The sequence below is a fragment of the Thunnus maccoyii genome, chromosome 4 (genome assembly GCF_910596095.1).
Source record: "Thunnus maccoyii chromosome 4, fThuMac1.1, whole genome shotgun sequence".
Taxonomy (NCBI): domain Eukaryota; kingdom Metazoa; phylum Chordata; class Actinopteri; order Scombriformes; family Scombridae; genus Thunnus; species Thunnus maccoyii.
In genome coordinates this window covers 21,052,342-21,336,630 of record NC_056536.1, presented here as the reverse complement: position 1 = coordinate 21,336,630, position 284,289 = coordinate 21,052,342, and the positions used below count along the sequence as shown (strand labels likewise).

The window sequence follows — 284,289 nt, the reverse complement described above, 5'->3', positions numbered from 1 at the left end:
ATTTATACACACATGAAGTAAATTGGTTATAACAGTAACTTAGCTGTAAGCAGTTATAAGTGTTTATTAATGTTTTTTAGTTATTCTATTACTAATAGAATAAAATGTGGACATCTATAAGTGGAAGCTGCTGTATGAACAGATCATGAATGACAATAAAACAAAACAAATTTGTAATAATGTAAAATATGTCAACATTGGAGAAATTATAATTGTTGACAAAAACTTCTATTCATTGATTAACACGTCTCATATCTGCTAAAACTACATTATAGTGTGTTATTAACCATTTATTAACTGTTTATAAACTGATTATAAATATTAAATATGGAGACTTCAAGTGTTACTTTGCATGTGCTCATGAAGACTATGACATGCAGTTGAACTATGGAAAAAGCTAGTAAGTGGACTTTGTGGTTTGACATATACACACAAAAGAACATCCCAACCCAGTTTGTTTTTTAAATTATTATTAAAAAGGTCAAGAATGAACTTTCACCAAACTTCAGCTGCAGTAAGTTTGAGGTCAACGTTTGTGGTGGAGCTGCACCCCAAAGGAAGTTATTTTCCATTAACCTCACTAAGTGATGATCATTGCTTGGATAAAATTACAATTGTGAAAGTAGTAGTAGTAGGAATAATGTAAATATCAGCAGGGTTAAATTAATGTTCAACATGTAAATCATTTCAGTTAGATTTTTTACAAAACAGCTTACTTTTATGAACTGCATAATCAATAAATAACAGACCTCATATGTACAAAATGTTTACCACTTTTTGAAAAAAAACCATAAAAAGATTTGCTTCACTTTGCTTAGCGGCGGCCCTGCTGCAGTAAGACAACAAAAAAGCCTTTAGAAAAGTGAACTTAACTACATGCCTTAGAGTGCAGGGACTCGGGCGACTCCAGCATGTGCAGCAGCTCAGAGTTGTCGATCTCTAACAGCATTCCTGTGATTTTTCCAGCCAGGTTTGGGTGAACGGCGTGAATCAGCGGGTACAATCGCTCACCTGTGTATCACAGCGGAGAAAGAAGATCAACAACCTAAACAGACAAGTTGTTTCGATCTACATTAATGAACAGTGGAGGAGGGGGGGAGAAGTGAGCAATGCCACACCGAGAAGCTGTTTCTGATCCATGAGTGGAGCTGCGGCCAGCATCGAGGCGGTGAGTGGCTCGTGGCCTTGAACGTGCACTGGTGGCTCCATCACAGGTGCAGGAATAACCTGACAACATCAAGTACAACACAGATGTTCTGTAATATAATAATGAGCTGAAGAGTTTCTCTTAAAATACATTTTTATCATCCTGAGATACCAAGTGAAATTTTACTGTAACATCGATTCAAGTTACACAAGAAATAAGAAAAGTTATTGATTAGACCCATTTCATCCTGTGTGCCAAAACAGTTGTATGTAGAGACGATTAAAGGTCAAATCTGTTTATTTTGAATTTGAGCCACGTTTTGTCAGTTTTTTGCCATCATAATGAAGTTCTTTCATTTTCAAGCTAACATTCAGCCACAAGGCCAAACTCATCTCAAACATTTTAACTGGTTTATTAAAGAACTGCACTTTAAGTCCTTATTGTGCTGAAAAGTCATATTTTTTGTGACCTTATCAATGGTGAATCAGCTTTAATCTTTTAATGCTTTAAAAAAAAAAAAAAAAGTACCAAGTAGTGCTATGGAGCAATGTTTTTACAAGTAGGTCTCCAGGACACATGCATGTCGATGCACACTTGCAAGCATACAGGCGACACACTACACATTCCTGCCACCAGTGTCACACTATTCAACTAATCCAACAGTTGGCAGCAGTGACACCCAAAGAAGACTGCAAGCTGGCAAACATGGATGTACAATGCAGGATTTAGAATATTCATAAAATCAGCTTTGTAAATGTTTTACACCATGTGTTTACATGCACTTAAGTAACCAGTTTACTCAGAGAAACCAGGTTATATGGCTAATCAGATAACGAGTTTACATGCACTGTAATAACTCGGTTACTGTAAAACTTTGAATACATGCAGCAGATCAGTAACCAGACTTCTCCTCTACCATCAACCTTATTATGGACACATGGCTTATAGACTATTAGTGATAGAAGACACTTCCCTTTTTTTGGTGTCTGTGTTGAAACAGCTTGACGAGGTAGTCTGGGAGACGGAGCAGAGTTCTTCCTCAAAGCACGAAAGTGTCTGAACTTAACAGATGTTCAGCAGTGGAAACGGACTTGTTTAAAACTTCTACAGACTACTTTGTTTTAGTTTCAGTTTTACAATGACACATCGCTCCCTGTCTGCAGTCTTTTGTCATGCGCATGCGTACTTGTAAAAAGCCAGTTAGAAACCCAGTTACGTGTGTACATGACATAGAAACTGGCATTTTCTGGTAGAAATCTGGTTTCTCTAATCCTCTACCCCGATTACCTCATTTACATGACAGTTAAGATATCAGCTTTCTGGAGAAACACCGTCTGTAACCGGGTTAATTAAGTTCATGTAAACACACTGATGATGGAGGAAGGATATCGACATGTTTATCAGACCTCAAGGATACACAGAAGGCGTCTGAATGTAAACATAACTTTAGTTTACAAGAAAACTCCAGACTGAGTTTGACTACATGGCTGTTTGGGTTCGACAGATGTTTCCTTTTTTCAGAATTAGAGAGAATACAGTACAAACAGCAGCACCTGTAGTCTTGTCATGGGTGCAGGTACAGTGATGACCTGCTGCGGGTTCCTCACTGCAGATGAGTACTTGTACTGACCGCTTCTGGTCACACCAGGCATGTCAGTGCGCCCTCCTACAGTCTGAGTCCCGATGTTACCTGAATCAAAGACACAACCACTCATATGAATGGCACATTTTAGAAGGTGGGAACTCGTCCTGCTGTCAGTGCAGATTCAGGTACTCACTTGTCTTTTGTGATGAACTTACAACACGCGGCGCCTGGGTGGAGGCCTGTCTGACTGTAGCGATGGGAGTCGACCCGCGTCGGGGAACAGAACCTCCAAACTGGGATGAGTACGGGCCTAAATAAAACCCAAAAAAAACATGGGAAACAAGCTGTACACATATTGCATATTTACATCAAATACATATTGACTGTATACATCTATATGTACACAAACAAGTTATTCATTCACCCTGCGGTCTGGGTGCTTGTCCCGTCCAACAAGGCACCGGTCTCATGTTGCTGACAGCATTGTGGTTGTAGTAGGAGCGAGAGGGAGGCTGAAAGATAAATATTATCTTATCTTAAATAACTGCATGGGGTCAAATTTCCCCCGATTCTTTGAGGGATTTCTAATTATTGGTCGATAATGAACAGATATTATGAAGAAGCAGATTCCCAGATTAACACCTGCCAAGGACAAAAGTCCAGTGAAATGTGTTTATGGCAGATATATCAAAAAAAGGTCATCATAACATTGACTAGTTTTTGAGAGTCGCCCATCAATAAGTTGGAATGCAGCTGACCAAATGTCTTCTATATGCAATGTAAGACAACACAATCAACAAATTAAAAGAAAAATTCTTCTCCTCCGTCAGCGTTCACACCTGCATACCTGCGGTACGCTCATGTAGTATGCGGCCTGCTGGTACGAGTCAATGATCGGACTCGACACGGTCCTCATGGTGGCGAGTCTCTGCATGTACTTATTGGTGAGGATCGCTTTACGCTCCTCCCTCCGCTGAGCCAGAGCCACGTACAGCGGCTTTGTTGCAACAATTCTTCCATTCATTTCAGTCACTGCTTTTGTTGCTTCCTCGGGCGAAGAGAAACAGACAAAGCCAAAGCCTTTGCTCTGGGAGCCATCTGTCATGACCTACGGGAAACAAAGAAGCCCCAGTTCAGAAAACGTTCGAGATAATTGACACCGAAGGAACCGACAGGGGTCAAAGTTTAAGTCGTGTTTCCTGAGCCAAGTTATATCAGACTACTGTATGTCTATAAGGCTCATTGATAACCTTTAAAAAAGGGGTCAAAAATTGTTTCAACAGAAGTTCTTTGGTTTCCAGGGCTCCACAGTCACCTCAAATTTGGCCATTTCCATAGAAATTATCAGGCAGAATGTGTGCAAACAGCTATTGTTCAATCAGCTGTCAAACATGGTGACTGAACAATGTATGGAAGCTCTGTATTTATCCTTTCTGTAGCCATCACGTCTTCACAAAGTATAAAAAAAACAATCATAACAACTTGCAAAGAAGGCAGGAGAACTTCAGAATGACAAGGCGGCACAGACTTTATTCCACAGTTGACGTTTGGTCCATATTTTGATATATTTCTGTTATATGATCGTTTGGAACAAGCCGAGCATATAAACGGACATGGAGGCTGATTATGCAGCGGGAGGGTTTCAGAAGTTTGAAAACTTGTTACTGCTCATGTACACTGTAGCTAGTTCAAATAAACCAGAGCTGGTGTTTTCTGAGGGAGGAAGAAGTCGTCTCCACTCATGACAATACCTTAGCACTCGTGATGGTGCCGTAGGGGGAGAACTCCTTCCGCAATCTGTCGTCATCTATGCTGTCGTCCAAGTTCTTCACGTAGAGATTCACTCCCTGGAAATCAGTAAGAGTAAGAAATGCTGAGTTTCATGCTTCTGAACCGTTCTGTAAGTCAAAGTGATCGACATAAAAGCTTCAAATTACCAAACTTATCAACTGAACAAACCCTTGTGCTCGCTGTAATCTCATCATAATCTGTAAACATTCAACATATAAATTCTAAAGAGATGAACACAGATCAATAACAATAAAAGTCGTTAACAAGTCTTGAAATGCTCATATACATATAATGCAGCAGCACCTGATAGCGCTGGATGCGGTCCTGTTTGATCTGGTCAAACTTGCGCTTGAGCTCTCCCTGGCGCTCCAGCCGCTTCTGAGCCCGCCCCACGTAGATGATTTTCCCATTGATCTCTTTTCCATTCATTTCATCAACTGCCTGGAAACAGAGCAAGAGTGCAAGATCATCAACACGCTACCTTTACGGGAGAAAGTCACATTGTTCCTACAGCTCTGGGTAGGTTACACATTTTTTAACAAGACTTGAAACTGAATCAAGTGATTTTTTTCATATCAACACAGTCACATTATTGTTATCAGTTCCATTTAAGATTTAAAATATTGCAGAGTTTACAGTCATTATTGCCCACTTGTCTTCAAATAATATTTCACTGTTTCTTTTTTCCTGATTCTGCACATTTTTTCCGCACAAATTGCAACATGAATGAGAAAGAAAAACTGTTAACAGCCACACCCAGTTAGTTTTATTTTAGAACTTGCAGGGTTTACCAAAATGTTTAACCACTACACAAGTGAATCAGACTTCCTGTTGTCTGCTGTAGTCACTAATTTAGTGTGTGCCTCTTAACTCCTGATGTGTATGTTGGTGGAAATAAGCAAATATGAGTGTAGAGCTTCATCTTTGTGGGTTTCTATAACGTTCAGGTCTGTTTCTTGCTCTGGACAAAGTCATCAAACCTAAAATTATCGTTAGTTGTAGCCCCTAATGCTACTCCTTCTCTAAAACAGATAAAAACAGATTGGTATCAGGACTGCAGGTTTGTTTTGTCTTTCTGCCTCCTGGTAGTCAAACATCACTCCATGAAACTTGAATTCTTGATTGTGTGTGAACACAGTGTGTATTATTTGCACATCACTCTTAGACAATGCACTAAAATTAAGCTAACTTAAAACAATAAGTCAACGCAACATCCAGTCTGAGTAGACAGAAACTTGGCACACGCTACCTTTTGAGCATCCTCGTGGTTTGCGTAGTTTACAAAGCCAAATCCACGTGAACGGCCTTTGTCGTCCTTCATCACTCGCACACTCAGAGTCCTCCCTGAGAACATGAGCACAAACCACTCTGATATTTATATAAACTGACTACTTTACCAACTCATCAAAATAATTAAAAAAAAAAATTCTTTATTACCGAATGTAGAGAAGACTTCTTTGAGTTTGTCATCAGTGTAGTCTTCACCAAAGTTTTTAATGTAGACATTGGTGAACTTCATGGCTTTGGTGCCAAATTCCACCTCTCGCTCCTTGCGGGATTTAAAGTGGCCGACAAAACTAGAGACATAATGACACCCGTCACCAAGGGGAGAATAAAGAGGTAAAAGAAAGTAAGTTCCAAACTTTATCGTCCACAGTGTAGAAAATTGGCTTTGGCTTAACCACACAGCATCAAAACAAAAAAAAAACAAAAAAAACACCAATGACAACCTTTTACAGACACAACGATCACAAAAACAAAAAACAAAAATGTAAATCTATAAATATCGTTCACACCAGATCACAACATTTAAGGACAAATAAGAAGGCTTTATTTCTCCTTCCATTGCGAATTAAATTAAGTAAAGAAAAAATCTACACTGTATTAACACATGATGGCTCTCTTGTGAGCTTGCTTTGCGCAATGCTGTTGCCTGTTTAACCCTAAAATTACAAACACACACAAAGACAACAAACCTCGACGTAGATCCTACCAATTCACTGACCTAAACAGGGTGTACTGACAATTTGTCCCCAGGAAATGGGCCTTTGGGTTGACAATGCCAGATGCCAACTGTTTACCTTTCTCTCGACTGTGCAAAAAACAAAACACGGGAAAGTCATCTGCAAAAAGTCTGATGTCTTCAACAGAGTCACCAGCAGTTAATATAGTTAACATACAAATATGTTCTGCACTACTCTTTGCCTCAACTTACTTTTCTTACATTGTATATTGTTTAAAGCATTGTTTGGCCATTGTTTGAAAAACCTATCTGGTCAAATCAGAGTATTTAGTTTACTTACACTTTCCTGTCATTCAGCAGCATCCCATTCATGGTGTCAATGGCCCGGTTTGCAGCCTCCTGAGTCTCAAAGTGAACAAAGCCGTAGCCTTTGGATCCTTTGTCATCGCAAACAACCTACAAAGACAAAAGCTTTAAATCACACCACACTTCTGCTGCAAAAATGTTCCTTGCATTACAGGTTAAAGGGGCCCTGTAGAGTTTTCCTTTATACAAACAAAAAGTTGTTTACATTCACTCTTACTCACCAAAACTCATTGTGTGTGGCCTTGTTATCTAAGAAACGTGTTGAATCAGTTTCCCTCTTCATTAAACATTTGCAAAACTGATTTTTTATTGTTTCATTGTTTACAAGCTGCTTCTCTACCTTTGCTGATGCACTGCTGTGTTTCTCGGTGCATTAGAGCTCCTTGTAGATCAGTGTAATAGTGTGAAATGATCAGTACGACTGTATTCAAGTGGGTAGTGACTTAAACCTGCATTTTCTCTAATGGCCAGCAGGGGGGCGACTCCATTGGCTCCAAAAACAAGTCTGATTGTATGGAAGTCTATGAGAAAATGACCCTACTTCTCACTTGATTTATTACCTCAGTAAATAGTTTCCTAAGGAGTTGATGGTCTCAATTGCTAGTTTCAACTCTTCTTCAATACATCATGATGTTCCATTTAGAGTAAAATAGACAACAAAGCAGAGTATGCTTTAGGGCGTAGCTACGTTGTGATTGACAAGTCGCTACCACGGCGACAATGTTGGTTAGGTAACGTAACCATGGTGTAACCTCAGATTCACAGAGTATAGGCGTAGCCGTCACTGTTTCAGTATATTTTTAGTTCATGAAAGTAAATTGTAACATTTTAGTCAACTAAAAAGTCTTGTTCAGTAGTTGGTTGTTAAAACACCCTCTAAGGAGTTGGATGTTCAGTTTTTCCAGTAAGTACATTTTGTTTTAATGGTTTTAAGCCTGTTTTTTGCTAGCAAAAATTAGCATTGGAATTATCACAGCTAGCCATAAACTGTAAAAGCACTGTGCTAACCAAGCTAGCAGCTAGCGTTAGGGTCAGCTCCACCCTCTCATCCAAGTATGGTCACTTCTGGCTCCAAAAATCCAAGATAGCGACGGTCAAAATGCAAACTTGAGGCTTCAAAACAGTAGTCTACAAACCAATGGGTGACATCACGGTGGCAACATCCTTTTTTTTTAAAAAAAAAAAAAAAAAAAAGTTTATGACTATATTGCGCTGCCGACGTGCGTGCACGAGACAAACAAAACTGGGACCCACTCATAAAAACTTGAGCACTACTCGAGGTCAAAAACTCCAAAATTAACCTTTCAATAAAGTTAGTGATAATCAAATATTCTAAACACTTGTATACTTGTATAAAAAGGGGTTTACCTGAGTATTTTTTGTGTGATTTTGCAGAAATTTTCCATATTGGGATAAACTGCTAAATAAAATATTTATATTTACACTGATTAAAAACATACTGTCCAGCTCTACCCTTGTATACAAACATCAGCTTAATAATCAGTGAACAAACAAAGCTGTCTAAGACCACAGAGCTTTGGCAACCAGGCAATATAGTCAGATGGATAATGATGATGATGATGATGATGATGAAGGCCACTTACCTTGCAGGACAAAATATTCCCAAAGGCTGAGAAGGTATCATACAGGGCCTTGTTGTCAATAGACTCATCCATGTTCTTGATAAAGATGTTACCCACACCAGACTTCCTAAGTCCGGGGTCACGCTGAGACCACATTATTCGGATAGGCCGACCCTTGATAACATCGTAGTTCATTGTATCGAGGGCGCACTCCGCTAAAACAAAATACATATCTTATTGCCAAGAGTCCATTTCAGTTAAAACAATACATCTCTATTTAACTAAGTTTTCAATACCTGTCATAAAGTACCACAGCTCCTTACAATGCAAAACTATGTCACAGCTCCACAGAGGATTGAACTTCTGCCTCTAATTCCATTAAGAATGTACTTTCCACTATATTTCATTTATCAGGCAAGTGCATGTCTGATAACACGTTGTGCTACTAAAAGCTCCACCCATAAGTACCCACAATATGTCAAATTTCTCCCAGGGTCATTTCTGAATTACTTGAGGATATCAGGTGAATTCCAGTTTGACTTCATGTTCTGTTTCATTTCCCAATTTTCACTGTTATGCAAGCTGCTCATTAATTTGCAGCCTCATCCTCAGACTATGATGACAACATCTGACATTTATTCATTTGAAAATTCAGCTTCAGAGAGTTTCTTTCTTCTCATCACATATTTCACGCCGTTGCTTATGTCTCTTGACAAAAGGAAAGTCTCATTTCTGTATTTCTACATCGTTGTTGTAGATCCATAGCGGGTGACACTTTCTTGCACAGTGTATTGCAGCACATTTCATAGTACCTGCCAAGCAAAATCAACTTCATACATTCATCACACTAGCAAGGACCTTTGAAAGAGAATGTCTGTTTTTTCCCCATTTTTCAGTGATAAAAATTGCATTTAAGGAGAGGTTCACAATTTTTCAAGTCTGCCTTAAAACAATAATCAGGTGTCCATATGAACACTGAAAGAGGTTTTCCTCACTGTAAACATTCCTACTGTTCATACTGGCTATTAAAAGATCTCCTCAAATGTGCTTTCAATGTAATTGATGGGGGCCAAAGTGTGTCCACACAGTCATTTTATGCCAAAATGCATTTAAAAAGTTTATCTGAAGCTTATATGAGGCTTCAGCAGTCTGAGTCACTCATATCAAGGGGATATCTGCCACATTTACATTATTTTTAGCATAAAATTATCTCTTTGTGTTTCCTCTGACAGTGTTGAGCTGTGCTGGAAATATAGTAACAAAAAGAGGGATTTTGGCACTAAAAAGACTAATGTTGAAAGGTATCTACTTGATTTGATTCATTTGGACAGCTGAAGCTTCATATCAGTGTCAGATAAACCTTTAAATACATTTTTGGACAGAAGGAGGCTTGTGGATTTTGACCTCCATCACTTACATTGTAAGTGCATTATGAAGGGATCTTCTTATGGTCAGTATGAACAGGAGGAATGATTATGGGAAGAAAAACCTATTTCAATGTTCATTTGGGCACCTGATTATTGTTTTAAGACAGACATGAAAAATTGTGAACCTGTCCTTTAACTTCTAACTTAGGTGGATTTGGCCAAAAAGTGGGTAATTTACCATCAGCTGGTTGCTGGAAGTTTATGTAGGCGTATCCCAGAGATCTGCGAGTGATAATGTCACGGCACACACGGATTGACATGATGGGCCCAGCAGGAGAAAATTTCTGGTAAAGCATGGCCTCCGTAACATCAGGATGCAGATCCCCTACATACAAAGAGGCGAGGGGATATGCTGGTCCACTGCTGTTCATCTTGGGTAACAGCTGGTTCAAGAGACAGGAAGAAATGTTATGAGTGTTGGATTTAGAGCGATTAGTCAGTTAATCGAATGAACAGAAAATTAATCAACAGCTATTTTGATAATCAATTAATTGTTTTGAGTCTTTTTTAAAGAGAAAAAATATCCAACTTCGCTGATTCCAGCTTCTTAAATATGAATATTTTCTGGTTTCTTAAGTCCTCTATGATGGTAAACTAAATATCTTTGGGTTGTGGACTGTTAGTCTGGACAAAAGCCAACAATGCTGCTCAAAAGTCTTTTTTTTTTTAAACAGTAAACTTGTATAAAAACTGATACTAATACACCAAGTTACATCTAATGCAAACCTACGAAACAACCCTGCATTCATTTCTATATTTATAAAGATCATCATATTGAATTTTAGTTGACAAAGAAGTGTTGATTTGACTTTACAGCCACACTAACATCAGAAACACCCTTCACTATTTCCATCTGTCCGTCTCCTACGTGTGCTGAACAGGCTCACATGAGGCTGCAGCTTGTTTCTAATATTGTGTCCACCCCATTTATATTAATGAGGGCAGATAAAATATCTAGAATACCTCTAAACATAATGCAATAAAATTAGGACTGCGACTAAATTATTTTCATTATCGATTAATCTGTCGATTATTTTCTCGATACAACGATCAGTTGTTTCATCTATTAAATGTCAGAAAATGGTGAAAAATGTTGATCTCTGTCTCCCAAAGCTCAAGATGAAATCCTCGAATGACCAGTTTTGTCCACAACCCAAATATACAGTTTACTATCAGAGAAGACTCAAGAAAACAGAAAATATTCATGTTTGATGAGCTGGAATCAAATAATTCAACCTTTAACAAAAAAAGGACTCAAAATGATTAATCAATTACTATAATGGTTGGTGATTAATTTAATAATTGGCAACTAATCAATCGACTAATCCTTGCGGCTCTAAATAAAATTCAACACCACCGACTACAGTTTCCAAAATGACCACAAAGTTGAATCAATACATTTTTAATACAGTTTCAATAAAAGTTGTTTGAGACAAACAAATTTATCAAAGCTACTGAGTGCAAATACACAGACCAGGAGATAAATACAAGTCATAAGAAGTTTTGCTAATGATTATTTTCATTATCGACTAATCTGTCTATTTTCTCGATCAAGTCACTTTGTTTATACAATGTCAGATTTTCTGTAGATGGTCTAATCGTTGCAGCTCTATTTGATTGTAAAATTTATAATCGTGGATTGTTTAAATTAGCTTTGTGTCAAGAGAAAAAGGTGTGACTAAAATGCTGAGGTAAAATAAATTTAGCTTTTTACATTAGCCAAAGTTTGACGTTTGCTTCAATTTACACATGACTACGGAAAATTGAGTTCAAAATTCAGCTTAAAAAATATTAGCTGCCATGTTCCCAAAAACAAACAAAAAAAACTATCGATGGCTAACTTTGCTAACTTAAAGTTGGCTAAATTTACATAAATTGTTTGAGCATTTCACCTCAAAATTAGCTGAAGGTGAAGCAAGTAAATCTCAATCAAACAATCCAATCAAAATCACCTGGATTGACGATACTTACAGCTTTTAACTAGCCGATTCGTCTGGGTTTCGATGTGATTTTCAGTGTAGCAGGTTGTGAGTTCACACTTCACACATGGGCGGGAGGTTGTTTTCGTTTAATTAGGACCGTGGAACACCTGCATCTCTCCTCCGCGCAGTTCTGTTTCAGTTGTACTGTGAGAGGGCAGAGAAACTGATGTGACGCTCCGCGAGGAAAACTAGTTCCCGCTGAACAGGGGTTCAAAATCGTTATTTCCCCAATTGTAACATTTATTTTGTATTGGTGACATACAAAAAAGGCATAACATTAGCAAGGCCCTGACTACAATCACAGCACATATACACTTTGTCATCAAATCTCTGCTTAATCTTAAAATGTCTTGCCACGCACGATTGAACAAATAAAAAGCATTCCTCATGAATAAAAATGAAGACGTAATTTGCCTGTTATCTTAAACGAAACTTTATTTCACTGAATGGTCTTTGACACTTTCCTATTTCTTACATGTATAGTGAAACTAGAATGGTTTTAAGATACATAAACACAAAGCTAGAATTACACCAACCATTGTTTATCTCCATTTCGTCATTGCTTTTTAGAGCTATTCTAAAATTTTCACAACCACGTGTGTGCACTGGGTAATAGACTGTTACAGAAGCAAAAATTTTTTTTTTTTTTAGCCATAAGACTTGTCAGTAAAAACAAAGCAAGTAGATACCTGATATACAGACAGGCTTCGTTCCACATTCACTAACTGCATTTTCATCAAGCATAATAATAAACTGACATTATTTTTTTTCAACAGAATATTATTTCAATTCATCGGAGCATTGTCAGAGTAAACAGACTGTCAGCTATAATGTGGAATGGTGTCTTCAACTACAATATGTGGAATGTAGTGGTGATAAACATGGTATTGTGACACTGAGCTTCTTTCCAAACTGGGAGGACTGGGCTTCTCCAAATTGCACCTTCACAACAGACCTGATTTCTGAGGCGATCAATTCACATCAGCTACCTTTAACAGCAGAGTGATGCATCTCACTTAAAAACTGTAGTCAGGATTGACCAATTTTAAAGTTTGTCTGGTCTAACTCGTTCGTTTTCTGAAAACAACAAGCAGATGATGCCACCAAAATGAAAATAAAGGCTGCAAAGAGAAAGCCAGGCACAATTTTTTTTTTTTTTTTTTTTTTTTTTTGGAGAAAACAACCGCTTTTAAGAGGGATATTTTGCAAGCAGGGTTGATACAGTGTGGTAAGACATTTTCAATTAACATCAATAAAAGGTTACTTTAGGTTTTACATACAGATGATAGTCAATCTTGCAAAATACATGGAACCACAGTTACGCACATACAATTTTCATTGTACTGAGATCAAGCAGCACCTGAACAGTGAGTAAAACTATAAAGACAATCCATACTTAGTTCCAAAAAAAAAAAAAAAAAAAAAAAAAAAAAAAAACCCAAAAGGAGCACTGCCTTTCCGAAAGCCTAATAATGCGGAATGTCTTATGTCTGAACAAATCTAACATGACAATTTAAGGGGTCCCTTAAAACTTTAAAACTGTGAATTTATGAACATGATCGAGGAGCATTACACCAAGATGTCAGTGTCACAATACAGCCTGCCTCCTTTCTGTATGAGCCCACAGCAGAATTGCAGTTAGTTGAATAGAGGATTGTATACGTGTGTCTGGAAAATTCAAAACGCAAAAACTGTTTCAGGGGGGGTTTGTGAAGCAAATGGAACACCTACCATCACAGTGTTTGGTGGAAATCAACTGCCAGTTTAATTACCATACAATAAAACCTGTAAATATCATGAGGAATCACAAATAAGAAAAGTAACAAAAAAAAAAAAAAAAAAAAGAAGGGGGGGATGAAAAATGCACAACAAACTAGCTGGGACAAAGGAATTTGGAAGGACGATTAGAATTCACAACACCCCCCTCCCCCCCTCAGACCACACATACATACACACACACATACACACACACACACACTATATCTTTCACATCCAGTCACACGTCCTCACTCGTCACATACAAACGAGCAGACATACACACAAAGCCAACAAAAAAAAAACAAAAAAAAAAACAACAGCAACATGGACTCACTAATCAATACAACATGTTTCCACAAAAGTGACTGAATTTGCTAACAACTGAAAATTACCCTGTCACCTCACAGTGAACTGAGAGGGGTAAACTAGTTGGTCGGGAGCAATTCAGGCTGCTTGTCATACAGAAGAGGGAGGGGCTGATGGAGTGGAGGGGGATGTATATAAGCTGTCTGTGTTTAAGATAAGAGTGTAGGTGGATTAACAGTGCAATTCCATTAGTTTTCCCCTTCTCCGGTCTCTCCCTCATCTCCCTGGTTTTCTGATGTCCACAGCTGAGAACAGAGAAGGAACAATGTTATGATTCGCTGTGAATAATAGAGATTAATCAGAAGCAAAACAGCATTTGGCCTTGAACTCACAGTCAGGTTGTCCCTTAGTAGTTGCATGATCAGGGTGCTGTCTTTGTAAGAATCCTCGTTCAAAGTGTCAAGTTCAGCGATGGCTTCATCAAATGCCTGAAATACAGAGATTAGACTTAATACTGAATCATCCTCTAAACATAGTTTGGCAGTGACTAAGCAAAATAAATAAAAAATATTTGAACTGATCCGCATTTAAACAGCTTCAAAACTATGTCTTCAGTTTGTACCGTCTTAGCCAGGCTGCAGGCCTTGTCCGGGTTGTTGAGGATTTCATAGAAGAAGACTGAGAAGTTGAGGGCCAGGCCAAGCCTGATGGGGTGTGTTGGCTGCATCTCCCCCTTGCTAATGTCAAAAGCTTGCTGGTACGCCTGCTGGGAGTTATCCACTGTATCTGTAGGCATAATAACATGAACAAAAAAGATTAACATTCACTATTTATAGTACATTTTAAAACAGTATTAAATATTTTTTTGGCTAATTGACACATCACCTTGTATTGAAATGGCAAACAACATGTTGGCAAAAAGTTGTCTATTACATGTTGAGTGGACACAGACTAACAGTAGCAATGATTTGGAGTCATGTTTGTGTCCACCTGGCAAATGTTAAGTCTGATATTCACTCTCCTTTTAGTTTTCCTGAGGGATATATCTGGCCCTTTGCCTGCTAAATGCTCCTCTATGTTCACCAACTAGGGGCAGACTTTGTCTGTCTACTGTTTGATGCTGGGCATATAGCCTACAGTCTGTATATAAAAGGGTTTTTTTGTTTGTTTTGCTAAAAAACAACTGTCTCTAACTGCTAGAAACAAAGCTGATGAATGGTGAGAGTGAACAAAATGCTACGTGGAGCCACGTATACCTAAAAGGAACTCCAGCTGGGGAATAATTCTCGGCAGGATTGTTACAATGAGCAACCACTTTCACATTACATAAATATATTTTACTCATTGTCATTGAGAAATTGATTAGTGCAACTTAAATTACTATGTGTCATAAATTACTTTGCAAAAAACTTATAATGTTCTCACTTACCCTTCTTAGCATCCCCAGATGCAACCTCAGACAGGTATCTATAATAGTCGCCTTTCATTTTCAGATAGAACACCTTGCTTTCAGCAGCAGATGCATTGGTAATGAGATACTTGTCCAGTAGCCCCTGAAAAAATAGTTAAATTTTTCAGTGTTGTGACAATCAGGCTTTATTACACATAAGCACTGTCTTCACAGGTGTATGAATTAGGAGTGTTAACACCAAAAGACAATAAAGAAAGACAGAAAAAAAATCAGAAACCCTTACAAGCACATCATGGCAGATTTCCTGCAGCTCAGATTCAATCTTCTCCCGGTATTCACGTGCCATCTGCTGTTTTTTGTCATTACCCTCAGTCTTCTGCTCGATGCTGGAGATGACGCGCCAGGATGAGCGGCGTGCTCCTACCACATTCTTGTAGGCAACAGAGAGAAGGTTGCGCTCCTCGTTTGACAGCTCTGCACCTTGCTCTGTCACCGACTTCATGGCTGCAGCCATGTCATCATAGCGCTCAGCCTGCTCAGCAAGCTTGGCCTTCTGTACCAGGTCGTTCTTATCCATTTTCTAGACTGAGGGACAGAGAAAAAAAGCATTATTAGAAGAAGTTATGTGTGGTTTATCAAAAAGACAAGGAATATTGTTTCACAGTTGTCTTCATATTGTCTATTTCTCTTCTGTGTGCTTTGAATTATGTGCTATGAACTTTATTTTAGCGCTGACACACCAGTATTAATGCAAGCAAACCACTGCATTCAAATGGAAGTGAGGAGGAAGCACTGCACACTGGGCCCCTTGGCAAGTGGGTCAACCATACACTTGTTAAGGTTAGCTGCTGGCTAACTGAAAGCGTCCTCCAATCCTGTCTCGTTCATATCGTCTTTACACCTAATTATGTCTGAACAGGTCTGAATCCAATTCGTCAACAGTCTTGGCAGCTGCCGTGATGGAAAATGTAACATGCACAGCAGGTTTTTACCGACTCGTTTAACATTAAGTTTCAATCGACACTTGCTCCAGCAGCCGAAGCCTCCCCGGATCCCCCCTGATAATATCACACATTTAACCGGTTAAAAAAATGCGACCGATCCGATTTATCATCATCATCATGTTTTGTTCGCACTGACGCTGGCAACCTAACTGGATTAGATAACGTTTCTAGTGCTAATCTGTCGTATTCATGATAACGCAAAGCGAGTGCGGTGGCTAACGGTTAGTTAGCCGCCGTTGTCTAATGCACTCGCTAACTGACTGTAACGTCCCGTTAGCTAGGCCAGCGACTTTCATTTAAAAACCACGGTTAGGGTGTTGGCAACCAACAGGGGCCATTATTTAAATAACAAACACATAAGAAAATCTGTTATTGCTGTGTTTTACTTTCGCGTTTAATTCATTTCGAGCAGCGGTAGCACGGCCCGCCCAGGCTGCCGAGCCTGTCGGAACAAAGTGTCATGGAATCCGTCGATTAGCTCGCTAGCTAGCAGCTAATGCTAGTTAGCCTGCTCCGTTAGCATGATGGCTGCTCGAAAGGATCCGACCGGACACGATGGAAGCAGCGCGTTTAACGCTGACACACGGAGGAAATCTGATACTAGAGTGCGTTAATCATAAACGTGAGATTATTATACTTACAATATTGGCGACGTTTAGTCCTGCTTTTTTCTCTCACTCTCTCTCTGGACGATTCAGCCTCCGTCCTCCGTCTCGCTCAGCGTCTCGTTCAGGGCAGTACCACTTCCGCTACACTGGCACTTGTATTTCCTCTTTTTCCCACCACATCTGCCTTACGTAATGCAACCACTGCTCAAAAGCACTAAATAAGATCATTAATTATACATCAGGACTCTGGACAAAAAGAGGATTGTTTGACACCAAAGAATGTAATACTAATACTATGAAATAAAACGAGCACATACAGTTAGTATGCTCTAAGGTTTTTTGTTTTTTTTCCAGGAAATCAGATTTTGTAGCCTACCTTTTCTGTTATGGTTATTTTTCTGTCTGTTTATGTATTATTATTACTTTTAGCCTTTGTCCTGTCACCATGTTGACTGTATCAACAAACTGGGAGTGAAGTCATGTGCTTTATGTTATCTTTATTTCATTATGATGCCTAATTGTTTTCTGTTGTTGTATTGATGTCACACATGTGACACTTTCTATAAATGAAGTGATGGAAAAAATAAATGAAATAAGATAATTAATGTAGACACATGTATAACAGTGTTTTTTCCAGAAACACGCTGTATATGAGCGGTTGCATCACATTTTCATAGTAGGGGAGAACGGGGTAAATAGAGCTAGTGGGTAAAATGAGCCACCCCCTTTATCTAGGTAACCATAAGCAAAAGTAATCATGTGATCACAAATTAAGAAAGTATAGTTCACATTACTCAATCCATCTAGGACTCAAATACATGGAGAGAGTGGTCAGCAAAAAAAATGTTTTTTGTCATGCCAAGTGAATTCATCATATTGCTAAAATTATCAGTCTTGTATCTTAATTAAAAAAGATAAGTTTTGGACATTATTACATGTAAATTTAAGTCAATGTAAGCTACAAAACAAGGTCATAAACTTAGCATAACTGTGGATCTGAGCCACTGTGTGAAACAGTTTTGTCAAAATGGGGGTAGTGGGGTAAAACGTACCAGTGATGTGGGGGCAAGATGAGTCAATGGCTCAATTTACCCCAAAAAATTATTTTCTGATTTTCTAGAGACTAGAGACCCTGTTCATGTTTATGTTTGATCACTGTTACAAGTATTACAGTCTTGATGAATAAATACCTAATTGTTGACTGATGTTAAGTTTAAGCCACACACAAACATGCTGTACATACAGACGGATGGTAAATTAAAGGAAAAGCTGATATAAAGTGTCTTAGTAAGGTGTTGGGCCACCAGAACAGCATCAATACACCTTGACATTGATTCTACAAGTCTCTGAACTCTTCTAGGGGGATGAACACAATTCATCCAAAAGATACTCCCTCATTTGGTGTTTTGATGATGGTGGTGCAGAATGCTGTCTAACACATCGGTTCAAAATCTCCCATAGGGGTTCACATAGGTTGAGATCTGGTGACTGTGAAGGCCATAGAATATGATTCACATCATTTTCATACATTCAGTGACCCCTCGTGCCCTGTGAATGGGGGCATTGTCATTGAAATGGAAACATATACACTTATGTTATTGTCTTAAGATTATGTTACACTGCCTTATAGTCAAAAGCTCATTGTAAGACTTTATGATCTCTGCTTCCCTTATGAAAATGTTCCTAACAGTTATTATCAAAGGTGAGATGTGGGACTCAGTCACTGTAACTTTAGGGGGAATATCCAGGGAGGAAAGGCAGATAAGGATTTGGCCTTCAACTCTTAATTCTCAGCAGAGACCGAAAGAAACTCCCTAGAGATACAGTGAATTAATTAAAAATAACTGTTAGGGTTAGGGTAATATGTGATGATTGTGATGCATGTGGCTGTATATGCAAGTACCAACACTGAACTTCATTCAACATCTCTTCAGCCTAACAAACTGGGAGATCTGGACTTGCAAATATGTATTCTGGATATTGCAATAAAACTCTGAAAGACAACTTGCTCTCTGTGAATTCATCTTAAATTCCCACTGCAGTCATCCTGGAAGAAACAACTCCCATCAAGGTAGAAATGTTTGATCATAGGATAAAGGTGATCACTCACAACAACTTTGTATTGATTAGCAGTGACCTTTCCCTCTAAGGGGGCAAGTAGACCCAAACCATGCCAGCAAAATGCCCCCCAAAGCATAACAGAGCCACCAGATCCCCTCACTGTAGGGGTCAAGCATTCACCCCTGGACAGGGGACAGAATTTAATGGTAACACTATTTACCCATAGAGTGCTCAATTTACCCCATCCCCATGCTCATTTTACCCCTTCCTTGGGGTAAGTTGTGCCATAGGACTCACTTTTTTTGATGGGTCATTGTTCTAAAACCATAATAATTAGATAACTTCTTTTAATTTCCATGGGTACACAACAACCTGAGGTATATATAGTAACTATTATTTGAAACAAATACATTTTCATTTTGCAGTAAAATCATCAAATGTAAAAAGTGGCTCATGTTACCCCGTTCTCCCCTTTAATGGGGTTTTAAAAAGGTCATCATCACTTTCAGGCGGTGGATACAAGGTTTTTATACAAAGTGGGCATTCAGAGTATTAATTATATCAAAAAGTCTCTGTACACAGTATGTTGCTGACTCAGTAGTCTGACAATGCAGCACGGTTGGCTGGGGCTTAATGTTTTAGTGACTCAGACAAAATGATTTAGATTCTGGGTTTTTAAAAGACTGGGAACATCTGCTTTTACATTAGCTTTAGTTTAGCTAAAGTTAGCTAGTTTAGCTTTAGTTTAAATGTGTTACATTACTACACAAACAATTAAAGGTGGGGAATTGTTAACACTCAAGAGACTGTAACACAAGTTCATTTTACTCTCCACCCTGCACAGCAAGGTCAAAGGTGAAGGTCAGTTGCAGAATTGCACTTCTGGAGCTTGCAGGGATTCAGTGTTTTGCTTAAGGACACTTAAATAGTTCAGATGCTTATCAATACATGGACTTGAAACCAGATACCCCAGTTTACGATTGGTTTCTGTAATCAATCATTTTGCTTGCAGCACAAGCAATAGAAAAATAATAAAACACAAAAAACTTCTTTAAATATTGTAACATTTTTCCTGTAGGTATGGTTTGATCTTTGTCTGAGTGCATATATACAATCATTTTCACTATTAATTAATCTGCTGATTATTTTTTGATTACTTGATGATGGTTTAGTCTGTAAAATGTCAGAAAATAGTGATACATTTTCATCAAAATTCCCCAAAATTGTCCAAAAACATGATACAATATATTAATATCCAATGTGTAATTAAACAGAAAAAAGCAGCAAACCCAACCAGAGATGTTTATTGTTTTTGCTTCATAAAGGACTTATCATTTCGGCACTATATGACAGTTTTCAGAGTGAGTGGCTGAAAGTGGCTGTTCACTGCATGCAGAGTAGTGGTAGTTATTGTATTATCTCTCTATTACATTACATTTAAACCAGTACTGTACGTAAGTACAATTTTGAGGTACTTGTACTTCAGTATATCCATTTCCTGCTGTCTTATACTCCTACTCAACTACATTTTAGAGGGAAAGGGCTGCAGTTACTTTTCAGAAGAGGATTTCACATACAATACATATGCTCATTTTATAAAATATGATTGTTATAGATTAGATTTACCAACAGTATAGAAAGTCGTTAGCTCCACCTCAATCACATACAACATTTATGTATTGCTCACTTACATGAGTACTTATACTTTTGACATAGTTATTGTTGAAGGATTTTTATCTATCTAATTATCCAGTTTAACAAACAAAAGAAAAATACTCTCTCACCATCAGAAATGACATGTTTGGTTCTTGATTCTGGAAAGAAGAGTTACTTTTAACAGGCAAATAAGACTCCCCTAAAGAGAGAAACGAACAAATCATGGTATTTGTAAATTGGCTTTTGAACTTAGGGACATTTTTTAAATACTTTTCTCTTTCCTGTTCAGTGCTTGCTTTGGCAATTCCTTCCCTTATTACCGAAAGAAAAATTTGGTGTCCAATAGGTTTAATGACAGCCAAGTTTGTCACTTTGTGCTCAATATGCTCTACTCACCATCAACAGTCACCATTTCTGTTTCACTATCACTAGTTCTGGAAAAAAAAAGACATAGTAATACTCTTGTCTTAAAGAGTCATCCCCACCACTGAGAGCAACACAAACACAGCATGTATTGAGTTAAAGTTTGTTTCCTTTTCTTACTGGGCAGTATACTGGCAGCTTAATAAAAGCTGGATGGAAAATTTTCCTGCTCACATGTACCTCAGGTCCAAGCCTAGCAGACAGCACTTTCTTCTCTCACAGACAGCAACACAGACACAATGATGAAATTAAGGACTTTAATTTTCACATCTGTTATGCTCCCGTGGATCCTGTCCTCAGCGGCGAATGAATACATGGAAGCAAGAAAACCTGAGGTAAAAACATCTTTTGGGGTTTATACACTTCATTAATGAGCGTCTGGAAGAAACACATAATAGTCTGAGTTGGGAGGAAAAGTATAGCTATTATGAGGATTTCTTCTTTTTACAGGAAGACACGGTAGACTTCCCTGACTACGGCATCACTCACGACACAGACACTAACTCTGTAGCAGGTCCAAAAGCTGAAGGTAAGGTTTCTATAAACAGATAAATAGTTTTCAACAACTGTTTCAAAGCCGATTATGCAACACTTGCTGAGGCATTCTTCCACATTTTTGTGAATGCAGCTAAAGCCTGTATTATGTAATAATGGGGCTGATCAAGTGTCCTCATCTAAACTGTGTGAAGAGCATTTTAAGCTGCACAGTAACATCACTCAGACCAATTAGCCAACTTAAAAACAACAATCTATAAAAACGCTTCTTTTTTTCTTTTGCAGAGTTGCCAACATGTCTACTGTGTGTTTGCCTGAGTGGATCCGTTTACTGCGAGGAGGTGTCCCCTGAAATGTCAGCTGTCCCAGCGCTGCCGAAGGAAACGGCATATCTCTATGCACGTTTCAACAAAATCACAAAAATAAGCAATGGAGACTTTGCAGACATGGGTAAATAGATGAGTCAGTATTCAGTCAGTTCTCTTCTTCAGTGAATGTCTTCTTTTCATGCTCTCACGCTCTTTTTTCTTTTTTTTCTAGCAACATTAAAAAGAATTGACCTAACTGGGAATCTCATTGCTGAGATAGAAGATGGAGCTTTTTCAAAACTTCCAAATCTTGAGGAGCTCACCCTTGCGGAAAACAAACTGACTAGGCTTCCCATACTTCCCGTCAAGCTAGTATCACTCAATGCCAACTTCAACAAGCTGACAACCCAGGGTGTAAAGGCGAATGCTTTTAAAGTAAGTAGCAAGTGAGTCCACTAACCTTATGTTGTATGTTGTGACATTATGTACTTTAAATATTGTTGCATATGTTTAGCTGTTTGATAGAGCACCAAGCCTCCTCTAAAAAAGCTGTCTTTTGTTGCAGAAACTCACGAAACTGGAGTATCTTTACCTCGGAAACAACGAGATGACAGCGGTGCCCAACCTTCCAGAGTCTCTTCACGTTGTGCACCTGCATGTAAGTTCATCTGTAATTCACTGCAACTAATCAGAGAAGCTCCTGAAGAGCCAACTAGATGTATTAGAGCCAGCAGTACTGTAGCTACACAATTGGCCAAATTGAGTGTCCTTGGATTGGTCTCTTATGTCTCCTGCAGAACAACAAGATCGCATCGATAACAGATGAGACGTTCTGCAAAGGAAACACCAGTTACTACATACGGAGCAACATGGATGAGGTGAGACTGGATGGGAACCCCGTCATACTGTCCAATCATCCCAACAGCTTCATCTGTCTGCACACTCTCCCTCTCGGATGGTACAACTGAAATAACCAAAGCATGCTTTTGACAAATGTAAACCTCTGGGGGAAATTCTGTGTAAACTGAGAGAGTGTAGGATGCAGATACAGATGGTAAAATATTACAAAATACAGTTCATAAGTTACATTTTTATATACTCAATAAATCAATTGTACAGTTCAGGACTTTAAACGTTTCAGCAGTGAATCTCATGCAGCTTAACTGTTTTTTTTTTATAATCAGATAAAATTTATAGAAGAGCAAGATTTAGCCAAGAGGGAAGAAAGAGCGAGTGGTTTTTGTTTCTTATCGGTGCTATCTGCCAGTATTAAAAACATCTGTGCAAAATCATCCAAGATATCTATAAATACAGTGATACTTTTTCGTAATTTTTTGTTTTGTTACAGTTTGGCTGACAGCTTTTTTTCATCTTTGTAGATGCTATGCAATGTTTTAGAATCAAATCATTAGTGAGACCTTGGTATGGCTATTATGAACAAATGAGGCCACTGTTTTCAGCCTTGATCTCACACTAGTGCTATTATTACTGCTAATGTTTCTTAAGCTGAGGACCATATTAACAATAAAATGTGCATGTTGGAAGTTGATTTCTCCACCAGCCTTTCATACTTTAAGCCTTAAAAATGTTCATAATTGTGACACTGTTGTTGTAACTGAATAGCACGCTGTAAAGTTCAATCCAGCTGGAAATAATCAAGGCAGGAAGAGTCCAAGAATGTGTCCTTAGACGACACACGTGGAGTCCACATTGAATCACACCACTGTTCACTTGGCTGCAGGCTCATTAACAACTATCAGACCGTCTGCTATCTTCTGCTGGTACTCCCGTTCGGACCGTTTTCTTCGGTAGACATCATCTGGAAAGAAAATGACAGAATTGAGAGACCGTAATGACATAGTTGTAGTAACAGGCAGTTTTTAAAGAACACAGGTGTTATTAATAACATTAACGATGGCTCTGACCCATTCAAGTGTCCCAGCAAGCCAAGATATGTGACAGTGAGCCATTATTCACAATACAAGGACCCTGAAATCAAAGCAGCTAAATAAAATTCACCCATTGTTCATTTTATTGTTTGCACTTGTGCTTTTCAGATTGCAACATGTCAACATTTCTTCCGTGGAAATGGACGATTAGTTATAATACAGAATTTTTGCAAATCCTGAATGACAGCCAAACAGTTTGCCACTACAAAGGGTGCAGAATGTGATAAGGAAACTACTTACAAGCTAAGGAAGGAAACTGGAAATTAGAGTCTGTTGTCTGTAGAGGAAAACATTTTCTGTATCTCTAAATGCCCTCAGGATAAAAAAACATGCAGGGCTTTTTTTTTGTTGTTTTTTTCTTAAGAGGAGAGGAGTCGTTTTAGTTCTCCTGAAACTCTACATTTGAAGTAAGGGAGGGTGGGTCGGGAAAGAGAGTAGAAACACTCGAGGGCTGTTTTTCTTTTAGATCTTTAAAGTGATGATGTGGAACATCTACTCTCCACAGATTTAGCTTGAGACATCAACACTTTATCACCAATCTGTGATGCAGAGATGGAAAATACATTCACTAAAGTAATGCACTTGAGTGCAATTAATATTATTCTACTTCATAGTGCTTCTACTCCGCTATATTTCAGAGGGAAATATTTTACAAATTTTATTTATGGAGCTGAAATGATCAGTCAACTAACGGAAAGATAATCAGGAAGTCATTTTTAATGCCAAATACTCGGCTAGTTCCAGCTTCTCAAATGTTGAGTGTTTCCTGGCTTTCTTAATCCATGATCTTAAACTAAATATCACTGGATTTTAGACTGTTAGCCAGATAAAACAAAAACATTTAAATATGTCAAGTTAAGCTTTGAGAAATTTGTGTTTGGTATTTCCTAAAAACAATGTTTTGACTAGGGCCCGACTGATAGTGGATTCGTGGAGCCAATACCGATACTGATACTGATATTAGGGAGTAAAAAAATTCTGATAGATATATTGGCCGATTATCTTATATATACAGAATATACACATAAACACACATTTTTTGCAATGATCCTTCAAATGTGGTTATCAAACATTGGTGACAAAGATATGTAATGGAGGCAGGATATTTTACAGCTTAAGAATAAAATTTATTGTATAAAATGACATCAGTGCACTGAAACTGTAAACTTCACTTGGAATTTAATAATCATAGATAACTATAAATAAAAAAACACAGACCAAAAAGATTTCATATGTATGTATATATTAAACTTGAAATAAGAAAAAGAATCAAAGATACATAGAATGCTGCCTATATGCCTTTAAAAATATACCGATATATCTGTGATAGGCCAATATCAGTTGATAATATCCACAGACTGATATATCAGTCAGGCTCTAGTTCTGACATTTCATGGACCAAACAATGAACTGATAACAAAATAGAAGTTAGTTGCAACCTTATTTATTTGACGGCTATAGTTAATGGTAAGGCTTATTAGAAATTATTTTCATTTTAATCTGACAATTATTTTCTCAATCAATTAATGGTTTAGTCTATGTAATGTTAAAAACTGTAAAAAAAAAATATTGCATTGACAATTACTTAGAGACCTCTGTCACGTCATAAATTTGCTTGTTTTGTCTGACTACCAGTCCAAAAACTTATTCAATTCAAGATATTCAATTCACTGTCATATATGGCAAAGAAAAATAGCAAATCATCACGTATGAGAAGTAGGGAACAGAAAATGTTGGGCTCTTTTGCTTGGAAAATGATCAGAAAAACGATCATTCAATCATCAAAATAGTAGCGGATTAATTTTCTGTCGATCGACAAATGAATCAATTGTTGCAGCTCTATAGTAACTGGTTACTTTGCGGAGTCAGATTTTTTAAACACAAAACATATGATCAGTAATTTTTTCCTGAAAATATAATGCATTGTTATACTACTCAACAGTATAGCCTACTTAACTCAATATAAAGTATATGTATAATTAAATAATACAAAACATGTTGAAAGGGACAATTTGGTATAATAACTACTTTTACTTTTGATACTTCAAGTACATTTTGCCAGTAATACTTATACACTCACCAGCCAGTTTATTAGGTACACTTGTGCAATCTAATGCAATCCAATACAACAGCTCTGCCATAAATTCTACATTAATGAAGCTTATACGTTTCAGTTTTTGTTGACATCATCAGAAAGGAGATAATTCTACTTTATGTTTATTCTTGAGGGTGTAGTGGGTGATGGTGGTACTGGGGTGCATAATATTGAATGGTGTTCCTAATGTTTTATTCACCCCATTAACATATATGAGGAGGGGGGGGGGCAAAATAGGAACACTTTTCAGTATAATGCACTCCAGTACACCACCACCACCCACTATGACCTCAATAATAAACATAAAGGAGAATCATCCCCTTTCTGACAATGTCAAAAAACTGAAAATGTAGAAGCTTCATGAATGTAGAATTTATGGCAGAGCTGTTGCATTGGATTGCGTTAGATTGCACAGCTGATCGTAATAAAGTGGTCTGTGAGTGTATGTACTGTCATGAACGCAGGACTTTTATTTACAGCAATATTTTTACATTGTGGTATTTATAAATTTATCTAAGTAAAGAACCCAATCACTTCTCCCACCAATGGTTTTATGTACTAAATGTCATCTAGGCTATTGATTTGTATCTTTGAGACAATATGACCCACCTGTAAATTATATATTGTATGAAATCACTGATAGTTATTTCACTTAATCGATACAGAGTCGTAATATATTTTAGTATTTGACACTCCTAGCTGTAAATCTGTCTGACCCACCTCACTGTCTGTACTTTGTCTAGTTAAAATGTCTGTTTTTCCTCTTTCTCTCACTTTTTCCATGTTTCCTAATGGCAGGGGAGCAGAGGAGAGGACAGGAGAGAGGCTGCAGTGTAGGAAAATTTGAGGACATAATATCTGGAAGGTCAACAAGGGGTGTAAATTATACAAGCACAGTCATAACAGTGGGACCACAGTAAACTCGTGGTAAACACACAACACGGTAGCTTAGCATGGCAATTTCCACGTCTCGTCGCTACAACTTTTAAAATAAAGTGACGCAGTTTACCAGACAGGAAATTTTCAATAATGTCTAGCAAAACACAAACCAGGCGACCAACTGCTGCCAATTACCAGGTTTTAGCCTCTTTATTTGTTTATAACAGCCGTTAACAGACACTTGATTCATGACACACGGAGGAGCGGGGCTAACAGAGGTGCTAGCTAGATACCAAGACTAAACTAACACTTTATGGTTAAGAGAGGAACTTAATGTCTCTTCACACTTACAGAAAGTTTCTGGTCCTATCCTCACGTTGATCATGATCCACTCCATGACGCCTCCGATGCAAAAAAAGATAGGTAGAAACCTGTACGTCCCAAATTGACGTTTACCTGGCACAAGGCTCAGGAAATATCTCAAGCTTTCACTCCTTTGAAACATTCTGAGTAACAGACGTTTATGACGTTAAACGGTGTCGACAGGCAGTCTACAATGCCACCGGGAGACTCTCGAGTTACGCTATCTCAAGCATATTACAGGTATGGACCTTTTTCACTTGTCCTTTCCAAACGTTATAAGAGCAAGGAGAATGACAGGGTGCGCTCGTTTTGTAAACCTGGCATAAAGAAAAGGGGCGGAGTGATCTGGAAGCCGCTGAAGAATGAATCACAGCTGGACGTTGGAGTTAAAAACGAACGCATCCAAAAAAGTTATGACGTAATATCCGGTTGTGTAAACGAGCGTATGGTTTAAACTAGCTGAAAAGACTGTAGAGGTCACATAACATTTTAATAGTTTCTTTCTATCTTTTTCTGTGGACTTATTTGTTAAACTATTACATTTTAGAAGTGAAAAAATAGAAAAACTGTTTTTAAAAATATTTATGAAAATACAACTTTAAATAAAAGAAGGACTTCCTAAGAAGATCTGCTCTTTTATTCAGAGTGACATAACAGCATCAATAAAAATGACTATTGGTTGGGTATTAATATTGCAAAATAAAGTGTTAGTGGCCAGAGTTGAATGGAAAACAATACAGTCTGTACTATATGAAAGATCTTTAAAGTCCTGCCCACCAATGAAAAGTGATACAAAGTTTAATCAATCTATTGATTATTTTTGACTGTGTGTTGAACCACTGACACAAAAGAGATAAGACTGGCTTTATAAAAACAGGGTCAAACTCAGAGCACATACTGTACTTACAAAGTCAAGTTTGGACAGGAATTCTAATATGAAATGCTGTGGTGATGGTGGCCTAGCATCCATAGAGTTGATTGTAGTGATGGTATTAATTCACCAAGGTCTTTCATGGAAGAGAACAAATTTGATTCTACATCACTGATGACAAGAATAAAGGTTGGAGGGGAAGTGATTTCCTTAATATTCAAGAATTCGTCGCCTCTTGGGGTCTTTGTGGCAGCCCATGTCAACCATAACATCATAATGCATTAAGCTCCTATATGAAACAGAAATTTTGTTTAACATGGAGACAGATTTCTTACTCCTACTCAGACAGGCCAAAGTTGTGCACTTTAAAACCACACATGAACTATATCTATTCAAATAATCTCTACAATTGACTAAATTAGCACCTTTCATAACTTGGACATACGTTCATCTTCTCATTTCTTATGTGTGACCTTAACAGAAGTGATTACCAATTCAGAAACAGACAACATTACTGTACATCTGTGTTTTTAGTGTAGGGGGAGACCTGTAGCATTCTGTAGAGACATCATGGACATCTTCACACTGTTGTCCAATTTAAAAAAATACAAATATTTTCCATTGTTTTTCATGTCTTAAAACATTTAACATGATGGCCACCTTTATGTTGTGTATTATAATGAGCACATGAAAATAAATCTTGCTTGGTGTGATTTGGTTGTTTAATCATAATTTTTACTTGATGCTCAGTTGAATTTATAGATATTTCAGTGTGTTTCTGGTTTCCTGATGACTTTTCTATTGGGATTCAATAAATATACTCCAAAGTAGGTCACTGGCTGGAAATCAAATGATGCCACAGGGTTGCATTGGCATGAAAAAGAAAACTTGACGATGTAAATCAACAAGGGTAGTAATTTCTTACAATTACTTATGACAAGAACGCAAACCCAAACATTACTTTCAACTAATGAATGATCAAAAATTGCAATTACTAAAACATCTTTTCCATAGCATTCATTTTACTCAAATAAATTAACTTTCTGACATACAAAACATTATTGAGAATGAAATTGAGAAAGTGATAACATTTAGTCTGGTCAGCAGTTTAGCATGTGTAAAATGTGGAGCTCTCCATTTGTCACTCCATTATGAATGTTATATGAACTAAATTTTAAAAACTCTTGCTGTATCAGTCATATACTGATTAAAATTGTTATTAACACAATTTGTCATATGTTGGATCACTGACGTAGCTCAAGTTTCCTCCCTAATAGCTCTAAAAAATTGTGGTGAACTTGGCTGTAAGCAGTTTATAAGTGGCTGGATGTTAAGAGTAGCTGATGTTGCAGAGTTAAGATGAAAAGTTCAACCATAAAGCAAAATTAATGACTGACAAATACAAATGAGACTGACAAATGGGTTTATTGGGCTGGAATGACTGAACACATCACTGTTGATATGAGCTCTAAAGTGTAACAGTATGACATAATACTGCAAAGCGCGCGCAGCAAATACATATACATACACAAGACACTCAGACACATACATGCAACGACTACTAGGCTCTCCAGAAATAGTACCGTACAAAGAGATAATAGAGAGCCAAGAGACTAATTTTAAGATCTAGCTACTTTAAACTCACCAGAAAGAAATTGGGCTAAAGATAATCATAATTTATTATTATTATTATGGAAAAAGATTCACTCCTGACACCTTCAGATCCAAAAAAAAGTTCTTTGTTTAGTGTCTTGAGTCCAAAACTGGCTTAACTTGTGACCAAGAGGTTGTGTATGTGGTACAGACTTTTTACAACCTCTTCTTTTTGACTTTTACCACCAAATTATGATCTTCATTTATTAAGATATAGATTTGATACCGTATGTACGCATAGAGTCTCAAATCATGGCTACCAGTTTACAATCACTTTATTGCGGACTTCAGTTGTAACAGGTGGCAGGTACTGGAACCACATTAAATAAAAATTATTCCTATAAAAGTGAACATGCCCACAGTTTTAGCATATCTTTTGCAATGGGGTAAAATATTGTGTTCCTAAATAAATAAAGTTATTGATATTGGGTCTTTCTGCTTCATAAGAAATGGGTTTTTTTTGTTTTGTACACCTTACCGTCAATGAAGTATCCATTTTTATAGAAATGTTTAATATGCAGTTGTAGCACTGACGACAAAGTGTTTTACTAAGATAACACTCTTGCACTCCAACAGATGAATCACTCATTCTTTTTATGTTATCTGTTTGGTCACTCAGCCTCCAAAGAAATCATTATCAGTGACACATTTCTGAAACAGGGGTCAATTTTGTTCTTTTTTTGATTGTGTAATATTATGACATATCAAACAGTCATCCACAACAACTGTGCTGCGAACTCAGTCTTCAACTTTGTGAGCTGGTCTACAGAAAGTCCAGTGATGCTCCACCGTGTTCTCGTTTGCACGCTCACTCATGTGATGCACACGCGTGTTCCGGATGGTGAAGCCTTGTTTCATGATGTAGTCCATGAGGTGAACGCGTAGGGACACCTCTTGATGATAGTCACATGGTCCGAAGGTGAAGGACACCTGGCAGTCTCTGGTGTCCATCATGTGTTTGTTCCACTTGGTGAAGTTGTTGGAAATGCCTTCCAGAAGGGCGTGAACCTTTGTGGTTATGGTCAGCTGCGTGATGATAACAGCGACCGGGTTGGAATATTTTGACAGTTTCCGAGTGCTAGAGAGCTCCACCACCTGCTCAAAGATGTCGGGAGGGTACAGCGGCTTGGGATCGCTAAGGCACTGGATCAAAGGTTCGATCTGGTAGAAGTCCGCCTCTTTCCTCAGGAGATCTGTCTCTGTGAAGTCCACTGGGAGGGTAAGCTCAGACGTCCGCAGGAAGTTCAGGATGTACCTGAAAAGTGTGCCGTCGCGATCGATGAAATAATTCCCTTGGGAATCTCGAGTTGTGGGGAAATCTCCCCGGAACATGGCGCCCAGCATGGAGTCTGGATAACGCTGCAAGGTGGATAAACTGGTGGTGTACATGTGGCCTCCCACGTTCAAAGTAACAGGAGTAGTCATCTAGAGCAAAAAGGAGAAGAGGATAAGAATCACATGTTTCTATTAAGTTAAAGTAAGTTAGTGTTTGCCAAGGACATGTGTGAAATTAAAATGAGAAGCAGATGAGCAACCAATTACCAATTCATTGGGTATTCATTACAGCGAGGGGTGTTTCTAATATTTTGTCCACCCTTTATACCAGCGAGAACAGACTAAATATTGCAAACAGCTCTTCAACAACAGCTTCAACAAAAAAAACCCTCAACATTACAACTTTCATGAGTGAATTTAACATTAAAATAAGCCAACATTTCTTAATTCAAAACATCTGACATTGCTCTATTTATAGTCCAATCTCTAGCCATCTCTTACCCTATGGCCCCAGTCTCCATTATCCATTTGTAGAGCAATACCCGCTTGGTCAGAACCAAAACAGAGAGGGAACAGATATGGTTTGGCTTACTTCAATTTCACCTGTGAAAAAACAGTCACAATTACCAGGAGCTGTGATAAAGTTAAGCAGAATATGAGGGAGGACTGTGCTTAGAGTATCTGAGAGCTTGCAGCACCTCTTTGTTTGTTAAATGAGATAAATTAAGTTCTTCCTGTGAGTCTGCTGACTGTGAAGGTGATGCTGCTGCATTGTGGATTTAATGGATTATTTATGAGTCGTGATATTTTTTTTTAATCATGCAATGAGAGTTATTTACTCTTTAAACTGGGTACATTTCAGTGCTTCCTCATTTAATCGACAGCATATGTGAATACAACCACAGATAGGAACTGAGAGGATTCATCCACAGATTAAGTGACATTTTCCAGATAATTGAAAGTGAAACCTGGCGCTGCTCAATCATATGACCAATAAAGCCATCGATTTACACTTTGTAACCTGCTCAGCTATATAAAAAAAACAAAAACAAAACAGTGCGAGTGGACCACAATCTGCACTGAAGTGGTGGAAGATGGTGAAACCAGCTAACGTTAGCGCCTGTTTGATAGCTTGTGTTCAGAGTAGCCATCCAAACCTCAGAGCTTTTCACTGTTATCTGCTGTGAAAACGAAGCTAACTGCAGCGAACTGATATCGTAAAAACACAACCTGATTTTTTTCAAAGTTAAATGACGTTATGAGGTTGCAGATCCAGTTTCACTGGGGTGTGTAGCTTTAAATGAAATGTGACCGCCACATTGGAAATGTTTATCGTATAGCCTACTAGCTAATTGCTAGCTAGCGAGCTAATACAGTTAGCGGTACGTTGACGTTATCCGCTGCTATTACTAACATTAACGCCAGGATCTTAATTAGTCTAGAAGTGAGATAAACGTCCAAATAAAAGCTTACCAGCTCTCTTTTTAGGTGCTTGTATGTTTTTGTTTGTTGAGCGACAGCGGCCTGAGGTTGGCATTTAGCGGTGCAGCCAGAGAGTTGCTGATGTTCACCGCTGGTCGCACCGGGCAGCTGTGCTCGGCTCCAGGCTGCACCAACACTGCGCACATGAGCCGCGGAGCGGAGGGGAGGGGAGGAGAGGAGAGGAGAGGGGAGGGGAGGGGAGGAGAGGAGAGGAGAGGGGGTCCTGTTGCAGCGACAGTCTGCATCTGCATCTGCAGCCACCTCTGCATGCACACAACACAACACCATGCACATACCTGGGACTTTTATTCACATGATTAGTTTACATTACAAGTTAAATGCTTCACTGTGATTTACTTTACATGTAAGAAACGCTGGAACACTATAAACCTTGCTCCCTGTCTTAAAGGACAGGTTCATAATTTTTCAAGTTTGTCTTAAAACAATAGGCAGGTGCAAATAACCAATGAAATAGGTTTTCTTGCAATAATCATTCCTCCTGTTCATACTGACCCCTTATAATGCACTTACAATGTGATAGGACCCGAAATCCACAAGCCTCTTTCTGTGCAAAAATGTATTTAAAAGTTTATCTAAAGCTAATATGAAGATTCAGCCATCCAAATTAGTCAAATCAAATAGATATCTTTTAATGTTACAGTCTTTTTACTGCCACAGTCCCTCTTTTTGTTACTATACTTGCACTGCAGCTCAACGGGGAAACACTGTCTGAGGAAACACAAAACGGAAATTTGGTGCTAAAAAGTCTGTAAATGTGGCAGATATCCTCTTGATGTGACTAACTCAGCCTGCTGAAGACTCATATAAGCTTCAGATAAACTTTTAAATGAATTTTTGCACAAAATCACAAAATCCTTCATATTGAAAGGAGCCAGCTGAGGTGGTTTGGGCACCTGGTTAAAATGGACGCCTCCCTCTGGAGGTGTTCCAGGCACGTCCCACTGGTAGGAGACCCTGGAGCACACCCAGAACATGCTGGAGGGATTACAAATCTCCTCTGGCCTGGGAATGCCTTGGGATCCCCCAGGAGGAGCTGCAGGGTGTTGCCGAGGCGAAGGATGTCTGGGTTTCCTTACTCAGTCTGATGCCACACTTTGGCCCCCATCACTTACACTGAAAGTACATTTGAAGGGGACCTTTTAACAGCCAGTATAAACAGGAGGAATGATTACAGCAAGGAAAACCTCTTTCAGTGTCCATATGGGTGCCTGACTGTTGTTTTAAAACAGACTGGAAAAATTGTGAACCTCTCCTTTAATGTAAATTTTGAAGTGTGGACATCTGTCTACATGCATGTCACGTACAAGGAACACGTGCAGCATTACAATAGAAGGAAATTATTAAAAGTCTTTGGTTCAGGAAGATTTCTTTGTGCCTCCCCTGGCTTCTTGCTGCAAAATGATGAACTCCAGGATGAGTTTGGCTGTCCGACAAGGCCTCTCCATCACCACTGAGTGGCCGCAATTCTCCAGCAAGTCCACCCTGCATCCAGGCAACATCTCTGCAATGACTGAAGCTCCAGAGACATCCACCACCTGGAAGAAATATGGGACATTTATGTAGGGCTGTAACTAACAATTATTTTTGTTATCAACTAATCTGGCAATTATTTTCTTGATTAATCACTCAGTCCTTTGGAAAATAGATATCTATAGATTTCTTAAAGCCTAATATCATTAATGTCTTCAGTGGCGGAAGAAGTGCTCAGATCTTTTACTTAAGTAAAAGTAACAATACTGCAATTCAAAAAATACTCAATTACAAGTGAAAGTCCTGTAAAAGTTAACAGTCAGCAAAATGCACTTACTAGTGCCAAAAATACAAGTACCAATTACGCAAAATGGCCCAATTTAGAATGTTATATTTATCATCATATATATATTATTTGAATATTAAAACTGGTTAACAGATGTGTACGTGTAAGCAGAATATTAATGTTGTCAATGGAGAACACATTTTAAGACCTTATACTGTTGGATAGTCTGTCTGATCATATGTTTTATGTATAAGATATATGATACTGATCTGAAAAGTAACTAGTAAAATATTTCCCTCTGAAATATAGTGAAGTAGAAGTATAAAGTAGCACAAAATGGAAATATTCAAGTGAAGTACAATTACCTAAAAATTGTACTTGAGTAAAAGTACTTAGGTACATTCCACCACTCAATGTCTTCAATGTTATCCTCACAATTGAGAAGCTGGAACCAGGCAATGTTTGGCATATTTGCTTGAAAAATGACTTAAACAATCTACGATTATCAAAATGGTGATTAATCAAACCATCATTTCAGCTCTATAATTATTGTGTCTTTGTAGATATGTGACTGCCATTTCCCTACAGATTCTTACTCAGACACTAACAGAGCAGCAAGAGACATGAGCCACCACCTTCAGGATACAAGTTGGTACACAGGAATTTCAGGATTAGTTTATAACCAAAAGCTGCCAGATTGTGTACTAATGTAGGCTTTGCTGAGTCACAGCGTTAGTGAAACATCATACTTTACCTGGTCTTGTTTGCCCCATAACACTTGTAGAGGTGCAGTGATCAGATGTAAGTGTTCCTGTAAGGCGTATCTTGAAGTCTCATCAACAATCTCCATGAATACTATTTGAAAAAAGAAAGAAAATGACTGGTCGGTGTTTCATGCAACATATACTGTATACTATACTGTTACACAGGAAATTCAGGCGAACTAACCCTCTTGGTAAAATGTGTTGTGAGGCTCCCGGACATCTACCAATCCTTGGAGAATCTAAACAATGACAGCACATGTATGAACACCCACAATTTTTTTCTGATTGTTATCCTTTCTGAGTGCACATAAAGTGAAATGAATGACGCCTTCATTTTCAAGTGCAGACCTGACCTGCTGAGGGATTTTAAAGCGGACATGGGAACAAAGTTTGAACATGTCCTCCATCTCCTCGGGTGTGGTAGGAATCAGCGGGATGTTTAATGTGTAATTGCTGTGCTCCAAGTCCTGCAGATGATTGTCAAATTTGGTCTCACTTGGGTGTCTTATACCTGCAGGACAAAATCAGCGTTTCCTGATTAGAAACTGACACTCACATTTTGTTTGGAATCATAAATAGACACACAAAAAAATTGAAGCTATAAAGGTGAAGTGAAATAAATATGTGTGTTTGTTCTATTATGGTCATGTCTTGTGATTTTTAATCATTTATAATCAGTACTTTATGACAACCTTTAAACACAAATGAAATCAAATCATATTAAATCAAAGGTCAGAAACCCATGTTTAGTATGCATTTCTTTGCACTTTCTTTGTCAGACTTAAAACACACATACACACAGAATAACTGACCGTCTGGACAAATGAGAGTCATGCTACAGATTTCTGAGGGATAGCAGGCTGCGTAAACCCCCGCTACGTTTCCCCCCATGGAGGTTCCAACCAGATGGAAAGGTTTCCTGTTTAAGCGAATGGTTTCCACAAACTGAAAAGAACGAGGTACAAAAAACAGATTTTCAGTGGAATGATTTAGGCAGCTGACGAACACTGTACATCCATTCATTTTATACAGTAGCTCTGTCTTTAGTGTACCTGATGGATCCTTCTGACCTGCCCCTGAATGGAATAATCCTCCCTGTTGGTGCGTGTTGTTCCTTCATGGCCGGGCATATCCACACACACAATGTGCAGATGTTTTGGTAAATACTGGAGGAATAGAGGAGAGAAAGTACAGCTTAAAACCATTTATGTATGTTTGGAGGCAAAGAAAGGTCGAAATAATTTGAACTGAACACCTTATTGTAAAATTTAATCACTGCTGAATACTTCATGTTGAAATTTAAACATCACTGACTTTATAGCAGTGAAGTATAGGTCATTTCAAGTTGTAGCAATTTCAAAAGGTAGATTTTTTTTGGGTGGGGGACAGACAGAAAATTAAAGTGTCTGATGTTTCCAGTCACTCATCTGGACTTCTTTTTCTTTCATCATGTGACTGACAAAAAGTAGCCTGATTGGCCAGAGGTTTGATCAATTGCTTGGCAGTCCAGATGTTGAATCTCTCATCCTGTATTTCATTGATTCAACTTGAGTAACTTGAATTTTTAGACCTGAGTTGAATTTCTAGATCCAAAAATATTCTGCTGAATTTGAAAACAAACAAACAAAAGCCTTAAAATCTGGTTTTGCAAACTGCACTTTTGAAATGACCCCCACATGTCAAAGAGGGAAATACAAACCACATACATTTATATTTCAATGCTACAAGTTCAATGGTATTTAAATTAGAGGTATGTAAATTCCTCAATTAGGTGTTTGTAAGATTCAAATCCTTATGGCCCTTCTGTGCTTCCATATTGTCTGTCCTCAAAATTCTTCAAAATGCTTCAAGTACTTAAATGACCATGTTTTACATTATTATTAAGATTTAACAGCCTGTGATCTAGTTATGTTTGCTGTCACTGCTTCCTCAAAAATGGTGAATCTAAAGTTTGATACTCATTTCTTTCATTTTAAATGAAATCAGCTGAGTGCTTTTCTCACGAGTTCATAGCCAGAAACTGTGATGTGTTATGTTGCGGATCCCCTGACCTTGACAACAGTGAGCCAGGTGTCTTTGTGAGTAGAGAAGCCATGCAGCATTAAAATGGAGGGTCTCATCCCAGGCTTTCCTCTGTAGGAGTAACAGAAGCGATAGCCACCGCAGTCTGCATAACGCACCTGCAGGCCTAGAGTCCTCCTCCAGTACCTGTAGAGGAGCAGGTACATCTGAGCTCACACACACACACACAGACATGACTGCACTGGAATTCAAATTTAGGCAAAGTGATAACGGACTTGGATGCAAATTTTGCTTAGATACATGAAGACAAATTGATTTTGGGTTATTTAAATAAACTGACTTGATCTGACATGCAGTTTCTCACAGTATATGTTCATAAAGGTCACATTTACTGTTTCAGCCACACTGTGCAGCCAAACAATTATATTTTAAATTCTAGTGGATAAAAAATTTGTCAGGCTGAGTTTTGGGTATTTAAGTATACAAGACATCTGCAATTTTTCTATTTTTAAGGAATTGAACAGCCATAAGCAACATAGAGTCTTGGGTTTGATTATCTAACTCAATGTTAACATCTTCTAGCTTCAATGGAGCCTGAGAGACAGTGCGGAATAAGATAAACATGCTGATATAGAGATATTTTTCCAACCTTTAAGGTACTTGAGAGGAAAATGAATGAAAACTTGATATGAATGAGTTAAAAACGTTTTCAGAAATTACATATCTGTAATTTCAGAATGACAAATGACATTTATTTTGATTGGAAGCATGTTTTGCAATCATTGTGGTAGAAAGGTTATTTCTGGCACATCTGGAAGGTGTTAATGGTGGTGTTAATTCCCCCTGGACTTCCAGAGGGAATTAACACCAGGTATTGAAATATGAAGTGAAGCAGAGGACAACATAGTTATCAACCTCACCAGTAATACACTTTAATGAGTGCTGAGGGCCAGAGAAAGAAGGAAGCGACAAAGGCCAGGATGGGAATAGCCAGTGTTCCCCCAGCAATGATAAACAGGTTCACAACATCCAGATCAGCTGCCATAGCTCACCTAAAAAAAAAAAAAACATGATACACTCGAATACAGATTACACTCATGCAATATCAAGAGCATGAAATGTCGAAGGAAGGGGAAAAGTCAGTATCCTGCATCCATACAATGTTTTGTTGATGATGAGAAATAATAGTTTTTAAAAAAATAACACATGATAAGAGAAGTACACAAAAGAACTGATGATAAAATGATGCAATGTGCATCTATATTAAGCTATTTTACAAACAATGAAAGTCTGTAACCTACATATACAACTTGTGCACAGATAAACAATTTAAAACAACTTTCTATCCCACAAAATGTCTGTTCAAATATGTAAAAATTTACTTTTCAGATGACTTTTTCCTCCTCGTTTCTTCTGTCACAGGCAGGCACATGTGACCGCTGCGATTCTGTTGATTCGTTTTACAGCATGCAGATACTTTAGTTGTATCTTTAGTATTGTTGATGCGTTAAGAGCATAAATACCAATAGTAGCTTATATTTCTGAAATGAAAAACAAAGAAGTGTCCCTGTGGAGTGCAGTTAGTTCCGGCAGATTATGTTTGCTCTGGATAAACTCATTGATTATTACTCATCATTGGGGAAAACTGGGCCGCTACATCATTCGGTCAATCTTTTAAAGTGAACGCACAAGCCAGATTTTGCTTCTGACTGAGTTCAGGCAGTGTACAGCATGTTTCACAGTCTGACTTTAAACATCCCTTCCTGACATGTTTGTCAAATGTATGTAAAATACCCTACTTTGAATAATAATTTGTGTCTGTAGTTTTTCCACAAAAAAGTCAAATTATCTTGTTAAAATCCCTAAAATGACATCTGGTCCTTTTCCCTCATTAAAAATTCTAGAAACTAGAAGTATGCAAACATATTTAATCTCAAAAGTTTAACTCTTGGACACAAGATGTCTCCTACTTCACTGTAAAATCCATTCTCAGTGTTTACGCACTGCAGGCTTCAAGTTTCCATATCACACTTGTGTAAATTGAATACTGGACCAGGATTGGCTTCCAAACTATTTGTGATGTCACAAATCATGTTCATAGTCCCATGAACTTTCAATGAGCTCAGAGAAACTTTCCACTTTCAGCGGATGGATGTGAAAACAACCTTCTAGTGTCAAACTCTGCACGGAGAAGCTCAAACATTCAACTGTAGGAACAAGAAGAAAAACATATTTCTCACCAAAGGAGACTTAAGTAAAGCACCGAATGTGTTTTCTATATCCACTATTGGTTTGTTTGAAAATCTCAGGCTAAATCAGACAACTTTAACACACATCCACATCTGTTCTGGAGCTCAAGCTTCAAGTACAAAACTTACCACTGGGTGTCATGAGAGAGACAAGCTGTGGCGTGTCCCCTGACTCCTGCAGTCAGCAGTGAAGATCTGAGGGGTGTCATGGCATCCACAGACTGTAGGGCGTCATCACTTCTGCATCAGCTTATAGTGAAGCTTACTGAGGGATTTGGTGTACAGACTTCTGATCCAGCTGTGGACCACAGACTTTGACTTCTGCCTCAGATCCTTTTTTCACAGGCACTTTGAAGGGATTTCCTTGACTGAAGGGAAGAATCAAAGCTGATGAACCAAGAGAGCCTCATCTCACAAACACACTGCCCTCCAGAGGTGATTTAGACTTGATAGATCTCTGGGATGGTGTGAAAATCAAAATGACTGCTGTTATTTAAAGGTCCATGCAGTGTTTTTTTTTCTGCATATGCTGGCCCGGGAGACATAAAAACATGTGGTGTATCACAACTATGAGAAGCAGATAATAAGTTACATTTCTCATAACATTTGGATCAGGATTGCAGAAAAGGTCTCAGCTATTTACAGTGCTGTGATTTGAGAAATGGGTTTAATTATTACAGATATACATATAATTACATTGCATTAAATTAGAGCTGTTTGAAGCCCAATATTATCCTGCAAAATACCATCTCATGCAGTGTAGTGCTGCCATTCTGCTGCATCTCTGGACCACTACAGATGACCTACATACAAACTAGAGCAGAACAAATGGACACAGCAACTCCGCAGAGAGGCTCCCCTTGCGTGGGAATTATTCTCATATTTCGGTTTATATAGGACGAAAGGACTGTCCTCAATCTGTTCTACATCAACCGTTACACACACATTTTATTCTCTAGGTTGTCTGGGCTAGAACCTCACGTCACGTCATCCTGGTCGTCACATTGTATCCTTAACACAGCAAAGCCTGCACAGAGGAAATGACACAGCCAATGTAGCAACACAAAAATGTGGATCAGGTGCATCATGTCGAACTGTTCATCCACTCAAGGGTCAGTGATTTCCTCTGGAGCTGTGACTTATGGGACATTGTGAAATCTGAAATTTAGCAACAGACTTGTCATCCTGTTGAGAAATACACTGCATCCTTGCTCACAGACTTGCCATCAGTGTGGTCTGCATGCTTGAAGGGTGCGGCTGCACTGAGCATTTAGCCCTGTAATCTTCCTGCAGAGGTTCAGGTCACCACAGCAGATGATCAAACTGTGTTTATGTGATATTATATCACATCTGCTCCCCCTTAAAGGGACCACTCCAGCAATTTACTAGTACTTAGATCAAAAGAAGAATGGTCAAAATCAAAAAGGCAGACTTAAAGCTCCTAGTATGAGTCAAGCTCCAAAAACACTGTACCCTCCAGTTCCCATAACTCAACCCAACGGCATCATTCATCAGACACTCTCTGCCTACTAAATGCCCACTTCTTGAAAACCCAACACTTCCTGTTTTCAATGCAAGCTTCCTGTTGTAAATGTGTGGTCTAGCAGAAGGCTGATAACCCTGATGCCACAGAAGATATTACACAACTCAGAGAATGAGTAGTAAACCTGATGACCTTCATGCTTAAAAATCAGTGAAATGCTCCTTTAACATCTTTAAAGGAGTGATATTGCTGATTATTGAAAAAGTAAGTACTGGTTTAAACAATGCAATGATTATGTAAACTCGCTCCCTCTGAGAAGTTTTGCAATGGCAAGAGGCAGTTATCTCTTACAAAACATTAGATAAAAATATATAATTGGTGCACAGTTGATATTAAAACCCCTGGAAATTGATTACAAAATTTTAAAATTAACAATGATTAAACTCTAAAGGTCTACAAGAATCAAGTGTTATTCCCTCTGTGTACCAACAATGGCTGGATCCTATGTCTATGATAAGATGTACAGTATATAGTATGTGTAAACGTTTAGGGTATTTCTTTTGGAGCAGATGAGTGCATTTGTAAGATTTCTGAGCCAAAGTTTAGAAACTACATTCAAACCAAAGACGATTACTATACAGAACCATATAAAAAATGAAAACTACAGATAAGGCAAAGGTCTCTGTGTGCTTAGTTAAGAACTGGTACTTTACCACTAGCAACTGAAGTGGGCAGATATAAAGGTATTCCTGAAGAGCAACGTTTGTTTTTTGTGATCTTGGTGTCATTGTACAATGATTTCAGGAATTGTTTGTTTAAAAAGATCCAAATGAAAAAATCTTGATTTGTTCTGGCTGTCCAAACCTGGTATGTTGAGTTGGCATTTTAATATGGAGATTTTTGTTCTAGCGAGATTTATAGGAGAAGCTTGGCTGCTGAGACAGAGAACACTGTATCCATTATAACAGGACATGTCTTCCATGTAAACTAAATGTTCTGAAATGTTCCCCTTTTGAATTTGTGGAACCAGCCTGAACTTCTCTTGCTCAAAAACTCTAAAACCATGTGCAAGTTGTACAGTCTCACATGCCAGATGATAATTATTATTTCCTGGTCATTATACTGTGACCCATCTCAAACACAGTCATTCAATCATACAGGTCAAACGGCAGGCACAGTGCAGGTGTTCACTGTATCACTGTGTATACTGTGTGTCCTGTCTTTTTTCCGTGGTGCATTGTTGGCCAGCTGACGTGCGTGCTGTGTTCACCTGAGAAAACCTCGCTCTCTGAGGAAAACATTCTGTACTTCCTGCTGTCAGCGTCAACCAGGTGCTTTACATGCCACCTGCAATACAGCGGTGCCATTAGAACAGGGCTTGAACAAGTGATATCAGAGGATCTAACCTACAATATCTTTTGGTAAAGGAAGTTCACTTATCATTATACAAGTGGGCAATACACACAAGAAAAAAAAAAAGAAACTCAGATATTTATGTGTTGCTCTACAGGGTTGCAATGAGCTCAATAGGATGTAAAGGTTTCAGAGGAAACTAAATCTTGCAGGAGATCTGAGCTCATCTCGATAAAGCTTTGTGGTCGGTGCTTACGCAATGACTATAAAAGGTACAATAATGAGGTTAAGAGCTTTAATTGAAGTCACTCATACATTGTAAAGCAGTTAGTTATTCATAAACTTTAAACCCAAGAAACTATACCTTTCCATCTCTTTACAAAATACATAGATTTTGTACTTATTTACAAACTCAAAATGATCATAAACACAGCAAATCAATAGAGCTACTCTATGATAACATTGTAGATGTTCCACAGATCATGTAATGTTAAATGCATGCAAACATTTAACTGACAAAAAACTTGAATGAATACCAAATTTAGGTTTTGGGTTTATGTACAGTTTACAGTGAGCAAGTTGAGATTAGTGTTGCATCAGTTTAAAAAAAACAGGACATGTTACTGAACTGCTTCATAATATTGTGATTTCATATGTCACAGGATTCCCTTTAGTAAGTGACTCATGTATACGGTTGATTGCCATGACTAACATTAACTTGTGTTTTTATTGGCACAATAATGATGTGCGTAACACTGATATTTCTTGTTCTTTGTTTTATCTTCCTGTTTTTTAGGAAACAGTGAATGGGTGATGCCAGGATGTCAACTGAATCTGATAAAGTCATACGACAAACAGTAGCTGGTGCAGACACGAGTTGTCCTACATAAATGTAATATTTTGTCATCATTACCTTTAAGCAACTGTATCTTAAATGGAAAGCAGAAGTCAAAACACATACACAGGAGTTGGATAATTATAATCCTGAACTAGATTTTGCTAAAGTTTACATATATCAGGTGCTGCTGTATCACTTTAATCATCATAAATCAAAAATAGATTTCAGGACGACACTGGATAGAAAAACGATCAGCTAAACTCTGAAATAGCTTTGCCCAAAATGTGCTGAACAGGCCTCTAGCCATTTTCACATAGATGTTGCTTACACTAACTGGACGTTACTAAGTGGTATCCACCACAAACAGCCACTGATGTATTTTTATCTATCTAGGGCGTTCATCATGCACTCAGTTAGGGGCTGCGTTACTGTGACAATATTTATTATTTGGACAATTACATAGATGAGTTACATTTAGGAAGGTTTGAACTCCAGGCAATCCATCTAAAATGAAATCCAATATATTTAGAATTAGTTATGTGTTTTATTTGTTGTTTATCTTTAATTTTTTTGTGCCTGTGAAGCACTTTGTGACTGTCTGTGTCTGTGGAAGGTGCTATATAAATAAACTTTACCTAAGTGTGCAGAGTATCTTTACATTCATTAATAGACAATCCTATAACTCAAAATAGTAAACTGGAGGAAAAAAAATGGACCCAACTGGATTCCTTCAAATAAAGGACATACAAACAAACTTAATCATTTGCACACAAAACCAACATTCTTTTATTAACATCTCTGCCATCTAAAATAGAGCATCTTAAAAATTAAACAGGGTTAAGTATGAGCCCTCCTAATTAATAGTGCAGATATGATACGGGGGCAAGTTTTTCTGATGACAAATATGGATTCACTAGTGTGTGTGTGTGTGCGTGTGTTTGAGCAAGTTGCCCTCAGGTCCTGAAGAGCACAGCAGCAGTCACAGCTGTTAGAGCCACAGCGACCGCAGGCCCCCAGATCATCCACGGTTTCTGAAACAAATGGTGACACAGAAATGGAAACATTAGCATCACCTCATGAAAACGCCCGTCCAAGGATCGCCAAAGCTTTGACAGAGGGAGCTTGTCATTAAGACCAATGCAGTGCACAGAGAATGTGAGTTAAAAAAAGCTCTTTAAGATAAAGATAAGCCCATTCAAGCTCACTGAGAGAAACAGTTGTTAAGCATTAGCCATCCAGACAAGACAAACAGATGTCAGATGTTGGAACTGTATGATTAGAAAGGTTAGGTTTCTGAGGCATCAATTTCTGGAGTTTCCCCAAAGGAAGGCATTCTGGGGAATGAGGAAAGCCTGATTATGTCATGCAATGATCTAAAAGACACTGATGGGAATGAAAGATGTAGGCCAACTTGACAGGAATAATGTGTACCTTACTACCACAATGCGCCGAAGCACCAATACAGCAAAGCCAGGATAAGGCCGATGACTATGGCTTGAACAGGCAGCAATAGGGAAGTCTACAGAAGGGAAGGGATATTATTGTAATCAACTGCAATGGGACATACTTTAGTTGGGCGTAGCTTTATTAATAGACCCCTTAGTCAGTAGTCTGTGTTTGTAACTGGTGTTTATACAAATCTCAAAGTCACACATGGCTGTCAATGTCTAAAAGCAACTGTAAAATAAGGTGGATGAGTAGAGGGGAGCAGGTGTGCTGAGATTAAAAAAAGCAATATTGTGAATCGTACAAAAGATTCACTTATGTGCCTAGAGACATTTCACAAAATAAAAACATGTTTAATGTTCTGTTGTTGCAAAATTTGAAGCAAAGCTCATGCTCCCAAACCCAAAACAACTGAAGATGTTTGCTTCTTATGCAAATTATAGCCATAATGCTGTTTTTAACTTAATTACAGATCATAATTTCTACACTTTATGCACCTCTTTAAATGTAAGTTAAGACAGCGTAAGCTGGATCAGTACTCACCTTTGTCCCTTTCTCCTCTATGTCCTTCATGTTGGCTTTGCACTCCTCAAGTTCAACTGTGAGCAACTGCTTTTCCTGCTCAGTCTTCTCGTATTTTTCCTTCAGGTCAGACAACTCCGTCTTAGCTTCCTCGTACTGAATAAAGCAAATTAGAATTTTTTATTTAATGTAATCACAAGAAAAATTACTTCACTTAAATGTATTTTCAGTGTACACACAGCAGCCATTTTATTGTTTTATTATTAGTATGTACACCGCTTGTTAATCAGCCAATCATGTGGCAGCAACTCAATGCATGAAAGCAAATATAGTCAAGACCTTCAGCTGTCATCAGAACAGGAAAGAAATGTCATCTAAGTGACTTTGACCGTGGAATGGTTGGTTCTGAGTATCTCAGAAACTGCTGATCTGGGATTGTCATGCAATACAGTCTCTAAAGTTTACAGAGAATGCTGCGAAAAAACCAAAACCATCCAGTGAGCAGCAGTTATGTGGGCATGAATACCTTGTTAATGAAAGAGGAGACCGGCCAGACTGGTTTAAGCTGACAGGATGGTGACAGTAACTTAAATAATTACACATTACCACAGTGCTATGCAGATGAGCTTCTCTCAATACACACCACGTCAAACCTTGAGGAGGATGGGCTACAGCTGCAGCTCCTGTCAGCTAAGAACAGGAAACTGATGCTACAGTGGGAACAGGCTCACCAACACTGGACAACAGAAGATTGGGAAAATGATGCCTGGTGTGATAAATCTCGATTTCTGCTGCGACACGTACATTGTAGGGACAGAATTTGGCAACATGGATACATCCTGCCTTATGTCAACTGTTCAGGCTGCTGGTGGTGGGGAAATATTTCCTTATTAAACCCCTTAACACCAACTGAGCATGGTTTAAATGCCATGACCTACCTGAGTATTATTGCTGACCATGTGCATCCCTTTATTGCCACAGTCTACCCATCTTTTAATGGCTACGTCCAGCAAGATAACATGCCATGTTACAAATCACGCGTCACGAGTTCAGTGTACTCCAGTGGCCTCCACAATCACCAGATCTCAATCCAACAGAACCTCTTTGGGATGTGGTAGAACGGGAGATTTGCAGCATGATGCTATCATGTCAACATAGACCAGAATCTCTAAGGAATGTTTCTAGCCCCCTGTTGAATCCATGCCATGAAGTATTAGAAAGGTATTCCTGATAAAGTGGCGACAGAATGTTAATTTGGCTGATAAAGGAGCACACTGAGACAAAAGGTTGCTGATCTGGTTACTGTTGAATGTTACAGGATGGTAACTCACAGGTTTAGTGAGGGTTTCAACAGAACTTCACAGGCTTAACCAGTCTTTCCTGCACAGCAGAGCACTGCGGAATTTCTATATACTTAGCCAATCAGAATGAGGGAAGTCTATCCTCAATAAAGGCACTTTCACTCAGTAACTGGAAAGGCAAAACCACTTTGGGATGAATGACTTGTGGTTAAGGATGACTTCATCTCTGCTTTCAGTTATTCAACACTGCTCCTCTTGTGTGAGAGTCACTGCGGTGGATGATCCCCATCCAACCTGCTAAATCTGCCAGAGAGCGCACAGTAGTACGCCAGCAAGTTGAGCAAGTTTGGATAATTTAAATTTTGTGCTGGGAGTTTCATTTCGATACAGTAGTAGATTTCTTGAAATCGGTATCTAACAGCCATTAGAGGAAGCCAGTAAGGCACTTCTGCGTTGGCTTTAACATTAAGCTGTAGTGACTGCCACTTTGTCCTCCATTAATGAAAATCAATGAGGATGACAGGTTCAGGGCCTGTATTTATTAGTTGTCTCAAGATAGAAAATCAGTCCTAACTGGCCCAAAATTCTCATCACATACTTTGCCCCACTATTAGGCACATGAGAGAAAGCACTTCTCAAATGTAGGGAAGTCATCCTTCCTCCGGGTGTTAATCTCAGTCTCTGACGGCCACAACAAATGAAAACAGAGTTTGGATTAGATGACTACAAAGAGGTGCTGTCTGTTGGATAGTCAAATTTGTAGATTAAACATTATTTGAATCACATTTGAAGTGATTGTAAGATAGGCTACACTATAAAGTCATGATTACAGGCAAATAAATGCCTAGAGTATAATAATACATACCCAGTGAAAAAGCAGCCAGTGGTTTAGATGGACAGATAAAGGATGAGGGCCTTTATTTATTAAATCCTCTCAGTAGAGGAGTAGAAAATCAGTTCTAACTGGCAAAAAAAAATTGTTGCACAAGAGCTTGTTTGGTTCTCCTTAGAGGTATCAGAAAGTCATCCACTTCTTCTAGCTCTAGTAGCATGCAAATTCAACAATTTCCCCACCGTCGCTTATGGTCAAAACAATTAACATAATAGGATTTAACACGATTTGGGGATTTAAATTTGGATTTGTTAGTGTCATGCATGTATTAAATAATTCCTACAAGCACAGAAGAGGATGAACTCCAAATGGAGAGACACCATAGTACCAAAATATATTGGTTATGCATACTTGATCATTGATGTGGCCAAATGGTCCATGTAATACAGATGTGCCTGGACCATGAAAACGGACCAACAGCAGTGGCAAGTTTTGATTAAATTATTACCATTACCAAGGCATGCTCCAAAATTTTAATTGAAACAAAAAATAAATAGGCGTACAGTTAAACAGAGCAGAATACAGCATTGATTGAACATCACTTAAAAAGGCAGATGAAATTGCCTTTTTAAATGATGTGTCATTTTTCAAATCAATTTACTGTAGTCTAAATATAATATAGTATTATATTTATAATTATATATTCTCTAAATGTATTTTTAGCCTTTATCTTTGAGGAAGTAGCTTTTCACACAAGTGAGGCTGTTTTCTCTGTTTAATTTTGTTTCACCTGTATAAAAATACCGTACCAGCAGTTATTTTTTTAATATGTTGAATCCACACAGAAACTGCCACAAAAATGGATTTAATTTCATTTTATGGATGTGTGTAATAAAACTGTGAATTTCTTTGCTTTTAAAGGGGACCATCTACCCCTTGCTGAGAGAGCCTGTAGGAAATTTCATAAATACTGTAACACCTTGTCTACACTGGCCATATAAAGCAGCATGTCAGCAGCTGCAGTCCTCCAGCAGTGTGGATCACTGGATCCATTCTGCCACAGTGCTGCTATGGACTCAGGTTTGTTTTTGTTTATGTATGAAAGCACAAGTCTTAACTTGGCCAGTGTAGACAGCTGGATTGGTTAGTCCAATATGTTTGAAAAATGCGACTGAAAGGAATTCAGTGTAGACAGGATGCAACTGTCAGGTAACTGTCATGACTCCCTCTGAGACGCTTGACAATTATGGGCCAAGTGGAATTAGGTTGATGTCTTTTGGGTTTTGAAAGCATACCTCTTTCTGCAGGGCCTTGCTGCGGCTGTCTGCCTCATCCAGTTGGGTTTGCAGCTTGCTGCTATCTTGCTGCTGCTGGAGCTGCAGGGCCATCAGCCTCTTCTCTAACTCCTGCTGGGATCTCTCTAGGGCTTTAAGGCTATTGCTCAGCTCAGCATTCTGGGCACGCGAGCTACCAGAAAAAAGACAGCACTGTATTCAATAGGTGGAGGATCACAGGGAGAGAAATGTGTTTTGTACTGTACAGCAAAAGTCAGGCAAATGAGACAGAGGGAGCACTGAGATGGGGGTGAAACTGAGGTGAGCTCATGGTAATGTTAGAGAGCACTGACCTGACAAGGTCCTTCTCCAGCTGCTGCTGTTTCTGCAGCACTCCCTCTTTCTCAGCGCACACTTTCTGGTGAGTCTTGAGGAGTTCCTCCTTCTCGGCCCTGAGGGAAGCACCCTCACTTTGCACACTGCTCATTTCTTTCTGATGCTTATTCACCATGTCCTGTTTTTCAGATCGCAGTACAGAACACTCCTTCTGAAGGCCATTACACTCCACCTGCATGGACTGCAGCTCACTGGCTGTGAAAAAAAACAACAACAAAAAAAACATTTATGTAACGTTGTATTCTCTCAGCAGATGGTGTTTTAATTGGTTTACAGACAAAGTGAAAATTCATAGCAAAACAATTTTCTAATAAAAAGTGTTACAGTACATTTTCTGCGGGCTTGGACAAATTGGTATACATCTGAGTATATAAATTTGTAGTTTAAACTGTTCAATACTACCACAAAACTGCACAATAAAGTTTCTATTATGCAGATTTGGTTGTTTTTTGAGTTGTATTATACTAATAAAACTGTCCAGCTCACACATTTTTCTCTGAGCAAATTTTTCCTTTCATTTGCCTTCATTAAATTCATTAAATGATCACTACATTTATTGTATCAGACACATACAGCATCCTTTTTCCAAGCTATCATTATTATATTTTGTATCATTATGTGTATTTGCACCACGTAGTACCTTGTATTTCTGCCGTTTTCTGCCACTGCTTGCTCTGCTGCTGAAGGTCACGCTGTAGATTGTCGATCTCACGCTCATATTTGTTGGCAGTCTGACGCCATTTGTCCAGATCCTTCGACACAGTTGCCAGGTTAGTCTGGACAGCATTGACGTCATGGTCCCGCTCAGCAGCAGCTGCCTCTAGGGCACGTCTCAGTGACTTCACCTCATCTTGTGAACTTTGTAACTCATCGCGTGAACCGGAGTCATCTATCTGCTCTCTGAGAATGCCCATTTCATCCTGGAGCTGCCGCAGCTGGCCTGTATTTAAATTAGTGGTACATTTCAGCTACTTAAGATGACAAAAACAGAAACCTCTCCAACTCACAAGGGAAAACAGGAAGCTCCAAGCAACACACAAATATACCTTGAAGAAGTTTTATCTGTTTTGCAGATTCATCAGCTTGTTGTTTATTGTCTTTTCTCTCTTCCTCCAGGATACCTACAAAATATAATGACATTTATTTCATGCATTTGTGGTCATCTCTGTGTACGTGTGTGTGTGTGTGTGTGTATGTGTATGAAGTGGAAAGACAGGTGTTTATTTACGTCAAATATTTATTTAAAAAATAATTTGTTACCTTGCAGCTCCATGCATTTGTGTTTCTCTGTATTAGCTAGCTTCTGGGCTGCCTGAAGTTCATCATTCAAACGCTGGATAATTTTTTCTGAGTCACCAGATGATCCCATGTTTGACTTGGTGAGGTCATCTGAGAATGAAACACAGAACAACAACTATTATCCAAATTAAAAGATCTATGATTAAAATGAGAGTAACTAGCTGTAAGGGTAGAATTTCTTATCTTCCTGCAAAGTCATTGTAATGTGTACAGACTCAGAGATGTTGAAAAGTAAAGCTGAAGCCATTCTAGCACATCAGGAGGTAATGATGGCAATTCAAAACCATAAAAATAGAAGGATAACTCAAAGTCCTGCCACATTCATTCAGCTTGAGTCCCAAATATTTAACCAGGGCTGACATACTAAATGATTTCCCAAGATATTAAAATGGGCCTATTACATAAACTAATTGCTCACCCAGAAATAGAAACAACTGCATTTTCTGCATTTTCTATCCAAGCTTTCAGTCCAAATTGTTCATTACCACAGCGCCGTACGAGTCTTTGGCACGTCTACAGTGCTTGTTGTTAACAGTAAGTTACAGTAAACAATACACAAAGGGAATGCACTAGCCAAGGTTGTCAAGGGTCTGTTGTGTTTCCCAGAGGTGGAAACAGCTCCACAAATACTTGGGCTTTGCAATACCCGGTGAATATCTTGATCCCCTAATCTACTGTGCCTAGGAAAAGAGATGACCTCATCTCAGACCGAGCATTTGGCAGAGGCAAAAACAAGAGTCAAAACAGGTCAAGCATGTGCACCATAAATGGAAACATCAGAGGACTGCCATGAAATGCTGCATTTGTCGTGAAAACTGTGATTTCATTGTGTCTGGTGCACATGGCTGCATACACATACTGTATAATCCCACACACACCCCCCACACACACACACGCACATGCACACACATAATATTAGCAGTGCTATCAGGTGGCACAGATAAATGTGACTAAAATGAAAGGCTATAAAGCGACTACTGGAGGCTGGTGGCACCCTCTGGCTCAAGCACATGACCACCCTGCTGTGTGCCAGACAAAGGACGGGCGGGCAGTGTTTAGTCCAGTATGTGTGTGTACGTGGTTGTGTGTTCCTTCATGCATGCATATGAATGAGTATGAATGAGTGAGTATGAGAATGTGAGTGGGCTCCCTGTAAGTTTTCTGTGTCAAGTTTGTATGAGAGAGGAAGAGCACAAGAGAAAGAGAAAATTCCAGATGAGGGTGTCCGACGTGTTATCTTTAGTAACATTAGTCATTATAGCCATTATGTCTTAGTGTCACAGGATGACACCTGACAAAATAATAATGGGATTAGCCTTTGCGTGTGTGTGTGTGTGTGAGCGTAAAAACACCCCTCAGACTGGTTGGCTTATTGAGCATCATACTGCCTCAAGTGACGACAGAAAAAAAAAAAAAAAAGTAGGAGAAAGTCTTTTTTTAGCTCAAGTGCTGAAGGCTATAGCCATGATGGTCCATCTTCCCCGCTGTCGGTTTCCTTCCCAAATGAATGTGACAGCATTCTTAAACTGAATCAGAGGGTGAACACTGCTCGCACTGAACATCTAGAGTTTCGATGAGTCTCTTTAAAACTGCTGATGAAACTGCCCGGATATTAATTTACAGCTACACAATGTTCTATATGTGACTGAAACTGAGAAATATCCATATCATTTAGCAAGGACTGAGATACTGTTGTCGTGAGGACACTGTTTGCTTTGTGCTGCCTATATATTGTGCGGTGCAGCATAACAAATTCGTTTCATCATGAAAAATTGATTCACTCACGAATAATCCTGTACATTTTGTCAAGTCATGAATGTCCCTGTTGATTTTTTTTGTTTTCTGTATTGCACTACGATTGCATTATCCAGTGCATCCTATTTTAATCAGTCACCCTAAATGTCAGCGTCAACACAGATTAGTCAGCTGATGTGCTCTCTGTGCATAGAGACTCCATCTTCAATAAGCTGTTGACACTAGAGAAATCAGCCCCTAAAATAAGGCTATCTACAGCACTGTGAGCTCTAAAGCCAACTTAACTGCCCTAATAGGTCCAGACACTCATTTTAAGTGTGACTCATGCTTTTTTCCCCCTCTCTTCACAATGTCAGTTAGTAAAATATGCAGACCTGCGTCGGGTCAGAGCTATTTGAGGAGCAAAACAATGCCGAGTCATTCATCTCCTTTCTGTCTGTCCAAGTTTAGAGGAAAAAAAAAAAAAGACAGCTGGGTTACCTTTAATCAGTGATACGTTATTCAGGGGATCACTCAGCTCTTTCTCATCCATTTGCTTATCTGTAAAAGAAAGTATAACCACATATCAATGAGGACAGATACAAAGATATATACATATACACACACACACACACATATATATATATATAAATATATATATATATATGTACATAGTACAAAATCAAGAGTTGGTGATGAAAATAAAAAATATCCTAACTCAGATTTATCCTCACTCAGATTATGCTGTTGTTATGGTGAAGCATGTGGGTCGTCTTTAAAAGGTAAACACAAAAAATGCTTGTTCATCTATGAACAGAAAACAATTTTGGAAGAGGCAGCTGCACAGAGGCTGAGAAATCTCCTTTGAGGACTACGTCACAGGATAATAATAACAAGAAAAGATTAACAATAATAAAACTTAATAGGAAATATTACCTTAGGTGATCCAGGAGCTAAAGTACTCTATGTGCTGTGGCTACAGCAGTCCCTGACATGAAGGAACTCTTCTCCAACTATCTGATTTTTCAGATGCGAAATGGAACAGTCCAAGCAGTGAAGGGGGGGGAGGACACACAGGGCAAGACAAACACGGTGTACCAGAGCTCCCTGTTACTGCTGGACTGAAGCCGATGAAGACAAAAAACCAGAGGAAGTAAATGGACAAATTTCTCGAGTGTGGTTAAAATCCTAAACTGCAGGTAAGTCAGATGAATGTCCTCTAAAACATGACCCCCCTATTCTGTGGTTGAAGTCCCAAGCCCCTCCACACTAGGTCATGTATCCGAGTAGGGCATCTCGGAAGCTGCAGCTGCATACTGACACAGAGAGGTTTTGTTCAGGGAGCAGAGCTGCTCTCTGGCCAGTTGGTACTGATGTAAAAATGTACAGGATGACACAGAACAGGGACTGTGTGTCATGTATGTGCATGACACACACCTCCTCTCTTGTTTTGCCCTCCAGACCACTCTGTTGTCACTTTAAATTCATGAATTATTGGTCTTTAGGGTTAGGGTAGTCTGTAGATAGATATGTCATCCTACAGGGTGAAGTTTTACTGTAAATATTACAGGGATAAACTGTATGTGTTGTTCAGCTAATTTATACTGTACTGGACTATAAAATACCATAGTTAGCCTCTTCAACATGCTATGAAATGATTGAATGGCTGAGATGAAAATCAAGATAATGAAAGACAACAGTAGCCTAAATTGTGATATTTAAGTACCCTTTTCCATATGTAAGCAAATAAATGTGTCCTTCTGGTCACAAGCTTTCATAACTTAATTGTGTCACATCAAAAATTCTTTAAATAATGTATGAAGTCCACACACAGACATGTGGGTTGTGATGCAGGTGGGGGTGGGAGGCCAGGTTTTAGAGGACATTCACTTTAGTTGATTCAAGATTGTTCAACTTTGCTGTTTTATTGATGTAACTAAACTGATTTTTCTTTCTTTCTCTTTCTTTGATTCTTTGTTATTTAACAATTCACATTCTTATTTAAAGGTCAGGTTCACAATTTTTCAAGTCTGTATTAAAATAATAGTCAAGCACTCATAAGAACATTGAAACTGAGCCAACTCCATCACCCCTGTTGCAAATGTAAGACGGTGGATAATTAGTTTTCAAAGCCCTTGCGAAATGACTCGTTTCACTATCAGAATTTGATCCATTTGGTCCGATAACATTTGCAAAGTCTAGAAGAGCTGCATGATTAAAGTATTTATCCCAGTTCAAGTTAGCACAGAGCTAACTGGAAGTTTGCATTCATCTGGCCAACACAGGAATGTCAAACTCGACACCAGATTAAAAACTCTATATTGTGAAATACGGAGAGATTTATCTGGCTGTGATAGGCTTAATCAGCATTGTGTGAACTTGTTTGGTAAGGGCTTGAATGTAACGGATGTTTATTTATATGTAAAAGTTCTGCACTGCAGGTTTAATGTGTTCAATGTACAGTTGTGGTCAAAGGTTTACATACACTTATAAAGAACATGTAGCCTATGTCACGGCAATCAAGTTTCCAACAATTTCTACAACTCGACTCTCGACTTTGGCATTTTGACCATCACCATCTTGGTTTTTTGGAGCCACAAGTGATGAGAAGTGAACATATTTGGATGAGAGTGTGGAGCTGAGGAGGATCTCCCCAGGGTCCAACTACAGAACCTCACGCACTGCTGTGGTAGAGACTAGTCAATCAAAGGTAGCCACGCCCTAAAGCACACCCTGCTTTATCGTCTATTTTACTCTAAATGGGACCATAATTTACAAAATGAATGTCATGATTTATTGAAAAAGACTTGATACGAATTGAGGCCATAAACTCATTAGGAAACTATTTACTGAGGTAATAAATCAAGTGAGAAGTAGGGTCATTTTCCCAAAGACTTCTATACAAAGACTTCTTTTTGGAGCCATTGGAGTCGCCCCCCGATGGCCATTAGAGAGAATGCAGGTAAGGCACTTCAGCACCAGCTTCACTTTTCAGACCTAGAGATGCCTGCTTGGACCGCAACTGTAAGCGATGTGGGACAAAATCTGCAGTTCTCATTTTGTACAAACATTTATTCAAATATTTATCTACAGCTTATATGGGGGTTCAACTGTTCGAGTTAAATATCAAATAAAGTGGATACCTTCCAAAAGTTACAATATTTTTAGTACAAATGTCCCTCTTTTTGTTACTATCCCTCCACTGCAGCTCAACAGGGAAACACAAAGAGGGGTTATTGTACTAAGAATGGTTGACCTTTCATGTTAGCTTCAGATAAACCTTTGAATACATTTTTGCACAAAATGAGGACCGCAGATTTTGTTCCCCATTTACTTTGAAAGTGCATTATGAAGGGATCTTTTAATAGCCAGTACAAACAGGAAGAATTATTACAGCAAGAAAAACATGTTTCAGTGTTCATTTGGACTCCTGATAATCATTTTCAGACAGACCTGAATTGTGAATCTATCCTTTAATTAAGGCTGTAAAATTCCATATCATCAATGCAAATATTATGTATTATCGTAAAACTAACGAAGCTGCAATGATTGGTCGATTAATCGATCAACAGAAAATAAATCACCAACTATTTAAATATATAGATTAATCGTTTCAGTTTTTTGTTTTTTTAAATGCCAAATATTCACCTGTTCCAGCTTCTTTGTCATATAAGATAGTAAACTGAATGTTTTTAGGTTTTTAGCTGTTGGTTGGATAAAGCAAGCAATGTGAATGTTACCTTGGACTGTTTGAAATTATAACAGGCATTTAGTTATTATTTTCTCACATTTTAAAGACAAAACCACAACAATCAAGTAAACAGTTGGCAGATTAACCAACCATGAAAGTAATCATTAATTAATCCTATTGGACTCAAACTTAGCTTTATGGTACTTAGTCACGTTGTTCTCTCCTGACTAGATTCTTGCTTGTGTTATTTCAATTCTCAGATGTACGTCGCTTTTTTAAAAGTGTCTGCTAAATGAAATTGTAATTGCAGCCCTAAATATTAATTCTACAAGCTCAATGGTAAAAGTGTAAACAGCTCTTGTGTCGATTGGTTTTCCAGATCAGTGCATAATTAATGCAGGTAGTGCTTTACAATAAAATGCTGCAACCTACTCATTTTATTAACTATGCAGGAAAAGATCATCAATTGTTGGACATTGCAATAACTATTTAAGACTACAAGACCATAAGTATAAGGGGACTCGCATTGTGAAATGTGAGATCCAATGAACTGAGTAAAACATGACCAGGGACAGATTTTAATGACTTTTGCTTCGAGGCCAGATTCCGGCATGAGACCTTGCCCTTAGTTGGGCAAGCTCGTCAAGAGGTAAAGGTTTAAGATATAAAGTGGCAAATCATTGACACATCTTAAGTTAACAGTCAATTATCAACCACTCTAACCCTCTTCTCTGTTCTCAGGAGATATACAAAACCCTGCTTTACTTTGGGATACTGTGAAGGTGTCCTTTTACTCTAAACAACACAAAATAGCCTATCTTCAGTTAAGTGGATTAAGATTTTTAAACAGTGTACTTTCCACCAAAGTGAGGATAAACCCACACAAACTGATTTCAGCTTTATGATTCACCCACCGTTATTGACATAATGTTCTGCAGCAAAAATGTGCACAACTTCATTATTAAAATGTGTGGTAGCCTACAGAATCAATAAGATCTAAAATTGATCAAAATACTGCCCTTGAGTCACATGTTTCAAGTTAAATTGTATGCTAAATTCCAAGGCTTTTGTCCTATATGCTTTCACATTTAATAGCCCCCTGAACTTGTAATTCACTGAAATGTTTTTGTTCTCAATCTAGCTATAAAAATCTTTATGTTTCAGCATTGTGTCATAAAGGTCTGCGTAGTTGTGCAGTAAAGATAAACGATTGGCTGTACATATAAATCTTGGCTCAAATCAACAGTCAGGTGCCCAAATGAACATTGAAACAAGTTTTTCTTACCTTAATCATTCCTCCTGTTCATACTGGCCATTAGAAGATCCCTTCACAATGCACTTCCAATGTAAATGAGGGGGACAAAGCCTCCTTCTGTGCATAAACGTATTAAAAAGTTGATCTGAAGTCAAACTAGTCAAATAAAGTGGTCATCTTTCAACGTTACAGTCTGTTGGTGTCACAGTCCCACTTTTTGTTACTATGATTCCACTGCAGCTCAACAGGGAAACACTGTCCGATGAAACACAAAGAGGGAATTTTATGCTAAGAAGAATGTAAATGTGGCAGGTATCCGCCTGATATAATTAATTCAGACTGCTGAAGCCTCATATAAGCTTCAGATAAACTTTTAAAATGCATTTTTGCACAGAATGATTGTATGGACACACTGTGGATTTCGGCCCCCATCATATTGAAAGTGCACCTGAAGGGGATCTTTAAACACACCGAGTATGAACAGGAGGAATGATTACAGCAAGGAAAACCTCTTTCAGTGTTCATATAGATACCTGACTGTTGTTTTAAGCCAGACCTGAAAAACTAAGAACCTATCCTTTGGGGGGAAGGGAACTGAATGAATGTCTTTCAGTGAATTGTAAGTTTTGTGACGAGCATCCACTGGAAATCAGAGTTTAGCAAGCTGTACTCAACTGGATGACTTGAATGACTTTGTCATACTTTAAAGTATTTGTTGATACTCTGTTGTATATCCCACACATTAAACTGACCTCAAATCATCTAAAAATAACCAAACGTTAGATGCTAATCAGAGTGGTGCTTTTCATTTAAGCTAGGTAAGTTAGCCAAAAAAAAAAAACACGTTAGTTGAAGTTACTGAATATAAACTGATACTTGTTTTAATGACTTGATATTATATTAAAGTTTACTTAATAATAAGTTAGAGTTAAATATGGCTTTAAAAACCATTTAGACTACCGTGACTTACCACCAAACAACTCCAAGCTTTGGGTCAAGTTAATTAGTTAGCTGACGCCAGTTAATTTAATCAGATGACGTCACAAGTTAGCCGTTAACCGTAAATTGTAGGTGTGTGTGTTGGAAACGGTTGACTTTAACTTTAACATTAACTGCTTTTAACTCCTCAGCAAAGCTCCTAAGTTACTTACTTTCAAGGCATAATGAAGCTTTTACTGCAGGAGAGGAAGTCTACAATAAAAGAGTTCATCCTCCAAGTGGAAAACTTCATTGAGTGGGTTGCCTCATGTTTTGTGGTGGGTGTTGCCTTTCAGCCTTTACGTGTCAAGCTAGCGGTCCGTCCAGTTCACTCCAGAGGTGATGCTTAACTTAGCGTCAGTGTAATGTGAAGGAAGGAAGGTGGAGACATCACCGAGAGGGTTTTCACTTAACAGAAACCACCAGATGTGCGACAAGTAGTTTCCCCCCCCCTCCCCAAACCTCCACCCACCCGGTTTAGTTTGCTGCTGCTGCTAATCTCGAGTGTTTTCTCTTTCCCCGATGACTTCCTCTATCTCAGCCTGGTTTTGGAATGAGAGATTTTGGCTTCCCGAAAATGTTTCGTGGGTGGACCTGGAGCATCCGCCACCCGGCGTGGAGTATCCCCGGGTGGGACAGATACTGTACGCCCTGCCGCTGGCCGTCGGAGTTTTTCTTCTGAGACTGCTTTTTGAAAGGTAAACGTGGGCCTTGTTTTGTTGTTGGGTCGTTGCTGTTAAACAGTGACTTTTCTGCCACAGTGATTTACTTACTCATGTTTTCTGTTAAATGAGTCACATATTTAAGTGGCTTAAATTGTATATTTGGTAGGTGAATGTCATCATTTAAACAGAGGTAATAGACATGAAAGATACTGTTTTGTATTTTACACACCTTTTTTATTGATATGCATTCACTTCTATCATGTCCTCAGTACAAAGTTATCAACTTCCACAAGAACTATAAACCATGAAATGATAAAAACCTAAAAAATTAAATAATTCTAGTGCAGTTCTTCACTTGGATGCCTGGTCTGTGGTAGTACTCTGATTGTGGGCTTCAAGCTCATGTGGCATCTGTGCTCATAAAGGAGAAAACAAACAACTACAAGTATGGCTAGGTTGTTGTTATCCTATAATCTTTGCAGGGATCTTATTTTATTGATAATATGTCATGATAATATGATTATATGTAAGATAATATGTATACCCATGATCTTGGACAGTTCAATCAAACTTTATGAACACAAACAATCTGGAAACTACAGAAAACCACCTCTCTGTAGGCACACAGACACACATTTTAGTTGAAATGAAAATCCCTTATACAAATGCACTTTGACTTCTGTTTCAGCTTGTCTCTTTGTGTGACAGATGCCTCTCTCCCTTTTTGTTTCATGATAAAATATAGGAGGGGTGTGATCATATAGATTAGGAGGATTCACTGTTGCTTTTGTCTTAGCCTCTCCTTTAACAGTGTTAGCATTCCTTTGAGGTGATGACATGAATATCACTCCTCTGGCTTGTTCACCTCACTCACCCAGCAGGGATAGTTTTCTAAGGATGGTTTGGATAGAAACAGATATAGATGGCATACAATTGTCACACAGTCTGATGTGCGAACAGAGCATTGAGTGTGTCATTTAGGGGCTTCTGTGCAGTATATCATGGTAGAAATACCACTAGCCACCATCTTTTTACTGTAAAGTTGAGCTAAATAAGGGGTCGTGTAAGCGGCCCTGACTTTCTGAAGAGCTCTTTATTTAGAGTGAAATCGCCAGTGAAGGGGAAGGCCAAAACCAGGTCTGCACGTCTATTTATTCGGTCTTTTTCCATGTTGGGGGAAACTATTTCAGATAAGTGGGTTGTTGTAAGAATGAGATGTTATAAACAAGTGGCTCTGAGTTTGAGCATGAACACTGGACAACTCAACCGGATGATCTTGTGACACACATCAGTATTTTGGTTAGAGGCGTCCGTCCCATCTCTGTCTCTCGTACACTCACATGACAGATCATCACGCTCTGTTTAGACTAGGTGCTACATTCCCCAGGGATCCCTTCTTTCTAACGCTTGCCTGTGTCTCCCCTATAGCCTCTATTATGCTCTCCCTTTAAGACACACACACACACACACACACACTAGCACACTAGCATACATGTCAGATGTAACTTTGTGGGCAAACTGCGAAAGCTCAGCAGTTTATGTCAGTGAAGGAAGCTTGTTGCAAGTCTTTTCTAATAGTCTCATCTGTTCCCACAGCCTGCAAAAAGTGGGTAACTTCTCTCTCTCTCTGTCCTTGTCTGAATATCTCTCAATACCACACAATCTCTATGTCCCCTCCCTGCCCCCACCCTCACTCTCTCTCTTTTTTTTTTTTTTTGCCTTCGTCTGTGTGTATACAGGCTAGTGGCCAAGCCCTGTGCCCACATACTTCAGATTCAGGCGGGAGTGCATCGGCAAGCTCAACCCAATGCTGTCCTGGAGAGGGTGTATCAGTCTAAAACGGTACAAAACAAGGCCCACGTTTGTCTTGTAGTCCATTTAATGTTCCTCGACACACTGGAATACTGATGTTTTTGCACTCGAATACACCACCACAGGCATAATGATATGTTGAGTAAATATATCTTTCAGTGCGACATTCCTTTCTGGTTCAACATGTAAAACTTGTGTGCTACAGAAATCAGGTAATTTTGTAATTGTCCTGTACTGTCCTCCTCAAGTGTCCAGACACAAGGCAACTGGAGGGACTTTCCAAGCAGCTGGACTGGGATGTACGGAAAATTCAGAGATGGTTTCGCATCCGTCGCAACCAAGACAAGCCCAGTATGCAGAAAAAGTTCTGTGAGAGCATGTAGGTTCCTAATAAACCGCTGTATTGTGTGCTTCCACGTGTAAACATTGTTCTATAAGAGTTCAAGTGACGCTGCTCTGTTTCCCAATTCTACTCTTTTCTGTCACGTCAGGTGGCGATTTACATTTTACCTGGGGATTTTTATCTATGCCATTCACCATTTGTGGACGGTGAGTTGAACTAGCGTACTGTATGCTTTTTGCACAATACTGATATTGTTGCATTGACGTACTTTGGCTTTCATGTAAGCTTGCTGAACAGGTATGAAGTAATAATATGTCGTCAAACCGGAGACAGGCTTAATCTTATTCACATTTTATCTGTTTCCCTCAGTCTCCCTGGATGTGGGACGTCAGGCAGTGCTGGCACAAGTATCCTCTTCAGGTTAATATTTTTATTGTTTTTAACTACTTCTACAATCTGTCAATGGGTTGCCAAATATACTTTGGCGGTTGTTAATATACCTGGGCCGCCCGCCCAAATAAAGTCTGTGTGTGGGAAACCCTGCACCATAATGTTGGCAGGTTAGTGGGGTTATATATTTGTTAAAGGTGTTTTTTGTTGCACTCCTTCCCAAAGCCGCTGAGTCCCGGACAATACAATCACTATGTGGCAGAGCTGGCTTTCTATTGGTCTCTGATGTTTTCCCAGTTCATAGACGTAAAGCGTAAGGTGAGTCAACATCAGCTTAACTAACACTATTGTGCTGCCTCTCAGTCGTCCCACTGAATACTTAACACCATTTGTATTATAACTACTGTGCTAGCTTTTCATATCTTATCCACTTTTATGAATTTCTTAAAGGGTATGTGTTAACAGGCTTAACCGTCACAGTAATTATAACAAATGGCAATATAAAAGAATCAGCTCATGATTTTATGCTCTAGCAAAACAGGTTAGACACTGAAATGCTGCTGCGCCACACAGATATGCAATGCTTCTTATGTATAGCCTCACATTAGCTTGTCATCTCAGTATTTATTCAAGGTCTTTCAGGAGGTGTTGTAATTGACAGTCGTGATGAATGTGCTAAGTCTCATTGTTCCATTGGTATTTATATGTGCTTATAAATTTACACTGTGGATTGCTTGAGTGTCCTATTTACTAATCTACCTTTCTTCTCTCTCTCTCTTTCTGTCATCTCTTTTCATTTCACCGATGACAGGATTTCATCATCATGCTTGTCCACCACCTGGCCACCATAATCCTCATCACATTCTCCTACGCCAACAACATGATAAGAATGGGTACTATGGTCATGTGTGTGCATGATGCATCTGACATCTTTCTTGAGGTAAAAAACCCAGTGATAAAGATGATGTTTAGTAACCTGTGGCACCTGCTCCAAGAAGCAGGTTATTTGGAAAGGTTTGACACCAGAAACAGGTTTTCGGGTTTCAACTCAGTAAAATTTCCAGATAACAAAGTAAATCTGCTTCCTGGCACAGGCAAGATAATTACAGCTGGGGACACAACAACATCTCAAACTACTTGTACTACCTGCCTGACAGAAAATACCTGTTTCACTAGCATTACAGCGATGAGTTTGTTATTGTATCACTGTAAAATAATTCAGGCCTTCTTTACTCCCCAAGGCAGCCAAGCTGGCCAACTATGCCAAATACCAGCGGCTATGTGATGGCCTGTTTGTGGTGTTCAGCATAAGCTTTTTCCTCACTCGACTTGTCATCTATCCTTTCTGGTGAGACAAATGAGAGCTTATTTACATATTAAATGACATACTTTTGTCAATTTGTCACATGTTTAATTATTAGAGGCCGTTTTTACACTTAATTACTGCCTTAATGAAAGATGTAATTGTAAAAAATGCATTGAGAGCTCCAGTAACCTGTGTGTGTGTGTGTGTGTGTGTGTGTGTGTGTGTGTGTGTGTGTGTGTGTGTGTGTTTGTTGTAGGATTGTTTACAGTGTTTTGTTTGACAGCTGGGAGATAGCTGGGCCATACCAGTCCTGGTGGCTGTTCAATGGGTTGCTGTTGGTCCTGCAGGTTCTTCACATTATCTGGTTCTACCTCATCGCTCGCATTGCTATCAAAGCCATATTCAAGGGAAAGGTTAGTCTGTTTGTCTGTTGTGTGAAGTATAATTTTAGCTATGCTGGTGTTGTGGCTCTATTTATGGCAATGTCGGTCCACCACTTAAGTCTGTACAGAAATATCTCAAAAGAGATATTTTCATATTTACTGAAATATGGATTGCTGTGAAATGCAGTACAAACATTCATGGTCCCCATAGGATGAATCCTAATAACTTTGGTGATTCCATAACTTTTCATCTAGTGCCACCAGCGGGTTGATATTTGTTTTAAGTGAAATGTCTCAACAATTATTGGACAGAATTACCATGAAATTTGGTATAGATGTTCATATTCCCCTCAGAGTGGGTTGCAATAACTTTGGTTATCCCTTGACTTTTCATCCAGCACCATCATCAGCTCACTTTGTCCTGTTCTTTGGCCAAATACCTGCAAAACTAACATTCCCACTATCCTCAGCTGTACTTAGTTTTCTGCTAATTAGCAAATGTTAGAATGTTAGCACGCTAACACACAGCACTAAGATGGTGACCATTGTAAAACATGTTAGATTGAAGGGGTGTAAACATAGGCACATCCTGTTGGTGCAAGGCTATTAAAAAATAGCACCCATAGGAAAAAAGTAACACCCACACACTTACTCCCAAGCCATAATATTTATTCAACTAGGCAACGATTTGATCCAGGATTTAATGACTAAGTATAATCTTCAAATCAGGCATTTGTTTATTATTATTATTACTTTATTTCCTAATTTTCCTGCAGAAAAAAATGGCACTACGACTTCCTGTGCCCACTTCAGTCTTTTACAGTTCAGGATTATACATAGGGTACACCTTTTCTAAATCAAAATTGGCTAAAATGTACTCTCATATTTATGGAAAATGGGACAGATGCCACAACACATCTTGCAGTCTCAGTCACATGTTTTCGTCTTGCCCACAGCAGCAGAATTATTGGGATAGCTTTTCCCAAACATTTTTGGGGTCTATATAAAGCCCTGCCCACTGATTATAATTATCGGTGTCCCACAAAATCTGCTAAATTTCACTAAAAACAAAGAGACTTAATAGCCTTTACATCACTTATGGGATATTGATATTTACATCAGGACAGGGATTGTATTTGGGTGGGCTATGTATGAATATGTGACAGTCCTAGGTTTTGTCTAACAGCATTTTGGGTTTGGATTTCTTTAAAGTGGGGGAAAAAAATGAAACACTTTTCTTTATGAAACTTATTTTTGTATTTAACTCCCTTCAATGAAAAGGGAGTTGGGAGGAGATATTGCACATTATGGAAAAAAAAGGTCATGTTTGACCTGATGAAGATCAGAGTCTATTCGAATAAAGATTGTTGCTTTGGAGTAAATGTGTGGGTGTTACTCTTTTCCCATTGGAAACATTACACACATGCATTACATCAGCATGTTAGCATTGTCATTGTGAGCGTGTTATGACACTGACAGCCTCACAGAGGATGGCTTGTCTTGTTTTTACTTTCCTCACTGTTCCTGTTGTTAGAATGACAGTTTTACTGTTTTATTTTCAGGTGTCAAAAGACGACCGCAGTGACATCGATAGCAGCTCGGACGAGGAGATTAATTCCAGTTGCAGTAAAAAACCCAGTCAGACCCTAAAACCAAAAGACGGCAGCCACACCGGTATCCTGAATGGAGACAGTCATGACCATTGAGTGCCAAGAGAGGATATTGTGTGGCTTTTCTTCACCTCCTTTGCGCCTGTGAAACCCACTGTGTCACTTTGACCTCTTGAAAAGAAGTCAACTTTTTTTTTCTTTTTTTTTTTCACTTATGAAGATTTGCTGAGTCCAAATGGAGAGAGGACTGGATAGTGTGTGGATTACAGACTTAGCGTTGTCTTACTGTGTCAGGTTTACAATGTGTCATGTTTACATCTGCTTTACAAAGAGGCGACAGAGAAATGTTTTATAGCAAGTGTGCCTGCAGTCTGCACCTCGCTGTGTGTGTGTGCGCTCTAAAATGTAGAAACAGTGCATATACACACAAATGCAAATGTCAAAACTCATTTTATACATGTAAATAGATTTTATTACAGATTGGTAATATATTTTACAGCTGTAAAACAAATCACTGCATCTGCCTTACTGAATATACTGCTTACTTTCCCGTAAGCTTAGAAATTCCATAATGCCAAATGTCAATTTAAAATACCAAATACAAAGGTTTCTTAATAAAACATTATTGTATCACGGTGATAAAAATTTAGATTTTTTTATTATGTTATGAATGGTGAACTTGAAGCATTAAACACATTTTGTGATCAACCTGCAGTCTTTCTTCACTGTGAGATGGATGGACTAATCCGCCCTCTTCAGTATCTTATTTTATCGCACTCGTCCAACATTTCAAAAACATCCTCAGAGAACTCGTTGTACCTCAGGCTGAAAGAGTTGGAGATAAAAGCAGTAGTTAAGATGATAGTCTATAAATTTTGTGAAACTGTCAATCCACACTGGCTTATAAGGTGGTTTATAATCACGATGAATCACACTTACTTCATCTCCTGCATGTTGTGGCTGTCCTGCATGGTTTGGACGAGGGCAGGAACGGAAGCATCAGTCAGTGAGTTGTTTCTCAATTCCAGGTTCTTCAAAGTCTCACTGGCTCTTACAGCAGCACATAAGTGCTCAACGCAGGTATCTGTCAAACCAGTCATTTCAAGACTACGATGAAAGAAAGGAAGACAGGTTTATATGTGGGGTGACAAGAATGCTCATGATGTAAGGAGTGTTTTGTGTTTCTGTATCATTTTGAACACTCACTCCAGGTCCTCCAACAGGCAGCTTGGATGTGCAACAGCGTCCAAAATATGTTTAACCCCTTGCTCTCCTACTTGATTTATGCCTACAGACAAGGACTTAAGTCGAGAGGTCCCACTTGACAGCAATGAGCCCAGTTCTTCGAAGACCAACACAGTTAACTCACATCGTGTCAACCTGTGGGGTGGAGCAGAATATACACCAATTCAGTTATCTGAATTTCACCAAATATTTGTGAAAGGTGGTACTTAATCAGTGAAGTTAATTCAGTTGAGGTGACTACCCAAGTTTTTCTATTGGGCATTGGGGCCTACTGAGGGCTTGGCAGAGCTGCAGCACCCCCTCCTGGCCTAAATCATTCACTGACAGATCCAGCTCTGTCAGGGAGCAGTGGTCTGACATCAAGGCTGCCATCAAATGAGCACAGCAGGTGCCTGTCAGATCGCTATCAAACAATCTAGATGGATGAATGAAAGAAAAATAAATGGTCACAGACAGCAAAAAACATGGATTTATGGTGGTGCTTTATTTTACAGATCCCTTAATTTTATACAAATTTCCTGGTGATTTTCTAAGTAATTTACAGGTATTTAACAGTTAATTTTAGGACATTTTACAGAGAGTGTGGTGCAATTTGGTACAAATTGGAAGAAAAGGTGTTAAGTAGTTGATGTGTGCCTACTTATTCATTGTTGTTTATTTGCAAAAATAAATTAGACTCTCGACAATATTTTAACCGACAAACATAGTTTTCAGTGTGTAGTTTTGTTTGTCAAACAATATATTAGAATATTAGGTTTTTAAAATAATTTCCTAAAAGTAGCTGCTGTTACAGCATGTCTTTGAAAAGGTTATATAATGTGGTAGTATACAGGAAATGTGCTCATAATAGAGTTTTTAAGAAACAACCTAATATGCTAATATGTAGTTTGACACACAAAACTACACACTGAAAACAAAGTATTTTCTGTCAGTTAAAGGAGTATAATTTATCAAGAATTTGTATGAATATGTATGAACCCAAATATAGTGAGTCAGGACTTAACCACTTAACCAACACATTTTTAAAAAAATAATTAGTACCAAATTGCATCACCTTCTCTGTAAAATGTTCAGAAAATTAACTGCAAATTACTCCAAATTATTCCAAGAAATCACTCTGTATGGATGTAATTGTTTATCCAACACATTCTGGATTGTTTTAGGGTGTTAACATTCAGCAGAGATATGAAATATTTTTATCACTTTTGTAAGTCAGGGTGCACATCAGAGGAAAAGGCATTGACTGTAGTTTTATAAAGGTGAAACTTACGTGAGGCTCTGCAGTTTACAAAGTGGGTGTTGCAAGGACTTGCACAACGCCTCCACTCCACTGTCACCAATCTGGTTTTGTGTCAGGTTAATTTTTCTCAGCTCTGATTGGCCAGAACACAAAGCCGCTGACAAACCCCCCATGGACGCCTCAGTCAACTTGCAGCTTTGTAGGCTTTGAGCAAACAAAATCTGGTCATTTTTTAAAACCTTAAAGGATAGGCTCACAATTTTTCAAATCTGTCAACAACAGTCAGATGCCCAAATGAACACTGAAACAGGTTTTTTTACTTGCTGTAACCTTTCCTCCTGTTCACAGATCCCTTCATAATGCACTTTCAATGTACATGATTGGGGACAAACCCCATAGTCCTCCCTCTGTGCAAAGATTTTGTCCCCGATCACTTACCATGTAAGCACATTTGGAGGAGAGCTTCTAACGGTCAGTATGAACGGGAGGAATGATTATAGCAAGAAAACCCAGTTACAATGTTCATATGGGCACCTGAATATTGAAAATATGTGAATGAAACATTGATTCAAACATAAATGGTCAACTTTTGAGACACGTTTAAGAAGCTACACATAATACTGCACTATATAAGGTACATACTGGAGGTCCTGTAGCTTGCAGTGAGGGCTATGCAGTCCTTGGCATAGTTTCGTGATGCCCTGGTCCCCGAGCTTGTTGAACAGAATGTCTAACTCACGCAGCTGAGAGGTGGCTGAGGTCAGGACAGACGACAGATCTTCACAGCTGGCCTCTGTCAGGCTGCATGCTACCAGTCTAGGTAAATAAAGAGCAAAACATCAAGTGACGTTCACCTTTAGGAAATGCCTGTTAAAGAACATGTTTGGCTAATCTTACTTTAATGTGTGCAGCTTGCAGTCTCTGAGTCCAGTGCAGAGAATTTTGAACTTTTCATCACCAAGGCGGGTATGAGAGAGATCCAGATCTGTGGTGATTCCTCTGCTGAGAGCTGAAGCCAGATGAGTGACAGCTCCAGTTCTCAGAAAGCTGCTTGACAAGCTGGGGGGACACAACAGAGTGATCTTACACATGACAGAATATAGAACACATGAAGTGAATGGCTAGATATTGGATTTCTTACCATGTTTTCTATAAACATAACTTACATTATCTTACGCGACAAGCTCATAGCGGGAGCCAGGATCTCTGCTTTCTCCTCCGTCAAATCCCTCGTAAGGTACAGATTCAACAGCTCCATCTCACCGAGGCACGTGAAGACATAATTCAGTGTTGCACAGTCCTGGAGGCTCAGATCACCGTAGCTGATGCCTCTTCGTACTGATGAGGTGATGATCTCCTTCACCAAGCTCTCGTTTTGAGCTTGGTGAAGCAGATGGAAGCAGTGTTGGTGCGCATCTTTGTAGCATCCCTTCAGTGTGGTCTCTGAGCTGCTTTTAAACCAATGTTTGAAATCTGTGATCCGATCCAAGTTGAACTCCCCCAGCAGGGTCTCCAGTGGCCTGCGCTGAACTGGCTCCGACAGCCCTGACAGGAAGAGATCCAGAAACTTTGCATGGCCTTTGTGCTTTTCCAACATCTTCTCCACACCCTCCAACGTTGACTTGTCCAAAAAGAAAGACACGGCCAAGACAAACTCCTGCATCAGTTGGGAGTGGAAGGAGAAGACACATCTGTCTGACTCTGGGTCGCCATCTACTTGCAAGAAAACACCCACAGAAGTCTGAGAGGTAAGAAACTGCTGGAAGCCAAAGGAATCCATCTCTTCTTTGGTGCAGCTCGAATGCTGGCTGAGAGAGCAATGAGCAGCCATCCTGCCAAGAGCCAGCACTAGTTCTCTGACACCAGCCTCATTCAGCGAGAGCGTCTGAATCAGGTGCATCAGGATATCTATATACAGCTGAGATACTGTTTCAGGTAGTTTTGCTCCTGCTTCCATTAGAGACTTGTATATAGAGCAAACCATCCAGCAAAATCTAGGAGAGGTACAGAAATCATAAAAGCCTAGAGTCCTTTCCATGTGCATCAGTGATTTGTTGGCAACAGTTTGGTCGGTGAAGAACCCCTTAACGTATGCTTCTCTCTGGGGCTTCAGAAACCCCAACACTTCCACTCGGCTGCCACTCAGAAATTTCAGACATCCCGTCGGCCTGGTCGCCACCAGGAAGGCAGCTCCTTTCAGCAGCGATCCGTGAAGCAAGCTGGCCACTAAACAGGACACTGAGACTGCTTGGCTGGGGTCAGAGCAGAGGGTGTGGACGGAGGGGTCCAGACTGTGTTTGTACTGATGTAAGTCATCAAAAATTAATAACACAGCCTTAGGCCTCTGCAGAATAAGCGGTATGGACTCAGGAGGGACAAGACCGTGATGGTTTAACAATAATGTCTCCAGGGAGAGAGTCCCTTCAAGTAAGTTCATCTCCCTGAACCGGAAATGAAACACATGAGAGAAGTTGTGAAGGTGTTCTCCTTTTGCCCAATCCACAGCCAGCTTCTCTAGAGCTGTTGTTTTACCTGATCCCTCTGGACCAACCAGTATGACAGTTTTGATTTCACCAGTAAGAGCAGTGTGGATGGCGTGATCAAGGGAGGGCAAGTTGTTGTCCACATTTTTGTCTGTCACCTGAGCTTCAGGGGTCAGCTGGGATATGTATTTATTGTTCTTTATCACACTGATAGGCGGCTCCCCACCAAGAAGTGTTGCAATGCCCTTTAACTGCAGGATATGAGTCAACACGGTGTCTTTGTCCATTGTGTAATATCACTGTTAAAAGAGGGTACATAAAATATAATACATAGTTAGAAGAACTGACTGCATGCAGGCAAATGTCATTCATATTTTCAAATAAATTACAGTCATTAAACTGCTCCTCCCCCCTACCCTCCCTAAAACTGCTCCATATGTCCTAAAAGATACAGTACAATAAACATTGTAAATGTTCAACATACCAAAGTGGAGAGATCAGTTACCTTGGACGCAGTGTTGTTGGAAAACAATTATTAAATGAGACGCAAAGACAAGAATATCTTCAGACAGCTGACAGATTTGTAACGCCTGCTCTGGGTGTGCAGCAGCAGCTGCAGCAACTACACGTACAGTAAGCTGCCTATCCCGGTATGAACCACGAGTGGCTGAAAGTAGGAAGTACACAGTGTGATTTTAAGCCCTGAACTCTGCCTTACAGGCGACCTGCAGCGACACAAAGAAAGATACTAAAGAAAGGGTGAGTTTGGGTATTTCTCTCTAGCCGTAACACTTTACAGCTGTAATATCCTCCTAAATTAAGGAAGAAACAGCAAAACATAACACATGTCTGAATCCATGTGGTGTGAATAGTTTTAAATCGTTAATAATTCTCTGAACAAAAACAATATCCCAAAATTGAAAAGTTGTAATTCATTTTAGATTCATGTATCCATTTATTTATTTATAATCGGACAAAATAAGGCACCTTACGTGCCAATGACTAAACCTTCTCTGAACCTGTAGGAAAAAACACTTGTACTTTCAAACTGGTCTATTCTGGTCAGCCTGAGCTGTATTTTCTTTAAACGAGCACTGGATGGCAGCAATGCAAATTATTCATTTTTTCCAGAGCCCAGTTTGAGTCTGGTTTGCTGTGGTCTGGTATGCTTTGGAATTGCATTACATAAAGGTTAATGTATGACCCAAAGTGTAGCAGCCTTTCAAAAGTCATATTCAAAAGTCTTTTTTTCTGATTTACATTTTATCATCTTACTGTATAAACAAACATAAAAAGTCTCTAGTAGGATAATCTATTAGGAAAAGCAAACAACAAAAAAAAACCTTCCCAGAAACACATACCTGTAATCATTTCATTAAAGGACAGGTTCACAATTTTTCAGTGAGGAAAACCTCTTTCAGTGTTCATATGGGCACCTGACTGTTGTTTTAAGTTCACATTGTAAAATCTTGAACCCACCCTTAAAAATTTTACATAAAATATTATAAATTGTCTGTTCTTTTCATTTCTTTTTTAAGATTTGTAATGCACTTTTAGCTGCATTACTGTGTGAAAGGTGCCATATAAATAAAGCGTATTATTATTATCATTATAAAAACATATGATGCACTTATATATATAATATGAATGCAGCACTATTACTATTAATCTACCAAAAGTGAACTACAACATTAAAATGTTCTTACGTGTATTTGTTAGTGATAAAAACCAACATCATAATATATTATAATAATATAACACTCTAAAAGAAGCCTGTCTGCATAATGAGTACTTTTACTTTTGATACTTTAAGTACATTTTGCTGATAATACGTCTATACTTTTACTTAAGTAAGATTTTGAATTGAGGATTTTTACTTTTTTTTTAGACAACAGTATTTCTAGTTTTACTTAAGGATCTGAATACTTCTTCCACCACAGACCTCTCTGAACAAAAATAATATCCCAAAATTAAACTTTTTTCCCCCCTTTTTTTCCATTTGTCTATTTATATATTGTCAGACAAAATAAGGCACCATACTTGCGTGTAAGCGTGTAAGAAGCTACAGTCACTGACCGAGTCAATGACTAAACCTTCCCTGAATCTGTAGAAAACAACACTTGTACTAACCAACTGGTCTATTCTGGTCAGTCTGAGCTGTATTTTCTTTAAATGAGCACTGGATGGCAGCAATGCAAATTATTCATTTTTTCCAGAGACCAGTTTGAGTCTGGTTTGTTCTGGTCTACTGAGCTTTGGAACTGCATTACATAAAGTTCAGCATTTGACTCAAAAGAGCAAAGTAGTCTTTCAAAAGTCTTATCCAAAAAATTTTTCTTTGTCTGGTTTATATTTTAAAGAAACTCTAGTAAGAGAATTGTACAAAACAGTGACAAAAAACTATCTACAAATAATCATTTCATTAACCTTCAGTGTTGTCCAAAGTGTCCTTATTGTCTGTATTATCAATTCATGTCATTAATATATTTCAAAAACCCCTCCCATCTGATCACATACTGATCAACCCTGTCTCTCATTCTAAATGAGATTTTCTCAAACGTGGCACTGAGTGATTCCAACCCCATAACAAAATCTGACCATTATACCAGTCTGTGTCAAATCTGATTCTTGACAGCCTGCCACAACCAGTGGGTCACCTGGTATGTCTGGGATTGAAGTCAGAATTATCATTTGAAAAATCACAAAAAGATTTATGGACTTTCCTCCAGTAGTTCTGAACAAGAGGTTATTCCCAAAGCATTAACGTCCCTCCAGATCCTTTACATTTCCAACAATCTGCATTGTCTCCTCTCATTCAAAACTCCTATTTTAAATTAAAGCGACATACATACTTTTGTTCAGACCTAATATACAGATTGAAAAGCAAACTGTGTTGGAATTACAAAAAACAATTAGGTGACAAGTCTATTTACAGGTACATGCATTTCCATTCTTGTCTCATTGTTCCACCAACTTATTTATAATCCATGTTTACATTATTTACTTCACAAACATAACATGTCAGAACAAAAGTCTGCAACATTGTCTTCAAGTTTATTAAGTCTCATTGACATGACTTAATATAATATTATATTTTATTTTGTTTTCTGTTTTTAATTGATTTGTTTCGTGTGTTTTATTATTTGGATGTAAAGCACTTGTAAGAACTGCTGATCAAATAAAAGGTATTATTATTATTATATATGTAAGACTATATTGGATTGCTGGCCAAAAATATTTGCATATACAGTAACTATACAGTAACTCGCCACCTGAAAACAATACAAACATCTCTGGAAAACTACCAATTTGATATATAGATATAAGTATTTTTTATGGCTACCATAATATTTGTATATACCATTATATTATTTTTTTCCTTTCTTTGTCAGTTTTTTGTCACATCAGCAGCTGTTGCTGATGTTTGCAGTGTGTTTTGATGGGGATGGAAAAAGGAGAATGATGAAATGTACTGAATTCGATGTCTTTTAATTATTGCTCAAGCAAAAAGGACACACATGATCATGCAGCCGAGTACATTTACTTTAAACACAGAAAGTGGTAATTAATGTGACACTCAGCACAAGAAGAAAAATAAACAAACATACACATTTGGCTCATCAGTGCAGTATTGTAGCTTACAAAGAGATTAATTTAAAGGTGAAAGGCTTAAGTGATCCAGTAGGTTAATGTACTGCAGTGTGTTTTCTGCTTTAGTTGTACGATATGTTCTGGGTCTCCACCGTCTTGATGAGAACTGGGCCTGATCTTCGCTGCTGCTGGTTGTGAACTAGGTTGGCTGTTGGGAAGAAGACGGTAAAGAGATTACACACACAAACACACACACAGAAAGATGGTCATAGTGATTGTGATAATAATGGTGTGATCTACAGTTGAAAAGACTTACTTTGCTTAGTTTTGGTTGGCACTGTTACAATGTTGACAACAGACTCCTTTCCAAGTCTGTTTGTGAAAAAGCAGGACATACACTATGAGCAGTGATATAATGGTAAAGTAAAAGCTGTAAGCTCCAATTAACTGATCGTCATGAGGCAAAGTAATTTAGATTTTTAGAGAAATTTAGGATTTTTGCCATAAAATCCTAAATTAGCCTTCAGTTCTGAAGTAATTACATTATGAAAACTGTACAACTCACCTTCCCTCCTCTCCCTCCAGCAGTTTTCTGTAGGTGGAGATCTCTATGTCCAGGGCCAGCTTCACATTCATGAGCTCCTGGTACTCTCTGAGCTGCCGAGCCATATCCTGTTTGGCCCTCTGCAGAGCCAGCTCCAGGTCCCTGATGCGAGCCTTGGCATCCTGCACGGCTGCTTCCCCGCGCCTCTCTGCTTCGGTTACCTGGCCCTCAAGGTTGGTACGCTGAAAGAAAGTGAAGGGATGGATGGTGTAAGCGCTCAGTAAGATTTGAGCCAACAATCAACTCTTTAAAATACAGGATTGGAGATTTATTATTGACTATATCATTGTGAAGGTGTGACGTCATTTTGTAAGCTTGTGGTAACCAAACCAAAATACTTAAATCTTCCACAGGCTGTTATTAACAGTCTTGTAAACAGCAGTTAACTCTGTTGTTCTTAATGTGATTGATGCTGCCTGAGGAGGAGTATTAAGTTTGAAAAATGTCGTATATGTAGAGCTGCAACAATTAATTGATTTGTTTCCAATTATTAAATGAATCAGAAACTTTTTCATAATCAATTAATAGTCTTTTTTTAAGAAAAATGTCCAAATTCACTGATTCCAGCTTTTTAAATGTGAATATTTTCTGGTTTCTTTAGTTTTCTATGATAGTAAACTGAATATCTTTGGATTGTGGACAAAACAAGACATTTGAAGACATCACCTTGGGTTCTGGGAAACAGTGATGGACATTTTTCACCATTTACAATCTACATTTGGAGCAAACAACTAATCAGTTAGTCGAGAAAACAGACAGATTAATTGATAATGAAAATAATAGTTAGTTGTATCCCTCTGTATATGTAAATGTCATATAGTTGCTTTTTGTATTCCCTTTTGCACCTGATTCTTTACTGATTTGTATCAGCAAATTAAACTGGTTCACCAATCTATATTGTGCTCAAAGCTCTAAGATGCTTCATTCATACATTATCTCAACTGGTGAAACCTTTTGGATGAGCAGCTTTAAGACCAAACAGCAAGTGCAGCTGCCTTTGACTTTCAACACATCAGGCACTTTATAAACCTTTCTCTCACCTGTCCCTTTACAGCCTGGATCTCATTCTGTAGACGGTTGATCTTTCGGTTGAGCTCAGCTATTTCCCCTTTGGAGCTACGCAGCTCGTGACCATACTGGTTAGCCTCGGCAGACATCTGGTCAAACTGGTGCCGGCACAGATCAATCATGAAAACAAACATGTGGCATCAGTGATTATCAGGTTTGACGAGGGTGGTTCGTGTCAAAAAGACAGGATATTCTGGAAGATTTATGGGTTGACTCCTTTCACACTCTTAGTTTTAAGGATAAACTTGTTATCATTCAACACAGCTACGTTTAAGTATTCACATTACATCCAGCGTCATTTGTTGTTGTTCCTTACCTTCCTCTTGTAACAGTTTTCGGCTTCTTCGCGGCTGCGTGCAGCAATTTCCTCATACTGAGCCTTGACCTCAGACATGATGTGATCCATGTTCAGGCCACGAGAGTTGTCCATCTGCACCACCACAGAGGTGTCCTTCAGGCTCTCCTGCAGCTCTTGGAGCTCCTTTTTTTTTTTTTAAAAAAAATAAAACAACATACACAAAGCAACAGTAAGAAAACAATATACAATCTCACACATATTTTTTTGATATCTTTATATTTAAAAAAAAAAAGATTGACAGTGAATGGTTGTATATACCGCAGTATATAGAGCCTTGAGGAAGTTAAATTCATCGTTGGTATAAGACACTCTGTCCTGAAGTTCGACCTTGGACAAATAACCTGCATCCACGTCCTGGGGGGAGTCAGTAAAAAAACATCAAACAACCTTTTCTCTGTGCTTTTACCTCTAGCAGACACAGGTATGTTTTAGGTGAAGTTTACTTCCTTATAGCTGTAGTAGTAACCCAAAAACAAACATTATTAGTGGAGAAATTGCTTGTAAATCTATAGATGCAATAAGAGTTAACACAAGAAGTTAATCTGGATTTTTTATTTGTTGTTTTTCTTTACTTAAACACACACACACACACACTAAAACAAGTATCATCATGACTGCATACTTGACCTTTTTGAGCATGACAAACTCATTCTCTGCATCATTCCTCTTGTTGATCTCTTGCTCATACCTGAAATAGCCCACAGATATCAGATTACGCTTGCAGATGTTGTCAATATGCACTTCATTACTTCATTCACTATCACTTTCTTACACAAGCACTGCATTACATTTTTGGAATCTTACTTTGTCCTGTAGTCGTCCACATTTTTGTGCATGACATTGTTTTCTATGTCAAGCCTTTGCTTGTCATTGTTGACAATTTCCAGCTGTCTTTGCAGATTGCTGATGTACGACTTCAACATAGGCTCAACTTTAGAGGTGGTGGCAGTCTGCTGCTGCAGCAGCTTCCACTTGGTTTCTAGCATTTTGTTCTGCTGCTCCAGGAATCTTACCTGGGAGACAAGAAAGAAGTACCAAACAAATCAAACAGATCAACATTTTTTATAGAAAGAAGATAAATTATTGACCTTTCAACATTATTTTTTTCAGCCAATAGTGTATCTAAACAGGTTATCAGGATATTCAAAATTATTTAAATCTCACAATCAACACTCAGCAAAAGTTTTTGTGAAATTTGTTATTACCTTATCAATGAAAGAGGCAAAGCGGTTGTTGAGAGTCTTGATCTGCTCTTTCTCCTGAGTGCGAACAGCTTGGATTCTGGGGTCGATGTCTATCTTCAGAGGGGTGAGCAGGCTCTTGTTGATGGTCACTGGTGTAATCTGGGCATGGTTAACCCCAGTGCTCATTTTAGGGATGGAATAGGATCCCATGGACATGCTGCTGAATCCCCCTGGAGACACACGCAGTCCTTTACGGCTGCTGTGCTTGCTTCTCAGACTCATGGTAGTGCTGTGTGGAGATTTCACTGATGGAGACGATGGAGAGATCAGGCAGCAAGTGAGCTCTGTTGTGCATCTCTTATCTTTTGGGTGCTACTTTATAGGCAAGACTGGGTGTGGTGTGATAGTTAAGTTATGTGGCTTCCCAATGTGGGTAAACCAGTCTGAAGCATGCTTCCTGTTCTCCCACCTACCCCCTCTGTGCAGGTTGCATTGTTTCTGTTGTTTTGCTGGAATCCGGGCCTGCTCCGCGGCTTGCTTCACTTAAGCAAGGCATTTGCTTGATCTGTTCACAGTCACAAAGAAGAAGAGTCAGTACTGTGATCCAAGAAGATGTCAACAGCCAAAATCTTTAGTGACAATAAATTAGAGCATCTGTCAGATCAGAGGAATTATTTATACTGGCTTTATGCCCGATTGAGATTTAAGTGTTGTAGGGCTGCAGGAACAATGAAGGAAACAGATTTTTAAAGACAAATGAGTGATTTAACCTATCCTTCATGAAAATTAAGGTCACAAATGCTGCTTAAACTAAAGGACAATAATACACACAATATATAGATTACCTAGAAAATGTGCCCAAACATGATGAGATCATGTAAAATAAACTGGCTTCCGGAGCGTCTTATCATTTATCACAGTGATCTTTCAGAGATCATATCAATATTTGAGAAATGAGTCTTAAGCATGAAAACAGTTAAGATCAGAGACAGAAGGGTATTGAGTCAAAACATCACAGATACAGTTCTATTCAAAACACACCCTCTCATTCAAGTGAATGGAAAGGTGTGTCCACACATACTAGTACTGTATGTTATGAATGCCAGATTAGCTTCCACTATCTGTCAAATGTTACGTCATAAACCAACACTGGTGAGAGCCGGTTATAAACAAACTGGTCTGTCCTCTCAATACAATCTTGGCTTTCTTTTCAGACTGTCTCCCTTTTCATATGGATTGTCCAATCATTGCCCTCCCTTAAAAAAACAGTTACAGAGAAACAAGTTTCTCATGCAACCAAGTGTCTGTGTATTCTTGTGGTTTGTGCGCTACTGACACTGTGCCAACTACTGTACCTCACAAAGTATCCATACATTATTGTAGGTAAGTACCTGTAAAGTTGGGAGAAGAAGAGAGTGTTTTTTTTGTTTTTATGTGTATTTAAAATAATATTGAATGATTGTAAAAACAATATTTTAAACATCTCTATTTTCTCTTTTTTGTCAGACATGAAGATTGCTTCGTTCAACGTCCAGAGGTTTGGGCTGACGAAAGTCTCAGATCTAGATGTTCTTTCAGTTCTGGTTAAGGTAAAACACGTCTCCTAGGACATGTTGGGGCACAGTAAAGCATCTAGTGGCTGATTTCTACAAATCTCAGGCATTTACTAGACAGTAGGGACTCATCTTTCATCTAAACTTCACACTTCTACTTAACTGAGCTTGTTTTCTTTTTGTAGATTGTGTCTCGATACGATATCATTTTGATTCTGGAGGTGGTGGATGTGAGCGGCAATGCTGTCAAAGTGTTCTTGGAAGAACTGAACAGGTGCGTTTATGTTTCTTCTGTCTTGACGAAGCAAAGATTGTTGATGTTTTGCCTGCTCATTACTGTCCTGTGCCTCACAGAGCCAACACAACCCATCACTACACTCTGCAGCTCAGTGTCCGACTGGGAAGGAACAGATACAAGGAGCAGTTTCTGTTTCTCTACAGGTAAGGTAACAAATCATCAAACTGTTATATGTTTGTAATCATTAATGTCACATGTGGAGAGTATTACCATTAAACAGTTCCACTAAAAGCCATTTTTGCCCCACTGGAAGGGATGACGTGGTCAACCTGATTGACTGCTATCAATATGAAGACAACCAGGTGGAAGACATGGATGCTTTCGCAAGAGAGCCATATATTCTGCACTTCAAACCGCACAATACCGGTCAGTATCTGCTTTTTATGGTACAGAAAGTTTAGTGACACACACATAAAGGAATGGCATGGAGATATAGATATCAGCATGTTTGTTTTTATGGTTTGTGGTCGGTTGCTGTTGACACTGTAACAACAGTGGTTGCTGTGGTATGTCTGAATCATGTCTAGCCTATATGTGGACCTGTTTGGTTTTTTTTAAGATGTGGGAGTCTGATAGTTCCCTTAGGTAGTTCTGCGATTCAAAGGAGCAAATGACAGGTTTTTCCAGTTCTGTCAACCAGCATCCTCTTTGTGTACATTTTTCATGTAATGATTGGGGAGTGTCATGTGAGGTTTGTAGTTCATTGGACAGTTTTGTGTTGCAGTGCTGAAGGACATTGTGCTCATCCCGGTCCACACCAGACCGTCGGACTCAGAGAAAGAGCTGGATGAGCTGTATGAGGTCTTCCTGGCTGTCAGAGACAAATGGAAAACTGATGTGAGTTGCATCGTCCTTCTGCAGCAATTGAACATCATGGTTCCCCCTGACACAGTAAACTAATAATGTAATAGTACATATTAATAATAAAGGTATAAACACAAATACTTCTATTTCATATAAGCTTATATGGATTAGAAACTGGAATCACAACGACTGTATGGCCTATAAATTGTCACTGAACACTTTTGCAATGTGGCCACTTTTGATTGGATTTCTCTGCATTTTGATAATAATAATACTAATAACACTTTTTTAACATGGTTAAGAAAAGTGCTTAAAAAATACAGTAAATTTAAAGCAGATAAATTATATTAAATTATATAATATTCAACAGGAGATATAAAATCATACAAATCAGTTTAAGCCAGTATAAAAAGGTGCTTTTTTTTAGCTGATGTTTAAAAGAAAATACAGAAGTAGATGTGTAGATTTTAAACAGAAATGCATTTCACAGTCTCCACCTTTGGTTACAAGTCTAGACTTGCAACTGCGAGAATGGTTTTTTCTGTTGCCTTAATTCCTTAAGCCCTTGTACATATGAGCTTAACATGTCAGAGATGTAGCTTGGGGCTAATCTATTAAGTGTTTTTTTTTAATATGATTTATAGATAACTGATGCTAAACTAAGGGATATAGGAGATTCAGATTGCTGAAATGTCAGTTTCTGATTTCCTCTAGAACATAATGATCCTGGGTGACTTCAACGCAGATGGTGCATACGTTACAAACAAAGAAATGAAGGAGATCCGTATTCGCAGCAACAAGAATTTCCACTGGCTGATTGGTGATGACGTCGACACCACTGCGAAAACAACAAATGAGCACACCTATGACAGGTATGTGTATATTTAATTTACTTAATTCACGCAGTTCAAGAGAGGACGGTTGTCTTTTTCTTTTGAGAAAGCAAAGAGCAATTAGAAGATTATTTCTGTCAAGAAGAAAATGTACTTGTCGTTACATGTTAATTCATGTAATTAATTTCTCTACATGCAGGATTGTCGTGTATGGAGAAGACATGCTGGCAGCCATCGTGCCAAACTCAGCCAAACCATTCAATTTTCACCAAGAGTTTGATATGACAGAAGAAATGGTCAGTTTGTGGAGTAATTCTTCCCTCATAAGCAACACATTATGCATATTTAAGCACTTCTATGTTCTGTTTTGTGGGCATAGTCCTCACTCAGTATACGTACACTCCCACAGGCCCTGAGAGTGAGCGACCACTACCCTGTTGAGGTAGAATTGCGTAGCTCCCCTCCTCTCTGGATGAGAAAGAGCTACCAAAGCAGTGTTGATGCACCGCAAGCATCTGTGAGCAGAGCTGTCACAGGTAAATGCTTGGAATTTGGGAGTGTTTGTTGTAAATCAATTTTACAGCTCAACTTAAAGGTTTTACTAATGAAAAGCCTTACTTTTGTGTGGCATGTGTTTCAAATTTGAAGATCAAATAGATAGATCAAATAGATCAAATGACATCTCTATTCTCTAGAAATCTCATTAAAAGACCAAAACAATCAACGAATTGATCCTACTAGTAAATGTAGTCCGATCTGATATCTTATTCTTTTGTACAATAAATCTCCATTGTTGTCCAAAAATGATTACAAACTCATCAATGAGCCACACCGTTGCACACTGGGTGACATATTATTTCAATATGATGAACAATTGATCCCAGTACACCATTGTGCTGTGTACATACTTTTTATATACCGAATACTTTTTTTTAACCAGTTTTTAAAAATGTCTTCTTTAGGACCAAATGAGCTTGAGGCTGAGGGCCACAGACAGGATGGGGATGTCAAAAAGTATTGAGAGATGGATGAACACACTGATTTTGGTCTTTTAATGGGATTTGTTGACAATAACAGCAATTTAGAGTATCACCTGCCTTTAAGATAGACTCACATAATTTGGTAAGTGTCTCCATTGTACTTGAGTAAATTGTTCAAAATGATATTTTGTGATACGTATTCTGACTGCTAAGTACTGAAACAAAATTTTATAACATGCCTGATATCTGAATGATTGTGATTATTATGTATCTGGAATTACAAAATTATATGTGTGTTTGTGTGTGTTTTTCTACTGACAGAGAATCTGCAGGTTGATGTGTTGAAACTGCAGAAGGAAAACCTCCTGCTGGAGCGAGAAAAACTTGAACTTCAGATCGCCTTATTGAAACAACGGCTTGTCAAACCCCATTAGAAAAAAGAAGATCAGACATTTTCTTTCTAAGCTGTTTTTTTCTTTCCATTTCATCACTTTTGTTTGATGTACAGTTTATATTAAAAGACAAATAAATAATGGATCATGCACAGATGTTGCCATTTAATTTATTTGCCATGTAATGTTGGTGATATAAATATTACAGGCCCAAAACCCAGACTTACTCCATTTAATTTGGTTACATTATTTGATTAATAGCAAATTTGTTAAAAGTTTGCACCACTGAAGTACAATATCAGCCATGACAGGTCCTCCATCCTCCATCCTATTTCCTCACCAGGAGTGCAACCAACCATTATTTTCATTATCTAGCTCAGACAATTATTTTCTTTATAATAAATGATTGATTGTGCAGTGTATAAAATGTCAGAAAATACTGAAAAATACTGATTGTTATTCCCTGAAACCCAAGTTAACTCATTCAAATTATTTGTTTTGTCTGACTAACAGTCAAAACTCAAAGATGTTAAGTTTACTATCACAGAAAACTGGGGAAATTAGCAAATATTCACATTTTGGAAGCTGGTATCAGTGAATTTTGGGCATTTTTGCTTAAAAATGACTTCATAAACAGTTACTCAATTAATGAAATTGTTGCAACTAATCGATTAATCATCTAATCATTTCAGCTGTAGGGGCCCAACAACAAACTGTCTTTATATAAATCAACATTCTGGCTTTGTAATGGCCCACCGTGCCCATGAGAGGTGCAAACTGGTTTGTCTAGTCTAATTAGTCGAAAGGTGGGATGAAACAGATTTTATTCAAATTTCAAGTTTATTTTATTTATATAGCACTTTAAAAAGCAAATAGGTTTTGCACCAAAGTGCTACACAAAGATGCTGAGATGCTGAGCTGTAAACTTTGAGGAAACCGAGAGAAAATCCCTAAATTACAGTAGATGGCGCTATTTTGATTCAGTTTTATTGCAGGTTTTGATACATAAAAGGCAACAAACGGTCGATAGAATACGCTGACGTATGTTGCATTCAAGTTTCCCGCGGGAGCTCGGATTTTCAGCAGTTTCATAGCCGGAAACGCGAATTGTTGCTCATTGAAGTTACATTTATGTGGTTTAGAAACGATAACAAATTTCACTTGTATTAAAATGAGGTTTAGGTTACTGATATTCGTATGATGTATAAAATTAAGCTTTACTTAACCTTCGCCGCTGGAGGACAGTAAACTCCTGCCGTCTTGTAAAGCGTCCTCAGTTTAGCCATGGATGTATAAAGAGAACTCTTTATATCCATGAGTTTACCGTACAGCAAGTGAAGGGGACGCGCTCTAGTCACGTGACCGCTGGACCTCTTCGACCAAAACATCCAGGCTCCGACTGCTAGATTGTCAACAACTGTGCAAGGGGGTCTGACCGCTAAGAACAACTTTCTCCGCGTCGACCGAGCAAACTCTGAAGCTTCTCTAAGTTATCGCTAACCTGTCCAGCAGACAGGCCGTCTCAATGCCTCACAGAGAACCGAAAACACCGAGGGGATCATGGATGTGTACGATTTGTTTAGCAGTTGCAGAAAGGGCGACATTTGTAGAGTCAGGTAACCACCAGCAGCTCAGCTGACCGGTTTTTTATGGCTGGGTTGTCCTTGTCTCTGTGCTAAAAGCTCACGTAATTTTCCTTACATGGTTCTAGTTAATCTTTTTATATTTTGTTTTCCTCTTTTCCGTCTTACAAAATATTAGCCATCGTTTGTTTTAGCCAGCTGTGGATTGCAGTCCTGCAGCCAAACCCAAAGCTCACTGCATCGTAAACACGGGTTGCTATCATTAGCTGTCATGACCCAGCTGGTAACTTTAGCTTACGTTTGTAGGTCAGCTCCTCAATTTCCAGATGCAACGTACGTAGATAACTAGCTGCCAGTGTTAGCTGATATTTTGACAGATGTAAGACACTTCCCCCTGCTCAGAGACAGACTGGTATGTCCTGCTAATCACAAAGACAGCAGTCATTAGTCACGTCAAGACAGAACTATGCACAGTTTTAATTATTCAGCTGACCTAGTCCCAAACTGCAAGCCTAGACTTCTCCAGCACTGCAGCACATAGAGTTTGTTTCAAACCAATTTAAAGGGTTTTAATGGATGTACAGTTCTTTAGTAGTGAATACAAACATGCTTTGTGCACAGCAATACTTTGCTTCTGTTGTGCTGATGAAAACAGCAATCAATATATAATAATAAATCCAAAATTAAAGGGGTCACCAAACAGACGGAGGCTTGTATGTTAAATATTGCTTATGTACTTTATATCACATGTATGCAGCTTTTTGAACAGTGCATTTTGACGCACAGTTTAGAGATTTACAACCACTCTCCTCCCTTGATTTGCAAGTGAAAATGTTTATGCAGTCAGTGGTTAATCAGTTAATGGTGACTGCAGACTCTAGTAACCACTTGTTTTGTTGCTCTCTCTCTCCAAGATACCTTGTTGAGCAAAGAGATGTTGACCTCAATGTAAGAGATAAATGGGATAGCACCCCTTTGTAAGTATTTTTCAGGTAATTAGTCTAATTCTCTGGCTGACACAGGATCATTAGTCTAACCCTTGAATTGTGGACACTCTTGTTCTTTAGGTATTATGCTTGTCTCTGTGGTCATGAGGAGCTGGTCCGGTACCTGTTGGCTAGTGGTAAGACTGGAATTTAGTTACCTATTGTTTGTTACAAACATAATAAAAGGCGAAACCACTATACTGTGATATTATGGTGAGCCTTATAATTATTGCACTGAAATGTTCTGTAGTATAATCCTATTTTTTTCTCCTTTGCTTTGCCTTCAGGTGCCAAGTGTGAAGCCAACACGTTTGATGGCGAACGTTGTGTGTACGGCTCGTTGAATGACTCTGTTCGGCGCCTGCTCAAAGATTATAAGTGTATCAGTGTCCGCGCCATGCAGCGGGATGATTTTAACTACTTTCTGCACATGTAAGTGTCGAGTGCCCATCAGCTATTCTTAACATTCAGAGCAGGAGACAGAGCAGTTCATTCTCCTCAGTTGTTTTAGTTAATTGCAAAAGAAAAGTACAGTTTGCATTTTAACCTGCTGAACCACCTTCCAATATGTCAATTTAATCTTAACTTAAGTGTGTTTTTGCTTTAGGTTACTGGAGCAAGGTCAACACAGCGACGTCAAGTTCCTCGTTCATGGGCAAACATTTTCAGCCCACCGCTGCGTTCTCAGCGCACACTCAGAGTACTTCACTGAAATGTTTGAGTCCAAGTGGAGAGGGAAGAACCTGATCACCCTCAAACACCCTTTGGTAGGTAAAAATATGCTCCGGTTGGTTAATTGCTGCGTGTTATTAGATTATAATGTCTAATATACAACGATACAGACACATAATGTATCTATATATCTATATGGTTAAAAGCTGTTTTGATTTCAGATCAACCCTGCAGCCTTTGGAGCCATCCTGCAATATATTTACACAGGTGGGTTAATATTAGAGCATCTACTTTTGTTGCAATTTTTAGGGTTTGCAGGAAAAAAAAAACCATACTATTTTTTAATGTGTCAAAAAAAGTTTTAACACACAAGATTAATTAGAAACCCAATCAAAAAATAAAAATATACATGAGATAATAAAATAATCGTGTAACTCGTCATCTTGTATCTGCAGTGCATTTTATATTTTTCCTGATTTCTTTGTGATTTGCAATGAAAAACTGCAAAGGCAGTGAAGACTGCAAACTAACAAACTTTGATGTAAACATTGAACAATATGAAATATTCAAAAATGAGGAAGGAAATGCATTCATCATATTTCTCAAGCCTCAAGGATACACACAGTGTTTTTGGTGAGAAACACCATTATGTAAACATAAAATATAAACATACAATTGTTTCTTGTTTATAAAATTGTTTATAAGAAATCACAACAAGGTACCTTGAATGAGGAATGTTAGCAACCCAGTTAAACATATTAATCAGCTTTTACAGTGTGTGAAAAATATGTACAGACAAAAAAAAAATCAAGGTAACCTTTTAAGAACTATATAAAACAGCTGAATACAGTCATATAATATTTTTCCATAACATACAAACAACAGTGCCCAATTGTTTTTATCCATTTTTCTCCTTGATGTTACAGGACGTATGGATATTGATGTAAGCCTTGTAGAGGAGTGCAGACGACTTGCTAAACAGTGCAAAATGGCAGATCTCATAGAGGAGCTGGAGAATAAATGCAAGCAGGTGTATGAATTTGGTAAGATAGTAATTACGATTAATAAACACATACCAAAACTAATTTTCTTCACTAATTGGTCTCCATTGTCTTTTTTCAATTGTAGTTTCTAAAAACTTTTTTTGGAGCTTGGATTGACATTTTTTCCACCGTCTGTTTCTTTTTTCTTTCTTTCTTTCTTCACACTGAAGTATCCAACAAGCCAGGGATCTGTGTGAAAGTTCTCAGCCTGGAGCCTCACAGCTGTCGACTCCAGGAAGAGATGGCTCAGTTAGCAGACTGCGCACTGCCCACTGAACTAAGAGTAAGGACATAATGGCAGAAAACATAATTTAAACGAACACTTACTATAGCTCCTGCTGTAACAGTTTCAATGAGCATGTTTTTTTTTGGGTCCCTCTGCTGTTTCCCCCCAGGTTGGATTTGGAGAACTTCCCTTTAACAGAGTAGACCATTTACCCACTTATCCTGATGTCTGCTTCAGAGTCGATGGTTACAATTTCTTGTGTCATAAGGTACAAACTACAAAGGTCTTAAAACATTCCTCAGGCTCACTACAAATCCCCACACCCTGCCCAGATCCTGTTACTACAAGTGCTGGAGTTGCATTGTCTGCAGGTCTGGTTATGTGTGTGTGTCCTCAGGTGTTCTTCTGTGGGCGCAGTGATTACTTTAAAGCCTTACTGCAGGACCACTTCAGTGAGGGAGAGCAGCTACAGTCCCAGCCCAGCACCCCAGTGATCACTCTGCACAACATCTCCCATGAAATCTTCATCCACGTCATGTATTACATCTACAGTGATGACACAGAGGTTTCACTGCAATCTAACTGTAGTTTGAAGTGATTTTTGGATTTTTGCTCATTGTCTATCAGGAATGCAACTTTGTCATTGTTGCATGAAAATTAGAAAAAATGGCTTATCAGTCTACCAGCAGAGGTTCACATTTATGCATCAATTTGTGGCTGATAAACTAGTTTCCTACTGAGAGGAAAGAGCCTGTAAAAAAAGTTGAACTCTTGATTCTTTAATATAACCCTAAAATAAGTTTATAATCATAATTACTTGACTAACAGCTCTTTCTGCTATATTCCAAATTGTATTTACACCTTTACAGAGTGCATAAAACCCCTTAAACAACAAAAGTAATGCTTTTGAATGCTCATCATCATTATCTGACAACTGACTGGTTCTCCTTTATGTCCAGCTTACAATGGAGAACGTGTTTGACGTCCTGTGCGTGGCTGACATGTACCTGCTGCCGGGGCTGAAGCGTCTGTGTGGGAAGACGCTCGCTAAGGCTATATGTGAGGACAATGTTCTGCACATGTGGAAGACGGCCAAGCTTTTCCGTCTCTCTAGGCTGGAGGATCACTGTGCGGAGTTCATGGCCAAGATCATAGAGCGGGTGGGTGTGTGTGTTGACACTGGCTGGGTAGCAGGAAACTGTCTGGCATCTTGCAGTTGGTGGCTGAAGTGCACACAAAATGTCAAGTACATGCTCTCTGTACTGTGTATGTACAGTTATAGATGTTAAGACCACAGGTGGTGTCAGTGAAGTACATAAATTAATTGAAGTTAACTCCTTTGTTGCAGGAGTTGTTGGACAATTTGGAAAATACAGCAAATTGCTTTCTCACAGAGTTGAATGGGATGCCATTCTTGTGTCTGGTTGCCAAATATGAAGCTAAAGCCAGCAGGTGATTAGCTTAGCTTAGCATAAATACAGGAAGCAGGGGTCAAAGTCACTGCAACTAGCAAAGAATGGTTCCAGCATGTAAACATCACAACCTTCTGTTAACATTTCAGTTTTTGCACAGATTAAAAAAAACAAGATATAACATGTGAATTAGTGAGCTTTAGAGGTGCTGGTAGACATATTTTGTTATCTTTGGACAGAGCCATGCTAGCAGTTTCTCCCTGTTTCCAGTCTTTATGCTAAGCTAAGCTAACTGTCTTCTGGCTTTAGCTTCATATGTAGCAGACACACTGTATGTTAGAGTGGTATCAATCTTCTCATCCAACTCTCAGCAAGAAAAAGCAATACACATTGTTCCCCCAAAAATGTAGGACTATTCCTTTAATGGAATTAAAGGGCTCTAGCTTCTAAAAAACACATACTGTGTTTGTTGGTTGCTATGTGAACTCTTGCTAACAGTAAGTGAACTAGTTCTTAGATGTGTATAACTCTTAGAAGAAAGAATACTATACATGCACTAGTAATAAAAATAATAAAAAACTATAAAGTAATATTTAAATAATACAAAGTTTATTTATGTAGAAGATTAACCATGAACCAGAATTTCAAAGTGATGTACAAAAAGTAGTATAAAGAGCAAGCCGAAAAATAGTAAAAGACACAAAATAGGAAATTAAGATCAAAAGAAGTCACAAGGACTTTAGTTTGTAAAAGTAAAATATAAGAACCAGGAATAATCTTTTGGTAAATGTTTTACTGTCATTATTGGTCTACATATTATCTGCATTATGCCAAAGGTTACAGTAAAGTTAAGAATATGAGGCCATATTTTAAGCTTTTGATTTGGGAGCTACATGAGTCAGATCCCATTTTTCACAGTATAACAGCTGTGAGATTAAGTGGATGTTCTGGATGTTCTGGTCAGCCACACTCAGTTCCCCAGGAGAAATTCACACCTGTCGTACCTGTCTGTCACAGCTGGTGGAGCAGGCCGAGTTTGCCGAGATCATCAAAGAAGATGCCTCGTCACTGGAGGACAGACACGAGACTGACTCTGTCCCCCTGGTTGACGACATCCGCTACCACATCGCCAGCAACGTCCAGACTTACAGCGCCATCGAGGAGGCCAATCAGAAACTGGCTGCCTTGGAGGAGCTGCTGTCAAGCATTAATATTGACTGTTGAGGGGTCGGCAGGTTGTGGAGTTTGGGGACGTATCTGTAGTGAGAAGAAAAAGAAAAACATATGCTTCCGTATGTTTGAAAGTTTATTTTATTTACAGTATATTGTACAGAATATATATTTTCAGAAGGCGCTGGTACTGAGTTTGCAGGGCATATTCAGAGACATCTGTTAATGTTTGCTGTTTGAAAGTGTCTTTGTCTGACACAGACTGAACCTCAAAACAAGATCTTGAGTATCAAGTATCACGTGAATAAGTTGTAAAGGTTCTGCAAGATGGTGCAGATGATCAAGGAATCTGTTGATTATACATTTACAACAGATTACGCTTGTATTGCACGTGAATTTATTTTGTCATAATTTGTAGCTACTAGAATGTAGACCAGCTGCTTATTGAGCTCTTTTAAGTTGTAGTTTGGCCCCAGACTGTTATAGCATCAGCCCTCATATCCAACTCCATGAAATTTTATTTTTATGCTAAATGAAAGCCAAATGAGTCCTTGTTATGTACTGACTCGCAAAAAAAAAGACATTTATTTTCATTTCATCCAGAAGATATTTTTAGCCGATAACTCTTAATTTAGGCCACATAGAATGCAATTTTATGATAAATTGCCTGCAGTTTTTATTTTTGATTTGATTGGATTTGGCGGCTGTAGTTCACCTTAACACCTTGTTAGACCTGTGACATTCCTCCAGCATGGTTACTTACACTTACTCCCCCTTGAGCACATTGCTGCACTTTGTTTAACCCTAAAGTGATAAATCTGTTTCATGCTGCCCTGTATGACAGCACACCTCTCTTCTCCCACGTATGCACAAGAAAATAAAGCTGTTACCAAGCTATTAGCATGTTAAATCCACCATTAACACAGGGAAATATGGTGATGTCATCCATTTCTCACCCTGCTGCTATGAAAAATGGATAAATAACTGCTCTTGTTTTGGTTATTAAAAGCATAGTATGACAAGCACGAGTAGTGTTGTCCTCATTCAACATATCTCATGGATTAGGACGTATGTCGTCATGGGTTCATAAATGTAACAGCTTTATTTCGCAAAGTTATATTTTACTTTCCATCATCTGAAAGTCTTACAGCTGTGGGAACATTTTTAGCATAATATTCAGAGTTTAACCAGTGGAATAAAGTGGAAAAATAGAAAGTTTTCCTTCCATTTGTTTTTATTATTCTATGAAAACGATTGCAAATACAGTCAGTAGTTTAGGAAGACACCTGAGGATGGCGCCATTTCTCAGCTTATTGTCGCTGTCACAGACTGCTGTTTCTTGGAGATGCAAACAAATAATTCCTTCATCAAGGCCTCTGAACTCATGGGAACATTTCCTGAATGGGGCTGTTTGACTGCTGTGCGTTTTTCAAATCAGCCATTCATCACAAGTTCACAAAGGTATAAAGAGGGGCAGTAAATAGTGAGCTACTGTTAACATGTTAGCAGTGATCTAGATGGGTGTATGTGTGTGTGTGTCAGTGTCAGTGTACTATAGTTTATAATTGGCGTCCCTGTGGGCTCCATCACTCTCATTTCAAAGAGTCTTCTAGGTGAAGACAAAGCTGTGTGTCACCTTAATGGAGCCCTGAGGTTCAGGACAGTGGGGTAAGTTCAAATCCCAACAGGGTGTAGGCCTACACTGTGGAGCGAAGCCGCTGTTAGAACACATTAAAGTGCAGTTCAACCGAAAAACTAAGACCATCCATTAGAAAACAAAACCTTTGGCTTCCAGCCCAGCGTCTTGAGGGCTTAACATGCTGAAAAAGACAAGAATAGACAACACAATTAGTTATTACCCCAGCAAGCTTCTTTTACAAATGTTTTATGGCTGTTGCTAAGCAACTCGTTGTGGTTTTGGGTGGGAAAGTCAAGTTTATTGGGTTTCAGATCTACTTTGCACTGCTAGGACAAACAGATATTTATGCAGTGTACAGGAGGAACTTATATTTTTGGTCATTTTATTCAATTTCCATGGAGACTGTGTTTACAAGTCAAACCAGCCTCTCTGTGGTGCCTCAGCTAGTTCCCATTCAACCCCTCGACACCTCGACACTGGCCCCACATCAGAACCACATAGAGTGAGTCCTGAAAACTGAGTTTAAATTCGATTGAAAGTGAGATATTTTCAGTTATATCTGACTTTAAAATGTCTGTTGACACTTCTTTTTTCCCATCACCTTGATTGCACAAACCTTTGGTTGTCAGTTTAGTCACAATTGAAGAAGGTGATCAGTTTATTTCTTGGAAAAGTAGAGTAAAAATATTCTTTACAGCCAGTAAAGCAATTAATCAAACAGTCTAAGGTTTAACATCACTGTCAGTCATTGTTTTACATGTTAATTGTCATCTTCAGCCAGCATGAATTGATTTTTCTAATAGTCAATAATCAAACCTATATATGTCTATCCATTTTAACGTGGCACACACCAGATGCTTTTAATCATGATTAATACAATCATTTTCCTTTCATATCATTTGCAACCTTCTTTACAGAAGACACTGACTTGTAATAAAACTGTTTTTTTTTTTCATTTTATTCTCAGGCCAAATTATGACTCACATGTCTGTTATTATTCCAGCACAGTCCTAAAAAAACATGTTTTGCACTGACAATTTCCATGTGTTTGTGCAGACAAAACTAAAAGAAATCTTGAAGAGGGCAGCAAAGGGTAAAATCTCTTGGCTTGGCTCTTGACTCATGCCTCTGCGTGACTCACTTTGACTTCATGGTGACATCTGTCTCCTCGTACAGAAATCTGCAAGGGTGGAAAACCACCAGACAAACAGAGAAACAGCTCTGTTTTGTTCCTGTTCCTTTAATCTCCTACCAGTTCCTTTTTTTAATTTTCTACCAAGGTGTTAGTGCAGTGTAATAAACACGAATCTCTCTGACAATAAAGCTCAACCACAGGAGGTTTGGTTCACAATAACAACATGATAAGAATCAGATAGAGTTTCTTTTCTTTTCAGGTCCACCATGTTCACCTTTTCCTGCTAATTTCTTACATTCAGGTTCTTCTGTTTCATTATCAAATATAATTTCAGGTGTTATTTGGATTACGTGTATAGAGCATGCAGGGCTGTGTCATACCATCTGTCTGCCTGTCTCTCCAGGAAGAAACGTGTTCATCTCAACCGTCCTTCTATATGTGGCTCACATGTAGGATTCATTACATTTGGAGCAGATGGAGACAGCCGCAGGTGGTCAGATATAAAGCTGATGACAGGAGTAAGATGTGTGTGGTTACTCTGTTTTTTGTACTTGAGTATTTCGATTTTATGCTATTTTATACTTAATATTCACTACATTTCAGAAGGAAATATTGTCCTTTTTACTCCATTACATTTCTTTGAAATCTGTAGTTGCTAGTTACTTTGCAGCAGTGGTCGCAGGAGTATCAAAAGTAGCAACAACGTACGAGTACTCCATTACAACTTGTATTCAGGATCTTAAGTAAAAGTACATACACATCATCATCAAAATGTACTTAAAGTATAAAAAGAAAAAGTACTTATAATGCAGAAAAATGACCCCCTGTGAGTGTTATACTATTATATATAATTGTAGGAGGTGTATTAATGTCTGAACAATGCATAATATTGTGTGTAATGATCATTTACTTTGTGTATAAAGTGTTGATCTGCAAAGTAACCATAGCTGTCAAATAAATTTAGTGGAGTTAAAAGTACATTTTCCTCTCAGATGTAATTGAGAAGAAGTATAAAGTAGCACAGAATAGAAATACTCAAAATTGTACTTAATCCTTACATACTGTTAATATTCTAACTCTTCACAGTATCCCCTCATAATTAGTCTCTTAGTTGTTTTTTTTTTGTGTGTTTTTACTGCACTCAAATGTAAAAATGGGTCACATTTGACCTGAACAGTATGTCAGGGTTAAAGGATAGTTTCACAATTTTTCAAGTCTGGTTTCAAGTCAGGTTGCCAAATGAACATTGACACTTTTTTTTTTGCTGTAATCATTTCTCCAAGTCAGTATCTTTCAAAGTTACTGTCATTTCATTGCCAAATTTCCTCTTTTTGTTAGAATCTGAACAGGAAAACATTGTCCACTGTGACACAAAGAGGAACATTTTTACTAAAAAGACTGTAACTGTGGAAGATATCCACTTTATTTGACAAACTGTGACAGCTGGAAATATTATTATATTTTTTTTTCAGATAAACTCTTAAAGACATTTTTTTCTCAAAACAAGGACTGTGGATTTTGTCCTCCATCACTGACATTATAAACACATTTTGGGTGGATCAGGAGGAATGATTACAGTGAGCAAAACCTGTTTCAATGTGCCTTTGGGCACCTGACTGTTGCTTTAAGACGGACTTGAAAAATTGTGAAACTATCCTTTAAGTACAGTACTTGAGTACTTAGTTACATTTCACCACTGCTTTGCAAATCACGATTTTACCTACAAAACCTTTGATACAATGCACTGCTGTAGGTTAAACTATACAACAGTATACTATAAAGTAGTTTAAATCACCTCAACCTTGCCAGCTGCAACATTACAATGCTGCTTACACATTCATGAGTCAGTAATGACAATACAGTGACATAACAATGACATACAATTAATCAAATTTTGAATACTAGAGTATTTTTCCTGGATCTTATAGAGTAATTCTACCACATCGTTTGCGATCTCTTCACTACAAGATCTAGTTCAACATCTGTCTTAAAGGTGTTATAGCCATAACTGTGTTGTATTCTGTGATGGACCTGCACATTTGCGACCTTGTCCTCAAGTATAGGAAGACATACTCACTGCTGCTGTCACTGCCAATATCCTAATTTGCTATTAGTTAGGGATTACCACCTGGGAGAGAGAGTGGTAAGCCCGTACTTAGCCAGAGACCGACCTGAAAAGCTTTGGCTCTCTCTTCCACTCCCTGACTCTGTCTCCTATACTTCTCAGATACCCAACTTTTATATTCCCACACACAGAAAAAAACAACATTGTGTGAAATTTACACGCACATAACATGTATGTAAGCATTATTTTTGTCCGTATGCTGCAGTTTCAGTCATAGTCTGGCATAGCAGGAAGTCTGTTTAAATTTCATTAGACAGACTTAGGACTCACACCAGGGTTGTATAGTCCCAGCCAGCCATTATGTAAGAAATGGCACAGTAAAGACTACGCACGCACTAAATTGAACTAAAGGTTGCCGCCAAGACGATCTCTTTATAGGATTGTCTTGAAATGAGAGCACTTCAGCAGCCAGTCACTTTCCCCCATTTTTCCACTGACATGCCATGTAAATACCAGGCTGAGGATGCCTATAAAGTTTCATGACAACACTGATTGCAGCTCAAGCTTATCAAGCAGGAATTCTGTTTATCTCCCTGCTCAGCATGGAGGCTCCTCTTGGAAGTGTGTGACAGTCAGATGCTTACACTTAACATAGCCACGGTAATATGGGATTAAGCCTTACATGCTCCCTTGAAGTATTAGCAGCCGGGGCAGAGACAAGCAAGCGAGCAGTGGTCCTATTAGTCAGCTTTGTCAAAGACATCGGGCTCTCTGACAAACCGGGTGAATATATCTGGCCCTTATGTGTGCAGGAGCAACATGCTGCAGGGGAGATAGTGGTTTTATTTTTCTGATACATATCTGAGTGTGCATGTCTTCCTTCATGCCTCTATCTTGTTTGTTTGTGTATAATGTTCCACCTGAGGTGAGTCACAAGGTTGCCAGTGGAAGAGAACATGGCCGGCTCTGCAGAGATACAAACAGCGTCTGCATGTGAGACAGGATTACACTGTTACCATGTGACTGGCCTGCCCTTAGACAGACCTCTAACAAAAGACAGGCTAAATCTATCTAGGACAACAACCTCTGTCCCCGAACTCTTCAGTGTAAACAATCAGGCGGCCTTCTGCGAGTAGATGCATCAAAACTGCTGCAAGGATTCCAAATAGTGTGTGATTATGGCTTTATAAGAGATGTAAAAACTGAGTCCGAATGATTTCAAAGTACAATGTTTCCTCTCTGAACATGCCTGCTGTTGTGACTTGACACAAGTTAGATAAAGCTTTTTTTTTTTTTTTTCTCCTCCGTGTGTGTTCGGCTACTTGAGATTCAAGGTTTGTTTTTGTCACAGTTACAAACAGTGAGCGTCCAAACTTGCATTTTTTTCCAGTCACTTTCCTGTTTCCTGGCCATTTCGCCCTTTAGGCATCAGAAAGCAGTTGTCCTGCTGACAGAGCTTTTGTTCTCTGCAGGGTGAAACCATCACTGAAACTCAAGGGGACTGGGTGGCTTTGAAATGCCCTTTTCTTTGCAAGGCTGACACGAGATGTTGCTTCTAAAGGCTAATGAGGAATCACGCAAGTCAAAGCAAACGCAGAAGAATAAGGAACAAAACAGCCCGTTCTTTCCTGTAATTTGATTTGTGTGCACTTTTCTAAAAAGAAAATTGCACAATAAAACACTTTGCTTCATTGCTAGTTCAATATTTTTTTTAAAATCTCAAGATTAGTCAACATAACTTCACTTCCTGCTTCAGAAAAGTGAACTAACAATCTAATTAAAGTAACTCATGAAGGACTAACTGTTCTATTTGTACAAGAGACTCACTGTAAACAGTTGATGAAGGTTTATCTGGAAAATCACTCCTTATGGACCTTCTGATAAACAGGCTTTGATCGTGTTAGAGGGCATCGTCTTGGCACTCAAAGAAAGACACACTTACCTGCAATGCATGACACACAGACACGTGTTCCTGCCATCCTGCCATCTGTTTGGCATGGCTGATGCTCCGGATTAAGACAATACTACACTGCATGTGAACAATATGCACTACAGTGTAATATTGTACAATTATTTTCATCATTTTTTTAGGTCGCATTGGCATAGATTAGAAATATTCCACGTTGCATGATGTTCCTCATACTGAAGAAGTGCGTCTGACACTCCTCAGATATGCTGTGAAATATAGCGTTTAAATAGTAATTTAAATAAATACATTTTCAGTTTAGCAAAAAAACAAACAAAAAGAAATTATGCCACTTTCTAATAAGGCACTCTTTATAAAGGGTTCATAGATTGTAACTAATGATGGTTAATAAATTATTTGCTAATGCTTTATAGATCAGTTATAAACTACTGAAGCAATGTTTGGGTTGCCAGGTTGTGAAAACTCATTTTGACTGGTTAGACTGACCATACGTACTTACATACATTACTTCTATAAAATATTTTTTAATGGTTGAAGATGATCTGCAGGACAATTCATTCATCAACAACTTATTAATGTTATAAATGGTTTATTGACCATTAATCATAGTCCTTTATAAATGTTGCCTTTTTAGAAAGTGGTACCAAATTTAATCTTTTATTTCCATTTGTATCATTATTATTATTTTTAATTTATTTTATTTTATTTTATTTTATTTTATTTTATTTTGTTTTATTTTATTTTATTTTATTTTATTTTATTTCATTTTATTTATTTTTTATCATTTGCTCCACAATTTCTTACCAGTATAAAGTGCGAGGGGTTCACACGGAACCTTTCTGTGAAATGTTCAGTAACTGCAGGCAGCACGTGAGTTTCTGCAGATCATTTACAGACGTTGCAACTGAATATATCTAAATCTTCTAGGCCTATGTAAATGTGATAAGAACACACTGTGAGTGGTAATTCACAAAAATGTCCCCAAAATGTTGTTTTGCTCGTTATTATCAGTCAGTAGCTCCACAGTGGGTGAGTGAATCAGGTGAAAGCAGACAGAGGGAGGCTGTCGCTTTAAGAGGTTGTTGCATGAAGAAGCTGGTGATTTTCCACTCAAACTGATAGGAACAACCACCAGCTCACAGAAACAATGGTCACACAGGGAAATAGATGAAATTGTGTCACTCAGCGTTAAACGTAGACTACAAAACAAGGAACTACAGGCTGCTCAGTAAAACTAAGTGGACAGGTAATCCATTATCTTATATTTACAGATAAAATCATTAAATGAGGTTAAATGTTTATATTATAAATTGCAAGAAAATAACCTAATGTGTGATAGAAAACTATAGTATCTGCTTTTAAACTGTCCTGTATTGGATGATTGATTTTTATTTACCATTTTATATTCAATATAACAGCCAGACATGTTATTTGTGACATTATTTTGATGTTGGGCAGTAAGCATGCTGCCTCATTTTATTCTAAGAAGTAAACAGATCATGTTTTCTCTCTTTTTCTTAGACATGATAAATTATTTCCATGATGCTTCTGCTAAGAAATGATATCCTGCGTTTTAACCCTGCTTTTGGTTATAAAAAAGGAGGCAGCTTTGGCCTTTGAACCCCGTTTCCTGTGTTTATAGCTGATAAGACTCTGTCTCTCGTTTCTGTTTGATCATTTTTTGGAGGGCTGCTGTGATGCGTTCAGGCACATCTGGGCTTCTCAGGGACATGTGATGCACGTGGAAAAAAAAAATGTTTTCTGACTGTTCTGTCTGCTATAGCAGGCTCCAGCTGCACCTTCACACCCCAACCTTCCGCAATCACAAGTCATCATCATGTGAATGGATGAATGATCGAGTGAGTGACTGAGTCCACTGAATGAGAATGAGTGAATGAGAGTCTGTTGAAGTAGGTCTGATGCACTAAGACGTTTACTAGCTTATATCTTATGCTTAGTGGCAAATACTTAACCTACTTCTGCCTCTGCCCGCACCAGTGTATGATTGATTGACATGCGTCCTTTAATAACCCCAATCCGTCCTCTCATCAGGATAAAACCGAGGGGTCGCTGCACTTTTTTGGCTGCTGGTGATGAAAACAAAGTTCCCAGACTGTGGACCTCATGACTCTTCCATGGGTCTGTAGGGGGTTTCCTAAAGGTCCTCCTGCAGAATAAAGCGTAGTTTATTAATAACACAACAATTTCAGCCACTGTTGATTGTAAAAGTGCAACTCTCCTAGTTATTTGTTTAATATTTTAGCCTGAAATGAGCTCATGAATATCTCTACCCATACTGTAAGCATCTTTTCACATATTAATAAACTAAAAGTAATTCAAACGTTAAGACAGGTATATTTTTTCTGATATATTAAAACATAATGTTGTTTGATTGTGTTTTTTCATTTAATAATGTAAAATAACACTGTGATTTCTTCTCCCCAAACACAAAGTCACTCACTTGCACACAAATATGCTCCTCTTATATAACATATCGGATCATCATAAACAGAAGAAGAGTCCCTTTAAATCCAAAACTCACTCGATCAAATCGTATAAAACTAAACTTATGCTGGTTTCAAGAAAAAAACTTCTGTTTCAAGGTGCAAGATTGGATCATATTTATAGCTACAATTTGCATTAATACAGATGCAGTTTGACAATATGATGTTGACTTTTTACCTCTCACAGTCTCTCTGTAGCGGATGAGCAAACACTGCAAGATTGAACTTTACTAAGCGGCTCTGTTGATTTTACAAGATCTGATGACTCACATCAAACAAGCATCTACACTCAGTTAGTGATAAAATAAAAATCCTGTGGTGTCTCACACAATAGAAGAGACAGTGTCTGTTAAAGGTTACACAACCAAAATAGCATATAGAGCATGACACTGACAAAAATATGATGGATTATGGCGTCGTGCGAGGCTAAGAGGTCTCAAAGGTGTGTGTACGTGTGTGTGTCCAGTGTTTAAGAGGCAGCTTGTTATCAGCTGATCCTTGTCCCCTATTTAACAAATCCTGCGGAGGAATTCATCAGTTTTTAATTGACTCTTGCATACCGGTCTTTGTCCGGCCATTGTGAGCTCTTGGAGCAGTGAATGGTATCTAAACAGACCATGGACAAGCAGAGGAGATACATTACCATATTAGGCATTGTTATAAGCTGATACTGTACTGGTTTACATTGCCCAGATAATAAACCACATGTCGTGAAAGAACAGACAGTGATTCCAAAAGCCCTGCATACCAGAAATTTATCACAGCATACTTATGATTAAAAATAGTTTTCACACAAAGATGCTTGGGACATGGTGTGGTGATGTTATGAGGGGCATGCTATTAAACCATGCTTCATATTTTAGAGCTGTTTCAGCAACAGTAAAAAAAAAAAAAAAAAAAAAAGGGCAGTTAAACTATCAATGCTGCCTTCAGTTCATCCAGTTGTACCAGATCATAATTCAAGACCAACCTCCCCCCAAGTGTTGGACCAGCCCACCCTTTCTCTTCTTCTGACTTGTCCTCTGTGTCTCCAACATGAATAAGAAGTGTGTGTGTGTGTATGTGTGCATGTGTGACACTGACGCTTATCCCCCACCACTTGGCTGTGGGTGTGTGTTTGTGGGCAGGGAGTAGTGGGAAGTGGAAATTTACAGTCTCCCACGTTGGTACCTGAGTTGTCTGTCACTGCGAAGCTGCGTCCAATCTCCACTTTGGATTTAATTGTCTTTAGCCAAGGGGCGGGCCCTGCTGTCAGCTCCACTTCTTGTGACCCGTGTCGGCATAAAGGCATTCAGTACAGAGGAATGGTGACAGCTGAGAGAGAGGAACTCTATACATAAACGCAGCCATGAAGGAAATGTAAGTTTTCTAGATTACTTTGCTGAAAGGAGAACTGTTTTTTCTCAGAGTCTGTATGTGTATGTGTGTGTTTTTCTTTCTAATGGACTTAAAAATAGTCAAATTAAAATCAGTTGAATGCATCTGTTGATAATGTAAGTGTCTGTTTGTATGTTAAAAGGTTAAATAAATAGAGGAAGAAATGCAAATAGATTTTATCGTTGTTTTTTTGTGATCTTTATCAGGATTCCTAAGTAGAAAGAAACAGTGAATTAACCTCAGTGAACATCAGTGAGGATTATAGCAATGCTCATGTTGTGCTGAGATGTTTTTTTATAAGATTAAGGAATTTCTTCTCAAGTGTGTCTGGATTAAATCCCAAGGACAGTTTGCATTAACTCTTATCTGGCAGGCAGACAGACTCCCAGCACCATGCAAGCAGGTGAAAGCATACGCTGAACAGACGAGAGAGAAAAGGGGGGTAAAAAAAAAGAGAGAGAAAGAAAGACAGGATGAGAAACAGAGTGGCCAAGAACTGATCCAGTTATGTAATGAGGTTTGAGAATGGAAAGCAGTTCAAGTTGACCTGTCATGCATAACAGGAAGAGAGAAATCCTAGAAATTGATGGGATAGAGTGTGCACAGACAGATGGTAGGGGCGGATTGTTGTTCAAATCTTGATTAAGTGAGAAGACACACGTAGTTCCCAGTAGGAATGTGAATCATTTCAAGGTAGGTTTCTTCCTAAAGGGGTTGCTTACGAAAGTGCCCATTCCAGAGAGATGAGTTAGGGTTTGGGTAAAAGTTGTTATTTTCACCGTCATCGTTGTGAGGATTTTTACTTACTTGTTAATCATTTTATACATTTAAATGTACATTTTTAAATTGTTACACTTTGTTCTCAACAAGAACAAAACTCAGATACATTTTTGGAGGTTTGACTCTTTTCTGTACAACTTTCTCTTTTATCTGAGCTCCGTCTGAATTCATTCTGTGGCCCGTAAGAGTTAAGGGGAAGTATGCAATGCTGCTCTGCCAACTTCTTCTCTATCTGAGGCGAGCTTGAAAGAAGAGGAATCCTTTCTGGCTAGCATTACAATGAATCTCATAGCTTACAATTAATTATAGCTTTTTGATCGCCCGCCTTTTGTTCAGAAACGTTCATTATGTGCCAGCTGGGAGCTTAAATCACATTCAGTCTTGACATGTCCCTCACAGTTATTCCTGGCCTATTACGCTGTCTTCTCCCCCCTTTGGCTCATGCCGGGAAATAGGATACCTTGGTCTGTAATAACAAATCCCGTCTTTCTTGGAAAGGCGGTTTACAGTGTAAACACTCAAGTGAACTTAAGCTGCTGTATCGTCTTGAGAGGAGTGGCCGGGGTGTTGGTAATGCAGGGGGATCTTCCTCTCTAAATTTGGATTACGGTGGACCAATTTGTTGCTGAGACACTACCAAAAGAGAAAACTTTCCTTCAGGTTCAGGCGAGGTCTTGAAAGGGTGTATCGTGTCCAAACATTCCCTTCCTTTTCCTTCAGTGACAATAGGTCCCCCTCTGTGCAGAAAAATCCACCTCGAGACACAGAGTAAAGTTGGAAAACAGAGTCACATGAACACCAGAATCAAAAACACTGATGTTAATGTGTTGTGCAAATGTGCTGGGTGAGGTACATTTTCAGCTGTGTTCCATCTGGATCATGCATATAATATATAGACACTTTCATTCATAGATTGATTGATTGAGGCAGATAAAGAAACACAGTGGGTATTTTCCCTGTTACTGGATTGCACAACACATATTTGCATTTATTTTCCATTTTCAAATTTAGCTTTCTGTTTCAGTGTAAATGAGCTACCCAAACATTTCTCCAGTCTGAATGACCTCCATGCATCAGTTGTTCAGCTTAGTAAGATTAGCAACATAGTACTGTGTATCATGTACTTATTGGTTACACAGCACGCTGAAACGCAATCAGGAGACCGCATTATCTCCTTAATGCTCCTCCCTATCTTTGTCTTATCCTGCTCACCTTGGTCTCATTCTCTGTCTCTCTCTTCATCTACATGCCCTTTTCCTTTTTGTCCCCTATAGCATGGCACAAAAAGAGAAGCTCCAATGCCTGAAGGACTTTCACAAGGACACCCTGAAACCTTCACCGGGGAAGAGCCCAGGCACGCGGCCCGAGGATGAAGCTGAAGGCAAGGCTCCTCAGAGGGAGAAGTGGGCCAGTAAGCTCGACTTTGTCCTGTCTGTGGCCGGAGGCTTTGTCGGATTAGGAAACGTCTGGCGCTTCCCATACCTTTGTTATAAAAACGGTGGAGGTAAGCAGAAGATGCATAGCAGATGTTGAGGCAAAGCATGGTGAATGTAGTGAGAAGGTATTTGATTTCTGTATTCGTTTCCCCAGGTGCGTTTCTCATCCCTTACTTCATCTTCCTGTTTGGGGGTGGCCTGCCTGTGTTCTTCCTGGAGGTTGCACTGGGCCAGTACACCTCTGAAGGAGGGATCACCTGCTGGGCCAAACTCTGCCCAATCTTCACTGGTTAGTCCAAACACATCAACGTTGCACATATTCAAACACAGACAGAGAGACAGACTCTGCATCACAGCTCAAATCCCCCTTGACAAGATCATTTAATATTAAACACAAGGTAAAAGCCTTGTTTGTCAGAACAAGAACTGTTTCAGTGCAGCATCCATAATGCTGTCTGTGCACAGACGCTACATTCTGCTGAAGTGTCTCTCTCCCGGTGTAATTAGACCAGTTGTACCTCATTAGGCTGCTTCGTTTTGTGTAAACATTACGCAGCACAGTGAAGTAGGAGCTGAACATTCAAAGTGCTGAACATGGAGGATCATGGAAGATGAATGATAGTAGTAGAGTCAGACTCAAATAACGCAACACACACTGCACTTAGATTGCAGATCGGGTGCATGTAATGGATTGATGAGTTCTTGGTTGCCATGGAAACAGACTAGGAAAAAAAATCAAGTTGCCTAGCGATGGGTACAGTCTCATTCAGCAGGTCTGCGTGAAAAGAGCGTTTTTGTTGACATGGAGCTGCAGAGAGAATCGACTTATAGGATATTATAAAGACTGTATGTCCTCTGTGACAGTGTTGTCAGGGTTATCTCTTGACATGAGATCTCCATGGGCTATTTACACTTAAGACACCTAGGTGCAGCCTCAACCTTTGAGTGACAGCTGTAGACAAGCACTGAGGCACCACACCCTCAGCAGCTGCCGTCTTACTCATGTTCACATGAGATACGTCACATGAAAAGAGAGGAAACTGCACGCCACCGGATATCTGGCAGCTGCCGATAGTCTCCACTATTCAAGGAACGCTGAGGCTGCTGTCTTTCCATCTGGCACAGCGTCTGGCACAGCAGAGAAAGTCCACACAAGCGGCCGCAAACTGGCCAATCACACATCCCCATTGTTCCCCCCCCACCCACCCCTGCTCGCCTTCACAGGTTTTTATCACACAGAGAATTTATAACTTTATTTGCTGTTCAGTAGCACACAATCAACCGCACACATACACGAATTGAAGGAACCAATGGGATTACATTTTACTGTGATTGTACTTTATATGATTAGTCACATGTGACAAATAAACGTGATTTATTGATTGATTGACACTTACACACACCTGTCACAGCATTGACTTGTCTATCAGATTACATTTGGAATGTGGGAATGAGGAGGCGGGGGCGAAAGAGATGATGAGTTTAAAAATACTCCTGTGCAGTGTAAGAGGGACCGGGGATTTCTGTGTACAGGTTCGTGGCAAAGTCGTCTAAAAATAGCATAAAAACACTAAGGACATTATAACAAAAGATAGTAGACCCAGATGGGGAAGTTTCCCTGCCTTTGATTTAATGAGGTAAAGAGTTTATTATTTATTTATTTATGTTTATGATAGCAGCAGTTTTCACCTCACTCGAGCGCAGTCATCATTTAAAGAGTCATTTAACACCAGGCTGAAAATCTATGATTGAAAGTTTCAAGTGTGTTGCACCTCTGACTGCACCCGCTGTCACTGACGGGTGTCGTTAAGTGTGGTCAGGATTGTCACAGTGATGTCACGGTGTACTGACACACCCTTGAGTACACTTCTACATCACTGTAGCATGGTGAGAAGGTGGAGGTCGGACAAAAAACAAGATTGTTTCTTTAAACCTGCATTAACTGTTTTTTTGGCCACTTGGGGGCAGCAGAAACAAGCTGTGAGTACAACATTGACATATCATCACCTTTTAAGTTGATATGTTGAACTTATTAGCAAACAGTTGCTTATTTACACATCCAGCAGTTACATAGTAACATTATCTATGGAACGGTTTTGCGTCTAATTTTTGTGGTTTCCTGGTTTTATTGACAGACGAAGACAAAGGAACAACTAGCATTAGCAGCTAAAGGGTCAGATATTTCTCTCAGGAGTTGGTGGAGACCAAAAACTAAAAGGAGCTAAAAGGAGAGTAAATATTGGACATACATTAAGCAGGTGGACAGAAACACTTTATATGATAATGCTGCTCCAAATCTGCTTGATGTGTAAATAGAAAACTGTTTGCTAATTCTATCAACTTAAGGACCAGTGTGTAGAATTTAATGGCATCTAGCGGTGAGGTTGTAGATTGCAATCAACTGCGGCCATGAAACTCGCAGACATGCCCTCTCTAGAGCCAGTGTTGGGTTTGTCCATTCTGGGCTACTGAATATTATATTCCATTTCTGCCAAGTCCGTTCTGCTAGATGCCACTAAATTCTAAACACTGGACCTTTAAAAAGTGATATGTTAACGTTGTATTCACAGTTTGTCTCTGCTGCCCCCAAGTGGCCAAAAAAACCCAGTTATTGCAGGTTTAATTTGCTCTTTAAACTAAGCTATCACACAATCAAAAGCGTAATTACAAAATGTGATTTTAAAAATTGAAATCATTACATTGTCTTGGATGATATCTTGAGTTCATGTTAAAATCTTCCCTCTCTCTTTTTCTCTCCAGGTATTGGCTACGCCTCTATCGTGATCGTATCTCTACTGAATATCTACTACATTGTGATCTTGGCCTGGGGACTCTACTACCTGTTTCAGTGCTTTCAGCCTGAGCTCCCCTGGGCAAAATGCAAGCAGCCCTGGAACACAGAATTCTGTATAGAGGACACAGTCCGCAAGAACAAGACCCTGTGGCTGGCAGCCAACATTACCAACTTTACCTCCCCTGTCACAGAGTTCTGGGAGTGAGTATTCACTGACAGCATACCTAACTGACACACACACACAGACGCAAATATACTAAAGTAACACTGCCCCTTTATCCTCCTTGCGTAAATGTGTTTGAACAGGCACAGTTTACTTTCATAACGTACTTTCAGCTCTCTGACAGTTTATTATAAACAGTATTTGTACTGCCTTTTATATGAATGCAGCACAGTGTTTTACGTAAGTTGTCAAACTGAACTGAAATACCTGGAAAATCCAAATCTTTTTCATGCCCATTTGCTTTGTCAAATGTTTGAATTTGATGACAATTCATCACAACAAACAGTACTAAATATGAAGTGTTTATGCTGCGTCAGACACTTAAAGGTTCCAGCTTCGAAGCTTTTCCAAACAGTCTTCTCATCATTACAGTATATTCAGACTTGGACAGGCAAGAGCAGTAGAAACACAGAAAGGCTGCAGTCATGTGCCTGTTTGATTCCCACTTTTATTGTCCTTTCATTTTTAATTAGTCTGTCATGGTCATGATTTACAATTATCACAAGTCACATGACTTGGGGGTGTGTTTGAAAATTCTGAATCCCCATAGTCTGTCATGGTCATGATTTACAATTATCACAAGTCACATGACTTCGACATTTTTGAAAATTCTGTGTGAAGTCTGTGTGTTCCCACAAACTGCTATTAAGCTGTTATGCGCCTCTGTATCCTCTATAGACGCAACGTCCTGAGCATCTCCTCTGGGATCGAGGACATAGGGCCCCTGAAGTGGGACCTGGCCCTGTGTCTCCTAGCAGTGTGGGTTATCTGTTTCTTCTGCATCTGGAAGGGAGTCAAGTCCACTGGGAAAGTGAGTGCTGAGGCGTAGACACATCCTGTACTTATTGTGTTGCCTGGATGCCATTTGGCCTTTACTTTTACCTCAACAAGTCAGTGACAAAACACTGTTGCTCGGAGAAAACCCACATGCCTGGAAACCAAGCTAATTTGGTTGATTTAGAGACATGAGCCTCTGCGCTGTCCAGGATGTTACTTTTTGGCCAGACTCTCTGTCGGCTGTATACAGTTGACTGCCGCACCTTAGCCCTCTTTCTGTTTCTGGGCCAGAGCCAACAGGAAGAACTCTGTGAGGAAAATTATTAACTCTATTAAGACCTATTTGTGGGGTTTTTATTGATCTGACAAGTGTGCCTTAAAACGATTACCCTTAATCTTTAACCACATAGCAACTCAGAAAGTGAGTTTTTTGCAGTAAGGGTACTGCTTCATGCTCTACTGGAGAACCTGTAGTTCCATCTTAAACCCTCATTATGACTTATGTACGCAGTGTGCGTCACTGTTCACAGACCATTTGTCTGTGAAAACATCTAAGCAAGATGGGATTTTTTCTAGATAACAAGAACAAGTGTTTCTTTTGTCCTGCAGTCTAAAAGACAGTTAGCTAAAGGCTAATCTAACATCTTGATGGCTGGCACATTTATGATGATGATGATTAAAAATAAATATGAGTTAGAAATGGAAGAAGTGTTTATCCCATTATATCTAAAGGTTAATGAGTCATAAGTTGTTCAGTATTTTGTCTAATTATTACTTTGTCCTGTCTAGGTGGTGTACATCACAGCAACTTTCCCGTTTGTGATGCTGATTGTGCTGCTGATACGTGGCGTGACCCTGCCAGGGGCATCTGAGGGGATCAAATTTTACCTTTACCCTAACGTGACCCGCCTACAGGATCCAGAGGTAGGACTGGAAATTCTGCTTCTCCTCTTCTCTCTGTTAAACTCCCCCTCACCTCTTGTTTCCTGGTATTAAGGATGTGTTGTCATTTAAATTGTAGTCTAAATGAAAAGTTTTACATGGAAAGGATTTTTTTCTTCTTTTTTATTTGGTTATATAACTCGATTACATAATTGTTCATGAGTGATTGGATTAACCAAGTAGACATGTCTCAATCGGCTAGCCCTTGTGTGTCCTCTGCAAATGCTGAGGCTCATAGAGTACATGATGCTCATGAGGTTTCAGATAAAATTGATGCTCAAGAGTTAAATGCATATACCATCATGCATATTCAATTTGCCATTTTTTCTATTTTGTGTTTTGGAGTCTTGCCTTGTTAATGTGGAAACAGCTGTGAATGTTATTATATTGTAGCTCCATTTGATTAATGGTTGCAATATGTTTAATCAAATTTTTGCTTTCTTGATGCAAGCAATCACTTGTACTTTTTATGTGCTGATAGTGAGGAGCCAATGATCACATTTTCTATTTTTTCAACACATTATATAATAAGTTAATCTCACCTAATCTGGAATGCACTGTGAAAATCAATGACCACTTTGTTGTCTGTCTCCTCAGGTGTGGATTGACGCAGGAACCCAGATTTTCTTCTCCTATGCCATTTGCCTGGGAGCCATGACATCACTGGGGAGCTACAACAAATACAAATACAACTGCTACAGGTGAGTTGAGTTTCCGCCGGGGGGGGAGAGTGGGACTGTAGTAGTGACAGCAACACGTGTCAGAGACGGTTGCGTGAAAAGAAAATGGGAACTTCGGTTCCACCTGTGTTAATTAACAACCTCCATGACATATGTGTGACATAGGGACTGTTTGCTGCTGGGAGGCCTCAACAGCGGTACCAGTTTTGTGTCTGGCTTCGCAATATTTTCCGTCCTGGGCTTCATGGCACAAGAACAAGGGGTGGACATTGCCGATGTGGCAGAGTCAGGTACGAGGGTCCAAGGTGATGGCAGCAGTAATGGTGGGTGCTGCTGCCAAACAAAGAAAAGACAATCGGACTTAAACTTATCCAAAGAGTTGGTCAAACAACAGCAAATTTTAAATGAGAGAAAAACGTAATTTAATTAATTTATCTAAGTCTCGGAAACGATGATGCTGAAATGTAGAGGTATCGGCAATTGCACACTCCTTGAACAAAAGCCTCAAAGAAACAGAATTGTTACTTCAGTGTGATTAATGTTCCACCTCCCCTGAGGACAGATTACATCGTATATATATTATTGTGTTTTAGCCACTGCTACACTATGGTGTTAAAGAGCTTATCATTATTACAGGTGCACCAACACAGCTTCCCATGCTCAATGGCACCAGGTCCCACACTTAACCTGCTCATGTCATGTAGTATCTTTACATCTTTTTGACCAGGGGACATTGCTATCTCTGTTGTATGTACTCTACTGAATGTGCACTGGTACCCTGAGGTGTCAATCACTGGGGATGAGCTCATCATCACCAGTGATGTTTGTGACCAGCAACACTGCACTGTAAGCCCCGTTCTGTTAACAAGCTGTGGACCTCCTGAGGTGGACGCCATCGGTTCTGTTTCTGCTTTCCTTTTTATACTCTATGTGGACTTTGAAGGAGATGCATCTTCTTTCAGCATGCTCGCTCTGTTCAGTTAAAAATTAAACTTTTGCTATCTTTAGACTGTAAATAGAATATAATCATGTGAAATCAAATGAGAATAGTATGATAGTGACTGTGATTGCATGTCAGTATGTACATATCATTTATTTGTTAGAATATTTCATCATATATGAAAATACAGATGCAAAAGTCATAATTCTGAAGATGACCTGAATTTTGCTCAGCTGTTCAATTGAGGCTCTAGTTTATATGACTTTGTGTCTCATGCTCTTATTTTATCTTGTTGAATTAGTTCATGGCTTTGCTGTAATTCTCATTTGCTTTGTTGATATTTGTCCTGCAAGTAATCACATACAGGACACTAGAGCATGAAAAAACTCTATGAGGATTCTGTCCTCATAGCAACTCAGCACATAAGGCCAACAAAGAATAAACACCCAACCCTGTTAGATCATTTCCATGTCTCTCAATTGTTTGCCAGATTAGATAATATTTCCTGTAGATTACTGGGAGTGCCAGACTCTCTGGCTCAATCTTTACATTACTTTTCCAATCCCCTTATGTCGTCCAAACTGAAATCAGATAGAATTGTTAATTCTGTCCTTTTCCCTTCTCCCCGTCCCCTCTCTGTTCTCCCTCCAGGTCCTGGCTTGGCCTTCATCGCCTACCCTAAAGCTGTGTCCATGATGCCGCTGCCAACCCTCTGGGCCATCCTCTTCTTTATTATGCTGCTGCTTCTGGGCCTCGACAGCCAGGTCTGTTTCAAGCTATGCACAGAATAGCTGTTTGGCGTAGTGCCTGTTCATTTTACACAGACACCTCCCTGGTCCCACGGGTTAGTTGGCTCCTGCCAGCCCCCAATGTGTAAAACACATTTAGTGTCTCTCTGATCTACATCTCATGTCTCCAAGGTATCAGATAACTGACAGACAAAAAAAGCAGCCTGTTCCCACAAAGGCATTTTACTACCACACTCGACTGCACAGTGTGAGGATTAAAGCCCTTTTAATACCCCATAATACCACAGATTCATTTTTTTTTAGAAGTTGATGGATGACTGCCAAACATTTAGTTAGTAGAATTCATTATGATAGCTTGCATGCAAGCCATCTAGCTTTGATGGGATGCAGAGTTTTTATTAAGACAAGATAATCTAAGTAGACAAAACACAAGTGTGCACCTGAGGGATTCTCCAGCTATATCACATTTCCTACTTCCAAGTGTAATTCTACTCCTGTGCTAACTCAGTCCTGCACATGGCCAGCTACTCGTCTCAGCCAACTGAGAGATCAGGCAGATGCTCTAAATTTGAGCCCATGTAAATACTCATGCGAGTGTGGCTATTTCCATGAGAGAAATGGTGCCAGTGAGGGAGTGTGTGTGGGTGAACTTTTCGACCATAAATCTCATGCAGATTTGTGGCCTTGAATGCTATATATTGTTAACATCGCTCACACATACATGCCACTGTTATGTAAGGGAGTTTTGTGTGGTCTTCATGCAACAAAAGAGCATGTTCTTGTTCATGTGCATGAGGAACTGCACTTTGAGAAACAGGAGGAATTTCATAATTTTGTTATGACATTATGTAGCTTATGATGCAATGAGGAGACACAGGGGAGCAAGAGAGACACAGACGGCCAGACGGAGACAGTGATTCACTGTTGTTTTGTGTCTGTTGTGTCTTGGTAGCAACAAACCAGTGTTGCAGAGAGGAGCCCTGTTTAAATTCTCATTACTGCCCAACAAAGACAGCTCTTATTCTCTAATCACTGGTTTGTAGAGAAAAAAACAAGAGATGCATGCACACAGAAAGAGACATTGATTTCTCCCCCGCTCCCCCACCCCTCTGAGAATTTAATAGTTGCTTTTGTCCCCACAGTTTGTTGAAGTGGAAGGACAGATCACCTCCATTGTGGACCTGTATCCATCCCTCCTCAGGAAAGGTTACCGGCGAGAGATCTTTATAGCTGTGATGTGTTTCATGAGCTATCTCCTGGGACTCTCCATGGTAACGAAAGTAAGTTCACCAACAGCAATCCTCGCTGAGCCTCTGTGCTTTTACTTCAGCTTATCCTGTTTAGAAAAGGAAAAAGAGGCTTGTGTATGCGGATCAACAGCAGAGATAACGCAGCAGACTTTCCACTTGCCTGTTGGCCACTGCATTGTTACGACCAAATATGGCTTCCTACACATTCACCACCCGCATCCTGTGCGTCTGAATGGAACAATTTGGAATGCCATTTTCCGTTTAGCAGTTAACCGTGTTTCAATGACGTCTCAGCACCTGTTGAACTCTGTGTCTATTGGTGGGGTGCCAGCATTCTTGTGCACTCCTTTCAACACCCCCACCCACCCTCTGCTTTAATGCCCCCCCTACCCCCCACCCCACCCTCCCATCTCTGTGACTTTCTTTCTTTCCATACACACCAGAGAGATAATTAATGCAGCTTTCCTTCTTTTCTTTTTTTTCCAGGGTGGCATGTATGTGTTTCAACTCTTTGACTACTATGCAGCCAGTGGTGTGTGCCTTTTGTGGGTTGCATTCTTTGAATGCATTGCTGTAGCCTGGGTTTATGGTAAGTGGAAATGACTCTTGTGATAGATTTCTGTTTGTCGTTTTTAAAAGCAATGATCCTGAAGAGCTGAAAAAAAGAAACGACAAATGATCTCTATGGTGGTAAACAATGATGTCCTTGTGGTTCTTTCCATGTCAGTAGTAAATAACTTTAACTGTGTGCAGGGGTGTGGTGAGGGGGGTAGGGTTGGTTCTCCACTAGATTCTGAGGCTGTCCCTGCTTCCCTCCCATCAGATTGCATCCTACTATTATTAATTAAGGAAGAATTTAGCCTAATGAGAAAATCCCTTAATTGCAGTGAAAGCAACCCTGCTTCTTTCTGTCGTAAACCAGTTTAGTTAACATGTTTCTGTTTGTGTAAAGCCAATCGGATTCTTTTAATTGTAATAAATCATGCATCTGCTATATGTGCAACCACTATTATGTATAATGTACACACACAAAAAAGCCCCATCATTCAAAATGATGACCCTGATGATGCCACTGTGGTTGACTCACACAGAACGGTAGCACCTCTTAACAGAGACCTTTTTGTTGGGGGAAAATGAAAGCTCTGTGGCCTGGACCAGTGGTTCCCAACCAGTGGGGTGTTGGGACCCATGAAGGGATTACAAGATAAATTGAAGAGGTTGCAAGATGATTGAAAGATTAACAAGATGTAAAAGAACAATTTCTGCTACAACAAATGTATCCAACATCACACAGGACTTTATTTTGTGCTGTGCTTTGCTGGTAACTAGTTTCATTTCAATTATTTGTTTATATGTCAGGGACTTTGCTCATTACTCAACAGAAAACAACAGAACTCTAAATGAACAACAGTTACTGTAGGCCAGAAGGCTCATTTTCATCTGTAGTCTCTGGCCAGATGTTAAAAACTGCACCATGAACATAGAATAAAACATATCATATACATCATGAGTTTACTTCTAACAAACATCAAAGCAAGCCACACCAGTACTGCACATAATTAGCCACAATCAACAATGAAGAAGAACATGTGATGACCTACTATGCTAGTTATAATAGACAAAGCTGAGACTGTTAACGCTAAGGTGCATGACCCAGTGGAAAAATATGGTTCAGTTTATGGCAGACAGAAAGAGATAAGGATCATAAAACTGCTGACTTCCGCAGATATATTATGAAGAGCATTCTACAATAACAAACAATAACACGTGAAACTTTGCTGTGACAAATGATAGCACTGACATTTTTCTTTATTCTCTTTGTGTTGGATAGGAGTTGATAATTTCTATGATGCAGTTGAGGATATGATTGGCTACAGACCAAACCCATGGATGAAATGGAGCTGGTCCATAATCACTCCTGTCCTCTGTATGGTGAGTGAGAAACAGCAGCTTTTGGACTGTCAGTTTATTGTAATATGATTGATGACATGTGACAAATGTTGAACTTTCAAGGTCACGGCTTGCATTAAAAGCAGCATATGTTTGTTTCCTAGGGCTGCTTTGTCTTCTCCCTGGTCAAGTACAAGCCGTTGACCTATAACAAGGTGTATTTGTACCCTGACTGGGCCATTGGCCTGGGTTGGTTTTTGGCCCTCACCTCCATGATCTGCATCCCCATGGTGATGGTCATCAAGATCTTACAGTCTGAGGGACCCCTGATCGAGGTGAGCTGACACAACCCTTCAGTGCACTGACGTTTTGGAAAAATATGCTTATTCACTTTCTTGTTGAGAGTTAGACAAGAAGATTGAAACCACTCTGTCTGTCCAGCTAGAGCAAGAAGATGGTTAGCTTACCTTAGCATAGCATAAAGAACAAACTCTGGAAACACGCCCCGCTACCTCGGACCAAAGTGAACGCTAGTTTACTGGGAACATGGAGCGATGCACGCTTGGGCTAACGTTAGCTACTTTAGTTACATTGTGCTAACTGGGCGGGTATTGTAATCAGGTAACATTAGGGTGACCATATTTTCAAATGCCCAGTCCGGGACACTGAAGTGTACCGCACATGCATGCATGCACACATGTACGCGCTTATGCACGCACCATTGGTGTTTTCATCAGGATGGGGGACAATTATTTCAGCGCTTAGCACACCTATCGAGTGCACCTTTCAACAGCATTGACAGCACCTCAGCAAGGTATTTTTCAGTGTGCACAAGCACAGGCTGCCGGTTGACGACTGTGACACATTCTCTGATAGCTTTTTTTTAAAAAAAGAAAACAAGGGTCAAATCTCTTTGTGGCCTATAAACTACTTTATAGGCTATAACATAACAATAACTTTAACTTACATCACAATGCTATGCCACAAGCTGGTCATGAGTTTAAAAAGATTAAAACAGCAAAACATTCAATCACAATTGCACCTCATTAATAACAAAAACCAAGAAAGAGCCTTTAAAGAACGTTACCTATAGAAGATTTACGGGTACTTTACACTTTGCAGTCTTTCTTCTTAGTTAGAGTTTTTTTTCCAGAGCTTTCAGTTTTTAGGAAAACCACCACTTATGTTTGGCTGTCTTAATATGATCTTTTATTTCGCCATTTCCACCATGCGCGACCGAAAATGTACTCTTTCAGTGTGTGCAGAACACAGAATTTTCATTTCTGGGTACTTTACAAAGGAAGGAATAAGCCTCATGGAGCTCTTTAGAAAAGACGACTTCTCTCTTCGGCATGATAGCTGGTGAAAACCAAGACAATCTTTTACAGATATTTTTTGGGACTTGGGACATCCAGCTTGAGACCTGGACAATCCCATACAAACCAGGACATCTGGTCACTGTATGTAACATTAAACTTACCAAAATATGACACAGTCTGAATCCTGGAGCCGGGGAGAGCAGCAGTTTCAGCAAACTGTCAGTCACAGCTGTCAATCAACACCCAAACAGCAGACATCAAGTCTGCTGTTTGGGTGTTGCCAACTACAAGTCTTCAGATCTTATTAATGGAGCAGTTATTTCCAAAATGACCATCAGCATACTTATTAGAGGGCCTGAATTTAGAGATTGAGACCATAGTGACCCAATGAAAAAAATTATTGATGTCGTAATTTTCAAGAGAAGTTGATGCTCTTTGAATGGGAGTCAATTGCAGCCAGCATCTAGCAGTTGTCGGTGGCTTTGCACTTTACGATATTTCCGTATTGGCTTCAGCCTTAAGCAGTGGTAGTTGCTGCTTGTTCTAAAGCTCACTAATTAATCAATCAATCAATCTCTGGTTTTCTGAGGGGTTGTGTGTGAGATTATTTCCTAGCAGGGGGCAGTGATTTTCTGGAGGTGCTGATAGGCGGATTCTTTTCCCATCGGACAGAGCCAGGCTAGCTGTTTCCCCCCGCTTCCAGTCTTCTTTATGCTATGCTAAGCTAACCTGCTGCTGGCTGTATTCATATTTAATAGACAGATATAAGAGTGGTATTGATCTTCTCATCTATCTCAAGCAAGAGAGCAAATAAGTATATTTTCCAACTATGCCTTTAATAAAATATCCATGGTGTATATATTGAAAAAAATCAGTTTTAAATTGACATGACTTGATTTATTTAACATGACCAAATACAGATATGATACATGTCAAGTTAAGATGTTTGCCCTTTTAAATTGTGCCCTAAACTGTGCCAGTTTCGGATGATCATTAGTCTAACCTCTCATCTCCTTCCCTCAGAGGATCAAAGCAGTGGCAGCCCCAGCGAAGTCAGGCGTGAGCTCTCGCCCGAAAGAGTACACCTTGAAGGGCAGCGAGCTGACACAGCCCCTGGACCCAAATGGGAACAATGGCTTGATCAAGCCCACCCACACCATTGTAGAAACAATGATGTGAGCGCTCTCTGTGAGAGGAATAAGATTGATGTGCTTTCTGTGTTATTATCATATTTGCTAACTTTGATAATGGTAGGTTTACATTGTCCAGTATATTCACATTAGAGATACTGTGGTTTGATTTCTATGAAGAGAGTTATATATTATTGTTGTAATTTTTTTTTCTCTTGTAATTTTTTTTTTATTTTTTACTATATCAATATTGTTGATGTTAAAATTGTTGTCGCTGTAGTTGGCACTGATCTCAGTTTAGGCAGTATTTTGAGATAGAACATGTTCAATGTTTACTACCTTTCTGTTGATTCCGGAGAGATGAGGAATTTGCTCTTTTTTGGTTTAATAGAAGAAAAGATGAACCTCTCGTTTCTCATAAATTCAGTAAACTAAACCAGTTATTAACCGTGAAAAAGGTAGAAAACATCTAAACATCCTCACATGATTGTGGCAGTCTCGTTGCCGAAGCTAACGTCTAATCTTGTTGTTGATGTTCATCCGCAAATGAAATTGAATGTACAGTACCTCCGCTAGCGGCGGACGCGAGCCACCCACATCTCTTACAGTACATATCCGTAACATGTTAAGTGGCAATATGCAGTGTATAGACTTAATCTTGCTTGACATCCTTTAAGTTACAAGTTAAACAAGGCCTTGGCCAAATACTGTGAGAAATGCATTCATAAGATGATCCATCCTCAAAGATCAGTTGAGACAAAATAATAAAGAAGAAAAAACAACTAAGGAAGGGGAAGTACAGAGAAAAGGGAAGTGGCATTTTTAGAGTATTTGTACACTGCCTGTGTGACTACTATAGTCAGTCCCAGTGCATTTATTGAAACCTCTCTTTGCACTTTATATGTCGTTTCACCTTTATTGTAGTATTTGTTTTTATTGTTGCAAGGTATTGCAATTACATTTGCAACAAATTTCAGGAGGAAATATTTTTAGCTTCTAATGTTTTGATATTGTAAACTTTGATATACAGTATCTAGAGGATTACACGTCTCCCTGCTAAGACAATGACAAAATAGAGCAGAAATCTGATATAAAATATTCATAATTTTAGGATCTGTGAGAACATCACTTCATAAAAGTACAAAAACGTCTTTTTAAAGAAAAATCCTGACAGCTCTCTCAATTATGCTCATTTCAGTAGCAGCTCTGCAGAACTAGCACTGGTTTCTAGTTTCAAATGTTCATGTTTAGGCATTTGTACTGTAGAATTTGAATTGTTTGTAAATCACATATGCCTTTTTGTAACAATTTTATACTGTGCAACATACGAACACCATCACTGATTAATTATTTTACTGAAAACTCTGAAATGTGTTTTCTTAATATTGATCATTGTGAGCCTGGATTACATTTTTCAGTGTGCAATATTCATTGAAGCAATGGCATTCTCCGCCCTATCAAAATCCATTAGCAAAATTTTAAAATAATTTAAATAAACAAGCTTGCACAAATAAATACAGAATCTGAAGGAACTGTTATCATGTGTAATTGTAGCATGTGCAGGAGCTAACGCAGTACAGTGCTGCTTTGTCCATAAAAATCTTGTGCTACTTGGAAACTCAAGTGTACCAAAGTATTTTTGTCTCACAGTTGTCCCCTTTGAGATGCACATTGCATCATTTCTATATAGATTACAAATAAACATCTTTTTCTTCGGATTCATTTGTGTCAATAATTATTTTGTTGTCTGAAGCCTTTATAACTCTGCAAAGAGAAGAAATGTCCATCCGTACATCTGATACGCATTTATTTATCATCTGAGTCCGAGCCAAATTTTGATATTTGATTCATGACTGAGTGATAGGATTAAAATGTTTGAAACTTTTTATTCTAACTATAATAATCACGACCACATAGATGAAAGAGTTGTTGCTAAAAGGAGATCTAGTATGTGTAACATTACACAGATGATGTAGAGACTGAATTTCAGCACAATATCATCTTATCTGTTTTCAGACCCTGCAGGAATAAAACTGCAGCTCTTAACTCTCAAAATGATTACATGCACTTGTAGAGTGCTTCTCTTGTTTTGAAAAAAGTTATTGCTACCCGCAAAGCATATGACTTGTCAAACACTGCTTAGTATTGTTTCCATAAGACTTGAACTGTGAGCAGTAAGTTTGATTATGCAACTGCTTCCCCTCTCTGAACCTTCACAAATACAGTCTATTTTGAGTGAGTGCACCTTGTGCAAATCACAATACATCTTGATTCCACCCTTGAAATAGCTATCTATATTTATTTGAACACTCTCTTTTGAAGGCCACCCATGTCATAACAACTTCCACCTCTCTCCACTCCCTGTGACTTGTCCTAGATTTTTTAGGGTGTCTGTCCCACCATCAATCTAACACCCTCCAGCAGGTGGGAACTGCATTGACACTCCCACGCACAAAGATGGGACTGGCTTATTTGGGCATGTCTCTGGTGTCCCACTGTCCCCCCTAAGTCCTTGATGCAATCAAGGACCCCCACAGACATTAATCTATGTCAACAACATGATCAAAGTAGGTGCAAGAGGATGCATGGGCTCCAAATGCTTCATAAGAATGGGACAGCACTTTGTGAAATCACATTACTTGGGCTTACAGATGCATTTCTGTGAACAATCCAGTAGGAGACACATATTTCAAATGTAGCTGAATAAAACTAAGCTCACTTTCTGAATTATTTTGATCAAATTTGGTGAAAACAAAACAAAGTCATGATATATAGACCAAAGAAGTAGAAAACAAACTTTTTAAGGACTTCAGATTTCCCTTCATTGCTTATTGTTACAATAGAATGCTATGAATAGCGCATCAGTCATTACCTCAATAAAAGTCTACTGGTATTGCAGACTTGCATTGAAGGGTCAATTGTCCATGACAGCGTCATCACGCATTCAATATCACTAAGCCTTTGCAGATTTATTGCGGCAAAGTGTGACAATCCATAGAGGCTGACAATTACTCTTTGGGCCCATCCAGTCATGAAGTTGGTTGACACCATAAACCACACTGGGAGCCAAACCACCAAAAGCTGAGATGCATGTAAATCATAACACTAAAAGACTACAGCCATTCTAGCTGCTCTGTGAGGCTGTACTTGGTGCCCAATGGTGCTTTTAGCTAAATGATAACACACAATGACAATGCTAACATCTTGATGTTTAGCAGGCGTAACGTGTACCATGTTCACAGTATTAGTTGAGTGTTTTAGCATGACAACATTCTCTAATCATTGTTTTTTGTGGCATTTTATGCCTTTAGTAGAGTGGAAGTAGAGCAATGACAGGAAATGTGGGAAAGATGGGGAGCAACATGCAACAAATGTCCACGGACGTTGCAGTTATGTGGCATGTGTCTTACCCAGTAGGCTACCAGGGCGCACTACAGTCGCCAATTAGCACTAAACATGAGGCTGATGGGAATGTCATAAGTTTTGCAGGGATTTGGTCATAAAGTAAAGTATTGGACAAACTAAAATGTTGACTTGATGATTGCGCTAGGTGAAAAGTCAGGTGATCACCAAAATTATTATAAATCATCTTGAGTGAATGTCTGTACTAAATTTCCTGGTGTGTCAAGACATGTCACTAAGAACAAAAAATGTCAACCTCATGGTGGCGCTAAAGGGAAAGTTAGAGGGTCAACAGTCTGCACAGATTCCCCTCCTGGGGATCATGAATGTATGTACAAAATTTCATGGCAATCTATCCAATAGTTGTATAGATATTTCAGTCTGTATCAAAGTGGTGGATGGACCGACATAAAATCTCCAACAAACCATTGCATTCCACGTAAGTGTTGACTCTGGGTCAATGTGAGTAATCTCAGTCTGTGAGAGCCAAACTAAACAACACTGTTAAGAAACCAGAGCCAAATCAACTATGGTTTCATAACTTTATTCTCATAAAAAGAAATACATTTTCTTAGTTTATAATAAATTAAATAACAAAAATAAAATAATATCCAATAAATCTTTCAAGTTCCTTTCGACGGATTCCTGACATGTTCACGGTTACATCAGGGATGATGTGGAAATCAACCAAAAAATGTGCAGCCACATTCAGTATCACAGCTTACATAAAGATCATATACTGTATGTACATGTACTGTAAATAAAAAGAAAGCACAGCATACCAAGAGACATTATACAATAAAATAAAGGTACAATACAGTCAATATAAAACCTTAAAAATAGGCCTCTGTATACAACATGAGATTTGATAGAAGACATGAGTCATGAGTTGGACTGAAAAAAGTTACCATCCCAAGGATTTATCAGTCTGTAAGGCTGCTCTAAATGGGACAGTTTTACTATCACACATCTTCACATCAGCCAACAAATGAAATGAAGCAAATGTTTCTTATTTCCACTGAGGCAGCTGGATCAGCAGGCCAGATTTGTAACACAAAAGCTCTATAAAAACACAATGTCATGATAAAAAAAAAGGGAACACGCTCACAATGATCATCCTAGAGCAGAGAGAGAGATTGTCCCAATATATATTTTTTTATTATTTAGGAAGAGCTACTGGCTTGAGGACAACCCCTATGCATGCTTAACATGCTTATAGATAATGGTAGAAAAACAGCTACTGTAGAGAGGAACAAACTGATTATCAATCCAGTCAAATGTGGAGTTAAAACAAGAAAATCATTCATCACTGAAAACTGAAAAGGCATTTCATCCTCCATTTTCAGAGGGGATGTGAATTACTTGAAGAAGCATCAGTTTCAGACAAAAAAAACCCCAACCCATCACTTTTTCTGGTGGAGTGTCACATACAAAGACTCAGGTTCACACTGGGAAAGTGAAACTTAAAAAAGTGACCTCTTAGAGCATTATAGAGAAATGTGCAAACGCAGTGTTACGAGGACCCATGTGCAGAATGTGAAATTAAAATCAAAATGCAATTTTAGCACTGAACACCAGAGTCTCTCTTGAACCATTCAGAAACTATTTATCTGTCAAGGGCAATCCACTTTAAAACAGAAAGGTAGAGTGTCTTCACAAGCAATCATGGTATTTAGATATAAGGAGCTTTAACATATAGTTAATGAGACTTGGCAAGTGGCAGTGAGGATTCTGTCTATTTGGAGGCACCGTGCCTTCTCTGGGGCAGGCAGTATGGAGGAGAGACTGGAAATGAGGGCAGTGAGCCAAGAAAATAACTTAAATAAGCACAACGTGCCTTGAACCTTGTGTCCACTAACACCCTGTGTCAGTGTGTGCGTGTGTTACATGCATATAAAAGAACTGTGTGTGTGCGTCTTTTGTGTAACAAAAAGAAAAACACAATGGGGTTGGTGTTCTTTCAATAAGAACATGATGCCCATTAAAGCAAGAGGTGGTAAATTTATGCAGAGTGTGTATGTGCAGCATTTGACTCTCTCAAGAGCTGAGCTGCATGTGTTGACATCCTTGCTCAGTCAGAAGCTATGACTCCCCTGTTATATAACCCTACATGTGGCTTTGCCTTTAGAGAGAGAAGGGGAGGGGGCTTCCCTGAAGCCAGAGCCTCCTATGAGCTGCATCATGTGAATATGATGCAGCTCAGTGACTAAAACCGGCAATAGTGAACACATGCACTTGTAACTTTGTGAGTGCGAGATGCTTCCAGGCCTTGAGAGTGGCTGTGTGAGTCTGCGTTTGTGCACGTGAGAGGGTGTTCATGAGTGTGAAGGTCTGAGTGGTACAATGTGACAAACTTAGCCATGCATGACGTATGTGTGTGTGCGGTCCCAGCGCAGCAGTGTTTCAAAAGCTAGTGTCCATCTTTGTGGTCACAGGGCGATGCTGTTGGTCCTGTGCTCAGAAAAGCAGAACAGTGAGTTTGAGGGGTCGTCACAGTCGTCAGGCAGCCCGGTATCTGCTGTTGCCAGCGGATTCCTGCTAATGACCAAATCCAGGCTGTCTCCTGCTTCCATAATTAGGGGCACAGTAAGACAGCAGTCCAAGTCTCTGGTCCTGACACGGTTCACCTGGAAGATTAGAATCAATCTAGTCATTCAACATGCTACTACATTTATATCTTAACAAAAAAAAAGACATAAAAAACAGTTCGACATTTTGGGAAATATCCTTTTTCACCCTCTTGCAGAGAGTTAGATGTGAAGATAAATACCAACCTGTTTACCAACATGTCTGTGTGGTAAATGTGAAGCAACAGCCAGGAGACAGTTAGCTTAGCTTAGCATAAAGACTAGAAAGAGGGGGAAACAGCTAATTTGGCCAAAAGTAGAAAAAGTGTCAGCCTATCAGCACCTTTAAAGCCTGCAAATTATACTGTTATAGCTCATTTGTTTAATTTAGTTTAGTTTAAAGTGTAAAAACAAGAAGTTGTGTTTTTTTTACGGGTTTATGTGCTTGACTATTTCTTATCTGGGCACAGTGACTTCCTGTAATATCTGCTGGTTGCCTGGTGACCGTACCATAATGACAAAACCAGGCTAGCCATATCCTCGTGTTTCCAAACTTCGTGTTAAGCTAAGCTTACCCTCTCCTGGCAGTAGCTTCATATTTAACAGACAGAGTGTCTGTATGCTAAATATGAAGCTAAAGCCTGCAGATGAATAGATTAGATTAGCATAAAGACTTGAAGAAAGGGTAAACAGCCAGGGGTAAAGTCGTTATGTTAGTTTTTAGATAGTGTTTCCAGTCTTGATTGAAACAGCAGACAGTTAGCTATGCTAAGTTAACCATCTCCAGGCTTTATTGGGAATGGTGCTTAGTTGCTGTATTGCCGAGAGTTAGATGAGAAGATAGATTGATTGACTGGAAGTTGTATTGATCTTCTCATCTAACTCTCAACAAGAATGCAATTATTTAGTGCAATTCCCCAAATGTTGAACTATTCCTTTACAGGTGAGATTTTAAGACAAACAGTACCTGAAGAATTCGGTCGAAAGGTTTTAACCCCGCCTCGTCAGCTGGGCCATCTGGTCGGATCATGTTGACATAAACCCCTTTCTCCAGAAGCCCATCAGATACACTGAAACCAAAGTCATGGCTCTCAAGGTCCTTCCTTATAGTCACCTGCAAACACAGTGACCCGTAGAGTTACACAAATTAGTTATACAGCACTGCACATATTAATGAATATCTAGAGTCTTTTACTCATTAGCTTTATTATTATATATTATGTAAAAATGTACTCTGGTATTGCACTGCCATAAAGGTGGACTCATGAGAAACAGATTTAAAAAAGGGATGGTCAAAAATTAATGCAACAGAGGGCTGATAAACTGACTTTGAATCCGTAGTACGAGTATAAATTACAATCCTTAAAATAATGCAACTCAATAGCATCTTTTTCCCAGAATCTCAGACCTGACAAAGCTTATTCAGGGCCTCAGAGGACATCATAAAACAGTTTTCCATGACTAGTAAACTGATTTTGATGTGTAAAATTAATGAAGTTCCCCTTTGACAGCTAGTTCAGTCATTTATGGATAAGGCTGGCAATACTCTATATTTTTCTTAGTCAACAAAACCCGTGAAGACCAAAAACAACACTGTAATGAAGGAACATGTCACCCAGTGCAACGCTATGACTAATTGATGAGTTTTTAATAGTTTTATAGGTTTATACAACAGAAGAAAAAAAAATATGTCAAGCTTAGGCTACACAGGCAATACTTGTTTATAAGATCAATTCTTTGTTGGATTTGGTCTTTTCATGGAATGTGTGGAATATTGCCAGACTTAGTCTTTAAAATAAAAAAGAGAATAATGCATTGAAACTCTGTGCAGGAAACATCATCATAATAAACAGTGGAAAAGGAAAAGGAGTTGCCCTAAGCAAAGTGGTGTTTTCATGGTTATTTGCATTTTAATTCAGTGGACAGATGAAAACACAGGGGCTGGACGGTGTGAAGCTATAATAATATAAAATGTAAGGTTCAGTTATTTTATACCATACCGACAAACTTACGTAAGAGTAATTGTTGCACAGCAGTTGTATTTCACTTCATTGTACAGGTGTCTATTGTGTTTTTCCTATTGTGTCCACTGTCAACTTCCTATATATACTAAATAGTTACAGTAGCTGCAGTCACACGCATCTTTGTCTTTTGTTTCTCTTTGGATACAGACCTACACCAAGGTCAGCAGGTTTGACCATTTCCAAACAACAGCTGTAAGGTGGGACTCTACACGTTGAGCCAAGATGACTTTCCATGATATCAAGTAAGATGTGTCAACTCAAAACATTGTTATTTTCCACATGGCAAGACTGTGATGCAATCTGTTTTTATTGACACAGTTTTACCCTCGTCAGTCAGCCAGACAAACACAGCACGGTGAAATGCACAGATGACACCAAACAGACGTGTCAGGAAGGACACAGGCTCAGACTGGGGTCACAGCATGTGAAGGCAGTGATAGACACTCACCAGCACCTGTTCAGATAATGCTGTATAATGAGTGTTGTATGTTTTTGTCATACACACTGCAAGTCCTGACTGGCCAGGTATCCACTGGGACAGGTGCAGTGAGTCAAGTAATGGAGGCACGAAGGTATAAACTTCATAATGGGAAGATTCCCCACGGACAGTGTTGTTTATACCATGTTCATCAAACTGTGAGTGCAGCTGAGTGATCATTACGATCACATTCTCGCCTAAATGTTTCCTATGTGTTTGCATTTTTATGTTATGTTTTGAAACAATTTCATTCCATATTTTTCAAAGCCACTCCCTCGCTGAACTACCTTGTGCAGTGCCAGGGTCGTAGGAGACATAATATCAGAGGGGTCCCCTTTGCTCTGGGATGCAATGTCTCTGGCGCCGGTCGACATGTTTAGGTTGCTTTTGTTCTTAGACTCGACATGGATTCCCTCCCTCTTGATGGGACTAATTTCAGACTGAAACATGGAGTCCTCATTGGTCTTGGTCTCCTCTAGGTACAGACTTAGAGCGCTACCTGTCATGGATGCCTGTGAGAGCACAAAATAAAAAAGGGATTATTAGATCATCATATAATAAAAAAGGGAAAAAGGACATCCATTTGGACAAAGCAAAAAAACCCACATATATAATCTCTCATGCAGTGTGCCCAGATCCTGATTAGAGGCCAAGGCACTTCGCAAATGCCTTCCGCGGTCAGTATGGCAGCAGGTGCCCTGCCTGTCTTGTCAGATTTAATAACAGATTACACACTCTGGCGATTATCATAATGCTTCATCTGGCATGGTCATTTAGGCTGACACTGGCCTATGAATACATGAAGAGGACAAAGCAGATGGGGAGGAAAGGAAACAGGAACAGAAGGGGGGAGGAGACAAAATATGGGCCTACCTCCAGCTCCCTGAGAATCTCTGACTGGCCACAGGTTTCGAGGTCCTGCAGGGCCTGGGACCAGAAGCTGTCTTCCTGGTTCAGGGTGCCATGGCAACGAGGGGGGCTGACGAATCTATGACAACGCAGGAACCAGAACATGAGAGCAGCCCTGCAGTCTCGAGGCCGGTGCTGCGTACAAAAGCAGCATGGGAAATGCAGTTTTTGGGGCTGCACGACGGAGAGTTCCTTTGAAAATCTCTCAGGACCACAATGAAGAGTTACTGTAAATTCTCTCACATGTGGCCGCTCAAACACAGAGGAGTCCGCTAGATTAGATAAAGCCTTTAAAAGCGTTCAATTTTACAAAAGTAACGTCACCCCAAAAAAGTAGAAGATTGAAAACATGTGACACAAAAGTTCAGGAAAAAAAAAAGATGTCAAGTGTGAGGAGACAGATATGGCTGATGTGTCCTTGGGCCCTTTAGGTGCTTTCTGAGGAAACGTTTGTTGTGGACAAGGGGTGACAGAAAGAGATGCATCTATGTGAAACACCAAAGAGCTCGTGGGCAGTTAGTAAAGCAGATGAGAGAGAGAATACCTGAGAAAGAAGAGAAAAGGACAGTTTGGAGAAGCACAAAACATGACAGCATACAACACAAAAATGACAAGAAAATTCAGACAGTTGCAGTTTGCTTTTGTCAAGGAACCCAAACAGAGAAAACAAACAAACACAGAAGCTTTTTGCTTATACACAAAACATGATTTAAAGACTTAAGAAAACCACTTACAGCTGCACTGATGTTAAAAAAGGACTGATGGGAAGGAAACTGCACCAAAGGAGCAGGTGTGTGCACTTACCTAGGTATCTTGTCCCACTCATCCTCAGTGAATCTCCCATCGTAGAGCGCTGTGTGGTGGACTAGGCCTGCAGAGCTGGAACTGGTTTGGCTCCTGTGCTTTGTACGCCTCCACTCATTTGGATTGAGTAATATATCAGACGTTTTGTGAAGATATGTCCCTGAAAAACCGAGAAAAGCCACTGATCTCATTCGATGTAAGAAAGGCAATCAGTTATTTTTAAACAGCAAGCGTCAACCGGAGCTCACCTTGGCTACCGTAGCCCGCATCGAACCCTGAGCCGTCCCAGGAGCTCATTGCGGAATCTATACTGGGCACAGTGGCAGAGTAGACTTCTGAGTGTTTACTGGTCTTCTGGGAGTCTGTCAGATCATCCTCTGTGTCACTTAAAAACCCAGCTTCTCTTTCCGGACGCCGTCGGCCGTCGGACTCTGGAAATAAACAGTGACTCAAGTAAGCATTCAACAAGGAAGCGGTCATTTTCAAAATGCAAAGAGCTAAAACAATGCACATTTTTAGAAAAACGTTCCAAAATACATTAGTAGTTTTTCTTCATCTTAACTTTTACTCTATTTTTTTTATTAAATTAAAAAGACACCAAGAAGCAACAGTATACAAAACAAAACCCCAAGCCTCACCATACACTCCTACCCAGTACCCATTTCCTTCTTATCTATCCCATACCTCAACCAGGCTGGATAGACCAGAACATATAAGTTAAATAATAACAATAGCAGAACAAATAATTATAATTTATCCAAAAAAACATATAGTGCAAGTTCACAACTATAATACAAATATTGTAAATACCATATTATATTTATACCAGGTACTGTAGGCAACTTCATTTATCTTTGTCCTAGGTTACTTTTGGGGACATTACAGAGACTTACATTCATTTCCTGAGACTTACCCTAACCCTCTAACCCCCTGATCCCCTGACCCCTAACCTTAACCACTGACCAGAAAACCAGCTTGATCCCAATTGGGGACACGGCTTTTGTCCCCAGTTGGACAAGCTGTCCCCAGTTAACTCATCTTTAGTCTGAAATGTGTCCTATGACAGACCCACCCACCCACCCACACACACAAATACAATTTTAGATTTTGTGTGGTTTACACTCTGTTTTTATATGTTTTTATATTTCTTTGTGTCTTTTTCTCCTGCTTTCCATTTTCCCTCTGTAAATAACTTTTTGAAAAGTCTCATGTAAATAAAGTTTGCTTTCTTGCTATGAGATTAAGAGGCGGCCAACATACGGTCGGCTTGTTTCTTGATCTTTAGGGTGACGGACTCTCCAGCCATCTGCAGGAGGTGGATGGCCTCGCTCAGCGGCTTTCCTTTTAGACTGACCCCATTGATGGCCAGGACTCTGTCTCCTATATGGATGGCCCCAGTCCTGCAGGGTTAGGAGAGGAAAGGAGACAGAGATACCAGAGTATACCAGACAGCACCGACAGTTGGGACAGCCAGGAAAACTGTCATGCTGCCAGTACGCTGACTGAGACAGAAACAAAGAGGCTTATTGTAACAGAAAAAGACGAGACAGCCATTGTTTACTGTCTCGTTGATTAAATTAAAAAAAAAAAAAAGTTTCCACTAAAGTCGCTATTGGTCCCAGCCTAATGCGAGTGTCACCATCTTCTCAAATAACTACTTTGACCTCCGGCCTATCATTCTTCACCTCTCCCCCTGCCCTTCTCTCACCTCTCTGCCAGGCCTTTCTTGGTAAGGCCAGAAATGACGATGGGGTCAAAGGGCTCCTCTGTACCAGAAATCGTGATGCCAAGTGGTCCGTTATATCTCTTCAGCTCAACTGTGTAGATTATAGAGCCTGACATCTCCAACTCATCTACATCACATGAAGAAATATATTAAATACTGTGCATAAGATTTATGATAAAATATTCAAAATAGTTTGTGCAAATGGACAAATAATAGGAACTATTCAACAATTTTCTCCTTTATTTCTCAGGTTGTTCTCACTGTACTGCTTTTAAACCATAGTTGGCTTATACTGGATGTATGTTTGGTGTTTTAAAAGGGATTAATGTACCAATATTGTCCTCATCTTTCTGTATCCGAAGTTTGACCATGTCCTCGGCCTGCTGCAAGACATGCATAGCGTCCTCCATGGTGCAGTTCTCTAGGCGCACACTGTCGATGGCCAGCAGCCTGTCTCCAGGCTCCAGAGTGCCTGTTCTGCCGGACACAAGAGCAAGAGGACCACAACGATTAACTGGGACCAGGGAGCTGCTCCTGACTCACTATCCGAATCCTATTAGCCTGGTATCTCAGTGGGATCCTTGGGAGTGACCGTAACCTCACCCTCAACCTAATCAACACTGAGCCCCTCTGAAATGTAGCTGCTCTGCCCTACTGATCCAGTTTTGATAGCTCAATCCAATTAGCGTTGCATTACACAGTGGATTCACAAAACAATTTTATTTTGCTCATGAATAATCCTGCATAAACCTAGAAAACCTAGTTCATCCTGAACTAATTGTTGAGAAATTATTCTCACTAATGCGAGCTGCTCTCCACCGTGCAGACCAGAAAACAGAGCTGGAATAGAGTTTTCATATTTACAAAAACATTTATTTGTTTTAGAGCTGTGAAAAAACAAAAACAAGAAATTATTAGCTCTGTGTGATGATGGAACATACCTGTGTGCTATGCTTCCTTTTCTGATGTCAGAGATGATGAGGGGCTTGCCAGGTTTCTTACTTGCTGGTAAAATAGAAGAAAAAATAAAGTGTTTTTAATTTTGGATGTATGATATGTGGATACATTTTGCTGCACCGGTCATACTCATCTCCCTGTTTGTGTTTTTCTGGAGCTAGTTAGAGGAAGGGTATTGATGAATGCGGGCACAGGCCATTATTATTCAGAGGTAATGAGGTATGTGCCCTCATGCTTTTGCAGGCTTGAGTTTTATGGATCACAGAACATTGATTCAAATGAGATTAAAAGTGTGCAGATATGTGCATCAGTGTTGAGCAACACCGCCCCCTGCTGTATGTCTTGTTGCCAACAAACTCACCACTGATGGTGATGCCCAGCTCCACTCCTCTCCGCTTCGGTAGTTTAACATGGAAGGTGCCACTGCTAGGAACCACAGACTCTAAATGAGATTTAGAGTAAAGATAAATTGAAGCAAAAATGCATTATTAATAGTGGATATATGACTGTATGATAGGAAATCATTTCCCTGCAGTGCATGTACTGAAGTATATGATACCTGCAACATCAAACTCAATCTCCACTGTGACCTTATTGGCCAGAGCAGAGTCTCTGAGCAGCTGATGGGCTTCCTCCAAAGTGCCATCTTCAGTTGGGATCCCATTAATGGACAATAATCTGTCTCCAACCTGCAGCAGTCCACACCTTCACACCGGAAAACACAGAAAAGACTTACACTAGATATAAAGGCCCCACAACAGATTATGTATCAATAAAAATAAATAAATTCACATGTTCAGAAGAAATGTGACTAGGTGTAAATGTAATAAGATGGTTTTTAAAAAATGGATCACATTTTACTAGAGCTGCAACTAGCGAGTATTTTAAATCACAAGTTCCAAGAACCTGAGGTGATAAGATTAAACAGTTTGTTTTAAAAACTCAAAGATATTCAATTTGTAATGATACAAAACTGAGAAACACAACAGACATATTTGAGAGTCTGGAACCAGCAGTTGATTAATCAATTATCAAAATCGTTGGTGATTAATTTTCTGTCAGTTAACTAACTGATTAACGGATGAACTGTTTCAGGAAACCCACACTGCTTTCAGTGAAATGATTCTAGAGGTTGAAATATTAGAGCTGCTATGATTAATAAGTCGACAGAAAATTAATCAAACTATTCTGATAATTGATTAAGTCCTTTTTTATAAAGCTAAAATCCCAAACATTTGATGGTTCCACGAATTCAAACGTAAGAATATTTCCAGTATAGTAAATTAATTTTCTTTGGCTTTTGTACTGTTGATCACACACACAAGAAGAAAATGTAGAAAATTACGATGGGCATTTTGCACAGTTGTTTGGTGTTGGGTGTTTTACAGATCAAATGATTAATCAAGAACATAAACAGAGGATTAATTGATAATGAAAATAATAATAATAATAGTTGCAGCCATATAATGACTTACTTTGCTGATTTGAATTGTTTTGCTCAGTTCAAAGATCAGCTTGATCACTATGTAGTAGTTTGTTCACTTTTTTCTAAGCTAGGTGATTGTGTCACCGTTCAATTCACTTTAGTACAACAGTATTGGTGTTACTGTTGAAAAGTAATTCATCACGTACACAATAGTAATTAAATGCATAATCTCTCATATGTTCGTGCTGATTCCGTCTTCAGTTCACTAGTACGTTCATGCTAGTTCAAGCTGTTATGTCCAGTTCAGTACAAAACTAGGCCTTATACGGTTAAAAGCTCTGCATCCATCAGGCTTCTGTGCACTTTTGATAAGCTCTTAACGAGAAAGTGAATCATGGCTGAACTCAGTAAGTGGAGCTCCACTGCTAAAAGCTAACTGACTCCTTCAGTGACAACGATGATTCAGTATGGTTAGTTCGGCTGGAAGATTTGGTGTTAAAGATTTGTTTGCTCATGTACTGAACATCTCTAGTAACACTCTGACACCAACTTTAACACCACATGTCACATGAATGTTTAAAATGCCATCTATAAAATTAAAAACAGCCTCTAGACTTGACATAAACACACATAAAACTGACCTTACATGAACTTGAAAATTACCTCACTCATACAGAAAAAAACCCCACACATCACACATATAATCAGACCCCTAATTGTGCGGGCAAATGCCGAAGCACTGTCAACTAATATTAATTCACTGACAACCGCTGCTGCTCATTAACCTTGCGTGGAGGCTGACACACCAACATCATAGTCATATGCTGCATTTGAGTCACTCCTGTCCAACTGCTGCTGGACCAATTGTGTTATAAGACCCAGGGGACAGGACCCTAACGCTGCCGGCACAGACACCACCATTAATCTTTCAAGACAAGGACAGATACTACACAGTAGCCTGATCAGAGCTATGTGTTAATTTGACAGTAAAATGTAGTCTTGATCAATACAATGCATATCAGGATATAGGGGACCTTTCCCAATTAAAAAAACACATCACTGGCTGCATCAATGCCCCCATGGATAATGTGTCTACTACTAGAGACTCCTCTAAATGTGTCAAAAAAAACCCCGCTAAGGACTTAAATAACAATCATAATAAAATGCGGTTAAATAGACCATTACCATGACCAGGAGTTGACGAGCACTACAATTTTAAACACGTAGGCTATTAGCAGACATTAGAACAGCGGTGTAGTTTGACATTTTGGGAAGTTAGTTTATTCGCTTTCTTGCCAAGACTGTTAGCTACAGCCAGCTGCTGATTAGCTTAGCTTAGCATAAATAGTGAAAACAGGGGGAAACCGCTAACTGGGCTCTATCTAAAAGTTCTCGTGGCCCCTTCCTACAACTTTCAACACACATCAGCAGACATTAGACTAGCAGTTCCTGATCTTTTATGGCTTCCGACCCTTTAAATGCATAGTTTAATACATTTTGGGAAATACATTTATTCGCTCTCTTGCCAAGAGTTAGATGACCGTTAGCTACAGTGGAAAACTGAAACAAAAAAACAAAAATTGAAAAACTGAAAATGTATGTTTTTTTAAGAGTAGAATTTATGGCAGAGCTGTTGTATTGGATTGCATTAGATTGCACAGATGTTCCTCGATGAGTGCAATCCCTTGTAACATCACAACATACTGTTTTTACACTTTGGCTTTTGTACCAATTAAACAAACGATATAACATGTAATTAGTGAATTTAAAGGAAAGGCTCACAATTTTTCAAGTCAGTCTTAAAACAATAGCCAAGTGTCAAAATGAACATTGAAATAAGTTTTTCTCACCATAATTATTCCTAATGTTCATATTGGTCATTAGAAGATCCCTTCTTAATATACTTACAATGTAAGTGATGAGTGCCAAAATTCACAAGCCTCCTGCTGTGCAAAAATGTATTTAAAAGTTTATCTGAAGCTAATATGAAGCTTCAGCTGTCCAGATTAGTCAAATAAAGTAGATATCTTTTAATATTACAGTCTTTTTAGTGCCAAAGTCCCTCTTTTTGTCACTACTACTTCCACCGCAGCTCAACAGGGTTTGGCACTAAAAAGACTATAATGTTGAAAGATATCTACTTAATTTGACTAATCTGGACAGCTGAAGCTTCATATTAGCCTAAGATAAACTTAAATACATTTTTGCACAGTAGGAGGCCTGTGGATTTTGGCACCCATCACTTACATTGTAAGTGCATTATGAAGGGATCTTCTAATGATGAATATGAACAGGAGGAATAATTATGGCAAGAAAAACCTATTTCAATGTTCATTTGGACACCTGACTATTGTTTTAAGACAGTATTGAAAAATTGTGCACCTGTTCTTTAAGGCTCAGTCTAGCTGTTTTCCCCTATTTCCAGTCTTTACGCTAAGCTAACTGTCTCCTATAGCGTTTAGCTTCATGTCAAATGGAAAGAAATGAGAACAGTATCATCTCATCTCACTCTTGATAAGTAAATGAATAAGCATATTTCCCAAAGTGTTGAACTAATCTTTTACAGTGAAGCAATATCCACTTGTGACCCCTCGTCACCAATTAAATGTGTCTACCAGCTGTGACCAGTACAACCCAAGAGTTTTTTTGTCTTTGTTTTATCTAAATCATTTTTGGAGACAAAGCATAAAATTCAAAGATTAAAGGAAAGTTTTGTGTAGCAGAAACATGTTTTTTCTGCTTTCCTCTTCTGTTAATCACCCCTTCCTGTGGGTCCAGACCTCCAGTTTGGGGACCACTGCATTAGAGAAATGCAGCGCTAATGCTCCTGCCTTCAGAATAAACAGTCATTTAGACACCAGGCTAAAATTAGCCCTTTTTTTCCACATGTGGTGTTTCATTGCCAAGCTGAATGATTAGCACTCGGGCCTCCAAGTTCAAGGTGACTCAGTATATGATATTTGTTTACTCGTTAGGTGTCTCAGCGCGTTACCTCTCAGCTGGGCTGTCGGGCTCAATAAAGCGGACGACTGGGGGAGCAGACAGGGTTTCTGTAGCAAAGACACCCCCCTGCAGCTGGATCCCAAAACCTGTGAGCGGATCCCCCCTCAGGACGACTTCGCTTGTTTCCACATGAAAAACCTGCCCCCCTGGGCCAACAGAACTGGATGCCAGAGATACTGAGGGAGAGCGAGGGAGGGAGGGACACAACAGAGGGAGATATTAGTGGAAATGTGGCAGATAAATGGAGCAAGAGAGGGATTGTGGGAGACAAAAAATGGAGGAGGGCGAGAGGAAGAGACATGCACCCACAGAGACGGAATGAGAGTGGAAAGGGAATGAGTCACTTATCAGTGTTTATGTCAGTCACGTTTACGTCAGTGATCAGTCAAATCTGTTCACACACTGGGGGGGTCAAACGGGAGGGAAAGGTGTTTAAACAGCGCTGCAAAACATGTTAAAGGGATAGTTCACTCAATTTACAACAAAACATATTTTCTCACTTAACCTCCTCTGGTATCAAGCCCTTTAGATAGCTTTTCTGGGTTTTGAGGTTTCTGCCTGCACTCAATGCAATGGAGTTGAATGGAATTTCTTTTGTGATGCTTACAGCTTACAACAATATCTCTTTGCAGAAAACAGGGAAAGAGATCAGAATTCAAACATAGAAGAGGGAGAGATGCACACTAAAAACAAAATTATACACAGGTATTATCATACAACAAAATTAAATTTGAAAGAGTGGGACTCCAGGAAAAAGGCATGGCTGGTACCATTCCTCATTTAATGTGAGAATGTTCGTTTGTTTCTCCTTTTTGGACACAGGTCATCAAAGTTATTGGAGGGTGGCTGAATAAACTACTGCCAGAATGTGTTTAGTAGGAAACAGGCCTCTCCATCGGAAGAGTCGGGCAAAACCTGATTTTGCTGAATTATTCAAATCAGTGACAGACATTGCCTCTTTTGAATCTCTAATCGCAAGGACAAATAATTACCAACAAAGGTTTTATGACGCCTAGTCTCATTTTTAAATGTATAAAGACATGATAGGAATATTTTATGTTTTATTAAGAAAATGTGATATGTCATTTATGTTGTATTATATTTGTACTTTGTGTCCTTTTCCTGCAGTTTATTGGTTATTGGTCTTAGTTTACTTATGTCCATTCTTTGTTAATTTACTGTAATTTTTTATGTATTTGAAAAGTTAATAAAAAACTTGGAATTACATAAAAATATCTCTTGGCAGAAACAATATCCTCTGGATAATCCACAGATTTTTCAGTGTTTGCTTTCAAGTTCTTTCTACCGAACAAATAGTTCCTATATATTCTCTGGATGATCTTGTTTGAACAATTATTACATTTATTGCTTTTCTTTTAAGCTTATTCATTTGTCCATTGATATATACAGATGAGTGACAAATTAAAGGAAAAACCGGCACAGATCTGAATACAAAGTTGTTCTGATTGATCATTTTTATCCTATGATGAAACATTTCTATCCTGATGGGAGTGATCTCTTCCAGGATGACAATGCCCCTATCCATAGGGCACAAGGGGTCATTGACTGGTTTGATAAGTATGAAAATGATGTGAATCATACGCTATGGCCTCTGCAGTCACCAGATCTCAACCCAATTGAAGACCTATGGGAAGTTTTGGACTGACGTGTTAGACAGCGCTCTCCACCACCGTCATCAAAACACAAAATGAGGTAATATCTTTTTGAAGAATGGTGTCCATCCCTCCAGTCGAGTTCAGAGACTTGCAGAATCAGTGCCAAGGCACATTGAAGCTGTTCTGGAGGCACCTGTCTGTGTATATATACCCCTACAAGTATGTATAATTGTATAAATGTCTATATCAAACTACAAAAAAAGTATTAGAAAAAGGTGTTGCAGGTTGGATTACAGTTGAATTCGTTTCACCTCTATTGTATTTAGGTGAAGGCAGAAATCTCACACTCAGTAGATAAAACTCAAATTATCTGCAGTGGTTGATTCAATTAGGTTTAAATGAGGAAATATGTTTCACTGTAATGTGGCGGTTAAACTGACACCTTTTACTGTTGAAAAAAAAAGAGGAAGAGGCAAGCAAGTTGTCATACATGAGCTTTTGTGGTCCTTCTTCCTGGTCCTCCTCTTGCCAGTCGAGCTGCGGGGGCTGGTGGGAGCGATCGGAGGGACGGGGCAGGGCAGCGTGTTGCTACCCTGGCTGCTGAAGCCTGAGGTGGCTGTGGAGGAAGGGGAGAAGCCACCACTCACCAGAGCTGAAAGAAGACATAGCACTACACTTATCAAAATGCTGGTACAGTGAGAGCACACCAAACCAAATCCTCCCATGAAAACATCATGACTTTTTATACACATCCACAGCAGCGGCAACAGCATTAGCACACACTCATGGGAATATGCAGCAAAAGAGAGTAATGTAGTAATGGATGTTGAAGTAAATCTCCTGGAAATAGATTTAACAAACGTGCTGAAGAAAAGGCTCCTGCTTTGGTGTCTCGCCAGCAGCAGTGCTGTCACAAGTGATAACTTACATTTGCAGTGGTCCTGCTGGTTGTGTGGGTGGCTTGGGCTGCTCCATGTCTTGCTGTGGCTGGCATGTGGGGGATGGCAGTAGTTGCTGCTTTGATCCCAGTGATGATGGTTGCTCTTCTGCACTTTTACTGCAGAGGTAAAGAGGAAAACACATCCATTATGTAAACCAGACCCGTTCCTCCGTTGTGCACTTTTCCTAAATTCTACCCATGAAATTACGCTTTCATTCCCATGTCTAAATTTGTACCACACCACACATTGCCTGGAGGATAATTCACTGCGGAGAAATTGATATTTAATGTTTTCGTCATGGTATGCTAGATTAAATCCTGTGGTTTAATGTATTTTGATGAGCATCTGAGAATCAGTTAGACACACAGATGGGACGTGGTGAAGGGTCTAAAAAACACAGGATCTTACTTTTACTAGCAAGCTTCCAAAAAGCTGAGTGCAAACCGGAGATCATTTTTATAATTTCATTTTCAAAAGAACCCAAAGGCGCAAAAACAGTCTGAGTAAGTTGATCGCTGGGCATGATGTTGTTGTCTTACAGCAGGAAGTGATACTGGCTGTTAGGAAACATGTGGCTTGACCTTGATTGGGCACAGCTGAATGCTTGATTGCTGATGAGGCAGTATGTCTGTCTCTGAATCTGATTGGCAGATATTTTGGTCTAAATGTGTTTTTAATTTAATCTTTTTCTTGATTCATATTCATGTGGGTTTTTTTTTTTTTAGTATTTCTGTTGACTTTTCCTTCTTTGCGGGAAATAGAGAGCACAGATTGTTGTTAATTCTGAAAGGCGTCATTTCATTCTGTCAAACATCTATGAAGCATTCAAAGGGAAACAACTGACCTACTGTATGACACACACCTCAATAATTAACTTCCCTTTACAGATTCATGAAGCTAAATTTGTCGCCGACCGTTACATGTGACAGTAATCCATGCTGTTTCATTTGCAGGGGTCTAATCTGTGTCAACTTGCTCACATGGATGGAGGATTTGCTGAATACATGGAGGGCTGCAGTAGCGCCTGGGATGTTTTGCCACATTCAGGGAACCTGGTTAAATCCAGCCGTGTGTAATCAGAATACATGCAGGAGAACCTCTGTCCTATTTTGGAGAACCAGTTTCTATCGGACTCAATCAAACCTGTAAAGCTCTAGCGGCTTATACTAAGCTCACCTTGGGGAAGCTCTCCAAGAAATGGTGTTTTCGATCTACACTGGTGGAAAGAAACATTAACTCCTAATCTCTTAGTGGCCATATCAGTCTTATTAAATCCCCAGAGGAGATTAGACAAATTGCATCTTATAATCACGCCTCATCCTGGGGGGTAAAAGAAGCTGTGAAAATATGGTCTCATCATAACGTCATGTTGCCTTAATCAAGAATCACTATTCTCTTGAAATTTCAGAAGACAAACAAAATTATAGAAGTGACGCCTGTGCTGCACTTTGAATTGAGACAGTCAACAGGAGCCACAACAGCTCAAGTATTTCACTAAGTAGAAACAATTTATTGGGATATTAAAGTATTCAGGGAAATAACTTTAAATCAGACGAAACTGATGAAAACTACGTCATTACATGAAACAAAACACAGATGACAGAGTAAAAGTGCAGTGCTGCAGACTGGACCACGCAAATATATGAACAAGGGACAAAGAAAAAGTGTAGAAAAACAATTCAGTGACCCGAAAGGAGACTAAACGGCATCTTATTTCTCTTTGTCATGTTCTATGATTCTTCCCATGCTCACATGTTAAGGAGACCCTGCAGCAGCTGACCCAGAAATAAGTCGTAAGACAGAACATGGCACGAACATGATCTCTGACAGAGAAACTGTGTGTGTTTATGCGTGAGTCTGTGTGTGTGTTGCTCGTTGCGATGCATAAGAGGCTGAGCGTGTACCCGAAGGCAGAGGGATTGTGTCCGGCAGCACAAATACACACGCGCACGCACGCACGCAGAGGCTGATTCACAGTACATGGAAGAAGGCAGCTGGGAGGCAGCCAGGCTCTTTACAGCTGTAGGTAAAAGAGCGGCCACAATACATACGGTGTAGACAACATGCTGGACCTCCAATCGGTCTACTGTATATTCACTCAATCTACAAACAGAACGGCTTATAAAGATTTCAATGATGTACTGTTGAAACGATTAGTCAATCAATCGACATTGTCCTCTGTGAATTCTTGGCATATTGAAAATTTGCATATTTCACCGTCAGCTCCTCTCTTGAAAAATGCTCATTTTGCATTTCTTACTGAAAAACTGCACAGCAAACCTACATACCGGACCAATGTACACGTAATATTATGAATAGTACTTATATTGCATATATTTATAGTTTGGTATCTTTGAATTTTTATCCCTCATATTTCTTGTTTCTAATTTTTACTTTTACTCTGATTATTATTTATTACACACTAGTATTAAGACTTAAGAATATACTGCCCTGCATTTTACCACACATATTTTTTTTGTATGTAACAAATTAAACCTTTGAATCCTTTGATACGTTGATCCACACAAAATTAATGTATAATAATTCTTACAATTGATTGTTTAAATTTTCAATCATTCTCTGGTTGCAGCTTCTCAAATGTGAAGATTTGCCTCTTCTTTCTGTTTTATATCATTGTAAATTGAAAACCTTTGGGGTTTTTGACAGTTTTTCGGACAAAAACAAGCAATTAGGCTCTGGAAACTTGTAATGAGCATTTACACTATATGATTCATCAATTAGTAGAAAAAATAAATGACAAATGACTTGCTAATTGCAGCCCTAAAGTGATGTATAGTTATGCATAGTGTTATTCAATGCGTCACTTGCTTTGTCCCAAATCATTTCCTCTTTCACTTGTCATTCTCACATCTCTTTAATTTCTTTTCTGTTCCACAACGCAGTCCCTCACAGAGACTTGCTGTGTTTTCTGTCTCATACCTGTGTCTTGTGGCCTGACAGGAAGTCTGCTCTGACTAGCCGGGAGAATCTCCAGTTTGACAACATCAGAGGTGTTGCCAAGAAGCTGCATGGCCTCCATCAGAGAGCAGTGCTCTGTGCTGGTCCCGTCTATAGACAAAAGGATGTCACCTACGTGCAGCGCTCCACACCTGAGAGAGCGAGACAGAGGCAGATTGTATTAAGAGAGTCTTTGTTAGGAAAGTGTCTGTGGAGAAATTAAACATAAAAGGTTGGTTTCACCTTTCGACCACGCTGGCTGCCTTTATCTTGTCAATAATAATAACTTGTTTGCTCCTGTATATCGTTGTGGTGAGACTGATCCCCAGGCTGGCGGAGGGACCTTTCACTATCTCCACCAGCAGAGGGCCTGAGGCTTGCTGCACTGCCTCTGAAACAGATAATACACACAGATATGATATAGACCAACTACTTTACTGGATGCATGCAAGAGAGGAACACAATATAAGACTTATACAATCTTAACCAACAATGAAAAGACCCAAAAACTGGCATTGATTAGGTCATCATGATTAGATTTACATCGTTAATCAGTTCAAACATTTGCTGGTTCCAGCTTCTTAAATGTAAGGATTTTATGCTTTCCTTTGTCATATATGATAGGAAACTGAATATTTTGGGGTTTTGGACAGTTGGATGAATAAATGGAGCAATTTGAACATGTTATTTGTATGTTTTTTAAACAAAAATTCCCAAAATTTGCTGGTTTCAGCCTCTCAAATGTAAAAAAAATTATGCTTTTCTGTGTCATACATGATAATAAACTAAATATCTTTTGATTTTGGACTGTTAACCCAACAAAACAGGGTATTTGAAGATGTCCCTGTGAGCTCTAAGAAACATTTTATAAACGTTTTATAGACAAAACAATTAATCGAGAAAAAAATCAGCAGATTAATCGATAAAAGAGGTTAGCTGCAGTCCTAATTTTGCCTGCTCTGACTTGTTCAGTCAGCAGTCAGGATTTCTGAATCCTAAACTCCCACACACAGAAAGATAATGTGTGCCAACTGTCCTTGGTGACCTGCCCTAATTTGCACAGACCGGTGCAGAGTTTGTGATCTTGAAAATTAGTCACCATGACCAAATGTAGGTTATAATCAGGCTTTTAGACATGCGGTGAGTTCCTGCACTACTTTTTGACCCAATGGTGAGGACATTTTGATTTGATTCGCTCTGTACTCTTAGCAGTCAGACTGATGTGTGTTCGCAGTTCTTCCTTTTCACAACATCAGAACAGGTGCAGATGAAAATGCAACACCTTTGTATGTGTTGAAAACGTTTGCAGCATTTAGTTACTCAACAGATGAAATGAGCTGCAGAAACAAAATTAAAACTGTACGCCAAAACTGTTTTCATTAATACAAATATGTACTTCTTACTGTACTGTGTCCTAGCAACAGTTCACTTAAAGGAGCACTCCACCTATTTTACATGTAAAAGTCAGTTTAATAGCCACAGGGAGCATGACTACAGGCTATGAAAATGGTTGAAAATGGTCATCTGCTGTGGCTCTGGAGGAGCTGTTTTTCATTTCTGAGGAAATAACCCTGATGATGTCATAGTGATGTCATCACAGTGATATCTGTCTGGGCATGGGCAGATACACATTTACAACAGAAAGGCTTCATTGTAAACTGGGGATGTAGAGTTTGAAAAACATGGAAGTTTACCGGGCTGGAAGAGTCTAAAGAAAAGATTCAAGCAAGATGCATTTTGGGAAATGTAGGACCAGCATCTTTTGGAGCTGTAAGTCAGGATATCTCATCTCTGTTGCATTGATTTTGACTATACTTTTTTAATCTGTCTCTTGTGAATGCTCCAAATTTATGGAAGTGCAAGACTAAACCGCTGGAGTGCCTCTTTCATATGTTGCTTTGAATGTGGTGAAGAGTTTATTATTTGTCATCTTGTCCCCTTAATTGTGTAGCATCACCTGGGCTTTGGGAAACACTGTCAAATGTGCTTTTACTGCTCAAGCCCAACCTTGTTTTATATAGGTCATGTTAAAAAAATTCTTGTGAACAAGCTGTCACTGAAAGTTGTCCTGAGTGGCACACTCTACAGGTTATGCAAGGACTCAGAAAAGTAATATACTTCTGAAAAATGTTTTAGATTGAACCTGCCATGATTCAGGAGAGGAGAGAGAACCGCACACTACGATAAAACACTGAATATCACACATCTACCCTTTTCCTGTTGGAAGTGTGCTCTCGGGCCTGAGTGACTCCCCTGGTGGCATCTCCAGCACCGCCACTCACTCTCCTCCACGCAGCCAAACGGCCACATTATTTACCCTCAGAGCAACGCTGCCCTACCATGCCTCCACATATTCCCTTTGTGTGTGTGCTCACCCATGACAGAGACGTCATACTCAATCAGGAACAGAGCTTCCTGGCCGCTCTGCATCAGCATGGTCAAAGCGTCAGCGTGCTTCTCTCTGTTTAAAGGCATCCCGTCTATGCTCAATACTCGGTCGCTGGCCTTCAAAGTGCCCTCTCTTGAGAAACACAGAATGAGAGGGAGAGAGAGAGATAAAACAACACGTAGGCGACCAGCTTAAGATGCTCATACAAGCGTTCCTGCATCATTAAACAGTTCCACATGAGGGTTCCCTCCCAGGTGAAATGAAGGATAAATGAGATAAACGGCCGTAAAGTCTTTGATGGTGAATTATGTTTTGGTTGCTTTCAGTTTTCATGAGGTAAAGTGCAATGTTGCATTAGCCTGGGGATGAGCAGTGCCCTTTCTACTTAGGAGATAACAAACGCTATATGTGTAGCAGTAATTTCATGTAGCGGCCTGAGCATAGACTAATGCAAGAGAAATGATAATGTGTGTATAAAGACAACATGGATTTTAAATAATTTAGATGCATCATTCTTATAAATCTGATTTCATTTGGGTAATAGACAAATATTTTCATTGCGGACAAAGATAAGGCAATTAGTAAAACACATATCCATTAGGCCGTATATCTAAATAAACACAACCACACAATATAGAAACACGCATGCGTGCACAAATACAATAATTTGTAAAGGCTAACACACTCACTCATGCATGAATAAGGCATAAAAAGCATACAAGGCTCATAAATAGCTACACTTATACACACACACACACACACACACATCCATCCATGTCCTCACCTGTCAGCCGGACCCCCGGGCCTGACATAGGTCACCACCAGAGGACGAGACCTGCGCCAGTCCTCATGAAAGCCCCCTGAGAAACAAAAACACGGAAATAAAACCAGTGCAAAAAGCTAAAGCTAATTGATTTCACTGAAGGATTTAAAAAACAATCAAACTCCCACCCACCTACCTCTCATGACAAACCCAAAGCTGTTTCCCTCCTTGTGTAAACACACCTCTATGGTTTTTGTTATGACTCCTGACGGGGTCTGGACTGTGGGAGGAACAAAAAAAAGAAAAGTCATCCAAAATGACAAAATCATTACTTAAAATCTTACTAAGCTACAGTAGTATTGTCCGTGTAAAGAGCTTTCTAAAAAGTTTGATTTTAGTGTCACGTTGAATTATGAGAATGAGTAAAGCATTCTGGAAATACATTTAATTAATCTCAGTGTGGAAATTCATCTTCTGCTTTTGTCCCATACTAACGACATAAAAAGCCGTGAGCAGCCGCAGTGCAGCGCTCGGGGACCAACTCTGTTTCTGTGGCCTTGATCAAGGAAATCCAATAAGTATTGATTTGTTGATATATTTTTTTTGCAGGTCGAAAGATATCTAGATGTCAAGGTTAAACATGGGCTAAATATGATTGATCATTTTTAACACGTCTAGGTTGTAACTGCTGTTTCAAATGTAAAGCAGGTCTGCTTTACAAATACAGAAATGCTACTGAAACAACAGTTACATGTAAACTAGATATTTTAGCACCAGTTTTATTTATTCCGATGTTATTATTATGTTATAATCAGTGCTTCCTGTGTGGGAGGAAATTAAAGTGAACATGCAAACATGCAGAGAGGCTGCAGTCTAAACAAGTCAGATGAATGTAGAAGTGAGGGCCGATGAGATGCCAAAATTTTGACATCTGAAGGTGCAGTGGACTCTGCATTTTATACCTAAAACCGATCATTTGGTTCTCCAGGTCTAAAGCCACATTTTTTTCTGGAGCCTCAACTTGTAATCTTGTGATGGAAAATACCCAGAATGTGTTTCATGTGTCTTCCTAAAGCATTTTCTACACACGGATTCATCTGTTTGGTTACAGGCAGAATATTAACAGATACCAAAATCTGATATTGAGTCCTCTAGAGGTTAAATGTCTCCAGGACATAAACCAGGGGTCTTTATAATCTGCAGCCTCAACTAATAAGCTTATTTATTAACATATTTCCAACATTGGTGCATTTGAAAATACAAAGCATTTGTTTTAATAACAGCACTTTCTCTATATGTCTGAGCATTTTCTACACATGGCCTCCTCTATGTGGTGAAGACCGTCAATCAGAGACATCGCGTACAGCTTCACCTACCGAACGGAGGCAACTCGTACTCCACCTCCAGCACGACTCGCTCCCCGATGTTCTTCAGCAGGCTGATAATCTCATCGTGGCGAAGCTTTGACAGGTTGATGCCATTCACTGACTTGATGTAGTCTCCTACATTCAGCTGGTCACTCCTGTGGGAAGTGATGGACAGACCATCAAGAACAAGACCATCGTCCAATCTGGCGTTAATCTAAAAATTCTGGCAAGTTTTTTTTCACTGTATGATCCCCCATGTGTGAATGAGACAGAATCAAAACTGATGCATTAACAGAACAAGTGCTGTCTCATGTGAATATTAGGTTTGTTGTGTTAATGTGTGTGCAGACAGTAATGTTAATTTGATTATAAATCCCTTTGCAGTATGTTGACAAACATACAGAGCCAGCTGTGTAGAAAAGAGAGCCGGATACTGGAGTTGGATGGCTGAAAGCGTCTCCTCTTCAGACACTGACAGTGATGATTGTACATGGTGTCTCACATATGACATTCTGAGTCAACATGCTGCTCATTGGAGGGCTAATTAATTAAATAGATTTTCTGCCCTGCTTGCCCCTCTCACCTTTGGGCTACTGCCAGTCAGTTCTGACAGCAGACAGAGAGACATCTTAACCAGCAGAGTCGACCGGCCTGTCATCCGGTCCAGTCTTATCACACATTGTCACTGCCAGTCTCTCTCCTGTCTGCCTGCTTGTCTCTCCACCCAGTAAATTAGCTAGCACTTCCACACAAGCATGAACTCAGCTGTAGGAAGACAAGCTGCTTGGAAGAATTAGCACCGTGTCTGTCTATAAACCTCCTTGGACTTGACAAGCGATGGCATATTTGGCCGAGACATTTTCAGAGGGGCTGTGTCATTATTACAAATTGTGTGTGTGTGTGTATATATACGGTGTGTGTGTGTGTATTTGTGTGTGTGACAGGAGCTTCAGTCACACGCTGCTTAATCATCATAAAATTTCCACTACGTTTTCTTTCCATGTCGTTGATGTTAAGAAAAATTAGTTTAATTGAATATAGTTATATTGAATAATTACTACTATATAGTATATTAAAGTCCCACTTATTTTTCCTTCAGTTGGATGTTTGCGCTTCACTGTGCAGAATGATGTTATGTGCAGAGTTTGACACTAGAAGGCTGTTTTCACATTCATCTGCTGAAAATGGAAAGTTTCTCTGTGCTCATTGAAAATCTGAGTTTAAGACGTGTACTTACAAGCATTATTTGTGACATCACACAACTAGTATGGAGCCAATTGTGGTCCAGTGTGCAACTTATACAAGTGCAATGCGAAAAGTTGAGCCTTCAGAGTAGAGCTGCAACTAACAATTATTCTCATTCTCGATTAATTGTTTATGCCAGAACAGTGAAAAAGGTCCGTCACAGTTTCACGATCACATAAGACTAAGAAAAGCAGCAAATACACTGAGAATGGACTTTTCAGTGAAGTCTTGTGTCCAGCAGTTTAACTTTTGCAATGAAATATATTCATATATATTAATAGATTCTGTCTTTTTCAATGAGGTAGAAGGAATAAATGTTATTTCAAGAATTTTAATGAGGTAATTGAGCTTTTTTGGAGGGGGAGACCACACACAAGTTATTATTTAAAGCAGTGTATTTTTATATGTCTGGAGCTGATCTTTAAACATCGACTGAAAAAATAGAAAAAATAGAGAATTTATATCAAAATTTATATCAAAATTTAAAGTTGTGGACACATCCTACATGGTTTGTTGGGGGCTTTGCTTCCAAACAAGCCCTTATGAGTACAACACTCTGAGGGTTGGCATGAAGCTAATCTAACACAACGCCTACAGTCCTGCAGTTAGGACGAGCTGGTGTAACTTTGCAACATGTGGACGTTTGTGGGAGCAGGATAACTAGTGCGGACAGCTTGGTGTGGTTGGCAGGTTTTAACCGCATCATCGAGCACAGATCTCACCTGGCAGCTAGCCCACCTGGCCGTAGGTTTGACACTCTAGGCTTGCCGTCCTTATCGGACCCTCCGGAGATGGTAAGGCCGAGGCTGCTGCCTTCCCTTTTCATCAGGTCCACCGTGGTCACTCCTCGGTACTCCTCTGCTGACAGATACAGACACAGGCACAGATCCACAGTCAGCATTAGCGTCTGCTTGAAAGAATCACCCTGTCTGAGAGGCAGCGGAAGACTCTTTTCTCGCTGTCTTTCTCTCCTGAGTCTCTCACTAAAATGCTCTCTGACACACAACCACATTATTTTCTCACTTTCCTGTCTTTTCTTTGTTCCTTTAAATCTCTCATACTGAGTGAATCTTTGTGGCAGGTTGAGAAGGAGGATGAGGAGGAGGAGGATGGAGTCAGTATTACTAATATCACACACAGTACAGATAATGGAAAGAAATTCAATGCGTGAATAAAAAAAGAAACTCATTGAAAATTAAATTGAAATCAAATTGTATTCATAAGTGAAAGAAATTGAGTTTGACCTTAACTCTAATGGATGTGTGGCTATACAGCGTCATCAGAGGACTCATTCTGTCTTGTGGTCCACAATGTGCTGTGCTGTTACATCACTCTACGTGAAGTCTACTGAGTGTGGTTTAGTACCAATGACAGGTATGCCATACAAGCGTTTTTTCCTCCTTATCTAAGCATTCAAAACAGTGCAGCATTAAGCAACATGCAGAAGACTCACGGGTGAACGTGCACACAAACAAAAATCTGTGTCTCTGTCAAAAATGGCATGACTCCTCTTCTTTCTGGGATGCAGGTGAATTAGCATGAATCAAACAGAACACAAAATGATGTGAAGTCAGCTTTGATTGTATTGTACCTGAAAGGCTGCGCCTCCGGGAGGAATATGATTGGTCAGTTGCCCCGGACTCTTTGCTCCCCTTTGAGTATGGTCCTTCATCTGAGGAGACAGCAGGGAGGTATGGAGGTGCTGTTAGGAAGCACTGTGGTGATACGTAGAGACTCTCTGCAGTAGAGGGCTAAGTGAACATGACCACATCATGACAGCTGCCCACACTTTAATGCTTTGAACTGCACCTTGGGTAATGTGGGGGTTCTTGGAGGGAAACAGCACTGAGCCAACAGCCACATCCGTCCGGCATTAGCTAACTGAAACAGAGTGATCAGCCTGGACTCAGCAACCCGGAAGGTCACTACACTTTGTTTCCACGACAACGCTATAAAAGGGTCAAGAGATTAAAATAGCTCCTCTCCGTCTGCAGCAAAGACCCTTGAAAGCCATTAATTTAACACAAGAATACATTTGTGGCGAGCTTGATGTATGCGACTACTAAAGCATGGGAATTTTCCTGAAGGAACAGCATGCGGTTAATGGACTGTTCGGGCATGGAGAGAAAATCATCATTTTCATGTCATTTACAGCAGCTGCTATAGAGAGCCAGGGAATGTCCAATCTGCTCTGCAGGGAAAATGTGTGGGTTTTTTTTTTTATTTTGCTTCCGACACCCATTTCTGACACAGCACTGGGCTGGCCTTAGATTAGCAGAGCCACAGCCGGCCATCTGAACCTGAATACAGCCACACAAGCATGTCAGCAGTCACAGCGATGAGGAAACTGACTTGGCACTTCTCTAATCCCGTCCACCACGGATTACCTTTTCAGCTGTCCGGCACGGTGATTGAACATCATCTTACAAACTTAAAGAAGAGCTGTGCCAAGACCTCTTTTTACGAGCGGAGGGGGCATGTTAGTGCCTTACGTTACAGGCATCAAACTTAAGTCATGACAACCTGAAGTCAGTACGAACACTGGTTAAAACCTTCCTCTCTAACACCCTTAAACTGTAAACCGTAAACCAATAAAGGTCAACTAAAGCAGGATCTACTTCCATGTGCTCCACAGGTCAGAAATGAGTTCTGTCATCATGTAAGAATTAACATCCCAAGCCTGGGAGTATATCAAGTTGACAAGAAAAATGACATTTCAGTTACTCTGACATGTCTTTTTCTTTTATCTGTGCTGATTTGTGACGAGTGAACTGGAGGAAGCGTGTGCTCGGAGGGCATCAAACTCACTGCCTTCTCATCAAGTTTCCACATCTGCCCAACTGAGGATGTAGCCTTTAGACAGCTGAAAGGCATGGATCCTTTGTCAAACCTTCTCTGACCTGAAACCTTTAGGCAGGCCCTGGATACAAGAAATAAAGAAGAAAACTCAGCCTTCTTTTGCGCACAGCTGTATGAGTCAGACTTGAACCACAGAAATATCTATAGTGGCTTTACATATTATGGCGATGTACAGAATATACATTTGCATAACGTGGTATTTCACACTATTTCATACACATCCTTGCACAAATATCCTGTTCAGTAGCTCTGAGGTACGAACACACATACACAAAGTGAGTGACACATCACAAACACATTAGGTTGGGCAAAAGCCTTGTAACCACGTGGATTCCTGAGGGCCCTGACAGTCCAGCAGCTGTCATTGCAGTCAAAAGGCAACATTAGCTCAGGGTTACGCAGACCCCAACGCGCTGCACGTGACAGAACGCTACTGTACCATCAAGCCAGCCCACAGCCATCCTCCTCCAGCTTAAAATAACCATCACTTACCCTAACAGCCAGAATTACGCTCAGGATGGAGCTGATTAATAAACAGCCCCAACAATGAAGCAACTATTAAAAAAAAAAACTCAGCTCTGTTAATAGTTTGTTGTTGGCTCAAGGATGCCAGTAGAGCTGCATCTAAAGCACTTTGGAGCATCACACTGACTAAAATAAAATTCTACACTCCTGCATAAATATGTGCTGAGTTAATTAACTCCTGATTTAATTCAGGCCGCTGTATGCCATCCTTCCCATTACCAACCAGAATGTAGGTTAAATACGGGGGCAGCACTGACAATGGCAATGCAATCATAAGGCTATTTTCAGATGTAAAACTTTATTTATACACTGGAGCCTGCCAGACCCAGTTTATGTTGCTATATCTGCCCCAATTACACATGGCAGGATGGTATGCAGAGCTGGTGGCCGAGTCCACTGACTCTGAAATCTCTTGCAATCAATCACTGTCATTATGAATGCACTGCAATGACTGCACATTCATTTGTATTCAGGATAAATGGATGATGATTGCAGTTACGATGGAAAGGGCTACCCCTCAGATGAACTATACATGTAAGACATAAGCAGCTCTTAACAGGTTAGTAAATGATCCAGGTGATCACTGACCCCCCCCCCCCCCTTCCTGCCTCGAATCCTCAGCTACAACACACACGTTGACCCCCCTGACTCTGCGTTGTAAAGATCAAAGTGTGGTGCTCTTACCAATGCTGTTCTTGGTATCTCTCCTCAGGCCACACAGCATGGCTGTAGTTTAGTCAGCGCAGCCACCCTCAGGAAGTAACCTTGCTGATCTTTGAGTACTGGGCAGAGAGCTGAGCCTTCCACCTGAGGAAAAGAGTCTCACCCGCTCATATAACACAGTGACACCATCTTCCTTTCTCCATTCCTTTTTGCCCTAACTCCAGCATTCCCTTAACCTTTTATCCCTGCTTGTAAAAACCCAGTGAAGTCTGGAGCTCCAGAGGGGCTGATCCTCAGATGGTCCCTTCTATTTAAACTTGGAGACCAAAAAAAAAAAGATGTTTCTTCTTCAAAATATGAATCTACTAAGCTCTGTTTTTCTATAAAATCCAAAGCAGGAAAATCATGTGTTCATGTCCTTTTCTTTCCATCTTGCTGTGGCTCCATTTTTTTATGAGCTGTTTTTACTAATCGTTCGTCCTTTTCCAGAGCATTTATCATTCCCTTTTCATACACTCACATGAGCTCACACATAACCCTTCTCTCTCATACAGAGCTAGAGTGAGTGTGTTCGCTCTCTCTCTCTCTCTCTCTCTTTCTCTCTCTCTCTCTCTCCCTCTGCCAGAGGGGTTCAGTGAGGCAGGCACACACGATAGTCACTCCCTCCCCCTACACACACACACACACACACTCACACTCTCTCTCTTTACTCATTTCCAACCCAGTCAAACACCCTTCATATGCACATCCTCAAACCCACCCACCCACATACAGAGATTAGACACGACAAAACTGCACACACACATACACACACACACACACACACACACCACACACTCAACTCTCTCCACAATTAACACCACCTGCACATTCATTGTCAGATTCAGCCCCGCACAGTGTCAGGATACAAGCAGTCACGTTTTTCTCACATAGACTCTGCACCAGAGCTTTTATCAGCACAATGCTATTATCTCTGTCTCTCACACATACATACACACAAACACATGAGCGCATAATGACAAATGCATATGCAAAATTCCTGTGCAGAGCAGCTGCCTGTGTGAGAGGCTGTCTAGCAGTTGAAATGTTACTCATAGAGATGCCGTGCAGTTGTCGAGCACGGGGCTGTGGTGACAGATTCTACTTCTCATCAGATTGTAGAAATAAAAGGAATGAGTTAGTGAAAATTAAATGGATTTGTTCTAAAGTCTGACATCTCAAGTTTACCCTCTGCTAATCTCAGGCCCCTCTGAGGTCTTTCCACCCAAACACAGACAGACTAAAGGGTCTGCTGCCTGCACCATTGCCACACCTGTCTGACCATTTGTCGTGCACACATAATCCTCGACGCCTGCCGCTTCCTGACCCCCACCACCTCTGACATATAACACCCTCCTCCAGCCTCACTGGCAGCCCCTCTGAACCCCGTCCACCTCTTTTGTTTTGGTCACTGCGGACAAATTGTTGTCATCGCTGAGACTTTTTTGGAGGAAAAGAAAACAGCAAGGAGAGCACGCATAATCACACCATAGCACAACACACAACAGCTTCTTCAGAAACTCATTCTACAACTGACTTTTTTTTTTTTTTACAGATGTGTGGTGACTACAAACAAACAGCTTCTACCCGCTGTTGCGTGGAGCCTAATTAGTAAGCTGTTCCAGTGGACACAATGCTCTTCGGTGTAGATAATTTCCTCCGAGACTTTTGTCCTTAATACCCCATTTACAATGTGAGCGAGCATAGTCTTTCAGAGCGAGACTAATTAATTTCCAACAGAATAAAGAGAATTGGGAGACGGAGCAGTGTGCTGGACTGATAAAAACCTCTGGGAACAGGGTGGCAAACGTTGGCTTATAATAAAAAATGGACACTTTTGCATTTCCTCAACACCAGAAATCAGCGTTATTGATGTAGGGTGAGTGATAATGAAATGATTAGTTTAGGAAAGCAGGGTTTTGGCATAAAAAGAGGTTGGGAATGCTTAATCCTCAAACAAAAAAGAAACAAAGAAAGGTAGAAAAAAACTCAAAAGCTGCAGGACTCTTAGGAGGATATCTGTCTTTCGTCATGGTTTGTAAATGACTCCAATATTATTATAAAAACCAATCCTCTTGAAAATAGACGATATTTTTCTTTTCACATAGACTAAATGTGGCCGTTTTAAGCAGGAGGGCCTGAATCTCGACCAGCTCATCGATCAAACTGACCACACTGCCATCTTATGGTGATCAGACCCAGTTACAAGTGGAGATATGAAAAGCACAATGACTAATTCACTTGTCAGCCAGAGCAGATCAGTGTGACAAGAAAAAAAAAAAAAAGAGCCAGAGGCAAAGCATGTGTCAGTCATGTGTTAGTGTTCACCTTTAAGGTTGGTCAAAAGCCCTGATTTAAGTCCAGAAAATGCTCAGTTTACCAGGCCTGCTGTAGATATACAAACATTTTTACATTTAAATTACATTACATTTTAAAAGGCAGTACATAACTTGGTGACTGTTAGCAGAATGACTTACAGATAAACTTGTTAAAGTCTAAACTGCGTTAACACTTACAACTCTGGATAAACTGGCAAGCAAGTAAAACCTCCAAGTCTCACATATTTTGTTTTACAATATTTAAGATGTCAACTGAATATATTACATATATTTCCTGTAGTCTTTACCTTTGGTTCTTCCTCTGATGATGCCCATTCGACATCTGAGAGAAAAAGAGAACATCCTCCTCTTTCCTCCTGAAGACCGGCTGCCTTTCCTCAGGGAATCTGTCTGAGGAAAAGCGAAGGAGAGCTGCTTGGGAGTGAGGCGCCCCTTTCCAAATACTACCCTTGCTGACATGTTCATTTTTCTGACTGTCCTCTTCCTGACACTGTCACCATCTCTTAGACATTGCGGTCTCTGCCTGTCCCGCTGTTCTCATGTTCTCCTCCCTCTCTGGAGAACTTCCAGTCCTCTCAGGTGACTCTTCCAAGCCACTCCAGAAGCAGGTGCAGTTTTTTTTTTTTTTAAAAGAAAGGAGGAAATACTCAGATCCAACACTGTGTGCGTTTCTTTCCAACCATCCTGAGTTACTCACTTCCACATCCAAACAGCCACAAGCTGACTGGCTAAATAAATGTTGTGTTTTTGCATCTCCAGCAATGTCAGTTTTACAGGAACAGATGGCAGAGGACTCAGGGCTGTGGGGCACAGCTTGTCTGCCAGAATGCAATGGAAACTTTCTCTGCAGGGAGCCACCTCTTAACATTGCAAAAACCATATACAGTCTGAGCTGGCCATTTTAAGGCAATGACTGTTGATAACAATCTATCTAATCTATTGATATAACAGGTTATTACATGTGCGTGTCAGCTGAGGATTTATCAAAACATGCTGGTACTCTTAGAGGAGACTGATCTGGCTTCTTCACAATTGTCAAGGACTCACAATATGAACCCACTCATGGTTTACTCTGCTCTAATCTTATACAGTTATACAGTATGATATTTAAAGGGACACTTCACCAATTTTACACATCAAGGTCAGTGTACTAGTTATAGTTAGTACTACTCAGCTGGTGAAAACAGTCGTATAATGTGCTCTTTGGATTTTAAGGGAGTTCTCAGTCTAATAAAATTACCCTGATGATGTCATCAAGGTTATGTTGGATCGTGCTGGGCTAATGTCATATGGGATTGATGGGAAGGACAACATAAAACAACACTAAATCCATTAAGTTTGGGTTTAACCACCATGAATGACGGACTTTGGTTGAGGTGAGGTGTTTCTATTTACGACATTTTCCAGTACTTCTGTATTATGAAGCGCCAAGTCGGATACATCAATGCTTTCAGAGAAAAATGAGTTTCCCAATCATAAATATGACTATTTACAAGTTGGAATTTCGTAATTACTATAACTCAGATATGACATGAACACAGCATTGGGCCAGAGTCCTCAAGTCTTTAACAGAAAGCCTGTGTTATGAACTTACTGTACTGAATTCGAAACACATGGACATCCACCAGTCAGGGAACGTTTAACCAAAGATATTATGAAGTTTCATTATGGGAAGTGTAGGGTCCAGATCCATACAGGGCACTTAAAGTTAGGATGTCTCTGCCTCGGCTGCATTAATTTTGACCATATTTAACTGCCTCTTACAAGTGCCCAAACTAAAGGACAAGGCTGATTTTCTATATTTTTCCTTTTTGTCAACAAATCTCTTGCACACATCAAACCAATGAACTGACCCTTCTTATTATTGTGTGCATGTCAAAAGCTTGATATATCTTGACTTTGTACTGAATTGTACTGAAGTTCTTGGAGGTTGTGAAGTGTAGCACAAGAAGCTGGTTACACACTGGATACACACACTTGTAAATAGATCAATTCATTGTTGGTTTGGCTCTGCATTTGCTGACAATAAAAATATATATATATATATATAGAAAATTTCCTCCCATATCCTTTAATGGAAGTGCGGTACCAAATTTCTGGGTACCTCACAGAATAACTCAGAGCTTGTCAATCATGTACCTGTGGATTGGTTTTAAAAACAACTGTAGACTTTTGAATAAATGATGATCCTTGTATTTAATACCCAGCACTGGTTAATTTTACTATTTCAATACTTTAAAATATGCCATTATTTGTATTTGGTGCCTGCTCTCAGAGTGATTTCCTAAAATCCCAAAAAGCTGATTTAAAAACAAACAGAATTGAGTTCAGGATGTTCTTTGACTGCAAAAAGCCTTACAGACCGTGAAAGCATATATTCTTTCAAAAGCTACCCCGGTTCACATCTCGGGAGGAAAACAGTGTTTATACAAAGTTATGCGGCCTCGTCCATTTATGATGCGGGTCATCACTCTTCTTCAGGCATCTTGCTCCTATTATTCTGCTCCAGTATCCAGTCGTCTGGAAGGAAGTGAGGAATAGCCCCATTTACCCGAGGGAGAACACAACCAGCTCCGTAGCCATCGGAGCAGACGCCAACTCGTGTGGGAGCCTTCCTTCGCTGTTTTGATGCCAGCGATATAAAAATAGCTGAGTATTGTGCCCCAAATGACCCACCCATTTTTAACTCCCTGGTCACTCCAACACCTGTTCAGACAGATTTTTAAAATTAAATCTCCCTCCACCAGTCACCATACCAGTTTGTATGACAGTCAGAGGTTAACTTGTTTTGATTTAATGCCATTGCTACTTATTATCAGGCATATGGGAAAATTTGATGTGTGAAGTCACAGCATGACTTTTAAAAAAAAAATCTGTATGTAATTGGTTCCCTGGGACAACTAATCTTCACTTAAATTCCCCAACAGCAGAGGACAATTTCAAGTTTTTGTGCCTCACATTTAACTCATCTAACAAACCACCAACTAAATCTAAAACTGGAAATGGCCTTTCTCCTGTAAAATTATTTCAAGTCTGTTGTAAACTTAATTTAAATCTTCAACACATTAAACAATTTTCCAGACCTGTGTAGGACCGCTACAAACAAACAATTAGTGCATAAAAATAATCCATTAGACAGGTTTTTCCTTTTTAAATTGTTTATTTTGAATAACCACTTTATTCGTTCTCCTCGCTCCTGAGCCTGGCGTTGGGGTTGGTGATCTTGATGGCCAGCTGAGCTGCCCTCTCCACGATCAGCTTCCTGTTCTTGGAGGAGACGTTGTGGGCAATTTCAGCACAGTGAGTCCTACAGAGAGACAGAGAGAGAGGGGCTAGATTAATGACAAGACATCTTTAACTGAAATGTCGCCAGAGTGACAGATTGGGCTGCAATCAAAACAACGTTAAAAACAACTCAATGTCAATTTAACATTCAGGACAAGAACATCAGAATCCAAAATAAACCTACACTTCTGATATTTTAAGTCATTAACCAAATGACTGTGCTCCTTAGACTAATTTAATAAGTATACAGTCACCTTGTAAAATTAGCTCAAGCATTGCAGCAGCTTTGGTTTCATGTAGCAAAAACTTAGTAATTTCTAGTAGCTGTGGCAGGGAATTTTAATTTGAGACAATCGCTCCTGAATGTTAGAAACAAGAATATTTTAATATTTAAATGTACAGTACAGGAACAATCATGTTAATAATCACTATTTTTCTCCATTAGATTAAGCCACACTGAGTTTTCAGTATTTCTTAAAACATTCCAGTGGAAGGAGGACATGACATAGTAACAAACAGACAAAGTAAAAACATACAACCTGAAGTCTAAAAGACTGAGAACCCAACCTAACCCAACCATGCAACCAATGACAAATACCGAGGACAATGTAACAAACTACAGACAGAAAAACTTTTGGAGATGGAAAATGTTTCATCCATAGTATTTTTAGCTTTATGCTTCCAGAGAAACAATGCCCAATTAAAATAATAGTTACTTAATGACCGAATTTGTTGAGCCTCCCCACTTATTCAAAAGATTCATTCAAAAGTTGAAAAAAAGGGCAGATTACCATCAATACGAAACTTGTTCTCTGAACTATTGATTCAGAAATGACCACTTTGCAATACAAACAAACAAACAAAAACAAAAAGTCATCAAGCTAAAATCACTGTCACCAAATCTGGGGTCAAATAGATTCATTGACGGATTAATGACTGAAACTAGTCCACAAAGAAGCTTAGTGAGCAGAATTTTAGCTTAAATCTGGCTTTTCTTTATCTTGACCTGATTAGATTTTGCATGCTATATTGCATCCAAGTGATAAAATATAACCTCATTAAGCAAACTGCCATTTCCATGGATCTAAGTGCAATAATAGTAACTGGCAGCTCAATGACTGATAAATGCAGCTTTCAATAGATAGACGGGAAAAGTCAAACATCTCCCTGGAAATACAGTCAATAAATGTTGTCTCAAGAGATTGTTTCACTTTTAATGCTCTTTTTGCCAATTTCCAAAATTGTAAGATATTAAGGTGTAATCAGTACATAATGTGCTCACTCACTGTGGTGTGACAGTACAAAGCATGGGCAAGGTTGCAGGCATAAGCTGTTGTAGAGCGCTTGTTAGGGACCCAATAACATCACACTGGCTGAAAAGTTTACACCTTTTGAATCAAATACTCTGTCCTTCACCCTGTCCTCCTAAACTGCTGAAGTTCTTTTAGCATTTAGCTACAATCAATACTTTTTTTTTTTTTTAAAAAAGCAGATCCATTTAACTCCCTCTCTGAAACTAGCCGGACACTGGAGAGTCTGATTTTGTGGGTCTAAATTCAGAGTGAATTGTTTCTGAGATTAAGAAAGTGGAATCAGGGATCAATCTATGAAAAGGAGCAAAAAAATTAGATGCAAAAGCAACATTAACAGGGCAAAGCTTTCAGCTGTGCTCGCTTATTGTTTAACTGACGGATGGCTTAAAAACTAAGTCACAGTAGCTGCTGCCTGCTACTCTAACAGCTCCTCTGTTCTTCATATTTGATTTTCTGGTTTAAAATAAACTGACAAGATGAAAACACAAACTGTCTCTGAAACCTGTGAGCGCTACGATTAACGCCACTTCCACAGGTTTTAAGTTCACAGAATGCAAGAAGAATATCAAAAGGAGATTCCTGGACAGGAAATTCCTAAATGATTTGTGTAACAAATTGCATCAGTGTCACTACAGTTTTTGGGAACATGAGGAAGATTTTGACTAGTATCTTAATCTTTTCACAGCTCCAATCTAACATTGCATGAATGAAAATATGCCCCAAGAACTGTTTTAACCCCATGAGGTTAACGATGTTGTATACGACACATAAGTACTCTAATAACGATTTTTAGAATATCTCTGTAACAGCTGTATGTAGAGACTTTAAAAACTGCCCTATAGAGCACTGTTCCGTTATAACAAGCTATCACTTGTTCTTATAATCCATCCAGAGACTTGATAAGACATCAAGGACCCACTATTTGATGCTTTCAAAAAATTATAAAAGCAATAATTTTAGGTTTTATGTACTTATCTAATATCGACTGTATAAACTATTGTTTTGGTCGCTGACAGCCATGTTGACTCCCTCATCCAATCACAAATAATTCTGTTTTTCTGTGTAATACAGACTTTATGAATAGAGATTTTATTTATTTTATGTTTGTTTTTCATCCGAGGCCTTGGTCTACAAATGTGAAGATGGTAATCATTTGAACATAGTTTGTTTTTGTGGAAAATGGACAAAATGTTGAAAATTTCAAATTTGACTTTTTCCTTTTGTCTTCTTGGTCTTATAACTTCTGTCATGTGACATCACTGCAGCATACATATTCAAATAACCTATGTTGTGCTGAAAAACATGATATTACTTGCTTGTAATTTACAACACTGAATTTATACAAATATTTATATATTATGAGAGTTGAGGCACCAGTAACAGGAAAAAAATGGCTCAGACCCCAGTGGGTTAATAGTAAGATGAAAACTTGCTGAGACCAGTTAGCATCGTCATTATCAGGTTGGTGTGACGCCAACTATGAAAAAGATAAACTACGCTGGGCTTCCTCATCAGGCAAGTTACTACTTTTATAAAGCCCAAATATTTGCCACATGAAGCAAATACTACTATGAATTTTCCGTTCTCTTTACAGATGTCAAGTGCTGCACTGTTATAAACACTGTTGGTGGCTCTGCATGAAAATGGGTTTTTGACATGTTGCGGGAGGTTTATTCTGTTGCCCACTCACTGGCTTTTGTTACAAGCATACACTAGTTCATATATTGCTGTCGTTTAGGGTCCACTTTGCCCAAACAGTGTCTAGTCATGGATTTAGTTTCAGAGACGATGTCCCCGTTAGCAAAGATCAGTAATCCAAATTCTAATCATTTTAACGGTCAATCAATCCATTCAAGTTTTACAAAATGTGAAATGCATATTTTCTTTTAAAGCTTTATTCAAATGCTTGATAGGTGCAATATCTGCAACAAGCAAGCATTTAAATCACAACTTGAACACAAAATGTCGCTCAGAATTGCTGCTCCATCTGTTGTTCCACAAATGACCACATTTCAAAAATTATAGCCGATTTACAAACTTTCTTAATGAACAGATATAAGATGGCACCGACCAACCCATTACTGTATTAACAGAATGTGCAGTTTGATCACTAGACCAAATAGCTGATAAGATTGCAATGAAAGTGAGAGGAATAGTTGATTGAAATGTTATCTGTAATATGCAGCTGTAGTCTGGATTATTCATTCAACCTTTAATTAGACTGATATATACTGAGGTGGAAACCTCATTTACAATATAGCCAAGGATCTTTTCCTAATAACCAGGACCTTTTTCTCAGAAAAACACTGCTGTCGCACATCTTTCCCTTCTTTTAAAACCACAAGCAAAATTCCATTCACCTCTAATGTAATGAGGTGGCATATAGCTCATAATCTCTGTACACATGATACCGATAATGGTCTGTGAGGTTAAGTGCTAACATTTCTTTGTATTAACTTCCTACTTTAAAGCATGTGCATTCACAACTTACTTGTTACACATCATCAGGATCTCAAGCTCCTTGACATTGTGCACCAGGAACTTCTTGAAGCCAGTTGGCAGCATGTACTTGGTCTTCTTGTTGCTACCATAACCGATGTTGGGCATCAGCATCTGGCCCTTGAACCGCCTGCGGACCCTGTTGTCAATACCTCTGGGCTTACGCCAGTTTTTCTGTTAGGAGATACAGAAAGGATGTTTCACTGATTTGTCATGTGCAGTTCTCTCTCTCATATGTTGGAAGAAATACAGGTGGTCCAATCAGACTGTATTCATGCAGACTCTTACCGCAATCTTGACATATCGGTCAGACTGGTGGCGAATGAACTTCTTGGTTCTCTTTTTGACAATCTTGGGCTTTGTTAGGGGCCTGAGGGCTGCCATGGTGACTGAGGACAGAAACACAGAACAAAGAGTAAGTTTACAACCATCTTTGCATGATTATGTCAGCTCTAGTGTTGCAGCACCTCAATACAACGTGCTACATGGTTAACGTTAGCATTTATTGCTAGGTGAGCAAACTACAAGAGCGAGCAGCAACATTACAACTCTTGAAGCTTCTGATACTATGTTACCTCACTGCCGCAATTATAGACATTAACTCTTATTGACAAAACCATCACTGAGCCTGCGACTGAACCAGGTGTGCTTCTACTTTTCAGCGGAATGAGCCTTAACGTAAACGTGTCGACCAACGTCGGCTAGCTAACGTTAGCTTCTGCAGTGAAGTCAATGTAGTCAAGCATTCCACTTCAACATATACATAAATATATCGTTCAGACGTGTAAAATGTTGAGGACTGTTTGATCTTATTTCACCACGTTTATCTGTAAAGCACGTTGTACAGCAGGCCTTTACTGAACACTACAAACCCCGCTTCACCGGGAGAGCGCAGCTTTAGCAACAGCACCTCGCTCCACAAAGACACTTTACAGAAGGTACGGGGTGATTAAATGGTCAATTTTAATGATCACATATCAATTGAACAACTATTATTGATAATCCGTGACAGGATGATCAAATAACGTCCTAAATTGCGTGGATTAACATAGATTGTGTCGACTCACCCGCCGATGTAAATCCAAAAGGGACTTCGGCAACGGCGGAAGGAAAGAAAAGGACTTCCGAGGGTGTTGCAAAGGCTTATGGGTACTGTAGTTTATCGAAACCTAGAGGTGCCGCCCATTGTTCAAACTTTTCATGATTGAATTTAGAAAGTATTTTGAGTATATCCAACTTATAGTCTTTTGTGTTATCTTTATTTAATTATGATGAATTGTTTTCTGCTATTGTATTAACGTCACACATGTTGTAAGCGACGCTTACTATAAATCAAGTGATGGAACAAAAAACATGTTTAAAGCCCACACCTCACATCTGCCATGTATAACGGATTTGTGCGCACTTCCTGGAGACGCTTCGCTGCACTTAGCGCGTCTAATTCTCGTTATACACTTGTGACTCGCAAGTCCTCAAACCGAACAGTTTATAGGAAGTGACTGATTGACACCAACTGTGGGTGGGTGTGATAAAAGGTAAATAATCCGCGTTTTTTTTCTGTCACATGATTGGTGATAAACTGCTGTGTGGGTGAAAGCCTCATGACTTTCGGCGGCGTTTCTGCTTTATTTCCTCTCTGCTGTTGTCCATCACGTTGAAATGGAGTATCAGCCTATTATGAAGTGAGTGTCGCTTAACGTTACTGCGTATTTGATTCCAAACTAATTGTAGCACATTTTTCTTTTCCTATCTTGGCCTTAACTTTCGTTTCTCTTACAGTCAACCGAGCACAACCTATGGAGCGGCCAATTCTGGTTATGTTCCAGCAGCAACGGGGGGACCTGGTAATGTTTAACTACACGTTTTAGCACTGAATCTTGACCAATTTCGTTATTACATGGATGCACAGAATTAAAAGTGTTACAAGTGTTGCCCACTTCCGTAGTAGAGGCATCTGCACACACATCAGAGTACGTCATCTTGACGCACAGGTAATGTGAGGTGTGCTTCTCTACGGCAGCTCTGAGGTGTTGTGAGTGCTGCGACTTTTACAGAAGTTTATAGAGGTTGTTAAAGGATCAAACCCGACCTGTCAGTCTTTAGTGTAGGTGTAAAACATCTCAGAATGGATAATAACATGGAGGGGCAAGGTACAGTAAATCACACATTTACTACACTGTCTTATGGTGTTGTCATGTTGAAACATGCCACAATCCGAGATTTCAGCTGGATTTTCTGAAATGATAAAGTGATGATAGTAGAGTCTCTAACAGATTGTGTTTTAAAGGCTAGTCATTTGTGTAATGCATGAAAATTTCGCGTGATTTAACCTTGTCAAAGTCTGCATCCATTTCGTTTGGCTGAACTGGTTTTTCTGGTTTGTTTTAGCTATGTTCGCCCCACCCGCAGCTGAGTTCCAGGGCCCCAGCGCTCCTCCAGCTGGCATGTTTGACAGCATGCCTGGCTATGAAGGAACAGTGGCAGGAGGAGGAGGTACAGTATGCATCGTTGAGTCCGTGGTCGTTTTGTTGGTCCCACTGACAGCCTCAGTGACATCTCTCACAATACTGTCACATATATGTAAAAAAAAAGCACTAGGGATGAAACAGCACAATAAGTTAATCTTAACTTTAAATATCTGCTGTAGGTGGATTTCTGCCACCTCCAATGCCTGCTTACCCAGCTCCTCAGCCTCAACCTGGGTCTGAACAACCACATTGGAAGTAAGGCTCAAACAATTTCCTTTCTTTCAACATGACTGTTATGGATATTGGAAAATATGTCCATGATGTGTTTTAAGAATTAATGCAAGCTCAGTACTTTAGGGGCTTTTATAAATATCACTTCCTCTAAATCATTTGACCGTATGACCTTCTGTATCTCATTCCTTCACTGCTTACAGTATTCCATCTATAACTAAAGAAACTGCCCGGGACGCGTTTGTCCTGTTTGCCTCCAGCAAGTGCTGCTACAGTTCAGCGCCAGCAAAGGATGGTACAATCACCAACATGGAGGCATTCAATACGTACAGGGTAAGAGGAAAAAGTCTTAGTGTGTGTATAAAACTGGCAAGAGATGATTCAAAATCAATACAAGTAATGGGTTGTATGGTCATTTTGGATGTTCAATGCATGAATAACCTAAGTAAATGGCATTAGAACATTTAATATAACCAGACACGGCAAGAAAACTACTGATCTTGCTTGATTTCTCCACTCCTGCTTTATTTTAGTATCGCCTGGAAACCTTTACTGAATCAAGATCTACAGAATGGAGTCATGAGCCGTACAGTGGTATGTTACTGTTACTATGTGCATCTTCTGCTTAGGATCTGTAACTAAATATTTTTTTAATTGTAGATTAACCTGCCAATTATTGTTTTGATTAATCATTGAATGTCAGAAAATTGTAAAAAAAAAAACAGCCATTCCAATTTTCCTGATCCCCAATTAACATCTTCAAATTGTGTGTGTGTTTTTTTTTTAAAATCAACAGTACAAAACACAAAAATATTAAATTTACAATTATTTACGACAGAGAAAAGCAGCAAACTTTCACTTTTGGTATAATGGAACCATAAAATGTTGTAATTTTAATGATTAATTAATGACCAAAATAATTGATGATTAATTGTCTGTCAATAGACTAATCAGTTAATTGTTACAACACTACTTCTGCTGTCGGTCAGCTATGTAGGTTGACTGCTCAGTAACAATCTAATATGTTGTTTTATTTGGATCAGGCCAGCCAGTGGATGCATATGCCCAAACACCTCCTGGGCCTTGGGATATTCCAGCTCAATCAGCCAATTTTTTTATGGATAACAAGCAGGTTATCAAGGTTCCCTACACTTCTTCTATGAAGGTAAATTATTACAACACTACATTATATATAAAACATGTTTATAGAAGAAAAAGATCCTGTTATTGCTTTTAGAGATTTTATCTGATGAGAAACATTTCATCTACAGAACTGCCATGGTTGTATGGGAATGGGGCGAAAACCTTGCAAAGACTGTGCCGGTGCTGGTAATGTAAGTAATGTCCACAGGCCTCATTGAAAGTTTGCTTTAGCGAGATCACTTGATAATATGCTCTGTTTTCTTGTTCCTATCAGAAAGTTTGTTGGGTGTGCAATGGATCTGGTTACCGCCATGGAGATGATCGATGCAGCCACTGCAATGGCAGGGGGAGGGAAAAGTAAGTGTTACCGATTCTATCTAAAAGTGACAGTAAGTGCCATTTCTAAACACTAGAGTTAACGCTTTCTCTAAAAGTAACTGAGAGTTTATTCCACACTCTTCTATTACAGTTGCATCCACTGTCATGGACAAGGATCAAAGCAATGTGACACATGTCATGGAAAACAGCAGCTTCTGGTCTACATCAAACTCACTGTGAAATGGTGCTATTTCCTCAACATTGTTTATCTTTGAAGAATGTCTAACTAATCTAATGTAATGAATAGTCTTTCTTTTACAATTTGAAGTACATCAACTTTTGTGGTTACTTTATACTGTTAATTAGAATATAACAGTTGTAAAAGTAAACTGGATTTTATGTTTTTTTTATGTACATTCTTTCAGGACCAACAACTCTGATAACTATGTTGTGGAACAGTCTAGTGGACTTCAGGTGGATAACCTGAGCAAGGTGTCTGGCAAGGAGCTTTTCAGAGACTCTCAGTGCATGGTAAAAGACTGTTTATCACTTTCTCAGTGTGCACAATATATAATATGGGAGGATCAGGCTTTTTAAAAACATGTAACAAACAAATTTCTTTGATTTCAGTGAGGACATTGTAGCCTCACTCATTGAACTCTGGGATAGGCATGAAGATTTATCAGTGGGATAGTTGTCAAACATTTACCTTTTCTATATACCTACACAAACAGGCATACAATCTGTCTGCACAGGGTGCCTTTCAGCCATGATTTTTGATGACAGAGATGCGTTTCTATTTGAATCAACACAGCAGTTAACACAGCCCATGCAACACTTACAACTGCAACCTTCAGGGTCTAATAATGCTTTAGATCTCTCTCTTCCTCCATTTTACATGCGCAACCACATGCATCCTGTGTGATGGTGACAAAGGGCTGAAGCTGCTGCTGCTTTAACATAGACTAGACAGTATTCTTGATCCATCAATCAATAAATGAATGTCATTTAAACAGTGACAGCAATTCAGCACTGATAAATATGTTTTTGATCACCCTGTGCAGGTATACCCATTGATTGGCTTCCCAGACCCTGCAGTGGTGCAAGCTGCACAGCGTCTTGTCAGTGAGCACCAGGCCAAGTACTCCCAGACTTCACGCATTCTACAACAGGTAACAGCATCTACTTTATTTATGGTAAAATAGTTCAATATAATAAAAAATATCTTGGCAATGTAATGGACTGTACATGTGATAAAAGCCTAATTTTGTGTTTTTTTAACATGCCTATATTTTTCTTCTTTGTCTCCAGCGTCAAACCATAGAGCTGATCCCCGTAACCAAGGTGACCTACTCATGGAAAGGGAAATCACACATTTATTTTGTTTATGGGAATGAGTTCAAAGTTCATACAGATGACTATCCTGCTACCTGTTGCTGTACTGTAATGTAATTGCAGCGGTTGTGTATGAAGGTTTGTCCTAATCCAAGCCATTGGATATCCAAATAAGTCAGTTTTACTCACCTACAGGTCAGTGTTGTTAATTACTAAGGGAATTGTCACAGTTTGATGCTCAACAGAGTTAAACCGAGGCATTTAACCTATGAACCCACAGCAAGTCAGTATGAGTGATAAAGTTTCTTGAAAAAATAGTCTTCATGGCAACATATTAAGTAATTTTTATTGTTAATTGCCATTATTATTCTTGTATGCATAGCCTGACATAATATAAACCATAATCACATTATATTCCCTGAATCCTGAATATTGTTGCTCTTCTTTAGCAGCTGTAACTTGTTAATCATCACTACATCTACTTGTTACAGAATATTGTATTTTTGCAACAGTTTTTTTAATATTAGTAATATGTATTTGAACCTAATCTGTTTTTTAAATCATTTTGACACACGTGTTTTTATGTTAATGTAAATATTATCGTTTAAAAATGTATGATTTTGCAGGAAACAAAATGTAACACTTGCTTTGGAATAAATTGTATTTCGCAATGTTTTGCTGTTGAATCATTTCGTCATTAAAAGTGGACAGTCGCTCATGAGATGACGTGGGGAACGTGTTCGCCATAATGATAATAAACCGTCAACACAAAGCTACAACAAAACAAGGGGTTTGGTTGTGAGATGTCCATCGATAACTAGTTAGTCACCTTTGCAGCAGTCAAGTCTGAGCATATATCGGTGGATACAAGTCTTGGCAGATTTGGCAAAACCAAAGAAGAACTGAGCGGAACAACGAGGTAAAGTTAGCATGCTAGCTAACTAGCCAGGTTTACCTGTGATGCTGCTAGCTAATAGCTTACTGCTAGGTTACATGTAGAGACAGGCTCCGGTGGTTAAAGTGTGGTTAGAATCTGACACGATAAGCTGTGCATGTCTGGACAGCACAGGTTTAAATTAAACTATTAATGGCTACTTGGAGAGTGTCGCTAGCGAGCTAAATAGCTTAGCTTCCTTGTTTAGCCACAGTGTAGCTAATCAAACACCGCAACAGGCAGAGCTGTCTGCTACAGTACAGTACAGCAAGTATCAGCTATTAGTGAACGTGTTAGAGTAAAGATTGCATTTTCTATCCAAACCGGAAAAGTTTGTAAAACATTTAACCAGTGCCCTAACTTTGAACGGAACAGTCGTGCGTGTTGTTGTGTGTTTGACAGTTGCAGCCCCCGGAGGGCAGCTGCACCTGCAGACAGCAGCTGTGTGAGAGGCGATGGAGCGAGTCCGTATTTTTATTCTCTCGACATAAGCGAAATATATTTTCTGACTGTCTCGACCAGTTGAACTGAAGTCATGCTTCCCTGTGATGTATCTCGGTGCTGTCTTTGTTGACTTTTTATTATTATTTGAAGTCACAACATGCTGCAAAACACGTTCTGTCGTTGTCCTTTGTAGTGTAGCAGATAAATGAAGACGTAAGTGTAAAGAATGCATGAATAATGAAATTGATACTAATTAAGTGCCTGCCACCCTGACAGGCAACGTTATGGCGTCAGCATCTGCCAGTGTGGACTCCAAGGCAGAGCTGACTGCTCTACTGGAACAGTGGGAGAGAGAACAGGAAGGCAGCACACAGGAGCTGGTTAACATCATCACCAAGTAAGTAGTTATGCCTCTCGTTAATTTTTTTAAAATGTTGAGTTAATTTCATAGACTGTATTTAAGAGTAATGGGACTGAAAGAGGGGTAAAATATGTTCATGTGCTATAACTTTCAGAATCTCAGAGCTTGTTGAGAAGGAGACAGAGGAGTACCACAAAGCAGACCCAGACCCTTTTGATGATCGACATCCCGGTATGAAAAAGAAAACAGAACACTTAATGGCAAGATTACTGGTGATTTAAAAGTGTTGTGTGTGTGTGTGTGTGTTTTTGACATTTCTCTCTTGGCCACTAGGGAGAGCTGATCCAGAATGTGTGTTAGGGCACCTACTCAAGATCCTGTTCAAGAATGATGACTTCATGAACACAGTAAGAATGGATGGACTGAAGGGAGACTGTTGTCATAAAATATAAAAGGCCATTTTTAGTATTTGAGCTGGAGCGTGATTTTTTTTTTCTGTCTTCCCTTTGTAGCTTGTGAATAGCTATGTGATGACCAGCAGAGAATTTTCCCTCAATGCAGCAGCTTGTCGCCTGCTTCAGAACATCATGCCTGGGCTGGAGACAGCTGTGGTCTTTCAGGAAAAGGTACATTATTCCTGACTTCATTATAAAACAACAGAATTTAGTTGTTTCTCTGTTCTCTTATTCAAACACAGTGTTTCATTTATATCAGCTTTTATGTCAACCTGTAATGTTCTTGTAGTTTTCCTGATGCTTTTTGAACATGGCAGGGTTCAGAGTTTACTGGTATATTAAAGGATAGGTTCAACATTATTCTAGTGTGTTCTAAAACAATAGTCAGGTACCCAAATGAGCATTTACACATGTGTTTTCTTGCTGTAATCATTCCCCCTGTTCGTACTTGCCATTAAGGGATATCTTAATAATGCACTTTCAATGTAAGTGATGGGGACAAAAATCAACAGCCCTCCTTCCCTGCAAAAATGTATTTAAAAGTTTATCTGAAGCTACTGTGAAGCTTCAGCCCTCCAAATGAGTCAAATCAATTCAATGGCTTTCAAAGTTAAAGTTAGTCTTTTTAGTGCCAAATTCCCTCTTTTTGTTACAGTCATTCCACTGCAGCTGAACAGGAAAACACTGTCTGCTCAGACACAAAGAGATAACTCTTAGACTGCTGAAGCCTCATATTATCTTCAGATAAACTTTTAAATACATATTTGGTTAAAATAAGGTCTGGATTTTGTCCACCATCACTTAAATAATAAGTGCATTTGGAGGGGATCTTCTAATGGTCAGTATGAGCAGGAGGAATGATTACAGCGAGAAAAACCTGTTTAAATGTCTATTTGGGCACCTGACTATTGTACTAAGACAGACTTGAAAAATTGTGAACCTACCTATCCTTTAAGTAACACATATTTATGAGCCCTCTACTGGTGATTTTATATACTGGTGTTTAGCATCCTGGCATTGATAAAAAAAAGTCAGCCATCACAACCACAACAATGAGGAAGTTGCATAAAAAGAGACTTCTCGTTTTGAATTTTACTGTCACTCAGGCGCCCTGCTGTTTGAAAATGGGGCAGAAGATAGAGGAAGTTGAAATGCTTTGTTCAAAACGAAGTAGGGTCATTAGAGGTAAGATTTGAAAAGCTGCAGAAAGTCAAGTTATCACTGAGTCAGTGGAACTGACCAACAACCCCATCAATCCGCTGTTTTCAAAGAAATATTTTTAGAGTCCCAGTTCAGCCTGCAGGTTAGTTGCACTTTGACCCCCACCCTGTGAAAATTGACTTGCGGACATAGATAGATAACTGTCACTTGACTTTTTTAAAAAGTTACAAAGTCTTTTTGAAGGTTCATTTGAAAAGTGACTATACTGAACAATCTAGATACATTCATTCAGAACCATTTGTGCAATTTACACAGAAAAATAGGCACTCAACATTTTTATTTTTTGATTTTCAGATTAAGAACTGGTTGAAATTCTTACACAAATAAACTTTGTGTTCCAATATGTGTTTCGTCATCCTCCATTCTCCGTTGTTCTTCTCAGGAGGGCATTGTTGAAAGGCTGTTTAAGTGGGCTCAGGAGGCCGAGCAGCCCCTCAGAATCTATGCCACAGGCTTGTTGGCGGGAGCCATGGAGAACCAGGACATAGCAGCCAACTACAGGGAGGAGAACTCTGTTTTGGTCAGTTGGGGATGCTGCTGTTTTGAATGTCAATTTTATATTAATGAAACATGTGAAAGTACATAGTGATAGACAAGGTATTATATAGAGTGATAAAACTGTGTTATCCAACAAAGCATCAGAGATATTTGCTCATCATCAGTAGGTAGGTGGTGTGAAGTAGCAACTGTCCATCAACTTGTTTTTCATGCTTTACTTTGACAGGTGCCTTTGATGTTGCATCGGCTGCGTGAGCTTCAGGATAAGGATGCTGAGAACAAAAGGGAAATCAAACGCCCCAGCCCCAGGAAGACTTTGAGTGAACCTCTGTTACCTTTGGATGAGGAGACTGTCGACGGAGGCTTTGAAGAGAAGCCCTTCACACCAGACAGAAACGGGGCTGAAAGGGAGGGGACGGGGCCAGACGGGGATGGCGAAATTCCCTTTTCAACCATCGAGCCTGAAAACGAGCTCTCGTTCCGTCTCAACTCCCCACATAAGACCAGCAGCCGCGCCAACTCGGCTGTTAAAACCATGATGAAGCCCATGTCTGCCCCAGGTTCACTGATACACCAGGGCATGTCTGATGGGAGCAGTTACCTAAAAAGGAGGGCGGAGAGGGAGAGTGGCAGGTGCTCAAAACAGAAACTAAACTTCTCTTTGCCAGAGCCAGAGAGGAACTTCAGCGAGCTTTCCAACAGCAGCTGGTCTGAGATGAGCCCCTGGGTGATTGGCAACAACTATCACTTGTACCCCCTGACCCCAGAGATCGAGCAGAGACTCATCCTGCAGTATCTCACACCTCTGGGGGAATATCAGGAGGTTGGTCCATTACCATCAGCCTACAGAGTGTATAATAAAATATGCAGCATGTGTAGCTGCTACTTTGTTTATTACTCCAGGCGATGTATTTGTTTCTCTTGTCTTTTCACAGACTTACCAGCAGATGTCAGCGTTCCTTAATTATGATTAAAGAAATGATTCTCTTTTGATGCTATGAGCTGTTGTGGCAACTAGCCAATTTAGAGGGTTTCATAGTAAATCAGATTGTCATGATTTATGTGTTTTCTATGCCCATTCCTCCTCCTATTACCTGCAGCTCCTGGCAGTGTTCATGCAGATGGGAGCTCGTGAGCTGCTCATGCATTATATGGATCTAAAGCAGACCAATGATGTGCAGCTCACCTTTGAGGCTCTCAAGGTAACATCTCTCTCATGCAATTGACGTATTCAAGCCCCTCCATTGTACCGAAACGCAAGGTCAAGCTCCTTTAGAATAATTTCTCTACTTTTCTCTCTCTCACAGTACCTAGCTTCTCTGCTGCTGCACAAGAAGTTTGCTGCAGAGTTTGTGGCTCATGGAGGAGTTCAGAAGTTGCTGGAAATCCCCAGGCCATCTATGGCCGCCACTGGAGTGTCCCTGTGCCTCTACTACCTTGCCTATAACCAGGACGCCATGGAAAGGGTACAGAAAGACACACAAGATGCAAATACATAGTGGAATCAGTAATATTGCCACAATTTGCCCATCAGAATTTTCTTGCAACTTTCTTGCAACAACCAGTAACTATGATAAAGACAAAATGGTAACATATTAACTGTTTGTAGGAGCTAGAGCTTGGAAATGTGTCATTATATTGTATTGTGATACAATGCCTTGATTATCTTAAGTATTTTAAGTGACACAATTATGAACTTAAGTCTGTTCCATATGAGTGAACAATGAATTCATCTACTGCTTCATGTCATCATACCCACATTTATAAATCATCGTTGTCAAACATTTCTTGTTAGTACATACAGTGCATATACTGTACTGTTTAAGACAACAACAACAACAACAAAAATCTAACAGACACACAATTATTGTTTTTTCTGCTTTCTAGCTCTAGTAGCAGCTTACATTTGTATTCATTGTTGTGTCCTCTCCTCTAAAGGTGTGCATGTTGCCCCACTCCATCCTATCAGATGTGGTTGGTTACACGCTGTGGCTGTTGGAGTGCTCGCATGCATCCGGCTGCTGCCACGCCACCATGTTCTTCTCCATCTCCTTTTCGTTCCGTGCCGTCCTGGAGCTTTTCGACAAACAAGACGGGCTCCGACGCCTTGTCAATCTGGTAGGACAAAACCAGCAGTTCGCCTGATGTGATCCACACTGTAACCATGTAAACGTAACCATCCGTATCATTCATAGAAAATACATTTTACAGAACTGAAATACTGAGCTGCCAAATGCAATATCACAACATATCATAACAGATGCTGATTGCGTACTAATGTATGATATGACTGCTTCCAGATTAGCACATTGGAGATCCTGAACCCTGAGGACCAGGGAGCGCTGCTGAGTGATGATGAGATTTTCTCCAGCAGGCAGACAGCCAAGCACACCTGCATGGCCCTGCGCAGGTACTTTGAGGCACATCTGGCAATCAAGGTGGAGCAGGTGAAGCAATCTCTGCAGCGCACAGAGGGGGGTGCCCCCATTCATTCCCAGCCCTACTACAAGGTATACAGAGGACAATGGTTAAGTGAGAATTTTCATGACTGGATTTATTAATCTAAATGTTTAAAAATGAATTATACAGATATTATTTGAAGTCGCTGTTTACGCTTTAGCTGTAATTGAGATTCATTTGAGAGTTTGTGTTTCAGTAGTGATCATTTGCATTCTTGTCTCGTGCCCCAGGCTGTCAGCTACAGCCGTGAGCAGGTGGTGGAAATGATGGAGTTTCTGATAGAGTACGGCCCACTCCGACTGTACTGGGAACCAGCAGAGGTCTTCCACAAACTGTCTTGTGTCCAGCTCCTCCTGCAGCTCATTTCCATTGCCTGTGAATGGAGGACCTACTATGGCAGGTATGGACCACAGTAATGCTCGTAATTAACTAAAACCATTTCTGTTTTACATGTTTTAACAGTTTTGACCCCCAGATGTTGAGCAATGTGATTACGTTTCTTATTATGCAGGAGTGACACAGTGCGGTATGCCCTCGACATCCTGAGTATCCTCACAGTTGTTCCAAAGACCCAGCTGTTGTTGTCTGAGGCTGTTGCTGTGCTTGATGAGGGAGGGTCTACTGTTTCCAGTGTTGGTAGGTGTTATCAGAGTGTGATGCTATTTCAGCTAAGATCCATCTATCAAAACATTACTTTTAGTCAGAAATTGAATGTAATATGTGTACACTGAAGTGTTGTGTATTTTATATGAAACACAACACAGAGCACATAAAAAAACTACAAAATACAGCCAATAGTCCCTAAATAGGTGCAGTGTCCTAGAAGATTTCACGTTGTGAGCATCAAGCTGAGCAGTTGACTGCTTTTTGGAAATGAAGTGCAATAAAATTCAAATTATTATTAGCCTCATAACATGCAGTAGCTTTGTGTTTTCATTTTTGTTTATTTCATAAAACCTGTGTCCAGCTCTGCTGAGAGATGGTACGTCTCCAAGTATTATTTTTCTGCAAGCTTTTTTTATTTAACTGTTGGATTTTCCTCTCAGGAATGAGTATAGTCCTGGCGGTGGCAGAGGGAGAGGTGTTTGTGAACGATGCCGAGATTCAGAAGTCGGCTCTGCAGGTCGTCATCAACTGCGTCTGCGCTCCAGACAAACGCATGTCCAGCATTGGCAAGTTCATTGCAGGCACTCCCCGTCGTCGCCTTCCCCAGCAGACCAAAGCCAGCGAGAATGTGCTCACTAAGATGTGGAATGTGGTGCAGTCCAACAATGGCATCAAGGTAGAGTTAAATTATGCCAGCCACTAAAGCCTTGTGATTTTTATTTTTTTGAGGCTGTACTTGGCATTTTTTTACAATGTTGACAAAAGGTGACCGCAAAGTATTGGGTCACTCTGTAAGACACAGAGTCTGAAGTTGTACCAGTGCATCATGACAGGTGCGTTTAAGTGCTGCAGTGGTCAACTGGTGAGGGACCAATGATAAATGGACTGGATCTATATAGATCCCTTTGTCCAGAGAACAGTGAAAAGCACTTTTTAAAGCCTCACATTCACCCACAAAGACACACATTCATGAACGGAATGTGAAAGAGATGCCATACGAGGTGCTGAGCTGCACATCAGGAGATTTGGGGTCCAATTATGACATGCTAATTTCCAGGCAGTGAGTGAAAAATGTTGTGGGATCAATTGACATCAACTTACCCATTGCATAAGAGACGGATGTCTTTAACTTCAGGCTGTAAAATTGAGAGTCAGGAAAAGACAACCATCATGCTAAGAGACTCCAAGAAAACTTGGTGTAAACATGAAACAAACACTACAAGATGTAATTAAATGTTTTGTTGGTTCGATAAATATGTTTTGCATAAACACGTTGTATTGTAAATTTGTGCTGCCTGAGTAAAGAATTGCAGCATAGTGGTTTCTCCCATGCTCTTTTAAACAACAATCCTGTGTTTTCCAGGATAAAAGAGATGGCAAAGGAAGCACTTTCCTTAGCATGTAGAGAATTTGTCCACCTCTTATGATAGCTGCTATTTAGTCACTACTGGGTAAATTCACTCAGTTGGGAGCCTTTCTAATGCTTTTCAAACATGGCCTTGGTTCTGTCACTGTTTTTAATTTGAATTCTCAATCTGTCCTGTAGGTGCTGCTGTCCCTGCTGACGGTGAAAATGCCCATTACAGATGCAGATCAGATCCGAGCTCTGGCCTGTAAGGCTCTGGTGGGTCTGTCTCGCTCCAGCTCTGTCAGGCAGATCATCAGCAAGCTGCCTTTGTTTAGCAGCGGACACATCCAGCAACTCATGAAGGAGCCTGTGCTCCAGGACAAACGCAGCGAACATGTCAAGTTCTGTAAGTTTGCGGCTGAGCTGATAGAAAGGATTTCTGGGAAGCCCTTGCTGATCGGTACGGATGTGTCTCTGGCATGGCTGCAGAGGGCCAGCGTGGTCGCTCAGTCCAGGATCACCTTCCCTGAGAAAGAGCTGTTGTTGCTTATTAGGAACCACCTTGTGGCAAAAGGCCTCCATGACACGGCCAACACGCTCACCAAGGAGGCAGAACTCCCGATGGCATGTCTGTCTCATTCTTCACATTCAACTTCTGCTTTCCCTCCTGTCGCTCCTCCTCCCACTGCCTCCCCTGTTGCCACTCTACCCCGCACCCCACGGCTGGCCAACGGTGTCGGGTCAAGACACGGCAACCATCCCTCTCATTCATCCACCCCAGGATCCAGCCATCCACCAACACGCCCTTCCACATCACAACCCACCGGGTCTTCTTCGACTGCTTTCCCCTCAACATCTGTGCCCCACTGTAGCAATGGCTCCCCACTGATCGGCCGAATCATTTTCTCTCGGGAACGGCAAACAGGGTGTGGTACGGTGAGCTGCAAGAAACCCCGGGTACTGAGGCAGAAGTCTGACCATGGCGCCTTCAGCCAGAGTCCAGCAATGAAGAAGCAGTTTGACAGGCACCTCCCCTCCCCCCCTGCATTAGACAGCATCATCACAGAGTACCTGAGGGAACAGCATGCACGCTGTAAAAACCCTGTCGCAACCTGCCCGCCTTTCTCTCTCTTCACCCCCCATCAATGCCCAGAGCCCAAACAGAGACGCCAAGCACCCACCAACTTTACATCCAGACACACACGAAGAGTTATATATCCTAAATACGGAGGAGTAGATGGAGGGTGCTTTGACAGACATCTCATCTTCAGCCGGTTAGTATCCAAAACTTTCTGTGGTGTTAAATTAATGTTTTATTCCCGAATCATTGAAAAATGAGATTACTTAACCATCCTCCGTCATCATTTCTCTACACTCTGTATTTTCCATTTTTCAGGTTCCGTCCCATCTCCGTGTTCAGGGAGGCTGATGAGGATGAGAGCGGATTCATGTGTTGTGCCTTCTCAGCTCGTGAGCGGTTCCTGATGCTCGGGACGTGCACAGGGCAGCTCAAACTCTACAATGTGTTTACAGGCCAGGAGGAAGCCAGCTACAGCTGTCACAGTTCAGCCATCACTCACCTGGAGCCCTCACGGGTCAGTAGAGAAAGCTACCAGTATATCAACCGTTTCATGTCTAGCTGTTGTTGCTGAATGTAATCTTACCAGTCCTCTAACATGTAAGACATTAAACCATCCTATTTTTGTTTTTTTAGGATGGCTCGCTGCTTTTAACGTCAGCCTCCTGGAGTTACCCTCTGTCTGCACTGTGGGGCATGAAATCAGTGTTCATTATGAAGTAAGTGGTGTTTCAACAAAAGAATTAACTTGTATTTTTACCAGCTACATGGTTGCTAATACAAAATGCATGCTTGTAAATAAAAAACCTAAATATTAAAACACTTGAAGTGCAAAATTGCCAGAAGCCACTCGACTGCTCTCTGACCAAAGACTATTGATCAACAGCTCAATTAGGGACTTGTGCCTGTCTGTGATCCCACTGTCCCCATGTATGTGGTCTCCTCTGCCCAGTGTTACAGCAGCTTTATGCTGTCGTACGAGGGAGCTGCCGAAAGGGGATGACATGCTGTTTAATTATGCACGCTAACAGCCTGAGGGTTGCAGTCTTCAGTTCATGGAACACAAGCACTTGGCTTCATTCATCCGCACAGTTTAACCAAGGCAATACTGGGACTCTGTCGATTGATTCAGAGTTGTTCTACAATGTCTTTAAGCAATTATAAGGTTTAAACTGCTCAGCTTTTATACTCACAATGGCTCCATGTTTTCGATTAAATGTCCAAATGTTGTTCTTGTCTTCAGGCACTCCTTCCTGGGAGACCATTATGTGGAGTTCAGTAAGCTGTCACAAGATCGTGTCATTGGAACTAAGGAAAATATAGCACGTGTACGTATATCAGCATTTTTTAAAAAATATGACAGTACGAAATTTTTAATAAGAAAAACATGACCCATCATTTGAGGGGAAACAGGTGAACGCTCACATTTAGCGCTTGTCTTCGCCAGATTTATGACATCCAAACGGGTCAGGTGACTCTGACTCTGAACAACCCAGACCTGGCCAACAACTACAAGAGGAACTGCGCCACCTTCAACCCCACAGACGACCTGGTTCTGAACGACGGCGTGCTGTGGGACGTGCGCACGGCTCAGGCCATCCACAAGTTTGACAAGTTCAACATGAACATCAGTGGTGTGTTCCACCCCAACAGCCTGGAGGTCATCATCAACACGGAGATTGTATCCTTGAGTCTTGAACACTTGGGTTGTTAATAGTATTTTAGGATGTAGCTGGACAGTTTTTGGAGCTTTCAAGCAAAGAGTGAAGTTTTTTTTGTCTCGATTGGGGAGTAAAGTAAAACACAAATGTCCTAATCTCTCAAAAAAATGCAATTTAAGGCCTTTTCCAAGGTGTGAGAAAGTACAATGAGTGCATCAATTTTCATAATATAGGTGGTTCCAAATATGCATATGAAAGAGATAGGAAATGTTTGTTTTAGTCTTCCAAATATACTCTTAAAGGTTGCTGAGATGATTGTTCGATAAGTTCATTTTTTATGGAAAGAAAATCACCATGAGGAAAAAAACTTTGCTGCATTTGAGTAACCTTCATTCACGTCTTTTTAACTAAAATTAACAGCTAATATTGATTGCATTATTGTGGTTCAAAGAGTGCATGTTTAACATTGGACTTAGCAGAATGCTTCATAAATCTGACAGGACAAGAAACAGTTGTATCAGTGATTGAATTTGTAGTTGCTCAGAGGATGGGATGACTATTGAGCTTTTATTTCTCTGCGAAACATTAAATATTTATTGCACTAAAAATTGATTTTACTACCCTGGGGATAGTTTTAATTGCTGTGTAATTAAATTCACAGCAGACTTAGTCAATCCAAATGAAAAAGAATGTAATGGTCCTTAGTCTGAGTTTCAGTGGGATCTGCGGACCTTCCACCTGCTCCACACAGTTCCTGCACTGGACCAGTGCAGAATAGTCTTCAACAACAACGGCACTGTCATCTATGGAGGTAAATACAGAATCCTCTGCATGATGGGAAACGTAGAGCAGTCGGTCATCAAGCCTACAGCTCACTCCACAGTCAGTGCAAGTGTGTGAAAGGTGTTTTAGCGGAAGGCTTGTAATTATCAAGCAAAGTGAGCATGTGTGTATTTGGAGAGAGGTGTGAACGGAGCCCGCAGAGGTGAGTATGTGTGTGTGTGTGCTCGATGCCACAGAGTCAGTAAGAGCCATATGGGCAGAAGGCTCAGTGTTGGACTGGCAACAGAGAGAACCAGCTGGTTCACACCACCTCACAGGAAGAGCCATGGGTGCACTGTAATGGCTCTGCCCATACAACAAACCCTTGAGCTGCTTCTGAGCCAGAACCGTCCCTAACCAGCTCGCTGTGCACAGTTTTTAATTTCTGCCTCTCATTCTGTGGCTCCTTGTTTTTACAGCAATGTTGCAGGCTGACGATGAAGACGACATGATGGAGATGCAGATGAAAAGTCCGTTTGGTTCATCGTTCAGGACCTTCAATGCCACTGACTACAAACCAATTGGTAAGACTTCCTGAAGTTTCCTCCATGTTGTCATGATAATTAAGGATTTAGTGTGGAGAGTTATTGTTTGTCCCACTTTAGTGCATTCATCATGTATATATTATACACTGTAGTAGTAATCATGTTTAATTACTGTAATTAAACAGGCATATAAAGCAACTTTGAGTATCTTGATGAATAGATAAAATGTTTTATTTATTTATTTATTCATGTCGGGTATTGTAATATTTGTAGAGATTTATTACTGACACGTGTTCTTTGCTCTCCACTCAGCCACTATTGACGTCAAGAGGAATATATTTGACCTTTGCACGGATACAAAAGACTGTTACCTAGCTGTGATCGAGGTAACTTCTTTTAATCTTTAAAATTCAATTGTTTTTGTCAATGGTTGTGATGATTCATTTATCTTTATTATATATTTATATATATATATATATATATATATATATATATATATATATATATACTGTGTGTATATATAATATAAAATATATGAATGGATTTCCTTTTCTTCCTCAATCTATTCCTAAGAACCAAGACTCTGTCAACACTGACACTGTCTGCAGGCTGTATGAAGTTGGTCGGCAGAGACTTGCAGAGGAAGAGGAGGAGGACGAGGAGGATCAGGTTCTAACTTAGTTCTTTTTATTCGGATATAACAGTCTCCAAATAAACAAAATCGACTTGGCCTGACTTTTTTCTGTCATTGTTGTACCAGGAGGATGACGATCAGGAGGAAGACGACGACGATGACGATGACTCTGATGATGATGTCGACACAGATCCCCTCATCGCCGAGCTAGAGAATGAGAACGGTGGCGAGGATGAGGACGATGAAGAGGAGGATGACGGGAACGATGAATTCTCTCCCTCTGATGAAGAGGTGGCTCGTCTGCTCGAAGAAGACGTTGACGTCGGAGACGACGAGGACGAGGACGATAATGATGAGGACGACTCTGATAATGATGATGTTGATCTGGATGGAGACAACGGTGAGTAGTGCTTCTAGTGAACTATGTGAAGGGGGTCTAAAGGTTCTTATAAAGTCTTAAAATGTTTTTCCAAGTTATATTGATACAAGTCCTTGAAGGGTCTAACACATAATTAAATATTTGCCTTCTAAAAACTAGACATGTTAGTGAGTTTTTGTCCGTGAAACTTAAGTCCAATTTTCTTCATGCATTTTTAACTTTTATGTCTTCTAAGCACTTAGAGGCTAGAGCCACTTTTCATTGTGTACAGTTACCATGGTTACAAGTGTTGTTCTTGTCTGTTGCGAGGTCAGTGGAAAAGGCACGGTTTACTTGTTCACAGACACTCAAGTAGAATTACAACTGACTTGCTTTGTTCTAATTCCTTACTACATAGATATAATTATGTACAGTATATATATTCTATATCTATATTCTTCTTTATAGTATATTGTTTTTTGCTGTTAGTACACAAGAAATCAACATACATCTTTTTATACTAGCAGGAAATAATGTCATACATGAGCTGTGTAAAGTTGATTATTATTATGTTTATTCAAATATTTGATAGTTATCTTTCATTTTCTGAGGTCTTCCTGGAGCTGTTTCACTCTCCGCTATTACTTTTAATACTGTTCAATGTCTGGGTTAAGCTCGAGAGGAGAAGCTAAAACGTCGACTAACTTAGTGATATTTCTTTAGCGAACATCTAAAGGAAGATTCAGATGGTTGATCACCGAAGTACTGAAATGTCAGTGTGCTGCCTGCACATTTTCATAGTTTGTCTGGCTGTTTTGTTGTTTTGTTGCTGCTTCTTGTCTAATTCTCAGTAGATTGTAGATTAATTTAGTCCATAAATCAGTTTCTTCCAAGAAGTGCTAACATCAGACTACATTACTGGCACAGATGTAACATTATTGAATGCAAGATGCTTTTTAACATTTGTGCAACAAGTCAAACGGCTAAATCAGCTTCTGAAGAGATGTTTTTAGGTGGTGGAAGATACTATTTTAGTAATCAGAGCTACAGTGTGTGATTCCACAGATGCACGCAGGTCGTTGAATAAGACTTTTGTCCATTTGTCCGTCTTTCACGTTATCGTTTAGCTTTTTGACCAAAAATTTTTCATCTCATTCAACACATTTCATCATAGTTTTTCAAAAGTTACTTTTTATTTAGTTTTAGTCTTGTTTTTGTCATTGAATATTTTATTGACAAAACGAACACTGGTCCTGATCTGCAGTCTCAGGTAAATGATGCAACTATGCTGATGTTTGTTCCAGTTTCTAGATTTTCACACTTGTCTGGTCAATGTTGTCTCTGTCAGTGGAATTTAAAAAACGCTGTCTCTGCGTGTTCCAGGCTTTGAAAGAATGACAGAGAGAGCACCAATTTAAGACAGAAAAAAAGGAATATAGAGCTCTTTCACATTGTGCCGAACCTGCTTTGTTTTTGCCATTTGGGCAGTTTTACTCCTCAGCCACTGACATATGTAGCATCAAGTCTGTATCAACACATTTCTAAATCTGTTTCTGTCTGTCAAACAACAGACAGCTCCGACAACTCTGACCTTGAGGATGACATCATCTTATCCCTGAATGAGTGAGGAGCGACGGGCGTCTGGGACGGAGCAACCGGACAACATGTCAAGACTTCTGCCTCATAGATATTTGAGCTGCAGAACAGGAGGCAAGAGGAGAGGATGATATCAGCAGATAAGGTGGGAGATAACTTGGAGCACTGCCAGTTTGAAACAGTAGGTGTCTGCACACTGTGGGACTGTAAGTGACAGGACCAACGGAGATCCCCCCCCCCCCCCCCCCCCAAAACAAAAGAAAACAACGGTGGGCTAAAATGATTGTATATGATATAGTTTTATAAAACATGAGTGGGCTTGATGATGAGTGAGATGGCCAGTGTGCAGATGTAGTGAAGAAAAGTTTTATATTTTATCATATTGACGACTCTTTAAACGAGCCTCTCCATTTGATATCGACTCACTCATTTTGTAAGCCTCTTTTTGGTCACAGATTAGACTTTGTAGGGGAAAAGGCTTACATTGCAGAGCTGTGGGTCTGCATTTGTGTTGCAAAAAGGATACAATGCATTCTCAAGCTTGGACTTCGCCAGAACGCCTGGAATAATCACCAAAAAAAAAAAAAAAGAAAGAAAAAAGTATTGAATTAGGCAGCTAATGTAATGCACAAACATGTTGCCGATGGTTCATCAAACGTCAAACCCACCGTCAGGTTTTACTTTAACATAAACTGATGACCAAAATGCCACACAGCAGTGCCATTCGTGAACATCGTCTCCTGATTTCATTATGTAAATAGAAGAAATTAAATCAGTTTGGTGCTCTTGAATCGCGGAAGAAACCTTAACTAGTGTGGACACTGTAACAAAACTATTGACGCACCTGCTCAGTGTTAGCACATGACATAATGAGGCTTTTACTGGCCTCTACCATTGTGTTCTCTCGCATCCTATTAATGAGCCATGTAAGGATTTGGGTTCAGTGGATGTTTCTTGAAAAGACGGCAGGGCTTTCGTGCTGCTGAAAACGGCACAGCTCCAATCGTACCGTGAAAATTTCAAGTTTACTTAATGTTACAATACTGAGGATTTATAACAGTGACTGATGTGGTGTTCTGTCAATACAGTAAACTTCAACCCTTGGAATACAAATAATCTGGCTAAATCCTGGAACGAGAATTTAGAAACGTTGGAAATATGAAATAACGGTTAAATAACAAACAAAAGCAACTCAAATATTTTCATTTAAAATTTTGTGTTTCCAGGTGGGGTCAAACTCTCGACATTGTGAAAACTGATGCCTAGCTTTTGCACACTTTTTTGAAAGCAGTGCAAACATTTCATGATTTCTCTCATTTTTTTTGCCTTGTATCTATTCACTTTACTAGTTTTCTTTTCCGTAAGGAGACTATTGCATTCAGTTTCTTGAGACATTTTATGTACAGCTTGTATGTATCTAAAGGTATTTTTCCTATAAATAAAACTTCAAATTTAGTTTTGTGTCCTTCTTTAATCAAGTGTGAATGATGCTTGAAGCCGGTAGTTTTAATAAGGTTTTATAGCATTGGTGTCTTAACATCTGTGGCATTTAAGAGGTCACACATTAAGGGGGAAAGTAAGTAATAAGTAATAAGGGAAACCAGTGCCAACGTTAAGGTCTAATAAACACGAAACATGATTGTTATTGGCGCATTCAAGAAAGAAGGTCTTGAAGGGAACCTTTTATGTTAATGTTCAAGGAAACTTACCTTTGCATTATGTTAATTCTATCAACAGTGTGCCACAATAGTAAGGCAAGATTCTTATCTGATCATCAGTAAACCTGGTTTTGATAAATTATCACCCGTGTGCAGTGAGATTACTGATTTCCAGGCTGCTTTCAAGTGAGAAAAAATATGCAGGAAATGGAGCTAAGAGATGACCTCTGTGGGAAAACGTGCATTTGTATTAAGAATGAGCCCTAGCATAGTTTAAATATATATTAGTCATATATTAGTTACGCTATACATTTGTAGCATGTGAATAATCACATCTCTATGACTGTTTTATCCCTTCCACTTTCCATAAAGTGACATTATTCATTACTCTTGATTTTCGAGTTGTACATGCAGGGATTTGCCGTTAAATTTTCCTGTGGCCTCCCCCACAGTTAATAATAGAACACATTAAAATAGTCACCAGAACCACATTAAGACGGATCAAATAAATCTTCTAAATTGTGTGTGTGTGTGTGTGTGTGTGTGTGTGTGTGTCTGCCTGCACAGGCACGTGTGTGTCCATGTGTACAGACAGTGATTATTTGTATATGGAGCACAGAGAGCATGAAATGTATGTTCCTCAAGAGTGTAAAGAAATAAGAATGTGAGTGTGAAGGCAGGTGATGGATGAGTCGGTAGGACGTGGTTCTTATTACCTCCTCTGCTGGCTCTTATTGTCTGCTGGCTTTGGGAGTGTTGAAAACAGATAGCAGCTCTCACTGTATTAGGCAATCCCTGTTTGCAGTGGACCAGTGTGTCATCCTCACAGTGCAGCTGCATCAGAGCAGGAGCTAAATGCAGCCACAGCTCTTCCCAAGTTGAACAAATGAAATGCTGTCAAATCTGTTTGTTTTTTTTGTTTTTTTCATTTTAAATACTCTTTTAGCCAGTTTTGTTCCATTTGCATGCAGCAGTGTCACCTGAGCACATCTTCAGCAAGTATATTTAATTTTTTTCCCTCAAATATGTATTAGCTGGGATGCATATTTAGCTTATAAAACACCCCACACTCCTCCAGCTTTATGTATGTGATTGGAACACCGCCCACAGTGTTCCACTTGAAGTAATAGACAGATGGGAGTCAGTCACAGCGTCGCTATGATGGAGAGAAATTACCCTGCTGAACACTGCCCTCCCTCCCACACTACATCAAACTCACTGGACGCTCAATATTCACCAAATCACTCTTATTTTTCGTGCCATGATGGCCTTGTCTGTAGGACAAGACACCTTAATGCATGGAGATGATCAGACGTGCATTGAGAAACTGGTGAGATACTGCATGACAAAGATTTTTTGGGGACAGCTGGTTTAAAACATCAACTCTTCAAAGTGTGTTTTCTTCCCAGAGCTGACTGATGTTGAAATGTTCAGATCAAGGTTGAGAAATCTTGGCACATTTTTGACACATTTTCAAGGCAAAACATTAATAGTGTTCCTGAAATATGTATTCGCAGGTTTTAGGCTGTGTTTATTGACTATGTTCTTTGCATTGTGTGGCTTAAAGTCTTCCTCCCTTCAGCCATACTCATATAATTAAAAGGTCATATTAAAGTCTACATTACTCCTCAGGTGTTGAAGCATTACAGCGCTGTGATGTTCATACAGTAGTGCTCATCATTTTTCCACAGACTATTTTAACCACAGTGACTCACTTTATGATAACCTGGTGTGTGTGTGAAGTCCCTCTGCATATTAGTACTGTGTGCACAACACACCTAAATTAATTGCATGACATTACAATCCCAATCAATCTGCTTATAATCAAACTGTCCCCTCTAAATTAGTCTTATCTGTGCAATCTGAGTGTTGATTGCAGGGCCGCAGCTATCACCGAGAATGTGTCCTCTGTGTTTTTCTCAAAATGATGGTTTTAGCAACCTGGAGGCAATTAACCTTTTGACTCAATGTCTTTTAAATTTAGCTGATCACAAAATTTAAATCAAGAAATTCTAAATATTTGTCCACCAGAATTGTGTTCATGGCAATAAGGAGGAAGCTGTAAAACAGCATTTAGACCTTCATGTGTGGAAATAACATTTACAGTAAACAAAACTGAACCGTCAACAGAATGAATAAAATATGAAACATATAAATACTTAATTCCAAGGACTGTATTTATTTTTGGGGGGTGGGACCTTAGTATGGCCCTGGTTGATAGCAAGAATTTTAACATGTTCCTTTTTCAGTCTGGTTAATACAGAATTTACCACAACATCTACAGATGAAACCCAGAATATGCAAGACGAAGAAGAAGCAAACCCACCGAAAGCTGTTGGAGAAAGTGTCTTCAGCAAATGTGGAATTTTCCTTCGAGTATCAATAAAGTAAATATCTCTAAATCATTTACTTCACAAGTAACAAGTCTCAACTCAAGTCCAAAAGTCTCAAGTTATGTCCACACCTTTGCTTTACACTTCATTCATCTACAACATGAAGTGGTGATTAAGTCACACTGGTGGATAAATAATGACATCTACATTTTAGATCCCATCATTTATGAGATCCATGAATCAGCTGGTAGCTCTGTGGATGTAGGTCTGTTGGGAAATCCACAGTTTGCCAAACCTATCAGTCAAATCCAAAGGGGGGAAATTGGCCGTTAGGAGTTGCATCTCGTCTTTGGTGAGCATGACTGCACTATGACAAAGCAGCGCCGGTAGCGGGTCTGTTTCTTTGAAATGACTCAACCAGGAGGTGCTTCCCCACATGGTTTGGCCTGATCTGTAACACCGGGAGCTACTTTATGGCGAGCAGCCCCCTAAAGCGACACATTCAATCAAAAAAAAAAAAAAAAGGCTGACTGCCAGCCAGCATCCAGCGTCCTATGGCTGGAGAAAATGCAGTTTGTGTTTGTGATGGATGCAACTGCCATGCAGAGAGAGAAGGGAGAGGGAAAGGGAGAGAGAGGGAGGGAGGGCGCATATATTTGCAAATGCTTGACACATCAGTGTTGACAAAACGAGTCATGTGACGACCATGAAGATGGCGCAGCTTATGGTAAATTGCTGTTTTCTCAGTATTTTCTCGCAGCAGCTCGACAGTCGGGACCGGTGAACAACATCGCGACCTATTACCTACTAATTACCGACTGATACCGCCCGTTCACGCGGGCTGGGCAGCCTATTGTGGATCAGCTGTGGACTTGAGCGCGATTGGCTAGAGAGGAAAAAAAAGGGAAAAAAGAAGAAAAACAAAGAAATGAAATAATTAAGCTTCGAGGAAAAGAAATACCTCAGCTCTACTTGAAATGCTGCTGCAATAACACCTTTTTTTCTGGAGACCAGAAAACCGCTCACCGTGTGCGTGCGTGCCTACTGCGTGTATGTGTGTGTGTGTATGTGTGTGTGTGTGCGCGTTACATTAGGTGGACACAGAGACTGCATCAGACTGGAGACACACGCCGGGACATAATAAAGCGGAGATACCGAAGCGTTGATGGTCCTTCCTCCCCCCCTTTTTGCACACACAAACGTCAGGAGACAGATTCCGGTCGAGACATGTAGTCCCATGTATGAGCAGCCAGGATCATTTGTAGCCTTCAGCTCTCTCTTTTTTTTAGCAACATCATCTCACGATATCGACATAATGTGGCTTGCTCTACCGGAGGGAAAATAACCAAATATGTGGATACCTACAGAAGAGGAGAAAATCGGAGTTGGTGAGTCAATTTGCACCTTTTATTGTTAATCTGCGACGTTTGGTTTCCAGCTTTTTAATTGACTTTTATTATACAGCGCTTTAAGCTGGCAGTTTTTGCATCAGGAACACCCAATTTTGTTCATCGACATCCCGCATAGGATACCAAGCCTGTTTTCTCCCTGTTATTATGTCCATTACACCCAATGAAAAACACATATACTTATAATGGCTGATATACACGGCCAGTGACTGCATAGAAAGGGAAATTGCGTGGGATGATACAGCCTACAACCCACCACCTTAAAGATGCTATCGCAGTCTATACACAACCGCAGGCGCTGCTTTAAATCAGGCTCCTACTCTTTAGTTTTGTGCTTTTGTAGAAAAACAAAAAAATGCGTCAATGTAGCATTTTAGCCTTTTCTTTTCATGAGCATATCTGGAGGGGGGGAGGAAGATGAGTGGGGGGGAAACGCGGTTCGTGTAGAAACCACGAGGGGGCATCGTGACTGCGTCCCTCCAACAGGTGTAGGCTGGAGTTAAGCTGGAGTCTACCTGTAGGCAGAAAACTGCCCTACTGCTGCTGCTGCTGCTGCTGCAGGGACTGCACTGTACTGTACTGTACTGTACATGTTCTCCCTGCGTGTGTGCCCTTTGACCCCGAGAAAGAGGTGAAAGTGTCCCATGCAAGATCAGCACTTCTCCAGTCATATGACAGCTTGTTACTTGCAGGGGCTACTCATGCTGCCTCGCACATGATCCCCCCCACCCACCCCCACATACATACGCCCACACACATAGCCTACACTTTTGTTCGGAGGCGTTGCATTTGTCATGTTCTTCATAAAGACTGCAGCCTGCTGAAAGCCCCTAATGGCTCCACCATAATATCACCACTTCTAGTGGCTGTGTAGTAATCTTATCGCATTGAAATCGTTTGTGTGTTCACCCACCCATCCGTTCATCCATCAGAGAATCGCTGCAGTTGTTTTTTTTTTTTCTCAAGAGCAAATGTGTCAAATATTTAACGAGAGGAAGGCGGAAAAGAGGCAGCTTTGTGCGTGGAAGCAACAGTTCGGCGCAGCCTCCGCAGCCAGTCGGTGCGGAGTGACCTGGCGCTGTCCGTGGTGCTGAAATGTGGAAGATGACGCTGTCCACGGTGCTGAAATGTGGAAGATGACGCTGTCCACGGTGCTGAAATGCGGGGAAGCGGAGCCGCCGTGTACCTACACAGCGCAGTACATACTGTACCTCATCAAGGCAGTTCAAATGACTCTGGTCAATCGCCTCAGATAACGTGTTGACACTCTAGGTTAAATATTTCCTCAACAGCATTGTAGATGAGGCGACCCGCGCTGCTGGCCTGTGACGTTAACGCGTTGTACAGCCCCACAAAAGCCTTGTTGTTATTTTCTTCTCCTGCCTCATATGTGTTATTAGTGGCACCATTTTGCATATTTCACTATCTTCTTTGTTTATTATGTCATTGCCTGTAAATTGTCTCTCACCGATATGAAACAGAGCTGTGGACTGTCAGCAGCCAGCCAGGCCTTTCTCTTCTCCTGTGTTATCTTAATGGGCTCCATCTAAACAGGAAACAGTTGGAGACCACCTCATGAAACGTTAATGTCTTTCTTAGAATCGCTGCCTATTCATTATTTTGTTCTCGGATGTTTATGCAGGAAATAATATCAGTTAGTAAATCACTTGGAGAGTAGCAGCAAAGGCCTGGATGACATGTAGTGTTGCTCTCTATGGAACTGCTCCTTATGGTTATTTTAACCACCAATTAATCTGGTAATTACTTGTTTTGTTTCCCACTTAATAAGTCATGATAACAAATCATGATAAATACCTACCATGCAATAAAAATAAAATAATAGATGGCTTTTAGGTTGTAAATGATTGATAATAGATTATTAACATTATAATGATTAAGTATCTGTAAATTCACTAATAAATCCTCAGTCCAGTCTTCTTGAAATGGTTTGGTTCTGAAAGTTGAACTTTACTTATTCATTCTTTTATTTGCAAATGAGTCACTGATGGATATCTTTCATATTAACAGCAATATTGAAATAATTTCTTTACTTTTTTGTCAGAGTACCTGCCCACTGGAGAGATAAGAGTGAAATTAATCGGCTGGCTTTATATGTGGCCACATGGACGCGGCTCAGACACAACTACTGTCGCAGTACATGAAATAATCAAGCAAACTAGGCCACCATTATCTCAAATTGACATTTCTAGGATCAAATGTGTTCATGACAGAACAAAAGACAGAGCTAATGTTCAACTGAGACTAGGATTAGAGATATTTCTTAGTGGTTTTAGCCATGATTTTAACCCTTGATCCCATCCGCAGTGGAAAGTTGCTCAGCTTCATTTAGCATTTGGGTGAGAATTTCTTGGATTCATCACCAATGCTGGATTATTTCTTTTGTCTTTTAACACAAGGTTCATCGGTGCTATAGTTTCCTATGCCTTAACTAACGTAAACACAAGCACAATAAATAAGTATATAGTGTGGTAGTCATGCACATAGTCATTTAAAAGTGCTTTATGATAAGGTCATCATCAAATTGCAGCCACACACCCCTGCAGTTGGGTAGCATGCCTACATTTCTGGGACGCTGATTTGGGATCAGATATGGTAAAATGCTGCTCTGCTTCTGCGGCAGAAATCCCTTGGTTAGCAAGACTTCAGCGCAGTAATATGTCTGAGTAAGTGAGTGTGCATTCAAGTCGTGCATTGCAACATGACTCAGTGGGCGAAGCCCAAAGACTGTTGTGTAATTTTTAACTTAGCTAGATCTGGTACAGGACTACTCAAGCCAGTAAAGCAGGACCTTCATGGTCTGCATACTTACATTGCACTACTGCAACGGTTCAAGGAAGCACTCAGTAAGCAGTTCAGCTTCACCTGCACAAGTCATGATTGAGACTGGAACTAAAAGGACTAAGAAAACCCAGGAACATAAGTTCATTTCAGTGCTGCAGATTAGATGAACACAGTGTATATGACATGTCCTCTTTAATAAAATGTTCCTTAGTACAGCAGTGTCATTAGCACTCTGTTGTTTAGAGAAAAAAACATCAGACAATTTATAAGCCATAATAGTGTTTACTGTTGTACTGGCAGGTTTTTGATGACATCTCACCTTTCTCTGTAGAATATTTTTCCCCTGTGGGCCATTGTACAGTGAGGTAATGTATGTGTGTCTCACTGATTCTGGAACAAGGTCATCAGGCCATACATGCTCTGTTTCAAGTTTCACTGTATTACATAGACCAGAAAAACATTTTTCAAGACATGACAGCTTATAATAGTAAGTATTAACACTGGAAGGTGATACTTAACCTCTCCTCCTCTGATTTATGTAAGAGCAATATTGTTTTTCAACAAATTACAGCTCACAGGTTGCAGTTGGCTTGAGTGTGATGATGCACAAACATTTTATTACAGAAATATACTGTAACAAACAAACGTCCGTCTTGACATTTCTCTTTTCAGTTGAGCATTATATTATATTGCAGAGAGTAACAAGAAACAGGAAAGTGAGGGTTAGACAAGGGAAATAGGTCAAAGGTCAGACTCAAATGGTAAATAAATGATAAATGGACTGCACTTATACTTTCTAATCTTCTGACCACTCAAAGTGCTTTTACACTACAAGCCACATTCACCCATTCACACACACATACGCTGATGGCAGGGGCTGCCATGCAAGGTGCCAACCAGCTCATCAGGAAGATCTAATCATTCACACACACATTCACAATTTGGACAATTTGGGGTTCAGTATCTTGCCCAAGGACACTTCGACATATGGATTGGATGAGCCGGGAATCGATCCGCCAATCTTCCGATTAGCGGATGAGCTGCCCAAGCTCAAACACACAGTTCCACAGAGTTGGTAGTTAACATATTTTAAGGAGACATTTTGCATATGTCGTCATTGGTTACTGTGTGCAAATAATATTGCAGACAGTAAATACATTGTAAATGTGACAGGAACAAATTCAAAACTTTGAATAGTATCACAGTTTGCTAATGTGATGCAAGTGTTGTGATACAAGACAAACCTCTTAACAAAGACACAACATACATGGTGTTACAACTTCTCTTTTAATGCTCTGGAGAGAAATGCATTGCCACATTAGCTGCAATCATTACATAAAAGTCCCTTTCACACTGCAACACTGCAGGATACAATCGAAAAGGTAAGGTGGTGGTTTTTAGTGTTCACTTATGTGTTTCCTATATCAAAGAACACATTGAGTCATGACATGACCATTCTGGTTATATTAGGGTTGTTTCCTGTGCACCATGGGTGGCAGCACTGCTGGTGAAGAGCAGCAGGTTAGAATATAAAGACACAACAGAAGAAGAGTGTGATTCATTTTCACACAGGCTGCCTTAATGATTTTAAAATATTTTAGAATTATGTGACAGTTTGTCTCCAGTCTGCTGTGTCTAATGCTTATTTTAAATTTTGATGTTTGGTACTCATCGGGTGATTTCCCCCCCCATATGATTCTCAATAAAAAGGTGAACAGTGTGAGGCCACAGTTAGGGCCAAGTTGATGGCTCAAATATAAGAACATTTTGCATAATTAAACCCAGGAGTACTGCCACTTTTTTATGCAAGAGCTGCTGCTGGTGGTTACAAGGTGCTTATATGGAAAACCAACTCCAGCTTCTGTTCTCACTTCACGCCAACACAGAAAACTGGATTCTTAAGAGACTGTTCTCAGGCTGTAGAAACGTCTGGCGGATATCTGAAGAATAAATTAGCACAAGAAGAGGAGATTGTTGTGTGCTTTTAAGTTTATATTTTTCTTTACATTTTGACAAAACATCTGCTCTATAATTATGAACCTCATTTAAAGTAACCACACTTTTTATGCTATGATGATGTTATCTATCTTAAACTTAACTCATTATTTTGGACAATCACTGCCTTTGTAGGTTTTGGAAGAATGATTCAGCCATTTGCACGGCCTTGTTTTTGTTCTTTATTCATTTGCTGATAATTATTTCTGAAAAGACTTTGCATCTCTTTGTTGTGATCAACACTCGCACTTTGTTTTGACTTCAACTGAACGTCACAACCAGATTACTCAGGGAATCTGCTTCCCATCATATTGCTGAAAGGTTGCACTTTGGTTAAATTAATATCTTTACTGTAAGAGCTGTGGCTTCTCAAATCTTTGACAGAGTCATGTGTTGTACTTTTTGGTGTCAGAGTGAGGGGACTATGAGTTGTGACAACCCAGGGCCCGAACTAAGGGGGCCTGCCCTAAGAAGTCTGTACCAAAGTGCGTTTTGTGCTCTTTATATTTAGTTTTCACTACTACAAAACCCCACACAAATAAAACATTATTAGAAATAGGATACTAGAATTTTTGTATTATCTGAGACCAGCTGGAATGAGCAAGATTAAACTCTGGCCATTTAGTTTTCTTTGCAGATAAAATTTGGAAGAGAAGGAAGAATGACAATCAGGATTGCACCCCAACCCCAAAAATTTAACCACAAATGTGTTTGGTACTGTAGGTGATGAGTAAATGAATGCTGGAGATGTGTGTGAGTTATGAAAGGGTAAAAACCCCATAATTCATATCAGTGAGTTACTGGTTACACAATAGTGGCCATTAGATGGTCTGTGGACTGTGAATGCAACTAAAAAGAGGGACAGTCTGGATTGATATACTGTTGCTGAGTAGAAATGTTTGCTTTTGCCAACATTTTCGACTGCCTGTCCCATCAGTCCTTCCAACATCCTACGTTCAACATGTTGAAGTCTGAAGATGGATTTTGTTGGTTATGTTTTGAGGATATGCTAATGCATTGGGCACAATGAGAGAGTGTTTTGTGGAGGTTTTGTGAGGGAGGACTATGAAAATATAAGCCAGTGTGATGCGCCCATCTCTCTCAAACATGACAATCTCATCTTGTTCTGATGTGGCCTCTGCTGAAGAGTTTTTCAAATGGTGTGAGTGCAGGTTTTGCAATTCAAATGAAACAGAGGCCATTAAAGAATGGGACTCTCAAATAGGAAATACTTAGCCCTGGCTGGAAAAGGGCCTGAGGCAGACTGAAAAGGTGACAAGGAGGCTCTTTAAGTCTATCCATCTCTCCCTCTAATACATGCCCAATACGCTTGACTTGAACTCTAGTGCCATGCAGCATCCATAAGCTTGCCATTTTAAAATGCCCAGATCCCTGCAGCAGTTACAGTGAAGAAAGCCCTCCAGTTTGTAGATGATCTGTTGCCATAGTTACCCCAGCGCAGGAACTGAGCACTCGTTCCCCTCAAACAGGCAGCAGAGCCGAGCCCAAGCCCCTCCTTCTCTTCCTCCCCCTCACTGGGTCCCCTGGCTAGTTCATTAGCATAATGATTCACACCAAACTCTCCTTGAAGGGCCACCATTTGTAGGTTTTGAAATCGTCAGTGGAGCGCCGTCATTATTAAACAAGTTTGTCTTTACTGAGGCTTGTATACTGTATGTTGCATGGCTCATGTTGCCGAGTTGCAGTGCTGCTCAGATTTTAAGAGCATCCCCCAAAGGCTCTAGAGGCAGTCCTACTGTGAAGGCCTTTACTGTGGCATCTATTCCCTTAAGAATAATCAAGTCCTTGATTAGCGTTTGAGTCACATGATGTTTCTTTGTGTGGCCAAAGACTGCATGATGCTGCAATAGCAGCAGGCACAGAAGATTTATGCTAATACCGACTTATGATAAAGCAGTGTTTAACCATACTACTTAGCAGTTTGTGTGGGCTCTATTTTGGGAGACAGTTCAATTAACTTAACATTGCACAGAAATCAGGCCGCTTAAGAATTAATTGCCTATTAAAATGACTACCCACTTCAGGGTGGGAGCTTGTTTACAGTTCGCTAAGCAGTGGTTCCTGTGTGACACTGTGTTTAGATGTTTGCATTAAACAGCTTATTAAAAAGCTACAATAACTGTCCTGCTACAACCCTAAAACACATGCTGTGCGGAGACACAGCAGTGTAGAGGATGCACCTTGTTTAATCAGAGGTCACTAGGATGAAAACAAGCATAGATCTTTATCTGTAATCTAATTTCTTTTGACAGTTACAGTAAACTACTATCAGGTCAAATATTTCTTCATCACTGTTGTCTAATGATTTTTTTTTTACTCTTTTCTCTTCTTCTGCACAGTGATCTGCAACTTCCGGTCACCAATATGTCAGGCCCTGGTCCTGGAGATTGGGGAAACTGTACAGATTCTGGAGAAGAGTGAAGGTAAAAGCAATCAAATCTTCTATGGCACTGCAGATCTGTGATAAACAGCGTGTGTTTGATTGTAAATAATAGCAGCTCTGTAATGCAGATACAAGATATCAGGCAGGTAAAGTTGATGCAACATATATTTTTTCAGAGGAAATGGGGGTTATTAGCAACCCGAGAGAAATTTATATTCTCCAGTTATATACATTTTAGGGTATTTTTAGGCTGATTCCAGTCGTTTAAGATTCAGTGTCTAAATTTAACTACTTTTCGGCAAATAAATAAAGGATTCAGTATTTCTCCACCAGAATTTTATTACTGGCAGTGTGTGGAGGGCTTTTAAGCAATTATTGGGAATGGTAACGCTTTACTTTATGGGTTCGCAGTTTTTAATCATTTTCTAGGAAGATTCTTGGAAACTATAATCTGTTACTAATTATAGGGAAAATAGAGGCAACTGTCTGAAACACATTATTTAGAGTTGATTTGAGATTGTACTTGAACTTGTACTTGAGGTCTTGAAACTGCTACAAACAAACTGAAGCTAAACCTTGAAGAATACCAACCAACACCAGTCATGTTGAATTTGACATGAAAGTCAATTTATGTATAAATTTGTTAGAATGTAAATCACAATACGTTTTTGTCAGTAGAGCTAGTGGTGTGAGTATGGATAGGCATTAAATTCACAAATGAAAAAGAAGGAGGCCGTATCTCATAATTATGTCTTGTGTATCGATATTAAGTCAGAATTATATGAGATCTTTTCTCGTTATTATGAGATAGTAAGTCATAATTATGAGATAAGGCCTCCAATTTTTTTAAATTGGTGAATGCAATGCACAACTACAGAGCCCCTAAAAGTGATCATTTTTTTTAATCTTTTGCCAACAAGTTATTATCCTGTGTGCACAAGATAATAACTTGTTCCCACAAGATAAAACAGTATAACCTTTTGGGACTTTAGGGGCTCTGTATGCTTCCATAGTGGAGAAAACCCACAGCAATTATTTTTATTTATCAGACCTGTCTCCTGATGTAGCCTGGCTAACTTCTAGCTAATATGTAGATAAAACCTCAGCTAATCTAACGGCTGCGGGTTAGCTAGCTAGTTAGTTAGTAACTACATTCCTTCAAGGCCAATAAATTAATTTACCACAAAATCAATTAAAGCAGTTTGGCTTGCCTTTGATGGTCAGCAGGACAGGCAAGTATAGTTTAATCATTTTGTTTAAGCTGTTTTGTGGAAACCATACTGATAGTCAGTGCTGCAGCAATAATTTATTTAGCTAGTCAAAGCTAACATTAAATTTCAACATTCACGGCATATGTGAAAACGACATGGTTTACAGTTGACAGTCAAGAAGCAGTGGTGTATGAATAAAATAATGAATTACATGTAAAAGTCCTGTAAAAGTACACATAGTCAGCAAAATGTACTTATAAATTTAAATAAATTATGAAAAATGGCCCGATTTAGAGTGTAATATTTATCATACATGTATATTATTTGAATTAACTGATTAACTAATGTGTACATGTAAGCAGTATTTTAATGTTGGCAAGATAGAGCTGATTTTAACACCTGTTTATAGTCTAATCTATAACAATGCAGATATAACAAAATGATCATATGTTTTATGTATAAAATTGTAATCTGAAAACTAACTAGTAACTATAGCTGTGAAATAAATTTAGTGGAGTAAAAAGTACAAAATTTCCCTCTGAAATGTAGTGGAGTAGAAGTATTAAGTAGCACAGAATGGAAATACTCAAGTTAAGTACAATTATATCAAAATTATACTTAAGTACAGTACTTGAATAAATGTACTTAGTTACATTCCACCAATGTCAACAAGTAAACATGACTAAAATACACTGTATGTAAAATAATTTAGCAATTGTGATGAAAGCAATTTTATTACACCAGCAGATATGAATGTTCACATTGACACTTCTTTCAGGTACGATTTGATTAGTGGTCCCATAAAAAAGTGGGTTGGCCTTTTCTTCAAACTGCTTGAGCCATGCACAAGTACGAAGTACCATGGTATAATGTTGTACTGACACAAACATAAAGAGCACAATAATGTATTTCATTGTGAGATAGTCTAATGTGCATTTTGATTTTGCCAATAGGTTGGTACAGAGGCTTTTCCATCAAGAAGCCTTCAATCAAGGTAATTATAACAGCATGCACACAATTATGCTTTGACAATATGTTGATTCTCATAGGCTACATACAGTATTCTGCATTCAAATGAATTTGGAATGAATGACAATGCATTACTACACTCAATATTTGAATCTCAAGGCAAGAAGACTAAAAACTATTGGATTGTAACCTCATATTTGCACATTAATAATGCAGCATTTTCCAGACTGATAACTAAATACATTATTGGTCAATCAGTATTTACGAGAAAGATAATCTAATACTAAATAAAGAGTCATCAAAACATATGTAAAACTGCTTGCCCTGCAATACAAAATGATCTCGACATGAAGGTTTTATCAAAGACCAATGCATTTTTGTGAATGATAATGTGATGTGAGTGATGTGCATCCCAGAAATAACTTTGTCTAGACATCAAAGACCTTAATGACTGATTAACTTATTGAATAAAGCCTTGATTTTACAAAAATAGAAATCTTCTGACCTGTATTTCCAGAGGTGCTTTCATAAAGGCATCATTTTAAACATGTTGTTCTGGCTGCACAGCAAAGAAGCATTAAATGTAATGCCATCTTTAAGAGAATATTTACAAATGCTGGAAAAATCCACAGCGGATTTAATGAGAAGAAAATATCAAATATAAAAAGAGATGTGTGTATAATACACGCATTAGAATTAGGCCCTGTTATTTGCTTTTTAATTGTAGAAAGACGCTTTTCAGATCCTCATAGCATCATGGACACATCATCATGAATGCATGCTGTACTACTGTGTTGTTTTCCTTTCTGAGCAGAATTCTTTGGAAAAATCCATATTTGGTTTTACATTCAGCCAGCAGATGGTGCAATTAGTAATCTGAAAACAAGGCATTATACCAAAAGAAGTTATTTTTTATGCCATTTTTCCCCTAATCCATAACACTAAAGAAATTGTTTTCTTGAGTGGCTGATGCAGCAACACTTGTTGTGGTGTATCTTTGATCAAAGCAGAAAGAAAGTTCACACTTGAGGCAGAACGGAGGGATTTAATTCAAACCTCTCAGTTTGCTATAGAGGGTCTTTTCATACAACGTGATTATGAGAAATCCTCAGCACAATGCTTGCTAAGAAGAAGATCATAGGTGCAGAACTCAAATACAGCACCATCACTGCTGACAGAGATCAATACACTGCACTGCAGTAAATGGTTATTATATATGACGGACACATCTGTTTCTCATAGAATTGATTGTTCAGTAAAGAATATTTATGACAGACTACAGTCTTGATAACCTGTAGCAGAGTAGTCTCTGAGGTCTTATACAAAGTTAGAGAGTGAAGGTATAAAGTTTGTATATCCACAATACAAACAGCGGCACAATCTGAAACACAAATGCCAGATATATTGTTAGAAACATGAAAGGCGCTGGTAATTTTTGCTATTCTGTGTGTCTAATCTGCTTCAAACTGATATGTCAGAAGCTGAGGTGTTATGTGATGCTGCTGGAATGTTTTAAAGAAAGCACAAAAGCTGTCCAGTCCTGGTAAATGTAGGTGTTAGTGGCTACATGCTGTCCTTCTCTACTCTCATCAGCTATTTACAGTTCTTACTAACACCCCTCCATTTTGTTATGTACTCTGCTGCCCACATTCATTCGCCCCCATACTCTCTATGCTGAGAGAATTAGTGCTCACTGTGGCCAATTCTTCACATCTGGCAGATTAGAAAGATGAACTGCAAGGGTGGCAGTTGGCACCACTCGGTCTCTCATGCCCTTCCCCTGCTAAGCCAAGACACAATAGGGCTCCTGCACGTTGCTCTGCCTCTCGTCTCTGTGTGTGCAAACAGTAGGTGCCTCACATCATCTTCTTCTTTGTGTGGCAGAAAATGTTAGCACACAGCAAAGCAGAAATTGTCAAAATATGCATAAAGGAAGTGCAATCTTGCATTTCCTTCAGCATCTACTGCATGTTGTTGCCAGCAGAATTGTAAGATTTCTTTTTTTTTTTAAGATTGTAGCACTTGGGTTTAGGTGATTCTGACTACAAACACAAACATAACACAGTACTGTACATTTTGGTTATGTGACGCAGGAGAATTAAGAATGTAATCCTGTCACTCTCTGTAACATCTCTTCTTCTTCTTCTGTCCGCAGGGTATTTTCCCAGTCAGCTATGTCCACTTGAAGAAATCTACAGTGACCAACAGAGGGTAAGTTGCATGACAAAGTTTTTTTTATTTGAGCATGTGCAGCATCATAATAACAGCGAGGCTTCACAAATGTACCGCAGAGGGTCCAGAAATATTTGGAGACTTAAAACAACATTTATACTAACCTTCGCTGCACATGTATTTGGTGATGTTGGAGATCTGTGTTCAGCTTGAGTGACTTATACTTACTGGTCAGTGGAGCTAATAGAACTTATACATGTTATTTTTCAAATCTACAATTATTTTTACATAAAGAACCCACCATGTCAGGACAGCTTTAAAAGATATAGCTGGCGATTTTCTTTATTTGTGCAGAGCCAAACCAACAATGACCTGATCCTACTTATAAGTATTGTATGAGTATCCAAAGTCTGATATATCTTATTCCTCTGTGCTGTAGACCTCCATTGTTGTCCAGAAACTAGTAAAAACACATCAGTGAGCCACACCGCTGTACTGGGTGACATTTTACTTCACCGTGAAGAGTATGGTAATGTTCGTTTGTTTAGAAATGGCTCCTGTGACTAATAACAGCAATCATGTTTTCAGTCTCCTGAGAGTAGTTCTGTGTAAGGAGGACGTCACTGTGCATGTGCAGGAACACGGTTCAATTTACAGAGCTTCACTAGCTTGTTGTGCTACTTATCACAACCTCTTGACTTTGTACTGCATCATACATAGTAAATTTCTCAAATAACTTCAGTGCAGTCACTGAAAACGTGGTTGCTGTCGTTAGTCTTTAGAGCTGCTTTCAAACAAACTAATGTGCCCAAACTCTTTGTGGCGATGTCATCCAGTGCAACAGTGTGGCTCACTGACATGTTTTTAATAACATCAGCTTTTGGACAACGACAGAGGTCTAGGGTACAGAGGAATATGATATATCAGGTTTTGGATACACACACTATACTTGTAAGTAGGATGAGTTCATTGTTGGTTTGGCTCCGCACATGAGATTTGTTGACAGTAAGAAAAATATAGAAGATCACCAGCCAAATCCTTTAAAATACAATACAAAGCTATGAGAGAACAAAGCATGTCTCAGTGACTTAGTGTGAATATAAAAACTTGCAAAATCAGAGTTGAGACAGTGTTTGTCGACTGCATGGGTTGAACAATATGACAATATAGCAACTCCTTTAATATGTTTTGGATGTTTTGGGCCACTCTGGGCAGTGTTACACACTGTTTCGTTACAGGATTTTTACATTAAAATGATTGGCGATGAGGTATTCAAATATGTCTATAAATACTTCCTCATCCAAATTCCCGAAAACTACATCATGATATACATCAATATCACAATATGAAATTACATATACTGTGATAGAAGATTTTATCCATATCACTCACACAACACCCACAGTAAGACGAGAGTTAGGGAACCCCTTGTGCATAAATACAAATCATTACATAATCTGTGTCATTGACTTTAAATGTGTCTATTATTAAGCAGACACATATAGTAAAAACAGCCTCTTAAATTTATTGCAGCACATAGCATTTTATTTAGGAGGGGAATGCATTTCACAATACTGAAGACCCATGGCTTCTCTGTTGGCTGCTACAGATCCATCACACCAGAACTTTATTGAGAGATGTTGGAGGACGGTATGAGCTGTGACAGTAAAAGACAATTCTGTTTGTTCTATACTGGTCAGAACTACTGGCTCTTATGGAGTTTAAGCAGCTCTCTTTCGCTCATTACACAGGGGGTCGTAATACAGCTCTATCAACTGATCAATGTCAGAGCATGTGTATCCCTCCCTCCTTTGTCATTTAGTTTCACCTACCACTGATTTGTGAGCATCCAATCTTCAAGAGAATTACCACCAGACGGCTGCTGAGATGCACACACACACACACACACACACACACACGTACACACACGTACATGCAGCGGTCATCTACAGTTCCCATCACAATAGACGGCCAAAATAAAGGCGAAGACAAAGACAGGCAGCAGAGCTCTTTATCAGCCTGAACTCATGGATGTTAAATCTGCAGGCTGGGGTCTGCGGCTCAGTGTGGACTGGGAGTTGGCTGTTATATCACCACCCTCCAGTCCTCCAGTTGAGCTACCACATAGCAGGAGGACTCTCGTTTGCACTCAAACAATTAAAAGTGCAGTCTTGGAAATTGACATTTATTATACTTCTCGCTCCAGGAGTTGCACTTTGGGAAATCTGCTTTGCTGTCTCATGGAGTTAATGAGGTGACACACCTACTGCATCTCCGTAGGTCTCCCAAAGCATCGCCGCCACAGACAATCACCCTGACTCATGAGCGGAAACGCTTCCTTTGTTGCAAAAACAATGATACAGTATCAGAGTTAATTCTTTACAGCATAGGCCAGAGCTTAGCAAACAAATTGCCAAGTGTCACAAGAGATCTAACCTTTGGTTTAATGTTTCCTTTTGACTGTGGTTACACAGGAAGGATGTTTGTTGTGGTTTTACTGGAAGGCTCCACCCTGGTTACTAATTGCAGCTTAAGAAAATCTCATTACTCCTCCTGATATTACCTCTTTGACATCTCATAGCTGTTTCATCCCTAAAAAGCTCTCTTGAAGCAGTGACGTTCATGTATGTGGTTTTGTTTGTGTTTATTTGTGTATATGTGTCTCTGTGCGCGCTCATATTCATGTTTTTTGGCTGCAGGCTGTGCGAGACGGTGGTGCCCCTCGAGGACCCTATTATCACAGAGACCACCTCCACGCTGCAGGAATGGGGTGTCTTATGGAAGCAGCTCTATGTGGTCAGTAGCACCATGTGACAGTGCATCTCACTCATATCAAAACAAAACACTGAGCAATAAATGTGAGACTAGATCATGAGCAAGATTTCCAAGGGAGGTGGAAGAAAAACAGCTCTTGCAAGAAGAAACTGCATCCTTTGTTGTTTCTTTTGAATCCTCCTAAGGGGTTTGATGGAATAAGATTTTTCCAGTGTGGTAAGTTTTTTCCACCCGTTCACCTAATTTAACACCTGGTATAACCAGGTCTGCCAGTAAGAGTAGCGAATATCCTGAGATATAGCCTAAACATACACTGACAGCTCCTTTAAATATTTCCCCATAGTATGTCGTTCAGATTGTCACCCTACATTTTCATATACTATCTATATAGGAACAGAAATGGTAGTTGGACACAGATAATGGCCTACAGACCTGTCGTACCCAATTTCATGCTGTGTCATTCAGCCATTGATTGATCCTGGCCTGCCCCTCTTAGTTTCTGCATCATCTTAAGATCCAGCACTGCTCACCACCTTCAGTCAGCCTTTACTTGCCGGGCAGAAGTGATTACTGGAAACCTAAAGCATCCTTAATCCTGCTAAGTGTCGAGGGGGCAGGCAGAAGTGGTTGGTAGGCTTTGAGCTGAGTGGATACGTTGCGGAGCTGGCAGTGAGTTTTTACATAACCTCGCACTGAGGACTGCTCATGCTCTGAGCAACTAAGGAGCCCGAGGCATTGGTGTGGTGATGTAACTTCCTCTGAAGCTCGACTAATGTGAAGCGCTGATTTAACAGTGCTCGTTTTGGTGCTCACCCCCTGTGTGATATGGGCCATGTTGCCACAGTTGCATCCATAATAATAGGATGTATCATTGGCTAGATGTTGATACATTTACCTTATTGTTGCCAATTAGAATTCATTGTATTACTTCAGGGAGCAATGACCTAAGCATAACTGTGTATCTGTTATAATGTACGTAATTAGCCCTGCAGAATAGACGTCCGAAAGGGCTCATCAACCCTGACAAAAATCTGTTTTTCAGCAGCTACCAGCCTTTGAGAACACGCAGTGTTTATCCTCATTAAATTTACATGCGCATTGTGGCAGCGCTTAATCTTTGCATTTATGTAAACAAACCTGAGTGGTAATGTGGGCTTGTCATACCATTAGGGAGAACAGAGAATGCCTGAATTAAAAGTGCTGTCCTTGGTCTACGAGAAATGGTGATGAAATTCTGTACCGTGAGGAGGTCAAAGCAGACTTGCAGACACAGGAAATATTTTGGGCTCAGTAGCAACACATATTGTTCTGAGACCTGTACATGCTGGCAAAGGTGATTAGATTCAAAATAGCTTCTGATATTACAGAACCACCTGGATGTAGACTCCCAGTGTCCAGCTTTGTATATTAATATCACAGATAATATGAAGTAAATTCTAGGAGGAGTTTCATTGAGTCTTTACATGAATGCCGCAGTGGAAGGAGGTCACATATCCTAACTGAGTCTTTTTTGGCTGTTTTAACAGAAACACAAGGTGGATCTGTTCCATAAGCTCCGTCATGTGATGAATGAACTCATCGACTTGCGTCGGCAGCTGATCCAGGGCCACCTCGCCCAGGACCAGACTCGTGAGATCAAGCGACACATCACCGTACGGCTTGACTGGGGCAATGAGTGAGTTACTCTTACACTGAGTGCATTACACTGAGTGGTGGATTGAAGATTTGCTGCTCTACCACATTCATTTGTTTTTAACTGTTGGCCGACAAAGAATACAGTATTTCTTTGGCACTGGAGAGATCATCTACAACACTGTGTGAGTGGGTGCGTAATAGCATCCTCTATGATGTAATTTTATGGTCATTTAGCAGATGAGTGAGTCTCAAGCGGCTTAAAGTCAATGCGCATCCCCCTGGAGGAACTGTAAAGCCATATTCTTTCTGTTGCCAGTTTCAAACTCCATCCAACTGAGCAGTGACAGGCATCCATAACAGAGATAAAGATGTGAGCGCTCCAGCTCGGCTAAGGAAGAGCTTTATTTGGAGGTCCCATCTGTCAGTTTAATATAGGATTCATTGCACATGAAAGTACACACATATTCACTTTGAACTACATCACTGGACTGGTGAACATTAGTGTGTGTGTCATGCTTGAACACTATATATTAATGTAAATATACATTCAGAAGTGGAGCCTGAGACATGCTGTATTTTGCTCACCATGCGTGTTGAGGTCAGTACTCTGTAGTGCACACTGACCTGAGAGCTGTAGTGATCTAATTTCATGGTCAAAAGATCACAGCAGCACTGATAGTGCTTCATGATTTGAGGCCACACATTTTGTTTAAGTTATGATATAACACAGCATGAACCAGAGGCAACAAAGTACATTTACTCCAGGACTGTACTTACAGTAACCTCTTTATTCCCACAGACTCCTTGGTGGGTCTCTTTATGACAAAATCTTATTGAGTGGCCAAGTACTCTTTAAACCTGTAGATCCTCATTCCACTGCAAGATACCAGTGATTTTCAAATGATACACAAGACATCTAAAATTGGCCTCTGGGTGTGATGGGACAGCCATTAAAAATAGAGTCTTCAGTTTGAATATTTTATTTAGTATCAGTGACATATCAAACTGTAACTTGAAGTAACTTGAAGCAAACTGATACAGAATAGTTTATATGAACAGGAGTTCAAATGGCCATGTATAAGAACTTTTCTTGTGTATTTACATTTTTGTTACATTATGTTTTTACTCCATTACATTACAGATGAAAATGTTGTACTTGATATATGATATATTTTAGAGCTGCAACAATTAGTCGATTAATTGATTAGTTGTCAACTATTAAATTAATTTTTAATCATTAACTGTTTTGATAATCAATTAGTCGTTTGGAGTCATTTTTTAAGAAAGAAATGTCAAAATTCTCAGATTTTAGCCACTCAAATGGGAGTATTATCTGGTTTCTTTGGTCCTCTATGACAGTAAATTGAATATCTTTTGGTTGTGGACTGTTAGTCGGGACAAAAGACGACATTTGAGGATGTCACCTTGGGCTTTGGGAAACGATGATCAACATTTTTCACCATTTTCTGACATTTTATAGACTAAGCAACTAATCAATCAATCAAGAAAATAATTGATAGATTAATCAATAATTAAAATACTACTAATTGTTCAGAATGTTGTATTATATGCATTACATCAGTGATATTTAAAATGATACATTAATGTGTAAGCAGCACTTCTGAGCCACATTTAACAACTTTAAGTTGAGTAGTTAAATGTATAACAATTCATAATGTTTATCAAAGTGTGTTTTGTATGTAAAATCTTAATTTAAGTAAGTAAGTAAAATGTCAGATAAATGTGAACAGGTCAACATTTTCCTCTGAAATGTATTGGAGCAGAAGTGTAAAGTAGCAAGTACTGTAATAGAAATACTCAGAAATACTAAGTACAGTGCTAGAGGAAATGTATTAGAGCATGTTCATAAAGTTAGGTTTGAAAATATGATTCAGAAATATCAAAGTTGAAGGAGACATGTTTGGACATTTCTTTTCATCTGAGCTTGATGAAAATTATTCCAAGTGAAAAGGAACACCAGAATTTCCTGCGTAGAGCTCAACATTTATTTCACTTTCATTAACGGTTATAATGTGACATTGTTTGACTCAGAACAGTGTTTTTAAAAGGCTCTGAATTCTTTCTTCTTAATACACCCACTAATCCCTCTTTCACCAGGCACCTTGGCATAGACCTTGTTCCCAGAAAAGAGTTTGAAATGGTGGATCCAGATCAGATCAGCGTATCAGAGCTATACAAACTGGTATGTTGGGTGGGATTATTCTTGAACCAGTGCATGATGTACAAATCCATCCCTTGAATTATTAAATGCAATGAATTAATAAAATGGATTTGTGTTCTTTAAATTATAAAAATGCAATTAAATATATCCCTGCAGCATGCATATGCTATGTCTGTAGCAATGACTCAAAGCTGCCATCTTTACACACTGTGAGCTTTTTTTTTTTTTTTTTTACTCGCTGTGTGCCTTTATTTTCATTGAACAGCCTGGTTTTACATATAAGAATGTGTTGTTGAATGTGTAGGGATGTGTGAATGTACCGATTATCAAATCATCCATAAGAAGGTGACTCACAAGAGAAAGCACGATTCAGCTGTTGGTGCAGCCTCATGTGACCTGTTCTTAATGCTTATCTTGCCGCCATATTGAGTGTGTCCCTTTCCTTACATGCACGTGACTCTCACAAGCGTGATTGCTAGCTAGCAATGCAGACATAATGCAAACTGACAGGCCCAGGTGAGGCTATGGAATATGAATGAATTTTTTATCGTTATTTAAAAAAAATATATACAAATTGTTGTCTTGGCTTCTTAAAACCAGCAACCAGACTAGAGACATATGTCCATAAATATATAATGTCTCAAATGTATTTTGGCTGTAGTGATGTGGGACTTCCAAATCTATACACACTGAAGAGAGAAGAAACTTACTGAAGCAGATCCAATTTTAGAAATATGCGATCACAGCACAGATGTTATAAAATCTAATCTAATACTGCTGGAGACCATTATCTAGGAGGGGGATCCTGTCTGGTCAGTACTTGAAGCTCCATATGCTGATCAAAACACTCTCCAACTACCCCGCAGTCTCCCATTATCCCATTGCCATGTTTCTCGGATTTGCACGCAGAATGTTTGTGCAGTAAATGCCCTGTCCAGAAACAACAGCGTAGCTCTCCCTTGCCAAAGAATCTCCTGACTCTGTCGATGAAAGTGAGCTTGTTTTTGGCAGGGCACAAGGCCTTGGCACCCCTTCAGGAAGGGGAGTAGAGGAGTTCTTTTAGGCTGCTGAGCAGAGAGGTGTGTGGGCGATACTGGCTTTGTCCTCTCCCACATGCTCACGTTTTGCCTCATGTGGGCTTCTTTTAGCGCTGCAGGAACAGTAGTATAGCCACGTACGTAGGTGAAATTTTGTCAGATTTGAAGCATCGACCGAGGCGTCGCTCAGGTAGTGTGTGTCTGAAGCTGCTGTAAGGTAAATAAGTTCAATGCTGTGTGGGAAGAGTAAAGAATGGACTGATCTGATCTGACATGTTCCTTTTGAACTTTGCTCTTTTTTAGCATGTATCCAGCAGACACTGTGGTCAACAAAGCACAAACCAGGTACACTCTTTTAAAGCTGTTTGTATAAGAAATCATCAGAAATCTGTACCGTGCTCATCTCTTCAACTCTCATTTTTTATTTCTTTTCTCTGGATCAAGTGTCGAAGCACTATAGCTGTGCTCTTTAGAGTTCTTACTATTGGTTGCTTGTAATTCTGCTGTTCTAGGAATTCCTCTAGTTGTACAGAGGATAAGAGCATGCAGGATGATACAAAATTTAAATAACAAGGTGTCACTACCATGCTCCATCACCACACCACTCCAGACCCTCACACCAGTTCTGCCAGGGTGTGAGGGTTGATTCCCACTGGGACCACATATGCCCAAAGATGTATGCACAAATGGTACCGTATGGCGCTTTGGATAGAAGTGTCCACTGAATTCAATTTGTATGGAAACACCAGTTTAAAGACATGTTGCATTTTGACTCAAATTGTAATTGTTGGCACAGTTTAGCGTCTAGGTCCTAGTATATCCCCCATAAAGCCTAAACTGAGCTGATATTTACTGAGAGAAGGCCTGAACAAGCAGCATCTTAACACCCTCTTAAAAGAATAACAACCAATTTTTGGAAATACACTGAATCGCTTTGTTGGCCGAGAGTTAGATGATGAGATACATGACACTTTCATGTCTGTTTGCTAAATATGAAGCTATGAAGCAGCTGGTTAGCTAAGCTTAGCATAAAGGCTGGAAACATGGGGAAACCACTAGCCTGGCTCTGTCTACAGGTAAAGACAACACTGACAGGTAGTCACTGCTCCCAGTCATGATATAGTTCTTAAAACCACAAACTTTCATTTTTACACTTCTGTTTTTGTATGGATTAAACAAACAAGAACATTAATTAGTGAGCTTTTGAGGTGCTGGTAGGTGGATTTTTGTCACAGTCAGACAGAGCCAGGCTAGCTGTTTCCCCCTGCTTCCAGTCTTTTTGCTAAGCTAAGCTAAACTGAATGGCTGCTACATCTTCATATCAAACAGACAGACATGAGAGTGGTATCAGTCTTCTGATTAAACTCCTGGCAAGAAAGCCAGTAAGCATACTATGAGATGGACATGATCACTGAAAGTTGTTCTGTTCAAAATAGTCATAGCTGTCATACATCTTGTAAGTACATTAGTTTTTTTTGCATTATTCATTCATCCATCATTTCTTTATTTAGACCACATGTACGCCTACTATACAGCATAAATCAATTAATTATTCACCCTTTACCATACCCCCACTGATCTGTTAAATAAGCTTATCTATATACAGGATGGCAGGTACTGTACTTGGCCTTGACTGCCGTCTTGTTAGCGGTCACTTTCTTCCTTGGTTCCCAGGGTGACAGCATGAGACAGCGCCATGGCGACGGTTGCCGTGTCCCCGTGTCGCACCACCTCTTCATCAATTTGAAGAGCTTCACTTACAACAGCATCAGCGAGGATGCAGACGTCTTCTTCTCTCTGTACGACACTCGTGAAGCCAAACAGATCAGGTACACGGAGGAATCTCAGTGCACACATAACAGTCCCAAGTGGTCCTATGATGCATACTGTATCCATGCAAGAGCAGACACACACACACGCAGACACACTATTTCTGTCCAGCAGGTTGACTGAGGCATTCTGTGGTTGACAGTCACTCTGAAACTGTGAACTTGCTTCCTTTGCAGTGAGAAGTTCATGGTGAAACTGAACAAAAATGGAGGACCAAAGAATCCAGAGAAGGTTGATCGTCTGTGTGCTCTCTTCACGGTAACATCTGCTCCCTTCTAGCCGTGAATATAAATATTCTGTATTTCAACTACATTTATAGGACTGTGCTGACATTTTGTCTCCCATTTCTCTTCAGGATCTGAGCAGTAAAGACTTGAAGAGAGACTTATACATTGTTGCCCATGTCATAAGAACAGGTAAATAAAGTACAGTGTGTGAAATCAATATTTTCTTCATGGTTATGACAGAGATTTTTTATCTATTAGTGTGTTTTCTTAGCGTGTCCTTCCTGTTTTTGTGTCCAGGTCGTATGCTGCTCAACGACTCAAAGAAAGGCCCTCCTCATGTGCAGTACAGACGACCTTATGGCTGCGCTGTTCTTGCCATGAGTGACGTTTTCCACACCATCACAGACCTCAAAGAGGAGAAGGATTTTGTGCTCAAAGTTTATACGTGAGTATTGTATCAGTGAAAAAGAATTCCTCTGGCAATTTAAAAGTGTGAAACAGATCATTATGACAAAATTTGTTCTGAGTTCTCTTTGTACCTGTCAGTGTAATTGCTTCGTAGTTGCATGGTGTCTGTGCTTTTGGAAATAGAGCTAAAGAGTTTATGCAGTGAGGCAGGAATGTGCGTATGTTCTGCAAATGTCGTGCATGACAACTTAGTGCTTCAGTGTTGATGCCTGGTGTGTTTGGACCAGAATGATAATGAAGTGTCCTCGGGAAAATCAATAGCTGCTCACCCCGGGCCTGAGATAGGGCACTTGGTGTGTTGTGAATCTGCCTGGTTCTGTTAGACTTTGCCACAGAGAGCCACTCCTGTACACTGGCCAACCCAGTGAAGGAAGGAGACACGGAGAAGGAGAGGGAAAGAAGCCGAGAGGGAGAGATGACACATAGATAATTGAGCAAAGTTAGAGGACAAGGAAAAATAACACCAAGCTTAGCATTTTTTACTGTCAGTCAACAGCGAGAGTGTCACCTTGTGTCTGCACTGTCCTTCTCTGCGTTCCCTCTGGGTCAGAGGTCATTCATAAACTTTACCATCCTGTTGTATGACATTTTTCTTGTGTAGTATTTTCAGGATAACTATACAGCTTGTGGGAAATAAAGATTTCTAGAATAGAAAGCTGTCGTTTTTATTGGATTTCTCCGCTGAGGCGAAGAGCTCTTCCCTTTAAAAAGCAAGCAGTGATTCAGTGCTGAGCTGCCTCCAAACTGTCGGCTCCTATAACGCTCCAGTCTGTGCATTTCCCCATGCCTTTCCCAGGGGCCTACGGGCCCACAGTAATGAAAAAGGCTGGTAGAGAGCTGGCTGTCAGGTTTGCTTAGTGTGCTGTGCATTTGGGCTAATGTGCTGCTTGATAGCACCTCCCCCTGCTGCTACCTTTTCTCCAGGAGGAAATCAGCTCTGGGACACATGCTGTTCATATAGTCCCCACGCACACAATCCTTACCCCTCCATCTGGGCCCACTAATGGGTGCGCTATTAACAGTCCTACCCGCCTGTTTTTCTCTCCAGATGTAACAATGAGAACGAGTGGTACCAGATCCATGAGAACATCATCCGCAAGTCCAACACCAAGTACTCAGCTCCCAGCACCAACTATGGTAAATATATAACCTCTACAGATCTGTTACCTGTTAGTGCTCCCCGGAATTGGTTTTGCTTTTTTTTCTTTTAGTGAGAATTTGTAGAGAAATAAAATGTATTTTTGCTGATGTGTTTATCCAGAGTGACTCATAGTAAGTAAGCAGGTAGTGGTGTTTAGGTGTTCTTCAAGGACACTGCCAACAGGTCACATAGATACTGATGGATTGTGCTGATAAAGTAGTATATGCCATCATCACATTTTGGTATCTAATCAAACAGATAGTTTTGTTGTATTTTGCCCAGATTTTGAGATATCTGCTTCGTAGATTTCTGCCTCCAACCCAAAACTATAGAGATGAATGGAATTTTGTTTGTGGTGCTTAAAGCATTGAAAAATTACACTTAAAAATTCAACAGCAACATCTCTTTTTAGAGTCTTGGTTACTCTGAATAACATGCTGTCAACAGTTTTATAGGAACTATTCCCTTGGTAGACGGTAGTCTTCAAAGAATACTGTACACAGGGAGGTGTATGGATTATAGAAACCAGGACATTGTTTCTGGAAAAACATGCTGCTGATGAATTGGAATAAATAATCAACATGGCTATACACCCCTAATGATAAGTGAGAAAATATATTTGTTTGTACTATGTGTGAACTGACCTTTTAAAATCTCCAGAAGGTGAAATTAGATGGTCTTTGTCATATTTATCCCTGTAACTAGAGTTGTGTTGATATGACAATATATACAATGATAGATCTGAATATACTGTTTATACCACAATAATTATCCCTTTCTTATCTCTGCTTATATCAAGTTATTGCTGGCAATGTTGTACATGTGTGAACAGGCCTGGATGTACAGGGATTTTGCATCAGTGTGATGAAGTACCATGTTTTTTCAATATTTAAAGGAATAGTACAACCTTTTGGGAAATACACTTTACAGTAAGAGTTAGATGAGAAGACATATAACACTCTCATGTCTGTGTGATAAATATGGAGCAGCATCAGCCAGCAGCTGGTTAGCTTAGCACAAAGATTTGAAACAGTGGGAAACAGCCAGCTGGTCCAGAATCCACCCACCAGCACCTCTAAAGCTCACTTATTACCACATTATGGCTTGTTTGTTTAATCTAAAAAAAAAGTGTAAACCAGGTTGTGGTTGAAATAGAATTACTGTAGTCCTTTGCTAAACTGACCAACTGATGGCTGATTATATTTAAAGGACAAGTATGAGAGTGGCGTTGATATTCTCATTTGGGCCGTGAAATGTCAGAAAATAGTGAAAAAGTTCCCAGAGGCTCATGTGACTGCTTCAACATCCTAATTTTGTCCAACAAACAGTCAAAAACACAAAGATATTCAATTTACTTTTATAGAAGACAATGAAAACCAGTCAATTAAAACAAATCAATCAAATTGTTTTTCTATTGATTGACTAATTGATTAATCGACTAATCAGCTCTAAGAGTGAATTAGCATATTTCCTAAACTGTTAATTCGTTGGATTAGCCAAAAACAGACATTTTCATCTAATTATTTTACAATTAAAGTTCTATACCCTGATGTGTATATCAATAATCAGTCAAAATAACTTTACATTACAGCAGATTGTTTGTCAGCCACCCCTAACTGTGACTATGATAATATGCTAATAATGATCTGTGGTTAGCTCTAAAGACAGGAGGATGCAGGTCAATTGATGTTTTAAGGTTTTAAACAAACATATTTCTTGCTGTGTGTAATTTTGAAAATGACCTGGCTGTAAGCTTGAACTCTTCTAATTCACCATTAGCTCTCTTTTTATGAGCATCTCACAGTTTAATATATGACTCATGCCTCACAAAAATCTGTCACTGTATTTGTGCACTACCCATATTTTTCCTTGCTTTATTCCTCAACTCCATTTCTCCTCCCTCCCTATCGTCTCCCTGGCTCTGATGACGTCTCTCCATCCACTCTCCTGACTGTCTTCTCCTCCCCCACATTCTGACTAATGTCCCTTAAATACCCCTCTGTCCCTCCCTTCTCCTATCTCCCCTCTTCTTTGTCCCTTTGCTTTCCTTCTTTAAATTCCACTTTCCTCCCACAACCCCACACCTCTTCATTTGCCCTTTCCCCCCATTTAAACACACACACTGATATGCCCATCCTCCCCATTACCCCCCGCTTCCAGGCCTCATCATTTCTCTGCAGCTGCTGAGGGGTGAGCTGGAGCAGATCAGACGGGAGAACCAGGCTGTGTTCAACAGGGCCCTGGCACTCACACGCAAACTGGGTTTCCCAGATGTAATCCTGCCAGGTAAGGAGGCAAAGAGCAGTAGGTGGTAATGGGTACAGAGAGGTTCAGTGAGGAGGTGGAGACCAGAGGCCAGCTGGCTTGGAAGGATGAAAAGAGGGGAAGGTCACAGATCAGGAGGATGAAGATAACAGAGGGGAAGGATAGGGTAAGAAGGATGTAGAAATAGAAAAAAACAGCTTTAGAAGGATGTAGGAGAGAGTAGAGTTGGCCATATAAGTTGGTTTCACATCACATTTGCCTGAGATCGGCATTTAGGTCAGGTGCTGCACAAATCATAAAGAGCAGAGAGGTCTTCAAAGATAACTCAAAAAGAGAGGAAAAAGAGGTGTGTTTATTTCGGTATATTTCATCAGCTAACATTGCTCTGCTTTGTGTCTACTGAGAATGTATTCTCTCCTCTCCTCTCCTCTCCTCTCCTCTCCTCTCCTCTCCTCTCCTCTCCTCTCCTCTCCTCTCCTCTCCTGTTAGCCTGAAATACCTCCCAATAACACTCCTTGTGACTCATCTGTCCCCAAGGAAATGACTTGGATATAAATAACTATAATCTGATTTTATAAATAACTGCAATATCTTCCTCTACTGTTGCCACTGATATTTATTCCATTAAACACTGACCTCACAAGAAGGTGCTGAGGCAGTCATGAGCTACAGTGTATTACAACTCAGCGGGGTCATTTCTCATTGACAAGAACAATGACGTGTGGTGCACATCTTAGCAGCCCTGTGTGGTGTCGGCGCGGCAGCTTAATTTATGTTGACCACTCGCAGTTCATCTGTGGAGCAGAGGCTGACATGTACATTATAACTTATTAACATCGACAAGGCAGGAGACATGTTTGTCATCATAGTCTGCAGATGTCTTTGTCTTGTTGTTGTGGGTAACGTCAAACCTCAAGAGAGGGGTTTTGAGACAGTGCTGCAGTGCAATGATTTTTCTCAGGACTTCCTAGCTTAACTAAAGTTTCCCTTGGTTTAACTGTCCTAGGTGACACTCGCAATGACCTCTATCTGACCCTGGAGCGGGGAGAGTTTGAGAGGGGTGGCAAGAGCGTCCAGAAGAACATTGAAGTCACGCTGTATGTCCTCTATGCCGACGGGGACACTCTCAAAGTATGACACATATGTAAATGACTAATCATGTACCATATCATCAATCAATGAGTAATGATGAGTGTTACTCTCCTCCCATACAGTACATCCACACATTAACTTGCTGTGTACATCACTAAAACAATCTCCCATGTTGCTTTTCTTCTCAGGACTGCATCAGTTTGGGCAGCGGGGAGCCCAACACCAGTGAATATCGCTCTTTTGTCCTTTACCACAACAACAGCCCTCGCTGGAGTGAGATGGTCAAGCTGCCTATTCCCATAGATCGCTTCAGAGGTTCCCACCTACGCTTCGAGTTCAGACACTGCTCCAGTGAGTCAGTAATGCAGCGCAGTGGCAGTCATCCCTCAAGACATGAGTTTATTAGGACAGATTGGATCACGCTCACGAGTTATGCAAGTATGCTTTGTGCAGTGTAGGTATATGATGCATGATATTATGATCTGCTTCCTTTCAGCTAAAGACAAAGGGGAGAAAAAACTGTTTGGTTTTGCCTTCACTCCTCTGATGAGAGAAGATGGGACGACTCTGTCAGATGAGAGCCATGAGCTGTATGTGTACAAGGTATGAGGAAGTCTAACACACAATTCAGACACACTGTAGAATGATGCATATGTAATAATTGTAGTAACTAGTAGTTATTGTTTTATAAAGAAATTACAATTTTCAGAATCTGTAACTGATGATGGGAATGTGCACAATACACATTTTGGTGTGTCTTTAATTTTTAAATTAAAAGTTGATTATATTAAAGTGGTCTAGTTGTGGTGAGGTGTCTCTGTATTGGTGGGGCGTCCCCTTCTGTCTGTCTCTGTATGTCTTTATTGCTATTTTTTAGCAGTAGACTTTGTTCATGCTCTTGTCTGACTATGACAACATGTAATGAAAAGGACCACCCATTTTGACTGCTCTCTGTCACCAACAAATGTTGCCACTGTGTGATAGATGAGTAGTCCTAAATGACAGTACCACAAAAGGAGCTTTTGTTGACAGGCTTTTCTTGCCCGTGACCCTGATTTAGGCCCTAAAATTAAAAAATGTTCACAGAAGTTTAAGTATTACATAATTCATATTCTGTTTTCAAGAGCATGAAGGGGCTCCAAAAGGATGGAAATGATAATGTACAGTATTTAATGCCTGGTTATTAATAAAGTTAATTAATTAATTATCAGTATATCAATGTGCATGTGAAGCTACCCCACATAGGGGATTGAGAAGCTCTGTGCTATATAGTCTATCCATGTCTAACATGCTAATGTTTTAGCACTTTTGTAACATTATATTAGTATGCTGTGACCCTAGAAAGCTATTCAAAGTAATATGCATATTGTGCACTAGTGAGTGAACATTCACTTCATCTATTGGTCGGTGACAGCATAGGAAGTCTCCTGTGTCTGGCTGGCTCTTATACTACTGCCAGAAATGTTTCTGTGCTCACAGGTCACCATCATGAGAGCAACCTGCTGCAGTTGTAATCAGACCAGTTATTGAGTAGAACGCCAGCCTTCTCATCTCCAAACAGTCTCCAAACATTAATGAATCTTTTCTGTCCCGTCTGTATCTGTCTACTGTAGTGTGATGAGAACGCCACCTTCAGTAACCAGGGCCTGTACCTGAGTCTGCCCTGCTGTAAGGAGGACTTCAACAGCTGCCCCAACCTGCCAGCTAACCTGCCCTTCCAGAGAAGCCCTAAAGAGACCTTCTGGGTTTCCACAATACTCTGCTCCACCAAACTCACACAAAATGGTAATCAAACACCCTACATGTTTTTTTAAATAATATTTTAGGTCCTTATTCTTTTAAATTTGACTCAATTTGATTTGATTCTACTCTGTTTTCAGTGGACCTGCTGGCTCTTCTGAACTGGAAGGCCCATCCGGACAGGGTGTTGGACATCCTCGGTCGATTGCGTCAGATCAGCGGAGAGGAGATTGTCAAGGTCAATCATCAGATAGATTATGTATCTAATGATGTGAAGTATATTTAGCTCCTGTGTAGCTGTATGGTGTAGTGTGACTGATATTTAGCTTCAGCAGCAATGAAATCTCCTGTTATTTAGGTGAAGATAAAACTTGAAGTGTGACTTAATTGATTATAGGTCATATTATCATAATGTTTTTATATATTGATTTTCAGATTCAGTAATAAACCTTTATAGCTTTAAAATGTTCAGAATACATGTTGAGTTTTTTGATATTCATGTACTGTGTAAAATATATTCCAAACTGTTTAGATATCACCTTATCATTTCAGAATAATAATTAAAAAAAATTATTGCCATGTTTTTGGTGAAGGGGCTATCCTTTGTTTCTATTTTCATATTAGCCATGTCTTTGATGTGATGGTTGTGCTGAGTGTTGTTCCCTTTTTTCCTCACAGTTCTTGAGAGATGTCCTGGATACGCTCTTCTGTCTTTTAGATGACAACACTGATAAATACGGACCGCTGGTTTTCCAGTCACTGGTAGGAAAATTGAAGCTGCATAACTGTACTTAGAAATTAAATGATGTATTTTTCTGGTAAGAAGATGAAGAGGGCATACCTAACATATCTGTATCTATTTGTGTGTTCAGGTTTTTATCATTAACCTGCTCAGGGACAGCCGTTTCTACCACTTCAGACCTGTCATGGACTCCTACATCCAAAACCACTTTGCTGGAGCTTTGGCATACAAGTACAACAAAGTTTACTGCACTCGTTTGAAACAGACATATTTATCTGCATTTAGAGTTCTACAAAGTTATACTTGATTTTGACTCACATGATTTCAAACAACATCTCTGCAGAGAGCTGATTCGATGTCTGAAGTGGTACATGGACCGCTCGGCTGAGGTCGTCCGACAAGACCACATCCAGGAAGCCATGAGGGTAAAGTATCACACGCGCTTCCTGTGCTTCAGTTTCAGAGTGGCAGAATAAAACAAGACTGACCCGGCCCCTTAAGCAGGGATTCATTTGTAAGGCAAAAGGAAATTGTCAAACAGAAGGGCTGATAAGGAGTAATGTGACGCCATATGAGCCCTCAGGATGTGAGTTTCCTGCTGAGAGAAAAGCTAATGAAAGGAAGTTATCAAAAATCTCTGCAGATATTGACGTGTGCAGAGTGCAGCATTTCCACGTGGTCGTTTCTTAGTGAAGAGATACTCTGTTACGAGACCTGACAATTGGAAACTTTTTTTTTTTTTTATGTATTGATTTTTTTCCTGGATGATCAACCACAAATCCATTCAGTGCTCAGTGCTTGTTCTTTGATAGGGAACTGATAGTACGATATGACGTGTACTTCTTCAGTTGACTGTAATGTCTCAATTTGCATCCTGCCAACAAACCCCCTCAGGCTCTGGAGTACCTTTTCAAGTTCATCGTCCAGTCTCGTATCCTGTACTCGAGAGCCACCTGCGGGATGGAGGAGGAGCAGTTCAGAGCGAGCATCCAAGAGCTCTTCCAATCAATCCGCTTTGTCCTGAGCCTGGACAGCCGCAGCTCAGAGAACCTTGTGTTCACACAGGTCTGATAGCTCACACCTCATGGCAAACTTTTTCACCATCTCCTGCTCTTGACAGCCTTTATCATCCGCACGGCAGTCTTATTTATCTTTGTTTATAAATGCTTGTATTTTCTTTATTTATTCATCCTCTTAGTTTGCATTCACGTTTCATTGATTGATTTTTGTTGGTTAACTTTTTTCTCGTTTCATTCTTGATGCTTGTTTCACTTTTCATTCTGTGATTGATGCTTCAATCCCTCGCCCCCTCACTGTTGCCCCTTCCTTGGCTTGATCTTGGACAGTTTAAGGGTGCGATCAGCAGCATGCCTGTCTGTGGTAATGCTCCAGGGCTCTCATCCATCTCAGTAAGTCACAGCGCCCCCCTGTGTTGGTTCCACAATGCAGCAGAGAACAGCCTGCTAAAACAGCATATTTTCCTCAGTAGCTGATATGCAGACAGTGCTTTAGATTTGGCAGTTGTACTGGTTATCTGAGTATAAATAAGGAAAGACTGACATTATGGCTGTACAAAGAGATAAATTGTGTTCCCACATTAGTGTCTTGGTCATGCCCCCTTTTGGAATATTAATAGCAGACTTAATTTGGGGCTTTTTTGTTTTGTGTCAGTGTCACACAGAAAAGAGTAATTTTTATCATAAGTGGTGTTTTTGTGATGTTTTTATACATGAAAGTGTAGCAAAAAACCTTCTCTGTTTTCTTTGTTTTCCCCTTCAGGCAGCATTGTTGAACAGTTTCCCTGATATATTTGATGAGCTGCTGCAGATGTTCACTGTTCAGGAGGTAGCCGAATATGTTAGGGGCACCCTTGGGAGCATGCCCAGCACAGTGGACATTGGCCAGTCTATGGATGTAGTCAAACTGCAGTCCATTGCTCGTACAGTTGAGAGCCGCCTCTTCTTCTTCCCCGGTGAGACAAATGTCAAGGTTTTAGACTCAAAGTGTTTTTTTGACTGAAGATGGCTGAATGTAATGCTACTGTATAGTACCATGTAAATCCATATATGTAAACCTAATGCAGTGCATACAGTGGTTTTCAGTTTCATCCTCACTCATTCTCCTTCTTCCCTTTTTGCTCTTCCTTCCATTAGAGTCTCGTAGTATTCTGCTGCCGGTGGTTCTGCATCACATCCACCTGCATCTGCGCCAGCAGAGGGAGCTGCTCATCTGTTCTGGGATCCTGGGAAGCATCTTTTCCATAATCAAGACTAGCTCCATGGTACAGTTCATAGTATAGACATATGAATTGAATCACTATTCAAAAGGAAAATACAATATAAACATTCCTTTTTCTTTTTTTAAATACAATGGATCTTGCAGTTGTAGCTTGCAGAATGACATTGCTGTTAAGCAGCAAGTTTGCATCTAAATTGTTGACTCAGTGTTTCCCTGCTTCCCTCTACTTGATATCTGTGTCTCAGGAGTCTTCTGTTCAGGAGGAAGTGGAGATGATGGTAGAGAGCCTTCTGGATGTGCTGCTGCAGACTCTGCTGTCCATCATGAGCAAATCTCACTCTGTGGAGACATCCAGAGGACAACGCTGTCCCCAGTGCACTGCCGAGATAACGGTTAGTGCTTTGATGCGCAATGAATCAAATGGAATTTAGTGAATATTTTCAGTTGATTAACCTTTCTAAATATGCGTGTCCATGTCTGTCATTTTCTCTTGTGCAGGGGGAGTATGTTTCCTGTCTTCTCTCTCTGCTCAGACAGATGACGGAGATCCATTTTCACCATCTACTCAATAACTTCCATAGCAAGGAGGAACTGAAGGTGAGACACTCTCTGAGTCATAGAGCTGATCAAGATTACAGCATTTTTCTGCAGCCTGCTTATCACATACCTAGACTGCATACACTCCGTTAATATATTCCTCTGCAGGAGTTCCTGTTGAAGATCTTCTGCGTGTTCCGCAATCTGATGAAACTAACTATCTTCCCCCGAGACTGGAGTGTCATGAGGCTTCTAACCAGTCAGTGAGTCTGCTTTTCCATTTCTGTCATGCAGTCTTTGTCCCAGAGATGGTAAGGGAATACAGCCAACCATTAGATCAGACTCTCCTCAAATAATCCTGTTCTGAAGGTGACGCTTGTGTTGCAGATTTTTTCATCTATTTTTGGCAGCTACCTTGTTTTGTAAGCTGACAGTGTAATGTTTGCTGTCCTTTCTGCAGTATCATCGTAGTGACAACACAGTTTCTGTCTCCGGCACTGCACAAGAACTTCTCAGAGGCAGATTTTGATTTCAAGGTGTGTGTCTGACCAGCGAGGGGAGTGGGGGGGCGTTAGATTTTAGGAAACCCACGACACAATGAAGCTATTTGATGCCTTTCCGTGATTACATTTCTAAAACTAGTGTTAAATTTTCAATTCCGCATGTATTTATTTATTTTTGTTTATGTCTTATTGTGTGTGTTAGGTGTGGAACTCCTTTTTCAGCCTCACTGTACTGTACATTAACCAGCCCAGTCTGCAGCTGGAGGCGCTTGGCCCCGCTAAGAGAAAGAAAGTCCTCGATAAGTAAGAAACTAGCGTATATGTATTGTGTGCATTCTGTCCAACACTAGGTTAATTGTTTATCTAACTTTATACACCTAACTTTCCACTCTTGTCTTTGTAGGTATGGTGATATGAGAGTGATGATGGCATATGAGCTCTTCAGCATGTGGCAGAAATTAGGTGTGACATCATCCTTAATTCATACTCAGACATCCCAACTCCCCATCATCCCCCTTACACAATGAAGCACCTGCATTTAGATCCTAATGAAATCGGTGAAAACAATGGCTTCTGTCTATGTCAATCTATGTAATCCAGGTGACAACAAGCCCCACTTCATCCCAGGAATGATGGGTCCCTTCCTGGGAGTCACCTTGGTCCCTCAAACCGAAGTTCGAAATATAATGATTCCAATTTTCCACGACATGATGAACTGGGAGCAGAGGAAAAATGGCAACTTCAAACAGGTCATTATGACATTGTTATGTTATGAAATACAGGTTGTATGGTGCAGCAGTTGTGATAAAAATGGACAGTGCTTTCTCACATAACATACCCACATCTTTTGGCTGAACCTGTGTGTGTATGTGTGTGTGTGTTTTCTATGTAGGTGGAAGCAGAGCTGATGGATAAGCTGGACAGCATGGTGTCGGATGGGAAAGGGGATGATAATCACCGAGAGCTCTTCAGTCTTTTGTAAGCATCAAACCTGTGTTTAGTGAGCCTGTGGAGTGATACTCAGAATAATGCTGCTCTTGTAGTATTTCCTTCTAACATACTTCTCTGTGTTGTCTGGTTGTCACACCCCAGGACTCAGCTATTTGGTCCTTATCCAAGGTGAGTTGTATTGCTTTCACAGCCAAGTCCGAGAGACATTTTGATTCATATCTATTTACTCCCTGTGCTCGTCGCTTTTTGTAAGAATATCTTACTGTATTATCTGTGCAGCCTTCTGGAGAAGATTGAGCAGGAGACCTGGAGAGAGACGGGGATCTCATTCGTCACATCAGTCACAAGACTTGTTGAACGATTACTGGATTACAGGTATACTGAGAGTATAGTGAGATTAAGTTGCATATCTTATCACCATTTGTTTATGTTATGAAATTGCAGAGCAATGAGAAAAAAAATCAATTTTTTATGTTTAGGGACTGTATGAAAGGAGATGAGATGGAGAACAAGAAAATTGGCGGTTCCGTCAACCTTATGGTGAGCTTTTAGTCTAGATTTATGAGCAATTGGACACATATATGAATATTTACACACATGAATTTGCATTTTGACCATTCCCTTTCTCTTTATTCAACCCCAGAACTTCTACAAATCAGAGGTCAACAAGGAGGACATGTACATCCGTTACATCCACAAGCTGTGTGACCTGCATCTCCAAGCAGAAGACTTCACAGGTAAAAGGGTCTTTTTTTGTGATGGTGCATGGTTCATTTCAGATGTTTTGTACTGGCAAAATTGGATTTTTATTGGGTGAACACAGGTTTTGTAGCTACAGCAAAATTTTAGGCTGTCACTGAGAAACTACAGGTTTTCTCCTCACCTCTGCCTCGTTTCTCTGAATGTGTTTTCTCTTTCCTTTCATATCGTTTTATTAATTGAAGCACCTGTAGATGCAGTAGAGAAAGGCTCATGGCTGCAGGTAAAACCATGATACGTAGAGCAGAATCATGACTATATTCTTTTGGTTAAAGGTGGTAGTTGCAGTGATTTTTGATCAAATAATAAAAATCAAAAGCAGTGTCACTAGAGATATATACTGTCAGTAGGAGCTCCACTGGGGGAGTCTGGGGTATCATCTGATGTAAACTGGTGAAACTCCACGACAGCACAGTCAATCCTTGTTCAGGCAACAATAAGGAAGATCATAGATCAGAAAATATTATGATGAAAATGTTCAAGTGTACCACATTATTGTAGAGACACCCATGACAGGCTAAATATCAAGTGGTCTATGTCCTTTTGGTTTAACTTGAAGGTGTTGGACTGTTGCTTGACAGTCTCCATTGGGTCTTAGCGCCAGTCTTTTGAGTCTGGGATTGTTCTTCTTCCTCGTGTCCTTTATATATTAGAAAAGGCAAAATTAGTTATTTTAAAAGTGGTAACTGTAAATGTTAATTAAGTCTGGTAATGCCAATTTCAGTCATGTAAACAGGAAATCAGGGGACGTTGCCAGTTAATGTAATCCAGTAAATGGCTTAAGTGTTCTTGCTTTGCTCACATTATTGGCAGTTGTGGCTTTATTGTGCGCGTGTAAATCTAGCCAAATATGACTAATTGAAAGCAACCTTATTCATCACTTACGTAAAACAAACAACAGGCAGCTGCTAAGATAATTAAAACACATTTTAGTGTTCTACAGAGTTAGCTGTGATTGCACACGTTGTTATTCACTCATCACTGTCAGCTGTAAGCTAAAAAATCTTTGGAAAACATGGTGACAGGGCTTTCTTATCAACAGAAATAAACTTAAAAGGGGCGTCAATTGTATTTGGTTTATACTCTGGGTGCAATAGATTCATGCTGTGATGTATATTCACCCCTTGCGATAATTCACTTCAACAGCATGTATGTCAGCCAATATGTAGTTGCAGTTCTGCAGATGGGACTGAGTTTAGCAATATGGTTTCAACTGTGCAGGTGCACTTTGCACCACTGGCCACCAATTTACCAAAATACCCACCATGCTCTGGAAAACTTGTGCCATATGCCATCTGTACACAAAAACAGGGCCCAAAATGTCTGGAAGATATCAGTTCATCACCTTGGCCAGACTCTGCAAACTCAGATAGCAGCTATCATGATACACTTTTTTTCCACTTTTCCCTGCTGACCTTTGACCTGTGTCCCCTAAACCAACAGAGGCCGCGTTCACGCTGCTGCTGTACTGGGAGCTGCTGCAGTGGGAGGACCGGCCCCTGAGGGATTTCCTCCACTACCCCTGTCAGAGCGAGTGGCAACGCAAAGAGAATCTGAGTCGTAAGATCCTCCACTACTTCAACAAGGGCAAGGCAAGTGAATTTTTTTATAGCTGTATAGTTTTGACTGATTTCAAGTCATTTCTGACCCATTCCAACTTTTGGCACTGCAACTAGAGGTCACACAGTAAAATGTGAAAATGGAGACAAGGCCAAGTTGACAGTGACAGAACAACATTAGTAGGTTTGTGCTGGAGAAGACAAATCTGAAACTAAATCAACTTAGATGAATAAAAGTCACATTAAGTTTTATAGCTTTTTCAAATGTTTTTTTTTTCTTTGCAATGTTCAAGTGGCTGATTGTTCCCATCTGTGGTGCAGCTGTTCCTAGACATAATTAAATTTTGCCCTCATTAACACTGGGAGAAACACAAAACCTTGTACAGCTTTTCTCAAAGTTTTTATCTATCTTAAAATTTAGTCAGCCCCTACTAATGGTGTAAGCCTCAGTGATGTGTATGTCTGTTATTGTGTATCATTTTTCATTTTGTAGAGCACTTTGTGACAATTGAATTGAACACAACTGAATTTACAGCTAAAGCAACAGCCTTTCTGTGGTGTTGAATACCAAACCAGGACTGTAGACTATCAACAACAACAGAATCATCTTATTTTAATCTATTTGGCACATACTCTATGTTATATCTTGATGGAGTTTTCTGTACAAAGCAAACCCTGAATATCATGCTGTAAATTCAAATGTGTAGCCTTTGCAGATACCACAATACTCAATAACGGTCAGATGTCTGCTCAAATGTGATTTGCTTCTCCGAATCACTCCTCCCTGGCTGGTATTCATCCACAAAATTAAATTAGTTGACCGGTGTCTGTGCTTTGGAGAGGACAAAGCCCTCTGGACTCAGGGAGCAGTGAGAAGGAAATAAAAGTCACCCCCTTCATTAACTCTTTGTCATCCCCTGTTTTTCTCGCCAGTTTTCTATATATATATATATATATATATATATATATATATATATATATATATATATATATATATATATATGAAAAGCTAAAAAGCTGTTCTGTAGTTGTGGAATCCACTGCTGCTACAAATGTTCAGATTCACCCAGGACAAATAGAAATCTGTATTTGCTTAAAGAGCAACGTGCAGGTTGGTGATCCCAGTGAATAAATGGGTGGGGAAGTGGTGTAAAATCTGGTCTTTTAAAAGAGCTTTCCTATATATGCTACAGTGACATCTGGACTCCTTCTTGTAAGGCAGTTTTCATGTCCACCTCAAAATGGAGAAATTGGACGTGACATCACATAAGGGAGGGCGGCAAAGCCAGGTCAAGTTCAACAATAAATCAGTAAACAGGGATCCCAGTGCTAGTTTTGACACTGATGAGGATGAAGAGATATACTCATATGCATATGAAAGACCACAGACTTATGAGGTGTCCACGGAACCGAGAACAGAAAAGGAGAAACAACAGCCACTGTGAGATATTGAGTTGTGGCTTGTGGAGAGGGACCAGAAGCTGCTGCTGGCATAATAATTCACCATGATGAAAAATGCAAAGTAAAACTAGTGAAAAAAGACTGATCCATTAAAGGTCACAACCGCTCAGACTGACATCCACCTACTACCTCACAGCGCATTGTAGCAGGATCAGGGAAACAGACTCCTTCTGTGGCATGGTGTTGCCCTCAGGCAACAAACACTTTTTAGCATGTTTAAATTCAAATAACTTTATAGAAAAATAAATATGCACGTGCATTAGTATCTAAGGAAGTATATTTGATTGTTTAAAGACATTTTGTTTTTATTATATACTAAAACAATGTTTTTTTCATTCGTTGCCTCAGGGCAACATTTTGCAGTTAGACCATTCATGCATGATGACGTGCTGGGATGCATTGTTATCACCATAGTCAGTTACTTTACACATATACACACACTCACTTGATGTTTGTCAAAATGCTTGTTTTCTCATTATTCCACTTAGGAAACCTTTCAGTAAGAAATTCAATCTGCAAGTTGCTTTTTAATGCTGTTTTTTGATTGGACTATCACTAGAATTTAAAGTTAAACAGATAAGTAAATGCATCTCTATTTGAAGCCTGTGTTACTGACATCAGATTGGCCTCTTTGCAGTGATCACACACATTTTGAAACTATATTAAATTCCAAATATAATATTGTTGCCATCAGAATATGAATACAGTTCAGTAAACAAGACTCTATAGACTCTTAGGAGGGTTTTTTTCTTTACTTTCAAATGATGGCACCTCTTTGGCTCAGATATATTCTTTTCATGCTGCTATATAATTTTGTCAGGTGTCCTGGTGATTCTTCCTACATCATAGTATAGTTTTCTCCATTATAAATTAAACTTAAGGGACATCTTCCGTTCACTCTGAATCTCATTTATATATCACTTTGCAGTGTTGGGAATATGGGATCTCTCTCTGCCGGGAGCTGGCTTTCCAGTATGAGACTTTATATGATTATCAGAGCCTCAGCTGGATACGGGTAAGTAGAGTCTCACTTGCCTCCTGTTTCTACCCTTATTATCAAACAAGCATCCCCTGTAATGCTGGGAGGTGAGATTTTCAGCTCCCTCTCTCATTGTCCTCTGTTATGTAGTGTGAAATGTGTATAGCGTCGGACACAATGTCCTAATTACCTGTGCGCACCCACACTCATCAGCAATTGCAGAGGATGCAGTAATGTGTGTGATTAAATCATTAGTCATCATGACTCTTTTGCATCTTTATCGTTCTGTGACAGAAAATGGAGGCAGCGTACTATGACAACATTATTGAACAGCAGAGGATTGAACCAGAGTTCTTCCGAATGGGCTTCTATGGCAGGAAGTTTCCTTTCTTCCTCAGGGTAAGACTTTCCAAATCTGGTCTCATCTGGTCGGCCCTGACACAGTTATGATTCTGCTGATGCAGCCTGCTACACCGCTCCTTCATGCTTCAGCAGGAGATTATGTCAGTTACAGTAGCTTCTGCAAGATAGAGAGAATGGATGTTGAGAATAATACTAAATAATTTTAAAAAACGGTAAATCTAACCAGAAAATGATGCTGAATCCATTCATAGTAAACTTGTATAATCCATAATTGCTAATATGTAATATATGTCGAACCGGTTTATCTGCCAGTTCTGCCTGTCCCGGTCAGTTTTGAATAGCTCCAGCTGTTGTCTTCCCCTCCCTGCAGAACAAGGAGTTTGTGTGTCGTGGTTACGACTATGAACGGCTTGAGGACTTCCAGCAGAGGATGCTGGGAGAATTTCCCCAAGCCATCGCCATGCAGCATCCCAACCAACCTGATGACACCATCCTGCAGAGCGACGCTCAGTGTATCCTACTCTGCTTTATACTGGAGCTAAAATTATTTTCACTACCAGCTGATGTGTAGTTTATTTTATCTGTTACTGTAAGACTGTTAAGATTGGACAAAATGACTTGTGTTAATCAATTATTAAAATTGTGGACAATTAATTTCCTTTTGATCAATTAACCAACTAATTGTTTTAACATTACAGTATACAATATGTAATGGTTATGTATGTATAGAAATGATGACCAGTCAAACAGGAACACCAAATGTGTTGAGGGTTGATTTCTAGAGTCAGACAGTGAGAACAAACTCTCTCTGTAAGCGTTTCTTTTTACTGTCCCTCCTGCTCTTCCTCCTCTGTGAATACGCACGTCTGTCTGTCTGTCATTTCCTTGACACTTGGCTTCTAGACTTGCAGATCTATGCGGTGACTCCAGTGTCAGACATCTCTGATGTGCCTCAGCTGGAGCGTGTGCCTGAGAGGATCAAGAGCTTCTACCGCATAAACAATGTCAGCCGCTTCCACTATGACAGGCCTTTCCACAAGGGGCCCAAAGACCGCGAGAATGAGTTCAGGGTACGGTGAGCCAGCCGTGCCACTCTGACCATTCCTGCCCAGCAGAGAAATACTGAATATAGATGTAACGCCAGTTAAAACATGAAATGGATCCAGCTCTGTGGAAGTTGATTCATGCAGTGATTTTTTTTGTAGATAAGACTGATCTTTCAGGTGATGTAAGCAGGTGTAACACCCCCTGGTGGTCACAGTGGAGGGCCTACAGCCTTTAGACAGTAATGCCTTCAAAGCCCCTGAAAACTCGTGATTAAAGTACCAACAGTCAAAGTTTTTTTTTTTTTCAAGAGTTTAGCACTCAAAAATTCAGCTATCCTGCCTCTTCAGGACTGTGTGGGTGTGGTTTGATCAGAGCTGATAAACTGTCATCACATTTTGATTCAACTCCTAAACTCTAATTGGTGCTTGGCATCACCCTTTTCCAGCAGAGCTGCACCCACTTCAAACCAGTAAGAAAAGCACAAACAGCATAAATACAGAAATCTCTGATGTGAAAACTGTTTTTCACTGAACTAATTTTGTGTTCATGTAGGACCTCATCACACATAGTAAGCTGACTCAGAAAATATGTTTTCAGGGCCTTTAAATGAATGTTTCTCGCTGTAACCATATTTAAACCCCAACAGACTCAAATAGATACCGTTCAAGTCTCTCGCTATTATTTCACCACAGATTCATCCAGTCAAAAAATGTTGTTTTTTTAGTGTGATGTCACACTAACTTGCATGCTGACTAATGTAGAGCAAAGGAGTCAAAAAAACACAGAACGCTCCACAATACAATCCTGTGCTGACATGATTTCTGAGACATTCCTCCTCGGGACATTTGATCTTGAGTTGACTAAAAATTGTGATTGCGATGTAGTATTATGATGAAGTATTCATCCAAATATGACTCACTTGTGTGGCAGCCTTTGTAACTGTAACTTCCAGTCACCCCTTGCTGAACTGCGGATGCATTAGTCATGAACACTGCAAAATGATGTAATATGACAAGAAGTCTCAAAAATGATGACGACATAAGCCAGAGACAGAAAATTCTACCCTAACACAATATACATATTTGCTTAATGACACCACAGACTTAAAATAATAAAATAAAATATATATGTCAAACAGCTTCAAAAAAAGGATGAACTGTAGCTACTGTATTTACTCCAGGATTTTGGTCTCTATTCAGGGCAGCAATAAACATTTATTATTATTGATTAATATGTCAATAATATTTCCAATGAACTGAATGAATTGTTTAGTCTAAAATACATCAGAAAATATTGAACAATGCACATCTCAGTTTTCCAGAGTCCATGAAGACTTCAACTAACTTCAAATAGCTTGTTTCATCAGGTCAACAGTTCAAACCCCAGTGATATTGAATTTACAATTAGATGAAACAACAAAGCAACAACCCCCACATTTTGAGAAGCAGGAAGTAATGAAATATTTTTTTTCTTGAGAAATGATTTAAATGATTGACTCAGAATTGATGATGATTACTTTTCTGTTGATCAAAGAATGGATTTATTGACTAGTTGTTTCGGTGTTTCACTTTTTTGTTACTTTGCTTGCCCATCTGTATCTGGTACAAGTACAGTGAACAGTGCTGAAAACAACCCTAGAACCTGCAGGGCTTTAGAGACTCCTGCAGGAACAGACATGATACTGTAGTTTACTCCGACACAGTAACCTAAATATGAAATCAAACCACACCGGGGCTTTTCACTTTTACTCTTTACTGAACTGACCTACATGCTACACTACATCACTGTTCCCGGCCTGGTTATTTATCCATCGTGACGCACAGACCTTCACGATGGTACCAGATGTGGTTGACAGGAAACTGCAAAGCCTCTGTTCTCTGTCTTGCATGTTTAACAGAGCCTGTGGATCGAGAGAACAACCCTGATCCTCTCCCGTCCTCTCCCCGGGATCTCCCGCTGGGCGGAGGTGGAAAGGAGAGAAGTGGTGAGGAGCTCAAACATCAACTCTATCATCTCATATTGCACATATGGCTCCTTAGAGATGTTTGCTAGACAATTTTAACATGAAGTTGGTGTAATCTCTTTGTTTACATACACATACCTCCTCCTCTTTTATCGTGGCTTAGGGTTTTCTGTGTTTATTTACAGATGGAGGTGAGCCCGCTGGAGAATGCAATTTATGTTGTGGAGAATAAGACCCAGGAGCTGCGGACTCTGATAAGCCAGTATCAACACAGACAGCATCATGGCAACATCAACCCGCTCAGCATGTGCCTCAATGGGGTCATAGATGCTGCTGTGAATGGAGGCATCGCTAGATATCAAGAGGTAGATAAGGACAGAGAGGAGAGTGGAAAAATGAATGTGTGGATTTATTGAATTTTGGTGAATGTATGAATTGAACTGGTGTTTGAGATCATCACCTTTTGACTCATCCTCCACTACAACAGGCGTTCTTTGATAAGGACTACATCAGCAGTCACCCAGAGGATACAGAGAGGATCACACATCTGAAAGATCTGATGCAGGAACAGGTCAGACTCAGCTTTTACGACCGTCATAATTGAATAGAGACATGATAATGCAGTAAATGCACTAAATTTTCTCTTCGGTGCTTTTTCTTCTGATTTCCTGCAACAGGTGCACATTCTCGGAGTGGGGCTGGCTGTTCACGAAAAGCTGGTGCATCCAGAGATGCGTCCCCTGCACAAAAAGCTTGTGGACCAGTTCCACATGATGAGGACAGGATTACACCATGTGAGTTGTCCCACCTGTGGTTTAGTGTTTCATTTTTATTCTTGCTGACACACAGGCACATTGCCACTTCTTTACATTCACGTATTCCAAGGGTGTTGCTGTATGTTTATATGCAAATGTTTTAATGCGTGTGTGAGCGGTGTAAATATTCAGAGCAGTATATGGTTGGCACCCAGCAGGGTGTGGCCGGTGTGGACCGATTTGGCCCTGCAGGCTGCCCAGGAGTCAACTCTCCCAGAGGCATCCTCTCCTCCCACAGCCACATGAGCCCTGAGAGTGTGCGGCTCATACACAGACACAGGTCAGTCACACACAATCACATCTGTAATCCCAGCTCAAGATTGCACCACCCTCATTGTACTGGATCTCAAACCACAACCCATAATTGTCACTGAAAAGTGTTTTAGAGTAAGCCTTATAATTCCATCCATCCATTTTCTAAGCTGCTCATCATGTCCAGGGTCACCTATCCCAGCATGCATTGGGCGAGAGATTGCTGGCCTTTCACAGGACCAACACAGATAGATGAACACCTTCACACTAGAATTTCTTTTGTGAAAACAGGGAGAATATGCACATCCCGAGTAGAGTTGCAGCCCTACCTTTGAATAATAAACATGGCTACTTTGATCAATATATTTCAGAGTCTAAAGCTTAAATCAACTAATTTTGAGTTTGTTTGACTCTGAAATGCAGCAAACCAACTATAACACTGCTGATTTAAAAGCAGGATTAGTCAAAATATCCTCTTTTCCGCAAGTGGAACACTAGGGATGTCCCAGACTCTAGTGTTCATTATTTAGGATATGAAAACATCAGATTCTCACACAGTCAGAGAAATATTAGTTCAGTTATAGAATTCAAGCCCACTGTGGAGCATCTCTCTTGCTGGCTGCTGACAGTCCAAGAGTTGATCACACTGGATGGTAGAGGAGTAGACGGTAGTGACGCTGGTACGCGTCTGTTTAAATAGTTTAGCTGACTTTGCAGAAGAGCTGAGAGCTCCGAGCAGGAAACACAGTCGCTCTGCGTCACATTGTCCTCCGTTTCCATCATCCCTCTCTGTTTCCATCACAGTTAAGTGTTCAGGTCATTTAAAGACAAGAATCTGTAAAAGCTTACAGCCTGTCATGTTGTCACCCTGCGTTACTCCGTGTATAATGATGTTGCCAAAACACAAAAGGCAGCGATTCATCTGACAAAATGTGAATCGACTCAGGAGCTTCTCGACTGGGCAGCCCTAGTAAACACACACTCTTATGAAAAGAGAGATTCGTGTTTTCTCTTGTCTCCAACACTCTCCAACACCGTCTCTGTCTTGCAGCCCTCTGAACCTGCAGGGTTCGATCCGTCATTCGTCCTCCTCCCTGTCCTCTCACACATCGAGTGAGGCGGGAAACCTTGTCATAATGACCGATGGCCTGATGGGGGAGCACCCTGAGGAGGCAATGCACATGCAGGTAAGGCTTTGAAATAAAAACACACACTGGCAGGGATGTCATGGAAATGATATGAATTTGTATCGCTCGCTAACTGCAACTCACATGAAAACTGGTCTTTTCAGGACGTAAAACATAATACTTGTATTACAAACACTGTTGTAATTTTAAACATTGTCACTAGTTTTCCATCTATTCAATAAAATATAAAAGGCAGATACACCAAATACATTAAAGGTGTTTTCCATTCTTTAGCAGTGCTCAAATAGTTTTTGGTATATTTAAAATATATTTTGTTTTGCAGCCGAGCCCCTCCTCCTCCAGCCTGAGCTCAATTCGCTCCAACTCTTCCCAGATTATCAACTCTGCTCCCTCGAGTGCCAGAGGTAAGTAACGCAGTTAGAGAAAGTCACTCCAGAGACTGAAATGACACACACTTTATGATGTCACACCAGCCTACCTTCATGTTTATACATCTGTGAATATTATATGAGCATTTTGAATTTCTACCAATGACAGATACTCACGAAAACATCTGTCATAGATATCTCATAAAGCATAGAATGTAGAAAATAGAAAGACATCTCTGTTAAATACAATGAAGTTGTTGCAAGTATAAATGCTTAACAGAGTATTGTATTCAACATGTCTCTTTGCTGTCCAGGCTCTCCTTCCTTACCTGATAAGGCCAAACACAACCGGGAAGTGATGATACTGTTGCCGTCTCATCGTGAGAGGGCCAACAACTCCATGTACTACAGCATGGCAGAGAATGGACAGGTAGGACAGATCTACAGAGCCGTAATGGTGTGTCAATATGCAGAAAATATCAGATGCAAAATAGTTTTATTTTAGTGCAATGATAATTTAGTGACATTTCACCACATACAGAAAAATCATCATCAGAATATCCAAGGACTAAGACATAATATTACAGACCTCACTGTTTGAAGACTGGAAACTGTGCTTTCTGTAGAGCTTGTCATTAAAAAAAACTAAACATACTGAAAAGTTACTGACTTGTAATTGTGTATTTTGTTGTTTTTTTTTTACAGAACAACCACATGCAGCGTGCCTTACTTCAACAAGTTAGCCCCTGTAAGCCGTGTGCTGATCCTCACATGAATCTACCAGAGAAAGGTAACACACAAACAAGATTAAATGTACAATATTCTATACATGAGATGTTTGCAGTGTGTTGACATGTTCATTTATCTCCTCCAGTTTTTCCCAATGCTCCTAGCAGCTGGAGTCTGGATGGAGAGAACAGGGAGCAGGTATCCTACATGCCAGCTTCTACTGGAGGGGTAATCATGCCCCCTGTCCCACCCAGATCCTTCCCGCCAGGTACTTCTGGCTGCACAGTCGGTCTTTGCTTTTCACTTGAAATTGTCAACTTGCTAATTGGTCCGGCTTCCAGCTGCTGGGCTCTGTTGATGTTATCCGAAATCTGATAGCAAAACCTCAGCTTATGAGATCTAGGCTGGCTTTTCAAGGCTATTTAAACCCTGTCTTTGATGAAATTAATTATCTTCTCATATGATTTTCATTTCTTCTTTTTGTAGGACACTTCCTGATGCACTGTGACGCGTATCACCACCAGAACAGCGACCCTCCCCCTGCCCTGCCCGTCCGTTCACTTCGAAAGGTACAGGCATCATAGAAACATCATTTTGTGTAGTCAGATACCAGAATTTTGACTTCATGACAGATAAGATAAAATATTAGACTCAAACAGCTTTGTAATAACATTTGGGTTTTAATATATTGTGTGTTTGTCAGTTTTGTACAGGAAGTAGTAATACTTTTCACTCCTGGAACATGTTTTATCATGTTTTTTTTGGATTGGACTGGTTATGTGTGATTGTTTGATGTTCAGTTCTTGCTTCTTTTTCCCTTGTTCCTCTTTATTTAAATTTACATGAATACCTCATGTAGATATAATGCTGAATCTAATATTAGCTTTGGAAAGCACATTTTGAATTTTCAAAATGAAATTTCCAGTCTTTTGTGGAGGTAACCCTGCTTTCACATGCTAATCAGAAGCTCCTGTTTCTCAAATTGTTACCTCCGACACATTGTCTTCACTACAGTCCATTCATTAAATATACACCATTGCAAGTCAAATGCCAGATAACTGAGTGTAGACACTGTATTTTTTTCACTCCAGTAGTCAAGTCATAATTACAAAGCCCTCATATTCAAGTGCCTCAGTGTTTGAAATATGTCAGAGTGATGAAGTAGTTGTTGACTCTTCTGGTAGTATGTGAGGGCTTGGTGAGTAGTGTTGAAATTCTGGGTTGTTGTGAAGACATTGGGCACTCACTGTAGGTAAAGAGAAATACACCCGTGACACCGACTGTCTGTCTCTCTCTCCAGTCTCCACTCCACCCGATCCCTGGCTCCCCCACCAGTCCTCAGTCAGCTTTGGGGGGCAGTAACTCCACCCTGTCAGGCAGCGCCAGCAGCGGTGTTTCCTCCCTGAGTGAGAGTAACTTCGGAGGCCAGTATCCAGATCCTGGCCCCATCAGGAACGATGCCTTGGAGCCTCTTCCTAGTCACCTGTGGTCCCCTCCCGATGAATACCTGGCATCTCCCTACCTGCACATCCACTACGGCGGCTCAGAAATTGACTCCATGGACCCGGTCCGTCCCTTCCACTACCGCAGCCCCGCCTCACACCCACACCCGCACACCCACCCGCATCCTCACGCTCACGCCCACCCGGGGCTGGACAGCCACTCCCACGGGCCGCAGCCTCACCACCACGCACCCACTCACGGCCCTCATCACATCCCCTATCGCAGGCCTCAGCCTCCAGCCGTGCCGCCTAAACCCTACCTGAGAGAGGGCTGCATCCCCGAAGAGGAGCTGCAGCCTCAGCCCATCCCACTGCCCCGCAGGATCTTCCACTCCCCTCACGGCCACAGGGAGGACCAGGTGAAACACGCCTGGGAGCAGTGCATCAGCGAGGAGCACGAGGAGGCGCAGTGATGAGGAGTCTCCAGCTATGTTTCAGTTAGAGCTTTCTTCTCCTTGTCTTCTTCCCTTCATTTGCACCAAGTTAAAATTGCAGTAACAGAAAGAGTCTGATATGAAGCAGCGAAGTGTGCTCAGTTGACCCTTCTGATTCTACGTCTTAATTTCAGTGCACATGAAAGAAAGAAAAGAAGGAGCGAACCTCGATGAATCTTCACTATGAGGCACAACTTCCGTCACGGCTCCATGTGGCTTCTTAGATATTATTAAAAGAAAATGATCTGTTGAACATTAAAACAGATTAACTTTGTTCAAAAATTGATATTGATTGTACACAATTGTACAACTCGTCTGTGAGCATGTTTTTTTCATTTGAGAATAATACAACAACAGTTTTGTGAAATATGACAACCATGACCATAACTGACATGATCCCAGGTGCAGTATAAGCTCTGAACTCCCTTAATTTTCGCTTGGTCATTTTCACAACACAAGGCAACTACAGAAAGTTATTATTCACAGTGAAGTGACTTCTCTGCTTTCAATGCTTCATATATATGAATTCTTATTTTGATAAATTTGCTACATTATAGTGTTTTCAAAAGCTTATGTCCATTATGTTTTTCAAAACACTGTTAAGTGCTCCTTAATAGTGAATCATATCAAATGGCGCACTCTGATACGTGTCGCTGCCGGGCAGTCATAAACGGTGGGTCTTTAAGGTTGGACTTGCAGCTCTCCTTTTGGACCGGCATCTCAAGGGACATGAACTTCAGTCACTGACAATTTCCCATCCGTACAACGTGTATGGAAACCTACGTGAATGTATTCAGATGAGATGTTCTATTTGTATTGCACAAGTTGCAAACCTGGTTTTTGTTTAAGTGCTTTAAGTTCAGTCTCTGTTGAAGAAGTCTCTATTCGTCTCTTCTGTTTGACAAAGATATCTCGAGAGGAATGAGAGCATTCGGCAGACTGAGGGGATTGGTGAAGGGAAACTGAGGACAATGACAGGCAGCTTGTAACAGACAGCTCCTAAAACCTGTCATGTCTCATGTTCATGGTGAATGAAGGAGGGGTGAAACGAGGACTCTCCACTTAACACCTCGACCACCTGCTGGACTGAAAACTAACACCAATACCATTCTCTCTCTCTCTCTCTCTCTCTCTCTCTATCTCTCTCACTCTCTCTCTTTCTCCCTTCATCTTTTTCCTTCTCTGTATGGTTGTCAGACCATGTTAAGCAGTGAGGGCTGAACCTGGACAGCTGCGGTGGCATTGCGATGATGACATTGTCCAGCCCCCCCCCCCCGCCCGCTGAGTGGCCAGTGGAGGAGCCCACTCAGACAACATTGGGAATCGCCTACCTGCCTTAAGTGCACTCAAATGCAGTTTGACCTCTCATCCGGACTGAGAAGCTCATTTAGCAGCGTCAGCCACCGCTCTCCTTTTCATTCTGTTCACTATACGCTCCCTGAAGGAAAAAGATATCTACTTATTGATGTTTTTGTATGGTTTCGTCCCGCTTTGGTTTCAGATTGTTGTTTGGTTTGTAGCGCTAATATTTCTTATTCTGCCTGCGGCTCTTTCTCAATCACCTTCTGTTGTGTGAAAACTAATGATGTGTTTCAGAAGAACGCTGACTGAGAAAGAGGTTTACTTTTTGTGGAGCAGGAGTACAGCTGTTTACTGCGATGTAGTTGGTTGGAAGGATATAGCTAATATTTTAACAATTACTTGTTTTCCTGGTTGTTTTTTTGCAGGTGAATGCTTTGTGTTACTGTACATCAAGTTGTCAGCTGACTAGACAACATCTATTTTTGTATGTGAGATCATCAGTTGTGTGAACATATTTCAGAAACCGTACCGAGACAGAAGGTCCAGGTACTGCATAGGCTGCTGTACTTTGTATGGAGATGAACCTGAGGTTAGATAAATACAGTATGTGAGTATCTATTGTGAGTTTGATGGCACTGAGGATAACTGGTGACTGAAGTGACACCCAAAATATAGGTACAATAGAATTTTTCAATGTAAATTCTGTTATTGTACATACAGCAGTATTGTGAAATATTTTTGAGAATTATTGCAGACGCCCCAAAAAGGTTTATTGTTGTTTTGTGTATATACATGTACTCCAGAGATCAATGTAATTGATAAATATCTATAATCAGTGTTTGAAAAAGGAAGAATTCATTAGACTGTGGCCGTCTCCACCGTTCTTGACTTTGAGTCTTCTCATATAAATACTTTATACACTTTTCAATGTGCTTTCCTGTACATATGGTGTTAGCATGATCAAACAGTGTTTGGTTGTAAAAGTGGTTTTCCTACTCCCATAACTGCTGTGGTATGGAATTCATTAACGATGCCAAACATTAAAGACAATCTTTTATCAGCTCTAACTGTTCCTGCTTACCTTTGCTGTGCTGTGATTGGTGGAGTAGTATACAGAGTCGACAGTAGAGGGCGACGTTTGTCATGAAAATATCAGACTCAAGACGCCAAAGTGGTGATATGCAGACAGTTCTTGTACTGTTTGAGGTTGGATGTGTAGAGCTGCACTGACAGAGAATTAATCTACAACTATTTTGCAAATATACCAAAAATTGTCTGCTTTCAGCTTCTTAAATGTGAAAATTTGCTGTTTTTCTTCAACATATATAACAGTCAATTGAATATCTTAAGATTCGGGACTGTTGGTTGGACAAAACAAGCACACTGAAGGCATCACTGTAGTCTCTAAATGCCATTTACCACACTAAGAAATGGTAAATGGCATTTTTCACTATTTTTTCTCATTTCACTGAACAAATGATTAATTGATAATGAAAATGACTGTTAGTTGCAGCCCTATGCACATGGGTGCTTGAAGTGTATATGCCTGTGTGTGTGGATAGCAGAGTGTCACACAACCCCTGTGTCCACCACAGATGTAAAAATTAAAAAAAAGACAGTTGCAGTGACAGCTAAGGTCCCTGCTATCCCCAGCTCAAGCTCCACTCTGTCACCAACATCTTTCTTTGATTTTCAAATTCAGTATATCTTTTTGTTTGGTACTGTTTGGTAATGCAGCCTGAGTTTAAGAAAAGTGTTATTTGTTCACATAAAGAAACAAATAACTCACATTGTGTTATATATAAATGTATGCAGGTGATATTAGAGAATATTTCTGCAACTTTCATGAACATGAATCTTCTTCAAACGTGAAAAAAGTCAAGTGACCCATTGAGACCTTTAGTATCTCTGTAAAAGTCCTATAACGATACCTTGAAGGCTAGTTGGGAATATCTGTTCTGTTTGAAAATATAGTATACATTGAAAATTATCATCAAATCACAATTGGCTTATGGCTGATCTGTTTATTTTCCTTTATTCAGTGTTAAAACGTTCAATTATTGCTGGATTCAGTAGATAATGATTCATGAGAAGTGTAAAAGGAGAAGGATGAAAAGAAAGAATAGCGCAAAAATCTAAATATGTATGATGTTACAATAAATTCAGGTTTTTAAAAAATAATGACTAGATAGATAGAGAGATAGAGAGATAGAAAGAAAAGGCCTTTCATGCTAAAACATCAGAAAATAAAATCAAATGCTCAAGGCTCCTTCATGTTATTCAGCCATTCTGAGTAGCTGGATAACACTGACGTTGCAGACGTGGGTTGTGTGTCTGTTTGAAAGTGAATGTCTTTGGTAACAATGAGGACTCGCAGTATCTCACACACTCATGATGCAGTCACACACAAAAAATAGAAGAGTTAAGATGAAAGGATCCTCGCTGCCTCTCTGGAGGATGATGATGCTGCGTTGCATGCTGATGCAGATAGTGAATTTCATCTTTACAGCATCACCGTGGCTCCTCTCATTTTTTTTCCTCCAGTTGTCTGTCTCTGTGTCCTTTAAACTCCTCTGGCTTAAAGTCTAACTGTGTTGTGTCTTCCGGGACTTACAGTAAGTGAAATCAGTGTGATAATGAGCTCTTCGTATAGCGCAGTACGTGATTCTGTATCTGTTTTTTGTTTGTGCATTGCTGCATACATGTCAGTGCACTGCTTGTCATGCAGACATGGCTCTTTTCTCTACTGGGGTTGCACTGTCTCATTCTGCAGTTATTGTTTGGGGCACAAGAGCACAATGATGTGAAAAGCATCTCTTATAAATTCTGGCAACTGGAATGACAAGCCGCCACCCACCCTGTGTTTGGAGGTAAACAAAAATAACCTGGATCTGGCATCGCATCTGTGTGTGTGCATTGTTTATTCCTGAGTGTGTGTTCCTGTGCTGCTGCAATAGGTTGACACTGATTTGGTTCAAATGCAGCTTCTACTGGTAAAGATAGGGGGGGAAAAATAGAGCTAGGACACACAAACATCAGCCATGTCAGGAAACAAAGACTTTTAATAAATGAAACAGTACTAATAAATAAAGATTAAACAAGTGCACAATCAAAATAAAATCCAACAAAATGAACATAACACTGAACAGTAAAGTACAGTACCATAGCACAGATTATTAAAAAAATCAAAATCCCCCCGCCCCCCAAGACATTTACAAATTTTCTTAAAAACTTCAAGAGCCAAACATAGACATTGTATAAAAGCATCATACAGTAGAGCATTTGTCATCTGAGTATAATTTACAAATTTATTGAAGGATAAATACTTGTAGCTGATCTCCAACTTGAGATACGCATGTATAAACTATCATTTAAACATGTGTCTCTCAGGTGAGGTTCCAGCCCTTTTTCAGGGATCAATAACAGTGATGAGGTGACGATGAAAGCGGCCCATCAATTCATGGGAAACTCACAAATTATCTATATCCGTAAATAATTCTAATAGCTTTTGTCCACATCACCATTGGTCTCTTCTCTGTTGGTGCATCATAGAATAAAAGTCAAGAGCATCTCTGCCAGCGGATATGGCTACATCAGGCGTTTGTGGAAGAACACTGCACAGCTGTCCTTCATCTGACTCTCCAGACTCGGAGACGCAGAGGCTGCATCAGTAGGGAGCGAACTTCTGTCTCTCTGGCTTTTTGATGCAGTTGGCTGAGGAGATTTTGGCAGTGTAGGCAGCCAGAGTGGTGTGGGAGGGCGCTGCGGAGACGGCCACGGTGGGGGCGGGGCTGGACAGAGTCAGAAAGGGGACAGACTTCACCCCCAGCAGGCCGGAGAGGGGCATGGCACCGTACGGGGCGCCCAGCATATGAGCCGGGGTCAGGGCGCCCATGGTGGCCAGGGTGGGTGCGGGGGAGGCAGCTGGGGAGGCCGGCTGGGTGAAGGCCATGTTGAGGTCGACCGGAGTTGCCATGGTGGCTGCCTGGGCCGTGGATTTGGCTGTCTCTAAACTATGAGGGCAGAGATATGAGGAGGGAGGAGAGGGAGACATGGAGAGAGGACAGGGAATGAAGATTAGAGGATTATACTGTTGCTGCAACACTGGGTGAAGTTTCTGGAAAATTATTAAAAAGACGCCAGAGCTATATACCAGTAACACTTCAAAAAAATGGGACTCATGCAGTGTTGGAAGTGTAAAAATGAAGCAGATACTTTTCTTCATTTAATGTAGTATTATTCTTCTGTTTCTCTGTTATGAGAACAATTGATCAAAAGTATTGGAGAATGGCTGCATAAGCTACCGCCAGAATCACCCCAACTGTGTTTAAACCTAACTAACAGGTGCTATAAGGATTGTTCTCCACCACTGGAAGAGTCAGATAAAACCTGATTTTGGTGAATAGTTCAAATTAATGACAGACATTGCCTCTCTTTAATCTGTAATTGCAAGAACTAATAATTACCAAGGGAAGTTTTATGAAGTCTGGTCTCATTTTCTAGGTTATATAAAGAAAGAAACATAATAGGGAGTAGATGTTTATTTTCTTTTATTGTATCATTTCATTTTATTTGTATTAACTACTTTTATGTGCCCAGATTTATTCTATTACCGGTTCCTCAGTGATTTACGGGAAGATTTTGTTTTGTGCTGCATTACTATGTTCTTTATGTATAGGAAATGTTATTACATTAATTGAAAAAGAAAAGCTGCACAGCAAATACTGAATTTCAACAAGACACTGCTATTATGTGTAGTACAATACAACCCTGCTTTTACTCATCCCCCTGAGGCCAATTACCAGTAGCACAAGGACATACCTCATTATCACGTATCACTCTATAGCATAACCTTTGACCCTTTTAAAGCAATGCGTTTCCCTAAGGCACTTGTGGCGATTCATTAGATGGCTGTACATATACACCAGCTCTTAGCTCTTACCAGGAGGTAATGAGGTACTGGGCCAAGTTGATGCTGACTGGTGTTCCTGTGATGGTGACATGACGGTCACTTGTCCCGTCCAGCTGGCTGCCGATCTTGATCTGGGCTCCTGACACCTGCCTGATCTCGTTGATCTTAGTGCCCTGGCGGCCGATGATCGAGCCTATCAGCTGCAAAAGAATAGAGGTAAGACACATTGGTCAATTGATGGAAAGATGAATGACTGTGTAGATGTACTGAAGAGAACAGCAGACATGCTTTACGAGGAAAAGGTTCAATAAATCATTGGCCTGAGCACAGTTTTTTTTCATTGTCGGATCTGTTATGCTGATGAAAGTGATTCTGACGAAAAGGGCAAAAGCAAAACAGTAAAAAAAAAAAAAAAACCCTGTATGGTGCTGTTGAGCTGACCTAATGTGGACTACTTCAAATATTGCAATTACATTGTTTGTCTTCAGTGGATTGGTCATCCATCATGCATGTCAAAAGCGTTTTTTTTTCCCTGAGTCCCCCCTAATTGCTACTGCTTTTGCACTGGTAAAAGAGACGAGAGAAGGCACATTTGCGTCTCATTAATCTGAGTGGCTAAAAGGTTATTGATTTCTCAGAGTGGTGATGACTTCCCAAACAAATCACTTCCCAAACACATGCCAGCGAGATGCATCTCAGTGCTAATGGAAAACATAATGGAAAAATAACTCAAATACATAATATACAGTGCCTTCGGCTTGAGCATTCTTTCTGTTGAGAGTAGATTAGACAATGACATGAGTTTTATTGCATTCCAAAATACATTATTACTTTTGTTCTGTTTTCATTACCCAACCTGGACCCGTGCCTATTAGCTCACAATAGATATTTAACAGACCCGGAGTTTGGGGCTGCGTATCAGCTCAAGTGCAGGGTGTCAGGGCTCAGCGACAGGGTTATGCTGCCAGATATATAGTGAGGGGGACAGACAGTGATGAAGTGCTTGTAGTATGTGTGTGTGCTGGCAGCTTAGCAGCGGCTGACGCATAGGTAGAAATACACAAACACACACAACGGTGTTTGTGTCGCTCTTGCCCCTGCATTTCACATTCCTTTCCTGGGAAGTAAGCAGCTTGTTCCACAATGTCTGATTCGTCACACAGCGACCTGGTTGGTCTGCCTGGCTATTATTGGCCCAGCAGTTTATTCAGGGGGGAGACACACTGAGCACAGCCAGCCTAAAAAGAACAACTCTAGAGACAATGGCCACTACAGACCTCAAATCACAGATAACGTCGCTCCCCCACTGTGACCAAGAATCTCCACTGGACTCTGGCCTTTTACACCAGCTGTCAATAGATACCAGCTGTCGACAGCTCGCCCACTTTGGTGTGCATGACCTCAGACAACAGCATTCCTGTATGAGCAACCTCAAAAAAAACCTGGAAAATGCAACTAAGCAAACTAGAGCTAAACAAATGACACAGGAGGCAGCACAGGTACGCTCCCTGTAGTGATTATTTTTCCTAAGCATACATACAACAGTAATGCTGCATGGTGCTCCTGGTCCTCAGCTGTAAGTGGCCTATATATTGTTGACTTCCTGCTGAGGCAGTCGTTTGAAAGGACACGGGAAGAGGGATGGGATGGTGAGGATGCAGCCATTTTTCTTCTGGCTAAATCTTCCTTGCGCTGGGGTACAGTATACTGCTGACTGGTGTGTAAGCAGTTTCGGAATGCGTCTGTGTGTGTGTGTGTGTGTGTGTGTGTGCACAAGTCTCCTTCAGTGTTCAGTATGTGAGCACAGAGCAGGATTGTGTGGCCGGAGCGTGGCCGGCCAGGGGGGGTGGAGGGTGGGGTGGTGGTGGGGGGGTGACGGAGGGCTGAGGCTCAGTCATGGCTATAAGTCCTCTCTTCTGGAACAATGGCTGGAGCTTACAGCTGTCCCTGTCACGTATAGCACTGGACTCCCTCATTCCTCTGATGCATTGTACTGCTCGACATGTGGGGGTTTACTTGAGGGGAGGAAAAGCCTTCAGGCATTTTAGAAATGTTGCTGAAGGGTTGTGACTATATCCTGTACAGTACAGTGCAACCTTGAATCTAATTCCTGTTTGTTTTCTCTTCTCTCTAATGTACAACAAAGACAGCAAAGCGAAGATCTATTTTATTGTCTGAAAATTGCTGCTTCCTCTTTGCTTATACTCGAGGGATAATTAAGGGGGTTTTTAAACTGCAAATTTGACAGTAAAGAGCCTTTCAGATCCTGTTTATATCATGGTTTGGACTAGAATTCCTAAACAATTTAAAAGGATATATTCACTGTTGTTAACAAACTCCTTGAAAAGCCCCAAACCAACTGCTAACAATGTGTGCATTGTACTGCATGTGTAGCCAAAGCTTGATATAACGTATTCCTGTGCAATAGAGCTCAATTTTTTTCCCCAAAAAACAATTTAAAACACATCAGCGAGCCACAGCGTTGCACAGGGTGACATTTTCCTTCATTACCGAGAGCATGGGCACTGTAATTTCGAGTCAATCACACATACACTGTCCTGCTGCTCTAAATACTGACTAGCGCATATTAAGTTGAGTTTGAAAATAGTCCCCGGCAAATGCACAATTAACTCCTGTTTGAGTAATTTTTGCCCAGCTGTTTAAGGAAATGTCTTAGCCCTTTTTAAAGACTGAAACTATAAATCTGTGACCCAATTTTCAAAGATTTATGTCTTCAGTAGGATCGAATGAACTCGGGACTGAGAGCCACAGACAGTGTAAGAACGTCAGAAAGTATTGAGTCAGACCAGCGCCATGTTGATTTTGTTTTTTTCAGGATTTGTTGACAAGAAGAAAACTGTAGAAAAACACCAGCCTCATCCTGTAATCTTCTAAGCAACATTTCATTCTTTGAATGACTGAGTTCTGTTATTATACTGGATATAAAAGCTGCAAATGAGATTGTAAATTATAAATGGCTTCATTATAAATTTTACTTTAGAAGTGAGTTCTCTTCTCATTTTTCTAAATGAGATCAAAAATAAGCTAATTACTACCGTTAATAGCCAGAGCTCACATCCAAAAGTTCTCTGACAAAACCAGCTATCCATTACTAAAGTGATCATCTGAAAGGAAATGTGCTTTGTTTTGATGTGAATGTCAGCATTGTGATTTCTACACTCAGATTGAAGAGACATTTCATCAAAACCCTCACGGAGGCTAAGTGAAGAGGGAAAGGATCTTTGTCTCTTTCCTTATTGGCTGTTTTGACAGCAGACAGTGTCTAAGTAGGTCAGGGAACATGAGAGGATTTACTGAGCACTCATGGGAGTCACTCTAAGACACTGCAACTGCAGCCCAGACAATAATGCGAAAGGATCCATATCAGCTGAAAATCCCTTTAACCTTGGGTTAGTCTGAGGTTAGAATAATGAGGATAATTAGTAAGTTGCCAACATGTCTCTCATCTCTTTTGAAGTCACGCCAGACGTCTTTGCTGTTGGAGCTACCGCATCTAAAGTCACCTGCTCCGGAGCTGTGTACATGTGAGACGAGTACTGACTTCCTGTTGTTTTTCTTGCTGCTCAGATGGGAAAAAAATTCGAAACAACATAAAGAATAAGAAGTTATGAGTTGCCTCTCCTTACATCATTGGGAATAAGCAGCTCCTGAGATGTCTGAGAGTTTGAGTCCATCCCTGATGAGAGAGAACACAAGCATCAACTGAATAAAATTGACATATCAGACATTTTAACATTCATCCAGCAGCTTTTGTTAGAGGAGGCACCATCGGCATGCGGGAAAAGCCCTTTCAGTGTAGAACTGCAAGCTATAGTAAAGCATTAATATAATTTCCATTTTAATGGACTGATGTTTAACAGGGCACTCATTCTTTTCTTTCTCCCAGTTCTCTGACTCTGCTGAACATATCATTTCACATAATAGTTTTTCTCTCAGACTGGGAGATAGGAGAGAGCTGTAAAGCCTCTTCTCCTCCTTCTGCACTGACACAAGCACATAATCAGTGCAGCTAATGACATCCAGACTATACCTATCATATCTAAAGGCAGGTTGAATATCTATGACAAGTAGTACAGATGGAGGAGTGATGCAAACACAAAACTCTACAAGCTGCTTATTTTGTTTTATACAAATCCTGTACTTGTGGTAATTACTGCTGCACTGTACATACCAGGTATGACAGTCGAAGCAGGCTGGGCAATTGGACTCAGGCCTTGCTGCATTGACAGCTGATGTAGCTTGGCCAGCTGAAACACAGAGAGGAAGATTGTGATGCAGTGTGCACTAAACCATAAGATCTGCTTGTGTTATATTAAATTATTTCCACAAATGGTCGTACCTCTGAGTGTGGAATGCCATATTGGTTTTGCAAAGTGTAGGCCTGAAAGAGAGCGTCCTGCATTAGGTAAATTACAGCAATAAAACATTACACACTGGCAATAAATCTGCAGCCTCTTAATGGAAGTGCTTCACTGTCAACACATGCCCGTTTTTCAGAATAAGTGATATACATGTTTATAGTTCAGTCCTGGACTTTATGCTTGTAAGGAAGAGAAGTGTTGAATAGAAAAATATATTTTCTAACTTGCCTCTAGCGTTATCCAGTAATGCTGCAGATAGTTTTGGCTTTATTTGTCCAGGTTTTGAAATATCCGTTTCTGAGATTTCTGCCTCCACCCAATAAAATTGAGGTGAATTAAATTTTGTTTGTGGTGCTCACACCATTAAAAATGACAAATAAAAGATTCAACTGGAACATTTCTGTCCAGACACAGTGACCTCAGTGTGAACTGTTTTTATGGGGACTATTTCGTCAATACAAAGTACACAGGTGGCTGTTTTTGGATTTGTGTTTTGTTGACGTAAGCTATACTCACAGACCCCAGTCCTGTATTTCTAGAAACAAAAAATAATAATTTTTTCTTTTCTTTGCACCTTATTAACCTCTTTTTCTCCCCGAAGACGCTGGCATCGTGGGTGACATTACTGTCTTTCAGAGGCTGTAGTGGACTCAGTTTTAAGCTACAGTAAAGATATTTGTATCATATGAAACTACACGACCTAAGGAATCCATTGGTACCAACTATGAGTGTCATGCTTGCTTGTTGGGAAGGGGGCTAAATAATGCTCCAAATTTAGGCTAAATTTTGGTGAAGAAAAAACTGTCATGGCCATTTACAAAGGGGTCCCTTGACCTCTCACCTCAAGATATCTTAATGAAAATGAGTTCTATGATTACCCATGAGTCTCCCGTTTACAGACATGCCCACTTTATGCTAATCCCATGCAGTTTTGGGCAAAAACCATGCAGTTTTTTGCATGCAGTATAAACGTGTTATTTCCACTTGTTCTAAAAATGGTGTATTTGAATATTTCTGTATACTGGGGTCCCTAAACAGTCTTGGAATTGCATAAATTGGGTATTATCAATGATTCAATGAACCCAATTGTATTCATGTGTGATGATGTTAATCCAAACAGTAGCCATTTCATTGTAGTGAGACCATTTTTTGAAACTTGACCTCACTGTATAAAATGACCTATTTGACCTCAAGGATAATCACAACCTCATGAAACTAGATCCCAAACTAGAGACCTCGGGCATTCAGAGGATGTATGGCTTTCGTTGGTATATTGACAATGAGGGGGTTTCCAGAACAGAAGTGCTCGCCATCCAATTGCTGAAGAATGCAATTCTTATGGAAATTTCCAAATGTAAAAAGTTTTCATACCAAAACATTTTGAAATTTTTCTATGGTGTTCTTCAAGGTCTTGGTGGTATTTTGAAGGAATTTTTGACCATTTTTTATCAATTCTCGAATGGTCAAAAATGGTTACATTTTGCACCAAATCTGTGTAACAAAGGGTATAAACCCAAAAATTGCTGCAACATCTTATGAGATATAATAGAGCATGGGAATGGCCATCATATACTTCCGTCATAATGTGCTAAGCCCTTATACACTCTAAACTTTCAAAATTTGAATAGACACCTAACCAAAATACAATGTTCATTACAGATTTATTATTAGAAAAACTTGACACACAGTGCTGAACTGCATCCCAAATTACTTTTCAGGCTCTCAGCTTTCAGATGATCTATACCACTTCTATGCGGCATATACTGTTGACCTGCTATCACTCCCTAAACATCCCCTGTTCCCCCCAAAATAGGTCTATGGTAGGGGGCCGGGAGTAGGAGAGGTTAAAACCCAGTAAGTGGAAATGTATTGAAGTGGCAACTTCCACACACTAGGCATGCACATTTGATGAGGTGACAAAATATGGAAATTACCATAAAGTATTTCATGTTTCATATGTTATGGGACGACAACCAAACTGCTAGAAAATCTAAAACTCCAGTAGCAGAAATCCAAATAATTTATCTCAGATTTGTGAGGGGTTGTGCTGAGTAAATAAAAAAAGTACTGTCACCAATCACAGATATGAAGCAAATGAAAATCAATTTTATTTAATCATCTTTTACAGCTGGGAACCCAGCCACTAGGGATGCACAAGCCAGTGCATTCTTAGTGCCGGTCCCAAGCCCAGATAAATAGAGAAGGTTGTGTCGGGAAGGGCATCCATCATAAAACCTATGCCAAATCAAATATGTGGATCATAAATCAGATTTCCATATTGGATTGGTTGAGGCCCGGGTTACCAACAGTTGCCACTGGTACTGCTGACCAGCAGGGTACCAATGGAAACTATGCTACTGTTGGGCAAAGAAGGAGGAGAGGGGGAAGGAATGTCTGGCGGCAGCGGGAGAGGAGGAAGGGTAGGAATGTGGAGGTGAGAGTCGGAACTTTGAATGTTGGCACAATGACTGGTAAAAGGGAGAGAGCTGGCTGATATAATGGAGAGAAGGAAGGTAGATGTGCTGTGTGTGCAAGAGACCAGGTGGAAGGGGAGTAAGGTCAGGAGCCTCAGAGATGGGTTCAAACTGTTTTACCATTTTTCGAAAAGGAAATGGAAATGGCTGTGGTGAATACGTATTTCAACAAGAGGGAGGAGCACAGGGTGACGTATAAGAGTGGAGGAAGGTGCACACAGGTGGACTATGTCTGCAAGGACATAAGACTGACTGACAAGACTGCAAGGTGGTGGCAGGAGAGAATGTAGCTAGGCAGCACCGGATGGTGGTCTGTAGATTGACTTTGGAGACCAAGAAGAGGAAGAGAAGGCAGAGCAAAGGATCAATTGGTGGAAGTTGAAGGAGGAAGACTGTTGTGTGGAGTTCAGGGAGGAGTTAAGACAGGTGGTGGGTGGTAGTAAAGAGTTGCCGGATGGCTGGCTAACTATTGCAGAAGGGGTGAGGGAGACAGCTAGGAAGGTACTTGGTGTGTCATCTGGACAGAGGAAAGAAGACAAGGAGACTTGGTGGTGGAATGAGGAAATACAAGAAAGTATAGATGGAAAGTATAGAGGAAGAGGTTGGCGAAAAAGAGGTGGGATAGCCAAAGGGATGAAGAAAGTAGGCGGGAGTACAAGGAGATGCAGTGTAAGGCGAAGAGAGAGGTGACAAAGGCTAAGGAAAAGGCATATGGTGAGTTGTATGAGAAGTTGGAAACCAAGGAAGGAGAAAAAGACTTGTACCGATTGGCTAGACAAAGGGACCGAGCTGTTAAGGATGTGCAGCAGGTTAGGGATGGGTGGAAATGTGTTTACTAGTGAGGAGAGTGTGTCGAGAGGGTGGAAGGAGTACTTTGAGGGGCTGATGAATGAAGAAAATGAGAGAGAGAGAAGGTTGGATGATGTGGGGATAGTGAATTAGGAAGTGTGGTAGATTAGCAAGGAAGAAGTGAGGGCAGCTATGAAGAGAATGAAGAGTGGAAAGGCGGTTGGTCTAGATGACTGTGGACGCATGGGGATGTTAAGTAGAGATGACAGTGGAGTTCTTAGCTAGATTGTTTAACACAATCTTGGAAAGTGAGAGGATGCCTGGGGAGTGGAGAAGAAGTGTACTGTTACAGATTTTCAAGAATAAGGATGATGTGCAGAGCTGTAGCAACAACAGAGGTATAAAGTTGATCAGCCACAGCATGAAGTTATGGGAAGGAGTAGTGGAAGCTTGATTGAGAGGAGAGGTGATGATTAGTGAGCGGCATAAGCATAAGACAGGGTGCCAAGAGAGGAGGTGTGGTACTGTATGAGGAAGTTGGGGGTGGCAGAGACGTATATAGGAGTGGTGCAGGATATATATGAGGGCAGTGTGACAGCAGTGTGGTGTGAAGTTGGAGTGATGGATGGGTTCAAGGTGGGGGTGGGATTAGATCATGGATCGGCTCTGAGCCCTTTCTTGTTTGCAATGGTGATGGACAGGTTGACAGATGAAATCAGGCAGGAGTGTCTGTGGACTATGATGTTCTCAGATGACATTATGATCTGTAGTGAGAGTAGGGAGCAGGTTGAGCCTGGAGAGGTGGAGGTATGCACTGGAGGAATGAAAGTCAGTAGGAGCAAGATGGAATGCATGTGCGTGAATGGGGGGGGCGGACAGCGCAATGGTGAGCAAGGAGTAGAGGTGGCGAAGGTGGATGAGTTTGCATACTTGGGGTCAACTGTTCAAAGTAATGGGGAGTGCAAGCAGGGTGGAGTGGGTGGAGACGAGTATCAGGAGTGATCTGTGACAGAAGGGTAACAGCAAGAGTGAAAAGGGAACGTTTCAAGAGGGTAGTGAGACCAGCTATGTTGTATGGTTTGGAGGTGGTGGCACTGATGAAAAGACAGGAGCTGGAGCTGGAGGTGCTAAGATTTTCGTTGGGAGTGAGGAGGATGGACAGGATTAGGAATAATTATATTAGAGAGACAGCTCAGGTTGGACAGTTTGGACATAAAGCGAGAGAGGTGAGATTGAGATGGTTTGGATGTGCAGAGGAGAGATGCTGGTTATATTGCTGAAGATGGAGCTGCCAGGCAAGAGGAAAAGAGGAAGGCCAAAGAGGAGGTTTATGGAAATGGTGAGGGAAGACATGCAGGTGGTTGGCACGACAGAGGGAGATGCAGAGGACAGGAAGAGATGGAAACGGATGATCCGCTGTGCAACCCCTTACAGGAACAGCCATAAAAAGAAGTAGAGGATGTTTTACAGCTGGAGTCTCTAAGACCCTAAACAGAATGAATGTGTCATTTCTTTAGTTCAAAATGTCTATAAGGAATTCTCAAAAAAAGAGGAAAAGTCATGAAGTATCGAGGTGATTGAGCTATTAAAGAGAGCCTGGGGTATCCAGGACTGCAAACACAACATTAGACTTAGAGACTATTTTTCAATGCTGTGAGCACCAAAATCAAAATTCTATTCACCTCCTTTGTACTGGAGTGGAGGCAGAAACTTCGAAGCTCAAATATCTCAAAACCAAGGCAAATAAAACCATAACTATCTGCATGTCTAGATACCATGATACCACAGAAGCGAGTGAAAATATTTTTTGGATTTCAGAAAAGCATGTATTACTTGCAAATAGATCCCGATTTTTTATCTTCAAAAACACCTTAAGGTTTCCTGGACTTGCTGCATGTAAAACTGAGTAAGCACTATGTCTCTTAATTTTTCTTAGTTCCTGTTTTGTGCTGTAACAGATTTTCTGTGCCTGTTGGCAGGCAGCAGTGTACATTTTAGTGTGGAGGCTGCTGATCTAAAATGGTTATGACTTATTTATGTTAAATACTAACATACAGTATAATCAGTGTGCAGAACACACACACACACACATCTTTCATGTCCAGGTGTTCAGTTCAAAAAACACTGTTGATAGACTCTGCTTCCCAAGGACTCGCAACACTATAAAATGCTCCTTTTAGAAATACTTGCCCTTATTACATCAACGCCTGACCCAAATTGACTATTATACTAACATATAACCTTTAATATTTTACCTGTGCAAAGCTAAGATTTTAATTGTATAGCTCTTCCATTTTCTTTCTCATTTATTTTAATTTCTTCCATCACCGTCATCTCTAACTGCAATACCCCCATCCCCCATTATCTTAAATAATGCAAACTCACATATGTTAACCTTCTTTTGTCTCTCCACACACTGATATCCAACTTATCTATCTCTATCTTTCTATCTATATGCGGCACCTCGTTCCGTCCTGTAATTAGTAAGGGTGGTGTCTGTGCAGCCCTCCCTCATTATAGTTATGGTCAGACCAGACAGCACTTAGCTTAACTCAATTCTGACTGACGCCAGCAGTCTGGCTACTATTACCAGTCCATCCTATATGGTCATAAACTGGAGTGGAGATCTCACCCTTAAAATGCATAAGTACATTAGAGCTGTGTTTATACACAGCAAAGCACAAAAACACCAAAAACTAGTAGCGGTAATTCTGTCACTTACACCATGAGTGATGTTAATTGTGAACTCTTTATACTACATTACCCACAATTAAATGTCCTTTTTTTCCCCAATTTAACATTGATTTTCCAGTGGCTGCTGTCTCCATTCTGATATTATGACAGTATCTGCTATTGCCGTCATGGGAAGAATATTCCTAAAGCTGAAATGTTTCTGGTAAAGAGTGAGGCAGGGCTGAAAAATAGACGGCAGAGGAGCTGTGTGGTGTGTGATGGCATCATGTTTCAGGAGGGGTTATAGCTCATATGACAGGCTGGAACAATAGCTGCAGCTTATGTTCAGCTGTTGTTTTTAATGCCTCATGCCAGATGATGGACTGTGTAAATTTGGACATACCACACATAACCCCTGCTCTTACTCACCGCTCAGCTCCTTGTGCAACGATTGAAAAGAATGTGAGCCGATTTCAAGAGAAATGTTTATATTCACATGAATGATTCTCCCGTTAAGATGACACCTACCTGCTGAAGGTCCAGGCCACCCTGGGCGACTGAGTACATAGGGTGGGGTGCATATTCTGATGCTTCAAACACCTACAAACACACAGCAACACAGAAGTGAAAATATGTACCTCATAACTAACATATCTTCATCTTTATAAGTTCAGACAGTCATTAATTTTGCATTGGTAAGAATGATTAGTTAGAGTAAATATGTGCCAGCTGGCTGAAACCTTCCATGGTAAATTTGACTCAAATACTGAGTAAAAATGTCCAGTTTCATTTCTTTTCCTTGGCTTTTGCTACACATTAAATTTGGTCTGCGTTGAGTTCTCCAGGCAGCATTTCTGACACTTTAACACACCTAACAGGCTTATAGGCTATGACTCATCCGCCGACCCTTTCCCACTCCACTTCATTTTCTCCTATAACAAATTATACAAACATCCCTTATCAGTGTGCAGCCTTCATTATAGCCATCTCCCGGTGACCAGAACCTCGCCCCGGGTTTAATTTGATAGCTTATTATGAGGAATATCAAAAACACAAAGCTATTCCATAAATTGACCAGAGTCTGAGGCAGCACAAACAGTGTCAGAACTGCTGACAGCTATGCAGAATATCTGGCTGCTGCTGTAGCCAGAGGAGACGGCAGGTCTCCAGTCTCACTTGCTAATCTTGTGACTTGCTCCATGGGAGGGTGGATATCTGTCCCTTCCCGAACAGCAACATCTATACACACCCAGTCAACCCACCCTCACATACACACACACACACACACACACACACACCACCCTTTCCCCCAACAAGGAGCCTGCACAGGAGTCTTGTTTCCCCACAAGGGTGAGCCTGGTCCCAGTTTGTGCCTCTCATGTCTTAACGTTACATTTGAGTCACAGTGGTGAACATCTGATTCTCCCTGAAAGATAAATACCTGCCAATCACTGAAAAACCAGAAGGTCGTTTAACAACATTTATAGCTGTCCTGACGGTTTTTCCAGAATCCTCAAATACTCCTCTAACTGTCTGGATGAAAATACATTTTGTCTGTTGCGCAATAAAAAAGATTTTTAACCAGTTCTTTCTAGTTGGGACTGTATTTCCAAATCCAGGTGGCCAGAAATGACTTACTGCTCTTTTGTAATGAAATATGAACATATTATTTTGTATGGAAACAAAAATACTGGACATATGTCATTTCTGGCTACAGACTTTTATATTTATTATTAAATATTTTTTCATCAGGATGGTCAGAATAGTCTTTGAAAATTCTGGAAATACATTCAGAGCAGTAGTAAATGTTAAGGAGTATCTTAAGGAAAAGCAGATGCTTAGTGCTGTGACTCAAATGTAACAGTAAGACATGAGATACACAAACTGGTTCTAGGATGAGTCAAGAACTTCGGTGGAATATCTGATCATTGGCAAAACCTCCTCCACATCTTCCAGTAACCATTTGAGCAGTAATGTAAGCTAGGAAGTTGGGATTGTCAGGTTCTTAAATTTTTTTATATTCTCCACTCCCATGTAAACCAATGTCATTTTTGTAAACCATTAGTAATATATTGGAAACTAGTAACAAAACAAGCCAAGTTGAATGTTATTCTTTTGAAAAAACATTATCAAGAACAAGAATGGCATTTTTCCTTTCACCTTTACATCAGTTTCGGTTGTGCAAATGAAATATGCAAATTAAACTTGAGTTCTATGAGTTTTGTGACACAAAAGGCTTAATTTTCCTGCAATATCGGCAGTGAATATTCTACGTTCATCTTTTCTCTCCTGTAAGAATCTTTTCATCTTGCAGCCAACATCTAGTTTTACTGTTTGAATAAATCTCACTGCTAATCTGAACTGTGATAGCCTCGCTAGCTCGAAAGCACTTTTATTGTTCCTACATGAAACAGATTCATTCAACTTCTGCTTCTCATTCAAGTTCCTCATTTCCCCCCCAAGTCTAAACCTAATCCCCTGTAAATTAAGCCTGTGCGGCCCTAAAGGGGGGTTCGCCCCGCAGTTTGAGAACCACTCTTGTCTGGTAAAATCTCACTCTCTCACCTGGTTCCCTGCGATTAGGAGTGCAGCTGGCGAGGGGCTCGGTCGATAAGGGATGGTGGCACCCTTCGGGGGAGACTAAGTAGTCAAAAAACAGGACAAGGGGTCAGAGGTTGTAAAATACAAAAATCCCATACAGACATGAATAATCTCTACACAGCACACACTGCTCAGCATTTCTGTTAAAGAGTGAACGAATGGTGTTTAACTCTCCAGTACATTAACATACAATAACAATGAATGATGTACTAAACTGCTAATGACATTGACACTATTCCCTTCCTTGTTTTTCTTTTGATAATACTAGTAATTTGTTGAATAACTGAAGCAGTGTAGTGAGAGCTCTTTGTGGATAATAGCTCTGAGTTTCAGTTTGCATCAGGGCTCTGGGCTCTGCAGTGGTTTGCCCTCTGGATAAATCAAACATCCACTGACAGGGAGATTTTTTAAGATAAAATTCTTCAAACACCAGTAAGAAAAGGAGATTATACAGTGTACATGACGCTGTATATCTTATCGAAGAACTGCAGTGCTGGTGATACTGTTTTTTGGGATTAAAATGTAGAGCATCTTTTCTGTGGGAGCAGTCACAGCAAATTCTTTGTATAACTTTGCATAATTTAAATCTTGGAGCCAAAAGCAAGAAGCCGCTGGTACAGAATCCTAATGAAACTTGCTTTGAAGAAAGCCCTGGAAAACTGGATCAAACTAGCAATTAGTCAGTCAGGTCCAGCTGCAATGCTAAAACAAAAAGGACTTGTGCACTTCCATGAACACACAGGGAGAAACTGTGCTTGGGGTTGTTTTTCTCTCATCTCCTCCTCAGTTTTCTCAAGAGAGCTGTTGTCTAAAGGTGGACAGATTTTGCTGCAGGCCAGTTTGTTTTCTGTTAGCAGCTTAGTGTCCTCTCCAACAATGCTGAGCTCTGACCTGAGAGCTGCACCTTTTGACTCTATCCGATGTCTTGTCCGGCAGATTACAACACATGAGGTCCAAAGAATAAAGAAACTGTATCACTTCTTGGTATTTCCCATGTTCTAGATGTTCAGCAGCACTCTGAATCTAGTCGACTTCTATGCAACACTGTCATAGGTATCATTACGTAACAAAGACGACTAACGCAACCTACTAATAATGCAATAACTTCTGCTGCAGTGGAACAGACAATAACTCTATGCTGGTGAAATGAAAAAATGCATGTCGACAGCCATTATTTCCTTTGGATAGCTGCAGCAGAGGGGCTCTGACAAAATGTCAGCTAGGTGGAGTAAATAGAGGAATGGTACACTTCCTACCTCCAGGATTACTGTGCAGATGAGCTTGACACACTGGATTACCGAGTCCTGATTCCCAGATATCGTCACCCCTCGCTCAGTAGAGTTGGGCAGCAAATCCCCTGCCACCTGTATCTGAGCTCCAGTGCTCTGGAAAAAATAGAGGTTTAAAAAAAAAAAGATTAGTTTGATTCCGGTGATAAAACAAGTTGTGATTATTCTGCTACGGCTTCTTTCCCTGCCTCCCTGCTGGTTTTGCTGACCTTAAAGTTTAATGTCATACTGTCAGGTTAGAGATAAACTAACTCTTCATTAATCAGCTCAACTCCAAGTCATTAATCAGAAAATGTCATTTTTTACCTGATACATCCCTAATATAGATTGTATGCAGGCAAGGAGTTAATGAAAACGTAAGTGCTTTAAAGGGGACCTAATATGCTAATTTCCAGCTCTATATTTTTATTCTGGGACTCCACTAGAGTAGTTTTGCATGATTCACAGTTCAGCTCCAAAAGCTCCTTATTTATCTTATACTGGCCTTTTATGCAGCCCCTCGGTTCAGTCTCTGTCTCTAACAGGCAGTCTTAGCTCCTGTCTCTTTAAGGCCCCCCTCCTGATGAGCCCACTCTGTTCTGATTGGCCAGCTTTCCGGTAGCTGCCAAGGGGCAGCCATATTAGAGTTGTGTTAAGTAACCACCAAGCATTCCCTGCTTTAGTGTTTCAAATTAAAAGCTTTTAAACGACTAAATAATGGGAGACTTTTATTGTGAAGAATTTTAACTGAATTAGCAGAGCTTCGTTAGCTGCAATAAAATCCGGTCGAAATAACAAGATATGGAGATATTTGGAGCTCTTTGTCCAGCAGATCAGTTAGAAATAATGCAGGGAGGAATAGTACCAGCAGAAACAGCCAGAGTGAAGATGATGTTTGATGAAGAGCTGCAGATGACCAGCATACCTCCAATTGGTAAATGACTTATTTTACTTTGCCGTGCTGTGTAATGAAGTAATGGCATGGTGTGACTACCCCCAAAACAATGGAAAAACGCTACAATGTTAGCAGAGCAGAGCAGTGAACTCGCACACTGTGCGTAAAGCAGATGACCATACAGAGAAATCTATATGTTGGTTCAGAATGAAAGTAGAAAAAAACATTGGAAACTGAGCATTCAGAGCAGTCTGAAGCTGGTGGTTTTTGCTTACAGGGATTACCTCTACATACATTTACCTCATTATTTGACACGTTGGTCAGTTTTAACATAAACATCAGACACTGTAACATTATATATATGACTGAAAATAAGGAAAAGCATACTAGGTCCCCTTTAATCTGTGGCTAATGACCTGTCTGACCGTAGAAAATCAACTGGATGCCATTGCTGGTGAAGGTAAAGAGCTAAAATGGCAATGGGACAGAGAGTCTATTTGTAGAGCGGTACAGAGCTAAAGTTAACGTGTCTGACGTCTCTGGCAACAGATCAGATAAGTTTAATCCTAATGTTTCAACTGGGCCTAAAATGTCATGAGTTTTTCCCTTCAACGTTGCCACTGCTGAGTCATACTGTATGTTGTGTAAAGTGATCTATCTGGACAGCATTGTCTCACTAATTTTCTGCCTTAATGGTGGTCTAAAACCAATTTTAGCCAAGTGCCAACCTAAGTGAAATGATCTGCAACAACCATTGTTTTATTTATATAAAATGTTGTATACTTTGTGAATATGCTATATTTTTAGCCACAATCTCAGTCTGACAGTCAGTCCACCACTTTGGTCAAGACGTTTGGTACAAATAACCATGGTGCCCAAAGGATGAGATCTCATGACTTTGGTGATCCTCTGATATTTCATCTAGCGCCACCATGAGGTTCACATTTGAGGTTTTGAGTGAAATGTCAACTATTGGATGGATTACCATGAAATTTGGTGCACATATTTACGTTCTCCTCAAGATGATTTGTAATCACTTTGGTAATCCCTTAACTTCATTAGTCATTAGCACCATCATCAAATGTTAATTTTTCTAATACTTTGGTATATGACCAAATACATCAACACTATGACATCCCTATCTGCTTAAAATCAACTTTTACAGCTAATTAGCAAATGTTAGCATGCTAAAATGCTAAACTAGGATGATGAATAATAACATAATGAACATAAACATTATACCTGCTATACTGTACTTCAGCATGATAGCATTGTAATTGTGAGCAGGTTAGCATGCTGATGTTAGCCTTTGGCTAACCCCCCCCCCAAAATACTGTACAGCCTCACGGAGCTGCTAAGGTGGCTTCAGACTCTTAGTCTAATCATCTGAAATGTTGCACGCTTTGTGAATTGTTATATTTCCATTCACTAAAATGTCATAATAATGCTAGTCTTTGCATCCAGTTTGTTTAACAAATTATACATACATTCATTATCTCATACCATATTCCTGCTGTAGACAAACGTGATCACCAGCTTTCCAGCTGGAACTTTATTATACTCGCCCTATAATTGCAGTGATTCTGAATAAAAGCACCTAATATAAACCTTAAATTACGGTAGACAGCAGGGTAAGGACAGTGGCATTGTGGAGAATGAAATATCTGTCTCTTTCAGCTGCAGCCTTTTTCCTCATTTCCAGGAGCAGATTTGTTCTCTTCACATTTTTGTGTTCGACCAGCCTGTGCAGCGAGGATGGGGAGGATGGAGTAGATTTGTGTTCTGGCTGCTCACCTCTCTGATCTCCTTTATCTTGGCCCCTCCTTTCCCAATGAGAGAGCCACACTGGCTGGCAGGGATGACCAGCCGCAGGGTGACTGGTGGCTTGGAGCTGATGGTGCCATTGGCCACCAGCGCAGTCAAGTCCTGGAAGGAGATATGGGCAAAGAAAAATCTGGTGAGAGTCAACAGGAAAGAAAAAGAGAGAGGGGGAGGGGGGAGCCCCAGAGGAAAAGATCAGACAGCAGGGGTCTAGGTGGAAATAGAGGGGGAGATAAGTCACTTGAGAGTATTAACTCCATCAATTAGCCCTGAACAGGCATTAGATTTGAGATCCAGCTTTAACTAAACACATTTCCAGTTTCAGTTTCATCAAATACTTCCTCATGAATTAACTTGGCTGAATATTTTGAATACTGGATGTCTCAAATCAAATAGTAAAAACTGAGTAAAATTAAAATCTGCCCAATTATGCCATGTCATGATGAGCCAACAGTCAAAGCCAAAGCAGGCGCTACACTCATGATTTATGCAATCACAACACAGCCAAGCTCAGTCTCTACTGCTTCAATCCAACAATGGGAAAAGCCAATGGGATCCATAGTAGCAGGTGGAGCTTTGGGTGGGAGGCAAAGAGAGCAAAGAGCAATCTGCACCTAATTAACCTCTGCCTCTGTATCTGTATATTTCTGTATATGCATGGAGATAAACCTACAGGAGTCTGGCCAGCAATGTACTGTATGTAGTCTAGTCCAGCATGTGGTCTGAAAAGACTGTTTAATCATTTATATGGACTGCTGAATACTCCATGAAAGGGGAAACATTAATTGCAGCACCGGTGGTGTGCAAATCGTGCTTTGAGATTTTAACTCTACTGCATGGAACTGAGGCAGAACACGATGTCCACATGTCCTTCCTGCTGTACCGCCAGCACACTGAGCCTGGTCACCTTGGGCTTCCTCTCTCAAGATCTTTTGAATAAAACTGAATTAATGGGTTTGTATGAAATATGTCTTTTCATATTGGTATTTAAAGGTTACTGGAGTCATATCCATGCACTGCAAAGATATATACAGATACAGATATATATAATTTGGTTAGTCCTTGCTCTTGTAATTAAAGAAATTGCCATGAGATGAGGTTCAATTTGAAGTAATACCTTGACATTTTGGGAAATTATTCTTTTCTTGCTGTGAGTTAGATGATACCACTCTCAAATCTGTATGTTAAATAAGAAGCTACAGCCAGCAGAGTTAGCTTAGTTTAGCATAAAAATTGAAAACAGAGGGAAACAGCTAACCTGGCTCTGCTAGAAGACAATAAAACCTGCCTTCCAGCATCTCTACAACTAACAAATTAACACGTTATATATAAAAAAGTGTAAAAATGACAAGTTGTCAGACGGAAAACTCACTTATTCACTCACATATTTAACATAAAACCCTTAATGGATAAAGTTAAAATGTATATCGACATGTACAACTAAAAACTTCAGAAGATAATAACAGCCCAAAAACAATGCGTGCAGAATATGTCTCAACATCTACATGTATTTTACGTTTTTATAATACACAAATAAAGTATATTTGGAGCCATAACCGTGTTGATTTGATGAGTGCTTTTACAGTGCAGGTAGCAAACATCCTGTGTCTGCTCTGCTGTGGGCGGAGATTGAGCTTTTAATTAATGAACAGTGTGTCTCTGTGAACCTTTGAAATGTAAATATGCAGCACTGTCTCTCTTCCCATCAGAGTTCAACCCACAACAAATGTGTGACAGAATGCAAAGCATGCTGCTTGCTCTTGAATGGTTTGTGTTGGGGCCAGTTTGCATTAAAATTAGCGAGACTTTGACTTAAGATTGGATGGCATGGATGAGTAACCTCAAGGGATTTTACTTATGAAAGGAACTGCATAATGTTTCCAATAACCGTGAACTTAAAGTTTGAAAAGCATATTCTGATGTGGCTCTTATGCTTCTCTGCTCCGTGTCTATATTTAGTGAGGCAGATTGGGCTCTCTGACGTCTTGTCTCATTAGAAGGGGAGCACACAGCTCGTCTGTACAATCACAAGACTCTGGGCGTCATTTTCTTGATTTGATCTAAAAATATGAGCCACATCTTAACAACTGTGAACGTTCCGATACTTCCCGGTGCCGTCCTAGCAATAAGAGACTCTCAAAGCGAATTGGCGGAAATAAGACAGCGGGTTACACAAGCACTGCTCACACAAAGAGTTGCTGGGCTTAATCCCCAAAGCATATTGTGTTGCGGGTGGGATAAGAACTCCAATACTAAAGGATTATGTGGCTTTCATGCATGCTGTGCCACAACACCTGGAAAAACATGTATGATGTAGTGCATGTCTTGTGTTATTAGAACACTTTCTGTTTGATAATATAGTGTTTGTTTTTTTTCCGTATTATTAGATCGCTTTATTTGCATAAAAATGTGTTTTGGCCCTCAGATGGTAGCAGTTGGGGAAAACATCCATAAAACAGAGACAGACAGACAGACAGACACACACACACACACACAGTGATCATCTGCCAAATGAAAAAAACAAAGTGAGTCTGTGCTCCTGTGTAATCATAAACTATTGCGACAGAAACACCAAGTCTAATAGTCAGTGGCCAAAAAGCAGATTATTCCCATTTGTTTTTAATTAAAGGTGTCAGACATACAATAACTCAACTATGGTAGGAGAGGCGCACGGTGGGTCAGCCAACACGTTGCCATGGAAACTCAGGAGTTTCAGCTGAACACAGGGTTGAAAAGAGGTGAGTGCAAAAGATCTTTAATGAATACTGCACTGTGCTCTCAGCCAGTGTGTGTTTACTGAGGGCTGCTGACTTGAGCAGGGAGCACCTGTTTCCTTGCCAGAGTCTGCTGTGATGCTAAATCAGTGAAGACAGCTCTGATTCCACCATATTAATTAGCACAGTGATGGACAGTCACCATGGGGATTAATAGCATGAGGAACCTGTCATCTATAACTCATTAGAAGATGTACAAATCCTTCTCATTAACAGGTACAAATTCGCATCTTTACGGGTGGACTCTGCATGTTCTTTCTCCAGATAATGTGTTGCCAAGTAAAAGTTGAAAGGCATTTATGTAAAACTAATGTGATTGAGCAACTTGCCGTATAACATATATCAAACCATTCTTCTTGAAGGAGTCAAAATGGTTTTTCAGCAGCAGCCAGGTCCACTTATCAAATATGTTTCATCTGCAGTGTAATCTTATCTGAAGGCACATCAAATGCTATGAAGTACAGCTATATTTTTTTCCTTCCATCACTTAATTTCAGAGTATAATCGATAGCGATAAAAGCACATTAGTGGTACTGTTGGGATGAAGCTCAGGAAATGATTTCTTGTAATAATATGGTGAAATGGCTTTTTGCTGTTTTTTTCACCTCTCACAAACAATTTATTTTGGCTCCGCCCAGACAACTTCAAAGAGCTTTCTACATATATTTAGCTGATTGCATCCAGATTGGAGTCCTCTGTAAGAAACTTGAAGGGAAACAAAATTATTCTTGATAGGTCCTCCTATTTTGCTTTATAGGAAAGTTGTTATGATGTCTTATTTATGCAAAATGACGCCATGAGCTGGTTTCACTCGTACAGTACCGGTCTGGACACACCTTCCCATACACTTGAAAGAAAAAGTGTGTCCAAACTTTTGACTGGTAGCCCATATGTGATAGCTGTGCATTATAGTTACCTCCTCCAGTTTGTATGTGATCATAGTGAAGGCTCTGAAGACGCTGTCTGTGGAGCCAGTGATGGTGATAATCCTCTCTGGACAGGAGCCCTCTGAGATGTTGACCCGAGCGGTACTCTGTAGAAACAGAGGTCAATGGGTCACTTAAAGGTCAACATTAAAGAAATATGAAGCAACAGCCAGCAGCCGGTTAGAAGCTGGTTAGCTTAGTTTAGCATGAAGACTGGAAACAGCCAGCCATGCTCTCTGTCTGACAGTAACATAATCCACCTACCAGAACCACTGAAGCTCACTAATTGTTTAATCTGTACAAAAACCATAGTATAAAAATTACAGTTTGGGGTTTCTGGAGGGGTTATTGTGCTGGACTATTTCTGGGCCAGGAGCAGTGACTTCCTGGAGGTGCTAGTAGGTGGATTTTTTTCACCTTTCGATAGAGCTGGTCTTTATGCTGAGTTAAGCTAATCAGCTGCTGCTGTAACTGTACTGTAGTTCAAAAGAATTAATTTAATGTACAGACATGAGAGTTACATCTATCTTTTCATCTAACTCTTGGCAAGAAAGCAAGTATATTTTCCAAAATATCTAACTATTCCTTTAAATCCGCATGTTATTAGGTTTCAAACTGGCAAAAGGATTTAAAGTGGCCACAGACATACTGTGCAACACACCCAGGGGTATGAAAGTCAAATGACATGAGGTAAAGGAGGTGACACTAACAGCTATACAGCACATCTCTGTTTGACAGACTGACAATCTAATACGGTTTCTCCTCAGGGCGTTGCCCTCGGACGATAAATCTCCTGCCCTCATCTCACTCCATTTTGTGTCCTTGTATTTCTCTGAGTTGAAGTCACATGAGCAGAGACAGGACAGTGCTCTGACCTCTGGGATATTTTCTCCAGTCACTTCAGTGAGTCATGCTCCCACTGTGACTGTATGGCCTGGGGAGGAACTGACAGGATGAGGCTCATACAGTTAGGAAGTAACAAAGGACAAAACTGGCAGGCTGGCTGGATGAATGGATGGATGACTACCATGGGTGAGTGGTTTATCCAGTAGCTCTGCGGGGTAGCACTGTCCCATGACCTCACTATTCCTCTGTTTATCCTTCTGCCTCATAAAGTAAAACATAAAACCTTAACAGCCAGAGAAAGAATCAAATGTGCCACCATAGTGACAGCCTAATTACTTTCTAATACAAAGAGTTAACCAAGCGGCATTAGTTGAGCTGCACCCTTGAGGTTTATAAAGAGGGAATAAAGGTGCAAACAGAGGAAAAAGGGAGCTGTTTTAAGCATGAAAAGAAAGAGTAAGGAGAGTTGGTGCGTGAGCAGCCAGCTAGAGGAGAGACAGTGAATGATGGAGAGAGAGGATTTAAATTGAAAAGGTGCCGTTATTGCCCAAAAGGCAATTTGGACAATGTACCTGCTCTGTATGCTTTTCAGACTCAAAGCTCCCAAACAGCCAGAGAGAACCAAGCTTTATTATTAATACATACAAGAAAGCCTGACCAGTATTAGAGGCCCTCTGAGATTGAATTATGTTATCTCTGGAGAGGAACCTACTGGACTTGTGGTCACAGACAGAGAGGACAGAAAATAAAATACGACGAGATGTGGTCGGTTCACATCTTGGTACAAGAAAAACAGTGAATAAAATGTGCTTGTTTCTGCTCTATGGGATGCAGGCACACATTATACACATCACACACATTATTGCTCAAAAACACACGTATAATCATACATAGCAGAGAGTAAAACATTCATGCAGATGTTGCAGTTTAAAGCTCTAAATCGTGGACACTGTACCTCTTCTCGTATTCGTTTCACAGTCTCTCCTTTCTGGAAAAGAGAAAATAAAGGACAGCTTTAAAACTGAATCAAATGTGCTTGGTTTGAAGAATACATCACAGCATATTCAACCTTTAAATGGAACTTGCTATTTCAAAACACGTAAGCCTGACTGGAATTTAGCTGAACAAATTTCAGCTCGAGTTTCAATATGCATGTGTCCCGGTGCTATCCTCCGCACACTGTCTCAAGAAGATATCAAACATATCTGAGCATCTGAAGGGGACATACACCTGCAATAATGGCTGTATATGCGGCATGTGTGAAGACGTCCTGCCAGGGACAAGAACACTTTGTCAGACTTGTGTCACGCTGCAGCACATCCTCTGCTGGTTTTTAGATTGCTTTTTCTCCTCTCCTCCGTGTTTTCTTTTAGCTTAAGTCCATCCAAGCTGTCGCACATCTGTTCACACCTTCAAGCATCCACTGATGACCATTTCCTTACAAGAGTATCAAAAACAGTATCTTCCCCCTGTGCTACCCTGTTATTTATGTTATATTCTAGGAAAACGTATTATTTGTGGTCTATTATGACTCTGGTGTCGGTCTTCTATTGATGCAAAAGAGATTTTTTCCAAAGAGATAGGAAAGGGAAAAAAGGCTTGTAGGGTGGAGTGGCAAGTTATTAGTCCAAGTATTGCAGATCAAGTGCCTCGCTCTGTCGGGCTGCACAGTATGCACCAAACTCATCTCTCTTCCTCTCCCTTTCTTCTCATTCTCTATTTTCTCTCATATGTTTTGATATCTGCAGAACATTGCTGCATCCATTGTGACATCTTTCTTCCCAGCACTCTTTATTTTTGTGTTCATTTTCTTTTTTTTTGTCCCTCTTCCTTCTTCTATCGATGTCCTCTGTAGGTGGTGTATTACAAGGCATGAAAGCAGGAGCTTGTGAAGCAACATAGTGCAGCCAGGCCCTTCCTAACAGACACTTAAAGTGCCCACAAGGGGCAAAGAGCAATATGTCTTTTGGAGCTCAGTTTCAACAGGAGGCTTGCAGTCAATGCATTAATGTTTTTGTTTGATGGATTACTGTGTTGCATTAGAGGTGGTGGAGGTGGGTGTGAGGTCTAAAGAGGGTTGGTTTAAGGCAATTACATTTAGGATGGGGATATTTAGAACAATTGTTTGTTAGAGGGCTTTGTGTTCTGTGTTTCAAGACAGAATCAAGACGGAGAGGAAAATTATTCTGCAAAGGCTTATTATGAATCCACACAGAAGGCATCAATAAAGGTTATTATTTGACTTAGCAAAATGGAAAATAACTATAGATTTACATAAGATTAGAGACAGGCACAGCATTTCAAAACATCTACCTCATCTGATGAAGGAAATTTATTAAGATTAAAAACTTTAAACATGCAGAATTTTATATAGCAGAATCAAAATAGTAATCTCACCTTTCCTATGATGCTGCCAACCTCCTAAAATACAAGGAGATAAATGGAAACATTAATACATGTTTGCTTTTTTTTTTTTTTTTTTTTTTTTTTTAAAAAAAAGCAGCAAAAACATCATTTTCGTGACATTTTATTATTTATCAATTCAATAATTCAGGTATAAAATGTATGAGGCAGTGACACATCTTCTGCTTGAAAAAGCGCCGAGTGCTTTTGTGCAGCATGCAGTCATTCATTGACAATGCGAGCAGAAGGCTTGTACCTTTCCATGCATGAGCAGTCGTAATGTGAGGGTCACTCCCAAGCCCCCGTCTCCAAAGTCCTGCTCACAGTTCATAGTTATGTGGGAGTGACACGCAGGGAGACGCATGAACAAGGCTCATTCGCTGGTCACACAGTCAAACGAAAGCCAGCACTCGTTCTCTGGCTCTCCGAGGTCCTTCAGTGCCGCTCTGAGAGAGAACAGAATGACTGACGTTAAAATAAATTAATAAAATAAATTAAACTAAATGCTCTAGAACATGCAACATCCTTCCTACTAATAAGATGTGTGAATCATGTCATAAACATATCAATGCATGCTCACAAACGCAATTGTTTGCACCCAAGATGTAGTTCTCGAATGCATAAACATACACACATTAATTCAGTGTCATTATTCACTGAACATTATGTGCCAATATAAATGTAATGGCTGTGTTCTAGTTCTTTTCTCAGAAATTGAATGATTGCACTGTATCTAAGAGCATTGTTAAATGAATGATAATTCCCCGAGATCAAAAGCATTCAGATAAATAAAGGACAAATCAAAGCTGAAATCAAACACGTTTATTACTTTGAGGGCCTTCGATAGCACGTTGAAATAAAGCATCTCTGTGAGGAACTTCTTCATTAGATTTCGTTGATGTAATATTGATGGTGATTCATACCAAAGTCATAATAAAGTCATGCACATTGTGTGTGCAGGATATTGACCAGTAGCACCAGCAGTGTCAGCGATGTTGCATCTCTTTGGGGTCCTAACAGACTGTGGGCCATGGATGGCTAATACGCTATCTGTGTCTTCATTAGCTGACAAGCAGTTTCTCTCATGGCGAGCTGAGGGATTTTTGAAATTGGATGCAAGAAAAAAAAATTTCCTTTCAGACGAGCATGGCATGAGATTCATGCAAAGTTAATCAAATCCAATTCGAAACACTTTTCATGAAATTGGAAATGTTTGGAGTTTCTTTGGGGACCTGGTTTTATCTACTCCATCACAATCAACCGCAGGAAAAAAAAAAACCCAAAAAACAACAGTGTTCTGGGGAGACAGAGCAGAATTTATACACAGACGGCAAATGAGAAGCATCTGTACTGATCCCAGAATGACAATGTGGCAGCGACTACGTGCATGTCAGTTATGTGACATACGGCATGATGATTAATGTGTGAGTCACCTGGCTGCTCACAGGCTCAGCATAATGTGTATAATTAGTTCACGGAATCATTCATGTTTCCACTTGATTTATATTTCCTTACATTTGTCAGCTTGGACAAGCAGATGGATAAATAAGTGGTGTTAGATGCTGCATGATTAGCAGAATGAAAAGGCAGTGACACTTACCTTACAAACACTCACAATCCCTTCCATTAGGCTGAAACTAACAATTATTTTCCATTAATGATTAATCTGCTGATTTTTTTCTATTAATTGCTTGGTCTATAAAATGACACAATAGCAAAAATTGCTCATAACAATATTTCAGAAATCCGAGGTGAAGTCTGAAAAGTCCAGAACCCAAAGAGATCCAGTTTGCTATCACATAAAACCAAGGGCGTACGTTTGGTTTTAATTTTGGCAGGAACATTTTTTGTCGGACGGCCAAAATAATTGTGTGTGCGCACTTGCTCTCTATCACTCTTCTCTTTCATAGGCACATGTGCGCACACACATACACACATAAAGAGCCTGACTCTGCAAAATGTTTACTTTACTGAATATGCATTTGCTGACTCGCCTGAAACTGGACTCGTATCAGGATTTCTTCACTGATTTTTACATTTTACCTGTCTGTGTGTCTCTGTGACATCAGAGCTCACCTGAGAGACTGCGGCTTGCCTGTCTGTGTGTCTCTGTGCTGCTCAGGCTGCAGGATTTTCATAAAATGATGCCTGACAGTCACAAACAAATCAGTTGGACAAGCTGTGGCTAATTTAGCTAATAAATAATGTTCATGTCTTAATGACACATATGGAATAATAACTCTGGTCTTGATCTGCTCTTGGAAAAGGGGAGAGATGGCATTGAACAGTAAATATTTCTCCTACTAATTTCAATGATTAATGTTTGGATTGATTACAGAGCATTCTTATTAACTAAGCGCAACTGTTAACGACACTTTGGTTCTTCTTTAAAAAAGACCAGATGTCTTAATTTGCTTTTTGGGAGGAATTTTCACTGCCAGCATTAAAGTTGTTTAATTAAACAGCATGTCTGGGCAACAAATTAACACCTAACACCTGAAATTAAATTTAATATCAAATCATCGTAGTTTGGTCCAGTGAAGTCATTTTCAATTCTGTGACGTTTGGAACATTTAAACTATAAATACTAACCGCTTCAGATTTTTCACCTCACCGACTCCACTACTGCTGCTGCTAGTCAACAATGTGTACGGCTTCAAGTTGAGGGCTGCCAGATCATCATGTCGAATATGCCCTATATCCTGCTCTTTCACTTTTTTATCATAATGCACTTTTTTGCAGAAAACACACAAACCTGGCAACTCTGCAGAGATCTTACCGTTAACATTACCCATTACCTGGAGTTAAAGTGACTAGATTGTTTAGGATCCCTACCATCCATACCCAAATCTACACCCATGCATAAAACAAAGAAAAGCTGCATATCTTGAGAAGCTGGACCCAGAGAAATGTTGGCATTTTTACTTGAACAAGATTCTATAGCCATGCTCACAATGACAATGGTAACATGCTGATGTTTAGCAGGTGTAATGTTCGTCGTCTTAGTTTTATGTGTTAGCATGCTAACATTTGCTAATTAGCACTAAACACAAAGTACAGCTGAGGCTGATGGGATTGTCATTAGTTTTTGCAAGCGCAGTAATTGGTGATAATTAAAGTAATTAGGATTCATCATCTGAATAAATGTGCTAAATTTTGTATCAATGGATCCAGTGGATGTTGAGATATTTCTCTGGATAAGGCAAAGTCAGGATCACCAAAGTCAGTATGCTTCATCCTCTGGGGTCCATGAATGTCTGTACAAAATGTCATGGCAATCTATTTAACGGGACTATAACAAAATAAATGCATTTGAGTTTTGACTGCACCGTTGATATTGAAGAAAAATTGTTGTCAAGGATCAAGTTAACCACCCGTACTCAGTCAAAGAAGAGAGGATTCTTTTTTACTGTGCTGTTACTGATAGGCCATTTGTTTGTCTGCAAAGTGCATTCCAACCAGCCTACAGTGTTATATCAGCCTACTGCTGCAATCCTTCTGACAATGCCTTACATAAATCTTCATCCTCTATGTAGATTTGGTGAGCTATGTGAGCAGATCATGTTTAATAAATGGGTGTTATTTCAGATGAGATCCAACTCCTCAGAGACTTGTTGTAGGCAGGTTTATTGCTTTTGCTTAGTGCACAAGGCCATCGCTGCCTCCCTGATTTATTTATGCACTAGATGCTGGCAAAGACACGTTCAAATGCTCACACACATCCTTAAGATGTCACAGAGCTTGACTGCCTGTATGTGTTCTGTATTCCCTCCATGGCCATGGCACAGCCTGACATGCCAGCCTGTCAAAATGGGGTTGTAAGTGCAGCAAAGTGTCATTTTGCTGGATTAGATTGCACCTCTGCTTTTTTTTTTTGATGGAGATGCTCATTGGATTGACTTACAAAACTATCAGTTAGAAGCCCATCTCCATACAATTTCCATATATATCAAACAAAGCCCAGGAGGTTTACTGGAGATAAACAAAAAAATGGTACATTTTGCTTGCTGTCAACTACAGCTATAATGCCAAGTAATCATGAATTTAAGCTTGATCGATGCATCCTGAACACGTTATCACAGAGCACATTTGTGCAACCCATGGGCTAACTTTATTATGTTTAGGCACTGAAGGGCATGGCTAAAATGTTAGCGCTTTATTGCATTAGGAGCTAATGGCTGGAGGGATCATTATGTGCAGCTCTGTGGGTTGATAACAAGGCATGTGCTCTGTGTCTGTGTGAGGGCGGTGAGCCTCTGAACTCCTCATTTCCAGAATCCCAAGCAGCAGCGTTCCAGGATGAACAGAGCCCCTCTGTTCTAAATTAGACCTGGTAACTCAGAACAGGGAATTAGCAAAGTGCAGACTGCAGCGCCAGGCTGCCAAAATACAGTCGGACCATGAGCCCATCCACTGTCCTGCTCCTCTGTCACTGACTGTGTAACCTTGGCCTCGCTGAATCCAGTAGCAGCAGCTCCTGTTATGAGTCACTGTTTGTGTTCATTTTTATACTGAATTAAGCATGACTTTGTGAAAGCAAATGATTGACACAAAAACAAATGTCCATAAAGGACACGTCTGTAGCAACTAAGCTGAAAAAATATGAGGCTCAGGGCTTATTCTGAATTTTACAGAATCTTATTTTTGTAGTTTTGGTTATAATTCCTATCAGTTATGACACTGTTCTCACCAAAGAAATTGCTGAGATCTGTGAACTTGGCCACAATAATGACTGCTTTCGCATCTTGTTCTATCTGACTTGCTTTTAGCGATGCCACTGAATTCCCAGATCAGATTTTACCATATTCCAAGTCCAACACCACTTATTTTGCTGACATTGTCAGTTTTTGACTTGTGTTCAATTGAACTAAATTCAAACTTTCTTGTGAATTAAACCAGTTTAACAGTCCAGGAGGCAGAAAAAACATTGAGTGAGGTTTTATTTCAACATCAGGGTGGGTGAATCTTATTCAAACAATACTGTAAGTTACATTTCAGACCTGTTCACTTCCAACTTGATGTTCTATTTCATATTATAGACTATTACATGATTTTATACTCTGTTAACTCAGTCAAAAGCTTGTTTAGATCAAAGTTTGCAGACTTCCGTGAGTGTTTCTGTAATTTTTTCTACACTGTGAATGATAGAACTTGTACCTTTATTCCAACACTTAAAATAAGACTATATAACTTTTAAAAGTACACAAAGTATATTTTCATTTAAAAAAAAAAAGATCTCTCAGCAATAAAAATGAGGTACCACACCCACTCTAACTTCTATTTGGTCGGGTACAGCCTGAGTACCGTCATATCTGTGTTCCCATGCAACAAAGTGTAAACATTGGATCTGAAAGAAAGCAAAGGCACCAAAGACACACTCCATTGCAGTGAGTGACAGTAGTGCTTCACTTCATAGTTTGCCAACCACCATAAAACATAAACAGAACAAGAAGAAAGGTGACCAGAACAAACATGTCAGAGCACATGCAACAGTCACCATAAACTAGAGCATTGAGCATTACAAAGTAAGTAAAAAAGATCGGCAGAGGGTCAGCAGGCCAGAAAAGAAATGATACTTAATATATAATATAATATAATATAATATAATATAATATAATATAATATAATATAATATAATATAATATAATATAATATAATATGTAAAATAATACAAAAATATCATATTAACTAAACTAATATCATAACATATATAATATGTGATAACACACACATTTACCACGTACAAATATGTGCACAACTGGTTCCTAGATGTGCAATGTTATAATGGCAGAAATTGTGAAAATATGACTTGTTACCAGAAGATTTATTACCAGAACATCAAATAAACTGGATTTATCCTTTAAGGTAAAGATATCAAGAGTCCAGAAGTGTTTTTTGTCCAATTTCCATGGAGCTTACTTCAAAGATGTCATGGATAAAAGCAACCAGCATACAGCCCTTGACAGCCGCCAGCAACATTTTTTCTCTTGCCATGTTTTCAGGAGCATCCACTCCACAGAGACTGTCAAGATGAAAAGGAAGTTGTACAACCTACTTGTCTAGAGGACTGGACACCTGTTCTGAGACAAACTTGTCCCTCACACCACTGGCAAACAGACGGCTCTGGGCCGGCTTAGACGAAATGAAGAAGAAATGAGGACATGCCTGGTCTCCATGGTGAAAGATGGAAACAGGGTTCCCCTCTGCATACAGTACATACAAGGGGTCGGGGGGATTGAGTGTCTGCTCGATAAACACACACAGGCAGAGAGGATAGGGTGTCCCCTGGGCAGGCACATATAGAAGAGTAAGTGAGAGGGTGTCAACGTGTGTACACGCGCATGGTGACGGCAAGAGGTGAGAGACCATTCACACACATGCTCGCACAAACCTCCCCCCCTCCCCACACACACACACACACACATAGAGACGGCCACATTCACAGGTCTGTATGCACCAAAACAAAGCACACACACACACCCACATACAGCTGCTGGGATGAAAGGAGCCAACAATTCACACACAGAACCTGTCCGGTTGAAACATAAGAGCGGACAGCCTTTGATCTGCTGAGAAGTTTCACAAGAGGAATTTTCTGCAGCTATCTGTCATGAACAAGCTAAAACTACTGCCATGTTTGAGCACACGGGATGACACAATGAGAGCATCATCTCCGGAGACGACGACGATGATGAACAAGACGAAAAAGCACAAACAGTGCAGCAGAGTAAAGAAAACAAGTACTCTATGCTCCTCATCACCGGCGGTCAGTCACTCAGAGTTGTCTCCTCCAAACTTAAATGAGATCCTCAGGGAACAAACATGTGCACGCATCCACACAAGAACAAGCACACATATACATAAACAAACCTGACTGCCATTTGGAGGCTCTGTCTATGAATTTGACTAACTACATACTGCACCTAAGGGGATATGTAGAGGCTCTAAATAGTGGAAGAAGGTGCTAAACTAACACAGCTAACGACTGCATATTAAAATGATTGGAACTCAGTAGAATTATGAGTCTATGCAGTGGCTCCTTGATTAAATGAACTCAATTCCATGTTAATAAAATATTCAAAGAGGGGCTGTATGTTTGGATATGCTTTAACCACATCACAGCCACATGCCAGGATTCATCTGTAATATTGCTTTATGAGCCAAACCGTGGAGCTGAATGAAAACTGTACATGCAAAAAGTCTTGTGCAAATGAAGCATTCTTTAAATCTCCTCTCAGACTTATTACATTGTCAGCTCTATCAGATGTAGCTACAGTAAACTAGGCTCATTTAAGTTCAATATCTATATATCCTATAGTTCTATTATATGGAAGAGCTCACAACTTTAAGACTTAAAGGCACTTGATGTGAGTATGAAAAGGTTCCTTCACCATGGCTGCACTTCCACAATCTCTCCACTGAGATAAGAGAGAGAAAAAAAGGAAAGAGACAGAAGTAGAAAGGCTTTAGCAGTGAAACAGGAGAGGCTTGAAATTAAAGAGCAGTGTTTCATCTCTCAGCGTGTCTGTCTCAGCTCTGTCACATATAATGGGAGGGGTCAGCCCTTGGCACAGAGGGGACTGTCCTCTCCTATCAGCCCCCGGCTTCATCTGGTGTTAAAGCATAACCATGTCAGCCGGCAGTGCGCGCCGCCTGTCAACCGCAAGGCCCCAGAGAGGGTTATCAGACCCCCGGGCTGCCTGCTGCTCCTGGAGCCAGCTCGGCTCTCCTGCGGCAGAGAGGAGGCCAACAGCTGTATTCACTGCAGCCACTGCGCCTAAATGTGGGCCGACGCTGATAAGATTAACCTAAGGCTGTGTGTTTTTGATCTATAATCTGTAGTGTTTTAAAGAGTGAATAAAATGCCACGATTTTCTCCCAGATAGTGTAATCCAATCTGCTGAAAAATTTCTAATTCAAAATTACTGATGTAGGAATTTTAGTGCATCTTCTACAATAAAAATGTGTGGGAAGAGTTTTTTCTGTCTGACTTTACAAATTTGGAGCACTGTCAGTTCAGTTATTAAATGAGCTTCCTACTCCTAACAAAATATTGTAATATCTCCCTCGTCCCCGCCAAACATATTTTTATTCAGAACTAAGAGTCTCTTATCTAGACACAAAAGCAGATTATTTCCCACCATTATAACAACTGTCATTCCACTTTTTGAGCAATGTGCTGACAGCTCAGGAGCTATACAATTTGTGTGAATTATTGACGACAGAAATGATTGCATTTGCGAAGTCTGTCATATCTCAAAGTGGCGTGAATCAATACTTCCAAGGCTTTTTCTTGTCACGGCAACTTACAATCATGTCAATCTGTCTATGCAGCTTAGACACAGATCAGCCTTTGTGGCAGAATCTGCATAATTACGAATGAATCCAATAGCTAATGAAGAGCAGAGTAATTGACACACCATTATGGCAGTTTATTTTTTGTGACTGTCAGGCTGGCACAGTATTTAGTTTGTTCTGGCTCAATGGTTATTAATACGTGTATATCCTTGAAGGAGCATGGCCACTCTGAGGGAAACATACATTGATCAAGTGTTGACGCAGTTGTTCCCACAAAGGATCCCATCTCCTCATTAGGTAAACCCGAGTTTCTTCCTTCTTCTCATTACTGCCAGCAGGGATAAAACAACACAAACGTACAGATAATGAACCTTACAGGGCCGTGTTTCTAGGCTGTCAATTGTTATCTCCCAAGTGGCTGCTGGTTCCAGACACATGGTGACACCATCTGAGCCTGTATTTACGCTGGCTTTGGTTAGCATGGGGAACAGTGTGGCCCAGGCCGATATACTGTACTCTCGTCATTTAGCTCTTCTTATCTCATCTGCAAACTAATCTGCAAATACAGAAGCTGTTTCATATTGTAGATCTCTTAAATTCAGGAAAATCTTTAACTGGGTTTTGGATGTCATGTGCTGCAGTGCTGTTTTCATTCGATTATGCAGTTTGACTTCTCCAGAGTGTTTATCCCTCTGGATTCAACACTGGAATTTTCTGGTCATTTGCCTTGCCTTGACTTACAATGGCACGCTTCTTTTTATTAGAGAGCTTCTATTAGAACCATATATCATTCTGAATGGTTTTTTGGCATGGTGGAGAATATACTTTGGCAGGGTATTAACTCCAGCTTTTATCCCATCCCTCTTACTGGATGAAGGTCACTCTCTGTATCTGCAAAATGACTTTCCTTTCTTCTCTTTCATCCCTGCTTTCCTCCCATCCTCCACACCAGGGCATGAGTCAGAGAATCTGACACCTCGGAGAGGAGAGGAGAGGAGAGGAAAGGAGAGGAGAGGAGAGGGAGGAGAACAGCAGACAGAGAAGGGAGACAAATTGAGAGAGAAAGAAGGAACGATGGGGACAGTTGAGAGGAAGAGAGAAGAATTGATCGATATCTCAGAGAAACAAGTAACCCGAGACGATGTGGACTGGCCCTGCTTCCTTGAGGTACAAGACAGTGTATAAAAAAGGCAGTTAAATTCGTCAGTGCACAGATGGCGCAGGAGTCCTCGCTCCAATTTAATCATAAATCTCAACTGTATAGTATCCTTGATAGTGCCGCGCAGTATGGCTGCAACATCATACTGCTTACGACATCACTACGCCTAAGTTAGCTGAGTTGATGGTGTGTCGTTTGGTATACAGCAGTGCCATGCACGTTGATATTACATAAGCCCCACAACAAACTGAGCACAAACCCAAAAATAGTGCAGTCCCTGTTAAATATTTCAGGCACTCGGCAGCTGAAGGGGGGATAAAAAGCTTCTCTCCTTCTTGGTCGCAACACAAAAAGACACATACACACTGATGCAGATGGCCAATTGAAAGAAAACCTCCATTTAGTGTACTGTAGAGAAAAGCGGATTACTGTCATGAAGACAGTCTTTTAGCTTATTCACTTGATATACAGTACTTACTCGCTAGAGTTGCGCACTTAGCATACACCTATACTTATTTCTTGAGTCACTTTCTGTGAAGTATAGACAGCATGAAAGCCGCTCTTTGAGGGTAACTTCTGAACTAAATAAATCATGCTCATGAGACTCTTTGCGAGACACAACAGGAGAGTCATGAGGCCTGCTGGGTCAATCGCTGGGGCTCTACACAGTGCTATCTTTTCATAGCAGGGACAGCCTGCGGCTCTGTCAGCCACCGGGTCAGTCTTAAGAACAGCAACGCGGGTCACATTCTGTTTCAGAAAGAAAGGCTCTCTTCATAGCAGAACAAGAAGGTCCATGACAAAGGAATCCACACTGTTTATTTACATGCAGGCTGGAAGATCACAAATCAATAGGTTTTCATGTGACTGGATTCCATGCCTTTTTTTAGTACAAGATAACCCATTTCATGGTAAACCATAGAGATAATGAATGCATGGCAAAAATCTATTTCAGTCAACAAAGCTGGAAAATGTAGTGAGTTGAGCCTCAATAGTGTAGTTATTAGATAGCGACAAGCACAGGTTAATTACTCAAATGCAGGTTAATTGCTGCGGGGGATTTATTTCAAATATTGGAGAGGAAATTAATTTGTATCACAACAACGCTCCTGTGACTACAACACTTAAATTAATGCCTGAGTGAAGATGATGATACTGATTTGCATCATAAAACGCAGATTCCAAAAGCATTACGAGTTATTACAGGTTTTAAGTCTTCATAGAGAAACAATTTAGGACTAATTTGATATTAACTTAAGGAATCAAGAGAGTAAAAAAAAGACAAACAATCTGCATACAATTCAAGATGCTTTATCAACGGAAGCAATTCTCCTCCCCTGTGTTGTTAAATGGCTAAATTATGCAGGAAAGCTCCTCTTGTATCCCCCTCGTCAGTAAAAGGTGATTGAATAACCACCATCTCTCTCTGCAGGACTGTTATAGAGTAAAGCTGCTGCCCTCGGCTACATTTATTTGATGACTACAAACTAAAACTAAGCAAGGTGCTTGTCCAACCCCGCCCTCAGTGTGGCAAGAACAGCATCTTAGTAGATGAGAGGGATTATTGGCAGTTCCCAGACATTGGAGCAGCACGTGTCGGGTCTGGCTTCTGTTATTTATGAAGCCTCTCGGCCCCAGCCCTCACTCTGCAGCAGAGATGCAGGTGGGGTTTCATTATTGAAGATGCTCTTCCACTTCTTATTAGATCTCCAACTCTCAGAGTGCATTAAGGAATTGCATTTGGACAGAGAGTCAGCATTACATGATGGTCTGTCTTTGTTTCCCCAGAGCGAGCCTCTCACATCAGCCAAATTGTATGTGCTGTTCCTTTTGTCAGGAATAAATAGTGTGTACTTGCACCCAAGCAGTCTCCCCCTTTCACCACATACACAGAAGAAATTTCTATTCCTTATTGATCCCCGTTATGTGCGTGGGAAGATAAATCTGAATCATGATCTCCTACTTCTTTGGTTAAAAAAAAAAATGCTACAAAAACAAAAAGAGTCATACAGCGCATTACATCCAAATGAATTCTCCCACAAAATGCTTACAGTCCCACCCCAAGTGATGTGCAATCTTTCAATTGTGTCTTTTTTCTCTCTCCACTTTTGTTTGAGCAGATACACAGTGAAGGGGCACATGCAAGATTCATGAGCATCTCCAGGCAGCAAAGACCATGATTTCCTGAATCAATCAGCTCCACTTCCAGATGCTGCTTTATTGATTCTATTTTACAGAAGAATCTAAAGATGATCAGGGCATCTTGTGCTAAAAGTGCCAAATTTACGCCAAAACATGCAAAAATGTGCGTGTAAATGAAATGGTAACTGAACACATGACATATTTTTATTCCAGCTATTTGTACTGAATCCCATTGTAATTAATTACACTATTTAATTAAGATGTTGACAAGCCTATTTGTGCCCGCTATGCTAATTGAAAATATCCATTATAATGACAGTGTAATATTGTATAGTAATATAGTATTTACTGGCTGTGAATTGTGTGTAGCAAACAAACTAGACTAGAAACATCTGGAAACTGTGTGACCTGGCGGAAACACAAACAAAACATCCTGTTTAAGATGTCTAGTGTGGTAAAGTACTACAACTAAACTGAGCCTACAATTTGCCAAATGAGACCAGAGGTCCTTATGTATAATATAATTTAAAAAAAACTAGGAGAACATGTGCAACCAAACTTCATCTGCAGTGAGTTTTGGTTTTCATTTGGCTTATCAAGACAGTTTTCCTATCCTGTGTAAGACTAATGCAATTAAGCATCTTGGTGAATAATGGTGCTGTCACACACACTCGCTGCCTCAGCACCAAGCAGGCGCCCACAGTACCGGACTTGTTGAGAATGATCTTTGTGTTCAGAACTGGCCTGGCCAACGAGCTCCACTTTCATTATCATAAAACCGTCCACACACAAGAGAGCAATTGTGTCCTCAGTCTTACTGTGCCCCCTGCTCATCTGGCGACTTTCTACCATATGCTGGATTTAACAACCCAGTCAATTTATGGCTTCATTAATTTAGCTCCATGCGTGGATCTGGCAAATGATTTCATCTTGTACTCATATGAGCGCGTCCAAGTGAAAACACAGGAGAGTGTAGTAATTTATGATTGAAATCAGTTAAAAGGCATTATTCTGGCTTCAGTACGTTGGTTGCTCATTAAAGAGTTTTTGGGCTATTTATATGAACATGCGGCTATTTGTTTGATGTAATTCGACACATAATACCTTAAATATGACAGTAAATAGTGATCGAGAATGTCATCTATTATAAGAGCTGTTTCAAGTTGGAGAATTGGGAACATGCTGTCCAAAAATGTGCCTTCCTCAAATAATCTTTAGTCACTTACGTGTTCTCATGTAAAAGGTCGCAGGCTGCAGTTCCCTCTAAAGTATCCCCATGGATTTGTGTTGCTCGGGATTTGTATCCACATAGAGTCCAATGACACGGACGTGTAGTGCGGACTGTCCTCCCGGTGTGTCAGCAGACTGGAGTGCAGGGCGCCTGTGCGCTGAGGAGGGGAGACACACACACTGAGAGAGATGCAGGCGGCGACCACCCCGTTCACCCTGATCACCATTAACCGAGGCAGCCCGTGGGAGAGAGCCGAGTGCTCTCTGGGTAAAAAATCCTTTGACTCAGCTGAGCAGCTGCCTTCAAGGCTCCAGTATGTATCCCCCGCCTCGGCCGGTGCGTGCTGTGATCCTCCTGTCCCCACAGGACCTCTACTGGGAGCGCAGCGCGCTTCTCCCTGTGCGTCGCGTCGCAAATTGACACAGATTGAGCCTTTACGCACGTTAAAATCATGGCACGACCGGGGGAACGACATTCTCTGAATTAGCCAGATTGTTCAAAGGATTTGCGGCATTTCCATGTCTCAAGTATACGTGAATGTTTTCGTGAAATTCAGAGAAGTTTCAAAGTAATTTATGTTCCCCAAAAAAACCCATAAACTCCATGCTGGACAAGTCAAACAGCTCACATCTTTGAGAAACTGTCACGGGATTTACAGTCAGACTATAGGCCTATAATTCAGAAACACATGAATGGGCTGTTGATATAATAAAAACCTAAATTTTAAATTAATTTAAAATGTCTTAAATTCATATTATAATGGACTGGCCTGATCACAGTTGGAGGTGCAAATGTGAAGCTCTTCGTGTATTCTTTTGAAGTTTTGGGTGAGTTTCAGTAACACGGCGCCATCTAGTGTTTTTATCTGGATGTTGCATCTGTTTTATCATAAATCTAAAAAGAGGCTGGGCATATTCAAGCAGTAAAACTATTCATCCTTCATTCTTCCATTTTCTATAGGCTACCTGCTTATCCTGCGCAAGGACTCGGGATATATAATATACTATTATTGTAAATTTTACTGATATATCTAAAAGTCCAGGTATCTTTAACCAGTGGCTGGCATTTTTTCCCTTTGCTACATGTAAAATAAACAACATTAAACAAACAGAATGACGTGAATTAATATTTCACACCAAACAAAATGCACCTACAGTATAATTGATGTTCACTTGACGAAAGGACTCATTCATTTGAAGACAATGAAGCGAGACGTCTACTGTAAAGAGCTCCCACTGCTCCTTTGTCAAAGAGGGAACAATTTGAGCATGACATCTCCATCTATCTCACAGATTGTCTCAGTTGTTTCTCAGGTGCCTCTCATTCATGGCAGAAGAATGAGAAGAGGATGAATGTGAACTCATATTTATGTTTCTTAACAAAAAGACTTATTCATCAGCTTTGCATTGTAACTACTGTCACTGTGAGCAGTTGCATTTTGTTGCTTTGTGTGTCTGATGGTGACATTTTATATTGGCTGGGACTCTAAACAGATCAGTGAGGCTACATAAAGTCAATAAAACCAGTAGTGGGCAATGAAGTAGATATTTTCAGTAGATACATTCACACTGTTTGTCGAGGTTATTTCCCAAATGTATGCTTCTAGGCTTCAGTACATTTTAAACACTTGCAGGGTCACTAAGGAAATGCAATTACCAGGCATGATTACTTGAACGCACAGCCAATAGAGTTCCACTGAGTGAATAAACCCACATTAGACCTTAACCTTTAGGTATGAAACATTATGTCTTCAATCTTTTGACAGGTAATCATAACTTAGAAGCAAGCAATAGAAGGTTGTTTGATCTGTCAACCATGCATAGGCAACTTTATATGAATTTCTACATAATGGTACCCTATGAGTCAAGCACTTAACCGTATAATAGCCTCACTGAACAACTTGCTGTGGTCCATCTGGTCCAGTGACAGAGTGAGATGTTGTTTCTTAAACAGTAGGAGGTGCTGTGTGATTTCAAATCCCTCTTGCAGAGACAGGGCACCTTGTTGAACAAAAAATGCAATCACCACTAGGGGTGTGTGGGTCAGACTGTTGCCAGCCATCAGTCATGGTGATGTGGCTTTAAAAAAAAAGCTGAGGTGCACTGTTGGATATTACACAGCCATCAACTGGGAGAAGGAATTGTGATTGCATCGATATACTTGCCACATACAATGCAGGGATTTAATAAACAAAGTCAGATCTGCACTACATCACTGCAGGACTAAATGACAGATTGTCTCCCTGCAATGTGTATGTGTGTGTGTGTGTGTTTGTGTGTGTGTGTGTGTGTGTGTGTGTAGACTCTGCCAGAGAGAGTAAAAAGAGAGAAAATTAGAATATAATTTTAGTTTAATTTTACGGTTTGGATTCACTTTTTCGGTGACTGAATCACACACTGGTGATAAACATCCTGATTCAGATGTTTTCTAATTGAGGTTGGTTAAGTCTGAGTTGCTTGCATTTGTTTTCACTGTAACATCCTCATTTCTAAAATCAAACAGAGCTGGAAATTAGATTGTGATGTCAAATTCACAAAAGCATTGCTTGCGCTAAAATCAGACCCCCATTAGCTGTGTCAAACACAATGCATACCATCCCTGCTTGTCTGGGAGCATTCAAGCTTAGCAAATACCTCTCATACTAAATGGCACTGAAACAACGAGAGATGACACCAGGGTAACAACTACAATTACTCAGCCGTGGAATGTCTCTCTTCTTCTCTCCAATACGCTCATGCACAAACAAACATGGCTTAACTAACATTCTCTGCATTGAATTTCATGGCAACTCTTAGCTTTCTCCTGACAAATGGTGATTGAAGACATACGGGGGAAGGGCGGAACATATTCCGTTTTTGTCTTCACATACCAGAGCCCACAGTAGGTTCGCCTTTCATTAAAGTTTCTTCTGCAGTAGCTTGATCCTCTTGAAAGCTGCAGTCATCTTTGATTCACTCTTAAGAAGGGAGCAATGGTTTGACATCTCTTCTTGATGTTTACTTATCAAACATGAAAGAGATTTCTTCTACGGACTTGAAAATAACTCCCTTTATAATTTACACGATAAGACCAAAAAAGCTACAGGTGTGTCAATGTCCGCTGTACCTGTTTAAAGAATTAAAAAGATCCACAAATAAAATGCATGCACAAACACACACGACGAACACCTATACAGTGTTTACCACTGTGACAAACATTTGCATTTAGATGCAGAATGGTGATGCATATTAGAAAGCACATTTCCATATATCTTCCTTTGAAGACGTATGGCTTTCCTTTGAAGCAAGTGTATTAATTTGAACAATGGAGGCGAAGGAGACATTGGACTGGACTGGAGTTGGAATACTAATAGGAGATTTAGTATTGAATAGCTTACCGAACACGGATTATGTTTGCCAAGCTCTAAGTGTTTTTCTGTTTTGTATGTACTTAAAGGGAGAAAAAAAATCTGAGGACAACAAGGTACTGTGTGATTCCATATTTCCATTTATTTTGTATAAATGTCATCAAGTATGAGATGATTTTCATCCGCAGCTTCTATTTTATTTAATCAACCTTCCATTATGCAGCTCATGCAAATAGAGTAAAAAAACTAAATTAAAATACAACAATAACACAGATAAGATGAAGAGAAAGTAATAAAATATACTGCAGTAGAACAAAAGTGTATGAGAGACAAAGAAGAAGCAAGAAAGTGGAGATCAAATGAAATAAGAAAAGTTAAATGACAGTTCTACAAAATACAAGGTTAAAGCAGATCCGTCTTAAAGAAGCTTTTAAAAAAAGTCCACTGATGAGCTTCCCTCAGATCCAAAGGAGGCTGTTTCAGGTGATTAAAGACACTTTTAGTTGTATTTTTGATATATGAATCAAAGCTAAAAATCACTATTTAAGAAAACTATCTGATATTCATAATAGTATTGAAAGTTTTCTAGCTGTCATGACTTAATTTGTGTAGTTGGCCCAGTTACTTTAGATCACTTATCAAGACTTCAGTTGTTGTACATTGATCTTTTGACTAATGTAGTATTGAACTCATACTGTATTTTGGAGGCAGTTTGACAGGAGTGATCTCAACTATTTGCTTCACATCAAAAATATGTTTACTTCCTCACTACATTTCTCCATGTTGTTTGGTCCACAGAGCACTGATATCCAAAAACAGTCAAGTAATTTAATGGAATGTAACATGGAGAAAAATATGAGAAGATTAGAGCAGTGATGGCCTAGTGGTTACAGAGGCAGTGAGGTCAAAGGTCAAATCCCAGCAAATGGTCAGTAAAATGTGGGATGGAGAGTGAATCACAAATACCTTCACTTCTCAGCTATCATCAATATGTGCTTGAATTAAGCTTTCTGGTTCAAGACTGTATGGGCACAACTTAAAGGTATGTCTATAACTCTGCACTTTGAAACCGCATTATTATTTACTACAGTGATTAATGATTAATTTTATAGCACCAACAACCAGAGACATGTGACCAGACGAATCCAATACACATTTCTCGACAACAAATACCACATTTTACTATTATAAATGTATTTTTAGTGCTTTATGGCTCTGCACCGTAAAAACAATAAAACAATTCTACACTAGTTACATACAAAAACATTGGTGTGAGTGTAATGGCAAGACATCCTCTGTCCTCAGATTTAAAACAGGAATCTGAACTGAACATCACATATGATACCACTTCATTTAAACTTTGAGACAGGACTTTAAAAGCACTGTTTTAGAGCCTTGTGGATGCAAGATGTCCTGTGACACCCTCCTCAATTTAAGATGCAGATCATTACTGCAGTTCTTTCATTTAATAATAATGAGTCTCCTCATTGCACCCAGATAAATGTAGCTTTGTTTAAAACCATGTTTCAGTTTTAATTGAACTGCTTAAAAAAACTGAGACTTCATGCCGGGTCTTCGTCTCCATTTTTACGATCATGTAGCAAAGCAGAGTGTGTAACTGGTGTAATGTCAAGACCACAGCCAAAGCCCTGGGTCATATAAGCCTTAATTCAGTGTCTGTTTTTTTAAAAAAAAAAAGCGAAGATGAGATCATGGCAGATGTGAGAGGAAATGTTCCTCCAGGCTATGTCTAGAACAGGCCACAGGATACTGTGTCATCCACAGGTGCACAAATATGCAATGTAGGCAACATTATGACTGTATGGTCTCTAGTGTTGTGGTGGGAAACAGCCTTTAGGCAGGAACTTGATAAGATAAGTATGGTGGAAAGTGTGGGAAGTTCTGGTATTCATTTCAAAGGGGTGCAAAGGAGGGAACGGAAACTAAAAACTTCTGAAATAGACATGGAAATGCAAAGAGAAACTATTCTCTTTAATTCCGCATTATTATAGCAATAGTCACTCAGAATGTTTGAATACTGTTGACAAAATATGGAGCAGATTTTGCGTTGAATCTTCACTCAAACTTTAAAGGATAAGGCTGGCAATTTTCTATATTTTTCTGTGCAGAGCCAAAAATTAACAATGTAGTACAAACTCAAGGAGGTTATGATATGTAGCACAACAAGTAGTTAATCATTATTAGTCTTTAGAATCGTTTCTAAGTAAACTAATGTGACTGTAATCTTCTGGGTGAACGAGTGCAGCGGTGTGAATCATTGATGTGTTTCTAAAGGCGGTCTATGGCACAGAGGAATAAGATATATCAGCCTTTAGATACACACACAGTCCTTCTGAGTAGGATTGATTCCTTGTTGGTTTGGCTCTACACATGAGATTTGCTGACAATAAGAAAAATTTAGAAAATTGCCAGACATATCCTTTAACATAACTTAATGATAAAGTCCTTTACCAGAAACCTGTCAAAGCTCTTGACTGTAACTTCAGAGACAGGGCTACCTGCTGAGTCTCATGTATCAGGTATGAAGAGCATCTTCAAACAGCTTTTGATCTTGAAAGTGTACAGAGGTGGAGAAACAGATAATATCTGTGCTGGAGCACAATACTGCACTAGTACACAATACCACAATAGTGTGGCAACATCAACTATTCTCAAGTTTTGTTGTAATTTTGCTAAGTACTGAGACTTAGTAGATCACATGTTGCAGTAATAGTGAAAGGCATATGCTATATGATAAGATCCACAGCCAAACAAAGACTAATGAGCTTCTCTCAAACTTGAGAACAAGGAACAAACACTTTGGCCCATGTCAGGTCTTTATCCCTGAAAATGAAGGTCTGACATGAAGAATAAAGGCCGAAGCTTTCATACCTCAGCAGTCAACAAAAGGACATTCTGTAAGAGAGCTGGTTAGCTGCCAATTTGTGCCCGTGTCTGGTAGCCTGTTTCTGTGCCCTGGGCTTTAATTATTGAAACCATTGTTTATTCGTCTGTTTTAACCCTTTGTTGTCCCATGCTGTATTTTGCTGTGCAGTGTGCACTCATTCAGTTGCATTCATTCATCCTGGAAGTGAAATAGCTTAGCCACAATATTCTGTTGTTGGCAGCTGGACAGCTGAACCAGGGATTAGGGCTGGGTATTGAACCGCAAATTCCTTTTGCACAACTGTTGTTTACTTATTGTTTGATCAGGTAGTCCCTGAGAACTGGAGAACTTTAGTTTCTTTTGTTCAGTAAAATGTGGTTTTGTGGAAAAACATGCTCATATTTCTTTAAGTAAGGTGTTAGTAAGTATTGTTATACTGTACTATTGGTACTGAAACTCTTGTATCAATGAAATAGTATCAAAAAATTTCAAACAATATACAGCCCTGGTGGGGATTTAAGTATCTTTCTCAAAAGAAAACTGTTGATATTGCAGGGAAAACTGGTTGCATCAATGATTTTCCAGCAAGTCAGAGCTTTCAAAAGCCTTTGAAGTATGCCTCCATCCATATTGTAAATACTCTGTAAATAACTCTGGGTGGAGATTTAATACTACAGAAATGTTTGTTTTGGTCACCAATTAACTTTACAAATACAAAATGTATTTACACCAGCATTATTGTACTGCTTGGAACTATTATTTTTATTTTTTGCCTAACATATTGCAGAATAAAACATGAATACCACTGACAGCTGTAGGCTAATTTACAGACGAATTAACACAATACATTCAGATAAATATTTCAACCAATACAATGTGCTTTACATTGTAAAAGAGTACGTCTGAGCCTGAGGGGATAAAGGAAAAAGATCCTCAAGGTTTTGTTTGTCTGCACATGCCTATACACATTCCAGGAATGTGGAGAATGGCGCACAAGCGACAAGAGAGGCCTTGTATTTGTAGGTCTATCTCCTGCCCACCCTGTAGATTAGCCTCTTATCTGTTAAATGAGACAGTGCCGACGGATTTGGATAACAGGACTTTGGCATCAGCACCACACTCCCTGCACTGAGAGCTCTGCTGTATCACAGAGAGTCCCTGTGCGAGAGCTAAGCAGCACAGACAGCCTTGGACCAAGCAGTGGGTGGATATGGGGAGCCACATAATAGGCAGCTTCAGATGCTGCCATTCCTTCTCCTTGAACGCTGTTGATGTTTGTTTCTTTTTCTCCTGGATGGCTCTTATCATAGATATGACTGCAACGTGGGATTATTAGTGATACACCCCAGAGTCTAGATTCAATTCACACATTCCCACACGTCACCTGCATGCATGTGTGGCTGTGATTCCTGTAGCCGTTGACTCATTTCATCCCAGTCCTCACTGTTACCATGTGACTAGCCAAGCAATAAGGCAGACTTGAAATGCATCCTCAAGCTCTGAGTCATGATTTGATCTGGCTTGTAGTCTCCCTCACCCCAGGCCGGAATTGATAGGTAGTGTTAAGTGCACACCTGGGACCTGACGTTGGGTCCTCTCTGTGCTTTCTCCCTCATTTCCATCCTCCCCAAGCCCAGGGCCTCAGCCAGATATTAAGCAGGAGTGCAGCTCCACACACTTGCCAGCCCACACAGACTTACTGAGACAGAGCTGCCTGCCACGTTAGGCGTGAGTGCCAGTCACCGTCAGGTCCAATGGACAAAACTGGGCCACATTCCTGAGACCTTACATGTTCTTGCTAGTTAATAAATCTCTTAGCCTGCCGAGGATGGAAAACACAGCAAGGTGATGATTATCTGGACCATAGAGGTAACAGGAGAGGACATGGAGTCAGGTTACACTGAACAGGCTTGTCACTCTGTAGAGGGATTGGACTCTCAAAGATACTGTATGTAGGCCACATACTTTAGATAAGTCTCATATCCAAGGTTGAGGGACTGTATGAATTAAAAAAAGAGGATATTTAGTTCACATGCTACTTCACAGTCCTATCATTTTAATGCTGACAATCATTGATTCCTTCTGTCATAATTTCACTAAACAAAAATGGTTCTAAGCTCATAGCTGTTAGATTGATAACTTTAGATACAAAACTGGTCCACTGCTAATACTCACAAAATAAGGAGCTAATGAGAACTTGTTGGTGAATATATATCATAGTTATAATGTGCAAAGGGTTTCAAAATTAAGACTGCATAATCATGTTACTGCACTGCTGGATTGGGTTAAAGGTATTTCAGGTAACTGCTAAAGAGTTGCAGAACACATTTAGGGGCTAATGAGGGACTATTCAGTCATTGGGTTTTGATTTGATTACTGCTCTTCATTGGGGTCATCCTGTGGCCATTGCATTTGCTGATTTCTAAATTTGCTGATGTCCTCTTGATGTGTTTCAGAGTCATTAGGCCTGTTTGTCTCTGATAACAAAACTATTACCCGAGTCACAGAGGCCATTAGGGGCTTTTCCTCAGACTTCCATTTAGCATGAGGTCTCCTCATGAGCCATTTGTTTACCCTGTAATGGAGGAGCCTAGTCGAACATACAGAACTGCTAATGACCATTCCCCTGTAATTGCCATCTGGGTCTCTGATGGTGGATTAATTATGCAGTGTAATTTGCGAATTATCTGCTAACTTGCCTCAGCAAGACTTGGATGTGTTTAATTTATGCTGAAATACATGTAACTATGGCAAGATGAAACAACAAATCCCAATTTGCGATTCAGTTTTCCATAAAGAGGATGCTTTCACAGGGTGAGGGTTTTCTAACAATCTATCTCAGTGTAAAGATGCACAAGTGATGATGGTACCTCTTGGAAAACCTTATTTGTGCTGAGCAGTGAGAAGAGATAACTGGGGGCAGGCACAAACAGGAACAGTGCTCTAGTCTAGGCAATGTGCTGAAAGGAAATCCTCCTTCTTCCTGTTCTATTGTCAGCTCAACACAATAAGTGATGGAGTAAGCAGGCAGACACCCACTCCAGACCAAAAACAAAACTTCTAACAGGTAAATGATTTGTTCCTGAAACATTCTTTAAAGCATTTCACTCCTGATCTTGATGAAATGACCCTGCAAACTACTGTAGCCCTGTACCTTTTCGTGTAAGAACCAAAAAACTATTATGGTGCAGATATTCTAAATCATTATGGTGACAAAAAAGAAAAACTGTGAGTGAGAAAGAGAGATCTGTGAACACAACATATAAAAAGTACAAAGGGTCTTTCCGTTTGTTATTAAGTAAAGCCGAGAAGGGCTGTCTAAAGTAATCTACCATTGTGAGAGAGGGGAGATTGGCTCCATTGAGGGTCTCGCTACTCAGCCAAGCCTCTCAGCGGTCCAACAGTCCACTCAGAATAACCCTTCTAATAAGTCACTTGGAAGAAAATGTGGGGAGTCAGCTGATTCCTAATCCGCTCTCTTTCTCGCTCTGTGCTCACACATCAAGAGTCAGATTGATATGTGCAATCACATGAAAGCTCCTGCGCGGTACGGCTATCATGGTCTAGTAGACATGCAGGTGTTTTTGTGTATGTGTGTTTTGGCAAAATGAGAGCTGGGTGATACGTTTGCAAAGGAAATCCCTCCGCCATAATATACCTCGAGTGTAAACAATTGGATGAGAGGACAGCAACTGCTAAAAAACGCATGTAATCTTCTCTGTTGACACTGATGCAATTTACATATTATGCCTGTGTTGGCGTTGTATTCATGAGATTTAGAGACAATTAAGATATAACATGATTACAAAAAGATTATCAGTACTCTGGATGTGAAAAATATTAAGTCATGGGGCACATATGAAACAAATTCCGAAGTAATTTCATCACCTGTGCATGTTCACTTTGAAAAGCGTGTTAATTTAGATTTTCGATATCCAAACTATTCTCTTAAGTCTACATGCAGATACTACATGTGTGCTCATACTGTCGCCTTGCAGGGGTGAACAAAGAGTCAAGGGGATTCAGATGATTGACATGTCTGTGAACTATTACAGACAGGCTCTGTTTCTCTATCTTAAAACCCTAATCATGTTCGCCAAGGGTTTTATTAGTATATGGAGGCGCTTTCTTTGCTGCCATGAACATCAAGTCATTTTTTGCTCCGAGATATTCACACAGTTTATAGTTTATGATAATCTATGATGATGGCATCACAAAAATGGTACCACACATTTCATACACATATTTTCTTTGAAATAAAAGACATCTAATCATTTTCTGGCAAAGCGAATGATAAGAATGGCCATTTCCACTGTGTTTTATTTGGCAACATAATCACATCTGCGACTGTGGCTTCATTTTGAATTTTTTAGTGCGCCGTTTGCTTCTTCTTCAACGCTGGCTGTCAGTCTGAGAGTTGTTACTCTTTCTTTAAACTTTTCCCTCCTCTTTCAAGTATTGTTCCCAATAGAGCTTGTGCCCTATTTAAACCCATAATAATGCAGGATAATATAACCTCTCACTCATGAGCTCATAGAGATCTCAACAAAGAAACATCACCTTCTTTGTGCGCATTTGTTCCACCTTAAAAGGGGAAAGTAAGAAGTCGTCAAAGTGAGGAAAAGTAATCTCAAGGAATCTTCCTCAGTACAGAATGCCGGAGAGCAGGAAGTGGTTTGAAGGGTTGCTCCACAAATCTGGCAACTTCACTCAACATAAAGAGAATGCTTTCACAGGGTAAGGGTTTCATAACAGTGAGTTTCAAAAGAGATACCAATCAGTAAAGTTTCATAAAAGATATCAAACAGTATTTTATTGCAATGGTTGCTAAAGTAACAGACAGTAACAGTATTAAATTACATTTAATTTGTGGGGGGGTTTTGCAGAGGAGCTAATATGTGGTTTAATTTTGGAACAGGGATTGAACATTAACTAAATACTGTATATCTTAACTATTAACATTTCACCTGACAACATAGCACTTCATCCTTGAATGTTTGAACCACTGAACCCTTAAACAACCACATGCTTGCATCTTGTGACTGATATGTCTTCACTCAGCAGTCAAGTGTTTCTCTGAGACTGAATGCATTGATGCAAATGCACATTGTTGCAAACTGTGTCCAACATGGCTGTATGATAACCTTTTCTGCTAAGCTGCCCTACACACTTTGTCAATGAATTTCCCACAGTTTCCCTCCTCCAGCTGATGTTTGTTTTCTCTGATTTTGTTTGATTTTCACCCATGACAGTCTGTATATCGATGCCAAAATCAATATGGCTTCTGTACTGACAAAGACTTTAGAAATCAGGGTTTTTTGGGGGGAGGGATGCAGAAATGTTTTGAAGATAAGATTGTGCAAACACTGTCGTCATTTTTCACCTTTTCTTTTTGCACAAACAAAAAAAAAGTCACTTGTTAATCATTACAACACCCCTCTTTGAACAAACACAACCTTTAGACCCTAAATGGCCCTCTACTGATAAGAATCTTTGACTGAGGAAAATGTGAGCAGCAGTTAACCTGTTAGCTTTGCAGCCAGTGGTGGAAAGTATGAGTACTGTACATACTGTACTTAAGTACAGTTTTGAGGTACTTGTACTTAACTTGAGTATTTCCATTTTATGCTACTGTATACTTCCACTCCACTACATTTCAGAGGGAAATAATGTACTTTCTACTCCACATTTATTTGACAGCTTTAGTTGATTTTCAGATGAAGATTTGACACAATGGATAATATAACAAGCTTTTAAAATACAACACATTGTTAAAGATGAAACCAGTAGTTTCCAACCTTTTTGGCTTTTGACATCTTACAAAAAACAGTGTGTAGTCGGGGTCACATTTCAGATGTCTATGAGTTGTTAACAGCTCCACCAAATAGTAATTTTCCCTCTAAACCTCTCACATTTCAATAAGTGTTCAAATGATCCAATATTTCACCCAAAATCAAATATTAGAGAAAATGTCCAAAAACTGAAAACAGATTTGTGTATCAGAACTTTGTTTTGTCTTCTTTCCTCTCCTATTAGTCATCTCATGACCCCTCAGATTTATCTGGTGATGCTTTGGAGGGGCCCGACCCCTAGGTTGGGAACCACTGGACTAAACTAGCTAACTGTGTATAAAGTAGTTCAAACTAGCTCCACCTCCAGCAGCTACAACAGTAACATGCTGCTTACACACTGATGCTTCAGTATTAATAATCTAATGATGTCATATATAATATCAGAGGGACGAAACAAGTACTTTTACTTAAATATTTTAAGCACATTTTGCTGCTAATACTTCTGTACTTGTACTTAAGTATGATTTTTCATGCAGGACTTTTACTTGTAACTGAGTATTTTTACATTGCTGTATTGGTACTTTTACATAAGCAGAGGATCTGGATAAGCTACTTCTTCCACCACTGTTTACAGCTAATATATTTTGCTAAGTGTTTTACAATAAAACCTGTGGAAGATGGTATGAAGCACAGGTACAATATCAGAGAGATCCCTTCAGGATGTATTTAACAATTGGTACCTGAAAAGGGTAAAGCCACTATAGGTCATAAGTGTTGGTCAAAGTATTTTTAATAGAGACACCTTTTCATAAGAACTGAACAGGGTCTGTAGATACATTTCCCTGTCTTCACTGATGCAAAGAAAGCTATGAGGTTAAGTTATAGGATACCTTCAGGCCATTTATGTCTATCAGAAATGTTATTGTGTATACTATGCTTTGTTTAATTCCCTCTGTTGCATATTATCTTATCATTCTGTTCTGTTTTTTTTTTGTTAGATTGCGGTGGGCTAATTCTCTGTAAAGTCATTTCAGATATTCTTATGATGAATGGATCAATACATAAGCCTAACTTTTAGGTTTAAGCTTTAAATTGTCAGATGTGATAAGTTATTATTAAGTCTGTAAATCTTTGTACTACATGCTGCAAATAAATAATAATAATTAGAAAAATTTTATTCCATGTATGCAATCTGCATGCAAGGCAGGAGATAAAGCCCTGAAGGCCCTGACCATGACTGTTGGCTGATAATTGCTATGCAAAGTCACAGGAAGAAGAAAATATATTAAATGCTATGCATTTTTACTGTCTATCTATTTGTCTTATCCTCTAAATATGATTATAGGACCAACATCATGTCCTGCATAAACCAAAGACAAGTGTGGCAGCTTTTTCAGGATCAAAATATTAACAGAAACGTAGGCTGGGCATCTTTACAACCTGAAAAATTAATAAATTATGCCAATGATTTCGAGGTCCAAAAAGCTTGCAAAGTATAATCCTACAAAGTATTATTATTTTCTATTTACAACTAGTAAATGGTGTTGAATGTTTATCCAAGAATTATGATGCAGCCCTCCAGTAAGCTATATATTAGAGACCTGAAGACAAGCAGACACAATAGACAGTAATGTTCACAGTGTATCAGATTTGCAGACAAAAGCCACTCCAGCT

General features: G+C 39.8%; 18 protein-coding genes across 32 annotated transcripts in view; 8 read left to right on the top strand and 10 right to left on the bottom strand.

Annotated features, from left to right (window-relative positions):
• Positions 1-11,954, bottom strand: part of LOC121895266 (embryonic polyadenylate-binding protein-like) — a 13,108-nt gene extending 1,154 nt beyond the window's left edge. For 2 of the 3 annotated variants that reach the window (XM_042408276.1, XM_042408277.1), the window contains exons 1-15: positions 11,834-11,954; positions 10,041-10,245; positions 8,457-8,650; positions 6,827-6,942; positions 6,529-6,615; positions 5,961-6,100; positions 5,773-5,867; positions 4,827-4,964; positions 4,484-4,579; positions 3,580-3,840; positions 3,157-3,244; positions 2,926-3,042; positions 2,701-2,837; positions 1,119-1,227; positions 881-1,011 (exon numbers count right to left, since the gene is read on the bottom strand). In XM_042408276.1, coding sequence (XP_042264210.1) covers positions 881-1,011; positions 1,119-1,227; positions 2,701-2,837; positions 2,926-3,042; positions 3,157-3,244; positions 3,580-3,840; positions 4,484-4,579; positions 4,827-4,964; positions 5,773-5,867; positions 5,961-6,100; positions 6,529-6,615; positions 6,827-6,942; positions 8,457-8,650; positions 10,041-10,233 — 1,902 coding nt within the window. In that variant the 5' untranslated portion in view covers positions 10,234-10,245; positions 11,834-11,954. The remainder of the gene's footprint in view (positions 1-880; positions 1,012-1,118; positions 1,228-2,700; positions 2,838-2,925; positions 3,043-3,156; positions 3,245-3,579; positions 3,841-4,483; positions 4,580-4,826; positions 4,965-5,772; positions 5,868-5,960; positions 6,101-6,528; positions 6,616-6,826; positions 6,943-8,456; positions 8,651-10,040; positions 10,246-11,833) is intronic. The other variant, XM_042408278.1, reaches the window with a different exon arrangement.
• A 307-nt stretch (positions 11,955-12,261) lies between these two features.
• LOC121895267 (14-3-3 protein beta/alpha-2) lies at positions 12,262-17,085 on the bottom strand. Its single transcript, XM_042408279.1, has 6 exons — positions 16,965-17,085; positions 15,603-15,904; positions 15,338-15,461; positions 14,531-14,694; positions 14,301-14,396; positions 12,262-14,213 (listed from the first exon to the last, which is right to left on the bottom strand). The coding sequence occupies exons 2-6, from the start codon at positions 15,894-15,896 to the stop codon at positions 14,157-14,159; spliced, it is 735 nt and encodes a 244-aa protein (XP_042264213.1). The 5' UTR covers positions 15,897-15,904; positions 16,965-17,085; the 3' UTR covers positions 12,262-14,156.
• Positions 17,086-20,327: 3,242 nt separating this feature from the next.
• ognb (osteoglycin, paralog b) lies at positions 20,328-23,423 on the top strand. Its single transcript, XM_042409196.1, has 6 exons — positions 20,328-21,406; positions 21,522-21,600; positions 21,852-22,016; positions 22,107-22,309; positions 22,440-22,532; positions 22,672-23,423. Exons 1-6 carry the CDS (start codon positions 21,311-21,313, stop codon positions 22,840-22,842), a joined length of 807 nt encoding a protein of 268 aa, XP_042265130.1. The 5' UTR covers positions 20,328-21,310; the 3' UTR covers positions 22,843-23,423.
• On the bottom strand, positions 22,945-27,472 carry LOC121895771 (small integral membrane protein 4). Its single transcript, XM_042409197.1, has 2 exons — positions 27,149-27,472; positions 22,945-23,693 (listed from the first exon to the last, which is right to left on the bottom strand). Exons 1-2 carry the CDS (start codon positions 27,300-27,302, stop codon positions 23,602-23,604), a joined length of 246 nt encoding a protein of 81 aa, XP_042265131.1. The 5' UTR covers positions 27,303-27,472; the 3' UTR covers positions 22,945-23,601.
• A 1,965-nt stretch (positions 27,473-29,437) lies between these two features.
• Positions 29,438-32,607, bottom strand: kctd6b (potassium channel tetramerization domain containing 6b). Of its 2 annotated transcripts, XM_042409195.1 has the most exons (3): positions 32,433-32,519; positions 31,461-31,562; positions 29,438-31,109 (listed from the first exon to the last, which is right to left on the bottom strand). In XM_042409195.1, exons 2-3 carry the CDS (start codon positions 31,485-31,487, stop codon positions 30,423-30,425), a joined length of 714 nt encoding a protein of 237 aa, XP_042265129.1. In that variant the 5' UTR covers positions 31,488-31,562; positions 32,433-32,519; the 3' UTR covers positions 29,438-30,422. The 2 variants fall into 2 exon arrangements, with proteins under 2 accessions (XP_042265129.1, XP_042265128.1); XM_042409194.1 differs by lacking the exon at positions 31,461-31,562 and having other exon boundaries at positions 32,433-32,607.
• A 1,195-nt stretch (positions 32,608-33,802) lies between these two features.
• On the bottom strand, positions 33,803-57,756 carry LOC121895713. The gene is made up of 19 exons (XM_042409135.1): positions 57,648-57,756; positions 52,233-52,292; positions 49,959-50,087; positions 49,745-49,819; positions 49,339-49,638; positions 48,656-48,893; positions 48,324-48,495; positions 44,917-45,051; positions 44,364-44,446; positions 39,537-39,621; positions 39,383-39,428; positions 37,925-38,051; positions 37,034-37,190; positions 36,035-36,148; positions 35,795-35,927; positions 35,336-35,493; positions 35,167-35,221; positions 34,973-35,073; positions 33,803-33,997 (listed from the first exon to the last, which is right to left on the bottom strand). Exons 2-19 carry the CDS (start codon positions 52,282-52,284, stop codon positions 33,818-33,820), a joined length of 2,340 nt encoding a protein of 779 aa, XP_042265069.1. The 5' UTR covers positions 52,285-52,292; positions 57,648-57,756; the 3' UTR covers positions 33,803-33,817.
• Positions 57,757-57,828: 72 nt separating this feature from the next.
• Positions 57,829-64,271, top strand: LOC121896094 (ceramide synthase 5-like). 2 transcript variants are annotated; one of them, XM_042409744.1, is made up of 11 exons: positions 57,829-57,933; positions 58,197-58,353; positions 60,060-60,162; positions 60,381-60,511; positions 60,624-60,681; positions 60,845-60,895; positions 61,091-61,183; positions 61,677-61,805; positions 62,107-62,213; positions 62,428-62,584; positions 64,117-64,271. In XM_042409744.1, exons 1-11 carry the CDS (start codon positions 57,924-57,926, stop codon positions 64,258-64,260), a joined length of 1,140 nt encoding a protein of 379 aa, XP_042265678.1. In that variant the 5' UTR covers positions 57,829-57,923; the 3' UTR covers positions 64,261-64,271. The 2 variants fall into 2 exon arrangements, with proteins under 2 accessions (XP_042265678.1, XP_042265677.1); XM_042409743.1 differs by having other exon boundaries at positions 57,829-58,353.
• Positions 64,272-64,897: 626 nt separating this feature from the next.
• si:ch73-233m11.2 (NACHT, LRR and PYD domains-containing protein 12) lies at positions 64,898-69,834 on the bottom strand. 2 transcript variants are annotated; one of them, XM_042409740.1, is made up of 9 exons: positions 69,617-69,834; positions 67,816-69,431; positions 67,547-67,708; positions 67,292-67,465; positions 66,680-66,853; positions 65,651-65,824; positions 65,371-65,544; positions 65,104-65,271; positions 64,898-64,989 (listed from the first exon to the last, which is right to left on the bottom strand). In XM_042409740.1, the coding sequence occupies exons 2-9, from the start codon at positions 69,417-69,419 to the stop codon at positions 64,920-64,922; spliced, it is 2,700 nt and encodes an 899-aa protein (XP_042265674.1). In that variant the 5' UTR covers positions 69,420-69,431; positions 69,617-69,834; the 3' UTR covers positions 64,898-64,919. The 2 variants fall into 2 exon arrangements, with proteins under 2 accessions (XP_042265674.1, XP_042265673.1); XM_042409739.1 differs by having other exon boundaries at positions 69,638-69,834.
• Positions 69,835-72,625: 2,791 nt separating this feature from the next.
• On the bottom strand, positions 72,626-76,675 carry LOC121896093 (keratin, type II cytoskeletal 8-like). The gene is made up of 10 exons (XM_042409742.1): positions 76,411-76,675; positions 75,959-76,242; positions 75,558-75,766; positions 75,381-75,441; positions 75,012-75,107; positions 74,712-74,876; positions 74,368-74,493; positions 73,289-73,509; positions 73,040-73,095; positions 72,626-72,931 (listed from the first exon to the last, which is right to left on the bottom strand). Exons 2-10 carry the CDS (start codon positions 76,217-76,219, stop codon positions 72,846-72,848), a joined length of 1,281 nt encoding a protein of 426 aa, XP_042265676.1. The 5' UTR covers positions 76,220-76,242; positions 76,411-76,675; the 3' UTR covers positions 72,626-72,845.
• Positions 73,421-80,933, top strand: LOC121896095 (deoxyribonuclease-1-like). Its single transcript, XM_042409745.1, has 10 exons — positions 73,421-73,500; positions 77,444-77,526; positions 77,676-77,764; positions 77,845-77,931; positions 78,042-78,154; positions 78,513-78,625; positions 79,307-79,464; positions 79,625-79,721; positions 79,835-79,961; positions 80,727-80,933. The coding sequence occupies exons 2-10, from the start codon at positions 77,446-77,448 to the stop codon at positions 80,837-80,839; spliced, it is 978 nt and encodes a 325-aa protein (XP_042265679.1). The 5' UTR covers positions 73,421-73,500; positions 77,444-77,445; the 3' UTR covers positions 80,840-80,933.
• Positions 80,934-82,143: 1,210 nt separating this feature from the next.
• On the top strand, positions 82,144-88,914 carry abtb1 (ankyrin repeat and BTB (POZ) domain containing 1). Its single transcript, XM_042409741.1, has 12 exons — positions 82,144-82,413; positions 83,295-83,357; positions 83,448-83,503; positions 83,654-83,798; positions 83,974-84,133; positions 84,260-84,305; positions 84,965-85,081; positions 85,252-85,364; positions 85,477-85,575; positions 85,705-85,872; positions 86,267-86,467; positions 87,737-88,914. Exons 1-12 carry the CDS (start codon positions 82,358-82,360, stop codon positions 87,941-87,943), a joined length of 1,431 nt encoding a protein of 476 aa, XP_042265675.1. The 5' UTR covers positions 82,144-82,357; the 3' UTR covers positions 87,944-88,914.
• Positions 88,915-95,758: 6,844 nt separating this feature from the next.
• On the top strand, positions 95,759-115,164 carry LOC121895564 (sodium- and chloride-dependent taurine transporter-like). Of its 2 annotated transcripts, XM_042408845.1 has the most exons (15): positions 95,759-95,901; positions 98,391-98,518; positions 100,591-100,820; positions 100,907-101,041; positions 103,513-103,747; positions 104,448-104,580; positions 105,336-105,470; positions 106,086-106,189; positions 106,334-106,458; positions 107,760-107,872; positions 109,000-109,137; positions 109,594-109,696; positions 110,939-111,039; positions 111,162-111,332; positions 113,340-115,164. In XM_042408845.1, the coding sequence occupies exons 2-15, from the start codon at positions 98,508-98,510 to the stop codon at positions 113,493-113,495; spliced, it is 1,890 nt and encodes a 629-aa protein (XP_042264779.1). In that variant the 5' UTR covers positions 95,759-95,901; positions 98,391-98,507; the 3' UTR covers positions 113,496-115,164. The 2 variants fall into 2 exon arrangements, with proteins under 2 accessions (XP_042264779.1, XP_042264781.1); XM_042408847.1 differs by lacking the exon at positions 98,391-98,518 and having other exon boundaries at positions 95,760-95,901.
• A 2,212-nt stretch (positions 115,165-117,376) lies between these two features.
• LOC121896213 (glutamate receptor-interacting protein 2-like) lies at positions 117,377-146,144 on the bottom strand. Of its 2 annotated transcripts, none has more exons than XM_042409959.1 (24): positions 146,090-146,144; positions 143,613-143,693; positions 142,744-142,882; positions 140,786-140,931; positions 139,606-139,689; positions 139,431-139,506; positions 138,633-138,778; positions 136,501-136,648; positions 136,240-136,409; positions 133,287-133,415; positions 132,849-133,010; positions 130,732-130,918; positions 126,873-127,018; positions 126,675-126,755; positions 126,298-126,361; positions 125,688-125,833; positions 125,339-125,483; positions 124,891-125,030; positions 123,879-124,061; positions 123,631-123,790; positions 122,791-122,905; positions 122,205-122,429; positions 120,383-120,529; positions 117,377-119,475 (listed from the first exon to the last, which is right to left on the bottom strand). In XM_042409959.1, the coding sequence occupies exons 1-24, from the start codon at positions 146,127-146,129 to the stop codon at positions 119,278-119,280; spliced, it is 3,258 nt and encodes a 1,085-aa protein (XP_042265893.1). In that variant the 5' UTR covers positions 146,130-146,144; the 3' UTR covers positions 117,377-119,277. The 2 variants fall into 2 exon arrangements, with proteins under 2 accessions (XP_042265893.1, XP_042265894.1); XM_042409960.1 differs by having other exon boundaries at positions 142,744-142,879.
• A 5,442-nt stretch (positions 146,145-151,586) lies between these two features.
• Positions 151,587-156,695, bottom strand: rpl32 (ribosomal protein L32). The gene is made up of 4 exons (XM_042408304.1): positions 156,611-156,695; positions 155,832-155,932; positions 155,536-155,717; positions 151,587-151,753 (listed from the first exon to the last, which is right to left on the bottom strand). The coding sequence occupies exons 2-4, from the start codon at positions 155,925-155,927 to the stop codon at positions 151,624-151,626; spliced, it is 408 nt and encodes a 135-aa protein (XP_042264238.1). The 5' UTR covers positions 155,928-155,932; positions 156,611-156,695; the 3' UTR covers positions 151,587-151,623.
• On the top strand, positions 155,938-161,621 carry ssuh2rs1 (ssu-2 homolog, related sequence 1). 8 transcript variants are annotated; one of them, XM_042408296.1, is made up of 14 exons: positions 155,940-155,958; positions 157,141-157,225; positions 157,323-157,387; positions 157,932-158,036; positions 158,191-158,266; positions 158,446-158,575; positions 158,776-158,836; positions 159,286-159,407; positions 159,514-159,576; positions 159,660-159,742; positions 159,855-159,947; positions 160,129-160,234; positions 160,768-160,875; positions 161,015-161,621. In XM_042408296.1, exons 2-14 carry the CDS (start codon positions 157,203-157,205, stop codon positions 161,153-161,155), a joined length of 1,176 nt encoding a protein of 391 aa, XP_042264230.1. In that variant the 5' UTR covers positions 155,940-155,958; positions 157,141-157,202; the 3' UTR covers positions 161,156-161,621. The 8 variants fall into 8 exon arrangements, with proteins under 8 accessions (XP_042264234.1, XP_042264230.1, XP_042264232.1 ...); XM_042408298.1 differs by lacking the exon at positions 155,940-155,958 and adding an exon at positions 156,805-157,078 and having other exon boundaries at positions 157,215-157,225; XM_042408297.1 differs by lacking the exon at positions 155,940-155,958 and adding an exon at positions 156,805-157,078 and having other exon boundaries at positions 157,209-157,225.
• Positions 161,622-161,732: 111 nt separating this feature from the next.
• LOC121895292 (DDB1- and CUL4-associated factor 1-like) lies at positions 161,733-176,240 on the top strand. The gene is made up of 25 exons (XM_042408294.1): positions 161,733-161,957; positions 162,693-162,813; positions 162,932-163,008; positions 163,111-163,184; positions 163,290-163,403; positions 164,836-164,973; positions 165,178-165,774; positions 166,052-166,153; positions 166,259-166,417; positions 166,890-167,069; positions 167,252-167,461; positions 167,642-167,811; positions 167,923-168,047; positions 168,458-168,693; positions 169,564-170,639; positions 170,762-170,960; positions 171,080-171,162; positions 171,687-171,771; positions 171,891-172,124; positions 172,822-172,915; positions 173,346-173,450; positions 173,724-173,797; positions 173,985-174,080; positions 174,172-174,445; positions 175,975-176,240. The coding sequence occupies exons 2-25, from the start codon at positions 162,701-162,703 to the stop codon at positions 176,028-176,030; spliced, it is 4,671 nt and encodes a 1,556-aa protein (XP_042264228.1). The 5' UTR covers positions 161,733-161,957; positions 162,693-162,700; the 3' UTR covers positions 176,031-176,240.
• A 4,769-nt stretch (positions 176,241-181,009) lies between these two features.
• Positions 181,010-230,120, top strand: LOC121896205 (dedicator of cytokinesis protein 3-like). The gene is made up of 56 exons (XM_042409945.1): positions 181,010-181,378; positions 188,557-188,640; positions 190,765-190,805; positions 192,936-192,991; positions 195,652-195,748; positions 197,254-197,402; positions 199,481-199,565; positions 200,885-200,926; positions 202,256-202,410; positions 202,588-202,669; positions 202,767-202,827; positions 202,936-203,083; positions 204,155-204,243; positions 206,408-206,533; positions 207,519-207,643; positions 207,793-207,955; positions 208,101-208,207; positions 209,218-209,389; positions 209,485-209,582; positions 210,023-210,106; positions 210,217-210,317; positions 210,430-210,511; positions 210,981-211,151; positions 211,433-211,495; positions 211,866-212,058; positions 212,240-212,367; positions 212,570-212,716; positions 212,823-212,921; positions 213,030-213,124; positions 213,322-213,397; positions 213,567-213,667; positions 213,768-213,826; positions 213,965-214,113; positions 214,257-214,342; positions 214,457-214,483; positions 214,595-214,690; positions 214,795-214,855; positions 214,959-215,052; positions 216,518-216,666; positions 219,023-219,109; positions 219,368-219,472; positions 219,807-219,948; positions 220,340-220,506; positions 222,381-222,467; positions 222,632-222,811; positions 222,934-223,017; positions 223,124-223,240; positions 223,399-223,541; positions 224,565-224,700; positions 224,984-225,065; positions 225,344-225,459; positions 225,735-225,819; positions 225,904-226,026; positions 226,245-226,327; positions 227,059-227,697; positions 227,829-230,120. The coding sequence occupies exons 1-55, from the start codon at positions 181,342-181,344 to the stop codon at positions 227,671-227,673; spliced, it is 6,330 nt and encodes a 2,109-aa protein (XP_042265879.1). The 5' UTR covers positions 181,010-181,341; the 3' UTR covers positions 227,674-227,697; positions 227,829-230,120.
• A 1,932-nt stretch (positions 230,121-232,052) lies between these two features.
• LOC121896516 (poly(rC)-binding protein 4-like) lies at positions 232,053-271,455 on the bottom strand. Its single transcript, XM_042410458.1, has 14 exons — positions 270,586-271,455; positions 258,017-258,206; positions 257,755-257,778; positions 256,313-256,345; positions 254,502-254,618; positions 250,785-250,916; positions 248,084-248,212; positions 246,792-246,866; positions 244,755-244,826; positions 238,269-238,310; positions 238,101-238,176; positions 237,556-237,605; positions 233,939-234,108; positions 232,053-233,009 (listed from the first exon to the last, which is right to left on the bottom strand). The coding sequence occupies exons 2-14, from the start codon at positions 258,122-258,124 to the stop codon at positions 232,664-232,666; spliced, it is 1,374 nt and encodes a 457-aa protein (XP_042266392.1). The 5' UTR covers positions 258,125-258,206; positions 270,586-271,455; the 3' UTR covers positions 232,053-232,663.
• Positions 271,456-284,289: the final 12,834 nt, after the last annotated feature.

Excerpts from the sequence above, each read along its gene's own strand:
- LOC121896095 (XM_042409745.1), top strand. The coding sequence starts at position 77,446 with ATGAAGATTGCTTCGTTCAACGTCCAGAGGTTTGGGCTGACGAAAGTC. Across the intron at positions 78,155-78,512 it reads CTTCAAACCGCACAATACCG|TGCTGAAGGACATTGTGCTC; the intron begins GTCAGTATCTGC and ends TTTGTGTTGCAG. Across the intron at positions 79,962-80,726 it reads TGTGAGCAGAGCTGTCACAG|AGAATCTGCAGGTTGATGTG; the intron begins GTAAATGCTTGG and ends TTCTACTGACAG.
- abtb1 (XM_042409741.1), top strand. The coding sequence starts at position 82,358 with ATGGATGTGTACGATTTGTTTAGCAGTTGCAGAAAGGGCGACATTTGT. Across the intron at positions 83,504-83,653 it reads CCGGTACCTGTTGGCTAGTG|GTGCCAAGTGTGAAGCCAAC; the intron begins GTAAGACTGGAA and ends CTTTGCCTTCAG. Across the intron at positions 84,306-84,964 it reads CCTGCAATATATTTACACAG|GACGTATGGATATTGATGTA; the intron begins GTGGGTTAATAT and ends TTGATGTTACAG.
- LOC121895713 (XM_042409135.1), bottom strand. The coding sequence starts at position 52,284 with ATGGATGAGAAAGAGCTGAGTGATCCCCTGAATAACGTATCACTGATT. Across the intron at positions 35,222-35,335 it reads GCTTTAAAATCCCTCAGCAG|ATTCTCCAAGGATTGGTAGA; the intron begins GTCAGGTCTGCA and ends GTCATTGTTTAG. Across the intron at positions 35,074-35,166 it reads CAACACATTTTACCAAGAGG|TATTCATGGAGATTGTTGAT; the intron begins GTTAGTTCGCCT and ends TTTTTCAAATAG.
- LOC121895267 (XM_042408279.1), bottom strand. The coding sequence starts at position 15,896 with ATGGATAAGAACGACCTGGTACAGAAGGCCAAGCTTGCTGAGCAGGCT. Across the intron at positions 14,397-14,530 it reads CCTGCAGCCTGGCTAAGACG|GCATTTGATGAAGCCATCGC; the intron begins GTACAAACTGAA and ends TCTGTATTTCAG. Across the intron at positions 14,214-14,300 it reads TACTAAGGGACAACCTGACT|CTGTGGACATCAGAAAACCA; the intron begins GTGAGTTCAAGG and ends CTCTGTTCTCAG.
- LOC121896516 (XM_042410458.1), bottom strand. The coding sequence starts at position 258,124 with ATGCGTCTCCCTGCGTGTCACTCCCACATAACTATGAACTGTGAGCAG. Across the intron at positions 256,346-257,754 it reads TTGGCAGCATCATAGGAAAG|AAAGGAGAGACTGTGAAACG; the intron begins GTGAGATTACTA and ends TCTCTTTTCCAG. Across the intron at positions 246,867-248,083 it reads TCTGCACAGTAATCCTGGAG|TCTCCCCCGAAGGGTGCCAC; the intron begins GTAGGAAGTGTA and ends TTGACTACTTAG.
- LOC121895771 (XM_042409197.1), bottom strand. The coding sequence starts at position 27,302 with ATGTTTCAAAGGAGTGAAAGCTTGAGATATTTCCTGAGCCTTGTGCCA. Across the intron at positions 23,694-27,148 it reads GATAGGACCAGAAACTTTCT|ATGATGTCTACCGAAGAAAA; the intron begins GTAAGTGTGAAG and ends TTTTCTTTCCAG.
- LOC121896205 (XM_042409945.1), top strand. The coding sequence starts at position 181,342 with ATGTGGATACCTACAGAAGAGGAGAAAATCGGAGTTG. Across the intron at positions 207,956-208,100 it reads CGAGTTCAGACACTGCTCCA|CTAAAGACAAAGGGGAGAAA; the intron begins GTGAGTCAGTAA and ends GCTTCCTTTCAG. Across the intron at positions 210,107-210,216 it reads CGCTGGTTTTCCAGTCACTG|GTTTTTATCATTAACCTGCT; the intron begins GTAGGAAAATTG and ends TTGTGTGTTCAG.
- ognb (XM_042409196.1), top strand. The coding sequence starts at position 21,311 with ATGATGAAATTAAGGACTTTAATTTTCACATCTGTTATGCTCCCGTGG. Across the intron at positions 21,407-21,521 it reads TGGAAGCAAGAAAACCTGAG|GAAGACACGGTAGACTTCCC; the intron begins GTAAAAACATCT and ends TTCTTTTTACAG. Across the intron at positions 22,533-22,671 it reads TTCACGTTGTGCACCTGCAT|AACAACAAGATCGCATCGAT; the intron begins GTAAGTTCATCT and ends TGTCTCCTGCAG.
- LOC121895292 (XM_042408294.1), top strand. The coding sequence starts at position 162,701 with ATGGCGTCAGCATCTGCCAGTGTGGACTCCAAGGCAGAGCTGACTGCT. Across the intron at positions 170,961-171,079 it reads CTCACCTGGAGCCCTCACGG|GATGGCTCGCTGCTTTTAAC; the intron begins GTCAGTAGAGAA and ends TTGTTTTTTTAG. Across the intron at positions 174,446-175,974 it reads TGATCTGGATGGAGACAACG|ACAGCTCCGACAACTCTGAC; the intron begins GTGAGTAGTGCT and ends GTCAAACAACAG.
- LOC121895564 (XM_042408845.1), top strand. Across the intron at positions 106,459-107,759 it reads TGCCGATGTGGCAGAGTCAG|GTCCTGGCTTGGCCTTCATC; the intron begins GTACGAGGGTCC and ends TTCTCCCTCCAG. Across the intron at positions 109,697-110,938 it reads TGCTGTAGCCTGGGTTTATG|GAGTTGATAATTTCTATGAT; the intron begins GTAAGTGGAAAT and ends TGTGTTGGATAG.
- kctd6b (XM_042409195.1), bottom strand. The coding sequence starts at position 31,487 with ATGGATAATGGAGACTGGGGCCATAGG. Across the intron at positions 31,110-31,460 it reads ATGGAGACTGGGGCCATAGG|ATGACTACTCCTGTTACTTT; the intron begins GTAAGAGATGGC and ends TTTTTGCTCTAG.
- LOC121896094 (XM_042409743.1), top strand. The coding sequence starts at position 58,178 with ATGACTTCCTCTATCTCAGCCTGGTTTTGGAATGAGAGATTTTGGCTT. Across the intron at positions 60,896-61,090 it reads GGCACAAGTATCCTCTTCAG|CCGCTGAGTCCCGGACAATA; the intron begins GTTAATATTTTT and ends TCCTTCCCAAAG. Across the intron at positions 61,184-61,676 it reads TCATAGACGTAAAGCGTAAG|GATTTCATCATCATGCTTGT; the intron begins GTGAGTCAACAT and ends CACCGATGACAG.
- LOC121896213 (XM_042409959.1), bottom strand. The coding sequence starts at position 146,129 with ATGCTGTGTGGCCTGAGGAGAGATACCAAGAACAGCATTG. Across the intron at positions 139,507-139,605 it reads CTTTGGGTTTGTCATGAGAG|GGGGCTTTCATGAGGACTGG; the intron begins GTAGGTGGGTGG and ends TTTGTTTCTCAG. Across the intron at positions 119,476-120,382 it reads CTTTCGACCGAATTCTTCAG|GTGAACCGTGTCAGGACCAG; the intron begins GTACTGTTTGTC and ends CTAATCTTCCAG.
- ssuh2rs1 (XM_042408296.1), top strand. The coding sequence starts at position 157,203 with ATGGAGTATCAGCCTATTATGAA. Across the intron at positions 158,837-159,285 it reads GAGTCATGAGCCGTACAGTG|GCCAGCCAGTGGATGCATAT; the intron begins GTATGTTACTGT and ends TATTTGGATCAG. Across the intron at positions 159,743-159,854 it reads AATGGCAGGGGGAGGGAAAA|TTGCATCCACTGTCATGGAC; the intron begins GTAAGTGTTACC and ends CTTCTATTACAG.
- LOC121896093 (XM_042409742.1), bottom strand. The coding sequence starts at position 76,219 with ATGAGTCTGAGAAGCAAGCACAGCAGCCGTAAAGGACTGCGTGTGTCT. Across the intron at positions 75,767-75,958 it reads TTGCCTCTTTCATTGATAAG|GTAAGATTCCTGGAGCAGCA; the intron begins GTAATAACAAAT and ends CTTGTCTCCCAG. Across the intron at positions 73,510-74,367 it reads TCCAGGCTGTAAAGGGACAG|CGTACCAACCTTGAGGGCCA; the intron begins GTGAGAGAAAGG and ends ACTTTCTTTCAG.
- si:ch73-233m11.2 (XM_042409740.1), bottom strand. The coding sequence starts at position 69,419 with ATGGACAAAGACACCGTGTTGACTCATATCCTGCAGTTAAAGGGCATT. Across the intron at positions 67,709-67,815 it reads AGCTTGTCGCGTAAGATAAT|CTTGTCAAGCAGCTTTCTGA; the intron begins GTAAGTTATGTT and ends GTGTCCCCCCAG. Across the intron at positions 65,272-65,370 it reads TGCCTGTTGGAGGACCTGGA|TCTTGAAATGACTGGTTTGA; the intron begins GTGAGTGTTCAA and ends CTTTCATCGTAG.
- rpl32 (XM_042408304.1), bottom strand. The coding sequence starts at position 155,927 with ATGGCAGCCCTCAGGCCCCTAACAAAGCCCAAGATTGTCAAAAAGAGA. Across the intron at positions 155,718-155,831 it reads ACCGATATGTCAAGATTGCG|AAAAACTGGCGTAAGCCCAG; the intron begins GTAAGAGTCTGC and ends ATCTCCTAACAG. Across the intron at positions 151,754-155,535 it reads ATCCTGATGATGTGTAACAA|GACTCACTGTGCTGAAATTG; the intron begins GTAAGTTGTGAA and ends GTCTCTCTGTAG.